The sequence below is a fragment of the Hippopotamus amphibius genome, chromosome 10 (genome assembly GCF_030028045.1).
Source record: "Hippopotamus amphibius kiboko isolate mHipAmp2 chromosome 10, mHipAmp2.hap2, whole genome shotgun sequence".
Taxonomy (NCBI): Eukaryota; Metazoa; Chordata; class Mammalia; order Artiodactyla; family Hippopotamidae; genus Hippopotamus; species Hippopotamus amphibius.
In genome coordinates this window covers 52,929,189-53,217,546 of record NC_080195.1, presented here as the reverse complement: position 1 = coordinate 53,217,546, position 288,358 = coordinate 52,929,189, and the positions used below count along the sequence as shown (strand labels likewise).

Genomic DNA, 288,358 nt, shown 5'->3' with positions numbered 1-288,358 from the left:
GACCCTAAGCAAATTCCTTAACTTCTCCCAAACCTCAGTTTCCTAGCACATGTTAGGAAATCAGTAAATCATACCAGAGAAGAAGAAGAAGAGGAGGAGGAGGGTGGGGGGAGACAGGGAGGAGGGATAATAATAAAAACAAAGATGTTAATAAAGCTCTCCCTGAGACAGAGTCCATCTCAGGGCCAACACAAAATCTTCTAAATATTCATTTGGTCACCAGTTGCAAACCTAATCCAAGTTGGGCTTATCTAGACACACCTTCATCCCGAAAAACTTTCCCTCTGTCCCTTTCTGATTGTCCAGGAGTGGAAAGCCAAACTCCCTCCAGTCACAGTTCAAATCAGGGCTAGAAATACACCAACTAGCACAAAATAAAAAAGGAAGAGAAAAAAATATTCTGTCAGGGAGAAGAAAGATGGCGGCAAAGTAGAAGGACGTGGAGTGCATCCCTCTCCACAGATGCATTAGGAATGCACCAAAAGATGCAATAATTCCCACAGAGAACCAACTGAACACCAGCAGACGGCCTCAGACACCAGAAAGGATTGCAAAGATCCCGACATAACCGGTAGGGAGACATCTGTGACGGTTCAAAGAGGGTGAAGCGGCTGAGCTGTGGCAGACGGGAGGGAGTGAGAAACACACGGAGGGTCCGCACCACAGCTCAGCGTTCCCGGACTGAGACGTCGATTCACAGCTGAACGGGGGGTCTGGGAGCGGGAGCCTGGGAACTGGAGAGCTGGTTCAGGGTGAGAAACATTGTTGGCGGTGGGAGACAGACCGAGGGGACAGGAGGGAAGAGGTGCGCAGCGAGGAGTGCCTACCTCAGAGAGCCACAAGACCATAGTGGCCGCTGGACACTGCTGACCCACAAGCAGGGGGGAGGAGCCGCGGGCACAGCCTCTCTCGGTGCCTGCGCCGGACAGAGGAAGGACCCCAGGGGGCCAAGCTAACGCACTCAGGGATAACAAAGGCCTCCAGGCAGGGCTGGCTTAGAGTGCCTGCAGCCAAGAGCCAAAAGCCCGCAAGGTGGCCCAGCTCTGAGGACATTGTTTACACCTGAGCTGCCGGCATCCCTCTGCAACAGGCACCGCCACACCTGACGGAACCACCAAGTCCCAGACAGAGCGCCACTGCTCACTCACTCCCAGGGGAAGGAGCCACTATTGTACTCTCTCCCTCCCCACACACCAGCGCTTACACATGAACAATAAAGGAAGCTCTGCTGGTCACAGAATAATACAAAAAACCCAAGGTGGGTAGAAGGACACTTACAGCTGAGACCCCAAGGAAACAGAAATATTAGTATTGATTCTATTGAACTGGTCCATTCTGGGGTCAGTTCTAATTTTTGCTTGTTTGTTTGTTTGTTTATTAATTATGAGCTTAGTCCTAAGGGGTCTACAAGTTTTTATAACATCTTTTTTATTCCATTTTTTGTTCTATTTTTATTTTTAGCCTTTTTATATATTTGTATATCTAGCTAAGCTTTTTGTAATGCTGACTGTATCTCGCCTACCGTCTTTTCATCTCTATCTTCTATACATTTCTATTTCTTTCTTTTTATTTTCATATTTCCAGTCACACTACACTCTTCTGTTGCCCTGTCTTCTATCCTTCTTTAGTTTATTTTATCTCAATATACTTATAAGCAATATTATCGGTCTCCTCTGTCTCCTCGCTTTATTCTCCAGATGACACACTGCTTTGGTATTTATTATTAGGTTTTTGTCTTTATCTTAGTCCTAAGTATAATTGTCTGATTTCACTCTGAGGATCTGCAGTCTGTCTGGTGTACTCTAGCTCTTTATTATATTTGATCCCAGCTTTCAGTATCTCCCTGGATTTGTGTTTGTGTGTGTGTGGTGTTATTTGTTTGTTTGTTTGTTTTTGCTTTTGTTTCTGTTTTGTTCTGTTTTGGTTTTGAATTTCTGTTGGTTTTCTCTTCGAATGTCTGATAGCATACTGGGGTTCTTCTGTCAGGTCTTTCTAGTGCCTTATGTTCTATTGGATTCAGTATTTGTGTGTCTTATACATGTATGTGCTTCTTTGACTTAGTATGTTTGACTCAACACTCTGCCATTAGTCTGGGGCTTGGAAAGTCTTCTTTAAACCTCTTTATAGCCGGGACAAGCAACCTCTGAAGTTTGGACTACCATGAGAAAACAAAGAAACACCATGCAGGCAAAGGAACAGGAAAAAAAACCCACAAGACCAAATAAATGAAGAAGAAATAGGAAAAATGCCTGAAAAAGAATTCAGAGTAATGATAGCAAACGTGATCCAAAATCTCGACAACAAAATAGAGAAAATAAAAGAAACAGTTAATAAGGACTCAGAAGAACTAAAGAACAAACAGCAATGGACAACAAAATAACTGAAATTAAAAATACTCTAGATGATATAAACAGCAGAATAACTGAGGCAGAAGAACGAATAAGTGAGTTGGAAGATAGAATGGGGGAAATAACTGCCAGAGAGCAAGAAAAAGAAAAAAGAATAAAAAGAATGGAAGAGAGTCTCAGAGACTTTGGTGATAATATTAAGTGCACCAACACTTGAATCATAGGCATCTCAGAAGAAGAAGAAAAAAAGAAAGGGTCTGAGAAAATATTAGAAGAGGTTATAGTGGAAAACTTCCCCAACATGGGAAAGGAAATAATTAACCAAGTCCAAGAAGCACAGAGAGTCCCATACAGAGAAAACCCAAGCACAAATACACCAAGGCACATATTAATCAAACTAACGACAATTAAACACAAAGAAAAAATATTAAAAGCAGCAAGAGAAAAGCAACAAACAACATATAAGGGAAAACCCATCAGGATAACAGCTGACCTTTCTACAGAAACTCTGCAGGCCAGAAGGAAAAGGCAGGATATACTGAAAGTCCTGAAAGAGAGAAACCTACAGCCAAGAATACTCTACCCAGCAAGAATCTCATTCAGATTTGAGGGAGAAATCAAAAGCTTTCCAGACAAGCAAAAGTTAGGAGAATTCAGCACCACCAAACCAGCCTTACAACAAGTGCTAAAGGAACTTCTCTAAGTAGGAAACACAAGAAAAGGAAAACACCTACAAATACAAACCCAAAACAATTAAGAAAATGGACATAGAAACACACATGTCAATAATCACCTTAAATGTAAATGGATTCAATGCTCCAACCAAAAGACACAGACTGGCTGAATGGATACAAACACAAGACCCTTCTATATGCTGCCTACAAGAAACCCACTTCAGACCAAGGGATACATATAGACTGAAAGGAAAGGGATGGAAAAAGATATTCCATGCAAATGGAAGTCAAAAGAAAGCTGGAGTAGCAATACTCATATCAGACACATTAGACTTGAAAGTAAAGACTATTAAAAGAGACAAGGAAGGACACTACATAATGATTAAGGGATCCATTCAAGAAGAACATATCACAATGGTAAATATCTATGCCCCCAACATAGGAGCACCTCAATACATAAGGCAAATGCTAACAGCTATAAAGGGGGACATGGACAGTAACACAATAGTAGTGGGAGACTTGAACATCCCACTTACATCAATGGACAGATCATCCAAACAGAAAATAAAGACACACAAGCTTTAAATGACACATTAGACCATCTCGACTTAACTGATATTTATAGGACATTCCACCCAAAAACGACAGAATACACTTTCTTCTCAAGTGCACATGGAACATTTTCCAGGATAGATCACATCTTGGGTCACAAATCAAGCCTTGGTAAATTCAAGAAAATTGAAATCATATCAAGCATCATCTCAGACCACAATGCCATGAGACTAGATATCAATTACAGGAAATAAAACTGCAAAAAATACAAACACATGGAGGCTAAACAATACACTATTAAACAACCAAGAAGTCATTAAAGAAATCAAAGAGGAAATCAAAAAATATCTAGAAACAAATGACAATGAAAACACAACAACCCAAAACCTATGGGACGCAGCAAAAGCAGTTCTAAGAGGGAAGTTTATAGCAATACAGTCCTACCTCAAGAAACAAGAAAAATATCGAATAAACAACTTAAACTTATACCTAAAACAATTACAGAAAGAAGAACAAATAAACCCCAAAGTGAGCAGAAGGAAAGAAATCATAAAGATCAGAGCAGAAATAAATGAGAAAGGAAGGAAACAATAGCAAAGATTAATGAAACCAAAAGCTGGTTCTTTGAGAAGATAAACAAAATTGATAACCATTAGCCAGACTCATCAGGAAAAAAAGGGAGAAGATGCAAATCAACAGAATTAGAAATGTAAAAGGAGAAGTAACAACGGACACCACAGAAATACAAAAGATCATGAGAGACTACAACAAACAACTATATGCCAATAAATTGGATAACCTAGAAAAAAATGGATAAATTCTTAGAAAAGCACAATCTTCCAAGACTGACCCAGGAAGAAATAGAAACCATGAACAGACCAATCTCAAGTACAGAAATTGAGGCTGTGATTAAAAATCTCCCAACAAACAAAAGCCCAGGGTCAGATGGATTCACAGGCAAATTCTATCAAACATGTAGAGAAGAGCTAACACCTATTCCAAACTCTCAAACCCTTCTCAAACTCTTCCAAAATAAAGCAGAAGGAGGAACACTCCCAAACTCATTCTATGAGGCCACCATCACCCTGATACCAAAACCAGGCAAAGATGTCAGAAAGAAAGAAAATTACAGACCAATATCACTGATGAATATAGATGCAAAAATCCTCAACAAAATACTAGCTAACAGAATCCAACAACACATTAAAAAAATCGTACACTATGATCAAGTGGGGATTATCCCTGGGATGCAAGGATTCTTCAATATACGCAAATCAATCAACATGATACATCATATCAACAAATTGAAGGATAATAACCATATGGTAATCTCAATAGATGTGGAAAAAGCTTTTGACAAAATCCAACATCCATTTATGATAAAAGCTCTCAAGAAAATGGATATGGAAGGAAATTACCTCAACATAATAAAAGCCATATGTAAGAAACCAAAAGCCAGCATCATTCTAAATGGTGAAAAACTGAAAGCATTCCCTCTAAGAACAGGAACAGGACAAGGGTGTCCACTCTCACCATCATTATTCAACATAGTTTTGAAAGTTTTAGCCACAGCAATCAGAGAAGAAAAAGAAATAAAAGGAATCCAAATTGGAAAAGAAGAAGCAAAATTGTCACTCTTTGCAGATGACATGATATTATATATAGAAACCCCTAAAGACTCTGCCAGAAAACTGCTAGCACTAATTGATGAATTTAGTAAAGTAGCAGGATACAAAATTAATGCACGGAAATCTCTTGCATTCCTATACACTAACAACGAAAGAGCAGAAAGAGATATTAAGGGAACTCTCCCATTTACCACTGCAACAAAAAGAATAAAATACCTAGGAATAAACCTGCCTAAGGAGGCAAAAGATCTGTATGCAGAAAACTTTAAGACACTGATGAAAGAAATCAAAGACAACACAAACAGATGGAGGGACATACCATGATCTTGGACTGCAAGAATCAACATTGTGAAAATGTCTGTACTCCCCAAAGCAATTTACAGATTCAATGCAATCCCTATCAAATTACCAATGGCATTTTTCACAGAACTAGAACAAGAAATCTTACAATTTGTATGGAAACACAAAAGACCATGAATAGCCAAAGCAATCTTGAGAAGGAAAAATGGAGTTGGTGGAATTAGGCTTCCTGACTTCAAACTATACTACAAAGCCACAGTGATCAAGACAGTATGGTACTGGCACAAAAATAGAAAGGAAGATCAATGGAACAGAATAGAGAACTCAGAGATAAACCCACACACATATGGGCAGCTTATCTTTGACAAAGGAGGTAAGAAAATACAATGGAAAAAAGACAGCCTCTTCAATAAGTGGTGCTGGGAAAATTGGACAGCAACATGTAAAAGAATGAAATTAGAACACTTCCTAACACCATACACAAAAATAAACTCCAAATGGATTAAAGACCTACATGGAAGGCCAGACACTATCAAACTCCTAGAGGAAAACATAGGCAGAACACTCTATGAAATGCATCAAAGCAAGATCCTTTTCGACCCACCTCCTAGAATCATGGACGTAAAATCAAGAATAAACGAATGGGACCTCATGAAACTGAAAAGCTTTTGCACAGCGAAAGAAACCATAAACAAGACAAGAAGACAACCCTCTGAATGGGAGAAAATACTTGCCAAAGAAGCAACGGACAAAGGATTAATCTCCAAAATATACAAGCAGCTCGTGCAGCTTCATACCAAAAAAGCAAATAACCCAATCCACAAATGGGCGGAAGACCTAAATAGACATTTCTCCAAAGAAGACATACAGATGGCCAACAAACACATGAAAAGATGCTCAACATCACTAATCGTCAGAGAAATGAGAGTCAAAGCCACAATGAGGTATCACCTCACACCAGTCAGAATGGCCATCATCACAAAATCTAGGAACAACAAATGCTGGAGAGGATGTGGAGAAAAGGGACCTCTCCTGCACTGTTGGTGGGACTGTAAGTTGGTACAGCCACTATGGAAAACAGTTTGGAGGTTCCTTAAAAAACTACAAATAGAACTACCATATGATCCAGTAATCCCACCACTGGGCATATACCCAGAGAAAACCATAATCCAGAAAGAAACATGTACCACAATGTTTATTGCAGCACTATTTACAATAGCCAGGACATGGAAGCAACCTAAATGCCCATCAACAGATGAATGGATAAAGAAGATGTGGCATATATATACAATGGAATATTACTCAGCTATAAAAAGGAATGAAATGGAGCTATATGCAATGAGGTGGATAGACCTAGAGTCTGTCATACAAAGTGAAGTAAGCCAGAAAGAGAAAGACAAATATTGTATGCTAACATATATACGGAAGCTAAAAAAAAAAAAATGGTACTGATGAACCCAGTGACAAGACAAGAATAAAGATGCAAATGCAGAGAATGGACTGGAGGACATGAGGTTGGGGCGGAGGGCAAAGCGCAAGCTGGGACGAAGTGAGAGAGTAGCATAGACATATATATACTAGCAACTGTAAAATAGACAGCCAGTGGGAAGTTGCTGTATAGTAAAGGGAGACCAACTCGATGATGGGTGATGCCTTAGAGAGCCGGGATGGGGAGGGTGTGGGGGGAGTCGCAGGAGGGAGGGAATATGGGGATGTGTATATAAATACAGTGATTGACTTTGGTGTACCTCAAAAACTGGTACAAGAGTGTAAAGCAATTATATTCCAATAAAGAGCCTAGAAAAAAATATTCTGTCAAAACCATCAGTTTTAAAATTAACTAACTGGAGAATCATATATTCCTTACATAATTTTGGAAGATTCTTAAAAATAACTGGAAATAATCACCTATATTTTACTTTCTTATACATACGAGAAATTAGAAATCCTCCAGTAAATTAAAGAAATAAAGCCAGAAAACAGCGGAAAGTATATTGGGTAGAAATGATAGAAACCACAGTTATGCGATCTGGATCAAAAATATTAAACAAAGAGAAAACACTCATTATTCTGTCAGCTCTAGACATTTTCAGCTTGCTCAAACTGGAACTTGTCCCCCTGTGGTCTTGTAAAACTCACTGAATTGGAGGAAAGATGCCATGTAAAATATACATATTAACAAGCAGGGGTTTCTCATTCTTATTCCTCCTCTCTGTTTCCCTGCTCTCTTCCAAGCATGGGCCGAGTCTTGGTAGCGTAATAGTAAGAACCGTTTACATGTGCTTGCACCCGCCACCGCCTCCCAACCCTGAGGCCTCGGCCACTGCCAGGGAGGTTCTCCTGGGTTCTTCCAGCAGGGCCCGAACTTCCCAAGCCAATAAATCTGACAGAAGTGCTTACATCTTTCCTCTAAGACAGCACCTGGTAAATAGCACCCAGGTTAAACTGGTGTATTTGAAAGGGCAAATAAACCCTAAAGGCATGTTTGTGAGTGTGTGTCCCAGTGCTTTGCTCTGTAAATTCCTCTTGAATAACTGATGAGACCACAGACAAGCAGAGTCTTAGATCTGAAACCAGATCAGATATGTGAATTCAAAGTTACAGCTCCAAACACAGTTTCAAATTTGGGGCGTTCTGATACATCTTGCCATTTCCATCATGCAGCATGTCAGTGGATTGCTATCGATAAGATGAGGGATTTGTCTCTTCTGGACCCCATGCCATCCTTTGCAATGGACAGGAGCAGGATGACCACCAACTAAGAGACAGAAGACCTGGTGATAACTTCGTTGTCCTCTTCAGCTCTTTGTATTCGAGCTTCCCTTTTCCTTTCCACCTGTGGGCATTGAGGTATGTCTCTCTAAAGGTACAGCAGCCATCGAGGAAGGTATGACTCTGGGCTTAATCCTACACAGTGTAACTTAGCAATCGTTTTTGGAGACCCTCCTGTAGACCTAGAATTATGCAAAACCCTGTGTCTCCAGCACCTAGCATAGTACCTATCACAGTAAACACTAAATAACGTTTGTTGCATTAGTTAGTTAATTAATCTGTACTTGGCCTAGATTTTAAAAAAGAAGTTAATGCTTGAATTTGTATCAATAGATTTCAAAACTGAGATAGGTTTTGATCCTATTGCCAAAAGAAATACCAAATTCATGAGAGAGGAGATTACAAAATAAAAAAACATCCAAAACGTCTAATTTGACCTTCAAAACAATGGCTGATGAGAAATGGAGACGTGATGAGAGGAAGAGGGACCAGACAACCAAGGGCTTAGAACCTGGGAAATGCACAAACCCACCAGAGCGGGGCAGAGGCTCCCTCAAGCTCCCAGAATTTGACAGCAGAAGTGTAGGCAGGTGGTTTGAGCATCGTAAGTAGAAGTCTGGCAAGGGCCACCAGCAGGTAGACAGGACTCAGCCCTGGGAAAGTCTAGCAGCTGACTCATGGGGTCTAGGGGTCACAGATAGGTCTCCAAGAACTAGGTAAGCACACTGCTGTCTAGGCAGGATTAACAGAAAAAGTCTTATTTCACAGCTGCAGAAAGAAAGCCTAGTGTTCCTTAAATCTCCATCACCTAAAACCTCCCTTGGTCTCAGCTGGCATTTGAGACCAGAGCAAGGCTGCGCCTACAACAGCATCAACAGCAAACACCAATGTGACATTCACCATGCTGGGCACTGTTGAATCCAGTCACTCGTCTAATCCGCTCCCCAGCCTTATGGAGTAGACACGACCATTATCATCTCCATTTTACAGATGAGGAAATCGAGGCCCAGAGCACTTAAATGCTTGTCCAGGGTCATGCAGCTAATACGTGGCACAGCAGGGATCTGAACCTGGGCAGCCTGGCACCAGAGTCCATGTTCTAAACACTAGATCTGCTACCTATTAGGGGCCCTGACTGTGGGCCTCCGACGGAGGCGGTCAGGGAGCTCCATGTTCTTTCTAAGCAGGACCAACAAAACCAATTACCTAAGTGGAGATCCACACTTTGAAACGTGCAGAATTAGGAAGCAGAGCACATAACCAAAGACTCATATGCAGGATGGCATAACCCTATAAGAATAATTCAGCCGGGCAAGAGCCCCAGAGGGCCTGAGGCTTACTCATGCAGTGAATTAAAATTTATACACTATGACTCAGATATACAGAAATGGAGTTTAATTCCTCATGCTCTTGGGCCCCCATTTCCATGTGGCTGCCCCTGCAAGGCTTCCAAGCAATCACTGGGGCTTCAAACTGTCTCCTTGGGGTGAATGTTCTGTGCATCCAGGGTTCGCCCCTGTAATATCTACGCAGAGGGTGGACTTGCCAACTCTCTTAGCTCTGGGAAAGGGCCTCAGGCTGAGGGATGCAGTCCCACTTACTCCCGGGCATGGGGCTCTGTAATGAGCAGCTATTTCAGTTAAAATTAAATTTAAAATTCATTTCCCCTTGGCCACATCTCAAGTGCTCCACGGCCACATATGGCTAGTGGCTACCGTAACTGGATAAGCACAGAGATAGAATATTCCCATCATCACAGAATATTCTATTGGACAGCACTGTATATACATGTGTCTATTCTTGCCTATTTGTAGCTTACTTTCTTCCAAAAATAATACCATATACACACAATAAAATACATATATAACAAGACATTCAAAAATCTAGTGAGAAGCCCCATGCTTTGTAGAACCCAGCTCTGCCAACAAGTGGCAGTGAGATCATGAACAAGTTATTCACCCTCCTGAGGGTCAGTTTCCTGGTCTCTGAAATGGAGATAACAGTGCCACGAGTCCAACCTACCTTTCTAGTGGCTGTAACGATCACATGAGATAATGCACGTGGAAGTACTTTCAGATTTCTAAGACGACATCCAAATTTAGCCACTGTTATTCCTATACTCATAAAGAATCATGCTATACAGTGAACATTTATGTTCCCACCCCAAATTCATACACTGAAATCCTAACCCTCTAGTGTGACAGTATTAGCAGATGGGGCCTTTGGGAGGAGAGTAGGTCATGAGGGTGGAGCCCTCGTGAATGGGATTAGAGTTTTCATAAAAGAGACCCCACAGGACTCCCTTGTCTCTTTTGCCCTGTGAAGACACAGTGAGAAGACTGCCATCTCTGGACCAGGAAGCAGGCCCTCACCGGACACTGAATCTACCAGTGCCTTGATGGTGGACCTCCCAGCCTCCAGAACTGTGAGAAGTAAATTTGTCATTGAAACCACTCAGTCTATGGTATTTTGTTATAACAGCCCAAGCTGACTAAGACAAACATTATTTTATGTTTAAAAGAAAAAAAAAGAAAGCACAGGTAACAGAATTCAGACTAATTACATCTCAGGTGCTAAAGGAATCTGCACCTGTATCTCAGAGTTAATCTATGTTAGCAGGATGAAATCACCGCGAATAGAGAATGAATTGACAATGGAAGACAGAATAATTCTTGAGTTTTTAAAAGGACGGAAAAAGAATAGTTCCTGTACCAGCTATAGTCCAACACATTAGTTAGCAATTCTGAGGACGTTTAGAACGCACTTTAACAAAACCTTTTGAAATATTCACAAGATATATTTGTTAGAATTCCTTAGCACAACGAATAACTTAAGGGATATGGCAAATACATTCTACCTTGATTTCAGCAAAATATTTAGCATCCCCCCAATATATCCCTGTGATTAGGAAGGTGAAGTGGGGACTGACAGGCAGTGTGATTAGGTATATTAGTGCCTGTTTGAAAAACTACCCCAAGTCGTGTTGATTACGTGTTCAAAGTTGGCTTGAAAGAGGGGTCTGCGAATATCAATCGTCCTTGGAGCCATTCTTTTGCACACTGATAACAATGATGGTTGCTCACGGGGAGTCCTTGCATAGGTAATAACACAGAACAATTCACCTAGGCTTCGACGGGGAGGGCTCTGAAGGGGTGCTCTCCAGGAGGGCGTGGCAGGCAGGCAGCTTCAACTCTAAGCAAGAACACACACACACACACACACACACACACACACAATGGACATTTCGTCCTGCTAAACTAACTACGACCATGCAAAGATAGATATTGTCAACGCCACTTTAGAATTAAGGAAACTGAGAATCAGAGTAGCTACATTAATCCCTTAGGATCACAGGGTCAGCCAGCCCTGATTTTCCTAACACCCAAGCTTCCGGTCTTTCCTCTTCTCCTCTACCCCACATCTCAACTGTCTTCACTCCCAGAGATGTACGACTCCTTTATCCTTCTCTGCCGTCCTCTTCTCTCTTGCTCCCCTCCTTTCCTTTTCTGCGATCTGCTCTTTGCCTCCTTCCCTAGCAATGCCCTATGGCTACTGACGTCTAGGCAGGCCTTGTTCCACTAGGGTTCTTAAGGAGAGGCCAGGGGCTGATCCCGTCCCTCGAAAATAATGTTCACATTCCCCCAAAGGCAAAATTACTAGATATCCCACACACAGTTGGGAGTGACCCATATTTTAGTGTTTGTTCCATTTTCAACTCTGTTGGGACAAATAATTGTCCTATATTTTAAACTGGAACTAGGGTGTGGGAGTGAGAGAGAAAAAGGGAGAGAAAATATGTAATACCCTCACTTGCTGATTTTATGGTTGAAATCTGCTAGGTCAATCACATGTTGTCCAATCAGCATCCCAAAAGCATGATCTCTTTCACCCAACACTCACATGTGCTACCAGATACCTCTATACGTAATAACCTCTATTTTTAATCTGACACCTAGAGCCCCAATATTATCATTCACATCTTACATGTTCATTTTTATCTTCATAACAACCCTGTCTGCTAGGAAGAAAAAATATCACCATTCTCATTTTAAAGAATCATCAAATCAGAGACTGTCAGTCATTAAATTTATAAGGAATTATATTTCCAAGCCTCTAGACCTGGAGTCTCCCCTGGCTTCCAGGTCTGCTGCCTCTAATCTCACAGGGCACGTGGACAGCATTGCTGGGAGAAAACTAGGGCTCCTGTCTTCTTACTCAGTTTTTTTTTTTAACAGAAACGCAAATTCATATCTCAAAGGGGCTGGAGTGGGCAGTTTGAATGGAAATAATTTATTCTCCCCTTAAGTAAAAGGGGGATAAAAGAAATAGAAAAAGAATCGAAAGGAGACAAAACCTCCTACCACTTCAAATGCAGTTATGACCAGCTTAATGCATGGCCGGGGGACACAGGCAAAATCACGTAGAGCCAAGGAATCTAAGAGCAGTGCCCTTCAGCCTGACCCCCGGCCCCTAGCACGGACGCTACAGCATCCATGATGATAATGGCAATAATCTCGAATGGTCACTGAGCACTCTCTAAATCCCTGGCACTGTGCTTATGAGTTTTACATGTTTTCTCTGGTTTACTTAGGCTACAACCTTAAGAGATAACTATTATTGTCTTCCCACTTAATCATCTTTAATCTTCATAGCAGTCCAAAGAGATTGCTGTCACCTTTATTACCGTTTTAGAGATGGTAAAATGAGGCTCAGAAAGGTCAAACAACTTGCCCACAGGTTACAAAGATCTCTCAGTGTGGGATGCAGAACTCCTTCTACAGAGCAATATCTCAACAATAGAGAAAATGCGTTCACCTCCTCCTCCTATCAGACCACCCGTCATGAAACATTTAAATATCAGAACCTAACGGTGACATTCTGCAAATAAGCCCGAGACAGGGTCTTGTAGTATCCCACTGAAGAAAGGGCAGCGTTGGCCCCTGTGGAAATCATGAGTCAGTAATTCAAAATGCAGACACAGATTTGTCCCCAAAGCAAACTTAACCCTCCAAAAAAAGAGTAGTAATTTCATAGGAAGAGAATTTTTAAAAGAGAAACAGAGAATTGATGGCTTAGGTAAGGTAAAGTTATGACATTGGGTTGTAAATCCTGATCGTAAATTAGGGCTGAAATAAAGAGGATTTTTGATTCAGGCCCAGGACAAACTATTTTACTGGGTACACTAGCACCACCTTGTGGTGGAGGGAAAGAACTTACAAGGTTCTACCTCTGTACTGATAAACACGCCTTCACTCTCAGGGGTAAAACAATGTTAGATACAAACCCCAAGGTCCCGGGATTTCATTCCCTAAGTGATGATAGCTATTTTGACCAAATATCCTGCTTTGGGGGAAAGTCTGTCTTACTCCAGAGAGGGCAACATGCAAAATGAGGCTAGTCCTGGTGTCTTCAGGGCTTTTCATGAATGTCTTTGCTGATGAATGCTAAAACATGTTGAAATATGATATACCTCACGTTTGCATAACACATTCCCATACATAATTTTTATTTTGTTATCAAAACAACACTGTGAGTTAGGCATACAATATACTGATCCCATTTTACATGTGAGGGGGTCGAGGTTCATTTGTGGTAAGTGTGAAGTCACTTGTGAGGCTTCCAGAGATGAGTCAGAGGTGAGGAAGCCTGCACAGACAGTGAGAGCACTGTTAAGAGGAACAGGCTGAAAAAGGCCAGCATGTGAAAATCATGTCCGTCGAGTAAACGTTTCATTCCCTTGGAAATGACTTCTAAAGAGTTGACTTCTCAGCAAAGACGTACCTTCCACAAGTTTGAAAATAAACAGAATCACAGCAACACATGCCCTCTGAAATAGGCAGCCCCACGCCATGCGCATGTGCTGGCCTGTTCACCAAAGTCCTTCACGACCAACATCCTGACATAGAAGGACACTCCTGCCGAGCTGGCCTCATCACACTGCTGTTGACATAATTACATCATCGTAATCAGACCACTTCACCCCGTCCCCAAGTTGTCCAAAATCTGCTTGTTCTTTCTCGTCTACAAACATCAGAGAAATTATTTCTATCCCTCTGTTTGGACTGAGCCAAAGGATAGAGAACAGTCCTACATGTACTCTTCCTGCTGTGGCTCTGTTCATGGTGGGATGGCATACATTTGCCAGTCTTTTTGGACGCTGCTTTTAGTGGGACTGTGTCAGGATGGAGCGCTCACCTGTCCCGTTTGGGAGGGCGCTCACTCAATTCCTATTTTTGTGTGATGTTATGAGACACTTGAAGGGTCACGTATTCATTCAGCATTAACCTTATTGATCTGTAATGTCAATTCATCGATTCCATTAATAAACATACTACAAAAAATACATGCACATTAATCTATGTCTGCACTTCTAATTGCTTCCAATTGGATATTTTTTGAAGGGAGAGGTGTAGAACTTGACAAAGGTATTCTAAATTCCATTTGGGAAAATGAACAGACAAGAGTATCTTTTATTTTTAAATACCTTAAAAGAAGAATGAGGAACTCTCTCTTCAAGATACTGCATAGTTATTTTAGGTAGCTTTCCTTGTTATTTGCCTTCTAATTTGATGATGAGGTTATTTGACATAGATTACAAGAACTGGAGGATTTAGAAGAATTTTTGGCCAAAGATCAGTATTCTTTTCTCCTTGGTTGGTCCCAAATTAATTAATCAGTTCTTTTTTAAGGCAGTGAGTGAAAGGCCAAGATATCAATCAGACATTTTTTTCAACAAAGTCCCTTTATTTCCTACTCAAGATAACATTAAGAAATCATCAGATACCGCTTCTCCTTGAACTGCTTCAAAGGCCTGCTCCAAACAAGACACACACACACACACACACACACACACACACACTCACTGGCTTAGATGCAAGCATAATCAAGTTCCCAGGACATGACCTGATCCTTCTACCTCTCCCCTGAGAGGTCACAACCTCTCTATTATAATCCAAACATGACTGACAGTAATGACATCCAATCACAACTTTCCTTTTTTCATTAGGGCTCCAAGAGATGGGCTTTCCATTCTCTGAAAAGATATTATAAAGTAGCAAACATGCAAATGTTTTGGTGACATAATACAATATAAAACTAATGAACATCTTAAGTGTTCATTATTTTTCTTTTTCCATTGTTGCAATTCATTGTGTGTGTGTGTGTGCGTGTGTGTGTGTGTGTGTGTGTGTGTGTCTATATTTCACGGGAAAAACCCAGGCGCCACTGCTCACAGATGAAAGCTGCATTTTCACTGCATAAGCTGACACATGGCAGTAGGGTGGCCTCAGAATTCCTGAGGATGCCAGGTCAAACAACATAAAAAACATTAAGGAACGGAAGAAATCTCAGAGAATACTTTTGATAGATTTCACTATATTTTACCCATCAATAAAACAACAAATCAATAATGAAAATATTAAAAACACTATAGAAAAACAGGCAAAGGATTAGACAATTCTAAGGGAAAAAAAAATACAAATGGCTTCTGAAACCATAGAGCCTATCACTTAGCAGCTGCTTAAAATATGTTAAATAAAAATAACTATAATTAAGGAAATGTAAATTACCTCAGCAGCAAGATACTATTTTCTCTCTATCAAGCTAGTGAAGATTAAGAACATTATAAAAACTCCCTACTGTCCAGGAAGACGGATACCTTTTATAGTTAATCCTCTTCCATTGTGAAAACACTAAGACAATACACATCAAAAGTCTTAAAATTTTTATATCTTTTGACCTAGTAATTTCAACTCTCGATAACTACCCTGAGGAAATAATCAGAAGTTCAGGCAAATTTATGTGTAAATATGTTTATTATAGCATTATTTATTACAGTAATAAATGGAATCAATAAAAATGCCCAACAAGAGAGGACTGCTTAAATAAATTACCGACCATACAAACTTGCATACTGTGGAGTGTTAGCCATTAGAAATTACACTTGCAAGGAATTTTGAATGACATGGGAAAATGCTTACAATGCACTAAGTGAAAGAAACAGGATATAAAGCTATTTACACAGCACAATCTCATCCTTATTTTTTTAAGTGAGTTTGTACGCAAAGATAAAGAAAAAGGAAGTACCAGAGCAGGAACAATGTATAAAATTACAAGTGGTTTTTATTTCACTCTTTATAATACTTCTTTGTTTCTTCCAAATTTTCCATAATAAGCATGCTTTAACAATTAGAGAAAATATTCATTTAAAGTACATTCCATGTAAATTGGTACAGCCACTATGGAAAACAGGAATAGAGATTCCTTAAAAAACTAAAAATAGAACTATCATATGACCCAGCAATCCTACTACTGGACATATACCCAGAGAAAACCATAACTCAAAAAGATACATGTACCACAATGTCCACTGCAGCACTATTTACAATAGCCAGGACATGGAAGCCACCTAAATGCCCATCCACAGATGAATGGACAAAGAAGATGTGGCACGTATATACTATGGAATATTACTCAGCCATAAGAAGGAATGAAATTGAGTTATTTGTAGTGAGGTGGGTGGACCTAGAGTCTGTCATACAGAGCGAAGTAAGCCAGAAAGAGAAAAACAAATACCGTATGCTAACGCATATATATGGAATCTAGAAAAATGGTACTGATGAACCCAGTGACAGGGCAAGAATAGAGATGCGGATGTAGAGAACAGACTTGAGGACACCGAGGAGGGGAGGAGGGGAGAGGAAACTGGGATATAGTGAGAGAGTAGCGTTGACATATACACACGACCAAATGTAAAATAGATGGCTAGTGGGAAGCTGCTACAGAGCAGAGGGAGATCAGCTTGATGCTCTGTGAAGACCTAAAGGGGTGGGATAGGGAGGTTGGGAGGGAGGCTCAAGAGGGAGGGGATATGGGGATATATGCATACATGTGGTTGATTCATTTTGTTGTACAGCGGAAACTAACGCAATATTATAAAGCAATTATATTCCAATAAAGATAAAAAATAAAAAATAAAATAAATAAATAAAGGACATTCCATAGTGTGGCACTCAAGGCCCTGGAAAGACTCCGTTCCAGCTACTCCCTTCTATCCCTGTTTCCTCAACATATCAGGTATTTCCACACCTTCTTGCATCTCTTCTTAAAGTTTCTACTGGTCAGAGGTCCTTCCAAGAACTTAAAAGTCAGTTCTTCTAGGTGACAGTCTCTGAAGCCCACAGTAAGAATTGGTTATTCCCTCATCTTCGTTTTAAAACCACTTGATACTTGGTTGTAGGATGCCATTCACCAAATTAATTCTAATTATTCATTTTATGTGTCTGTCTCCCCTCTTGGACTCTGAACTTTTCAAAGGCCCTAGGTCTTACAAACCTTTAAATTTCTAATACCTAGTACCATCCCTGGCATGCCATATATATTAAATACATGGATGAATGAATGACAAATGGAAGGATGGATGGATAGATAAATAGAAACCTATAGGTTTTCAAAGGGTGAAAGAATCTGGAAACTAAATCATCTTCAAGTTGCTTCACGTGTTCGGATGTGTACGTGCTGCACAAGACACACAAGAAGCACTACCTTGAGCATGGCTAAGACAAGTGGAGCTATAATTAGCTTATAATAGAATTGAAATTTTTCTAGTTCAAACAACAAATCTGTTATCCTGCTTTACAGTAAATGGCTTTCTACAAAGGATACTCACATGCTATTTTATTATTAAAAACCATTCCAATAAAAGATATGCTGAGAAATTATTGCAATTTCTACTAATTAAAAACTAATTAAGTCATTTGCTGAATAATACATGTTCTCCACTTGCATTATCTATGAGTACGCTCTTCACTTACAAATATTTGTCTTCATTTCATTAAAGTAATTAAACAGCTTCAAGTATGGTTATTTTTACAAGCATTTTATAGCCAACTCTCAATTTTCCATACCAATGGAGAAGCATAATTGAAATATTTAAAACTGAATAACAGATAACACAGAACCTCCCTGCTGTTCGTCTCCTCCTCCAGTTTAACAAACAACAAAAACAGGCGACGTGAGTTTTAGCTCAGCTCCCTTCTCCACTCCCACTCTGGCAGCCTGAACAGAAAATAACTGCACATAGACAGTGGGATCTTATTCACATGCCTACGTCGTCTCCTCCCCCCCCAAACCCTGCCCCTCCCCATCCCGTCTCTTACTGTACAATGTACGCTGTGGCAAAATGGAGGGATGAATGAGCCTCCTTTACCATGGAAGACAGACCATCCCCAAATCAATGACAAAATTAATTGCACTCTGTCTCTTCGACCACGTCACCCAGGCTTTGTCCCAGGCAATTATGACAATTCTTTAAGTTCCCAGAGAAAAAATGCTGCACAAAGCAAAAAATTCTTTATGCTAAGAATGATAATGGAGATGCTGAGTGAAGGTGTCAGCGTGCGCGTGACAGTGTATCCGGCTGCCGCTTTGTTTGCTGTGTTAAAGGGGGATTCTGTGGAGGAAACATTTTCCTTCGCAGAGTGGGAGGGAGCATAATTATGGAGGGGCAGAGAGTAAATATACGTTGGATGCATCTAATTACATACATGTGAAATGTGACGAGAAAACATATATTGGAAACGGGTTGACAACCCAGTTTCCATAATAGGCACTTTGTCAGGGATAAACAGAGTAAAGTTGTTCTGACTCCCTCATGTACGTGCTTGCCCTGAATGGAAGAGCTGCCGGTGGGAGGAGAGAGATGGTGCTGGGCAAAGCACCACCCTAGGAGGCCAAGAGTCACGCGGAGGGACAGCCTTGAGCAAACGAGCAGAAGAGGAAGGTGGTCATGGTGCAGGTGGTGTGTGGCCTGGGAAGATTAGCTCCAAGGGCCTGGAAGCTGCAGCTGTGATACAAAACAGAGAGGGATGGATGGTTGGATGGATGGATTAGATAGATAGATGATAGATGATAGATAGATAGATAGATAGATAGATAGATAGATAGATAGGTGATAGATAGATAGATGATAGATGATAGATAGATAGATGATAGGTAGATAGATGATAGGTAGATAGATGATAGATAATAGATAGATAGATATAGATGATAGATAGATAGATAGATGATAGATAGACAGATAGATGATAGATAGATATAGATAGATAGATAGATAGATAGATAGATAGATAGATAGATGATAGATAGATAGATATAGATGATAGATAAATAGATAGATAGATAGATAGATAGATAGATAGATAGATAGATAGATGATAGATATAGATAGATAGATGATAGATAGATGATAGATGATAGATGATAGATAAATAGATAGATGATAGATAGATAATAGATATAGATAGATAGACAGATAGATGATAGATATAGATAGATAGATGATAGATAGATAGATAGACAGATGATAGATTAGATAGATAGATAGATGATAGATGATAGATAGATATAGATGATAGATAGATAGATGATAGATAGATAGATAGACTGATAGATAGATAGATAGATGATAGATAGATAGATAGATAGATAGATAGATAGATAGATAGATAGACAGATAGATAGATATAGATAGATGATAGATAGATAGATAGATAGATAGATAGATAGATAGATAGATAGATAGATAGATGATAGATGATAGATAGATGGATGATAGATAGATAGATGATAGATAGATGATAGATAGATGATAGAAAAAAATAATATTTGTTACCCACACCTAGCATATAATAAGAACCTAATAAATGTATTAAACTCTTGAGGTCCTCAGACACAATATGTTTTTCCTCGGGTTAAAGACACAAAACAGGTTGTGTGGCAGGAGGCAGGAGGAGGGTGTTTCTATTGTCATTTTGTTTCCTCTTTAATACAGGCCTCGGAGGTGGTTCCCAAAATGTGTTCAGAAGGCTTGAAACAGAATTTCATTCAGACCTCGTGTGTTGTACGGCATCTCCTTTATTCTGGACTTTCCCCTGCTTTCAATTTTATTGGATTTTAATCGGAGACCATCTGATGAAATGTTCTGAACCCAGATTAGAATGGAACATGCACTCCAGCTGAATGAGAGGGAGGACAGTGAAATCGCATAATGGAATATAAAATAGATTTTAAAAGCAGTAAAACTGCAGCTGGCAGAGGGGTCTCCTCAGGGGCAGGGAGAAGCAGAGACGTGCAGGAACACACTTGTCCCGCAGAGAAAGAGAACCTGGGCCACAGAGGGGCCCAGCCCCCAGCCACTTACCTTGGGCCAGGATGTGCCCAGTGCTTCCCAGGACACAGCAGAATGGAGAGGCAGGGTCTGGGCTGGTTTATGCAAATAAAACTGAACAGAGTCATTAAAAAGGAATACCCAGAGCCCCCAAAAACCTGAGGCAGGCTCTTGACTTCTCCAAAAGTCATTATGAGAGACCATGGAGGTCAATTTGGCTGCACCACCTGGAGCAGGGCTTCCTGACTTTGACCATGCAACTGAACCACAAGGTCTGGAGGTGATGCTGTAGTTTGAGGGACCACACTGTGCAGAGCAGGATGTAAAGCAGTGGTTTTCTCACCTGCATCAGCATCACGCAGCACCCAGCTCAGGCACCTGAGCCCCGCCCACACTTGCATCTCTAGGGATGGCATCTGGTAACGTGCAGACTTATCATGCTCCCCTTTTAATCTGCATGCCTTCTCTTCCACATACCAAACCAATTCCTAATGATCTGTAACACGGACCTCTCTACGGAAATGATTAACCAGTTGACTGGCAGAACGGGGAGTGATGTGAGGAGATGGGAAGGGGCTCTCCTCAAGGATTTAGCAGTGAGTCTGTGGACAGAAAACCGTGCCAGGAACCCTCTCTTCAGGCATCAGGTGCAAGCGGTAGGGCAGACACTCATACATAATGGCTACTTCTTCCTGAGCAGATTTTTTAAAAACTAATCCCATTACAGGGCCCTATTCATTTCGGGAACCATCTTTACCTCTGCACCTTCCCCACCTTCTGCCCACATCCAGTTACCAAGTCCTGGTGGCTCAGCCTCTAAGATGAAGCCTCTCATCCAGCTCCTCCCCTCCATTTCACTGCTGCATCCTAGTCCCAGCCAGTGTCCTCTCTCCCATGGACCAGAGCAACTGGTCTCATAGCTGGTGTCCCAACTACCATCTTGCACCCTGACATTCACTCTCTATTTCACAGTTAGCCTAAAACTCCTTCAGAAGCTTCCCACTGCACTCAGGACAAAATCCTCACTGAAATCTGAAATGCCCTATGTGATCTTATCCTTCCATCTTCTCTGAGCTCTAGTCTCACTGGCCTTCTCTGTGTTTCTTAAATATGCCAAGATCTTTCCCACCACACAGTCTTTGGACAGGCTCATTTTTGCTGAATATTCTTCACCAGACAAAGTGAGACCCCACTCATCCTTTAGGTCTAGGCCTAAATACCACTTTTTCAGAGAGAACTTCCTGCCCATCTCACCTTAAGTAAGTTCCTTTGCGGCCCCTGAATGTTCCCGCATAGCATGAATTATAACTGACAATTATGTCACTTGCTTATGCATGTACTTTTCTTTCTCTCCCGTTATATCACTGGTTCTCAAAGTGTGGTCCCTAGAAAAGCTACACCAGCATCACCTGGGAAACTCCGAGGGTTGGACCCAGGCTCTGTTTTAGCAAGCTCTCCTTGTACTGACATTTGAGGACCATTGCACTGGACTGTAACCACTGCTGGAGTAAACTTCTCTGCCATTATGAGCTCAGCTCTGAGAACAGTGCATATAGTAGATACTTGGAAAAGTTTTTCTTTTTTTTTTTTTAATGGTCCCATTAGGGCAAACAATGTCCCAACAAGTATCCCATTCTAGTGCCATCAGTATACTTGCAAAAGTGCCACCCAAAAGAGAAATCTCACATAAATTTTGTTTCCAGTGAAGAAGTTCCAAGCTGGCTTCAGAGTAGAGAATGGATTTTTAGGGAGCAAGACAGAAACTGGGACACCAGCTAGGAGCCTGTTGCCGGGTGCAGCTGAGAGATGAAGATGGCAGGGGACGTGGACAGGAGGAGGTGAACTCAAGGATGGATCTCACAGGCTGAGCCATCAGGAGTTGTTGACCGATCATAGGTGGAGGGGTATGAGGAAAAATGAGGGGTTGGGAAACCGTGACAGGGATGCAGGGAGTGAAAATGGGGGAAATAGGACAATAAAAGGTAGCAAGCAGTCTGCCTTTGCCCAGGAATGATCATGCTGGGCCCTTTCCTTTCTCTCCTTAATCTCCTTCCACCTCTCCATCTCCCAGCAAACACATGCAAGAAGTATTCTAATATAACCCAAAGATGAAATGGCAGATTTGGAAGAAAACATTTAGTGGCCCCACATCTTGATTTTGAGGCAGAGAAGGCTGCAGCCCACACAGCAGAAGTGGCTTATTCAGGTCACATGGCTTCTGGAGGCCATCAGGACCAAGCCCCAGTCTCCCATCTCTCAGTCCATCGAAATGCTTGCTTCAGTGGGAACTCTGGGAAAAAAAGGCAAAACCACAGGATCGAACAGGTCTGGAAATGCTGCAAGCAACCTTCTCTAGAGAGTTCGAGTTCATACTAAATTAGGGCTGTGAAAAGTCTTCCAGTGAAGAAAGCTGTTTACTCCAACATGTCTCCAGCACAGCTGACCGTGGCGTCCCGCCGTCCTGTGCAGATTCATCACACCTGCACATAGCATCTTGTGCAGAATACACACAGCGAGCCTGAGCCATAGGAGAGAGGGAAAAGGAATCCCAAGTTAAAGGTTACAGCTGAATTTTTCATATACTCATAGGTCTTGCCGTCTTTGTCGTGTTTATCCACATTTTGCAACCTTGAAATGGCTGTACTAAGCAGCTGGCCGGGCTCCCTCTGAAGGCCCGGAGCTATCCCCAGGGGAAAGCAACACCGGACACCTCGCTGGGCTGAGCCTCGCTTTCGGCAGCCCTGTGTGCTCTGGCCGTGAGCTTCCCAGGCCTGATCCCTGCACTCCGAAATCCTGCACGGCCCAGCTTCCCTCTCCTCCCATGAGGCCACAGTGTGCATGGAAGGCCATCCTCGTGTTCTAGAAGGAGGAACCCTCTCATCTCACACGGCCAAGAGGAAGTGGTAAACAGGGGTTCACAGCCGGCGTGCTCAGGCCAGGGGTGAAGAAGGTAGGGGGATGGGGCCCAGGAATCCCTGACCCGGGGGCAGTGGGGGCCTGGGCAGGCTCGAGGCTGACTCGGGACCCTGGGAAAGAAGACCTCTCGGAAACGTGGGATTCCCAATGAGGAGGGTGCACAGGTACAGGATCCCCCTAATGGACACGGCCCTGGGAGCCTGACTGCGCTGGGGCATCCCGGAGAGGCAGGGCACGGTGAGGAGGAGTACCGAGGCTCTGGGACTCACACAGACCAAAGTCCAGAGGAGCAAGCTTCTTGTGTTTTAGCCACAGGACTTTGGACAAAGTACTCAATTCCCCTGAGCCTTGGTTTCTGCATATGTAAAACAGACACAGTAACTTCTGCCTCCCAGAACTGCTGGGTGATTTTAAAGCAGATAATGAATATGGAAACACTGACAGATAATAGAAGTGCCACCAAATATAGGTATGATTATAATAAATATTACAGGTGTTTACTGAACACTTACAATGCACCGGGCACCGGGTTAAGTACTTCACAGGCATGAGGTCATCTAAGCCTTCGAGGAGCCCTCTGAGGTAGATAAGTGTATAGTCTGTTTTACAACCGAAGAAACTGACACCCAGGAAAATGAATTCACTTGCCCAGAGAGGCACACTGAAGGCAATGGAGCCAGGATCTGAACGCAGACAATATGAGGACAGAAAATGTTGCCAGTCTGCAAACACTGATGCAGGAACGTGGCAGAGAGAAGGAGAGGCATGTTCACGTGAGCCCGCCCAGCTCAACAGAAGGGTGGGCTGCAAACGCAGTGGCAGTCCACAGCCCCTCCCAGGGTCAGCTTAATAAGCATAATCCTTTGATTTCAATGTGTGCCCTCTGCCTGAGACAGAGAAAGAGCTAGAAATCCTGTCAAGGTATCCATCCAGTCCTCGCTGGGGAGGGTAGAAGAGCCCAACTGGGTGGCAGTGGCCAGAGGGATGGATGCCAGCACCAAGGGTGGCCGCGGTGAGCACTGCACTGACTGCCAGGACGGGAGCCTCCCTCCAGGCCCTCGGCGAGCCCTGCGTGGAAGAGACGGAGGGCACGGTGTGTGCAGGGCCCGCACTGGAGGCCCTGGCCTCAGCCACATCAGGGGTGAGCTGCCACAGGACCCTCTCAGAAGCCCGCCACGCCTGGCTGATGCAACAGCCCTTGGCAAGCCAGAGGCAGAAGCTCTTAGGTGGAGATTACATCGTGGGGGAAAGATTTTCCCAGTTGGAATTTGATGGACAAACCTGGCCAGTCTTGAGTGATCTCTGAAGAAAGCTGGTGGGGGCTTCAAGGTGGGAAAGCTTCTGAGGAGCAGAGTGGAAGTGACCTTGACATCACCTGCCTGCATCTGGCCAGCAGGCAGTCCTCAGAGTTTTGTAGGGTTTGTTTGTGTTTTTTGGGGGGTTTTTTTAATATAAATTTATGTATTTATGTATTCACTGGTCTTCTTTGCTGCACAGGGGCTTTCTCTAGTTGCGGCTAGTGGGGGCCACTCTTTGTTGTGGTGCGCAGGCTTTTCACTGCGGTGGCTTCTCTTGTTGCCCGGCACGTGGGCTCAGTAGTTGTGGAGCACAGGCTTAGTTGCTCCGCGGTATGTGGGATCTTCCTGGACCAGAGATCAAACCCGTGTCCCCTGCACTGGCAGGTGGATTCTTAACCACTGCGCCACCAAGGAAGTCCTCAGAGTTTTGTTGAACTGAACTGCTCCAGCAAAGAACGGCCAGTCCTTAATGTTCCAGTGTTCCATGCCGGGGTAGCTGGGAGAAGAGCTCTGAAAGGACTTGATGTAAACCCCAGAGATCAATCATAGCCCTGGGCAAAGTCAAAAGGGGTGGGATGGGGGCTTTAAGTGGATTGGAGGCTGGGGTGCAGGGAATGGGAGGGAGTGTTATGCCCCAGCCCCCAATCCCATCTGGGTCCTAAAATTTAGGACAGAAAAGTGTATCTCATGAACAAAATTACACATTAGTCAGTAAGTTATGGAGCAGGTACTAAAACCAAGCAATACTGGCAGAGAAGGACAAAAATCTCGGGTCTTACAGCCCTTGAGGGAGGGAGGCAGGGGAGAGGAAAGGATGGAAGAGGAAGAGAAGAAAGAAAGGAGGAAAAGAGAGAGACAGGAGGAGGGCAGAAAGAGACAGGAACTCCTACATCAAGGTCAAACACTAGGTGAAGAAATTTTGTATCCTAGGTTGGCCCATATGTGATGGAACCGTTTTATTCTATTGCTCAGAATTTGAATAAAATCTATCGTTTTAAAACAATGCTCTCAAACTTTGGGGGAAGACTGCTCTCCATGGTAGTTTTAACTCTTGTAATAAAGGGAAAAGAGAGTTTAAAATTAAACATAAATGATAAAAACCTCAAAATTTTCAAGTCACATTTCATTAACTGATAAAGGTCTACTCTGAGCCCTGGGCAAGGGCAGTGGAAGGGATTTGGTTAATTTGTAAGATTAAAGGCGTTCTGAATAATTGAGGCCACATTAGAGGGAGACTCTAGTTTGAATGACATTCCAAGGTCAGAAGACTGAAGAGCTGAGAGTCCTTATCCAAAAACACCAAGTTAACCTTTCAGACAGGAAAAATTCAAGCCACTGTGGCCTTGAACTTCAATGACTGATAAACAAGAAGCAGACAATATAAATTGGTAATCTACCTGTTTATACAGAGATTTATCTTTCCTTTGGTTAAGGGATCTGACCAGTGGAGTCTTGAATATTTTAAGGTGTTCTGTAAAAAGTAATGTGTTATCTTGACAGTTTATTAGCAACAAAGTCAAGAAGGTCAAAACTGAAGACTCCTTCTATAATTTTATTTCCTCTCTGCTTACATCTTAATAAAAGGTGTCTCTTGCAACAGTAAACAGAAACCAATCTGCATTTGCAGGTACAGAGAAGGTGCTTTCAAATATATTACAAGCAGAAAATGACATAAGCTTATGGAGATCAACATTACTCAACACTCTTTGGACCTTGGCACGATGCAAAATGATCTGTTTCTTCTCTTGGCTAAACAGAAAGTGAATAGCAAAGTCTACAGGATACAGACTAAACCAATTAAGATAATGGTAGTTTGGTTATGATTATTATTAATAATATAATACCATATACAGTGTTTTATAGGTTTCTAATAGTTTCCCGGATTTCGCTGGCCAGAGCTGCCTTGGTTGAAGGTGTGTGTGTCAGGCGCAGGTGGGGCTGCACATCCCGTCCCCTCACACCCTTAGAGGTGGCTCTTGAGGCTCTATGGGACACCGAATTTGGAATACCACAGCTACAAGTTGCCCGATTTCATCCTCAATGTTATCATCATGGATACTCTGGCTACCACCCTAACCTCCATTCCCCCTTCTCTTGGTAGCTGCCAAGATTTCCATCCTAGAATTCACACCCTGCCCACTGTGACTAGCACGCTTCATGCCACGCCTGGTTCTAGATGTGGGGAACATCGGAGAAGAATTATTATCCTGACCCCAGGCTACAGTTACTGGTTCAAGGGTAGGAACGTGACACAATTTGGGTCAATGAGACTGTACACTGGAGTTTTCTCAAGATCTGAAACATGCATCATCTCTCTTCCAAAAGATGTCCAGAGGGTTCCCTTCTGTACATACTCCAAATGTGGACAAGGAAGCATATGGGCCTGGAGTAGTGACAGCAATGACATGTATACTCAGGATGAGGCTGGCATCGGGAAAAGCAAAAAAGGACAGAAACGAAAAGAAACATAACTCTTGATGACACTGGTCTGCTGAATCCCACCAATCCAGAGGCCCACCTAGCTCTAGACTTCCAATAATATACACTAATAAATTCTCACTGTTACTTATGCTGATTTAACTTGAATTTTCTGTTACCTGCAGCTGATCTCACCCTAAGTGATACAGGTACTGTATGAGGTGATGCGGTCGGGTGTTCTATCTCCATTTTAGAAGTAAGAAGGATGAAGTTTCGAGATTTTATGTGACACGAGAGCACACAGCTAGTAAGTGATGAAACCAAGTTCTCTGACTCCAAATTCAGTGCTCTCTCCATTGTCACGTGACACCTCCATGATGTGGTCCTAGAAAGTCCCTTTTCAGATGTATGATTCCCACACTGTTTGAATTTAAATACTCTGAGATTATACAATTAAAATAAAAATTTGAGTGTTGGTTCAAAATACTTTTGCCTATTAAAGAGTATCAGTGTTTGTTAATGACAGAGAGTCACCACCTTCCTGTGGCAGCAAATCCGTCAAACAGCTCCATTCACGTCACCACCAACAGTATCAGGCATGAGGACAGCGTGGCAAGAGCATGTGTAGCTGGCGAGGTACACTGCTCTTATTGCGCAGGCTATAAAACCTATTAAAACAGAAGCCCTAGGTCAGTTATTTGACACCAGTTAACAACGTGACAGCGTGGAATCCTAAACAGAGCTCTGCCTTCCAGGAATTTGTTATCTAACTGGAGGAGAGAAGATGGTGACCCTTCTCGTCTCTGCTTCTCAACGATGCTCCTCTCCCACTGCCCTGATGTGAGATTAACTCTCTGTACTAGTGTGCTAAATAACCATGGGAGAATTAGGAATCTTTCTTTACTGATGGGGAAAGTACCCAACTAAGCTTAATCATCAGTTACATGAAAGAAACCAAGTCTAGGCTGGAGGGACAGAGAGAGAACAGTTAGAAAAAAGAAAAGTGATTTGTTCTCTGAAGAGCTATCCTGGGTTAACAAAGAGCAAACATAACTTAAACCAAAGGAGAAAAATCCAAACTGCCTAGAGATAAAGTAGACATCAATTATTATTTGAAATTAATATTATTTTTATAAGACTCATTTCAGACTGATATAGAGGAGCAGGAAATAGGCAGGTACAGCCAAATAAGTATCATGGTCTTCCTCCCACTTGGAATGCTGACTTCTCACCTATCAGACCTTCTACAGGGACTGCCCTGGTGGCGCAGTGGTTAAGAATCTACCCGCCAATACAGGGGACACGGGTTCGAGCCCTGGTCCGGGAAGATCCCACATGCCACAGAGCAACTACGCCACAACTACTGAGCCCATGTACCACAACTACTTAAGCCCGTGCACCTAGAGACCGTGCTCCACAACAAGAGAAGCCACTGCAGTGAGAAGCTCACGCACCGCAATAAAGGGTAGCCCCTGCTCACCACAACTAGAGAAAGCCCGCTCACAGCAACAAAGACCCAACGCAGCCAATAAATTAATTTAAAAAAAAAAGAGAATTTCCATATATTTAAAAAAACTTCTACAGAGAAGATCAAGAGTAGCGCTTAGGAGTTCTACCTTCAAGACAGACCTGTATCCAAAGCCCACTTCCAACCTTTACTAACCACGTGACTGTATGACTCAGTAAATTACGGAACCTATTTAAAACTATTTCCTCCTTTACAAAATGCATATTGTCGGGAAGAAGGAAAATAATACATGTAAAGTGTCCAACACAGAGTGTTCCGTAAACTGAAGATAGTAATATTAGTCATATGCCAGTCATTCTTCAAAACTTTGCCCAGGTTCCTCTCTGTAGACCGAGTCTCCCCTGGCTTCCCAAAAACCCTGATAATTTGACCTATAGCAGCTGCTAGAGCAACCATTACCATGAGTCTCTCTTAGAAGCTCTGGCCACAGACTCCAGAGAGTTCTGCAACATTAAGTCTTCCCCTTCCAGGACCAACCCTTCTTAGCTGGCTTTGCAGACTCTCAATAGGGCTAACGATCACGCCTCTACATCACTGCCAAGTTTCCCAGGCATCTGGGCACTCTCGCTTAGTCTTGTCTGCTCTAGAAGGATGTGACTTCTGGTTACCCAAACCAGCATTCTGGAAAGGGGTGCCTTTTGACTGGAACCACTGCATAAGCCAGCGTCCATGTCAGCCTTTTCACAGAGGGCCTGGGGAACTGTGAACGGGAGGACGTTCAAGCCTCTTCCTATTTTCTGCAAAGACTATAGTCTCAAGGGCTCCCATGCTGACCTTGTCTAAAAATCCTCACTACGGTTCCAGGTACAGGCTCATGTAAGGTCTTGCATCAGTTAAGGCAGTCAGGAAAACCACAGAAGAAATGTGAATGGAGAGAATTTAGTATAAAGAATTGTATAAGGTTACTCATCAGGAAACTGAAAGAATAAAAGATCATCTGCGTATCATGGAGGCAGCAAGCCCAAGAAACAGCTACCACCCCTGGGGCTGGAGGAGCAATGGAAAGAGTTTGTGATTATTACAAACGTAGAGAAGGAGGAAACAAAACTTCCAGAAGAACGCAGTCCTTGGAGGAGGGAGTACCAGCTGACTGACATGGGGTCTCTGGACTGATTCCCCAGGTGCTGGAAAAACTGCAGATCAAATTCAGCTGCTGCTACAGGAAGGAAGTGCTGCTGCCGGAGTGAAGAAGCTTTCCTGGTGACACTCAAAAGCAAACAGAAAGCAGTCAGTCCGGTCTCCCTCCTCTAGCCTTGCAATCTCCTCTTAGTGTCCCCTACTGGCAAATTCTAATCAGGAACCAGTCGGCAAAGCCTAAGTGCAAATGGCGGATTATTCCCAAAGCAAAGTATAGAAGGGTGGCTTTGGAGGTGAGAGACGACAGCTTAACGACTAGCACAAGGCTCTATCCTCCCCCTTGACTAGAGATGTCCCACACTGCGAAACCAATGGAGGGTTCAGACATCTAGTCTGCCCTTCTCTATTCAAGAGGACCCCCCACTCTCAGCCCTAGTAGTCCCTGAGGAAGGCAGGGATTTCCCAAGGATATAAAATGCTTAAAGGACCTCCTAAAACTGCCCACACCAGACCTATCTCAGTTCCTAAGTAACAAATCATGTTTCAAATGAGAGACTGAAAGGAATGACCAAATCCCCAATACCTACAAATACTTACAGACTTTCTACTAGGCCCATTACCACTGCTCCACCAAGGCCCCTGAGGTGATGGATGGATGGAAACATAAATAGATAGATAGATGATGATAGATAGATAGATAGATAGATAGATAGATAGATAGATAGATAGATAGATAGATGATAGATGATAGGTAGATAGATAGATAGATGATAGATGATAGGTAGGTAGGTAGGTAGATAGATAGATAGATAGATAGATAGATAGATAGATAGATAGATGATAGATAGATAGATGATAGATGATAGATAGATAGATAGATGATAGGTAGATAGATAGATATAGATAGATAGATGATAGATAGATAGATAGATAGATAGATAGATAGATAGATAGATAGATAGGTGATAGATAGGTAGATAGATGATAGGAAGAATTTTTTAAATTAAAAAGTTTTTAATAATAAAAATGTTTTAAATATATATATATATAAGCAAAGCCAAGAAAAAGCATGCTCCCCAAGGTCCCTAAGAAAATACATATATATTAAAGCCAAGAAAAGGCATGCTCTTTATTACCATGAGTTGTTTATTCCAAATCCCAATGCAGCCTTTGGTGACCAAACTGAACCAAACGGAAGACTTCTTTTGCCTAACGGGCATATAAACATAGAAGGCTAAGAGGCCTCCTTGGGCCCTCTCCCCTAAGCTCACACTCAAATCTTAATCCTCTGTGTATCACCCCTCTAATGGAGAAGAAAAGCAATTCCAAAGAAAAGCACATCATGCAAAGGGAAGGAAATAGTTTCTTCCTACCATCTAAGACTTCTCAAAGCATGGCAGCTCCTCCCAGGAAGCAAGGATGCAGGCATACCTTTACTCCTCCCACCAAGGTTTCACTCCCTGTAATGTGGGCAGTTAATGCCCTTAGACCAGCTGCCTCCCCATGCTTGGGAACAAAGTGAGGAAAGGAAAAATGGTTCCAAGGTGAGTCATGAGTTTCCAAAAGACGAAAATTACCATGACTATTCTTCCTTCCCCCACTATGGCTATCCATCCTCACGGGGATATTCCACTAGTGCATCTGAAAAGCTGAGTCAATGCCATCATGGAGCCATCTTTCCTATCCCTGTTCCTGGTCTTATAAATCCACCTCAAATCTAAGAGATGAGTAGTTTAGCCCCTCAAAACAGTGTTACCTCCAGAAACACCTGAGGTGAGTCAAAATAGGACATTAAGTTGACCCCAAGGACGTATTTTGTATAAGGGTAATGTCACTCATTTTATTGATCACATTTTCCTATATCACTAAAATTCAAAATCAATGAGCACTAGGTAATAGTCAATTTAATGCAACTCTAACAATATAGGGAGAAGTCTCACAGGTCCCCACAATGCTGAGATAAGCTAAACTATGGGGCCGATGTCTCACTGCCCCTCAGGTGAGGAGAGTGTATGGAATCTGGGGAGAGGGCACCTTTCTCCAGAGACTCCGGCCTGCTGTTTCCACTCCATGATGCCACGAGGTAGAGATCACATTACCTCTTGCTACCTCAGGACTGTTGCCACTTAGGATACACAAAGGAAAATAACAACACATCTAGTGGCTCCAGAGAAGGCAAGACCAAACAAAATGTCACCCACGAAAGTGGTGCCCCCAGTGGAGACAAATGACAACTGACCAGAAGTATATCAATAGTACTTTGCTATTCAAGCAAAGCTCACAAGCACACACAAAAGATCTTCTAGAACTGAACTTCTAGATATCAAACTAAATATCTCAGTAAATTAATTGACAGAGAAGTGGTAAACATCCAGTCCCAAATTAGTGCACTAGAACTCCAATTAAAAGAATAATCTCAAATTATAGAAAAGTGAATCGTGAGGGAAAAGGTAAAAGACTTGGAGGACAGATTCAGGAGAACTAAGATGCCTGTAACAGGAGTTCTAGAAATTATTAATGGAATACAGCAACAAGAGGAGATAATTAAACAAATAATAAAAGAGAACTTCCCTGAGATGAAAGTCCCAGTTTTCAGATTAAAATTGTTTACTAAATCCTAGGCAAATTTATTTGAAAAAATATACACTCTTGAGCACGTGATGTTAAATTCCTAAACTCTATGGATAACAAAATAATTACAAATTTCTAACAGAAAATAAGTTATCTATCTAGAACTGGTATAGAAATTTTTATTCATCACACTGGAAGCTAGAAGATATTGGATTATTACCTATAAAGTACTGAGAGGAAAGGATTGCAACTTAAAAACCCAGATGTTTAACTATCAGGAAGAAAAAAATTGTTTATACTCACGTCACCCATACCTCACCAAAAGAAAAGGCTCAGGAAAGGACTCTAACCAAACAACTAATGGATCAGAACCAAAACTCAATTTGTAACATAATGGAGAGGAAACAGTGTGTTTCCCACACAGAGAAAGTTTTGCAGAGTGTGAGTGTGAAAGAGAGAGAGACAGAGAGAATTATAAGTGGATACTGATAAACTGTGTGAATGAGTGATTGATGAATGCACTAAATAAGAATTATTAAAATACAAGGAATAAAAGTCTATGAATATTTTAATAATACTCAAGAATTAAAAGTACTAAACTATTTCAGCAAAACTTTGAGATTGGGGATAGAGAAAAGAAAGATGTTTTCCAAAAGTCTCATCTGGGTTGGGGCTGGGATCTTATGAATGGGCAAAAGTGAAACTATTCTTAAAGTCTTACTTTATGGAATAATGACAGGGAAAATAGAAGGAAGATACAGGGTCTTGATGGGGGAAATAGGCAAGATATTGTTAGATACCTATCAATAGTAGAGAAATTTGTATATGAGTTTGAATAACAGAAAACAGAATAGGAAAGAAAGTAGAATAGAATTTCCAAATTAACAGCAAATGAAATGAATGTCAACTTCAACAAATGGACACCAAAAAAAATGAAAATGAAAAAGACCATTCATTCTGGATTATTTAAATATTTTTAGCATTCAATAATAATTTGCCTATTGGCTTTTTGGTTATGTATCTTTTGCTCTGATTTGTTTGTTAGTGGTTGCCCTAAAGATTATAGTATTAATATCTAACCTTACCTTCTCAGTCTAATTGGAGCTAATTTTGCTCCACTTCATATAAAAGGTAAAAGCTTTCCAAACATATAGGCTTTCCACCGAACTTTTCAGTGCATCTTCATACGCTAAAAATCCCACAAGTTTTTGCTTTTTTCAGTCATACATATTTAAAAAACCTTAAGACGGGAAAAAATAGTCTTTTCTATTCAGCCAGAGATTTGCCATTTCTGTTGCTCTGCCTTTATTCCTGAGGACCCTTTCACCTGAAAACTTTCTTTGGCATTTCTTAAGAAGCAGTTCTGCTGATGATGACTTCTCCTAGCTTTCCTCTGTCTGAGAAAACTATCTCTGTTTTGCTTTCATTCCTGATGGATATTTTCACTGGACGTAGAATTTGAGGTTGACAGTTCATTTCTTTCAGCGCTTAAAGTTGTTGTTTCACTCTCCCCTGGCTTCCATGGTTTTTGATAAGAAATCCACAGTCGTTCTAATCACTGCTTCCGTATATGTAACATGTCACTTTTCCCTAGCTGCCTTCAAGACTTTATTTCATCAGATTGACTATGGTGCATCTAGGTGCAACATTCTTTGAGTTTGTGCTGTTTTAAGTTTCACTGAGCTTCCTGAATCTGTAAACATTTGAGTTTGTCTTCCCCAGATTTGGGAAATTTGGGCCATTATTTCTTTAAATATGTTTTCTGCCTCAATATTTTTTTCCTCTCATTCTAGGACTACTGTGACATGTATGTTAGACCTTCTGATATCATTCCACAGGTCTCTGAGGCTCTGTTAACTTTTTCAATTTTTTATCCCTTTGTTTCTGAGATTATGTTCAAATTCATTGACTTATTTCTCTGTCTTCTCCACTATACTATTGAGTTCAGACATTGAGCTTTTCTATTTCAGATATATTTTTTATTTCTAAAATTTCCATTAGGCTCTTTTTTATAGTTTTATTTCTCTGCAGAGAGCTCCTATTTTTTCATTCATTTTAAGTGTGTTTACCTTGACCTCCTGGAACATAGTTATAACAGGTGCTTAAAGACTTTGTCTGAGAATTCCAACATCCAGGCCACTTCAGGGTTGCCATTGATTTATTGTCTTCTCCCTTGAGTATGGGTCACATTTTTCTGGGTCTTTATATATCACATAACTGGATTTTGAGACTGTGTCATGGAGCCTCTGGGTCCTACTATAATCCTCTGTGTTGGTGGGGACATAGAACGATGGAACTCTCGTACAGTGCGGATCCGAATGCAAAATGGAGTAACCACTTTGGAAAATCGTTTGGTGGCATCTGATAAAGTTCAATACGTACCTACCACATAACCCAGCTATTTTGCTACTACATATTTATCCAAGTGAAATGAAAGCAAATGTCCAAATAAAGACTTCTACATGAACACTCATAGCAGCATTCTTCATAAAGTCCCCAAACTGGAAATACCCAAACATCCAGCAACAGGTCACTGGAGAAGCAAATTATGGCATATTCACACAATGGAATAGTAAAAGTGAACTATCGTTATACACGAAGTAGATGAATCTCAAAATCATTAGGCCATTTGAAAGACGTCAGGCAAAAAAAAAAGTATATTCTCTATGATTCAATTTATGTAAAATCCTAAAAGATTCAAACTAATTTACATTAGCAAAAGGCGATGTGTCTAGCTAAAGCCAGGGTGAAGAGAGGGATGGATTACAAAGAAACACAAGGAAATTTTGCAGGTGATAGAAATGTTTGTTATCCTGATTGAAGATATGACTTCACAAATGTGTATAAACATATCAAAGTAATCAAATAGTACACTTTAAATACATGCCTTTAGTGTGCTTCAGTTACATCTCCATGTAAATAAATACGAACTAAAGAAAAAGAAATAGAATAACATCAAGTATACCAGTCCTCTCACTGTGTGTGGCTGAATTCTCCCATTAAAAGACAAAAGACAGAACTCAGATTTGTTTATTTAAAAAAAAAAAAACCCTAAGCTTACAAGAAATACTTACAGTGATAATAAAAGGCTGAAAATAAAGAACTATACAAAGAGAATCTGGGAAAATATAAATAAAAGGAAAGTGGAATTGAACATTTTAAAATCAGCAACGTTATGAAAACATCAAACACTTCAAAGGGATATTTTGCAATAACAAGAACGCATTATTTATAAAGAAGATATCACAGCCACCAAATAAATATGTAAAGCAGAAAGTATTGGAAATGCAAACAGAACTTAATAAATAAACAAACAACAAATATACTAGGAAGATTCAATACACTTCTTTCAGAAACGGGTAGACCTAGTAGACAAAAAAATAAGCTAATACCTAGAGGACCTGAATCATGCAATCAATAAATTGAATAATACAAGAAATAAATGTATTAAATATATGGAGAACCATATGGCTCCAAATAGAGCAGACATACACATTTTTGTCTTATATCCATGAAACATTCACAAAAAAATGGATCCAGTACTTCGCTTAAATAAACATATATTCAAGAGAATCATTTACAGGCCACATTTTCCTTTCATAATAAATTAGAAACAGAAGATGAAACTGTAACTGTCAGGACTTTTCCAAGGCTGAAATACCACCTGACATTGATCATGAAACAGGTTAAACTTGCAGGCAGAAAATCTGGGATCAAATTCCCCCTCTGCCACAGTGACCTTAGGAGGTTACACAAACCCTTTGAGAATCCAACTCCTATAAGATATCAGTGATCCTACCCTCCCTACAAATTTCATGAAAGTTATTGCTAGTGACAAGGCCAACTGAAATCATGAAAATTAAGGCAGTTTTCAAATTGTAAAGTCCCATACAAACATAGGGTTTTTATGAGAAAATATGTCCGAGTAGCAATCCACGGACTCACAAAAAGAATTTGGGGGGAAGGGCTTTAGAAGCATGTCTTTTTCTATTGGGGTCTACCTGTATGCATATGCAAAGGTATTTTTACAGAAATCTAGAAAGACCATACCAACTTGAATTAGCAGGAGCTGCAGCAACTAACAATCATAGCTTGTTACTAACTTACACTAATGAAGAGGAAAAGCCCCTCAGATAGCAGCTACTTAAATATTTGATGACTAATAAATTAAATGTTAATTAAATACTTCAGCGATTTTCTTCCCTGACCAGCATATAATTAACATTTAATTTGTTATAAAATATTTAAAGTTATGAAATATTCTATGGCATCTAAAATGTCTCCGTTGCCAGACCATCTTGGGAAAATGTGTCAAGGGTACAAGAGGTTAGACTGGCATTTAAACCTCAGGAGACAGAATATAAAAAGTAACTTTTGTGACTTTTTCACATAAAGAAATTGAGAATGTGATAAAGAGAATCTCATTTTCCAATTGAATATAGCCAAGGAATTTATAACTAAGTTTTACTAGGGGGTAAAGGAAGAATTCCACATCTAAAAATGTCATGAATGTTGCAACCACCTCAACGGCAGCTGGAAAACATGATTAAAGTTGGTTAGGAAGAAAGCACCACTGACTTCAGCCTCTTTGAACTTGAAATACATTTGGAATAATGAGCTTAAGGAGGAGGCAGATTGGACAGAACAGTTATCTAGTAAAACAAAGGGTACCATTAAAGATGTGCCCTTCTCCCAACTTCTCCCACAAGGCTGTCTGAAAGTCCCAGATGGAAAAGCATTTTCCATGCAAATCAAAGCTACAACGAGGTACCACCTCACACCAGTCAGAATGGCCATCATTTAAAAGTCTACAAATATAATAACAATTGCTGGAGAGGGTGTGGAGAAAAGGGAACCCTCCTACACTGTTGGTGGGATTATAATTGGTGCAGCCACTGTGGAAAACAGTATGGAATTTCCTTAAAAAACTAAAAATAGAGTTGCCATATGATCCAGCAGTCCCACTCCTGGGCATATAGTCATAAAAAACTATAATTCAAAAAGATACATGCAACCCTATGTTCATAGCGGCAGTATTTACAACAGCCAACACATGGACCTAAATGTCCATCGACAGATGAATGGATAAAGAAGATGTGGTATATATGACACAATGGAATACCACTCAGCCATATAAAAGAATGAAATAATGCCACTTGCAGAAAAATGCATGGACCTAGAGATTATCATACTACGTGGAGTAACAGAAAGAGAAAGACAAATATCATATGATATCACTTATATGTGGAATTGTAGGAGTTTGGGATTAGCAGAGACAAACTACTATATATAAAATAGATAAACAACAAGGTCCTACTGTATAGCCCAGGGAACTATACTTAATATCCTGTAATAAACCATAATGGAAAAGAATATGAAAAAGAATGTGTGTATACACACACACACACACACACACACACATATAAACTGAATCACTTTGCTGTACACCAGAAACAAACACAATGTTGTAAATCAACTATACTTCAATTAAAAAAAAAAAAGAAATCCATTTCCCCGTTGGTTCAAAGTTGATCTTGGAAAATACATGAGCCTGGGCTTATAGCAAGGGAAGTAGGGTCTGGACAGGCGGAGAGAGCTAGACGCACTGGTAAGGAGAGAAGGATTTGGGGAAAGAACATCCACACTGTTAGTCTTTAAACTAGGACCATGCAGAATAATCACCAGACCAAGAGAAACGACTTCTCTTGCGGATCAGTAGAGCTATTCAATGAACCAGGTTAAGGGCACTCTCCTAAAAGAAGGCTTCCTTCACACACACCTGCAACATCAGAGCAAACAGGTCAGTTCCACTTCTGAAGATCGCAATTTGGAATGCGGCCTCTCCCCTTCCATCCCTTCATCACCCTTCTTGCACACAAGGTCTGCAGCACACCCCCAGTTCAGTGATTCAGAGTGCAACACATATTCTATCAAGGTGAGGTAAACATGGCACACACACCAGCCTCTGGATTTGACCTTCACAGTACTAAATCCAACAGCATCCCAGACCCCCTGAATCTCTGTTACAACAATACTGATGGCAGCCTACCCGAACTCTCTCCTCCACCCTCTTCTGTCTAGCGTCTTAAGAGAATCTAGCTCCAACCCCTGCCCCAAAGCCCCAAGGACTACATTCTGCTCAGCACAATATATGCTAGTCACAGAAGTCTCCTTCTGTTCATCAGTGATTGATGCAGGAGTAAACAGGAACACATGTAGTTCTTGGCCAAGAGATCTGAGGAGAGATCTATTGGGACCAATCTGTGAAGAAGGAGAACTTGGAAAAGACTGTCCTGATAACCCTGTTTGTTGTTGTGTCTCTGCAACTGTGGAGAGGAGGCAGCCACCTCATCACCATGGGGAAAGCACCCCCCAGTGTATGGAGATCAGGACGAAAGAAGCTGGCCCCTCAAAGACATTCGTGAGGCTGAATTAAGCTACTCTTGGGATGCCCACCTCTGGACTCCTCACACTGTGTTCTTTTTCTGATAGCCCTTCCCCAAACATGCAGCCTTCCTCTTCTTTCTATGTTCCATTTTCTCAATATTTCTGCCCTTTTTAACTCATGTTAATTCCCTGCTACCTGGGTCACACATCCAGGGCTTCCACTTGGACAAGCCCCAGTCTGTTCACACTTAGTCCAGCTCACTCCTGCAAACATTAATAGTACCTACTGTGTATTGGGCGTGAGGCTTTGTGCTAGTAGTAAAGTTTATGTGGGGCCCATGTAAATGTTTCTAAAACCTAGACTGCAGTATGACTGGTGTTGTCCCTTCCAGAGAGCAGTACTCCTGTCCTACCCAGGTATCCAAAATTGCATAAACAATAGTGTCTACATCAAGAACTGACTCTCTCTCTCTGTGCTCTTGAGTCCTACTCCATCCTCTACCCTAGCAAGTTATTTCACTGACTTCCACCTGCAGATCCAGAGGCAGCCACTCCAGGGGAGAGATTCAACCTTGCCAAGAAGCATCTGTAAACTTCTGGGACTGAGGATGGCTTCAGTAAACAGCCTAATTCTGCAGCTGTTCTTACAAACCTTAGTTTTCTTGTTTGCATTTCTCTCTCTTCAGCTTCTATAGAACTACAAGTCCTTTCCCTGGAAGGTAGGCCACCTTCATGGCTTTGCTTCCCAGGAAATTGTGGCCCCAGGCTCTGGTCTGCCTGCCTGCTTCCTTACCTGCTCGTTGGCCTGGTTCTGACTCCTGGCACTACCCCGCACAGCCCAGCTTAATCAGTCCCTGCCACACAAGAAGAGCCTCTGTCCACACCCCAGTGTGTTGACTTAACCAGAGCTCTGAGAAGTATTGGTTCTGAAGGAGGGAAATGTTTGCATAATATTGTAGAACACGCTGCCCTGTGAGTATAAGCTGGGGAAAGGGACAAGTACTCTTCCACAGGGAAGGTGATGAAGCAATAAAAGAGAATTAGAAAGGGCATATGCATCAAATAGGAATATATGCAGAAGCTATAAAAGACTAGATTTGGAAAACGGTCAAATGAGAACAAATGAGGTATTTGGAAACATCACATGATCTACAATTTCACTCTTCCTATTAACTAAGTCAGAATGGGGAGTGTCCCAGATTAGAGCTGATTTCAGAGGAGGAATTCTTGTTTTTCTTGCATGTAACCTACCCACGGGTGACTCGACAGTGTGTACTGATATCAGACCGTCTGCAAGTACCCAGAGGTGCTCATGCTCTCATCCGTCAGCAACTACACAAACCCCACACGAAGTCACGCAGCAACATCAGGCTTGGTGACAACTGAAACTTTGTTTACCATGTCCAAAGATGTTTTCTTGGTGGAACAGCTTTCATCCAGGCCACTGAACTCTCTGATGAGCCCACCACAGTGATAAAGCTCTTCTTATCCCCAGACTGGCAGGGAACATCAGCATCACACGTAATTATCAACCTCAGAGGAAAGAGTCCATTAATGATCTGGGCTGAAACCAGGTCTGAATACTAATGAAAGGGTGGCCTTCTAGGATATTAATTAGGGGTGACACTTTCAGGGCAAGCTTGACTTTTCTTCCTAGGTTTCCAGTGGAGACCATGCATCGGATGTGAGCAAAATGCAGAAAAGAATAAGAAAGGAAAAAAAGGAACAGTGGAGAACTGAAAGAAAGAAAGGAAGAAAGGAAGAAAGAAAGAAAGAAAGAAAGAGAGAAGGAAAGAGAGAGAGAGGGAGAGGGAGGGAGGGAGGGAAAGAGAGAGAGAGAGAGAGAAAGAAAGGAAGGAAGGAAGGAAGGAAGGAAGGAAGGAAGGAAGGAAGGAAGGAAGGAAGGAAGAAAGAAAGAAAGAAAGAAAGAAAGAAAGAAAGAAAGAAAGAAAGAAAGAAAGAAAGAAAGAAAGAAAGAAAGAAAAGGAACCATGAAAAGCAAATCAGGAAGGTTTCAATCCTAAAACCCCCAAAATCCAAAAACTCAAAAGTAATTCAATTGCCTATAACTCAGGTAGCAGCTGCCCTCTTCTTGTCATTTGAGATTTAATAAAACTGATTCCATCTTTTTTCTCCTGTGTTCAGTGGACAGTCTAATACTCTCCCCTAAGATATCCGAGGCGCTCTAGGGTTTATGTTCTCAAGGTTTTTCTGATTCTAAGTTTCTCAATCTGATGAATATGACAGTCCACCTGCACTTCTTCAAAATGTGGTCTTGAGAGCAGGAGTATTGGTAACACCTGGACACGTTCATAATTCAGAATCTTGGACCCTACCCCAGACCTCCCGGATCAAAATCTTCAAGTTTAACAAGCTCCCCAGTGATCAGCATGTATATTACTGTTTGAGAAGCTCTGCTATACTCAATGCAGACATTGTAGTTATAGAACTCAGTTGCTCCTTGATTTCCTCAAAAGCATGAAGAGAATAACAGACTTTATTACAGATCTGGGGCAATGGAGGGGTTTGCAAGAAACCAATGCCTATACGTTATAACTCTAATCTCACATCTCAATTCCCCTCTTTTATTATTCAGAGTAATTTGGTTCCCACTCCAACTTAGCCCTGTGTTCACATTGGCATACGTTAAAAAAAAAAACTCATTTATATCCTTTGATAAAACAATGGATTATCTCAAACTTTCACACTTCCCCCCAAAATCTGCAGCATTATGCAGATTGGAAGAAGAAAGGAAAAGAAAGAACAGGGGAGACTTTGAAGTTCTATGCTTTCCTCTCTTTCTCCCCTTCCAGCCTCTGTGAGTAAAAGGAAGCCATACAGACATATAGACATATTTTCCTCTGATATGAAATATGTCACCTCTATCCCACTTGAAAGGCAGATACTGTTAGAGTCACTTTGGATTTTGAAACACTTTTTCTTTCATCCTACAAAGCCCAGATCTCAATTATTCACTGTAAAGCAAGATAAGAATAGCTTAGGTCATTCAACTCCACAGAGTGTAAACACCATCTGTGAGCCACAACTTTCATACGTTTCACCAGAATTACAGGCAGAGATGAGAATTATTCTAATTGGTTTCTCTTTATTTGATCCATCTCTTTTGTCAAGATCAGCTCTGATGTCAGACTCCAGACTCATGACTTTGGCCATACCTTCTTCACCTGGGTCGTTGGCTTTACTTGTGGGCCTTGTGGCCATGTCTCTCTGGGACCGGCTATCGTCCCCCACAGGATCTTACTAAGAAATTCTTGGCAGAGGTAAGTGTTGCTTCAGTTTTAAAATCTTATTTTTGGTGGCTTAGGATCAGATGAGCAGGAACATGGGGTGTCATCAGACTTACTGAGAGTAGGGAGAAAGGGAAGGGGTTCACTTATATCCATGAGGCAGAAGCAAGAGAATGTTCCAGACATGGAAGACTGGGGGGTGGGGGGTGGGGGTGGCCTACATGATGATAACACATCAAATTAATGTGCTTTATTAGGTAGGTGGGCAGCAGCCTCTAGTAGGCACTAACCAGCTTCGATCAAGAGAAGAGTTGATCAAACATAGCCTTGAGTTCAGTTAGCACAATGAATGTTCAGTACAACAAACATTTTTTTCAGCAGATGCTAGTGCCAGGCATCGTGCCAGACCCTGGGGAAGTACAAACAATTGCAATATAGTCCCTGCCTTCAAGAAGTCCAGTAACAGGACAAATTTGAGTATTATATGGTACATTCTAAAATAGATACAAGCACAGGGTGTCTTACACAGCACAGATTTCTTCACATGTCTTGGGCAATCAAGGGAGGCTTCAGGTGGAGGTATCACCTAAGAGATTTTCCTATTCTAATGTGGTAGAGACTGAGGTCCTATTTTCATCATACCTTTCACCATGAATACGCTTATGTTAGGTTTTCTAACATAATTCTCAACATAACTCTCCTGAAAGCTTTGTAACAGAGTTGTTAAAATAGAGGAGCCTATAGAAACCACCAGCCTGCAAGGCAGGGGTCGAGATCTATGGGAAACTGATGTTAGATTATGAACTCCTGCCATAAAACAATTTGGAGGATTAAAAGACAACAGTTCAAGTTAGAGAAATCTTGTAATTTATTGTCCAAACTAAGACACTTCTAAGAGTGAAGGAAAGACACTATTAATAATTTCTAGGGAATGTAAGACCTGAAACCATAAAACTCCTAGAAGAAACATGAGCAGTAAGCTCTATGACATCAGTCTTGCCAGTGATTTTTTTTTTTTTTTTTTTTGGATTTGACACCAAAAGCAAGGGCAACAAAAACAAAAATAAACAAGTTGGACTATATCAAACTAAAAAACTTCTGCACAGCAAAGGAAACTGTCAACAAAATGAAAAGACAACTTATGGAATGGGAGAAAATATATGCAAACTATATATCTGATAAGGAGTTAATATTCAAAATATATAGAGAACTCATAAAACTCAATAGCAAAAAAACAAACAAAAAAACACAAACAATTCAATTTAAAAAATGGGTGGGGGATCTGAATAGACATTTTCCCAAAGATGACATACAGATAGCCAATAGGTACATGAAAAGGTGCTCAATCAACATCAGTAACCACTGGGGAAAGGCAAATCAAAACCACAATGAGCTATCACCTCATACCTGTTAGAATGGCTACTATCAAAACAACAAGAAATGACAAATGTTGGCGAGGACATGGAGAAAAGAGAACCCTTGTGCACTGCTGGTGGGAAAGTAACCTGATACAGCCACTGGGGAAAACAGGATGGAGGTTCCTCAAAAAATTAAAAATATAACTACCTTACAATCCAGAAATTCCACTTCTGATTATTTATCTGAAGGAAACTAAAACACTAACTCAAAGACATCTACACCCCCATGTTCACTGCAGCATTATTTACAAGCCAAGACATGGAAACAACTACGTGTTCATTGAGGACAAATGGATAAAGAGGTGGCGCAGTGGTTAAGAATCTGCCTGCCAATGCAGAGGACATGGGTTCGATCCCTGCTCCAGGAAGATCCCACATGCCACGGAGCAGCTAAGCCCGTGTGCCAAAAAAGAAAATGTGATACACACACACACACACACACACACACACACACACAGAGAATGGAATATTATTTAGCCATAAAAAGGCAGAAATCCTGCCATTTGAGACAAAATGGCTGGACCTTGAGGGCATTGTGCTAAGTGAAATAAGACAAATACTGTATGATCTCCTTTACATGTGGAATCTAAAACAAAACCAAACAAACACCACCACCAATCTCACAGAGAACTGACTGAGAGTTGCCAGACAGAGGTGGGGGTTGGAGGTAAGCAAAATGGTGGAAAGTGGTCAAAAGGTACAAAATTCCAGTTATGAAATAACTAAGTCCTGGATATAATATACCATGGTGACTACAGTTAAATATACTGTATTATATATGCCAAAGTCGCTAAGAGAGTAGATTTTAAAAGTTCTCATCACAAGGAGAGAATTTGTAACTGGGTGCAGTGATGGATGTTACCTAGCTTCATCGTGGTCATTTCAGAATATATACATAGATCGAATCATTATGTTGTACACCTGAAACTAATATGTTACATGTCAATTATATCTCTATAAAAAAATAATAATTTCCAGGACTATAAATTTAACCTGGGACTAACCTGGCTGAACTGATAATAGGGTCATCCTACTAACATTTCCAGTTACCTTGTATCTTAGTCTGTTAGGCTGCTATGACAAAACTACCACAGACTGGGTGGTTTATAAACAACAGAAATTTGTGTCTCACAGTCTAGAGTCTGGGAAGTCTAAGATTTGGTGTCTGATGAAGGCCCACTTCCTGGTTCACACACTGTCTTCTCACTGTAACCTCACAAGGCAGAAGAGGCAAAGGACCTCTGTTTTAAGGACTCTAATGCCATTTATGAGGGCCGTGCCCTCATGACCTAATCACCTCCCAAAGGCCCCATCTCCAAACACCATCACCTTGGGGGTTGGGTTTCAAAATATGAATTTTAGAGGAACACACACATTCAGTCTATAATATCTCTTAAATAATAAATGCCCCAGACAACATATCTTGCCATCACCATTGGTCTTCCTACATCATGTTGAGGATGAACTGCTCGTGAAGGATTTCCAATAACGCCCTTCTGAACCTGAGATCAATTTTTGGCCTTGGGAACAGGCAACTTTTTAATAGTAAGAGTAGGATCCCATCTAAATGAACCATTTAAAACAGAACTGCTGGGAAGAGAGGGGCCAGGAGAGCACTCCACCCAACTACAGGGGAAAGGCACTGGGGAAACAGACTCAGTTTGTTCTCTAATCTCTGATGTCAGGCTGTGTGAATACCCAGCACCCGTGGCTGGGGAGAGAGGAACAAAGGTAAAACAGGAGGCTATCTCAGTTGGTAGCAGAGACTATTGAAAGAATGGGTGAAACTCAGCAAGTCAAGGCAGAAATGCAATACCCAGATGGTCCACTGAAAGGTGGTAAAGCCCAGTTGCTGCCTAGAGTTCATTCAGGTTCTGCCTGGAGAGGCCTAACCCACGAATCCAATTAGCTGCACTGAGGCATTTGGAGGGACAGAATGGTGTTAAATACAATGTTGATCTGATATACATTTTAAAGTATGTATTTATAAGAAGTCCTTTCAAATAATGGTGATAGCAGCTCACACACTGAATGTTTCAGCCACTGTTCTAAGTTCTTCACATTTATCGAAACACAGTGTTTTCAGGATACCCTTAAATGCTGGATACTGTTATCATCGTCATTTTGTACTTGAAAAACTGAAGTACTGAGATCTGAGCTATGAAGTCTTGGAGGAAGCCACGCACCCACCATTTTTGCAGTTCTGCCTCTGTACCGGCAGATTTGAGTAGCTCTTTCAAGGGAATGCCACCTACTTAAGAAATATATGAGCAAGAACTTGAGATTACCCTAGAAAGTATCTTAAGGGTTCATAAATTAAGAAAATTCTTCCAGAAATGGTGAGAATTTTAAAGGTTTGTTCATTTACATGCTGCTGAGCTTGGCGCACTATTCAAAGTGCACACCTCAAATAAGACAACAGTACGATGTAGTTCACCTAGAACTAATGGATGATGGAGGAAGCAGACTGGCTCCTGTTTCTCAAAGAGGAGTGGGAGAAGTCACGGAAACTTTCCAACAGAACATCAGCTCTGTGAGTAAAGCTCACAACTTCAGAGAGAACTGTCTTGCTGGCAACCAAGGGCAAAGTCAGAGAGGGTCACTAGAGCCTGGGTCTCTAAAAAGATACCTACCACCCAGCAACCTGAAAACCTGCTCTGGAGGAATACCAGCTTATTGCTAAAGCTCATCCCAATAAACTAGAGCTCATATTTGCCTCAGGATGAATGGTTTTAATTTTGAAAGCTGCTCTGAATTGTTTATCATGAGAATGTTTAATAATGTAATGTGGCTGCGATATGGGAATGCACCATCGGGAGGGGCAGGGGCTGAATAATTGACTGGGAGAAGCCTCTTCGCTCAAGGCCAGCAGGGCCACGCTGGCCAGTAAAGGAAACACTGTAGTAGGAGAGTGGGAGGAAATAGCCGGCAGGAAGACAAGAAGAACCAAAAAGAGTGTCACATGGAGAAAAGGAACTGCAGCTCCTTTCTCTTTCAAGTCCCTTACAGAAGGCCCTGTGGGGTATGTAGTAGGATTCCATACTACCCAGGAGTCCAAACAACTAAAGGTGTGCTTTCAGCAGTAGAGTTGGGGGAAGACAGTGGGTTCCGGAAGGACTTGGATGACGTCCCTCTGAGGCTCAGGAAACATGCCCCGAGACTTCAGCCACACTGATGAGGTGAGGCACACCACAGTCAGCAACACGACTGGGCTTCTACACGAAATTAATGTTTATTGTGTGTTGTTTCCAAATTAAATTTCCATTAACTAATTCTTTGATTAAAAAATCTCTTTAATTCATAATGTGCTGAAAGAGGAAATAAAGCAACACTATCCATGATCAATGAAATAAATTGCCAGAGAACTTTTTGGAAAAGGGCTCTGAATCCAATTACAACACAAATATATTAAATGATGTATCGGATATTCTCCAGAAAATGCCCTAAACGGGGCCTGCATTTCCTGGCACTACTATGCAAGGAGTTTTCCCTCTTCACAGGACTAAACAGAACTAATCGCCTATAATTGTTATTTGTTAGAAAAGTGTGGCAGAGTCTCTCTGTGCCCTTCCCAAAGAGAGACTGCGTATATGCAATGAGGGAGAGATGTATGTAACATCTGCAGATTCTTGCTAAGAGCCACATCATAGAAAAACCTCCCTTATTCTCTTCTTTGATATGTGGGTTTCTGTAAACAAAATGGGAGAAGCGAAGCCCCCTGTAAGCCGAAGAAGACAAAATAAAATTGTGTCCGGATGTAGTAAGAGCACAGTTACAGCCCAGGATAAAGTAATATAAGAAATCAGCATCCTTACGCCCTTTTGCTAAAAACAGTTGCATATTTTCACCAGACTGCCTCGTAGGAGAGAAGGCAAGGCTGGGAACGGGGATGTTGCCTTTGTAAAAAGCCTTTGGAAAGAGCATCTCAGCATGACAGTGAGAAACCATGTTAGTTCTCTACAGGAATTAAGCAGCTGCACTGTGTGCATCTGTAATTCCAGGGAAGTGTCAGCCTCACCACCACAAGGGATAGAAGCTTCAGAGGCAAAATCACTGTTAATCCCTATGAGGTTTGCAGCAAAAGATGTGCTGTCAGCAGCAACAACCCCAGAGGTTGCTGGCTTGAATTCTCAGGCCACGCTCACGTGAACTGGGGTGTCTCTGTACTATGCAGTGACTCTAGAGACTGGTGATGCATATTTCTCCCATCCTATTCTATGAAGAACTGAATTCTGCCTCAGCTGATGGGATACGGAATGCAAGGACTAGGCAAGGACACAGCTGTGGCATGAGATTTAAAATCCTTGAGGATACAGAGGGAGCTCAGGCCAGGATAGATAGAGTCCCTCAAGAGCTGAGGGTCAACATATTGACAAGCTCAGAGGCAAATGTGACAAGCTGCCAAAACTCCAAAGGCAAAATGTGGTAGCTACAATGGTTCAGAGAGTTGCTCTAGGAAAAAGGACATATTTAGAGTCAACTCCATGGATGGAGATTTCAGGATACTGCAGGAAAACGGAAGCAGGATGGGTTTTTTTGTTTGTTGGTTTAATCTACAAAGTTTCTTCCTGAACATCACGTAACAAGAACAAGAAAGAAAAGTGCAGATTATGTCTCTGCTTCTCACCATGACAATAACTGATAACAAACTAATATTCTCATCGTGATCGACCATAAAACTGGACAAATCTATGATGTAATCAACGTTTTCAGGTGGTGGACAACAGAAATCAAACAGAAGAAGGGAATCAAATGAGGTGAACTCTATGCTCTCCTTGGCTTTCTGGATGAAAGCAGTTTCTGGGTCATAGCTCAGGGAGGTAAGTTCATGCAGAGCATAATGTGTGTATTACCTGGAGAGACAGAACTTGGATATCAGGACCTCAAGGGAATGGAATTTGTGGAGCCTTGTCCTGGAAACAAGGACGCGTCACAGAGGAGGAGAATAAGAACTCTGCAAATGGAGCTTAGCGCTTTGAACAAAGCTTAAAATGCATAGGATGAGAGTAGATGAGTCATAACAGATAATAGCTACTGGGGATGAGATCTGTGTATTGAGTGGACATTGCAGAGTTCATAGAATGCACAGAGATGTGGGTGTTCCTACCACCCAATGCAAAGAAGCCTCACTGCACACTCCAAGAATTCAACTGAGATTGCAGAAAAGCCAAAAATGAGTTGCCTTGTTCTAGCCATAGAGCAAAGCCTACTATAAATCGATCCTAACATATTTACAAATATGCCCTGAAATCCCCAACCTGATTCTCCATTAAATTAACTGACAAAACAAAACCCAACATTCTTCAAAAGAAGACAACAAAAGTCAGGCTTTTTAAAAAGCAGCTAAAATGTCTAGTATACAATCAAAAATTACCAGACATGAGAAGTAAGAAAATGTGATCCATTTAAAAAAAAAATCAATGAAAACAGATCAAGAGATGACAGAAATGCTGCACTCAGCAAACAACTACTTTAAGTAGCTAGTATAAATATGTTTAAGGATATATGAGAAAAGATATACTGCATGAAGAGATAATCTCACAAGATAAGTGGACCCTACACAAAAGAATCAAACAGAAATCATACAACTTAAAATTGATGATTTAACAGAAATGAGAAATGTTCTAGGTGGACATAAGAGCCAACTGAACACTGAGGGAAAAAACCATCAGTGTACATAAAGATAGGACAATGAAAACTCTCCAAATAGAAGCACAGGCCATGTGGTTTGGGGTGGGTGTGGGGGGCTGGAAAAATGAATAGAGCCTCCATGACTATTGGGTGATATCAAAGAGTCTAATGAAAATGTGATTGGATTTCTAGTGGGAGAGGAGAGAGATGTTACAGTAAAATAATAATGATGATGGAGATGATGATATAATAATAAATAAAACACAACAACAAATAAATTTTGAAGAAATAATGGTTGAAAATTTCCCAAACTTAATGAAAAACATCAATCCACAGACTAGAGAAGCTCAATAGACCACAATCCAAATAAACCAAAGAAAATGACCCATAAGCTCATGGTGGTCAAATTTCTGGAAATCAGTGATGAAAAGAAATGCAACTATATAACAAAGACCTCAAAATGCTAAGAATTATCACTGACATCTCATTATAAACAGTGCAGTCCAGCAGCTAATGAAATGACATATTTTCAACGCTGAAAGGAAAAATAAACACTGTCAATCTAGAATTCTATACACAGTGAAAATATTCTTCATAAGTGAAAGCAAAACAAAGACATTTTCAGAGAAGTAGAATCTGAGATAACTCATCACCAGCAGACCTGCCCAACAAGCAGTTTTTAAGGAAGTTCTCTGAACTGAAGGAACATGATGAAAATTATAAATATTCATGAAAGACACTAAAGTAGATGTGAATAAATAGGAATATACCATATATTTCAATAAGACTCAAGATCATAAAGATCTCTATTCTGAGTTAACTCACACATGGAACCCTAACAAAAATACCAATAGAATTTCTTTCTGTAGGTAGACAACTTAATTACAAAGTTCAACTGGAAGAAGAAACAAGAAAAACCAGCCAGAAACAAGCTGATAAAAGAAAACCAAAGGGGGAGAGATATTAGAGCATATTATAATCCTTTAAAATTAAAACAGTATTAATATTGACACATGAGTAGACAGAAAGTCTAGAAACAGAGCCAAGTGCATATGATAATTTGATACATGAAAAAATGGCATCTCAAATCATAGGGGAAAAATGACTTTTTAATATCGAGATAACCAGATAGCCATTTGGAAAATAAAATTACATATACCTTCACATTACCCACCAAGGTAAATTCCAAATTGATTAGATTTAAATATAAAAAATGAAATCATAAAAACTAAAGGAAAAACAGGTATATTTCTTTTAACTTGGAAAGAAGGAAAAGCTTCCTACATGGCAACTTTCAGAAGCAAGAAAGAGAAAGATGGCTCTGACTATATAAAAAACTTTTGAAAAGGAGAAAAAACTTTGATCTTAAAAAATAATAAAAACTAAAAAACAAGTGAACACGCTGTGGGAAATGCAACTTAAAAAAATTTTAAAAACCCCACTAGTCTCCATACGTATAAAAGTGCTCTTTTAAAAAATTGTATTACTCAGCTGTAAAAAGCAAGGAAACTGGGACATTTCTAGAGACATGGATGGACTTGGAGACTGTCATACAGAGTGAAGTGAGTCAGAAAGAGAAAAACAAATACCGTATATTAACACATATATGCGGACTATAGAAAAATGGTACAAATCAACCGGTTTGCAAGGCGGAAATAGAGACAGATGTAGAGAACAAACATATGGACACCAAGTGGGGAAAGAGGGGAGGGTTGGGGGGGAATGAATTGGGAGACTGGGATACCAAATTGTACGCTCTAAATATATGCAGTTTATTGTATGTTAACTGTATCTCAATTAAAAAAAAAATGTAGCACAGAAGACAAATAACCCAATAAAATAAAGGGCAGCAGATGCCAACAAATAAATTCACAGATAAAGAAATATTTCATAAACATATGAAATGATCCCTACTTGACTCCTAACGGGAGAAACACAAATTAAAACAACACTGATATACTATTTCTCACTTATTTCCCAACGAAATCCATGAGTCGAATCGTACACCCTTTGGGTGAGGCTGTAGGAATACATTTGTTCTGATTTTTAGCTGGCAGATAGGGAAAATGGCAATCTCTAGTAAAATTACGTCTGCATGTATACCACTCACATCTCCTTAACTTTATCCTGAATTCGGTTCTTATCTGGAAACACTTTAAATACTCCTTTCATCATTAGGGGACAGATGGAGGTGGATTGTTCCATCATCCCCACACTTGCTACGTAGAAGCAATAAAACCCCATTGTTTGACTTGTCTATTGCTACAGGACAGTGCGGAGGACACATAGAACTCTGTTCAGTAACTCATGCCCACAGGGTTTCCATGTGCTGATTGACCAGGGGGACATACCTGAGCTTATGAAGGGCCAAGACTGACCCCAGTGAGACGTGTCAAAACAAATACCCTGGATTTTCAAGCTCCTCCCATCTCTCCTGATACCTATGGAGTATAGGTTGTTCTGGGGATGGCAGGAGTTTAAGAAGGGAGAGGATTATAAAAGATATTTCATATTAGGGATCCGCAAACTATGGCCTGTGGGCCAAATCCAGGCAGCAGCCTGCCCCCCATTTTTGTAAAGAGAGTTTTATTGGAACACAGCCATGCTCATTTGTTTACATACTGTTTATGGCGCTTTTATGCTACATAAAGGTGCTTATGAGTGGAACTGAGTGGCTCTAACAGAAAGTGGCCCACAAAGTCTATAATGTTTATTACCTGGCCCTTTAAGGAAAAAGTAGGCCAACCCCTCCTCTCCAGTAAGGAGGGATTTGAACCTTGTACAATCCTGCACAGTTTAGTTCTGCAAGGAGGTCCTGATGAATTGCTTCTCCTACTATCATGATATCAGCAAACCAAAGCAAACCCCGGCGAGACCCTGGGGTTGCTATGGCCGAGAGGTCAAAGCAGAGCCACCAGGCCTGCAGACTCTCAGGAAACAACTGTCTTCGGAGGCATCAGCCATATTCAGACACCCGACACTGGCTCCCACCCTCCTAAGAAGATGTAGCACTTGGAATGTGATCCTGGGGACTGTCAACCTTGGATCTCTGCACACAGGGACAGTTATGTTACCAACCATAAAACTAATCGAATTAAAGCTTGCAAAGAAATACCCTCCTCTCCAAGGGGCTGGGCTTTCAACTCTACCCCAGAAGGAGTAAATACCAACAGCAAATACAGACAGCGGACTTTGGGAATGTGAGGGGACCCCATGCAGAAGAGCTGCAGCTTTTCCTCTGAGCTCGCTGATCGAGGCAGAAAGGTCTTATTTACTGATTTGCTCCATGTCACACCCTCCACTCCCACTGGACAGCTACACACACACACCCCCCTCTCCCGCAGGCATCAATGCGTCCCTCGACGTCCTCTCACATCCATGTCTAAACTCTTCTCTTCCACGTGCTGGCCGAGCTCACGGATGGCTTTCAGTCTCCTGGACACAAAGCCCCCACAGAGGATACCTCCTACCTTGGTCATTCTGCTGCTAAACATGCCTTGCTTGCATTCTGGCTCATGGATCTGCACGTGAGGGAGGGAAGACGGCAGCCTTCAAGGCTGAGAGCCACGTCACCAGGGGCTGCGTGGGGGCTCTAGGGGAGCTCGCGTCCCTGCTTCTCCTACCCTTGCGGCTGATGAGGTGGCTGTGCTCACCCAGCACAGGCAGCCGCTGGCCTGGGGATACTGCGCTCTGTGGAGCTGGCCCAGGTGCGCCTTGCTTTCTAAATGGCTTAGGCAAGACCTTCTGAACTTACATGGCAAATTAATTTTCATTAGTTCTTGGTCCCTCTGTTGCCTGTCCTCTAGCAACAGCAAAGAGGCCCAGCTCTTCTGAGTGTGAGCTCCTAGTCACCTTCCGCTTCTCCTTTTGTAGCATCCCTAACTGATGGATAAACATGCTGATTATGATTCTGCTCGGCTACATTCTTCACTGGCCTGAGGAGAGGCGGGTTGCAGGATGCACTGGGGACCAACTACGTCTCCAAGTGCAGCTGCTTATGAGGACACGGTGGGAGGAGTCCTGCTGCTGGCTTTCTGCCAGCTCCACTGTACAGGAAGTGAATGCAAAGGGACCTCTGGTCCCCAAGCCAGATCCCAGCCTTTGGTTCAATGCTATATCCATCTCAGCAGCAAGGACCGAAAGTCACATGACCCCCCACACCTGTGACAAGGAAAACACGACCTTGAATTAAGGTCTTTAACCATGGTAAACCAGAAGGCCAGATAATAAAGGTTCTCTGCTACCTTTGGGCTTATCAGTACACCTGGAGCTCAGCTGTGTGTGTGTGGCTCGGTCTCTCTCCTACTCCCCACAATCAATCCTCACATGTCCGTCAGCCCACACCCCTTGTCTCCTTCAGCACCACTATCTTTATGTCTCCTAGAGGTCACAAGACAGAGGAAGAAGTGGGCAGTTTTAAATAACGAAACTAAGTCCCTGCCAGTGAAAACATTAGAACCCAGTCCTGCCAGAGCTCCTCCCTTTTCCTGATGGAGTTTGAGTGGGTTATTATGCTTGAGAGTAATTACTGTACAAGTTCCTGTTTATGGTCATAGAGCAAATTTTTCCTCTGGTCCTCTCGAGCTATTATTATTTACTATTTTCTTTTTCTTTCTTTTCTTTCTTTCTTTCTTTCTTTCTTTCTTTCTTTCTTTCTTTCTCTTTCTTTTTTAATAAATTTTATTGGAGTATAGTTGCTTTACAATGTTGTGTTAGTTTTGAAGTAACTATTTTCTTCTTGTCTCTGTTACACGGCAGGTGATGTGAGGACCTGGCCATCACTGATGCAGGCAGGCCTCATCACCTCCCTTCTCCCAGCCAACCATTCCCACCTCACCTTTGACACATTGTCACCATCCCTCCACTCCCTGGTGCCTCACTGACCTCTCCCACCTGGACCACACCGCTGAGGTAGGACAGGACTTTCTCTCCACTAATGCTCCAACATTCTAACTTGGTCCCCCCAAAAATCCATATGTTGAACGCCTTACCCCCAATGTGTCTATATTTAAAGATAGAGCTTTTAGGAGGTAAATAAGGTTAAATGAGGTCATAAGGACCATAAGAATGAGGTCCCAATCTGATAGGACCAGTGTTCTTATCAGAGGAAGAGACACCAGAACTCTCTCTCTCTGCCATGTGAGGAGACAGTGAGAAGGCAGCTGTTTGCAATCCACAAAAGGAAGTCTCATCGGAAACCAATCCTGCTGGCATCTTGGTCTTGGACTTCTAGCCTCCAGAACTGCAAGAAAATAAATTTCTGTTGCTTAAGCCACCTAGTCTGTGGTATTTTGTTACAGCAACTTGAGCTGACTAATACGGTCCCAAACAGGATGGACTTGCCTTGTCACGTGTTATGTGTGTGGCCCTCTTTCCTCAGTTCCTTACAGTCCTCCCCACAGGACGCTGAGAGAGGCCCCACCCGAGGCAGAGCCGGAGGCACTAGGGGAAGAGCGACAAGTGCTGTACCCGCAACTGCCCCCCCCCCCCCCCCCCCCCCCCGCGCCCTGCCCGCCAGGCCTGGGACGGAGTCTCGGTGGCCAGTTCCCTGATGCCTCTTGACTCTTTTCCTCAGAAGGCCCATTTAGTCACCACCCAGGAAGGGTCCCATCCCTGTCTTGAGCTGCTAACAATCCTTCTCAGGAAGAGAGTGTTGAACTCTGCAGAAGCCTCATTCCATCGGGATGGCTTTTCTCATTTAAAGGTCTCTTTCCCTGTGTCTCTGTGTTTCTCACTCTAACTTTCCTTGTCTCTTTATTTTTAAAACGTATTTTCTTTATTCTCTCTCTGTCCCATTCTTAAGGTCTGTCTTTGTCTCTTATCCTTATCATTACCTTTTCTGCTCTTTTCCTTTCTTTCACCCTTAATATGGAAGTATGCTTTTTAATTATTTTCAACTTAATGAATAAGATTTGTTCTCAGGTATCAATTTGATAAGTAAATGAATCAAATGTTATATGTCTCTTCTTGTAAGAAAACAAGTAAGGAAATGGAAACCAAATTAATATAACTTTTGTAATCCTTGGCTATTCTTTCTTATAGGGTGCACTACTAATCAACATTTGTTGGTACCACAAGGGGGCAGTGCAATCAAGCAGATCATTTTAACCCAAGCAGTTACAATACCAGGAGTCGGAGGAGGTGGCCGGGGCCTTCTCCTGGAGAGAGGGCCAGAATGCAGCAACTCCTTGCTCTTGTCACTTGGGAAAAGTTGTGACAGGCAAAGAGCATGGAGAAAGATTCAACAAGCTTCCTGACTGACCAGTTTTCATATCTATGAATGAAGTTTATACCCCACTACAGGATCTTAAAAGTTCATCCTGGGGCTTCCCTGGTGGCACAGTGGTTAAATATCCGCCTGCTAACGCAGGGTACACAGGTTCGAGCCCTGGTCCGGGAAGATCCCACGTTCTGCGGAGCAACTAAGCCCATGCGCCACAACTACTGAGCCTGTGCTCTAAAGCCGGCATGCCACAACCATTGAAGCCCACGCACCTAGAGCCCGTGCTCCGCAAAAGAGAAGCCACCACAATGAGAAGCCCACACCGCAATGAAGAGTAGCCCCTGCTCACGGCAACTAAAGAAAGCCCACGCACAGCAACGAAGACCCAACACAGCCAATAAATAAATAAATTTATTAAAAGTTCATTCTGGCTCAAAAGTGTTTTGTTGAAAATCAAGAAGTAGGGAAGGGCGGTGTGATCAAGAATGACTTCAAATCTTTGAATATGGTTGATCAGAAAGACCTGCCCATTTGGTTATAAACGTGCTGACTTTGTGGTAGGGAACGGCCAAAGGGAAATATCTAGCTAACATCTATAACTCGGTGCCCAGCGCTCAGAAGAGAAATGAGGAAAAGAGATGCAGTTTGGGAGGTCACAGGAGCCACATATGGAGAGCTTAACGTTCTGTGGTCTCCATCCTGATGACGGATGCAGGGCTCTTCGTGGCAGCACTCCTGTCCTATCCTCCCAAGCTAGGATCCAGCATGTGCCTGTTCTAACTCTCATCTGCAAGTGACAAAAACTCAATTCAAATTAGAATCAATAAAAAGGGAATTTATTGGCTACTGTAAGTACGTAGAGTCTAGAGAAGTGCTAAGCAATAGGAAAAGAATGTGAGACATATATAATTTTTAAGCTGTTAACAGACACACTTTAAAGTTAAAAGATCTTTAAAGTTTAAAGTTAAATCTGTTAAAAGATCCAGGTGAAATTCATTTTAATAGTATACTTTATGAATTCAATATATCTATAATTATCCTACTTTCAACATGTAATCAGAAAATTAAAATCATTAATGAGACATTTTACTTTTTCTTTTTAACATGCAAAGTTTTTGCAATCTTGTGTGTATCTTACATCTCCAGGATGTTTCAAATTAGACTAGCCCTATTTCAAGTGCTCACTAGCTACAAGTGCTAGTGGCTACCATGTTAGACAGTACAGGCCTAGAGCTAGACCTTCAGGTATGGCTGGACCCAGGGATTCAGTAGTGTGGTTTGGGCCCTCTCTCAGTTTTGCTTTTTTGGGCTCATCCTCTCCAAAAAGAGATGTACCTCCATTTGGCCAGGCAAGATGACCCACAAGTAATTCCAACTTACATTGTGTTCGCAGCTCATGGTCTCAGAGGAAAAGACAACATTGTTCTGATACAATTGATTGGTCCTGCCGATACCACATAATTCACGAACCAGTCGTTGAGGCCAGGGGAATAGAGCCAACTCCAACTTACCTACATTGTCTACAACAGCTCTGGCGAACAAGGCTCTGACTGCTCAAACCTCATCACACGCTCGTCTCTGGAGCTGGGGATGGAGTGAAGGGACTGATAAGACCCCCACGAATCACAGAGAATCAAGGAAGATGGGTCCCCAAAGGAAGGGATGTGGCACAAATCACATGTATCCACTTAACTACCACTGTGGGCTTAAACTGCCCGAGACCCTGGACTCAGTGACGAGGCCAGGGGAATTAGGAAGGTCAGTATCAATAGCTGACTTGACTACCAGTTCCTCCTTCTCTACTTATACCATAATCATTGTGTCAGGAAGATGAATTCCTACTGGATTCCCACTCCTGATCTGCAGGTCCTTTTAAGCAGCTTCTCAATGCCTGTTGCTGGCTATATCCCATGCAACGTGCACAGGATTCTGCTGAGAACCTAACCAACCCATTCCTCCATTCTGCCCTTACCCCTTGGATCTAATGCTGGCAGCTTGCCTGTCCTTTTTCCCTGTGGACTGGTGCCCCAGTCTGGAGCCCCTTTGCTCTGGTGCTCAGAACCAGCACTTTCAGGCTCAGCTCCTTCATGGAACTCTTGTTGCCCTTAAGAGACAACTTCAGTCCTCATGGCTCTCTGCTGACTATGAAGAGCAGCAGCAGCGATGAAAATAATACCAGGACAGGCTGTATGGTATGGAGAAGAAGAGCACAGACTCTGGAAGAACTGAAGCTGGGATAGAATCCCCCAGCTCTGCCCCTTGGTAACTCTATGATGTTGAATACATTATTCAGCCTTTCTATGCCTCCATGTTCTCATCTTCAAAATGCAGATAAAATGCACCTGTTCACCAGGCTTGTGTTGGAAATGAGATATGTAAATATGAGTGAAATGCCTAGAAAAGTCTATACGCCAGTATCATGGAGGGTTCCATCACAGAAGCAGAACAACATGACTGATATGGAATAAGGGTTTTATTACCGGGATTCTCATGCACAACTGGGGAAAGTCTGCAACGGGAGAACTGGAGGATCAGAGAAAAATCACTAATCAAGAACCACAAAGGAAAGCTGATGAGGAAGACCACCGCTGAGATAACCACTGAGAAGGTTGCCTCCACATCTGCCGGTGGGCTGAAGGATTACTTCCGAAGAGCAGACAGATGGGGAAGAAACTCGGGACCAAGGCCAAGGAAAAAAGGAAAACTAGAACCCACCACTGCCTCTCACAGCACTGTAACCACACAGCGCTGGTGACCCTCAAAAGCAGCAACAGCACGTACCTACCGGCACCGGGAGAAGCTGCAGGAGACCTGGGGCGAGGAGGAGCCGCAGGCCCGGGCCAGACTGGACTGCAACCAAGGTAGAACGGCGCTAACCACCTCTGCACCGCGCGCCGCACGGCCTCTCCCCGCACCCGCTTTCCCAAAGCGCGCGTGGATTTCTCCTCGCACAGCCCTGACCCGTAACCAGGCGAGGAAGGAACCCTGGGAGCGACGGGGCCAGCTGAGCCCACTCTGTGCCACAGAGGGCTAGCCTGTGTCGCTATTACTGAGGCCACTGCCTGTGGGTCTTGTGTGGTTACCATGCACTGCGTGTATGACGCGCCCCGAGCGTGTAAGTCCCTAAGGAGGTCTTAGGACAACCACAGCATGCATCATTTACAGAAGCTGTCACACACACGCTATTTAAACCACATAACCCAGCTGCGTAGGCGAGGGCGGGCTCAGGGCCCCCAGGGAGGTGACAGGGCTGCAGGTCGCTTGATTCCAAGGCCAGGGCACCCGACTACGCCCCACAGTGTGGGCGCTCGGTGGTATTTATTGACTCGCTTTTAATCCCCAGGGGTACATCAGTTAAATAGGAATGTGGTATGCCTGGCACAGGGAGGTTTGTGGGATCAGTGATTACTAACCCTTCACACCTCAGAAGCCTGCGGAGACCCAAATGTGGAATTTTTACCAGATGCAGTTCCTACGATTCGCAGCAAGTGTCACCCGAGAGCTGCTGAAGCATCAACGCCTGAGAACCAGAAGTATCACAAGCGAACCGGTGGAACGCACATCACGTAATGCAGGACACCGCCTACATTTCAACCTGGACCGCACAATGCAGACTAAGAGCAAAAAAGGAAAACCATCGCACCATTTCACATTACATTGCAGATAACAGCTTTTTAGCAGGTTATTTCTCCCCACTCTACCCACCCCCCTTGACTATCTATCAGGAAGTGTCTCTAGGACAACAGTTGTGTGCTCAGTGCTGGGGATGACAGAATGTTACAGTAGATTTTTCGAAGGTAGTCCTTGTCCTGTTATGTTTTGATATCCCCAAGTCCTTACGCTTTTCACTCAGAGTTGGGGTCTTCTTTCTCGACGCAATGCTACCCCTAATAGCACGCTGTCCTCTCCCTGCCTTCTCTGCTCTTTCCCAGAATCAACTATCATAATGAACTTGACTGTCCTTAGGTCTGAACAAGCCCTTTCAGGCCTATATAAGATCATGTAAGATAAAAATGATCTTATATTTGTTTTACCCTTTTTTCTTTACAAAGTATTTTTCATATCTGTAATCTCATTTGAAATTTATAACTACCTGGTACAATGTATAGGGCAGATAGTATTGTACTTGTCTTTAAGAAGTGGAACTAGGCTGGAAAGATTAGGTCAATTGGCCAAGGTCACACAGCTGGTCAGCCAAAATACCATGTCTCCTAAATCCAAGTCCAGAACGCATTCTGCTGTTGCTGAAGAGGAACCAGAGTCTTGTGTACATATTAGTATAGCTTATGCATGTTCCATCCTAGGTAAATGTTGAATAAAAAAGAATAAAACCATAATCTCCAGTTTATCTAGAATCTAAAATAACAAAGAATGGAACTTTCTGGTTAATTGCCAGTGCCACACATATCTATGATTTGATACTGTTGGGGTGACTTATGCTACAATTTCTAGAACGTACGTTTTTTTGAAGGAAGAAACTTTCTTTTGTTTACTGCTGCATCTCCAGCACCTAGAAGGGTCCTTGGCACATAGTAAGTGCTTAATAAATATTTGTTGAAAAAAATGATGAAGTTTGAAAAAAATGATGAAGCTTAAAAAAAGCAAAGGGGGAAGGAACATGAGTGAAAATGGCTACACTGTGCCATTACATAATTCAGCTTTCTAGGTTTTCCTGTCACTTCATGTATGGAGGTAAATATCTTCCATTTTATGTCATCATCTATTCAATAAACAGAACTATACAAAAAGAGAAAATGAGACTTTTAGCAGCGGGCAATCCTGCCTTTTCCCTGAGCCCTTGTCATTTCCCCAGCATTCATAAATGCCACACTCAAATATGAAAGTTGTTCATAATAATTTCTCCAAATCAGAATCTTATATCCAAAGTCAAAGGTCCCTCCCCCCAAAGGTATTGATTTCCAAGTTTTGCCCATCACAGATGTCTTCCCGAGTTTCTGAGAAGGACATAGTCCAGTGAAAAAACAAATGGGCTTCCAGCGGCCCCATACTTGAATTGTGTCCCATCTCACCCTACTATCAAATTGTTCCAGAAATACAGCCAAAGCTAGGCCATAAGGAGATTTAAACCAGTGCATCAGGACCAGAGGCTAAAGAGCGCGCTAGGGTCCCATGGAGCACGTCAGGTAGGTCACTTATTGACTTCTCCACTGGGAGGCAAGACACAGTTTCACGGCTCTTGCCTGGTGGGCAAGGGCGTCACTATTACCACCCACTCTCTTCAAACAAACTGGATCTCCATTTCCGTTACTATGTAGGAGTCATCTAAAAGTCACCCACATTCTCTCAAAGTGGGACCCTCTTTCTATCCCCACTTTCCTGACTCTAGTTCAAATAACCCCTAACTCATTTCTAAAGCTTATTTGCTCCTCCATTTTGTCTTTCTATAATTTAGGTCTTATCTTTTCACTTCATTTTCTGCTTTCAAACCTGATGGTGCTCCAGTTCTTGATGAATAAAGACCAAAAGCTTAGCAAGGCATATGAATCCCTTGAACCCCAGGGCCCAAGCTATTTGACTAAATTCATGCTTTTTTTCAACAACCACCCATACACAACACGACGTATTCCTCAAAATTAATAGGTACTTCTAGCACCTCTGGCCCAATTCCTTTGATCATTCTGCTTTCTGTGCCTGGAATATGCTTCCCTCCCTCATTACTCAGGGCCCAGTTCTAAAAAGTCACCTTAATGTACCAGGTGGTGTTAGTGGTAGTATAACTTGCTATAATCTTTCAAAATAATAACGTGGCAAAAGATATCAAGAGACTAAAAATTAATATCTTTGACCCAAGTATTTGTCATATCTATATGTTCTAGGGAAACAAACAAGAAATTATCCACAGAAAAATCCATTACAGTATTACTTACGATAGTAAGAAATATAAGTAATCTAAATGTCTTGCTATTGTAGAATGCTTGAGACAGGAGCTTTTGAACTCTTTTGATTATTGTATATATATTCACACACCAAACACACATTTCCATGTTTATACAAAGATAAATACATAATCTGAAACAAAAGCTTCATAAGACAATACATATCTTTACTACATACAAGGCATTCAATTTCATTTTTTAAAGTGTTGATTGCAACTCACTAAACCTACCTATTAGTGAGTTGTGAGCTACAGTCCGAGAAACACTAGATTAAAAATATGATACCACTATAATGGAATATTATGTAGCTACACAAATATTTCTTAAAAACTACTTAATCAATAAGAATATACTAATATAATATTAAGTGATTTAAAAAGTTACCAGTTATCTATACAGCCTGATTTTAATACTTTTTAGGTATGTGTGCATTGTGATGGTTCTTTGGGGCCATAGATAAGAGAGCGGTTACTTCATTGGTCCACAATTTGCCTAATATATCTTTGCTATAGTTTCTTGCAGGGAACAAAACAAAACAGCAGGGGATTTAGACAGTCCTGGAGTCCTATGTGACCTTGAATTAATTGGAAAGTAAACTCATTTTATTCAGTAACATTTATTAGCCATAAACATTGTGTGCTGAGTACTAAATTACAAAGGTGCTCCAGATCTACCATAGGAAGGCAGATATTGAAACGAATTAATATGCTGGTGTTGCAGATGGACAGAGGATATACAACGGCGGCCCAAAAAAGAGAGAGTCCTCATTTCTGCCAGGAGGTGATTCCTGAGCTGAGATTAAAGATGAGTTTGCCCCTAAGGAGCAAGGAAGAAAAGAAGAGCATGCCAGATGAAAGGATGGAGCAGTGGGGTGCAGAAAGGGGAAGGGTGACCCTGCAGGGTGAATCGGGGGGTACGATAGGAGCATAAGGAAGGTAGGGATTGCAGGGAGAAGTGAGGCTGGAGAGCTGAGCAAGGGCGAGGTCACCGAGGGCCTGGGAGCCACGCCAAGGAGCCTAGACACTCTGCGCCCCTGGATCTTAAGGAGGATGCACACCACCTGTGCAGCTTTAAAAACTGCAGCGGCCTGCCTCACCCCCAGTAATACTGCTTAGTTGGTCCTTCGTGAGATCTACCATTTTTTCATGTTCGCTCAACCTGTTTCTGTAGTCAATGAGAGGCTATTTAAGGAGTGCAATAAGCAGAGGTGTAATAGCACATTTCCAACCAGCAACAGTGTGGAGAGCGGATTGGAAGTGGACAGATCGAAGGCAGGAAGCCCAGCTAAAGAGACCATCGTGATAGTCCAAGTGAAGAAGGGGGAAGAAAGCACAGGCTAAAGGAAAGACGGTTGAAAGAAGAGGAGGGGAAGGATATTGAAACATCAGGTCCACACCCCGGAATATTTATATGGAGTCAATGGTGGTGGCAAAGGGTGGCTGGGGGCTGGGAGGTTTAGCTCCCCCATAATCTCCTGCAGCCCTCCTAAATAAAAAGGTAAAATGAGAGCAGGTATTTGCTGTGCTAACAGAATTATAGGAAAAAAATCCTCCACTTTCCCTTCCTCCCCCTTGCCCATGTTCCAATAGATTGCCACCTCTAAGCATCTCCTCTTCCTGAAGCCACTAGGGCCTAAGGGTGGAGAAGAGAGACAGGAGGTGCAGGGGAATTAGGATGACTGCCTTTTCCAACACCTCAGGGAAAATAATACTTACCTCATGGATCTGAAGTGAGAATAAATAAGATAATGTATGGACTGTGTCTGGCACATGGTAAACTCTCGATAAATCCTTTCCTTTTCCTGGATAGGAGTGACTAAGGCCCCAGCCCTCCTCTTGTCTGACCAAAATTTCTACCCAGCTGTTTTCCTCTATTAAACATATTTATAGGTTTTCTAGTGCAAGACTAAAATGACAAGTTTTCACTTTTTCAGATAAGACAGAGGAACTTTTTTCATCATATGGAATAAAGTCAGAGCTAGGTGAAAGATTTCCCCCCCTTTTGGCTGTGTTTCATCACCTGAGAAGAAATTCTCTTTCCTGATAATCCTCCCCAAAAGGTAACATTCTTTTCACCCATATACTCAATGAAAAAAAAAAAAGTGCTAGCAGCAACACATTTGAAGATTCCTTATACCTATCTGACAGTTAATTCCTCTTTAGTGCTTTGCAAGTAACCAAAAACACTGCACTTTAAAAAAAAAAAAAAAAAAGGCTGCAGAGGCCTCTATTAAAGCTGTCCTTTTTATAAAAGTGGGGTCACAAATCAATGCCTTGTTAATGAAGACTTTTCCTCCATAGGCCTCTAGAGATGTAGAGACTCAAGATTTGCTCGTGACTTCTCGTTGGGGGGCGCGGGGGCTGGGAGTTTACACAACGGGGCTTTCAGTTCCATCTACTTCAGAAGAACCTAGTCCAGAAAGTCAGGTGCCTGGACCAGCCCTGTCCCCTCCTTTCCGACTGTGAAGCCCAGATTGTTATGAGGAGAACTGAGGAGAGGGGTGTACTGATCTAAATCGTTCAGACCGTCCTCTTAATTTGAAAACGATCAGAAAGGCAACTTCTCTCCTTCTTCTGGGAGCATAAATGTCAAAGACACTCTCAACAAGAAAACCTGGTAATTAAGAGCCTGGCTGCCTTTATCTGAATCCTGGTCCCACCTCTGCTACTATTCAGTAGCCTGGGGCGACTTAATTGCTGGCGCCTCTTTTCCTCATCGGTAAAATGGGATAGAGTACTAACCTCATAGCGTTGTTGCTAGGATTAAAGTGGGTTAATAAATGTGAAGGGCTTAGAAGAGTGCCTGGCACGTGGCTTCTGGTCACCGAAGACACTATTCGGCAGAGGAAAGCTCCAGTCTGGACCAACCCATGGCACTGCTAGCACTGGGGCTGCCCTGTAAGAGAGATTCTAATTGACCACAGGCCAATTAAGGCCCACAGACATGTACAGTTAACCTGAACAGGGTTTAACTTTCTAAACACTTCATTGCCAACATACGTGATTTAGGAGATAAACAGACCAGCATTTCCGGCTTCTTTTGAAGATTCGAGAGATCTGGCCATCCTGGGCCGGCCTGGAGTCCTCCTGGCGAGGCTTGTAGGGGTTGAGCAGCTGCTAAACTGTGGGCACGAGCCAGTCTCCAGGTCACTAACACCCACCTGGCCCAAACCTCTCATTTCCTTAACCTCTCCAGGCATCTGAAGTTTTGATGTCTACACTAAAGGGGGTGGGGCTTGGAAAATCACAGCCTCTACCTGCATCATAGTGAAGGACTGGCTCTGTGAAGTCGGAGGGGTGGACACGGCCTTGTCTTCCTGACGACTGGGAAAAGGGAAGTGAGGAAGAGGGGGTACAATGAGCTGGCTGTACATGAGACTCAGATCTTCTGTAGTCTCTCCACCGGAACCTTTTCCCCCCTCCTTATAAAAGAAATGACTTATAAAGTAAAAACAGTAACAGCTCCAACTTATCAGCTACACCATTTTACATGCGTTATCTAACTGAATCCTCAGAATTACAGCGTAAGAATGATTATCCTCATTTTACAGATGAAGAAAACAAGGTTCAAAGAGGCTAAACAACTTACCTAAAGTCCGTTAGGAAGTGATGGAGTCGGGACTGAAGCTCAGGGTCCAGGGCCATCAGTGCATGTCGCTGGTGAGCAGTTTCCTCCACGTAGTTCACCCCGCGCTCTTAAGGACATCTTTGTCCTCAAACGTCTCACCTAAGAGAATTTCCTCAAATCCACCTTCCTCGCACAACAGCTCTATGGAGCGCTAAAGATGGTGAGGGGATCAGTATTCTACGTAAACTGCAAATGCCCTAGGAAGCCAATGGAAAAAAAGTAAAAGGCTGTGGGACTCCCTAATTATAGGAGTTAAAAGGGAAGATTCAAAAACCTGAACTGTGTAGAGAAAATGAATCTGTCTACAAGGTCAGAGATGGAACTCTTCTCCAATCGTAAGAATACTTGGGCAAAGGATTGAAAGGAGTTAAGAGTTATGTCTATGCCATGTCAAACTTGAGGCAACACCAAGACTTTTAATATTTATCAGCTGTCTTAATGGAGGAGCAGTCTTAAGACAACACATGAATAGTGCTGTTGGCTCTACAACTTACGAGCTTTGTGACCTTGAGCAAATTACTTAACCCAAAGCCTTGGTTTCCTCATCTGTGTAATTGGCATGACACTAAACTTGGAAGTGTGTTGTGACGATTAAATAGGATGCAAGCAAAGTGATTAGCATACTGTCTAGCATAGAGTAGGTACTCTATAAATGTTGATGTTTTCCCACCCTCCTTTTTTTAATTCTCAGTGATTTTAAATTGATGGTAACCAGAACATAGATGTGCTATTTTGGAATACAATGTGGGAAAATAGGAAAAAGGGTTTATTTGGTCAGGCAGACAATACTTGCTGAGTTTTTTCCTTTCTCTTAAACAAAAAGAGTCTCAGAGGGCTAGTTTATATGCAGCAGCACTCAAATAGCAACTCTGGCAGGAAGAGTTGGAATACTGAGTAGACATGAATGACTTAACTACTGCCTAGAAACTTAAGCTTCTGAACTACTACTAATAATGGCTAATATTGAGTGTTTACTATAGCCAGACATTATGCTACTCACTTTACGTCCATTATTTTATCTAGTCCTCACAATCTTAAAGGTAGCTACTGTTATCTCTATTTTGTAGGTGAATTTGAGCCTTCAAGAATTTTGTAACTTGTCCTATAAAATGGACGATTGCAGTGTATCCACGTACATATGCATGAACATATAAATTTGTCCAAGCCCAAAATGCAAAACTGCTGTGAATCTGATGAACTTGGGGAGCAATGACGGGTGATATAGAAACATAGATTCAATGGAAACTTTTTTAGTCTAAATTACCTAGTTATCCAATCTACCAAAATTAGTCAGATATCAACTGAACGCAGTGTTCAACACACAGCAGAGGAAGGGAATGTGGGGATATGTGTATAAAAACAGATGATGGAACTTGGTGTACCCCCCCAAAAATAATAAATACATAAAATTTAAAAAAAATAAAATAAAATAAATAAACACACAGCAGGCACTCACACTTAATGCTCTGTTTAATACTTTTGTCTCTATCATTAACGTCTTATGATTAAGTCAGAATTGTGTACCCTGCCTTTACCTAAAATAGGGACGAATACCTTATTCACAAGGGAGTTGTGAGGAAAAGCTATAAATAACTATATACACATAGAATTTACAAGTCACCCTTTCTCCACATTTTGCTGTAAGATTGAATACTATTTTACTAAACACAACTTAGATGGCTGTCTGAAAGAGGGCCGTCCGAAGGCAAAACTAGGACCCCAAGATCTCTTCTCCAGACATGGATGCAGTCAGACAGGAGGACTGAAAAACAACTGGCAGATGACTGACTGGTTTGGCCAAATTGTTTAACCACTCTTAGCCTCAGTTTCTGGACTTGTAAAATGTGAGTGATGGTATCTTCCACACAGGATTGTGATAAGGTTAAATGAATTAACGCTTACATGCATTTTAAAAAGTGCCTGCCATGCAGGAAGCACAAAACAAGTAATAGCTATCATTATTTTTATGTAAAACTTCATAGGTATTTAACATGAGTTTCTTTCAAATCACCGCATTTAGTATGCTATCTCTACAGCTTTCCCAAAGAATACTGCATCTCTAGTATAACCAGGAAATTGGTATAATCATTTGCCCCTTGGATGAATGACTCTGATGCACCATTACTTTAGGAATTTGCTGATATTTGACTACTACTTTTAACACTTGAGACTGAGAGATCAATCCTATATTTTCAGTTTCATCAAATTAGCATATCCTTCAAGCATGTTCTCTGAGTGAAGCAATGTGCTAAGTGTTGTGACCACAACCAGGAACTAGAACAGATGGTCCTGTCTGCCTGAACGTGTACATATATCCATTGACATACTCATGATACTAATTGTAATTATTTGCTTATGGGTCTGATTCCTCCTGTAACATGAGTTCCTCAAAGACAGCTGTTGTTGCTTATTTTCTGTTTTCATCTCCAACACCTAGAACAGTGTTTAGCACATTGTAAGGGATCAAAAATGATTCTGGCATAACTCAGTTTACAGTCTACCAGAGGAATTCAATCATGTATACAAACACAGGAATATAATTCAGACTACGACAGTCCCCTCAAAGGTAGTAAATTGTATATGGCTTGTGAGAAGAAGCGGTCACTTCTCACTAGACTGAAAAGGAGAGTATTTATGGAAGAGTATCTGAACTGGTCTTGTGGTACAGGAAGATTTGAGTGGGATAGGCGGAAGATGTAGAAAAAAAAGAGAGTAGGGAAAAAATAGAGGAAAAAAGAGCAAGCTAATTCAAGAAAAGATAATCAGGCTTGGAGCAAAGTCTGCATGTAGAAGACTAGCAGAAGTTGAGAATGGAAAGACAGTGAACCGTTTCTGGAAGGAATGGAATGAGCCACGCCAAGGAGTAAGGATTTTGTTTAATACACAACTGAATCCTCAAAGCTATCAAATAGTAGAGTACTATAAGATGTGTTTAACTGCTGATTACCTTAAAAAGCTAAGTTCTAGGATGTCTGGTTCCAGCCAAGATGGAATAGCTCCATTACAATTCTATTGTAAGACAGTCTTCCCTCTTACAATGAAAAAAACCTGGACATAACACAACACACAAGCACAAGTAGAATATTCCACAACACACACGTGGAAAGAAGATGCACTTCCTAGGGATCTTGCCCACCGCCTCCCCCCCACCCAACCCCAAGCCATCAGGAAGCTGAGCCTGCACTCACACCCAGCACCAACAAGGTGGAAGGAGAGAGGTGATGCAGCGTAGTTCACACTCCACTTCCTCCTCCCTCCCCGACCACCCCCCCACCCCCGCCAGTCTCAGTAGGCCCAACAGGGAGGGGAGCCTCCACCCCACCTACCATCAAGGAGGCAGAGTGCGGTGCACTCCACTTCCCTGCCCACCTCCAGGGATGCAGGCGGGGCAGGTGGAGTTGAGTCTCTGCTGCCACCCTGTGGCAACAAACGGTGTGAGTCGGCACTCGGCTTCCTCCCTCCTGGGTGTCAGCAGGCCCAGCAGGAGCTGAGCTTACACTCCCCCTTGACGGCAACAACTCAGTGAAAGTTCGTGCCCCACGTTCACCAAGAAGGGATAATCGAGCTAAGGGGGAGCCATCCTTCTCCCCAACCCATCTGCAGAGACTCAGCAAACACCACTCTTGCGGAGGCAGGGCCTAGCAGACAACTAGACGTATACACCCATCCGGCTCTTGTGCTACGCCTCCACAAACAGAACGCCTGCTAAAAAACAAAATAAAATACTAAAAAGAGGTTCCAGAATCTCATAATATCCAAATTGTCCAAGAGAAAATTAAAAATCACTCATTACACCAAGAACCAGGAGAATCACAACCTGAATGAGAAAAGACCAATAAATGCCAACATCAAGATGAACCAGAGGTTGGAATTATCTGACAAGATTTTTAACACAGCAGTAATAAAAATGTTTTGATAATTCTTTAATAAGCAATTATGAATTCTTTTGACACTAACTGAAAAACTAGAAAATCTTGGTAAAGAAATAGGAATGAAGTAATAATATACGCCACAACATGGATGGACCTAAAAATATATTATACTAAGTAAATTAAGCCAGTCACACATGCAAAAACACACACATATTGTATGACACATTTATATGAAGTCTCCAGAGTAGGCAAATCTAATGAGACAGAAAGCAGATCCGTGGTTGCCTGGGGCTGAAGGTGGTGTGGAATAAGGAGTGACTGCCAGTGGGTACAGGTTCTTTTTGAGGTGATGAAAATGTCCTAAAATTAGATTTTGATGATGTTTGTGAAACTCTGTAAACATACTAAAAACTACTAAATTGTACACTTTATATAAGTGAACTTTATGATGTAAAGTACATCTCAATATAATAGCATAGGTTAAAATTTAAATTAATAATTACATTTTCTTTAAAAAGGAATCAAATGTAAACTACCAAACTAAAAAATACAGTGACTGAAATTAAAAGCTTTCTGGATGGGCTCAATAGAAGAGTGGAAACAACACAAGACAGAAATCAATAAACTTGAGGCCAAATCAATAGGATTTACTCTGAACAACAGAGAGAAAATATGCTGAAAAAATGAGGAGAGACTTGGGAACCTGTGGAATAATAACAAAAGATCCATCATCAGAGTCTCAGAAAGATTTGAGAAAGACAGTAGGGTAGGGCTTTCTAGGTGGCGCAGTTGTTAAGAATCTACCTGCCAATGCAGGAGACACACGTTCTATCCCTGCTCCAGGAAAATCCCACATGCTGCAGAGCAACTAAGCCTGTGTGCCACAAAAAAAAAAAAAAAAAAGACAGTGGGGCTGAAAGAGTATTTTAAGAAATAATGGCTGAACACTTCTCAAATTTTTCAAGGGTTGAAGGAAAAGAACTGTCAACCATGAATACTATATCCAGTGAGGAATGAAAGGGATATGAAGACATTTTGGGGGAAAAAAAACTAATAGAATTTGTTGCTAGCAGACCTACCCTTACAAGTTGGCTAAAGGGAGTTCTTCAAACAGAAAGGGAATGATTTTAAAAAAAGGAATCCTGGACCAACAAGAAAAAAGAAAGAAAAACAAAAAAGCACATAATATGGGTGCATACAATAAACTTCTCATGAGGTTTTAAGTTGTATTTGATGATAGAAACAAAAATTATACACCATCTTATGAGCAAGAAAAAGATGTAAAAGTGGGGAAAGAAAAGGAATGTATATGGAAGTAAGTTTTCACACTTCACTCCAAGTGGTAAAATGTTGATACAAGTTGACTGTGATATGTTATATATGCTTATTGTAATACCTAGAATAGACACTTTAAAAAATATAGAAAGTGAATTACTCAAAACACTGTAAATATATCAAGAAGAAATCCTAAAAACTGTTCAAGTAACCCACAAGAAGGTAAGAAAAGAGAAATAGATAATAGGAAATAGAAGAGAAAAAAAAACAAAACATAAAATAGCAGCTTTAAGCACTAAACATATCACTAATTAGGTTAAATACAAATAGTCTACATATACCAATTAAAAGAGGTATTTACAGAGTGGACACAAAAATATGATCCAAAAATGTGCTGTCTATAAGAAACTCCCTTTAAATACAATGACAGTAATGTTGTAAGAGTATGCAGACATTAATTTTTTAAATGCAAGAGTGGAAAATTAATACCAGAAAAAGTAGACCTCAGAGCAAAAAAAATTACTAGAGACAAAAAGGGACATTACATAATGATAAAAGGATCAATCCTGCAGGAAGACACATGATTCTAAATATATGTGCACTAAAGAAGAGAGCCTCAAAACACACAAAGCAAAAATTGAAAGCCAAAAGGAGAAAGAGACAAATCTATAATTATGGTTGACGATTTCAACATCCCAATTTCAGCAATTGGTTACTAGATAGAAAGTCAGTAAGTATATAAAAATGACCAACACAATCATACCACAGAATCTAATTGACATATACATAACATTCCAACCAACAACAGCAAAATAACCCTTTTTTTAAAGAGTCCATGGACCATGTACCTACATAAACTATGTCCTAGGCCATAAAACAAACTTTAAAAAAATCTAAAAAAATTAAACTAATACAGATTATTTTTCTACTTTCAACCTAAAAATCATTAACGGAAAGACAACCAGAAAATCTCCAATAATTTGGAAATTAGTGTATTTTTAAATAATCCGTGAATAAAAAGGAATTCTCACAGGATTTTAAAAAACACAGAATTGAATGAAAATGAAAATATATCAAAATAGGCAGATGCAGCTAAAGAAGTACTGAGGGGGAAATTACAGCCTTAAGTGCTTAGATGAGAAAAGAGGAAGAGTTTAAAATCTATGCTCTCACCTCAAGAAACTAGGAAAATAAGAGTAAAATAAACCCATAGCAAGCTGAAGGGATGAAAGACTAAAGAGCGGAAATCAACAAACAGAAAAATAGAAAGAAATCGATCAAACAAAAAGCTGTTTCTTTGAGGAAAGATCGATAAAATTAAGAAACTTCAGACAAGATTGATACAGATCACCAATATCAGGAATGAAACAAGAGATATCAATACAGATTCTGCTCCCATTATAAGGATAATAAGGGGAAAATACAAATAACTAAATTTAAGCCCATAAAATTAACAAGCTAGAAAAGATGGATCAATTCCTCAAAACCCATGAATTATCAAAGCTCAGTCAAGATGAAAGAGAAAACCCATATATTCCTATAACCAGTAAAGAAACTGAATTAGTAATTGAAAAGCTGAAAAAGAAACCCTCAGGCACAGATGATTTTACTAGAGAATTTTAAGCACTTAGACACAAAATAATAGCAAATAAAATCCAATAATGTTGAAAAAAATGATATCCATGACCAACTGCAATTTATTCCAGGTACACAAGACTGATTTGACATTTGGAAATCAATCAATATAATCTAGTACATTAACATACTAAAGAAAAAAATCATATTATTGTTATCAATTGATGCAGAAAAAAATTTGAAGAAATCCAACACTTATACATGATAGACACTCTTGTGTAGTAATAGAGTGAAATTTCCACAATTGATAAAAAGCATATATAGAACCCCACAGCTAATATCATACTTAATGGTAAAGAATAAATGCTTTCCCTCTACCCCAAGACTGAGAACAAGGGAAGGATATCATACTCACCACTTTAACTTTAGATAGTACTATATTCTAATCATTGCAATAAGGCAAGAAAAAGAAAAGGCACACAGATTGAAGAGGAAGAAGTAAAACTGGCCCTATCTGCAGATGACATGATTATTATGTAGAAAATCCCAAAGAATCTACCAAAAAAAAAACAAAACAAAACCCCACAAAAGAGAAAAATCAAACTCTGAAGAAGTGATTTCAGTAAGGCTGCGAAACAGAAAATTAACACCAAAAATTCAATCACATTTCCATTTCCTAACGACAAATAGAAACCAAAATTTAAATACAGTAACATTCAAAATTGCTCCAAAGAAAATTAAATATTTAGGGATAAATCCAACAAAACATGTACAGGATCTGTATCCTGAAAACTGCAAAATGCTGATGAATTAAATAATAGGAGACACAAAACATGCTCATGGACTGGAAGACAATACAGTAAAGATGCCAGTTTTTCCCAAATTGATCTATAAGCTTAACGCAATTCCTATTAAAACACTAAGGTGTTTTGTTGGCATAGATCATCTTATTCTAAAATTTACATAGAAAGGGTACACGACCTACAATAGCTAAAATAATTTTGAAAAAGAAGGATAAAGTGCGAGGAACCACTCTACTAGGTGTTAAATCTTGTTCATTAGCTACAATTGTCAGCACAGTATTGGCTGAGGAACAGACGCAAAGATCAGAGAAACAGCTAGAGACCTCGGAAAGAGACCTACACAAATGTGCCTAAAATGATTTTTTCCAAAGGTGTGAAAGCAATTCACTGGAGGAAGAATAGACTTTTCAACAAACAGTGCTAGAGCCAGTATACACTTGGGCACTTATCTCAGAGAAGTAACTTATGTTCACATAAAAACATGCAAAATAAATGCTCATAGCAGCTTTATTTGTAATAGCAAAAAACTGGAAACAACTCAAATATCCTTCGTACCCTTCAATGGGTAAATGGTTAAACAAACTGTGGTATATCTGTACCATGAAATTCTAATCATCAATAAAAAGGAATGAACTACTGATACATGCGTGCACTTGGATGGATCTCAAGAAAGTTATGCTGAGCGAAAAAAAGTCAATCCTCAAATGTTGCATACTGCATGATTCCACTTATATAGCATTCTTGAAATGGCAAATTATAGACATGGAGAAGCAATTAGGGATTAGGGACTTGGGGAGGAAGAAGGTGCTATGACTATAAAAGAATAGTTCAAGGAATCCTATATCTTGGCTGTGGTAGTGGCCACGTGAATCTACACACATGAAAAATTCCACAGAACTAAATGCACACATGCACACATACACATACAGGAGTGCATGTACAATGCTGAAATCTGAAAAACGTGGATGGACTGTACCCATGTCAATATGTGATGCTGTATAGTAGTTATGCAAGATATTACCCTTTGGAAAAATTAGGTGAAGGGTATATGGGAATCTCTATTATTTCTTATAAACTGCATGTAAATATATGATTACCTCAAAAAAAAAGTTAAAGGAATGACCCAATACACATTAAGAGCTACAATCATGACCATAACTTTCTGAACTGAAACTTGGCAACTTCAGTTCGGAAATCATCATTTATCTACTCAATACCCACATCAGGCACTGTGCTAGGTGACAGAGATACGTGGTGAAAAAGGCAGTCATGGACCCTGTCTTCGTGAACTTCCGGAGAGGAAAACATGAAAATAGCTCAGTGTATGAAAAGGATCATTGCATCTTCAACCACACATGTGACAAACGGACTCAAATTTCTAATGATAAGAGTAGAGCTAAGTAATTTTTGGAATACTATATGCTCATTAAAATTAACATAAATACTATTTAACAGAATGGAAAATGCTTACAACATTAAGAGAACATTAAATACAAAATCACATATTCATTAGTATATAATTAATGACAACTTGTTTTTATATGAATAAACTTTTATTGAATTTTAGATAATTAGAAAGAATAAAGAAGTGCAAGATAAATCCTTTCTAAACAACATCTGATAGTATCATCTTCTCTGTCATGGTATTTTCACTTTTCTGTATAAAAAGTATAGACATTCATTTATTTAAATTTTTACAAAGTCAAGAACCATCAAATGGAAAAAAAAATAAGTAATGCTAAAATAAATTCAGTGTTTCATCAATATTGGAATGGTTGCAATGGTTAGGTTCTGAGCTTAGCCCTCTTGGAAAAACAGTGTATGCAGCAGCTGTTGGTTTCCATTATTCAAATAAATCTGAAAACCAGGAGGCCACCTCCTGTAATGACTGTGCTTGCAGGGAAAGAGGGTAAAAAGCATAGTGGGAAGAGGAAATGAGAGACAACACTGGGGAAAGAAAAGATGCTCCTCTCCAGTCCAGCGGTCAGTACCATAAATAATTTAGGAAACAAATCTGAGAAGGAATCATTTGTGTGTTGCTTTAAGTGTGGTTAAGGCAAGATGGTCACCAATACAAGCATGGCCAAACCTACAGAGCACAAATAGAGTGGAGAGTCTGCAAATTACCTGGTGAACTTCAAAGGCAGGTAATTAATTGCAAAGAGCCGCTTTACAGTGGTGTAAAACGCATTTGGGCAAAATTGCAACCCTGAGCTGTGACAAGTACAGGGCAGAGCCTCCCGGGAGCATATCTGAAGACATCCCTTTTGTCTCAGTCTTATCTCTTTTGCAAAAACAACCATTTTGAAAAAAACAAGAACAAAGCAACTCCTGCCCTCCCTGTAACAACCTAGTAACCTCAACTTGTCAGACAAGAAAAAAGTTACCTACCGCAGTACAAAGGCATGCGGTGCTGCCCTCATTAAGAGCAACCTGGTGTGACAGCGAGGGAGACCTGGGCAGCCCTGCTCTGAGAGGCTGCCAGGAACTCCCTTCCACCCGCCTCCCGGCTCTGGCGCTGCCAGCACGACCTAGGTCTTCCGTGATGGGCCTCCTGCTGGGTTCAAGGAACACGCTCCCTGACCATAGTGTTAACAGCAGTCTTTTCCTTCCTAACCCAATGCCTCTTGCGTATTTTTTTTTCTTTAAAAACAAGTTTTCTTTTAAAAAATATTTTCCCAGGAAATAATGAACAGTAATTGTCATGGACCTATAACAGACCCTAGAAAAACATAGACAGGCAATAATCTGTCAATATAGCAATATTCCAAATATGAAATTCATGGTCCAAGAAGTGATAAATAAATAAATATGACAGGGCTTCTCAAAGAAGTTTCTAGTTTTCGCCCATTCCTTACTGAATTCTGTTGGTGTAAAACATTTTGATTCTATGATACAAGAGCCAGCCCTGCTAGGACCAACGTTCGCCATTTATGTCACCGGCCCCCTACATCAAGAGTGGATGGGGAAAGGCAGGCCCTACCACAGGGTTGCTCAGTATGTTTTCTAAAGACATCTATCTTTTTAAATAATTTTATTATTTAAACTCCATCTGGCACTTTAGTCTCTTCAAAAATTATTACGTTAGGCATGAATTAAAAAACAAGCCCATCTGGACTGCAGTTTGAGTTTTAAACGCTCTTCTGCTCTTATACCTTTTTCCACGGCTTGGCACATCTGTGAGATCCAGCTTTTTAAACAGAATCCTGGGACAGCTGGGGTGGGGAAACGAGTCTTCGTGCTGGAGCATCCCAGTTCATTTTACAAATCTGAGTGGCCAGGTCACAGCACCGCCCCTTTCTTTGCCCTTTTCACTAGGATCATGGTCAGGAAAGTGTCCTTCCCAGCACTCCGCCATCCCTCCCTCCCCCCGGGATGGGGGCATCCTTTGCCTCTTCTCTGCACACTCCATCCACTCGTGGCCTATACCAGGGAGCCGGCCCGACTCTGGGCTGGCACCATGACAGGGACGGCGCCAATGCGCTCCAGGGTTGCTTGGCTGACGGTGTAGGAATGTGTGTGCTGAGGCCGGGGCTTCCTGCTGACTGAGCCATTGCTCCTGGACATGGCCTGCGGTGACGACCCTCTGTTGGCTGTCACTACCAGGGTCTTGTGTGGGGCTGGGGCCAGGTGGCTGCCGTTGGCATAGATGGATGGTATGTTGGCGTTGCCCGAGTGGAGGGAGAAGGACTGGCGCGAGTCACTGAAGTGGTTGAACGACTCTGTGTTTCCGCGCACTTTGGGATTGTTGCTCCAGGAGCGGCTGTTGTAGGTATTGGAAGAGGTCAAGGTGTTGTTCTCCGAGGAGGATATCTCGGTGTGAAATGCTTTGGCAGAGGAAGAACATTTAGGTGGAAGATCATCCTCTCTGAAATGGAACAAAAATAAACCTGTTGTTAGGATTTACTTGAGGCTTGCCCTACCCAACTGTCCAGGACTCTTTCTTCCTGTGTTCAGGCTAATATGCCTGTGAAATTCAAACCCTCAGGGCAGACCACACGATCATGAAAGCAAACATGGCAGTTCTGGTGGCCTCGGCTTTGACATTCATTCCCTTTAAGACAATGTTTAGGAAAAGTTCTCCCTCAGCTTCTCAGTCTCCAAGAGTAAAAGAAAAAAAAAGCAATATCAAATCTCTCAAAGACTGTGTCTTCCAATGTAACTGAAATATACGTGTGTGTGTGTGTCGGGGCGGGGGTGTGTATATAATTTGGTTTTGCTCTACATAGGAAAATAAAATCCACTGAACTAGTTGCTGTAAAGCTAGGAAACCAAACTACAGATGTAGGAACTTCAAAAAACTATTAGAGTTAGCCCGATTTTACTGCATTTGCGGTTTGAGAAACCGCTGTGGTGTGCTGAGAGGTTTTCCTCAGTAATCTTACTCTGGGATGAAATCTGTCCCCACAAATAGTTCAAACCCTTAAGAATTACAAGAGGCTAAGAGAAGTCATTAAGTTCATTTAAGGTGTTAACTAATGCATTTAATATTTCTTGAGTACCAGGCATTCTGCTAGATGTTTCATGTGGAAAAGACACAACTCTTCTACCCAAGAAGCCTATGGTCAAATGAGGGTGAAAATCAAGGCAAGAATATCTGCAAAGGCTTCAAGTTTGGACAAGGGTCTAAGTCAGCTTATGTTAGGAGGTGATACCTGGACTAGTCTTGAACCAGAGGAATGTACTGAGGAGATGAATGAGAAGGGAAGGAGTATGGTCCAGAAAGAGGGTGGAGGCTGCAGGAAAGGCCCTGAGGCACAAGAGAAGACAGGACAGACTAGAACATGAGTGATCAGGGAACCCGTGAGAGATAACAGCAGGGAAGCAGGTGATGGTCAGATTATGAAGGGCTGTGTATGTCAGGCTAAGCAGACTGGAGTCATTCGTGCATTTTCAGTAAAGATATTGACGTGACGCCATCTGAGACTGAGCCTGAACCTCCATATTTCCACAATACGCCAAGAGTCACTTTTCTTTCAAGCTCATTTTGACACTGTTTCCTTAAGATACTCATGTTCTTGACTGAACTGTTTTCAACCAAACTATACTGCCTTGGTCTATCTGTGCACAGGTGGTGTTCTTTTTGCTTTATGTTCTCATCATTTATAAATGCTAATATTAAACACCTGTTCGAAACTAACTTTACTATGGCAGCCACCCAACCCCACCCACACTGGCGATATGGGAGGCGTGACACAGGTGAATGTCCTCTCAGTTGGGCACAGGACAGACTACCCGCTGCCCTCCTTTCATGATGCAGTAAATAAAGCTGAGCAGCACCACAAGGAAGAGTGATGTAACGTACAAGCAGATATCACTTGGCCACTTTAACTCTCTTGGCCATCACAGTCACATAATTAGCCAGGAAACCGTAGCTGCCAAAATGAGGTAGAAATACAGACATTGGCTATGCAGGATAAATTATTTGACATACAAACCTTATTTCATTAGGAATTTCTTCTTCTTCCTCCTCTTTATTTTTGCTTCTCCAGTAAAAGAATGCCCCTAAAATTAGTGCAATGCAAAAAATGATAATAACTGCACCAGTGCCAATGGCTCCAGCTATTAGTCCAATGCTCCTGGGCTGGGCTGCAAAATATATTTAAGGTATATTTAAAGAAATAAAGGAGAGAGAAAGAGAGAAAGAGAAATAGAATATGCTCATACAACTTCATAAACATATAAGGCTACCAAAGAATCTTCTTAAAATGTACAAAATTGCCTACAGTATTATGTCCATTTAAAGTCAAACCTCACTTAACTTTCTGTATCCCTAGTGGCTAGGACTAACACGCAGTAGGCTCACAAACATTTACCAAATGAATAAACAATTACACAACACACAGCTGTAGGAGAGCCACAACCAGGGCAGAGCAGGAAGAAGACCATACCTGACTAGCTGCTTGGCCCACCCCAAATGAACCCGGCAAGCAGTGGGTAACTTATCACCTCATCACAGCCGGGTTGTTCCCTTTTGCAACTGGAATTCAAACAACCCAGAATCCTCAACTGAAGAGAAAATTTCTGCCCTGCTTATATATGACCTGGGCACCCAACATGTAAGCAGATGTAAGGGATTAGGAAGAAATTCAAGAAGGTCTTGCCATGATCCTAAGATCATTACAAATTCTTATGTGTCTATAGCGCTGTACAATCAGAACTGATCTGATTCTACTGAGCCTGAGAAGACATTTTATCATAAAGTCGTACTGCTGAGGCTGAAAAGTATACTAATACACTTATTAAACATCTTCAATGATGACTAAAATCAAAAGAATTTCTATTTACTCTTCAAACAACTTAAAAACAATTAAGCAGAACTCTTCATTTCCTAGTTTAACAAAGATCTTGGCATTCAGACCCAGAGCGGACATCAGAACTTTACTTACGAGAAATAACCTGGAGATCCAAAAGACAGGTGCTGGTCCCAATGGCATTAGAAGCCACACACTGGTACAAACCTGATGACAGGGCGCTGATGTTGCGGATGGTGACTGTCCCCTGGACCTGGTCTGTCACAAAAATAACAGTCAAGTGAGTATTTAGGAAAGAAAATAAGAAAACCAAAGAAATCAGCAGAAGGCTATAAAAAGAGATAAACAGTGAAGAACTATCAGTACCTTTTTTGGAGAGATTTTTTTTTGGTTCATGAATGTTAAAGACTAAAAATAAATGACCTAATGTTAAAGACCAGGAGCTAAAGAAGACTGCCTAACTAAGGGCAATCTTACAACTTAATCTGCAGATTAGTGTGAGGTCCTAAAGGTGAGCAGCTTTCCCTGAGGAAATGTTGGCTAATGCCTATTTTAGAGACTTCATGATCAGAAACACCAGATTTTAATTCTGAGGAAATGCAGTAATATACAGATGAAGTTAAACTCACTATAATAATGTCTGCTTCATACCTGATGGAGAAAATACCCCCTCTGTGCTCAAGGGTGTAGACTGTTACTCCCTTCCAACAACTATTATAACCATTTGTGTAAGTTCAGCTTCTCCAAGAAGTGGACACCAAGACATTCACGAGGTTTACTGGAGGAAATGCCAGTAAAGGAAATGGAGAGGAGGCTGGAGGAAGCAAGGAGCGGCTCAGACTGCAGCGCAGGTCTGGCCCCTGTGAAGGGGAGAGGGAGCATCGCAGACTGCAGCACAGCGTTACGGAAGTTCCCGCCAGGCTGATGGGAAGTCCTTGAGCCGAAGTCACCTGTTAAAGGCGTCTCAGATCTTGCAGGAACAGGCCTGCACTGGCAGCCCACTGTGCCTGGCGACTGGCTGGGAGCTGCCGAGGAGAAGCGTGGCCTGGGTGCGGAGGAGTGCTGGATGCTGGAGGAAGCCGCTGGGGCTGTCAGCCAATTACGTTCCCCACAGCAGGAGGCCGGAGCAGTGCACCTTCCAGGTGACCACACTGATACTACCATGAACTAGTTCAGTGGTTCCCATTTTAGTAATTTATCAACATGGGGATAGTTTATTTATTCCTTACAAACAAAACATATTATTACAGTGATAATAAAAATCGAAGTTAATAGTTATTACTACGTGCCAAGCACGGGCTAAGCTTTTACATATATTCTCTCAATCTTTACAGTGACTCTGAAGAGGTATTATTAGCATCAATCCCATGGAACAGATAAGGAAACTGAGGCTTTAGATGAGTCATAAGATTACACAGCTGGGCAACAGGAACTGGATGGAGGGCTGTCCTACCTCTAAGCTCAGGGCTTCACTGCCTCCCCTCAGCAGGACCCAGTCGCCTCCACCACTCACAACAGCAGCAAATCAGGAAAAGCCTCCTGAGGGCTCATTTCTGGCACAAAGTCCAGGTACTCCTAGGGCACCTGGAGCTGTCTCTACCCCGTGCTAACAACTTCTACGTGAAACTATGATTGAGTTACCTAGTTTCTGCTGGCAACCTTCATTTTTATTTAGATCAAAGGCAGAGGCAGAGTCATTTAACAAATAAATATTTACTGAGCAGCTTTGCCAGGTGATTTCTGAGGGTGGTGATACAATGATGAACAAGACAAATCCAGCCCTGTACCTTAACGAGACAAGTAGGCAAGAAATCACAGTAAGTGGGCTAAGTGCCAACATCAGGGGATACAGGGTGCTGGGGAGCACGTGAGAGGGGCATCTAATGAGGATGAACAAATTCTGAAAGCCTCCAGACAGCCACAGCCGCCAGGGTTATCTCCCTGCCTTCTAACGTAATACAGTGGGTCGTGTTAACAAATGACTCTGAATCATCAAACACACACGGCTATTAACCTCAACATACAGGCCAGGGAAAGGACATGGGTTTTTTTCTTTTGTTTTTGTTTTTCAATGGAAGAATTTAAATGGTCCAACCCATAATATATGGATATCTTATTTACTCAGACTTACGTCCTACTTGGACATTTGGATTGTACTGTACGCATCCAAGTCAATATACTTGGTGGTTATTTGGTTAACACTTGTGTGTTATTTCTTTTTCCTTAAAAACAAACAACTCTGATGGTTACCGAAGTACAAGGCTTTTCAGTGAATTCACTCAATCTGGAGGGAAACTGTTTTCTCCCCCTCCATGTTCTGTCTGATTTTCTGGGCTCTCATTCACTGTCTCTCCTCTGTGCTCCCCAGAACCCTGTACTCTCTACTGCTGGAATTTACCCCGTTATTATAATTTCTTGCCTACTTGTCTCATTAAGACAGAGGACTGCATTTGTTTTGTTCATCACTGGATCACCATTCTCAGAAATCACCCAGCACACAGAAAGGTGGGCAATAAATAAACAAACAAATGGGCTCTCTTCTCTTGAGCGTCTATTGTGTATCACACGCACCGCACTAAAAGTAAACACGTCTCATTTAACCTTACAAACCTTAAATTTTATAGTCCCTGCTTTTCAAAGCTGAAAAACCTCAGAGAAGCTATGCAACTGGTCAAAGATCACACAGCACACAAGCAGCAGCACATAATATCAGGTCTGTCCATGTTCAAAGCTCATAATCACCATATACACACTTGACTTTCTAGTAAGGTATTTAAAACCACAAATATTCGGTGAGGTGCACCTATAAGACATTTCCTAAGCTTGCAATCAATGTTCCAAATGCTGTTAGTATTAAACTAAGCCATCTGTCTAACCCCACCTTCAATACGTTAGCAAATGTCATCATGCAAGAAAATCATAATCTCTGGGCAACAAACCCCACAATTCCACGCACTATGGCGTTGTTCTCCTAAATCCTGAAATTCTAGAAATCTGATCAGCTCACACCAGGCCAGTGATTTTGCTGACATTTCCATTCAGAGAACTGGGGAAATTTTTAACAGCTGATGTAAGCAGCATTCTGGCACACAGGAAGAGGTAAACTGTAAAGATTCTTGCTGTAGAAAGTTATTTTTAAAAGGTGAGGTCACTGTTTTTCCCTTTGCCTTCACAGACACAGACACCATAAGCAGAGTGATTTAAGAAAGTTTTCTTCAGTGAGGCTGACACACCACGCCGGAGCTAACTCAGAACGTAATCACGGGATGGGACAGACACATCATAAGACAGCTCTAACCAGAAGCAGGAGAGGGCTTTCCTACATAGTCAAGGCAACGCAGAGACAGGAGCATCTCTGCAGCCAGCAGCAGACTGCTCCCTGCCACAGGCATAGGGCCCTTTCTGAAACGAGACGGGCCAATCCCTTCTGTCACTTCTTTTGATCTTCCTTCTTTTAAAGAATAGGGGACCTTCAACAATGTGAAACTACAGTCTGGAAAGCAACAAATTGCATCACACCCCACTCCACTTTAGTTTACAGCAACACTGTATCCCATGCAAGCTGTGTACCTAGACCAGAAAGCCCTACAGAATAGAGAGAGAAATAAATACAAGCACACATTTCCATGTCCATCCTTTCTCCTTAGTTCCAGAACCACTTCTCTGCTGCCTCGTAGATGGTGTGCCGGCTAAGAGCATGTGCTCTAGACTCAGGCAGCCTGGGTGGAAGCTGCTCTATCACCTGCTGGCCAGGTGGCATGAATGTGCCACCTCTTCTGCATCTATGTGTTCCATTCCTCGCATGTGACAGGGAACTGCCAGCGTGCCTCCGTCACAGGCTATGTGAGGACTGAGATAACGCACAGTGCCTGGCAAGGCGTCCACGTGGGAATTCCCTCTTGGCATTTCTTGGGAAATTTACATCTTTTTCTGATTCATAAGAGAAACAGTCAAGAAACTGGGAAAATGTTGAATGTCTCCAAATTCCAATAAATACTAATATTCAGGATTTCAGGTTGAGAGATCAGGCTTCCTAAATCAAATTATTCTATATTTTATATGATTTATGCATTTTAAATAATAATGAATGATCATAATAATAAACAGTGAATCATTTCTTATACAAAAGTTTCAGAAGTATTCTGTAGAAAAAAATAATAAGGAATACATGGTTTATTGTTATTTGAACCAATATACTATGACATGCTACATATTTCACTAATATGTAAAAAGTTATCTCAACTACTTACAAACGTGATAAAAAAACAGTAAAAAATGGGAACATTAACACAAAATAAATGTCAAATTAAAACCTATTTATGCATATATATGGAATCTAGAAAAACAGTACTGATGAACCTAGCGACAGGGCAGGAATAAAGATGTAGACACAGAGAACGCACTTGAGGACATAGAGGGGGAAGGTGAGGTGGGATATATACATGTCAATGCTATGCTCTCGCTGCATTTCTGACATTAAAGTATTTTCAAAGAACTGCAGTCTATAGCAAATACGTTTTCAAACACTAGAAAACACCAGTGAACATTACTGGGCGTATCTGGATAATGCAAGGTTTCGATCCCCTGCTTTTAACAGCACTGTGTAGAATCACACATCAAAATACTAAGCTAAGGATTTATTTTGCTTCTAAAATCTGTTATTTATTGGAATACCACTCACGGCATTTGTATAAAATATAATGACTCACCACTGGCAACAGACAGGGTCAGGAACATGCACTTACAACAGCTACAATCAAGACTAACTGATTAGCTCGTGACTGCTTTTCTCCGATGCATTTCTGTCTAGGTTCCCAGAACGGTTGACTCTGATCAGTCTCGCTTTTAACTTGACATCAGTAGATTCTTTCAAATCAATATGCCTGCACGTTGATTGTTAAGCTTTAGTTCTCAAAGGAGAATGGTGCTTAGTGCTCAAGAAATGTCACCTGTGGCCATTATCATTAATTCAGTCCCCATCCCAGAGGACCAGTAACTCACTTGCTACCTTCCTCAAGCAAACCTCTAAGTACATCTTCTCTGAGTTAATGGTTACTGTTCATTCAATGGCCTAAGACAAAAATCTGAGTTAACTTTGACTCTTCTCTGAGTCCCAATGTACCATCAAGCTCCATGTCTTGTTGATTTCTGGCTTCCAACTCTCCTGAATCCTACCCTGCCCTCATCCCTTCTCCATCCCGACCATCAGGTCCTTAGTTCAGGCCCTCTCCGTTTCTTGACAGAGCTATTATCGAAGCCTCCTATCTGTGACCTGGCTGCCAATCTCTCACCCTGATTGCTGTGGCTGTTTCTAAAATACAGATCTAGCTATCTTCTCTGGCTTTATAAAAAGGCCAGTCAATACCCATGGTCTCAAAGATAACATCCAAATTCTCTGAATGTTATACAATGATTTTCACAGTCTGGACCTGAACTTGCCAACCTCCTCTCTGGCCAAACCTCCAAGAACCTTTGTCAGCTTCATAAACCTTCTCACTTTGAGATGTCAGAATGTTTAGTGTGTGTGGGACCAAGATGGTGGAGTAGGAGGACTGGGCTCACCTTCCTCATGAACGCATCAAAACTACAACTACATATAGAACAAATATCACTGAAATCAGGAGGATGGCTTTTCGACAACCAAGGCTGTAAAGAAAGATTCACATAGAGTCTAGTAGGAAAGGAGAAGTGATCTGGTTGGGACCCTCATGGGACCCTCGCCTCTAGCAGAGGACACAGAAGAGGAGGGGCATATCACAGGTTTGAGGATTCTCCCTGGGGAGCAAGGGCTTTGAGCCACACGTTAGGCAGCCCAGCCCTGGGGTCCAGCATCAGGAAGATGAGACCCCCTTAGTGGTTTGAAAACCAATGTGACTTACTGGAGGGCTGTAAGAAACCAACACTACACTCTTGAAGAGCTTGTGCACAGACCTGCTTGCTCCCAGTCAGAGCACAGAAGCAGCAGGCTGGAAACTGTGCAGGGCTCTGGCCAGCCTGGCAGGACCACCACGGTGTGCCCCCCATCCAGCAACGGCCACCTGCTCCAGCCACTCTTGTTCCAGAGCTGCCTTCCACTAAGGCGGAGGCTGCTGTTGCCAACAAGAGTACACACACTTTGAGAGAACAGAACGTGCTCTGACCCCAGCCCTGCCTCTTAACCAGGCCAAAGGCAGCCATGGCGGGTGCACGCTTTGGTGCCCACACTCAGGAGGGCGCAAGGCTAGCTCCAGGGCAGAGACAGCCATCCCCTGAGCACATGTCCCTGCACACCCCTGGGAGGGAGCCAGCCCAGTAGTGTGGAACCAACCCCTCTGGCCCCAAACTAGCCTCTAAGCAAGGTGCACACACTGGGGGGAAAGTGAAAGTAGCACAGAAGTACAGCCCCAAACCTTCAGGTCCCAGCCACGCCCCAAACCAAGGCTGAGGATGCCATCACACCTGGAGAAATCCAATTCCCTCAGGGATCCTGCTCCAGCCCCTGTGGCCCCAACTCCACCCCCCAAAAAGGTGGTGACAGCCACTGAGCACAGGAGAAGCTCCAACGCACAGCTGGCTCCAGCTCTAGCCCCTCCACCTCCAGCCCTACCACCCACCCAGGTGGTAGCGGCCAGCACATCCCAGGTGAAGACACCGCCCATGCGCACTTCAGATCCAGTGATCCCGCCAAAGCCACTGGGCACATGCAGCCTCTATGCAGAGACATTCCCACACAAGGACATACCTTCAAGACTAGGATAGGTAATTGTCTCACCTAATTTCACAGAGACAGAGAAAGTTAAACAAAATAATAAGAGGAAGGAATATGTTTCAAACAAACAATAAGAAAAAAACCTCGACAAAAACCCTAATGAAATAGAGATAATTTATCAACACCTGATAAACAGTTCAAAGCAATAGCAATAAGAATGACAATTGAACTTAGGAAAAGAATACATGAACACAGTGAGAATTTTAATAAATAACTATAAAATGTGAAAAAGAACCAGATACAGCAGGAGAATACAGTAAGTGAAATGAAAAATACATCAGAGACAATTAACAGCAAATAAAGTGACAGAAGAATGCACAAGTGATCTGGAAGATAGAATAATGGAAATCACTCAATCAGAACAGAAAAAAGAAAAACAAATTTTAAAAATGAGAACAGTTTAAGGGACCTCTATGACAACATAAGTGTACTGATATTTGCATTATAGCAGTCCCAAAAGGAGAAAAGAAAGAGAAAGAGGTAGAAAATGTATTTTATGAAATTACAGTTGAAAACTTCCATGAACTTGAAAAAGGAAATGGATATACAGGTACAGGACGCACAGAGAGTCCCAAACAAGATGAACCCAAAGAGATTCTCACTGAGACATATCATAATTAAAATGGCAAAAAAAGATAAAGAGAGAATTTTAAAAGCACCAAGAGAAAAACCAAGAGTCACATATAATGGAACCAATATAAGGCTATCAGCTGATTTTTCTGCAGAAACTTTGCAGGCCAGAAGGGAGTGTCATGCTATACTCAAAGTGCTGAAAGGGAGAAAACCTACAACCTAGGATACTCTACCCTGCAAGATTACCACTTACAACTGAAGGAGAGATACAAAGCTTCTCAGACAAGCAAAAACTAAGAGTTCATCAGTACTAAACTGACCTTACAAGAAACATTAAAGGGTCTTCTTTAAGTAAAAAAAGAAAAGGCTATAACAAGAAAGAAGAAATTATAGGAAGGGGAAAATGCCACCAGTGAAAGTAAATATATAGTAAACGTTGTGACGCAATCAGTTAAACAAGTGAGCACAAAGGTTAAAAGACCAAAATTGTAAAGTCATTTTTAACTACAATAAACAGTTAAGGGATAGACATGAAGATGTAAAATATGACATCAAAAATAGAATGTGGGGGAGAGGAACAAAAATGTAGTGCTTTTAGAATGTGCTTAAACTTAAATGACTGTCAGTTTAAAACAAGTAGGTATAATTGTAGGTCAACATATATGAACTCTGTGGTAAGCACAAATCAAAAACCTACACTACATACACTAAAACTACAGAGAAAGAAACACAAACATTAAAGAAAACCATCAAACTGCAAGGGAGGAGACTAAAAGAAGGAAAGAACAGAGGAGAACTACAAAAACAACCAGAAAACAAGCTATAAAGTGGCAATAAGTATTTACCTATCAATAAACACTTTAAATGTCAATGGACTAAACGATCGGGTCAAAAGACATAGGGTGACTGATCAGATAAAACAAACATGACCCATCTATATGCTGCCTACAAGAGACTCACAGTGTTAAAACCCCCATAGACTAAAAGTGAGAAAATGGAAAAAAATATTCCATGCAATGGAAACAAGAAAGCTGGGGTAACAACACTCATATTAGACAAAGTAGACTTTTTTTGGAGTATAGTTGATTTACAATGTTGTGTTAGTTTCAGGTGTACAACTTTAAAACAAAGTCTATAAAAGACAAAAAGGTCATTATATAATGGTAAAGGGATTAATACAAGAAAAGGATATAACATTCATTAATACAGGAACACCAAAATATATAAAGCAAATATTAATAGATATAAAGGAAAAAACTGACAATAATATAATAATAGTAGGGGACATTACCACCCCACTTACACCAATAGATAGATCATCCAGACAGAAAATCAATAAAGAAAGCAGTGGTCTTAAATAACACATTAGACCAGATGGACTTAAAAGCTATCTATAGGACATTCTATCCAAAACAACAGAATGCACATTCTTTTCAAGTGCACATGGAATGTTCTCCAGGAAAGATCACATGTTAGCCCACAAAACAAGTCTCAACAAAATTAAAGTGAATATAAATTATATCAAACCTATTTACCAACCACCATTGTATGAAACTGGAAACCAATTATAGGAAGAAAAATGGGAAAAACAAAAATACGTAGAGACTAAACATGCTACCAAAAAACCAATGGGTCAATGAAGAAATCAAAGAGGGAATCAGAAAACACCTTGAGACAAATGAAAATAAAAATACAGTTTTCCAAAATCTATGGGATGAAGCGAAAGCAGTTCTAATGGGGGAAGAAGTTTATAGCGATACAAGCCTTCATCAAGAAACAAGAAAAGTCTCAAATAAACAACCTCACCTACCATCTAAAGAAATTAGAAAAAGAAAAACAAACAAAGTCAGCAGAAGGAAGGAAATAATAAACATCAGAGTGGAAATAGAGACAAAAAAAAAAAAAAAGAAAGAAAGAAAAGATCAGTAAAACCAAGAGCTGGTTTCTCTAAAAGATAAACAAAATTGATAAGCTTCTTGCCAGGCTCATTGAGAAAAAAGAAAGAGAACACAAATAAATAAGAAATGAAAGAGGAGAAATTACAACTGATATCACAGAGATACAAGCAATCATAAGCAAATACTATGAATAGATATATGCCAACAAACTGGACAACCTAGAAGAGACTGATAAATTCCTGGAAACATACAATCTTCCAAGATTGAATCAGGAAGAAACAGATAACTTGAACCAACTGATTACTAGTACTGAAAATGCATCAGTAATAAAAAAGACTCCCAACCAAGGGAAGTCCAGGACTGGATGGCTTCACAGGGGAATTCTACCAAACATATACAGAAGAGTTAATACCTATCTTTCTCAAACTGTTAAAAAAATTAAAGACGAAGGAACATCCCTTAATTCATTCTACAAGGCCACCATCACCCTTATACCAAAACTAGATAAAGACAAAACTAGACCAAAAAATTACAGGTCAATACTCCTGATGAATGTAGATGCAAAAATCCTCAACAAAATATTAGCAAACCAAATTCAACAATATATAACCAAAATCATACACCATGATCAAGCAGGATTTCTACCAGGGATGCAAAGACAGTTCAACATCCAAAAATAAATCAGTGTGATACACCACATTAACAAAAGGAAGGATAAAAATAACATGATCACTTAGACAGATGCAGAAAAAGCATCAGACAAAATTCAACATGCATTCATGATAAAAATTCTCCACAAAGATAGTACAGAGGAACATATCTCAACATAATAAAGGCCATTTATAACAATACAGCTAGCATACTCAATGGGGAAAATCTGAACAATGGACAAGCATGTCAATTCTCACTAGTTCTATTTAACTTAGTACTGGAAGTCCTCACCACAGCAATCAGGTAAGAAAAATAAGAGTGAAGAAGTAAAACTGTCATTATTTGCAGATGACACAATACTATATATAGAAAACCTTAAATGCTCCATCATAAAACTATTAGAACTAATAAATGAATTTAATCAAGTTGCATGATACAAGATCAATATACAGAGATCTGCTTCTTTTCTGTACATCAATAATGAACTATAAGGAAGGGAAAACAAGAAAAGAATCCCATTTACAACCATATCAAAAAGAATAAAATACTTAGGAATAAATTTAACCAAGGAAATGAAAAGCCTATACTTAGAGAACTATAACACACTGATGATGAAGATGATACAAAGATATGGAAAGATATCCCATGTTCATGGATTGGAAGAACTAGTATTGTTAAAATTACCAAAGCAATCTACAGATTTAATGCAATCCCCATCAAAATACCCATGACATTTTTCACACAACTAAAACAAACAATCCTAAGATTCATATGGAACCACCAAAGACCCCAAATATCCAGAGCAATCTTGAGGAAAAAAGAAAAAAACAAACAAACAAAAAAACAAAGCTGGAGGTATAATCCTCCCTGACTTCAGACTACACTACAAAGCTACAGTAACCAAAACAGTATGTTACTGGCACAAAAACAGACACACAGATCAATAAAACAGAATAGAGAGCCCAGAAATAAACTCACACACATATGGGTCAATTAATCTACAACAAAGGAGGCAAAAATATACAAATGGGAAAAGACAGTGTCTTCAATAAGTGGTGTTGGGAAAACTGAACAGCTACCTGTAAAAGGATGAAATTAGAACATTTTCTCACACCATATATAAAAATATTTTCAAAATGGGTTAAAGACTTAAATTTAAAATCAAAAACTATAAAACTCCTAGAAAAAAACATAGGCAACACACCCTTTTACATAAGTCTTAGCAATATTTTTTGGATCTGTCTCCCTAGGCAAGAGAAACAAACATAAAAATAAACTAATGGAATCTAATTAAACTTAAAAGCTTTTACACAGTGAAGGAAACCATATACAAAATAAAAAGACAATCTACTGAATGGGAGAAGATATTTGCAAATGATATGCCTGGTAATGGGTTAATATCCGAAATATATGAACAGCTCATACACCTCAATGTCAAAAAAGCAAACAACCTGATTAAAAACTGAGCAGAAGATCTGACTAGACTTTTTTCAAAGAAGAGATACAGATGGCCAATAGACACACGAAAATATGTTCAACATTGCTAATCATCAGGGAACTGCAAATCGAAAGCACAATGAGCTATCACTTCACACTGTCAGAATGGCTATTGTAAAAAAAAGACAACAAATAATAAACGTTGGCAAGGATATAGAGAAAAAGGAATGTACACTATTAGTGGAAATGTAAATTTTTATACTCACTATGGAAAACAGCATTGAGGTTTCTTAAAAAAAAACTGAAAATAGAACTTCCACATGATACAGCAATTCCACGGCTGGGTATATATCCAAAGAAAATGAAAACACAAATTCAAAAAGATGTATACACTCCAATGTTCTCAGCAGCATTATTTTCAATAGCCAAAATATGGGAGCAACCTAAACGTCCATCAACACATGAATGGATAAAGATGTGGGGGAGGGGGAGAGTACACACAACACACACACACACACACACAGAGGAATTGTTTTGATTCAATCAGTCAAAGGAAAAATACTCTCAGATTGTAGTTTGGAAACCCAACTAGATCCAGACTTGCTGTTTACAAGAGATACACCTAAAACATAAAGCACAGAAACCCAAAAGTAAATGAGCCATAAAACAGAAACATAACAGTAAGAATTAACCAAAGAAAGCTACTACAGGAGTTTTAATAACAGTTAAAATGACACAAAAATGCATATTAAGCATAAAGAATCAGTGAGATATAACAACATATAAGCAACAGAGGCCCAGGATAGGTTAAAAAAGAGAAAGCATAACTGACAAATCCACAGTCCTACTATGTGATTTTTAAACAAATCTCTCATAAAATACTAGCTGAAAGAGATAAAATATTGGTAAAGATATATAGAGTATTTGAATAATACAAGTAACAAATATAAATTTAAAATATATACACACACACATACATATATATACACACATATATACACATACCATACCTCCATCCTAGGACCTGTAAGTGGACATACTTACACGATAATGTAAGTATACAATAATACAATAATAGCTCCTGCTATTCTCTGCCTTGCTCACTCCATGCCAAACACACTGGCTTCTTTGCTGTTCATCTAAAACACCAGGCATACTCCTGCCTCAGGGCCTTCAGATGGCTGTTCCCTCTGCCTGGAATGCTCTCCAGTCCCCATATTCACGTCTCATTCCTTTATCATCTTCAGATCTTTGCTAGAATATCATCTTCTCAACAAGGCTTACCCTAAGAACCTTTTTCAAATTTCAGCCTCCCATGCCTCACCTAATCCATTTTACACTCCTCTATTTTCCCCCAATGAATTTACCACCTTGAAACAATCTCTGCAATTTACTGCTTCATTATGTTCAATCTCCACCCACGAATACAAGCTCTACAAGGGGAAGGATCTCTGTTCATTGATGCATCTCCAGCACTTAGCACAGTGTCTGGACCTAGTAGGTCCCCAATAAACATTTGTTAAATGAATAAATGAAGAACAGAAATTAAAACAAGGATACAAAAGTATAAATAAAAGCAAAAGCTTGGTTTAGGCAGGACTGATTAAAAACAAAGATGAAAAGGACAAGCAGAATTAGGAATGAAAAGGGGAACATAAATGCAGAGAGTTTTAAAATTCACAAGGAAATAATAATACTAATAACATAAATGCTAATATTTATTAAGTGCTCATATATGCCAGACGCTGTTCTAAACGTTTCACATGCATTTTCATTTAACCTTTATTCCACCCGCGGGAGGCAGTTACTATCACTGTCTCCATTTGACATATAAGAAAACCTGGAGCTGGGATTCCACACCACATCCTCTAACTCCAGAACCTGCACTCTTAAATACATGCTTCTATTTCCATATAGAGAATACTGTCAACAAGTTGATGCTAATGTGCAGAAACAGAGAAAAGAGACATTTTCCAGAAAAATAAAAAGTACAGAAAATCTAAATTAACCTACAACATTAAAGAAACTGAATCAGTAGGCAAAAAAATACAACAAAAAAGGCAACAGCAAGGCAAAGCTTTTACAAGCAAATTCTACAATATCATCAGATAACGTCTTTCTTATTCACACTATTTCAGAGAACAGAAAAAGAGGAAGAGCTGCCCGACTCATTTCATGAGGACATTCTATAATCTGATACTAAAACTCAACCAAAGGTAACAGAAGACAGAAAAATATGGGCCATTCTCACTTATGATCACAGATGAGAAAGTTCTATTAAAATATTAGCATACTGAATATTAGCAATTTATTGAAAAATAATCACAAGTAGACTTTATTCCAGAAATGCAAGGGTGTTTTAATGTTTGAAAATCTATTAATGTAATTCACCTATTGACATCTGGGGCTGGATAAGTCTTTATTGTGGGGGCTGACGTGTGCATCCCTGGCCTCTACCCACTAGCTGCCAGTAGTACCTTCCTTCCAGCTGTGACAACTGAAAATGTCTCCAGACCTTGCCAAATGAAACTGTCCCTGGTTGAGAACCACTGATACAGAGGCTGATGAACTGTCTCATGCATTATGTTTCCACTTAATGGGACCTGGGCCGACTGTACAGGCCTGATGAAACATAGGCCAAACTGCTATATTTTGCTTTGAATAAAATCCATCAAATACAGTTGTCCTTTATTTTAGAATTCAAAGTGCTATATACCAAAAGAACAATACTAAATCCACTTCATTATTCCTCTGTATAAAAACAAAGTATACCTCCATAGCATGCTGGTTCCAAATTTATTCAGTCTTTAGTGTCCACGTGTACACTGTATGATGACAACTTTTTGGTAACTTTTATTGTGCCATAATTTTAAACTTAGAGAAAAGTTGCAAGAATACTGCAAGGAATTCTTGTGTATCATATATCATCTACTCAGATTCAATAATTATTTATATTTTGCCCTATTTGGTTATCATTTTCTTGCTATATATAGAAATATTTTCCTGAACCACCTAAGAGCAAGTTGAAGACATTGTGCCTCTTTACCACTAAGTACTTAGTATTTCCTAGGAACAAATTTATCCTTTACATAATCACAGTGCAAGTATCAAAGTCAAGAAGTTTACACTGATACAATTAATACTCAGATTTCATCAATTGTCCCAGTAATGTTCTTTATAGCTATTTCTTCCCCTGTCCAGATTCTAATCCAGGATTCTGTATTGCACTTAGTTGTTTTAACTTTCTAGTCTCTTTCAATCTGGGACAGTTTGTCTTCGCCTTTGCTGGATGTTTCCTCATGACTGGACGCAGGTGATGTGTTTTGACAGGACTACCACAGCAGTGATGCTGTGTCCTCCTCAGTGCAGATGCCAGGAGGCACACAATACCAGTTTGTCACAACACTGCTTATGTGGTTAAAGTGGTTTCCACCAGGTCTCTGTACTATAAAGTTACTATTTTTTCTTTGTAAGTAATAGGTTATTTGCGGGGAAATACTTTGGAACTAGGTAAACATCTTGTTCCTCATCAAATGTTTGCCCCCTACTTTGACATCACGGGTGATTTTCTAACTCTGTCATTCTTTCTACATACTCTGGTAGGCATTCTACTATAAGAAAATGCTTTCCCTTCTACCCCATTTATTTATGTATATCAGTAGGGGTTCAGGGATTCTCATTTTATTCAATGGATTACATGTTTATTTCAATGTTCAAACTGTCCCAGGTTTGACCAGAAGGAGCTCCTTCATGCTAGCCCCTATATATAAGGACAATTCTAATCCCCAAATATTATGCCCTGTCACTAATCAGACTTCTGGGATGCCTTTTCCTGATGTCAATTACTCTTTTCTCTGAATTTATATTAAGCAAATGCATACACATTAGTAAAGTAAATCTAAAAAATTCTAAATTATTTTGGGATTATATGCTATTTTGTTTACTTTAGTAATGTGGATATCAAGAGATAAATTTATCTTAAAAATCTGACTCATTTAATGTGTATTATTATGATAGATGAAGTTATCCAAAGTAAGTCTGATAACTGATCCAGAGTTTGAATTATAAAAGACACATGTTTTCATCTGTGGCATTCCAGTTCACTCTTACACCTACAGTACCAAAGAATATTCAAGTTGCAAAGAAGAAATCGCGAAACTTGACTAATATATATTTATTCAGAAACAAAGACATATGGAAGGCTCTTTTTACAGATATTTGCAACTTTCATACAACCACTTTTAAACTTTTATTTGTAATTCTAAGCGCAACCCAAAATTTCAAAGAAATGTTATAAATCATGAAATCTTACTGCTGATACAGAGGACCTTGGAGATGATATTGTCAAATCCCCTTATTTTACAAAAAAAAAGCGCAGGCCCAAAGAGGTGAACTGTCACAGAAATAGTTACTGGAAAATCTACCACTTGAATATAGTTTTCAGGATTTCAAGACAAGACCTATTTTAAACACACCACTTATAATGGTAAGATTAACAGATTAGTCCACACACACATACACACACACACACACACACACACACTCGCAAACTATTTAGCCCACGGTATGGCTAAAATATCTAGCAATGAACAACCAGTAGGGAACAGCACTGCAGTAATCATTATTAGAGTAACCTAAAAGGTATCATGTTGAAAAGAAGTTTTTTTAAATAATTAATACTGGGCCAGGTTAATTAGAAAGGGATGGGAAGAGCCATTAATAATTTCTGTGGGGATTCTTAAAGGAAACTTAAAAGCTCTTAAGAGGCTGGTGGTCCTGGTTCTTTAATATGTCTAACTTCACCATACAACTTGGGACTCTCCTTTCCATGACTTGTCTATACCATCGATATGATTCAAACTTATCAGGCATAAGTAAAGATGTTTGGGACCTCTCCATTAACTGCCAGCTCCTTAAGTTAAGATTTCTAAGTCTGCCCTGAGAATGCTAGGAGAGACATGCTCTGTGTTAGAGATGATGCAATGTAGAAGGCTGCTAAATTTTATTTTTTTGAAATAGAAATTACATATATAATTCTATAGTTTCCCTCATTTCACAAATTTTCCTCAATTTTTCAAGGGTGTTTCTTTTAATATCAAATCTAAGCAGTTGGATTTACACACAGAAAACCATCGATGACACATGCCTCCTCCATCTTTACCTGTCTGGTGTGATCAGCTCCTGGGTCTCCCGTGATCTGAGGCCTTTTCCTGTTCTCCTTCCCATCTTCCTCCTCTAATTAGACTTGAGGCTGCAAACAGGACGGTTAACCCTCTCATGACCATGCTGATGTCTCTCACACTAAATTAGGCCCCTTGTTTCTTAAGTAGGAGGCGGATTTTCTGTTATAAACTCCAAGGATTATCTTACAGTTAACAGTTCAAAGAAACTACCAATTAGCTATTTTAAATCCTCACTACAAAGGAAGAGAATTTCCATATATAGTTACCACTGGATAAGATATATTTCATAAAGGCAGCAATGAGAAGATGAAAGAAGATATTTTTATTCCCTTCAAAGCTGAAAACACAAAACGATCCAGAGAGCTTTTTTCAGCAGTTACAAATACGATGCGTTATTCTTCAAAATCCATTACAGTTAATTACTTTGTGAGCCTGCAGATCAGAATTTTCCATGATAATTAACTCAATGGGCAAAGCAACACCATACATACCCTGAGTGGCTGCTGGAGGCAGTTTGAGGGTGCTGTCTAACTTCTCCCAAAGGTAAGTTGGCCGAGGGATACCTTCCTCTGAGCTACAGAGCAGGATGACATCGCTGCCGATATCCTGGGATCCTTGGATCTGGCAGTGTGGGGCAGAAGGGGGAACTATAACAGGGAGAGCAAGCAATAAAGTATACATTTACCACGAGCCAGATGGTGACAGAGGAGACGTCGACATTCATTCAGCACACTGGAACCTCAGATAACACTGCTTTGGGAACAAACACTGGGAGAGACGACCTCATGAGCAAAGCCATTGGGTCGTATGTACTATTCGTAGGACTGGGCCACAGGTGCAGGGTCTACAGCTTCAGCTGGCAGGAAGCAAGTACGTAAAAGGGGTAATACCCTCTGACTCTATTTTCAAGATATTTTATGGTTTTAGTTTCACTCTTCTTCCCCCAAAGAAGTATTCGAAGAATTCTTAAGATCCTTCGTGTCAACATATTGCTTTTAAAAGCATTACTGAACGAACACACACATGTTCACAGCAGCATTACTCACAACAGCTAAAAGGTGGAAACAACCCAAGTGTCCGTAGATGGATGGATGGATAAACGAAATATGGTATATACATACAATGGACTATTATTTGGCCTTGATAGGTAAGGAAATTCTGACACATGCTACCACATAGATGAACCTTGAGAACATAATGCTAAGTGAAATAATTCAGCTATAAGAAGACAAACAGTGTATGATCCCACTCACACGCAGCACCTAGGGTACGCAAATTCATAGAGAAAGAAAACAAAACTGGTTTCCAGCAGCTGAGGGGAGGAAGAAATGTCATTTCATGGGTAGACTTGTATTTTTGCAAGTTGAAGACAGTTCTGGAGATTGGTTGCACAGCAATGTGAATATACTAAACTGTTCACTTAAGAAGTGGCTAAGATGGTAAATTTTGTTATATTTTACCACAATTAAATTTTTTTTAACAGCTGAAAGAGCCCACTTGTAAAGAAGATATTTTGAGGAACAGCATCCACTTGCCCTGCCAGCTACATAGTTCTTTGTTACTTTACAAACAAAACCAGACACACAAACTTTATGCCAACTTCTGTTTTACAGTGCGGGGGGTCAGAGTAAGATTCAAGTGTATCTACTATTTGATAGTAATGCAATGGACATTTTATAATCATTAAGACAGATAAGGACACAAAGGATGTGAAACAAAAAATTACCAAAAAAAAGGTGATAGTTTATAGTAAAAAAAAAAAAAAAGCAAGCAAATAAAAATATAAACTAAGCCCATGACTGAGTTTCTTATATTGGGTAATGCATGCAGTAGAGTTTAAATACAAGTGATGATGCCCTTGTAATGCTAATGACTTTTTAATAAAGGTGTTCAACCTCGCAAACATGAATGAATGAGTGGGAAATGAGTGCACTACACAGAGGAACCAGGAAAGAAAATGGATGGGGGAAGAGGGAACAATGAAAGGGTATATGTAGAAAGACTGAAAAATCTCAGGGAATCTTAACTGCTGTGATGGGATAAACCAATCTCAATTTACTGCCTTAAACACTGCCACCATGATGCTATGAGTGGAAACTCAAAATAACTATTTGAAGGTAGCATTATCTATAAGATAGAGGGTTTTTTCCTTCCTTTAAAAAATGAAAAAATAAACGTGGATCATGTGAGAAGCTCGTTACCTAAATTACAGGTGTAGGCATCAAAATAATGTTAAATTCCAGTAGTGATCTGTAATCAGTACTCAGAGTATTTTAATAAATACAATTTTAATATATTTGAATGAATAACAGTTCTAGGATAGGAATCTCTCACTTGTCCTTAGTTTTTTTATTCTGTTTGAGGACTGGGAGAACAAGGCACCAGGGCTATAGCATTTTCTCGTGCAAAGAAGGAAAATGACAAGAACCCCCAGCACTGGTATCCTCCAGTGACTCAACAGGGGAAAGGAAAAGCAGGAAAATGTGCCAAGGAATCTGGAGTCAATTCTGAGACTTGAGTAGGGCAGAGGACAGTCCAGAGCATCAGCTTTCTCTAAGAACTTCTCAGTCTTCTCAGATGAACTGAATTTAGCTACTTCTACCACAAGTCCCCATTCAGGAGGCAGCACTTTGTTTCAGAAGCAGTGGAACTGAGAAATAAAACGTGTTTAGAATGAATGCAACTTGGCACAGCTTATCTGTACAGTATAATGGAAGGAATACTAGTTTGAGTAGAGACCTAAATTTTAATCTGAACTTTATTGTCGTTCGTGACCTATATACCCTTGGGAAAGGCTCTAAATCTCTTCGGTCTCAGTATTAAGATCAAATTGATCATATAATTTATCGTCCAGACAAGGATACTTTTGAGGAAGAGTTACTAAAATTCTTCCAGCGCAAGAGGTGAAAGCTTAGAACCATCGTGGGTCTACTCAGCGTTACACAGATATAAAGTAGTAGTAAATTTATTCTCACATGTGCTAAAACCCCTGCTCCCTACTCATAATCAGTCGTTCTTAATTTAATTTGCTCTCAACAATAAGTCCTATCCTGTAAAAGCTTAGGAAAAGTGAGAGGTCGCTTTTGATGGTATTTTATCCCACCTTTCTCCACCTACATTTAAGAAGTAAGTCATTTAAGAAGTAAGCTTTCGAGAACCACCTGAAATGGAGTAATGGGTGGGGAGACTGTGTGGAAGAAGCATGGAGAAGCCGAGTCCAGATGGAGCTGAAAGGAGAGGGGACAGGAAAAGGACACAATAGACGGAGAGCAGAGAAGAACTGGCAGAAGTAAATACACTTGAGAGTAAATTCGTAAGTAAAGCCAAGGTAACTGGAACATTTCCTGTCACTCACCTAAAACTGTGAGGCCGGTGACCCCAATATTCCTGCCCCCTCTATCTGGAAGGTTGTTGACCAAACACTGGTAGGTGCCTGTATCTGACAGCTGGGTGTTGTTAATGAAGATAGAGACATTGGTGGCTGGCATGGTGCCTGTAAATCCAACCCTACCATGGAACCGGGGGGCACCGTCAAACATCTGTCCACCCTGATACAGAATGACCTGCAAAGGAAACCAAAAGAAATAAACTGGCCACTGCATCTCCTTCTAGACACAACAATAACTATCTATTAAACAGCAGACTGTACCAAACACTGGAAAATTATACTTCTAATCTTAGAGTTGTCACCAACTTTTTACTACAGCACCTACTGCAGATATCGAGGGGTTCTAAATTCTTACATACCAAACTGGAATAACATCATACCCTTACCTAACTCATCAGAATATAGAAAGTGCATTTTTTTTAATTTTATTTATTTATTTATTATTTTTTGGGGGGGTACACCAAGTTCAATCAACTGTTTTTATACACATATCCCCGTATTCCCTCCCTTCCTTGACTCCCCCCCCAGAAAGTGCATTTTATGACACCTTATTATCAGTCCATAAATACTTGTACCAGTTCAAACAATTAATTCCAAAATATTTTTGGTGCTAAAAAATTAGCACTGCCATCCTCATGCTTAGTAGGTCACAAAGTGATAGATCACAATTATAAACTGAATATAAGTGAATGTCATAAAAGGGAAGAAGAGTTACAAGTCCACAACTGCTTATCTTTTGTCAACTTCTTTACCAAAGATAACTACTCATGGAAGAGGACTCACAGTGGCATCGCAAAAAGCCCTTTGCGCTAAGAGTAAGGTACCTGGTTTTATCTAAGCTGCTCCTTAAATGTTTGGGTGACTGTGGTCAAGTCTTTCATTGCCTCTGTCACTGACTCTTTTTTTTTAAATTAATTAATTAATTAATTAATTTTATTGGCTGTGTTGGGTCTTTTTTGCTGTGCGCAGGCTTTCTTTTTTTAGTTGTGGTAAGTGGGGGATACTCTTCATTGTGGTGCGCAGGCTCCTCATTGCCGTGGCTTCTCTTGTTGCAGGGCATGGGCTCTAGGTACATGGGCTTCAGTAGTTGCAGCACATGGGCTCAATAGCTGTAGCTCACGGGCTCTAAAGTGCAGGCTCAGTAGTTGTGGCGCACGGGCTTAGTTGCTCTGTGGCATGTGGGATCTTCCTGGAGAAGGGATCGAACCCATGCCCCCTGCGTTGGCAGGTGGGTTCTCAACCACTGCGCCACCTAGGAAGCCCTGTCACTGACTCTTAAAATGATGAAGTTGAACAAAATGATCTCAAAGGCTCAGTCCAATTATTAAAGTTCCATGGATTAAGGAAATAGAAGAAATTACTGTTAAGTAATATCAATTTAAATTTCCTATCAGAAAACTTAGCTTGTAAAATATTTTTAGGTAGTAAAAAACTTACTGAAGCAGAAAAGCTTCATAACAGAAATACGTTAACTTTGGAAGTGCAGGTATAGTCAAGGTCACAATTCACTAATTTTCTGAGCATTATTTTCTGCAGTGGGTATCACATGTTGTGGGGTCTTTTACCTGTAACTGATACAGCTTATTAGATAGCAGCTTTTATTTTCGTGTACCCTAATTTATTTGAGACTCTTGGAAGATGGCTAGTGTGCCTGGCTTTGTTTATTTTAAAATACTTGTGCAATTAACCAAAAAAATCAACTATACTATCTAATATTACTCCCTTAATATTATCACTATCTTTAAAAAGTACTTTCTCATCCACCTGTTAGTGCTAGTCCCTCCCTGTCAAAATATACTTTGCATTTTTCTGTCTTGGTATTTCCTGTCAGCAATATCTTTTGATGAAATTCCAGGTTCCTACATGAAAACCTCAGAAGGATCCCCTTGACATCTCAATTTAAAAAAATATCTCTTTGGGACTTCCCTTGTGGCTCAGTGGTTAAGAATCCACCTGCCAATGCAGGGTAAATGGGTTCCAGCCTTGGTCCAGGAAGATCCCACATGCGGCAGAGCAACTAAGCCCGTGCACCACAATTACTGAGCCTGCGCTCTAGAGCCCACAAGCCGCAACTACTGAGCCCATGCGCCACAACTACTAAAGCCCGCGTACCTACAGCCCGTGCTCTGCAACAAGAGAAGCCACTGCAATGAGAAGCCCACACACCACAATGAAGAGTAGCCCCCACTCACCACACCTAGAGAAAGCCCACCCACAGCAAAGGCCCAATGCAGCCAAAATAAATAAATAAATTAATTAATTAAATTAAATAAATTTTAAAAATAAAAATTTTTTAATTTAAAAATATCTTTTACAAAGAGGATAGCTTCTTCTGATAGTTGACCAAATAATGCAGGAGTAGGACTTAAAACAGCATATGTACACTCAAAGTATCCCCTTATTCTAGAAATCAAATATGTACTCAAGATGCTTTCCTATCTACCGCTTATGAAAAGACTTAAATTTCAGTGGTAGCATAGGATGGAACAGAAGTACCTGCTCAGGCTGGTTCGCATTGGAGAGAGGAATGACCATCCAAATGACATTGAGGTTAATGAGGGCAGCGTTGGTAGTAAAAGTACAGGGCAGGACAGCCGTCTGACCCCGGGCCACTTGGACACTCCCAGGGCTCTCGGAGACTTCCAGGGAAGCTGCAACACCTACAGAAGGAGGAACAGGGAGGTTATGTGATAGACCAAATCCCTTCAGAAAAGGTTTGTGTGTTTTATAGTATTGATAATGTAAACAGACTGACATGACAGTCTTACTAAACATCGACTGACCACACACTGAGTGAAAATAATAAAAATTGTTCATCCTTAACTTCCTAGAAACTATAAATGAAAAATATTAGAAGACACTTATTCTATTTTGTAAGACACTATCTGATAGTTGCCAGATTCAAATACAAATCGGGAGAATTCAACTGACAGGGTCTGAGCAAAGCTTTAATAGTGATGAGGGATGAGAAATAAAGTATTTTTAAAGCACCATTACACAATAACACACTGTAAAATTAAATGCTTATATATAAATCCAACAAAATATGCTCAGGATCTATACCCTGAAAACTATAAAATGCTGATGAAAGAAATCAAATAAGGCTAAATAAATGGATATGCAATGTTCATGGGTTGGAAGAATCAATATCGTTAAGGTGCCAATCCTCTCCAAATTGACCTACAGATGGAGAGCAATCCCAATCAACTCGCAGCCGGCTTTTTATAGATACTGACAAACTAATCCTAAAACACATGAAGAGGCAAAGACCTAGAACAGCCGAGAGAATACTGAAAAAGAACAAATTTGGAGATGTTACACTATCTGATTTCAAAATCTGCTATAAATTAGCTATAGCAATCGGAACAGTGTGATACTAGCCTAAGGACAGAGCCCCAGACAAAAGGCACGGCATTCACAGTTCTGAAATAAACCCCACTCAGTTATGATCAATGCTTTTCAACAAAGGTACAACACAATTAAGTGAGGGGAAAAATAGCCTTTTCAACAAATGATATTGGAAAAATTCAATATTAATATGCAAAAAATTTAACTCAGACCCTTACCTCACAGCATACACAAAAATCGACTCAAAATGCATCATGGACCTAAACATAAGCGCTAAAACTATTAAACTTCTAGAAGTAAACACAGGAGAAAATCTTGGTGGGCATGGGTTAGTCAAACAGGTCTTAGTTATGTCACCAGGACCATACACCATAAAAGAAAACAATTAATAAATTTGGACCTGATTAAAAAATTTTTTTAAACTTTTGTGCTTCAAAAGACTTAAGAAAATAAAAAGTCAAAGTATAGACTGGGAAAAAAATATTTGTAAATTACATATCTGATAAAGGACTTATATACAGAATATATAAAGAACTATCACAGCTCAATAAAGAAAAACAAACAACCTAATATTAAAACATCTGAGTAAATATTTCAACAAAGGTTAGTAACAAGCACATGGAAAGATGCTCAACATTATTACTGACTCTGAAACTGAATATTAAAACCACAATAAGGTACCATCACACATCCACTGGAATGCTTATAACAAAACAAAACCAAGCACTGACAAGGACGTAGAGAAGCTGGAAACCTTCTCATTCATTGCTAGTGGAGATGTAAATGGTACAGTCACTTAGGAAAATAGTTTCAGTTTCTTAAAAAGTTTAACATAGACATGGAACAAACTCACCATACAACCCAGAAATTCCATTCCCAGGAATCTACCTAAGTAAAATGAAAATATATGTCCACACAAAGATCAGCATTACTGATATCATACCTCCAAGTGGAAATAATACAAATATCCATCAGCTGATGAATAAACAAAATGTGGTATATCATACAACAAAATACTATTCAGAAATAAAAAGCAACAAGCTACTGATACATGTTACAACATGGATGAGCCTCTCAAAAACATCCTGCTAAGTGAAAGAAGGCAGATTCAAAAGCCTACATACTATATTATTCCATTTATATGAAATGTCCAGAAAAGGCAAATCTAGAGAGACAGGAAGCAAATCAGTGACTACATGAGGGTAGAGAAAGGAAAGGGGATTGATGCAAACAGGTTCAACGGAACTTTCCAGGGCAGTGGAAAACTTCTAAAACTGGGTTGTTTTGACGGTTGTACAAATTTACTAAAAATAATTGAATTTTATACTTTAAATGGGTGAGTTCTTTGGAATGTAAATTATACCCCAGTATTTCTTTTAAATTCAAAAAAAGAAAACAGTAACTTACCAGAGCTAATTGCTGGCAAGTCAAAATCAACTGTTATCTCTTCTGAAAAGAATGCCTGCCCCCTGCGACTATAGAACAATATGGGAATAACAGGAGATTAAAATAGGTCAGAGGGATCCAACAAAGAAGCTATTCTAATTATGACAAATACATTAAGTCTGTGGCACTATCTCAAACTGTTTTATTTTGAAGCAACATTCTCTCAATTCTCCCCCAAAAAGTAACACAATAGCATGCTGTTATGATTACAGTGTGCTTAAAAAATAAACATACATAACACCTTCCTTCTATAAAACTTCCTGTTCTTCACATATAGTCTGATGACTCTCTTAGGAGTTAAATTCACAGGATAAAATGTTTCATAAAATGAGCCATCTGTGGTAGGATATAAAGCACTGGATAACATCAGGAAACGTCTCTAAGTTAAATCACGTGAGGGAAAGTCTCTACCTTTCAAAGGAAAGCTGAAAGAAGCTCAGGTGCTAAGAGGCGGGAGGCGGAGGTTATCTGATCACACCACGGCGGCAGGAACAAGGCACCTCACGGGTAGAGGTGGGCTAACAGAGGACATTTGTTACAATGACTATGATCAACGCAAGGGAGATTTTTTAAAAGTGAGTGTGGAAACCAAACTGGCAAAAAAACCTCCATCACTTCGTTCTTCAGCTAATACTCCAAGGACGAAGTGCAGGGAATACACCCCCCTTAAACTAACTGCCTAGGATAACATATACTCTCCACCCTCAATTCACTAATGTCAAGCTGAACTCACACAATCTTCGATACAAATTTTAAAAAGAGAAAAAAGCGCAACATAAACTAAGAATGAAAGATAAAGATGGGAAAACTACTAAAATACAGGAAGAGTAGATGCACAGGACTGGGACTGGAGCTGAGGGAAACACAGCAGGTCTGCTGGCAGAGGGCAAGGCCTCAGGGGTGGCAGACGCTGCGAAAGACTGACTTCATTCACCTCGCATTTTCACACAAGGTGAACCCTGGAATCTCAAGCACTGAGATAGGTGCAGGAGAAATACTCTAGATAAGCTGCTTTCAGAACTTGGAAAAGTGTGGGTCTGAAGCTGGATACGTCTAGTTTGAAATCTGGCTCTTCCATTTACTTAGCTCTGTGGCCTCAAATAAGTCACTTATTCTCTGATTCTGTTGCTTCATCTGTGAAACGGCTAATACCACCATCACACCATCAGAAGGGCACCATGAGGGCACTATCAGATGCCGGCGGCTGACAGTGACCACGAACACTATTGCCAGCTGACATTTAGGGCACACTGACCACATTAAGCACTACGTATAAACATATGTACACATACATACACGTACACACACACACACTCATCTAATACTATAAAGTATCTTATGCCTCATATATAATTTCTTATCCATAAGAAACTGAGGCCCAGAGAGAATAAACCAGCTCCAGGTCACACAGCTCAAGGTCACATAGGAAAGGGTAAGCCCTGGATTCAAACCCAGTTTATCTATAGAAAACATATACTTAAAGACTACACATAACACAGAAATCAGTCCACAAATCTTTGTTTTTATCATCACTACTGTATTATACAATCACCAAATTTTAGGTTAGTATGGACTTTTGCATAAAGCCATCAGATGAAAACCCCCTCAACTTCCTGCTTCCGAGTCAGCTTCGATCTGCCTCTCACTCCTCTTCCTCTCTCGTGTAAGGCCAACCCCTCATGTGAGCATACTTTATATTCCGTCCTCTTGGCCTCTTTAGTAACCTCATCATAGACTGTTCCTTATCCTGTAGGCTTAGCCTCTCCCTTTGCACTGGAGACTTCTGACAGTATTTAAATATACTCAAGTATTTCCACTCCACCCCACGGTCCCCTCCACCCCACGGTCCCCTCCAACGGCTGCCTTCTCTCCAGACTCTTCTACCATTCAGTCTTCAATCTACTCCTGCCACCATTATGTCTTTTTTTTTTTTAATCTTTATTGGAGTATAATTGCTTTACAGTACTGTGTTAGTTCCTGCTGTACAACAAAATGAAAGAGCAACATGTATACATATATCCCCTCCCTCTTGAGCCTCCCTCCCAACCTCCCTATCCCACCCCTTTAGGTCTTCAACAAAGCATCAAGCTGATCTCCCTCTGCTCTGTAGTAGCTTCCCACTAGCCATCTATTTTACATTTCGTAGTGTGTATATATATTAATGCTACCCTCTCACTACGTCCCAGCTTCCCCTCCCCCTGGTGTCCTCAGGTCCATTCTCTATATCTGTATCTCTATCCCTACCCTGCCACTAGGTTCATAAGTACCATTTTTCTAGATTCCATATATATGTGTTAGCATACAGCATTTGTTTTTCTCTTTCTGGCTTACTTCACTCTGTATGACAGACTCTAGGTCCATCCACCTCACTACAAATAGCTCAATTTCATTCCTTTTTTATGGCTGAGTAATACTCCATTGTATATATGTGCCACATCTTCTTTATTCATTCATCTGCCGATGGATATTTAGGTTGCTTTCATGTCCTGGCTATTGTAAATACTGCTGCCACCATTAGTCTTCACATAGTTCTCCATCGGTTTCCCAGAGACCTCCTGATGGCTCCACAACTCTTGAATTCATTCTGGGACTCTCAGTAGCATCTAATAGTGATGACCACTCCCCTCTCCTTCTTGAAACACAGTTTTCCCTTAGCTTCAGTGATATAATTTACTTCTGGTTTCCTTTCCATACCTCTGGATACTTCTCAGTCTCATCTGCTGTTTCTCTCTTCTCTATCCAGCTATTAAATGTTGGCATTCTGCAAAGGGCTGCCCTTTCTTCTTATTCTAAACTCTCTCCCTGAAGACTCTCATCCACTATCATGGGTTCAATTCTCATATACAGGACAATGGCTTCCAAATTTAATGAACCCAAACCTCTCCTCTCATATCTAACTGCCCCCTAGACATCTCCACGTAGCTATCTCAAAGGTACCTCCAGTCAACTTGTCCAAGATCAAACTCTTGACCTTCCCCGCCATGCCTGTGCCCCTGTGTATCTGGCTCCTTTCCAGAGTTCCCTGTGCTAGCGAGTGGCTCAACTAGCCATCAAGTTGGACAAGTCAGAAATTCAGAAATCTTTCTTGATTCCTTCTACTCTCTCATCACCTCCCAAACCCAATCCATGATCAAATACGATCCATTTTACCAATTAAATTTCTCTTGACTACTTCCATCATAGCCTTTGCTCTGTCCTCTGTCTTTCCTCTGATTTGCTCTCTTCCACACCCAACCCTTTACTTAATAACCTCCTACTCATTCTTCATAGTAGCTCAAGTGTTACTTTCTCACAGAAGAGCATCTCCTGACCCCTCAGCCTAGGTCCGAGTCTCATAAAGCAGTGTTCCTTTTATTCTGAACACTATTCAAACTTGTAATCATACTTTCATCAGTGTGATTATTCAAGATAACTTCGTCAGCATACTGTGAGGTACATTAAGAACTCCACTACTGTAAGCACACAATAAGAACTCAATAAATACATATTGCTGAATTGATCTAATTCAGTCTGCACATGAAGATACTAGGGACCAACGCGAAAGACTTGCCAAAGGTCTTAAGATTAGGACCTATTTCTTTTTTTTCTTAACTTTTTATTTTATATTGGAGTATAGCCGATTAACAGTGTTGTGATAGCCTCAGGTGCACAGCAAAGCAACTCAGCAATACGTACACATGTATCCATTCTCCCCCCAGAGTCCCCTCCCATCTAGGCCACCACATAACACTGAGCAGAGTTCTAGGACCTATTTCTTTTGACTTCCGACAGAGTACATGTTCTACCATTACAAACTCCTCCACAGACCATAGCTCCAAAAACAAATGACTACACAGAGAATACATGGCTCAGGCACGAATGTCTGTAAAGAGATTTTGTGGGCAGCTATGATGTGCTGTAAGTTCCACTCCATTTCCACCAGCAGAAGGGCCTCCTTTCCCTGCACATGTCAGGGCAAAGTGCATCTGAGTGGATCAGACGTGAACACACCTGAGAGCTGGTGCAGGGTTGCCTTAGATCCTGTCCCAGAGGACTGTCTAATGAGACTTCCAGGAGAAGGAAGCTGGAGGCAGACCTCTGGACTAGAGGGTGGACGACTCACATTCTGAGAGCTACATTTGTGTTTCTGTATACAAATCGAGAGTTTCTTGCTTTGGCTTATTTTCAAACGCAGAATCATCAGAAAAGCTGTGTAACCTGCCTGAATGTTCATCTGAAAAAAGATGAACTAGATCTTGAATAAATTTTAAAAGATGTGGAAGACAAAAGGTTGCTTTGTGATCGTGTCTCAGGATCCCTATTTAACATGCTGATTCAACTGAATATAACTGAAAATTTCTTAGAAAGAGTAGGAAGGAAATGGGTGTGTTTCACATTTTAAATGCTTAATTTTTTTTCTATTTTATTAGGAAAAAACCTTAAAACCCTATTTCCTTTTAGAGTGTATTTCCATGTTTGAAATTCTAGGCAGGAATTTAAACTTTAATGCTAAATACTGAATTAAAAATTCATTTAAAATATCTTACAATTTGCAATATTTACATGTAAAATGCATAATTTAAGAGTTGAATTGGCAGCATTTTGCACACTTGAATCTTTTCTTAGTACTTTCACCCAAGAAAAATTAAGTCAACTCATGAATTCTGAATGACTCTTAGCAATTAAACAAGAAAGACATAAAGCACATGGTGCTGTTTCCTCCCAGGAGATAAAACCATAAATAACAGTTGTCTATACTCCTCCTCTAGGCCTCTATTTCCCAAGATTTAAAACAGAAAGAAATTCATGTTTTCTCAGACCAAGAGGTACACATTAGAGGAAAAGAAGCTGACAGCAAAGAATCCTTAGAAATCTGAAGAGGGACCATCTACACTACACAGTCAAGAGAACAGACAAAGGACATTTTACAGTGATCAGCTAGACTCAGAGGACAGAAGGCCTCCCCTACAAATCCCTCAGAGCCAGAACACCGGTAGTTCAGAAGAAGCACTGGCATGAGAATTTCAACTGAGATGTCGAAATAGAGTGCTTGCTGATGTCTGCGGAGCATGTGTTCATGTTTCAGGACCAGCCCAACTGTCAGAACACTTCCCTCCGGAACCATGGTCAGCAAAGCATCGAAAGGATCTCACAGCATTTTGGGAGACCTATGCTGTCCTTTCGCCCAGTGCTAACATCAGCAGTCACATAATGCCTATTGGTATATATGATTCCCATAGGATTTCATAAGTGCTGTTTCATGCATATAAAAATTATAAAATTCATTTAACCTGTTCAAATTCAGTTTCATAGTTCCATCAGGTTGAAATAATTCCAAAAAAAAAAATTCTATGCTATACTTGTTTCCTGAAGGAAATTATGGAATAACACAAGTCTCTAACATTGTAGCGCCTTTTAAAGAAATCACCCACTCTTCATATTTTAAACAAATTTTAATCAGGTGAAATTTATCTTTATAATTATTATTATATAATTTTAACTGCCATCTTAACAATAAAACAATGTTTGTGTTAAATGACATTAAATTAGGTTCTGGCCATCAACACAGCACTAAACTAAAGGAAGAGTAAATATTTGGTTAATTTGATCAATGTAGATGGCTTTATTATGCACTGGTCATCTACATTAATCAATTTACAGGATCACTGCCAAGTCTCTATTTCACTTTATGCCATACTAAACAATATGCATACTTTATTGCTGGTATACAAAGGCAGGCTACCATACAATTACACACCGTCAGCTTCTACTGAAGCACTGCACCCTCACGCATGTCCCATGGTATCCAGTGTTATACTTCCATGCCTCTCTGAATGCCACAGCAGTGCCTTCTCGCTGACTCCTTTCCAACCACAACCAATCCTCAAGGAACATGCCAAGGGCAAACAGCATGCCAAGGGACCTGGGTATTGAAATTATTTCCTCGGGTGTAGTTCCAAAGAGCAGGCCCAGAGATGAGGTAGAGGTTCAGAGGGAGGCCGAGGCCTTGCACCGGACTGACGCTCACACTCTACGTTAGCACGCCCCTCTGTCACTTTTCAAGTGACCAAAAGTATACTCATCTGCCTACTTGGCCCCTTCATGCCACAGCATGTCTATTACACGGGTGACTTCTGCTCAGCAAGAACTCCTACCACTTGATGTGACCTTGAATAGAATCTTCTACAGCAAGTCTCCCATGATGATCACCCTCTCCTGATTTGACCTCTGGCTTAGGGCACAGATGTTCTATTCCATTTAGGGATCCCCTTACAGGGCTGACTACAGTCTGGCAAGGTCACAGATGATTTACACACATATTTTGTTTGGCCTATATTATATGACCCACTCAGAGTTTTCAAGTACTCTGAATTACTTACAATTAAATAATATAAAACTCTAGATTACCAAGTTATCTTTAAAAACAGTAAGCGTTAGTAATATTGGGCCTGTATTTCTAATGGCAATTGATTAGTGCTGCCCCTTCAGACAAATGATGAACCCTTCACATTGCCACAATCCCCACCACTCCCTACTACTACAATATGGCCCAATTTACTCAGTCAGGATACCCGCCTGTCTCCTACAGACATTTGTGTTTGCAAGTCCTTTTGTACAATTAAGTAATGTGATTATAATTAGCTGTCCAAAGAAGCAAGTCACAAAAGCAGGTTCAGGTTTTGCAGTATTATGATGGACATCATAATATGATTGCTACCGCAGCCAAAATCCCCTTCAGGGAACGCAGAATGAAGCACTTCCTTAAACACAGGTCACCATGTTGTAACACAGGATCTCGTTCACCTCCTGGCTACAAGTGACTGTACCAGGAATCAGCACCTGACCAGAGCAGCCACCTATAGACCAGACAGTTTTTATGAGGTAACTGTCATGAGATCCTTGCCAAAAGATGTACCAAATACAACAGTGCCCAGCAAATCCAAGAGGACCTTCCTTCTTGTTGGAGAGTTTGACAAAGCAGTAGCATGGAAGAGAAGAGAACTAGATCACCAAACCAGGAATAAAAAGGTTAACTCATCAAGAACATGATAGTCCTGGGTACACAACTAACAAAAGAGCTTCAGGGTACATGAAGCAAAAACTGACTGAACTGAAAGGAGAAGGAGAAGAAAATCCCAATCATAGTTAGAGACTGGAACACTCTTCTGTCAAGAACAATTACTAACACAAATATATAAAAGTCAGTTTAAAAAAATCAGTAAAAATACAGAAGACCTAAATAATATTACCAATAAACTAGAGATTATTTTTTAGGACACTCTACCCAACATCATGGAATACATGGAATTTTCAAGCACACATGGAACATTCACCAAGACAGACCATATTCTGAGGTATAAAATAGACTTTAACAAATTTAAAATAGTTAAAATCATACAAAGAATGTGAATTATAATAAATTAGAACCCAATAACAGAAAGAAATGTAGAAATTCATGAAATGTTCATAAAAATCCACTTCTAAATAATTCATGGGTCAAAGGTCAAATTACAAGGAAAAGCAGAAAATTTTTTGAATTGCATACAAGTGAAAACACAACATATCAAAATTTATGGGAAGCAACTGAGCACTATTCTGAGGAAAATTAATAGCATCTAAATGCTCATAGTATGAAAGAAGAAAGGTTTATAATCAACAACCTAAGCACCCACCTTAAGAAACTAGGAAAAGAAAATTAAATCAAAAGCAAGTCAAAAGATGAAAAGTATAAAGATTACAGTAGAATTCAATGAAAATGAAGACAGAAAAATTATTAATGGAGTAAATCACTGAAATCAAAAGCTGGTTCTCTGGGAAATCAGTAATTGATAAATCTCCCACCAGACTGATCAAGAATGTAAGTGACATAAATACCATTATGAAAGAAGGGACATCACTAGAGATCCCATAGACATTAAGAGAATAATAAAGGAATATGATAGGTAACTTTATGGTAATATATTTGGAAACACAGATGAAATGGACAAATTCCTTGAAAGATACAAACTACCAAAGCTCTCTGTAAAAGACATAACCTGACTAGCCCTTTGTTCATTTTTAAAAAATGAATTAATTTGCATTTAAGAATTCTTCCACCAAGATAACACCAGATCCAAACGGCTTCAATTGTGAACTCTGCCAAACAGTTAATGTAAAAATAATGCCAATTCTATGTATAAATTCTTCCAGAAAAATTCTTCCTCATTTTATGAGGCTTACATTACCCTGCTACCAAAATCCAACAAAGACAATACACGCAAAGAAAATCACAGACTAACTTCCCTTCTAAATACAGGCATTAAAGCCCTTAACAAAATATTAGCAAATTGAATCCAGCAATATATAGAAAAATAATTAATCATGACAAAAGTGCTGTTTACCCTTTTAAATGCAAGGTCATTCAGTATTTGAAATCAATTTAATTTATCAAGCCAATATACTTAAAAATATACATATAAAATATATATGGTGTCTTTTTAATGGGTACAGAAAAAAGTGACAAAAATCAATATCTATATATTATTTTTTAAAACACTGTTCAAACAAGGAAGAGCAGGAAACTTCCACAAATGGGTAGCAAACATCTACAAAAAAATAGAGAGCTAACATTATATTTAATGATAAAAGACAACTTTCACTTAATGGCTAAAGTTGCTTTCCTCCTGTGATCAGAAACAAGGTAAGGATGTCTGCTCTCACCACATCCATTCAACACGGAGGTCCTAGCCATTGCAATAAGACAAGGATAAGAAGCAAAAGGCATATAGATTGGAAAGGAAAAAGTAAAACTGTACAAATTATCTGTAGATAACACAATCATCTACATTAAAAATTCTAATGAACCTACTAAAAAGCAACAAATTCTAATTAATATATTAGTTTACCAAGCTGCAGAAGTCAAGGTCAATATACAAATATCAACTATATTCCTATGTAATAGCAGTGAATATTTGGAAATTAAAATTTAAAAATAATACCACTCTGGGCTTCCCTGGTGGTGCAGTGGTTAAGAATCTGCCTGCCAATGCAGGTGACACGGGTTCAAGCCCTGGTCCAGGAAGATCCCACATGCTGGGGAGCTACTAAGCCTGTGCGCCACAACTACTGAGCCTGCGCTCTAGAGTTCGCGAGCCACAACTACTGAGCCCACGTGTCACAACCACTGAAGCCCGCACACGTAGAGCCCGTGCTCCGCAACAAGAGAAGCCGCCACAATGAGAAGGCCCGGCACCGCAACGAAGAGTAGCCCCTGCTCTCTGCAACTGGAGAAAGCCTGAATAGCAACAAAGACCCAACGCAGCCAATAAATAAATAAATAAATAAATTTATATTTAAAAAATACCACTTTTACAATAGCACCAAAAAGATGAAACATTCAGGAATAACTTTAACAAAATATCTGCAAGACCTATACAATGAAAATTTTAAAGATTTTATGAGAAAAATTTAAGGTCCTAAATAAATAACAAGATAAACCATAGTCATTAATCAAATGACAATACTGTTAAGATGTCAAGTCTCCCCAAAATCATCTATTGATTTAATACAATCCTAATGAAAATTTCAGTGAACTGTTTTGTAGAAATGAACAAACTGCTTCTAAAATGTATATGTAAAAGTGAAGATTAAAATAGCCCAGTTTTGAAAAGAAAAAAACAGTCTGAGGACTTGCAATACCTGATTTTTAAACTTTACTGTGAGCTACGGTATTCAAGATAGTGTAGATCGGCATTACGACAGACATACGGAGACTACAGAAATAGATTCACACAAACATGGTCAACTGATTTCCAGCAAAGTTTTCAAGGCTGTTCAGTGGGAAAGGGATACTCTTCAAAAAATAGTGCTGGAAGAATTGGACCTCCACATCCAAAAATATTAACTTTACCCTTATCTTATACCTTACATAAAAGTTAACCTGAAATGGATCAAAAACTTAAATGTAAAAGTGAAAACTATGAAATTTCCGGAAGGAAACACAGGTGAAATTCTCCATGACTCTGAGTTAGGAAAAGACTTTTTAGGATACAAAATGCATGAACTATTAAAAAATTGATAAATTAGACGTTCAATATTAACAATTTCCTATCCTCAAAAGACACTATTAAGAAAATAAAAATACCAGCCATAGTTTGGGAAAAAACATTTTCAAACACATCAAGGACTTGTATTTACAATATATAAACAACTCTTACAACTCAGTAAGACAAACAACCCAAATTTTTAAATGCATCATTGATAACATACAAATGAGTAAAAAGAATATGAAAAGATGCTCAATTTCATTAATCACATGGAAAACCACACTGAGATACTACTACACATCAACCAGAATGAGTTAAATTAAAATGATTGACAATACCAAGTTTTGCCGAAAATGCAGAGCAACTCAAACTCTCATATATTTCTGGAGGAATTACAAAGTGGTACAGTCATTTGGGAATATTTTCACAGTTCCTAACAAAGTTAAATACACACTTAATTACTATCCAGCAATTCCAATCCTAGGTATTTATCCAAGAGATATAAAAACATACACACAAAAAAAACTATATGCAAATGTTCACCGCATCTTTATTCACAATAGCCAAAAAAAACTGGTACAAAACTCAAACGTCCAGCAACTTGTGAATGGATAAAATATTTGTGGCATAGCCATAACTGGAAAATTACTCGTTAATAAAAAGGAACAAACTACTGACACATGCAACGTGGATAAATATCAAAGGCATTATGCTCAGTGAAAGACAGAAACAAAAACTATATGCAATGTGTATTCACAGTTTTTAAAAATTCGACATTATGGAAAAGGGAAAAACCACAGGGGCAGAAAACAGGCTGGGGCTGGGGCAGAGAGGAAAGGGGCCACAGGGGCATAACCCCTTTGGGGTGATAGCAATATTCAGTATCATGACTGTGGTGATTATCAGAAGACTGTAAACATCTGTCAAAACCCAACAAACCATAAACTCAGAAGAGAGTATTTTACTGCATGTAAATTACACCTCAATAAATCTAATTTTAAGTTCACAGAATCATTGAGATGGCTAGAAAAACAAGCTCAAGGCTAAACTTCTGGCAAAACATTCAAAGCGATGTTGTAGAACTGGCTTCATGAGAAAACTGCTGTATCTGTCCCTGTCATCAAACCCTAAATGCCAGAACCTTACTGCAACTAGCACGGATGCCAGGTCTCTACCAGGCACTAAGCCCGGCAACACTGACATCCCCCAGAGCCTGTGCTGTCCTGCTGCTGCCTCTGCTCAGCACAGAGCCCGCTCCTCACATGATTCTCTTCCAAGTCATGGTCTCACCTAAGTGCCTCCAACTGGAGAGTGAAGTCCCAGCAGCAGAAGAGACTGGAAAATTTGAGTGCTCACTTCTGACACTGTGGAGATGGATTCATAACGTGGAGATTTCTCCAAATGTAGAAATGCGGTTCAATATATGATGGCCAGACATGAACCAGACAAATGTTGACAACAAGAAGCAGTAAATGAAAACATTAAAAGCTCTCTTTCCTCCCCGCTAGCTACCTCTTCTAAGCCCTTCTTTGTCAAGCGCTCTATTGCCTCACCTCACAGGCTTCTGCAAGGTGGAAAGCAGAAACTACTGAAGACAAACACGCTTCCTATCTCTAGGAACCCTATCTCCAGGAAAAGCCTAGGCTCAGTGAGGAAGAGAAGGTAGAAGGGGCTACCTCTGAGCTGGGGAAAGGAGAAAAGGGGCTACTAGGAAGGTCATAGATGCTGGTCAACTTCCCGGAGAAGAGGTGATCCGAGCTCTACTTTCCTCAGAGGCCAAGGGAAAGAGCAGTGCCTCAAAAAGGATGGCTGCCCCGGGAGACCGGGCCTCTGTCACTGTAAGATCCCCTGTGTTCTACACAGTACAGAGCGGCAGAGCAAGACTGCAAAGGATCCGGCAGGCTCAAACGTGGGGAATGTGAGTAGTTACTCTGTAGAGGACCACAGGGGTGCCCCGGTGTTTCGGCTCTGCGTGAGACCTTGCAGTGTGGAGGAGGGAGCCCCAAGAAGAACTGATATTAAATTTAATGCCACCTGGATAAGAAGAGGGTCGCAAATGTGTATTTAACTTGACTTAAAGAAAGTAGATGAGGAGCATTTCTGCAGGTCCTAGGAATGTCTGGACCTGAATCTGAATGCCCCAAGGATTACATGAAAGACTTTTTAAAAAAATCTCTATGCCTTCAGATTTCAGAAATCACTGTTTAGAAAGAGGGTAGGGCATGGGGAGAGAAAACTTACACTTTATGAGCTATTTTTTCAGTATTTCAGGATTACATTTTATTATAGGGGTAACCTTTTGGCAGATCTGAAAACTGGCCTTTTCCAGGGGGAGAAAAATAAAAATGCTTTTACTGTTTAGCTCTCTAAAGAACTTCTAAAAATGTAGGCTTTTAACGCAGACAATGACTAGGGTAGGAAGAATGTACTTTTCTTTCCTGGCTTATTTTTGTTGTGTTTTCTAAAGAAACTACACAGTTCTTTAGTTTATATTTGGGTAGGCTTTTCTGACATTATGACAGTCTCTAAATGCCAGTATCAATCTGGTTAGCCGACTGAAGATTTATACTGGGAAATACTAACTAGAGTTTCCAGATGGCAAAAGGCCAGATAAACGGCCTTTACTGTTAAAACCACGTACTCTGAACTTCACCATGTGGTTGAATGCAGCCCCACTCAGCTATAATGAGCAAGCTCCACTTGTTTAATGAAGCATTCATATGATAAAAGAGGCTAAATCAAAAGTAGAGTTATTTATGAACAAATAAAGCCATCTGAACCCATCAGCAAGGATGTTCTATTCTGAAACCAATTAAATTCTTTTTAAAAAATGGCTCAACTGAAATTTTTATTCTTGTTCACCAATAACATTGCCTCCTTCCAAACTAAACACTATTTTTGTTTCATTTTCTGGATTTGTGGGGATACGTTTGTGTCAGCACCAGTCTACCTTTTAACTAGTTTAGAGCATTCTTCAGTGTGTACAACATGAAAAAATAAAAGATATGAAACATGGAGTAAATAAGAACTCATACAACTCAACAGCTGAAAAATAAACAATCCAATTAAAAAACGGGCAGAGGCTCTTTCCAAAGAAGACACACAGATGGCCAACAGGTACATGAAAGATGTTCAACCTCATCTTTCAGCAATTATCAGGGGAACGCAAATTAAAACCACAATGAGATACCACCTCACACCTGTCAGAATGGCTCTCATGAAAAAGACTAGAAATGACAAGTGCTGGCAAGGATGTGCAGAAAAGAGAACCCATGCGTACTGTTTGTGTACTTTTCCTCAGTACTTAGCCAAGGAGTTCAAAACAAGTGTGAAAAGATTTCTGTACCTTCATGTTCATTTTAGCACTACTTACAATAGCCAAGACATGGAAACAACCTAAAGGTCCACGGATGGATGAATGGGTAATGAAAATGTGGTATACATGTACAATGGAATATTACTCAGCCATTAAAAAAGAATGAAATCTTGCCATTTGCGACAACATGGATGGACCATGAAAACATTATGCTAAGTGGAGTAAGTCAGACAGAAAAAGATAAATATTATCTCATTTACATTTGGAATCTTAAAAAATTAAATAAAAACACCAAGCTCAAGGACATAGAGAACAGACTGTTAGTCACCTAAGGCCAAAGGGGTGGGCCAGATAGGGAATCTAAAGGTTCAAATTTCCACTTATAAAGTCATGAGGATGTAATGTACAGCATGAAGACTATAGTTAATAAACTTTATTGCATATTTGAAATTAGCTAGGAGAATAAATCTTAAAAGTTCTGATTACAAGAAAACAATATTTGTATGTATGGTAAAAGATGTTAACTGGATATACTGTGGTGATCATTTTGCAACATATGTAGTCAAGTATGAAATCATGTCGTATACCTTAAACTAATATAATGTTTATGTCAATTATACCTCAACTAAAAAATGCGAAAATAGGAAATTTTGCTATCTATCCTACTAGAAACTCTTAGAAATCTAAGAACGCAGACAGAGCTAATATGACATCAGAAAAACATACTGACACAATGTGTCCAAGTACTTTCCATGACCTTCAGACCCTGCGGAATATGGCCTTTGCCTGTTTTGCCAACCAGTCTTACAACACTTTTTCCCACAGTGGACTTTTCTCAGGTCCAAGAATACACTGGGCTCTCCTAGATGTGTACAGTGTCTTTCCATAGCTTGAAATACCCTCCACCACCACACACACACCACACACACACACACACACACACACACACAGAGGATACTTCTAATTCCTACCTATTCTTCAGATTTCAAATTTTCCTGGCCTCCAGAACTGTTAATTTCCTCTTGAAATGCCTCCACAGTACCCAGTACTTTCTTGAAATTGTCAGAAGACCTTCTCAGCAGATTATAAGTAGAAAATATACGCCCAGGTCCAATATGCCCAATAACACAGTAAAACGTCCAATGTGTATTTCATAATATTCATCAAGGACTTACGTGCCACATCCTCATATAAGCTTAGTAACAAACAAGACTGGGAGGTGATAGGATTATTAATCATATTTAATACATGAAGACACCGAGGCCCAGAGATGCTAAAACACATTCCCAGATATAACTGGGATTCAAACCAACGTCTAGTGTGACTCCCTGGCCTTTCCTAATCAGCACTTCATATGGCATCCTCGTAACAGGGAATAGGGTGCAAGACTTAGAAACCACGCACGACGACTCACTAGCGGTAAAACTTCAGACACATTACTTAAACTCTTTGAGCCTTAGTTTTCTTGCATTTTTTAAGAAAAGGGATACAAATATCTACCTCACAAATCACTCTGAAGAACTGTACTTTAAGTACCTGGCTTAAAGGAAGTCCTTAAGGCATAATAATTGAATCTGATCTCAGGAAGATAACCCAAAGAAGTAATAATCAGTAAGAAAGAAGAAAGTAAGTATATATTCACCCAGACTCACAATTGTCCCAGTAGCATGAAACTTCTCAAGAAAATTATGGTCATATACTTATTTTTGACATATACCTACTGCTGTGATTTTTTAAGTATTAAGAGCTATACAAAGTTATGCTGAAGCATATGTTTAAGAGAAAACTTCTTCTGGTAGATATATTATTGCATATTCATATCCTCCATGCCCCTAGTAAAAAGCTAAAAGGCTGAATACTTTCCCATGACAAAGCAGGAGTGAAATTCAAAAATGAAATGTGAAGTAAAAATATAAAAGAAACATTAGAAAACAACCGGTAGGAAATAAAAACACAAATCTAAATGAAACCAAAGATCGCGCAGGAAGAATAAGCACGAAGAGCATGGGGGAAAGATCATGGGGATAGAAGGCCCTGTATTGTTGACAGTATCTGAGCCACTGATTAATGTTATTTCTAAGCAGATTAACCAAATCCCAACTGTTCTACATCAGGTCCTTTCTCTAAGCCTGTCCTCCCTCAGACCAGCAAATAAAGAATAAATTAAAATTTTAAACACAAATAAAATCGAAGAAAAAAGCCCACCCACACAAAACAGAAATGCACTGAGTTGACAATTCACCCTAATGTTCCTATTCTTTTCTTTCATTCTGCGCCTATACTAAAATGATAATGTAATAAAGCTGAAAAAGTGAAAAACAGGAGAATTAGCTCCCCTGTGTAATTTTTAAAATACAGCATCAAGCCATCCTCCATCAGCAATAGGTGACGCAGTACTGGAGCTCACCACATGAGTGGGAGGGCGTAAAGAGATGGCGTGGGGGGATTGTTATTTCTGTCCCAGATGCAGGAAGAACTTCTAACCTTCTGATGCTTTTCCTTATCATAAACCTTCTCCATAGCAACCACAGAACTGCAGCGGCAAGAAACAGATGAGAAGATAAAAAATATACATATTACGTTATACACACACACTTACATACAAATCCTGCAAAACTGCAGAATTCAGTACTGGTTTTTAAAAATATTACACATTCCTCTATAATTTCAAATTTCTGTGGAAGATTAACCACTAAAAAACAGAATTAAGCAAGCATAGTATACTTGTTATTTTTCTTTGGCACTTATATTGGTAACATATTTATAGCCTTTCACAACAGATTTACTCTCTAAGAGGAGCCTGTTTTACTAAAAAACAACAACAACAAAAAAAAACTTTTGAGGCTTAACAGATGTCCCAATGTTTGGTCCAGAAGAACAAGCGTTTACCTCACCTACTATTCATAAAGAGTGTTAGGACACTAACGTAAGATGGTGATTTTATGTGTCCATTGCACATTTCTTACACTGCTGGTGAAAAGTTTAAAACTAGAAAAACAAGAAAGGGTCACTCCACTGGGGCTCTAATGCCAGGTAAATGCGAGAAAGGACTGTAGTCCCTCTCTGGGAACTAACTTGCCCTATTTTGCAGTCACTGTTCCCTTATTTTGGCTTCGCCTTGATATTCAACTGCAGGACTAACAGATGTACATAAAACATAAGGTCTCGTCTTGAAGAGGTCCTACAATCCGCTGTCGGGAAGCATCACGTCTTCAGAAAAAGCATGGCAGCCCTAGAGTCCCAGTGCACAGAAAGGGAAAGAACTTCTTAGGGCTGAGATGTCAATGACAACATTAGATGAATGCGTGTTCTACTGCAAGACCTGCTCTTTTGAGGAATAGACTATATTACATCTTCTCATTGCTTCCATTCCTACTCTCTGGGTGCCTGGGGACCACCTCAGAAAGTGCTCAACACCTGTTAAAACCTACCCTAGAATCCAGCCGGTCTCCCCGTGGGGAATTTGGGGATGATCACTAGGTTCTCCCACTAAATGGTGAAGTCTTATTACTGGCTCAGCTCATATACTTACATCTGGTAATTTGAATGTCACAGGAAGATAAATTTTTACGGGTTCCATTATTAAAATATAGGGAAAGGACAGGCAATAAAGGATTTGGACCAAACAGGTTAAGTGGAGGCAGAACAGGGAGAAAATATATTGATGACAGGTATATTACTGTTGAATAGGAAAGAATATACTTAATTCTTCTCAGGCACAAGAAGGGAACTGAGGAAAGAGCACTGGTGTGCAGATGGGTAGGGGAGGGAGAAGCAGCGCTGAGGAGGCGCTGGCTGGGGGCTACAGTCTAGGGAGCACAGCGCAACCATACGCTTCATGCTTCGCCTCCACGTGGACCAAGGCTCACGTGAGCCCAGGCTGATCACATTCTACACTTATTAATTCAGGCCGTCAACCAAATGCCAGGCACCCGTACAGGTGGCAAACAGAAGAGACACAGTTTCCACCCTCACGGAATCTACCATCTAGTGGAAATAGGGCTGCTAATCGATGAAACACAATGGTGATAGATGTTACACAGAGACACTCACTTGTATTTCTCTCGGCCTGTCTGTAAGGCGGAGTCCTCGGGTCTCAGGAAAAACACCATGGAACCAGGGCTGGCTCGCGGTCTGCGACGGACACACAAGAGCCCAGAGGGTGAAGCGGAGGGCACGACTCTTTCCTGCCGTCCCACGACTCTGTGTCCCGGTGCAGAGGGTGTGTGGGAGCCCACTCTGCTTATCAGCCCTTCCAGAGCTGTCTGATGTTCTGAAGGGATTTCAGTTGAATTTTGATCAAACTGATCTCCAGAGGAAGCCCAGACAGGCTGGTGGAGGGACGGTTTCTTTGGCATGAGAAAAAATGATCATTAACTGGAGACACCAAGCAGGAGAGGTGGAACTTTCTGCACTGCTGCCACTCTTCTGCAAGAATTAAGCTGCTCGCTGGGAGTACTGGCTGGAGAGTGAAACTTATCCAGCTTCACTCCAGTCACAAAGAAATAAGCTGCGTACAAGAAAACAGGTGCTTCCACTGACTTCTGAGTGAAAGGGCTTTGAAAACTGTAAAGCACTCTCAGATCTAAGGTAATGTAACTACTCATACAACCTGAGTAATACGTTCCTTCCATATGATTTTTAAAGTGCTTCTCTCCTTTTCTCCCTTCCCCAGACACCTTCTAGCTGGAGACTAGAAGCAGCGGCAGTCCTAGACTCTGAAGACTTTTCCTTGTACAGTGCACACCATCTTATGTCCTGAACCCCAGAAGGCCACTCCCCCAGTGCCCGGTGAACTAGACGAAGAGTCTCACATCATTTCAATCTAATCCTTTCAGACAACTCCGTGGCTATTCAAAGTTGTCTGTGGTTTTCAGACTGAGCCAGGTGAAAAGGGACTACTAGAGGCAAAATGGCTTGTGACTAATTAAAAACCATAGAAGCACCTCTGTATGTGTGTATACAGACACACACACACACACACACACACACACATATACATACATACAACCTGAAAATTTGGAGATAAAAATCAGTTACCCAGGTTGGGTACCAAAAAAAAAAAAAAAGAACAGTATTAATAAACTGCATGAAGAAAGTAGCTGTTGAGCTGAAGATGAGAACAATAAGACTGCCACATTATCTACAACTTTCAAAAGGTTAAATATTTTTTCCATGGCACAAAAAAGGGAGAAATTGGAGCTCACAGCCCTGTCCTTCTCAACCCAATTTCCTAATGAAAATATCCTCAAAGGAAAGAAACATCTGCTTCCTTTACCCCACTTCTCTCCTTGAAGCCAGATTCCAACAGGGACCACCACCTCACCAGGGAAGTGATCAATGAAGAGGAAAGTGACACTGAGGCCAGAGGTCTACACAATCCCCAAACTCAGTAATCCACTTCTCAATTACGAGGTATCTCCTACAGTATCTATGACCAGTCTTAACACTACATCTTAAGATACGTGTGTGTATAAAATGCTAACAACAGAAATGCCTGGAGAACAGAAGATGAATCAGCAGCTCAACTTAAAGTCCACTAGTTGTTCTACTTAAAACAATCACTTCTTATTTTTTAATTAGGAGCTGTTAGGAGTAGCCTTCCACACACCATTATCTAGTGGCAAGTGCTATCAGACAAAACTGTATCTGTGCCAGCTCTGCAACTGAGATGGGAACACGGTCTGGAAGAAAAAACAGTCAACTCAAACAATATCTATGAGTTTTGACAAAAACAAAAATGACACCCTCCCACCAATCCAGCAGGGGGGTGGTACCTTTAGTGAGTTACCTTTTAAACAAAAGAGTGGTCTACAGATAGTTTCTCAATTTTAAAAACTTAAGTTTAAAGGAAAAAAAGCATTTAAACTGTACGACTGTTTCAGTCTTACCTTATTTACTAGTTTTCATTTCCAAGTTGTATTTAGTTGTAGGCTGCAATCACTATTCCTTCCTACAGTGAGTTTTCTGTTTCTAAAAGTATCAGTTACCCAAGCTGAATATTCAGAAATCAGGTCAGTGACCAGATGGCATTTGCCATTGTTGCCCTCCTGTTCTTTTTTCATTAGGAATCTTTTTGAAAGTATTTATTTTGGATGGTTTCATGTGCCACCCTTAAGACTCCCTACAGAGCTCAAAAATTCTTTCACTCTTCATGTAAAAATAAAGGTTAAGGGTAAATCCTGGACCTTAGGTATCATTTCAGTGTTTGGGGTTTTTTTTATTTGAAGATTTTCAGAATGTTAAAAGAGTAGAAAGTGACCTTAAATATCATCTAATCCAACCCCTTTATTTCATAAATGAAAAACTTCCCCCACAACAGGCAAGTCACAGGTCTGAAAGCACCGTCAGTTAGTGCTAGTCCTCAGTTCTCAGCTTAGAGTCTTTTCCACTGTATCGGATTTGTTGCACAAAAGACAGAAAGTCAAAATACCCAGGAATAAATCTCAAGTATTTCTGAATAAGAAGGCTTAAATTTATGTTTATCTTTTCCATTGTTATTTATTCCATTACTCATTTGGCTGTTTACCAAACAATAGAGAGAAAGGAAATGACTGAAATCAATCCATTCTAATAATTTCTGGAAAACTTATTTTAAAGTTTTTGGATGAAAGAGATTAAAATTATAGAGGAGAAATTGCAATTGGTGATTTAAATATTTTCAATTATCTATGGTCCATGTCTCCCCACCTTCTAATATATTAGGCCACAATCCCCATGAAAACATCAATAAATATTCTCTAAATTAGAAAATCAAACATTGGTGTTAATGTTTCTTCATGAACTCAAACTAAACACAAGATGATTGAAAACTCACTCTGTCATAGGGAAAATATGAAAGCTACTTGGCTACAATTAATGCCAGAATATCCTATTTATGATCATCAAATTACACCATATAAAAAATTCAAACCTATTTTTTAAAGTTAGTGAAATATTTTGAGAGTTGAATTCAATAAAAAGTGTAAAGCATAAAATATACAAATCATGCACCACAGTTATAAACAACTGAATCTGGTAATATTAAAGATAAGTTCTGCAGAAAACCTGCAAGTAATTCAACAGCTATTTAAGAAATAAGAGTATGATCATAGTAAAAACAACATCTGGTCTAGATTATCTAAATGAAGCTAAGTATAATGTATGATTAAAACAGAGCATACCACTGGGTAAAGCTGATGATATTACTTGAAATGGTTAGGATAAAGTTGCTACCAACTGTTAGTAAGAAATATAACTTCTACTACCAGCCATGAAAGACTAAATAGCATCATACTCTCCCTCTCATTGTATACGAATAGCTATAAAACTGAGCAAAATACATGAAGCAACTGTTTTCAGAACTTGGAAAAGAGGCATACAGGACTGTAATGAGGTGAGTCCCACGATGATCCCAGCCTTCTGCCCTGAGGCACGTTCTAGACTTAGTGAAGACAAGGGCAGTCAAAGCAGAGCACAGCATACTCATAAAGCTAAAAAGGCAGACACCCAAGTTTGGGGCTACTGAGATGTGTGGCATTTGTGGAGCAGGTCGCAAAAGAGCGAGAGCTGTAAAAAGAATGAGCTCCAGATGCTTACACAGAGTTCTCGTTAAGTCTTTGGCTAAAGACAAAGTTGTGCATGCACGGGGCATGGCTTGATGCAGCTCGATAGAGAAGAGCTACTGGGGAGCTGAACACAGATGCTACGGGTAGAGATCGTCCGGAAGGTTACGGCTCAGACTATGAGAGCCTCTGTTTCCAGATCTCGGTACCTACTGGCAAAGAGCGTGGAGCCAGGAGGCCAGCTGACTGCATCAAAAGTCAATGCAATGTGGCCTTTATAGGTGGTCCAGAGATTCTAGGAGGTAAGAGAAAAGGCTGCTAAAGCCTCTGTAGTAAAAGAGTCTTGGGATGGGAGGAGGGGCACTAACAGGAGTGCCATTGTATTACAATATGGACACATTCTAGAGCCTTTTGCTGCAGGGAGTCCCATTTAAGATGGGTTGGTTTGCAAGTAACAGCACAAATTCACTTCAATAAAATTCTTTAATGAAAAGTATGTTGTCTCCAAAACCCAGAAAGATGTTACGCCTATTCTAACATTTGTGGGTGCTGAAAGGGCCATGAGCTGTTTCTTGACATTGTCAGAGATGGAGTGACTCTTGGCTTATCAAATAATTTTCAGGAATTTAACAAAGGTAGCAGGGCCCTGCACTATGTGTGGGACAATCAATGGCTCATGTCCTTTGTGAGTATTAGAACGTCCTGAATGAGTATGTCAAGTGGATCTCCTTGGAGGAGAATGTCACCAGAGTGATGTCATACTTGTGCTTCTGGAAAAAGCTGGATGTGGTTAAGATCTTGCCCGCAAAGACTGTATACAATAATAGGATTATTGATGGACCCCGTGGACAGCTGGGCAGAGGTGTATTGTGTCTCTTCAAAGATGAAGGCAGGGGACCTCCTTGGTGGTGCAGCTGCCAATGCAGGGGACATGGGTCTGCCTGCCAATGCAGGAGACACGGGTTTGATCCCTGGTCAGGGAAGATCCCACATGCCGTGGAGCAACTAACGCTGCGCGCCACAACTACTGAGCCTGCGCTCTAGAGCCTGCAAGCCACAGCTACTGAGCCCACATGCTGCAAGTACTGAAGCCCGTGTGCCTAGAGCCCATGCTCAGGAATAAGAGAAGCCACTGCAATGAGAAGCCCACGCACCACAATGAAGAGTAGCCCCTGCTTGCCACAACTAGAGAAAGCCCGTGCACAGCAACGAAAACCCAACACAGCCACAAAATAATTAATTAATTAATGTATCTAATTTTAAAAAAAGATGATGGCAGACTACAGTTGAGAAGTTGCTGAAATAGACTTTGAACAGAACATATGAGCCAAATCTATGACTGCAGAGTACTACCAGCTGCTGATTAGATGGAATCAGTGATTTCCATAATATTAGGAAGGGAGGCCTTAAAGGGTAAGATCATGGCTCAAAGGTTATGGTAATCCACTGTCAGGCACCATTCCTTCTTTCTGAGTTTAAAAATAGGTCAGATGGTGCTGTTAAACTGAGAAACAGTAGGAGTCATCACCCCAGCTCTTAAAAGGTCTTATATATGGGTTTTAACTCTTGAAGGCTGTATTTTCATTTACATTAGGCAATATTAGCTATTTTAATCATGGAGGAGGAAGAAATTCAAGGAAGTCCCATATTTCTAAGCACTCTGGTAAGTGCCAAAGATGTAATTAAATTTAATGTATTATTCATCGGGTCACAACATCCATGCTGACCTTGGATATTGTAGGGCAATAGATGCTATGACCATGGGGAATTTAGGCAAGGCATTCACTTCAATGGGTATGGTGAGACATGCCTATTTGTTCTCTATTACGTATTTGGTAACTTCTCTTAGAGTATAGGGGGTACCCTATTAAAATTTAGTAGGATCCTCATGGACAAGATTACCTTGTTTAAGTTTATTAGGATCCTCAGATATAACTATAATTTGAGTTCCAGCATCAATTAAGACATGAAATGAAGATGCATTTCAAAAGATGTTAAAATTAACTCAGAACCTATGTTGTAAAGGTGCAAAAGTCAATCAGTGCCTTTTTCATCTGTTCGTTACATTCTTTTAGTAAATTCTGGACTTCCAATTGGGTCAAAGTGAGGATCTCTGATTCAGTTTTTTGTTTCTTTCCCATGTATACAGGTATCGCTTGTTGGGTTTTTTTTTCAGAGATTCCTCACATACTTCAGGGAGCTCCTCTCTACCCTGCTCACAGCTAAGTTTCTCCCTCCAGAGGGCCTTACATAAGTATAATCAAGGGTAGGGGCCTTCCCCACGGCAATGATGGATCAGGTCTGAATTAACGCCTTGGCTTTGCCATGGAGTGCCATGGGCATTTTTCTCTACAACCTTGAAATATTTGGGATGCAGCTAAACTAGTGCTTAAAGGGAACTTTATAGCTCTAAATGCTTGTAGTAGAAAATAACATAATAAAGCAAATAAAATTTATAATAGTTATTTCTGTAATCAGGAACAAAATTAAAGAACCATAAATGTTCTTTAAATTGATGGATTAGCAAGAAAAAGTATTTATTTACCAAAAGAAAATCAATCCAACATTTACAAATAAGATAAAATTAGCTATAGCTTCACATTTTAATGTGAAATTTTTGAAACATAATACAGAAAAATCCACACATTTCAAACACACGGCTCTGCATACTTCACCTCTTAGAGAACGGATATATTCCTTTTAATGTGATGTAACATCTGACATTAATTCACCAATAAAAATTGGTATATGTATTGTAGTCCACAAGCCCAAGACTCAGAATAAACTGGATTAGGTTGGGAGGTGAGGGGATAGTTACCAACACAAAAGCTTAATAAAGAGAGAAAATACAAAGAACTGCCCTATATTTACTGAGCCAGGAATGGAAGTACAGATTTGTTCAGGAAAAACTGGTAATTCCCCCTGACACATCTATTTGATGCTACCAGCCCTTCCTAAAGGAACCACAGCCATACCCATGCTCCCTCTATGTGTTTTCTTTGTTTAAGGAGTGACACATGGGCTCTATCATGAATGGCAACAGAGGTACAATCCCATCCACGAACCTGAACAGCCCTAAGGAATTTTATCTGCTACATCACCCCACCATCGGCTTAAGCTTCCTCCAGTAGTTTTAGCACAGTGAAAATTCTTCAAATCATCATTAAATGATTAAAAGTGTGCTATTTCCCATTATTCATGATAAAGCATTATTCTGGCAATAGTAAATATTGATTGCCAACATGAGATACACCATTACTGTGATGGTAACAAATTTCTAAGCAATATGCATTTTCCATCTCTATAAAGACGACGTAAGTTTCTCACTGATGTATTTTTCTGAGGTGGGGGGGGAATACACACAAATGCAAATACATAAATACTTCAACTCAATGTTCCCATTCATCCCTGGAAAGGCACTAATAGTGTACCCTTTGAAGGTCAGCGGGGAAAACCACCCTATCTATTCCCCTACACTGTGGAATTTTCCCCTCAGAGAAGATTCACCTAGTGCCAGAAGCCTACAGTCACCAAAGAGCTTTCTTAAAAATACTTCAAAACAAACTTACAAACTGCTGCTAGGGAGCAGATTAACAGCTATCATTATAGCTGTTAAAACCAAGCAGGAAACAATTCCTCCCAATCTCATACCTCTGTAAAGTACTGGTCCACTGCCTTTGGCCTGGCCATTTCTCACGCAGGTACATATAAGTTGGTAGATAGTAATGTGTAAATACTTTTATAAACCATTAGATCAGCTCTATCCAAAAGAACTTTCTGTAATGATGGAAATGTTCTATATATACATTATCCAATATATCACTAGCCACATGTGACTACTGAGTACTTGATTTATAGCTAGTGTGACTGAGGAACTGAATTTTTATTTTAATTAATTTAAATTTAAATATCCACGTGTGCCTAATGGGTAGCACAGTTTCAGACTCTTAGTCATTTTATAGAGTTAAACTAGTCATCATGCATATTTCCTCCACACCAGGATTGCAAACAGGTGATCCATGGACCAACCTTGGCTGACAGATGGGTTGGGTTTGGTAATCACAGCATTTTCTGCTCTTAAGCTAAATGAAATACTTTTAGACAGGGTACTCCCCAGTTGGCCACTGTATCTAACATTTCTCGATTCCCCTAAACACACATACACACACACACACACACACACACACACACACAAGCATTTGACTTTGCTACTCCTACAAAATGGGGTGGTATTATTTTTCAGATTCCTTTTCATAAAGCACCACACATTTACATATTAGTAAGCTTCAAGTGATATTTCTTTTTAAAATAATAATAGTTCTAATAGTATCTAGCCCTTTAATGAGCACTTACTCTGTGTTAAGAACCATCCTAAGTTCTTCACATGTATTAGCTCAATCTTTACAACCTTTATGTAAGTACTATTATTACACAGATAAGAAAAGTAAGACAGAGGGATTAAGTAATTTGCCAACTGACTGCAAATAAATAAAGGACACAGCCAAACTCCAGATACAAGAAGTCTGTCTCCAGAGTCCACGCAAGCTCTTAACCACCACGTTCTCCAAACCTCACAAGTTATTCCCTCCAATCATCACTTATTTTACAAGCAACATACTTCAAACAATTTTTCAGTGAAATTCCGAGTCACCCCTGTTTTACAGAGTAAAAGTAATTTCTACTTTGAAACAGCAGCCAATAGCTAGCAGAGGCTTCAGGGGAAAGTGACTTGTCTACAGGACAGAGTAAAGGAATAGCTGGTTTTGTTACAAACTTGAGCAGGGCTCATGAAACCAACATTCCTTTCTTTACCTCCAGGAAAGGACATCACCCTCCAGATTTCCTTACCCTTCCTACTTTCGCTGCGATACTGAGCCTGATTTGATTAAGAGACAGCAACAAAATGAGGGAGGTTTATGGCAGCTGCACAGCTCTTTTCCTAAAATCAAAGGTACTAAAATCCAAAACCAAACATTCGAAAGAAAAAGGAAATTATAAACTTAACACTGCTTATTCTACAATCACTTGCAAATCACCTTTTCTTATATTTCTCAAAATCAAGTATTTCTGCAAAGTTCTCTATAATATTTCATAGGATATGGTACTTTTTAAAAATTCAGAGTCACGTAAAGGAAGGGTTAAAGTTCACAGCTAACCCTGCCAATGATGAAGACCTTGTTGTTCTTTCATAAAGGAAAAAGAGCAATGAGGTTGACAAATGTGGCCGTGAACCAAAATCCAGAAGCCATCACTGTGACCACCACTCACGCTTTAGAGGGAAAAGTAAGGGGGAATGTAGGCATATCTTGTGACTAAACTTGGTAATTTAATTTTTCTCTTCCCTTACTTTATCACAATGTACACAGAGATGACATATGAGATTCTAGGGATCTTGCAGGAAGCACTGCATTAGTCTCCAACTTTCCCTCATCAGTGAAAACAACAAAAATGGTGTTCGAAGCAGCAAAATAAAGAACTCTATTACAAAGGGATACATGCATATTCACTACAGTAACCTCAAGAAATGTAAACATTTGATAGCCATGACTGCTTCTGCCACTGGAATGATTCAAAAATGAAGAACACAAGATTTAAGTGCGGTGAATAAAAAGCTGAGTTACTGACAGGGTCAGCTAGCAACCTGAAGGATTAATAAATATAACTTAAAACAGATGTTCTTCAACACTTTACCACAAAAAAGCATTATTATAACAATAAAATGAAACAGAAGTGTAGGTGAACAGAGAAGAGATATTTATTAAGGGCCAGTTTTGTCCTCAGCTCCGAGTTAAGCATTGTGAGGGACACACACGCGGCAAGTGAGCTTCTCTGCGTTAACCCAAGTCATCACCCCATTTCACGTGTTCCGAGGGCTAACTCCCCTCTTTCCTCCCAGCGGTAACTTACTTCTGCTGAACGCTGCGGACAAGAGGCACCTGCAAAATGTGTGTGTGAGAGAGAAGACCACTCCACTAACAAATAAAGCTGGAAGGAGACATGGGGCTATATGTATAAATAGAGCTGATTCACTTTGTCGTACAGCAAAAACTGGCACAACAGTGTAAAGCAATTATACTCCAATAAAGAGCTAAAAAAAATTAAAAAAATAAAGTTGGATACAACCAGATTTCACTGGATATTAAAGACTGCACTTTGGAGGTGATGTCTGGATCAGGCAAGAAAACTGCAAATAGGCTACCTGCCCTCCGATATGTATGGAAGATTTTTCTTTAAACGGAGTCAATTTCAATGTTTCCTATCAAGAACTGTAGGCCACATGGCTCTGCTTAGAGAAGATCCAAGCCACTAGGTAGGATGTCTGACTCAGACTGCGTATGCTACTGGATGTCAGAAAAGGAGAAGATTGACAAAATTAACTCAAAAAGGAAAGACTGTGGATAGCCTGAGTCTTGTGTGAGATCTGTAAATACAGGGAGAAGAATAATTAAACAGCAAGGAGAAAGGACCATACTTCAGACAAAGGAAGCAGCAGTGAATTCCTCAGAGAAACATGTCAAGAGTTATTCTTGATGGAATCATAGGTGAGGAATAATACTCCAGGATAATGTGACCCCACCAAAGAAGTGACTACCAAAGCCATTCTTGGCTGGCTGTCCTTGCGTTCACAGGAGATCAACCAGTATCAGGAGTGAGAGGTCCCTCAAAGAGAACAGACAGACAATGTGTCCCCAGTTTTTAGGAGAGTCTGGATCTAGAAGTCTTGATCAGATAGAACAGAACAGCTGCATGTGTGTGTGTGTGTGTGTGTGTGTGTGTGTGTGTACAAGTGGCGTGTTTTAATTGTTGCTGTTGTTTTTATTGAGAAATATTAAATGTGCAGAATGAACATGCTACATTCAGGTAATGTAGCTCAGTCCTTAGTCAAAGCTTAAAGGATCACTAAAATTAAAGCTATCTACTACCTAGTATTTTGAAGATGTTCCTATTTTCTGGCCCAGTAATGCCATTTCAAGGAATCTATCTCAAGGAAACAATCAAAGATGCAGATTTACAAAGAATTATTTATACTACAGGATTACCTAAAATGGTGAAATTTTTAAAACAACCTCAATGTCCAGCAATAGAGAAATGGTTCATCAACAAACTAGTATATAACTTTGTAAAAAATGCTTTTGAAAAACATGGAAAAGGGAAAATGATCATGTCCTAATATTAGATGATAAAAACAGAATGTGAAATTCTATAAAACATATTGCATCAAATATGTACATGTAAAATGTATACCATAAGGCTGTGTAATAATGCATATACAGCCAATAAAGAAAGTATTAGTTCTAATGGCTGATTAATTTATTATTTTTTAAAGCATTTGTTTCTTCTAGCAATAAACTATATAAATTATTTCATATGATTTAGGAGGAAAAAACCAAAAAAAAAAAAAAAAAGAACAATCACCTGTAATGTCAGTTCTCAGAGATGAAGACTGCTGCCACATACTTCTGATCTTTTTCCCCTGCATTTATTATATGACTCTTATTATCACATCTATTTTTAGCAGGGGTTACTTTTTGTGGTAAAATGTTACAAATTTATTTTTAAAACTTCCAGTTGTGCAAAGAAATGCCTCCTCTTTCATTCCAGTGGCTGATGTAACATCCTTAGGCACCTCTCTCATGGGAACACAGATTTGCTGCTCAGCAATATTTCAATCTCTTCCAGTTTAAACAATCCTTCGGCTTAAATATTTATCTATTAAAATCTGACTTGACAAAACTGCTTAAGTGGTCCCCCTTTGGAGGACTCAGTGTCTTTAGGACAGACTCTCAGAGCTCTATGTCACCCCTTTCCCTTATCCAGGAAAACCAAAGGAGACAGTATATATGGCGGCTCACCAGATCCTTCCAGGGAGGGGGAGAAGATGGCCTTGATCTGAGTATTGTTGTCAGGTACAGGGTGGCTCTCTTCCTTCCACTGGTTCCTGCTGGGATGTGGCTGGTCCTGGGCTATTCTGGAAAGAGCTGCTGACACGCACTATGGGGCCTGTGGTCCTAACAGCTAGCTCTGGTCGGGAAACCCTGCAGAGAGACCTCTTGAATCCAACACTAGGCACCTGCAGGTCCACGGGCTCTTTCACACTCACACACCATATTCATTTCTCAAAACTTACAGCACTGCACACTAGGAAAAGGGTCAATTTTACTGTATATAAAGCACTCATCAAAAAAACCAAACCTAGTTTTTAAAGTGGTAAAGGGTAATTTGCCAAAAATGTTCACATTAGCAAAAAGAAAATCTCAAAATTAATGAATTAATCGCATAATGGAAAAGTTTAAAAAAGAATAACAAAGTAAACACAAAAAACAAAGAACAGGAATTTTTTAACATGATTCTAAGGTTTCTGGCATGAGATGAACGTGTGAAAGCAGGATCCAGCAGAGCAGTAAGGACACGGGGGTGAGTTGGACAACACTCGGGTTCACAGTTTACAGCCAGTTTAAAAATAATAATAATAATTAATAATAATAATAATAATAATAATAATAATAATAATAAAGCTGACAAGTCAACTTCTTATTGTCACCATGAACCAGTACTTCTAAACGATGTCATTAATAAATTACTCCCTGAGAAAATGTGCTGGTCTAAACATTTGCCATGGTTATTAAGTTTTAGTACTATATATGTAAACTTTGAATTAGCACATCTTTATTACTTATCCTTTAATAAACATTAGATTCCACATGGAAGTTATTTCATAGAAATCACTAACTCTATGGGATTTACATATATGCAATTATAGGGCCTGGCCTCTGATACACGTTTATTTGAAAGAACTGGAGCTCACTTGAAGCACAGTTCCTGTCTCCAACCCACGTATGTGTCCAACTATGATCCTGTGTTTGAAGAGTAGATTCTAACTAAACAATGATTAGCACAGTGATTGTAAGGGAAGAAACACAACTCGAATTATTTCAATTCTGTCTTTCTACCTGCAAACCATTCTCTGAACCTTGCAGAATTCACTCTCTTGGAAGTGTTTCTTCACGTATTTTCCTTGTTTTTTCAACTATTATATCAATATAATTGCATTATTATAATTTACAAGTTTTCATTTTGTATGTAATATTTATTTTGTTACTGGCATGATTATATATATACAAATTTCAGTGAGAAAAATTTACTTCTTGGCCATTATTATTTGTTTCATTTCATAATAAATACTGAAAATAATTTTGTAATATAAAAAAGGAGCATGTTAAAAAATAATCTACTCTGGTTATCAAGTACTCTGGATAGGCCACTGGGGTGGGCCCATTTACTAAAATAGGAACTACAGGTGGAAGAGTGTTTGGGGGGAAATGATTTGGGGTTCAATTTTAGACAGGGAGTTTGAACGTTCTAAGGGATTAGCAAATGAAAATGCTCAGGAGGTAGCCAGATGTATGGGTAAAGAGCGAGATCTAGGAGTCACAGACAAACAAATGGGCCATGAAGTCATGACAACAAACAAAAGGTCATTCAAGAAAAGACAAAAATAAAAGCCAGAGCTTCAGGGCACACCACATTCCGAGGACAGGCAGAGGAAGGGGAACTGGGGAAAGAGAGCAAGGATGAATGAGGATGGGTAAAGCAAGTACCTGGAGAAGCGAAAAATAAGGCTGGGGATGGGGGGTGGTCAGAGTGGGGGGAGAGTAACACAGGCACAAGAAAACCACAAAAGCAATTTGTATGCTAAAGTCAATTTATTATGAAACTTGCAAGTCAGCCACACTGGATTTGGCAACTAGGTGGTTGGTCTTTGGTGGTCTTTACAAAAGCAGTCTGCAAAGGGTAGTAAACCGGCCGTTTTGCTAAAATATAACACTGCAGAATAAGAAGCCCACGTTCCTAACCCTAGGTGAACCAGGGTGGACTCGCTATGCTCTAAGTGACCCACAGAGATATAAAGGTCCCTGAACCACACGCACCAGGACTGTCTGAGACACCTGTTTAAAACTGCTGATTCAATGACCCTACTTCAGACATCTGAATCCGAATGTAAAGAGTTAAAACGCAAGCCTAGGTATCCTTAATAAGCTCCATGTGTGCCATGCATACTAAAACTTAAGGCTCGCTGGACTATACGCTCGTCACGGCCCATTCTACCTCTGACATTCTGTGGTTCAGTAGTTTGTCTCTCTGAAAATAGGATGCCACAACAATGATTACTAGCATCCACCCAGAAGTCAACAACTACGTGATAAAAATACAATAATCAGAAGTACTCAGGGCAGAAATAACACTTCTGCTCTTCATTTACATCAGCTCATTTTGATTACGTGGTAGCATCATTCTAATGAGGGCTGAGGAAGTGTACACTAGCCATGGGGGAGAATTATGTTCATGGGTAGATAGGAGACCAGGGAGATGAGGGCGGAGGGCCAGCTGAACTATGTAAAACAAGAATGAAAAGAAAAAGCTCCGTTTGGAGGTACTGAGGTGCTATAAAGAAGTCATGCAACTGAAAAGCACTAGATTACTATTATTACATACATTAAAGATAGTCAGTGTTATTACCTTTCTTTTGGTTTGGGGGGAAAAAAACTATATTTCTATTTATTTCTATATAGAAATAGCCAATGCTTTTATCTATATATAGAAACAGAGAATCAATTTTTTTTTCCTTAGGGAAGCAGTAATTTTAATTAATACTCCCTAATTGGTATTGATTTGAACTGACTGATGACAGGCTCATGACGGGCCTCGCTGCCAAGCTTCCTGGGTCAGAAGCACAGGAAGCTCCACTATGCACAGAAACCTTCTGTTTTCAGTGGTCTCCAACTAGGCAACAATTTTTAGGTCTCAGAATACTGGAGCCAGAAAGATCCTTGGGAGGCCCTCTGGTTCAGCCTTCCACACTCTGTTTTCTAAAATCCCTCCAACACCTCCCCACCCCCCACTTGCAGTCTAAAGGATGTGCACGTTTCCCTTGAGGTTTTCCAGTCACTCCCTCTTGGCTCACCTGTGGCATTCTGCATAGTGGATGACCTTGGGAAAGATGGTCCTGAGTATCATTACGTTCTGGGTTTGCACCCTTGCTTTGCAGATTTGTAAGTCAAATGGCAAGTAAGTGGGAAAAAGTCAGAGTGTTGGATGGGTTATGTCTATGATTATGTATTAACCACAGTGTTTCATAAATAGTTAACATACACAGAGATAATGCGTGCAAAGCAGAGGATGGGTTAGAGAATGGGCAGAACCAAAGAGGAAGGGAAGGGGGTCAGGGTTGAGGACTTCCTACCAGCATGTCACAGGCAGAGAAAAGGGTTTTAAAACACTGGCTTAGGCTAAATGCACATACTACAGCAAATACACAAGTTACTTGCAGGAAGAAAAGCAAGGCAAGAGGAGAAGGTGCAAACCAAGAAAAGAAAAGACATTTTATATTTTTAACTGGCTGTTAGGTTTTGTTTTTTAAAGACTCTGAGCATATGGTTCTTTCATGGATAATCCAACTATTTTAACTCCAAATGAGATCACTTCTAAACCACCTCACACAAATAAAACATTTACCTTATTTATGAAGGCCTGTAGAAGAGACGATCACACAAACTCATTCCTGTGTCGGAAATTCTTGCAGGCAACTTCCACTTCCATATCATGAATCTCCGATGACATATATAAGGATTTCCAGACTTAGGTTAGTACAAAGGTAGCATTGAGACAGTATGTTAAAGACTATGTATTTACCCAAATAAAAAGCAGCCAGATTACACTAACAAGGTCCAGATGCATGTTTAAATTTAAGATAGCCAAGTGAAAAACTATTTGCCACTTCCTAGTCTCTACCTCCAGTTTATTCTTTCATAAACTGAACATCCCACAGTTTAACCCACCAGCTCAGGGCTCCTTCCTCTCCCTTTGTCTCGTTTCCATTCCCAGGACATCTCTGGAAAGCACAGGGTTTTGCTGCACAGGAGGTGGTAACACAGCACCACATCTAGAAGAGGCAACTGCTCCCACTGCCTTCTGTAATTCTACCTAACAGATAAGCTGGGGAAGGGAAAGCAAAGGGGGAAAAAAGACACATGTTCCAAAGTTAACTGCGTACTGAAGGAGGGCTCCAACTTAACCATATTGTTATATTCTCAGGGAAGTAACCCAGGTTCTAAAGGTCACTAAATATATAGGGATGACAAACAAACTGAGTTTCAAGAATTAATGCCAAAAACATTAAACTCAAAGACATATATATGTATGAAAAGCGTCAAGTAAATGTCCAGGTATTCCACTCATTAAAGTAAAAGATTAAAAGGTTTATAAAGGCCATTGATCACAGCATGCCCTGTGTTAAACCTCTCCTCAGGCATTCTTTACATTCTCTATTAAGAGTTAGACATAACTGTATAAGAATCTACCGCTTCGGCAAACTGAAGACTCAAAATAAACTATTCCACTTTCTACAGCTATTCATCAATCATGAACCCAAGAATCATCTTTTAGAAGTTAAATATAAGTACTTCTAAACGAAGCTGCCTCCAGCACCTGCCAGCTGCCCCTCAGTCACTGTGCCACACGTCCAGCCCTCAGTCCTCCAACACACTGGGCCATTTCCAACTTCAAGGCAACAGTCTCTTCTTTGACCCTTTTCCTCTCTCATTCCCATTTGCTTTTCAGGTGTCAGCTTAGACACCACTTCCTTCAAGAGCCCTTCTCAGAAAGGCCCCCTTTCCTGTGCATTCTTTCTCATCGTACCAGGTGCTTTTTCTAATCAGCCTCTATTGAAACATGTTAAATAAATAAGTACATAAGCAAGCAAGTAAATAAGTATAGTTGTGCTGTTTTCTTGTTGTAGAGGATTTTCTATTTTATTTCATTTTTTATTATTCACTGTCAAGGAGTATCACTGAATGGGGCAAGGATTCCTCCCAAAGTTAATGCATCTTCTTCCTTACTCTCACAATAAGGGCACAGTTTCTAATAACCTTACTGTGACAGGGTCATTCCCAGTAGGAAAGAGTGTGTGTGTGTGTGTGTGTGTGTGTGTGTGTGTGTGTGCGCGCGCGCGCACGCGCGCGTGCCCATATGGCCAACCAACGTCTGCGAAATGGGTTTTGTGTTCTCCTGTGGAACAGGGGAAACTGATGCATGGCTGGGGAGGGTGGGGAGGGGAACAGGATAACGGGCCTTAAGCCTCTGGAGTTTCAGCTGCTCTCTTCCTTTCCCAGGTCTCCTGCCTGCCCTGGGCCTCCCGGGAATTATTATAGCCAGAGAGGTAATATAGGAAAGGATGATGCAGCCTCTCCAAAACCTAACGGGGGACAACCCTCCTATGAAGAGGCTCCAAATACTGAATAAAACAGAAAGTACAGGACAGGGCAGGAAACCAGCTGACTTTCTTTCAAGCAAACAAACGAAACACGGAAGTAAAATCTGTGATAAAATGATTCTTTTGAGGTGGTATCAACAGCGGACTCTAATGTCAGATAATTTTTCACAATTAAAAAAAGTTAAACAAGACAGAGCATTAGCTTTCTCTATCCCTTCAATAACTATGAGCAAGTATTAACTAAAGAGGTTAAACCTGTAGGTGCCCATATTCCAAAGGTCTTTTTACTGAAGTATACCGCTGCATTAAAACACTCTAAGTACTTATTCAGCTACCTATTTTTAAGTGACACTTGAAAAATGAACACCATCAAGCTTCCTAAAAATACAGCAAATCAGCTTTGTTTTACTTGTCAGAGACATGCACAGTGCATCCACCCACTGCTTGCTGCTTTTATTTAACTGCTAGAGAGGCAGAGATGGAGAAATACGCAAAGAGTAAAACAGATAAAGATAAAATTCGTCTCACATACACAGTGTAAACAGCAATGGCTTCTACCCTATTAATTAATGAGTAATTTTCCATTATCTACTCTATGCCCACCATATGCTAATATTTAGGAGAACGCAAGAAAAATATGGGGGCGTATGACCCATATCCCCAAGAAGCGTATCGTCTAGCTGGAGAAATAAAAACTAATGGCTGTAGGACAGAAATCAAGGCACAAATAGCACTATGTAACTAAGTGCTAGGCGATACTGTAATCTTTTTAAACCAAGACTGTTGTGAATTTGAAATTAAAAAAAAAAAAAAACTTTTAAAAAGTCAGCACAATCCGGGCTGAACCTTGAAAACGGATAGGATTTAGACTGGCATCAAAGAGGAGAGGCACAGTCCCTGTCTGAATGTAAAGAGGAGAAACATAAGCAATGAAAGAGTGGCTGGGTGGGAAGCTGAGAAGTTCTCGGGCAGACGTGAGGCGAATGAGGAGACAGGCCTGCCTACATGAGAGGTTCAATCTGGAAAACAGTGGGAAGCAATGGGGTAGAACAGGACCATGAAGAATCTGGAAATCCAGGCCGTGTGCTGCGAACAGCCACGGTGGATTCCTCCATACACGGAAAGCAGCAAGATGAGGAAGGCAGCACTGGAAAGGAACTAGAGTAACAGGTGCACTTATGGTAAAGCGCCAGCTCACACATGCAGGAAATTGGAGTTTATTACTGTATAACTGAACTTAATTTCTGTTTGGAGGCCATCATTCCACTGAATGGTAAAAACTCAATTTTCAGTCAATTCAGGGTAATCTCAATTTCTGCTTTCCTCCTTCTCCAAGGTTACACCTAAATTCCAAAGGATTACCAAACCCTAGATTTGGGGGGTCTGGGGATAAGATGGGTGAAGATCACCATTTGCCTTTATCGCTGAAAACATGTGAAGTGCTTCCACCAACAGGTCTACCCAGATCCTTCCCTCATCCATCATCCCGCCTCATCCCTCCCACAAGCCTTCTGCAAGTCTGGCTCTCTTCTGGCCACATTCACACCCTTCAAACCCTAAAATCTGCCTTTCCATTCACACTTCTCTATTAAACGCTCTCTTCTTTTATAGTTATAGGTACCTAGGTTATTTATTCTTTGGAAAAAAATATTTAGCTCAAAAAGAAACCAAGAGTAATGCTATGCTGAAACAGAACAGGCAGACTGTTCTGGCCCAGCTCTCCACACCCCACCAAAGCTGGGAGGTGAATCCAAGCGAATCTCGGAACTGACAGATGTACCTCCGGCTACATCACTAACTAAATCTCTGCCCAGAGGACAACCAGAAGAAATATAAGTAGCGTCAATTATAGTGTCAGAGAGCAAAAAGTGCCGAGTGACTGAAGTACACAACGGGCACGCATGGCATGGATATAGACAGGGCAGAGAGAGACTTTCACATTATAAATTTACTAGGTCAGCTCCAGTCAGGTGAGCAAACTTTAGGGAGTGAAAATCTGGTAACAGAAAATAAATACCTAAGGGAAAACATCTTATGCACGCACACGAAAAACAGAACATCAAACGTTGAGGGTTATGCCAGGCCATGTGGTTTGAACTTAATTCTGAGATACAGTTCCTCATTTCAGTAACACTGATTATCCTAAAGAGAACTGACAGGAAGAAAAAGGGAGAATAAAAGACTGACAGTATAGTTGGTAAATGAAACGCATTCTTTCCCCGCTCACCTTTTTCAGCCCCTCCTTGCACTAAATTAAGAATGAAAAGAATGGCATGTTCAAGACAACATATTCCCAAACTCATATTGATTTTTTTTAAGAACTTTTATTGAGATACAGTTAACAGACAATAAACAGCATATATTTAGAGTCTACAATTTGGTATCCCAATCTCCCAATTCATTCCCCCCCAACCCTCCCTGCTTTCCCCACTTGGTGTCCACGTGTTTGTTCTCTACATCTGTGTCTCTATTTCTGCCTTGCATTTCCTCTTTCATGGTTGTTAGCATTTGCCTTATGTATTGAGGTGCCCCTATACTGGGTGCATATATATTTATAATTGTTATCTCCTCTTCTTGGATTGATCCCTTGATCTTTATGTAATGTCCTTTCTTGTCTCTTGTAACATTTTTTATTTTAAAGTCTATTTTATCTGATATGAGTATTGCTACTCCAGCTTTCTTTTGATTTCCATTTGCATGGAATATCTTTTTCCATCCCCTCACTTTCAGTCTGTATGTGTCCCTAGGTCTGAAGTGGGTCTCTTGTAGACAGCATATATATGGGTCTTGTTTTTGTATCCATTCAGCCAATCTGTGTCTTCTGGTTGGCGCATTTAGTCCATTTACATTCAAGGTAATTGTCGATACATATGTTCCTATTATCATTTTCTTAATTGTTTTGTTGTTGTTTCTGTAGGTCCTTTTCTTCTCTTATGTTTCCTGCTTAGAGACGTTCCTTTAGCATTTGTTGTAGGGCTGGTTTGGTGGTGCTGAATTCTCTTAGCTGTTGCTTGTCTGGAAAGCTTTTGATTTCTCCATCAAATCTGAATGAGATCCTTGCTGGGTAGAGTATTCTTGGTTGTAGGTTCTTCCCTTTCATCACTTGAAATATATCATGCCACTCCCTTCTGGCTTGCAGAGTTTCTGCTGAGAAATCAGCTCTTACCCTTATGGGAGTTCCCTTGTATGTTATTTGTTGTTTTTCCCTTGTTGCTTTTAATAACATTTCTCTGTCTTTAATTTTTGTCAACTTGACTAATATATGTCTTGGCGTGTTTCTCCTTGGATTTATCCTGCCTGGGACTCTCTGCGCTTCCTGCACTTGGGTAGCTATTTCCTTTCCCATGTTAGGGAAGTTTTCAACTATAATCTCTTCCAATATTTTCTCGGGTCCTTTCTCTCGCTCGTCTCCTTCTGGGACCCCTAAAATGCGAATGTTGGTGCGTTTAACATTGTCCCAGAGGTATCTTAGGCTGTCTTCAGTTCTTTTCACTCTTCTTTCTTTATTCTTTTCTGCATCAGTGATGATCACCATTCTGTCTTCCAGGTCACTTATTCGCCCTTCTGCCTCAGTTAATCCGCTATTGGTTCCTTCTAGTGTATTTTTCATTTCCGTTATTGTGTTGCATATCTCTGTTTGTTTGCTCTTTAATTCTTCTAGGTCTTTGGTAAACCTTTCGATCTTTGCATCCAGTCTTTTTTCAAAGTCCTGGATCATCTTCACCATCATTATTCTGAATTCTTTTTCTGGAAGGGTGCCTATCTCCTCTTCATTTAGTTGTTTTTCTGGGGCTTTATCCTGTCCCTTCATCTGGTACAAAGTCCTCTGCTTTTTCATTTTCTCTATCTTTCTGTGGCTGTGGTTTTCAGTTCCACAAGACGGAATACTGCTGATACTGCTTGATTCTGCTGTCTGCCCTCTTGTGGAGGAAGCTATTTAGGAGCCTCCTGTGTGCTTCCTAATGGGAGGGACTGATGGTGGGTTGGGCTGGGTGGGTGGAGCTCAGTAAAGCTTTAATCTGCTTGTCTGCTAATGGGTGGGGCTGTGTTCACACCTTGTTGGTTGTTTGGCCTGAGGCCACCTAGTGCTGGAGCTCACAGGCTCTTTGGTGGGGCTAGTGGTGGACTCTGGGAGGGCTCACACCAATAAGCACTTCCCAAAACCCCTGCTGCCAGTGCCCCTGTCTCCTCGGTGAGCCACAGCTGCCCCCCCACCTCTGCAGGCAACCCTCCAACACCAGCAGGTAGGTCTGGTTCAGTCTCCTATGGGGTCACTGCTCCTTCCCCCTGAGTTCTGGTGAACACATTTTTTTTGTGTGCCCTCCAAGAGTGGAGTCTCTGTTTCCACAAGTCCTGTGGAGGTCCTGCAATCAAATCCCGCTGGCATTCAGAGTCTGATTCTCTGGGGATTCCTCCTCCCGTTGCTGGACTCCCAGGTTGGGAAGCCTGATGTGGGGCTCAGAACCCTCACTTTAGTGGGTAGACTTCTGCAGTATAACTGTTCTCCAGTTTGTGAGTCACCCACCCAGTATTTATGGGATTTGATTTTAACGCGATTGCGCCCCTCCTACCGTCTCATTGCAGCTTCTCCTTTGTCTCTGGATGTGGGGTGTCTTTTTTGGTGAGTTCCAGTGTCTTTCTGTCGATGACTGTTCAGTAGTTAGTTGTAATTCTGGTGCTCTTGCAAGAGGGGGAACTCATGTTTAAATTTATTTGATAAAAAGGCATTTAATCAAAAATACCTAAAACTCAAATTATTATTGCTGTACACTGAAGACAAATATTAGAAGAAGATGCATGTCTATCTTTAAGGAGCAACTCCCAAGTCCATGAGAACACAAAGGGGGAATTCAGTGTTTGCTTTGCTTTGAAGCTTCTTCTCACTAAATTCTGATCTATACCCTTGAGATTTGGGGATTTATTTCTGTCCTTCTCTCCAGTCGCAAATGGACAGAACTAAACGACCAATCATTCCTGTAGGATCCAGAAACCAGGATCTGAATGCCCAACTCCTCATGGTCCTAAAAACCCATGAAAAGGTACAATCTCTTCAAATTATGTATGTTTTAAAATAGAAGGCTTAAATGTACTCAAGTCGAAAATATTAAGCTGTATTTAGTCTCATTCACATATTTTCAAGTCACCTCCTTACCGGTCTCCACTTCTGTTTCCCAATGCACTCATCACCTTCTAACATAGTATACGGTATCCTTACTTTTCGTACTGTTTATTGTCTGTCTCTCCTTGCTAAAATGGAGGCTCTACAAGGGCAGCGTTCATGTTCTCCATATCAGAGGATACCTGCTCAATAAATAGCTGCTGAATGCATGAACGTGCACAGTCTGTGCAGTTCCTGACACCCTATAAATTTGCTGTTCTGAAGCAACAAAATCCATGTACCTGAAACATAAAGTATGGTTACAGGGCTGGACAGCTGTATCCTGGTCACTTTGGGCAGACTCCATGACTGAATCTGTAAAAGCTAGAGCTTAATGCTTTGGAGGTATAATTCAAGGATAAATGGAACAGTTTCAGATATGCAGACCAGGGACTCGATGGAATAAATAGAGTTCAGTGGCCCTGGAGAACTAAAATATGGACACCTTTCATAAAGAATTAACACCTGCTTAAAGCAGAGCTGTGACAAGGCACAGGTCACACTATAAATGAATAAGGAGTTGGAGTCGGTTACCTTCAGGTGATGCTAGGACCCACATAAAGATGCAAGACACTGAGGAAGACATCACAACCACGCCCTCCCTGGCTGTTTCCACTAGGGACGCGGACACCAATCCCCCCTGTTTTTAATATCTCCTTTGCTTTCTGCTCTAACTGCTCACTCCCAGCGCTTTGTCCCTCTGCTGCTCTCTCACCCCGGCATGTGCCCCACCCAGCAGGAGCAGAACTTGTCACAGGCACAGAGACCAGCAGGCCTCTCCCGCCCACCAGCATGTGCCAAGCTCAGCAGTGGCCTGGCACACACAAATAAGCTCTGATCTGAATAGAGTGGAGCACGGACAGCCCCTAGAATTAACTGTTCCCTGCACACAGCCCTGGGCACGCACCCAGAAGCTAAACGCACTCAGTGCATCCAGGATAAATCCCCTTAAAACTGAAGAAAATGGTTGTCTCTGTCAACGGCTGGAGCCTGGTGGCATTCAGTGACACCAGGGCTCTGACAGAGGATTAAATGAAGGAATGCAATAAAGACTCAGCTCATGTCTTTAAGCTGACTTGTCAGTCTGCATTCCCAGAGACTTGGTGCCACAACCACTTGAAATTAAGAACAAGATGCCCCATCTTGACCTCTAAAGTTCTTCCACATCTAAAGGCCTATGGTTCAATCACCAGCAACTTTTCAGCATCTATCATATTGAAAACAACTATTCTGAGCACTGTAATGACTATGAAATAAAAATATAAGAGGCAATAGTGGTAGAAAATAATTAGGACAGTTAAGTACTCAGGTAGACCTTGAAGCCTTTAGGACTTAGAGAAATAAGGAGGTTTTCAGAAATGTGCAACAGCACATCAGAAAGACAGCAGTGGACGTGAACATGAGACATTCTTAAGACAGGGAAGACACTAGACTAGCTGGAAATAGTAGGATTCATGCGGAAGAGCTATGGATGATAACATGGGTCGGTCTCCTTTCAGGGGACCTTGGATGCCAGGATAAGAAGTGTGGCACTACAGGCAATGCAGAAAGCACATGAATAAAAAGAGAGACAAAAATGAAGTGATGCTTCATAAAAATGTATTTGGTGGCCACAGGTAGGTTGAATTGGAGTAGATGATGACTTAACAAAGGTCAGTTGGAAAATAATGCAACAGTTCAGTTACTGGTGATAAGAATCACTACTAGTGTGTTGGCAACTGGAATGAAGACGCAAGAGCAGAGAGGGAGACAGAGCAGGAAGGGAGAACTGTCAGCCCTTATGAGAAGTCTCTTCCGGGATGTGGAATGGCGTGCTAACCCTAGCTGGGTGTGTGCCGAGTGGCACGGCCGTCCTATCCGAGAGATCCCACAACAGTAGAGCATATCTTGGTTACAGTACCTAACCCTCTTGTCTTCTTCAGCACACAAACCACGTTCATGTGACTGGCTCCCCAAAAGAGACTTCTGCACATCTCTAATTAACACTGTCCCCTTTCAGTTCTCCTCCTTTTCTCCATTTCTGCCTTCCAAGAAGCTCAGTGTCAAAATTTTGGAGAGAGGTTTCCAATCACCACTCCACAGAGCCCACCTCCTCTCTTTCTTCCACAACCTTTCTTCTCTATTACCTTTTGAGTTACTCTCATCAAAAACATATTTGTCAAGATACCTAGTCACCATGGTGATAAGAAAGCAACATTACAGAGAAGAGAAAAAACTGCCCTTTTTCTCTTAGTAGCTGAAACATTTCTCAGTTTCCATCAGTTTACCTAAAAGATCAGGCCGTTAATCTCCAAATAGCTCAACCCTTTTTCCAAGACCAATATACAGTGCAAGCCTCATCCTAATTGCTCTAATGACATGAAGAACATAATGAGATCCAGCAGCAGATGGCTACAGATTAAATCTGACGGAGAAGAAATTCTCCTCTCTCATCCTTCTACTTGAGAAACTCTGCCTTGAAAAAGAAATATTATATCATTGTGTTCACAAAGCCAAATATATATTTTTATGTGCCATTCCACTTTTCTGTTTTCTTCAGTAGTACCTTTCCTTAAAAAATTAATTTACTCATTCCATGTAGGTTTCTGTTACTACATATAACAGATAAATGTGTACCCCCTGCTGAACAAAAGACGTGCTCACAGAAAGTTTGTCCAAAGTTTATAAAATAAATCATATACTTCCCACAAACCTGTTCTAAAATCTCAAAGATGTGCTTTATCAAATATAAAATTGGGGGACTGGGGTTATTTGAGCCTAACAACAGAAAGTCTCTAAACCACTGTTAGCCCAGCTTTTCACAAGAGATGGAGTGCCAAACTTCCAACTACCATGTTAATACTCTTCAAACTCAATGTCCAAAAATGAAGTCACTGTCTTTTCCTTAAAAGTAAGTTTGTTTTTCCAACTTTTTTTCTAGCTAATGGTAGCAACAGGCTAGAGCTTGGAGCTTTCTTTTCAAAATCCTCTCATGCTGTTGTCAGTACTATCAAATGGTAACTGATAAACTCATTCACTAATAAAAATTATCAATTACCACTTCAGAACACAACTGTTTGAAGTTTAACAAGATACAAGAAGCTTTAAAACAAGAAAATTTCTATTACAGGATATGGGGCAAGAACAAGAAGGGCAAAGAATTTTATCACTCAGACATAAACATACACAAAACCTCTTTCAAAAAGAAAAATTAATGTCCCCGTCTCAACCCTGTCTACTTCCTTAATAAAATCTCCTCTCCCCTTCATATCTTCATTGAAAAGGCCAATGCTAAAACTGGCTCATCAATGCCATTTGGTATTCAACTAGTCAATAATCATCACAGCCATGCTATATTAATCCTCACAGGCTACATTATGCCTCAGTAACAAGTTAACTCTGAAATCTCAGCAGCTTTAAACAAAGTTTATTTCCTGCTCACACAAAGTCCTCTGCAGATCCAGAAGCTCTCTGCTAAATGGGGATTCAGGCATCCAGTCTAGTATCACCATGTGATACCTTCAACTCAACATGTGGCTCTCTCCATCCACATGGCAAAGTGCTGTGGCTCATACATGACACCTATCACCGCCATTGGTAATCCACTGTTTAGAATAAATACATGGCCACAACCTAACCACAAGGAAGGAGAGAAAGAGCAGCCTCGGCCTGGCTCTAAAGAGGAAAATAAAACAGGACTAGGTGACCATGTAGCATTGCCTTTGTCACCATGAGGCATTTTCTCCATGCCTAATGAACTACCATGCATCTGGAAGTCTTTATACTTAATAACATCTTTAATATCCACAACCACCTCATGAGATAGGTATTATTATTATTATCCCATTTTACAAGCTAGGAAATTGAGGTCTGAAGAGGTTAAGTAACTTACCTAAGCTAGTTAGAGGCCTAGCTGGGATTCAAATCCAAGCAACGGGCTGCAGAATACCTTATGTCACGCTGCTTCTCAAATATGCAAGACACAGTACTAGGCACTGTTACAGATATTGATCTTCAAATATCTGCAGGCCTATCAGGTGAAAGAAGCATTTAGATATATTCCATTACGTCTTGAGAGGACAAATAAGAGGCAGTAATGAAGAAAAAATTAAGTGAAAAAGTACTTCTGAGTGCCTACGATCAGCCAGACGCCATTCTAGAGACTGTATGTGTCTTTCATCTAAGCATCAAAACACTCCCACAAGGTGGGTATTATTATTCCAGTTACACAAATGAAAAAAAACAGACTCAGAGAGATTAAGTAACTTGACTAGGATACTACACAGAGCCAAGATTTAAGCCCAAATTGATCTGGCTTCTAAGCCTATGCAATTTTCCACTACGTCTCACTGTTACTCAGTAGAGAGATTAACACATACTGATCTCAGTCTATAAATCACATGCGCAAGAAATATAACTTCATTCTCTTCATTTTTTTCAGTAACTAAAGCTAATTTTGATTGTGAGCCCCATTTAGCTGAGAGGCGTTATCTTTGCAGTTGTGCTGGGCAGTCTTAGGGAGACGTTCCCTCCCCTCTGGAATGCATCCAACCTTCCTGGAGGTTCTCTCAAGCACAAGGCCAATATCTGGGCTCTCTCAACTCCTTGTGTGACTCTTCCTCAACCTGCCTACAAAATCTTTTTTCCTGAATTTTCCAAATTTAGTTTTATAATCAGACCCAGACTTTGTAATTTCTGAAATTCAAAAACCACATGCTTGCCTCTTCTCTGCATTCCGCTGAGGTGTCTCTTCCCTCCCCTGCTAACCAGAAAAACTAACACTATCAGAAGGCAGCAGAAAATACCAGGAACAGCAAGTACGTTGGTTAATATGTCACAATATCATGTTAACACATTATATAAAGCCTTTTGATGACTGAAGTTGCTGAAAATGAAATGAGCCATATGAGAGAGCAAACTTCCCAGTATAAGAAGTATTTAAGGGCTTCCCTGGTGGCACAGTGGTTAAGAATCCGCCTGCCAGTGCAGGGGACATGGGTTCGATTCCTGCTGCAGGAAGATCCCACATGCCATGGAGCAACTAAGCCCGTGTGCCACAACTACTGAGCCTGCACTTTAGAGCCCGTGAGCCACAACTATTGAGCCCATGTGCTGCAACTACTGAAGCCCACGCTTCAGTTGCTAGAGCCCGTGCTCTGCAACAAGAGAAGCCACAGCAATGAGGAGCCCATGCACCACAACGAAGAGTAGCCCCCGCTCACCGCAACTAGAGAAAGCCCGTGTGCAGCAACAAAGACCCAACACAGCCAATAAATAAATAAATAAAATTAATTACTTAATTTAATTAAAAAAAGAAGTATTTAAGGCGCGTGTTGTTGGTCATGCAGCTAGAGCAATACAGAGGTTTAACAGGTATATCTGGAAGGTGGGGGTGAGGGGAGTGGCGGTGACTGAACCTGGAATATTTGTCATCTTGATGGATAGCAGGAGAGAGAGAAAGAAAAAAAAAAACAGGCAAAGCCATAATTTCACGGAAGCCAGAACAGCATGGCTGATTTTCTACACATATTCAAATGGAAAAGGATAGAAAGGGACAGGTTACCATAAACCTCAATCCTGACAAGAGGAAAATTAAGGAAGATACGTACAGACCACAACCGAACAGAAAGAGAACATCCAAGAATATGATTTCCTAAGGTCCACTGAAATAAGAAGAAAAGAAGAGGGAATGGCAGGAGGAAAGGTGAGGATGTGGAAGATTATCCAAAAAATTCTGACCTGTAAGAACTCCGTCACTGAAAGCGGTCTAACGCTGCAGAGCCCCTGCAGAGGGGAGGCCAGGGTGTGCCAAGTGCGGAGACAGAAAGCCACTCCAGCCAAGGCACTTACACTTATCCCTTTCACAGCCTACGAACACATCCTGATTGTTCTAATAATTTTCTCTCAACTTCTGTCTAAGAGCTACTGATAAAATAGCAGTAGTAGTAGCAGCAGCAGTAATAATAATAATAATAATAATAAATTACTGAGAAGCACCCCCAGAGGCATCAGAAGTTATGCTGGGCCACATTAAAATGCCGCTTGGAGTTAGGTAAAGCATCACATTAAAATATAAGACCCTTCAAAATTCAATCTTATTTAATTTCAAAGCAGTCTTTCTAACCAAAAGGCACTATGGGGACTGAGAGAGAAAAGGGAGATAATCATATCCCGGCTCAACCACGGAGAGAACTGAGGTAGGAGGGGAGGGGGAATCTACCGGACATTTTCAATGACAGCTTCATGTGTGATATATTATAAATGTCTGTCCCTCTTGTCACAGTGCAAGGAAAACGGGACCACTTTACTTGCTGTTTCCTACGTTATTATCGATTAAGATTAAAGTGAAAAGCCACATTTCTGGCTCTGACCTCCCTTAAGCCCTAGACCCATATAGTGAATGGCTTCCTGGTTTTCCCTTCCCTTACATTGCATTCCATACGCAGAACCCATTCAATTTGTCCAAAAACGCACTTATCGTCTATTTCCAAAATTTGATCTTCCTCCTTTTACCCGTCCACTCCTATGTACCCAAGACAAGAACCTAGGAGAACCCCCAGATGCCGTTTCACCCTTTAAGACGAAGGAATCACAGATTTCACTGAGATTGACACCAACTCTCAGCTGGTGTCCTCCCCGTCATCCCTCTGCCACGTGCCCTTTCTGTTCGCACCCTCAGCATCTCTCCTCTGACGCCCTGCGCCAGCCTCTTCGCACACGCCCCCCTTCTCATCTTCTCTCCCACCAATAAAGTCTATGCCCGAGCACCAGAGGGTTGCCTCCAAAATGCAAATGTGATCATGCCACACCCCAGAATAGAGCCTTGGGATGACGACCCCATTCTCCATAAGACACAAAGCAAGTTTCTCAGCGTGGCTGTGGAAAGGCCTTCCACGGGGCCGGCCACCAACAGCTTCAGCTCCCAGCACCGGCCGTGTCACACAGCGCTACAGTGAAGCAAGCCCGAACAACTGGCGGCTGCTCTCCCCACGCTGCTTCACACCTTCTTGTCTTCCGAGTGTACTTCCCTCCGTCTGGAACCTCCCTCCCCTCATCGACAGGCCACAGCGCAAACACCCATCCCATCAGGAACCCTGCCGTGACTGTCTGCCAGCCCTTCTGCTGTGCACGCCTCAGGAGCGAGTGCCCGGCCCCCCACCTGCACAGCACCCAGCACGCCCTCCGCAAACGTCCGCCTTTTCTCTGCATGACCCATCAGACGGCCAGCAGCTCAAGGAAGCTGTCTTCTCCTCCACTCACAGTGACGGCTGCCCAAGAAACGTTCACTAAGTGTTTTTCATTGAGTGCCTCCATTTCTACTTGATGCTTTTTGTAACATTTTCTCCTAGTTTTCACTGCAGGTACAAATGAGAGATTTATAGTAAGAAATGTTGTATATGCTCAATTTAACAGGAAAATGGCACGAAGCCTTTATTAGTCTTCTACAGGTCAGCCAGGTACCACACCAAGTACACACCTTCACATGACGCTTAATGCTTAAAATAGTCGTGGCAGTATCTTGTTTTTACAAAGAAGGAAACTGTAGCCAGAGAGGATAATAAATTCTCCCAAGATGGGTCAATATTAAAATACAGGTTTTGCATGGATCCAAAAGTGCTGCTCACATAAGGGAGAGAACACAGAAATTAAATGGAAAGAAAAGACCATACAAAGCATAAGAAAAGAAAATTTTCTAAGTTCTCCTCCAGACTCACAGTCTCTTTTCTCCGTATTTCTCAGCAGAATAGGTGACTCAGGGTAATGGGGTCATCCTAAGGCCAGGGCTGTTACTCAGAACCCCAAGTTAAGGCAAGTTCAGGCTAGTGGTTCAATAAACTTAAGCATTAATCACCTTCACTCCACTAGATATCCAGCTACTAAACCTCTACCCTTGTGAACCATCTCACAAACAAGTGGACCAGGAAAACATGTGTAGAGGCTCAGGGCTAATCCATCACCACCACGGTGACACAACTAACCTTCCTCGTGGCAGCTGAACACTTTGGTGTATGAAAGATCTTACAGGGGCTTCCCTGGTGGCGCAGTGGTTAAGAATCCACCTGCCAATGTAGAGGACACGGGTTCAATCTCTGGTCCGGGAAGATCCCACATACCGCGGAGCAACTAAGCCCGTGCGCCACAACAACTGAGCCCACGTGCCACAACTACTGAAGCCCACGCACCTAGAGCCTGTGCTCCACAAGAGAAGCCACCACAATGAGAAGCCCGCGCACGGCAATGAAGAGTAACCCCCGCTCACCACAACTAGAGACAGCCCGTGCGCAGCAACAAAGACCCAACACAGCCAAAAATAAATAATGAAATTTAAAAAAAAAAAAGATCTTACAAAGAGGCTCAGGGCTCAGCTCTGCAAGCAGACATGCAATGGAATACCTACCTAGAGAAGCTAAGCATGAGGGTTAGTGCACGAGCTCACCCCACAGGATGAGGGTTCGTCTCCTTCAGGACATGGGAGAAGAAAAGCTACCGCTCACACCACACCCCCGCACACCCTGGGCTGGGGACATTCTGGGGCACGCTGTGGGGACTGAGGACCATGGGCTCAGTGTACAGGTCACGGCTGCAAGTCTTGCCTGGTGACGTCGTAAAAACACGCTTGGTCTATTCGGTGGAGGTAATCCAGTCCCAGTAAAGACTGCATTGGCTGCTCAACAATGTTCAGAGTTCACCACCCAGAGAACTAAAGGAGCTACAATTCAGGGCCACTGGGCACAGAGCCTGACAACAGTAGCCTTGAAAAAGACAAGGAAGAAAAAATGTAGCAGCAACTCCCTGGGCACGTGACTTGACACTCTTGGCAGGCTGCCCCGCAGGGCTGGACAGTTTGTGGGCAGAGAACTCACATGCTTCTCTCAGCTGCCAGAGGCCAAGAAGGCCTCTGATCAACTCAGATCCTCATCAAGCTAATAATCAATGAGCCCCTCCAGGGGAGAAGAGTGAATGAATAACCACAGCTCTCACCTGCTTCACACAGTCCTGTGACTGGTGAGCATCACTCCAACTGGGCTTCATGACGTCCACAACCGGAGACAGTTCTGTAATATATTAATTGCGTACCAAATATGCAACCGATGCAAGGTTTGGCCCCCGGCAGGCACAGTGCTACGCAAAGCGCTGTAGCAAAAACAAAGGACAGAGTTCAGCTTGACAAGTCAGCCAACATTCACAGGGCGTGAACTGAGACAGTGGGCCAAGAACAGGTAACACAAAGATAAATAAGATGTCTTTGAGGAAACTACAGTGCACTGGAGGAGGAAAAACAAAGCAAACAGAATGTCAATATAATACGGTAGCTGCTGGCATCGTGTGTATACGACATAAAGATCACCAGCCAGAGTTAAATGACCGAAATCAAAGCAGGCAAACATCGACTCCCGCATGGACCAAAGGGAAGAGTTAAAAAAACAATCCTGCAAATAATCTAGGCTGGATTTTCAAATGAGGACACAAGTTAGAAAGGGAGTATGATCTGCCCAGAGTCATGCGGTCAACTAGAAGCAAAGCCTGGGCTGAGACGTGGGTTACCAGTGCTTTTCGCCACAGCAGAACACTGTTCCAAAATCACTGATACGGGACAAGTTCTGAGCTTCCGAAGCTGGGCAACTACAACTTCCAAAAATGCAGATTCTAAAGACAAACTGCCTAAAGAACTGTAAATGGGGAAGGAGGGAGTGGAGTGAGGGCTGGATGTCCCCAAGGGTGGGAGACCTGGCAACTGCATGCAGTATGTCAGTAAAACCAGAAACATTAAAAGCATTTCATTTGTAACTGAAAGCAAACATTCTCCTCAAAGCAACTATTTGCTAAAAGGTTCCTTCAGTGGTGTTACTAGTTCCCTGCTCCTCCCCTACAGCAGAGAGCTATTTTATCACTTGTGCTAAGAATGTGGAGATGTCTTGCATGCAAGATTTCTCAGAGACTACTTAAATTAGGCAGAGTACAACATAACTGCATCTACTTCAGACCGAGTTAGCAAGCCCTTTCCCCAACAGAACTTCACTTAGGGCATCACAAAGTTCAAAGCAATACCCATAAGAACGAATACAAAGCTCTACGGATGTGACTTTGCAAACTGAAATGCAAGCCAGTTGTGAATATAAGGTAATGAGACCACGGCTACACTTAACTTATTCAACAAACATTCACTGATTAACTCTTTGTCACATACTATTTTAAGACCTGGTTAGGGGGGCTTCCTAGGTGGCCCAGTGGTTGAGAGTCCACCTGCCAGTGCAGGGGACACGGGTTCGATCCCTGCTCCAGGAAGATCCCACATGCCGCAGAGCAACTGGGCTCGTGTGCCACAACTATTGAGCCTGCGCTTTAGAGCCCGTGAGCCACAACTATTGAGCCCATGTGCTGCAACTACTGAAGGCCACGCGCCTAGAGCCTGTGCTCCACAACAAGAGAAGCCACGGCAATGAGGAGACCACGCACCACAACAAAGAGTAGCCCCCATTCACCGCAACTAAAGAAAGCCTGCGCACAGCAAAAAGGAGACCCAACACAGCCACTAAAATAAATTAATTAATTAATTAAAAAAAAAAAAAGAACTGGTTAGGGGCAGGAGATGATGGGGGCAGTTCGGGGGACAACGGATGAGAAGCCAGACAAAGGAAAACACAAGATAAACAAGACGCAGCCCCAGTCTAGTCAGGAAAGCAAATACGCATGCAAATAACTGTAAAACTGACAGATGTTATAAAACAGTGCTACTCAAAATGTGACCTTTGGACCACTGCTGACCTGTGAATTGCTTGCTGTTGGTCCATAAAAAGATAGTTCAGTTCAAAATTGAGCATAAACATTTAGAAACCTAGTAATTTTAGGTCTGTTGAATCTAGTAACTTTTAAACGAGGTTTCTATTTTCTATGTCTTCTTTACACCTCATTTATTTCATTTTTATTACATTTTACAAAAGTATTGGTACACAAAGCGATAAAGTGATATATCAGAAGTACTGTATACAATACGATACTGTATGAGCACAGAGGAAGACAAATGGCCAGTTCAGAGAGGCTCCAGAGGGCGTATAACCTCTGAGCTGCACAGGATACGTCAGACAGTGAGACATGAAAGGCATCACAGACAGAGGAAGAGCATCTGCAAAAGCTTGGGGGTCATAAAAGTAGATGGTTTGTTTACAGCACAGACTTAGCGGCAAAGTAATAAACAGCGAAAGTGCAGAAAGTTAAGCTGCAAAGATTCAAAGAAACTTGCACGACTTTATAGTTCAGACTTTGGGCATTACCCAAAACGCAAGAGGGAACCACTGACCATTTTTATAACCAGGAGAAGGATGTGTAATATATTTTCATTACAGTTATTCTTTCAGAAGAAGGGTAGGCAGGTTTGATGGGAGAGAGAACAGGGAGGGACAGAGACCTCTTATGAACACACTGGAACGTAATCCAGGCGGGACGTGAAGAAAAGCTGCGTGTGTCAAGGAAAACAGGCAAGAGAGAACGACTTAGAGAAATGCTTAGTTTTTTATTTTTTTACTTTATTTCTTATTTTTTTAAGAAGCAGACAATAAGAGTTTTTACTCAGCATAATACCCTAGAATATGTTGACCTGTTGCGATCAGAAAAAACCCTTTCCAAGAAAAAAAAAATCATTTGTATCAGGTCATACTCGAATGAGTAAATAATTATCAACTGTTACACATAAATTTAGATTAGAATTAAAACAGAGCAATGAAGGAATTTAGGGCCACATCCTATTTCTCTGTGGGAAAAGTTACTTTTAAGCCAAGTCTTCATCTGTTTGTGAGCTACCTAGAAAGAAAATGTGGACAATGCAAAATTTATGAAAATTACATAACCTTGAGGTTCACAATTGTCATGCTGGAGCACACCTGTATCATTAGAGAAAGTTTTTAAAGGTAGGAATGCTTACTATTCCTTATTTATCAATATGGATCAGAATCTGTAATCAGACAGCTGTTCACTTAGTAAGTGATTATGCAAGGGAGAGATCATCATATCATGATGTATCATCAGTAAGTGAAAGGCTGAGAAGTGGGTCACTGACAGACAGGAGAGATACTGGGATAAAATGGGAAATTCTGGAATGGAAATGTGAAAGTTCAGTAAACACAAGTACAGTGAATGTGTTGCTGAGAAACAGGGGAGGTATTCAGGGTGAAACGTGAAATTCTAGAGTAACACTGGGCTTAAACAGATTCACATGTATCTGTGGAGAAGAAGGATGGATAAAGAGTTGTAGCCAACACATTTATTCTGCACATTCTATGAAAAGAGCAGTATTGCAGATACTATGGGAATTACAAAGAGGAATAAAAGCAGGCCCCTCACTATTCGTCCCAGGGCAATTTCAGGGTCTCCTGAGACTCCCTAGAAGTTAGTTTTGGACCACAGCAGATCTGAGGTACTTACTTCAGTAGGTATCAAACCAAGACTCACTTTCAATCAAGAGAATTCTATGGGTTCAAGAAATCTCAAAGGGTATGGTGTGTGTGCGTGTGTGTTTGTGTGTGTGTGTGTGTGTGGTGACAGTGGTAGCTGGGGAGGGAGGGTCCCTTGGCTGGAAGAAATCAGTATTTCCTGAAATGTCCTCAGGGCAAGTTTGAGTCCCTCAAATGAAAATCCTTGAGCCAGCCAGCTCCTCCGGAAGCACCCAGTCTCCAGGGAAAGTACAGCCCTCCCAAACCCAACATAAACTCCACTGAGATCCAGAGCTAGGCTTCTTCTTAGAATACAGGTCACAGGCTTAGTGAGTCCCTGAAACTCAGTGACTCCTGAGAGACAACAATGGGAGTGGGGAATGTAGGCCAAGCATATACCATCTTTCATGAAATATTTTGAAAAAAAAAAATAAGCCTGTTGTTAGATGCAGTCAAAAACAATTCAAATATTATTCCGTCGTGGATATTTATACCCCCACTGGCCATAACTAGCACACACAGGGACACTACTTAACATAACACTTTTGTTATGAAACAGGCTCAATACCCAGGATATGGTGGTCTGATTAGGTTTTATCAGGCTCTCATAATAAGTGCCTGCTGTGCTTCAGGGCACATGATTTTACCGAAGTATATAATAGGCTTAGTTTTATAACAACTTTGACTGCCTTCTAGTCATGAACTGGAACAAATAAACCCCTTTTGTATCTCTACAGCTCTATCTATATAAATGAAATTCAGCAATTAACCTGTAAACTTAATCTAATTATTCAACAAGTATTAAGTTTAATTTACCTAAAGAGTGATAAGCTTTCAGTCTAAGATCATCAACAGTCATTTCATTTTACTTTCTAAAAATATAATATTGCCTATGTCTGTGTAAAATGACACTGGATCTAAGATAAATCTTCATGTATACGAGAAGAAAACATAAAACTATGCCTAAAAGCATTAATTGCCATTTTGTTATTCGAAAAAGAACAGATTCTCAATCAGTGCCTATCATCTGTAAGACGCTATTGGGAATTAACGGAAAACAAAAAAGATCTAATTATCCACAAGGTCTGGAAAAGATCGAGAACAGAATCGCTTAATACCGACAGTGTATGGAGGAGAAGCTCTCCATTCAAAGTCCCCAGGATCCTCGGCAAGGCCCGTACAATGCACCAGCACGGGAAAGTGATGAATAAGCTTCATTGAGAATAGTGGCCACGTCACGACTGGCTGAACATTCAGTCCACAAACAGAAGGCTTCTTGTATTTGCTCGAATCAACCATAGGAAAGTTTTAGCAAAAAGACTGTTATATTCAAATGGAAATCAGTACTTTCCAGCAAGAATGGACAATTAGCAATTCCTTAAACTGGCACTAAGGGGAAGAGCAGGGAATTGTACCAGAATCATCACAAACAACCCATATTCCAAAATGTGAAATAAATAACACTTCTAGGGTTATTCACATTTTGAACGATTTCACATAGCAGACATGAGACAGGATGTTACGGGTCTCCCAATTGTCAACCTACACAGGGACATTTCACCCAAATAATCCCCTTTAGTCAATCTCTTATTACATATGTACAAGTGTAAACCACAGTGTAAGATTCCAGCACATAGTTAATCTAGATGGTATTCCGCAAACATTTAGTAAAAGAGGGCAAAGCCTGTTCATACACACGTTGGATCTACGTTTAAAGAGCTTTTATTCACCAGATTTACAGATTCTAGCAAATACCTCTCCCAGACTGTCCAGACAAACAGTGACCATCCCCACCCCCAAGCACTCATGCAGTTCTGGCCTATCTGATTTATGGACCTGGCTTTGTGAAACTGATCCTGGGGCTACAAGTCTGGCTCTCAGATAAGTTACAATGATTCCATAGCCACTTTGGATAGGAGAAAAAAGTTCAATGGAAAAAGAGAGGTTGAAGAAATTGCACTAGAGTTCAGCAATGATTTTTTATAGTACCAAAAGCATAAGCAAAAAGGGAAGAATTGATAAGTAAACTTCATCAAAGTTTAAAATGTTTGTGCTTCAAATGACACCACCAATACAGCGAAAAGGCAACCTACAGAATGAGAGAAAATATGTCTGATAAGGAACTTGTATCCAGCATCTAGAAAGAAACCTTAAAATTTAATAATAAAAAGACAAAAAAAAAAAAAGAACTGACAAAAGGTTTGAATAACACATTTCTCCAAAGAAAACATACAAATGGCCAATAAGCACATGAAAATATGCTTAGCATTATTAGTTATTAGGAAAATGAGAAACCACTTCTAACCCACTAAAATGGCTACAATAAAAAGACAGTAACAAGTGTTGGTGAGGAGGTGGAAGAAGTGAAACCCTCACACACTGCTAGGGAGAATGCAAAATGGTGCAGCCCCTTTGGAAGAGCCACTTTGGAAAATAGTCTGGCAGTTAGAGAGTTGCCACAAGATTCAGCAATTTTACTTCTGGGTATATATCCAAGCAAAATGAAAACATATGTCCACACAAAACCTGTACATAAATGTTCACAGCAGTATTTATGAAAGCCAGAAAGTGGAAACAATCCAAATGGCCACCAATTGATGAATGGATAGAAATTTGTGTATCCACACATGTAATATTATTCAGCATTAAGCAAAAGGAATGAAGTACTGATACATGCTACAACATGAATGAACTTCAAAAACACTATGCTAAGTGAAAAAAGCTAGTCATAAAAGACCATATGTTGTAGCATTCCACTGATATGAAATGTCCAGACAGGCAACTCTACAGAGGCAGAAAACAGTCTAGAGGTTGCCCAGTGCTGGGAGGGTGTAGAGAGAGTGGAGAGTGACTGTTAACGCACACAAGTGTTCTTTCTAGGGGGCTGAAAACATTCCAAAATCACATTATGGTGATGGATGCATGAATCTGTGTACTGAAAACCACCATGTAAATGGGTGGATTTTATGGTATGTAAATTATAGCTTAATAAAGCTTTTTTTTAATTGTGTCAAACTGCAAATCCTTATGCACCCCACAAGCTCCCTGATGTCAGGCGGAGCCAGGCACAGTTGAAGTAGAACAATTATATCAACACGCGTTCATATCCCAAGCATTGGTCTAGAATTGGACTGGCTCTGGGGGCACCAAAGGACCCAATATTTACATTCCAACACCTTGAATCTCTAAGAATTAACAAAACCTAGCAGCATTTACTGCCAATTTTGGCTCCATTTACTTCAACAAACGTTGACTGAAGTCCACCATAGGCCAAGGAAACACATAGACAAAAGATACAGTGGGCCCAATGCCCAAAGAGTTCACAGCCTGTCAAGTCTAAGACAGACATGCTTGCACATGGTTCAAGTTCAGTGCTCTCTGTGCAAACTAGTGTAAGTATGGGTGCAGAGAAATGGTACAGAGAAGGGAGTAATTAATTTTGTCTAGAGATGACCCACAAATGCCTCACAGGAGTGACAACATCTAACCAGGGCTTCAAAGGCCTGGAAAAAAGGAACGGTGTGGCAAAGGGGATGGAGGAAGGAAGCAAACCAGAATCAAGGCAAAGAGGTTTGGGGGACTGAAAGAAACTGGGGAACAAAAAGGGTGAGACTGGAATGTTAGAAGATGAGTTGGGGGAATTAAGGCAGATCACGAAAGATCTTGTGGATATGCTACAAGTTTTAAACCTTGAAAGGTTTTAAGCAGTGAATGAAACAATCAGATTCATTTCAGAAATATCATCCAAGTAACTGTTTGTAGGAGGAAGATTCACTAGGGAAAGAGGTTTTCCAGTTTTTATTGACCTATGTTATTATGTTTAATGTGCTTTCAAATGAAATTTTACACAGAAACCCAAGAGGTAAAAAAGGCAAAGCTCTTCCGGTTGAAACAGTGGTAGTAGGGCCTGGGCGGTGCCCCTTTACCCCGCATCACAGAAGAACCCTTTGTGCTCTGGCAGAAGAAGGTGTGAAAAACTCTGGACTAAAGGGAGGATAAAAGGAAACCGGAGACTATTAGGAAGCTAGTGCAACAGTCCAGGGGGGAATGACCAATGCTTAAGATAATCATTAATGATGGAGAAAGGGGAGAAAAGAGTCCAGAAAACTCTAAACAGGTATAGAACTGACAAGACTTCATGATTTCCTGAATGTAGAGAGTGAGAAAAAAGAAAAAACCACGGGTAACTTCTGGGCTTCTAGCCTGCATGAAGACAGTGAATGTCACTGATAAGAGGAAAGGTACAAGAGACAGTTGACTCTCCTAAAGATATTCCAAGTCTAATAATTCTAAAAATTGAACTCTCGCTCCTCCTCCCCAACCTGTTCTCCAGTGTAGGGTTTCCTAGCTCAGCACACGGCACCAGGCGGATGCTGGGGCCTGAGCCAGAAACCTGGGACTCACCTCTGACACTGGCTCCCCAGAGCCCCTCCCCCCATTCAGTCCATCACCAAATGCCACTGATTTTAATTCCAAGATTTGTTTCATCTATCCACCACTTCTATCACCGCTGCTGCCCCTCTGGTGCGTGCCACCATCGTGTCACTCCTTGATTTCTCCAATGGCCTCTTAATCACGCTCCTCACCTCTACCCTTGACTCACTCCAACTCAGTCTACAAACAAGGATAATCTTTTTAAAGTGCAAAGCCTTCCACGAATCCGCGTTGTATTTAATATCCAAGACAGAGAACATGTCTTGTTTTATTCATCTTGGGATACTCAGTGCCTAATACACGGAAAGAACGGAAGTCAGAAGTTCAGGTCTGGGGCCAGCTGATGAGCTCAGCACAGGCCGGCTGGGTGTGAGGTGCCTGTGGGGGTCTCGCGAGAGTTGCCACATTGGCAATGGACAGTATGGGCCTGGATCCCGGTGACGTCTGGCTTCACTATTGAAGGACTAACAGAGGTAGAGTTATCTATGGTAAACAGGACAAAGACTGTTTTAGATAATCATGAACTACGTTAATAATGCTTGAAGCAAGCTCAGCTTCTTAGAAAAGATTAAAGTGTCTCTCTAATCTGAAATTCTGCAGCTCCAGGTCAGGTCTAGGTTAGCATTTCAAGGACAAGAGAGACCACTGAGATAGCACTGGATCTGTGGTGGTATCTTTACAAGGAGTGACCTGGTAGCAAAGCCTATGATTTGGGCACTTCCTTCAAACTGCTTTTGCAGTACCTCTGTTATCTGATGTCCTCACCAATTTCCAAATGCCTTCTCCATTAGTTAATCATAAATCATTCCTTACTCTCAGATAGTATATCTGGGGCCATGCCTGGAAGTCCGTATTCTGACAGCTACACCAGGCAATTTCTCAGTCTGGGGATGTGACTAAATTAACAGTTTAGGCAACAGACACAAAAAGGTATCTCCCTTCCTCTCTCCTACTGACCCTACAGAGCTGCCTCAGGATGTAGCTGCTACAAGGACTTTTAGACAATAATAATTAAATTATGACTTATAGTGGGCTTCCTATGCTATTGTGCAAAGCATTCAATATGAAGTACTGTACATGACAAATAAACATGCAGAGCTTCCAGAGAGTTTCTTTAAGGAAAGACTGCTTTTCCAAATGCAGATGTAGGGGACACTGTTTACAACCTCCTAATTCTTTTTCCTCCTTAACTTTCCCCAATATCAGTGTTTCTTAACTACTGTATACGAACCCTTCAAGTTCAATACGATGGTATTCAATTTTTAAGTCATTAATAAAATAATTATTCAAACATTTTAACTTTTAAAACAGAACTTTTGAGAACCTCTTTCTACATATCCAGGGAGTACATATGACTAAAATACAACAGGGGCTGGCTTATGACCTAGTCAGTCAGTTGACTATTCAGATGACCACAGACAACAGCCTGGTGACTTTGACAGTACTAAGGTTTTAAAGCGATTTATGTGTAGTCATATATCATTTATTTCATATCTATAAAGAACCACTGTTAAATACAGAAAACATAAGAATTATTGAAATATAAGTCAATAAAAAAACACCAACATTAAATCCTGCAACTTCAACTCAAGGTGATATTTACCAGCTCTGTATATTTCACTATCTGGTCAAATTTCTTACACCTTGCAAAATGTCTCCAATACTTCAAAATCCAATGGGAAAAAAAAAAGGAAAGATACAGAACATATAACATCAGAAGTGGCTTTTCATCTATAGGGAATAAAGACTGCACCCACAATGTTATTTGCCAAAAAAGTACTTACAAATAGCAGCTTGAAATATTTTGTCTGTTATTGTAGTCAAAAAGAAAGCCTCAAAAATAATTTTTAAAAAATAAGACAAAACACTAGAGGGGGTGAAAAAAGTAAGGTTTTTATTTCTTTTCAACTCCTCAACACAACCTTAAATTTCCATCTGCACTTTCTATATTCATGCCCAAAAGCATGTTATCTTATATCTGACAAAGGGTGCTTTCTTTGATGTGATTAAAGTAAATTCAGCCACGCTGCTACATATGCAAAATAATGTATATACAATACAAGTTTATTCATCTCGGCTTTGGTTATAATAGTAAAAGACTGGAAACCACCTAAGTATGCATCAATAGGGAAGACAAGTTATGGTACACCAATACAATGAAATGTTGTGCAGACATTAAAAAAAATAAGGAAACTTATAGTGTGCTTCTACTTGTGTAGGAAAAAGGGGAGGGTTGTACATGTATTTGTATATGCTTAAAATAATTCTAAAATGGTACTTTTAAAACCAAACAAATTAAGTAACTAACAACACTGGTTGCCCTGTAGAGAAGACATATGGGATAAATGGGGTCAAGGGAAACTGGTCAATGAAGTATTCTTTTACATATTTTTTGAAATTTGAGCCATGTGAATATATAACCTTTTTCCGAGGAAGAAATGTTTAAAATAGATGACATTTTTAAAACGTAAACCATGCCTAAGATTATTTTTAAAGAAATGAACACTTTCAAAAACACTGTACTCAATAATTAGGTTATATATAACCACAATGATAAAAACCACTTTGTAAAGGAACTATCACAATTATGTCTGTAATCTTAAAACTGCTCAATACACGCCCACTGGAATCACACGGAGCATAGCAATCTTTGAGTTAATTTCATCTCAAATCCTTTCTATGTTCCATCAATGGTTGAAATAGCAGCTACAATGGGTTCCTTCATTTCATTACAATGGGTTTCCTTCAGGGCTACCAGAAAAAGGCAGTACAAACATGAGTTTCTTGAAAAATCCTCATCAGAAATGATTGAGCAAAAAAAGTTTTGAAAATATTTGATTTTTCTAAGCACACTGCATACCACTTGTTAAGTTAAAAAGTCAAAATGCCTCTTCATTTATAACGCTAAATTAAATCATATATATAAACTCTGTAACAACAGTACTTAATAACAGAATGTCCATTTAAGATCACTTTTATTTTAACCACATTAGCTTGTATTGCCCCAAAATGACAGAACACTTTGTAAAAATTAATTCATAAGGAGGTTCTTGAGAAACAGGGTCTCAGGTCAAAAAAAGGGTGAGAACAAAGCCAGCTGAGTACAATACTAGTGACCAACTGACACTCAGAGTTGCTGGGGAACAAAAATCACAAATCAAAAACATAAAACAAAATGAACAAAAAAAGGCTGTCTTTTCGATTCACCATCCAACTTCAAATGGATACTCCCGTTATTCATCTCTCACTGAGTTCACAGCAGACAGACTCTAACAGCTCTTCCAAACATTCATCTTTCTTAACTCCTTTTCCCAACCTACCCTTTCAACTCCTGGCAAACACCTCACTTCTCATCTTTTCTAGAAGAAATTCAGGCACTTTCCTGCTGGCGCAGTGGTTAAGAATCTGCCTGCCAATGCAGGGGACGTGGGTTCAATCCTTGGTCCAGGAAGATCCCACATGCCACAGAGCAACTAAGCCCATGCGCCACAACCACTGAGCCTGCGCTCTAGAGCCCGAGAGCCACAGCTATTGAGCCCATGTGCTACAACTACTGAAGCCCGTGGGCCCTGAGCCCGTGCTTCGCAACAAGAGAAGCCACGGCAATGAGAAGCCCGCATCACAGCGAAGAGTAGCCCCCGCTCGCCGCAACTAGAGAAAACCTGCACAGCAACGAAGACCCAACGCAGCCAAAAAATAAACAGAAGAAATTCAAGGAACTCTCTCTAGCACACTTGTAGTGTCCATCTTTTTACCTATCCTCGCCCTTCTCTCCATCCCACAGGAGGTAGGGTAATTCCTTCCTAAAGGAGTTAAAGCATCTCTGAACCGCCACAAAGATCTTGTTTGTTTCATCACCCAACCACTTCACATTTCACGTACTCTCTTTTCTTTGGCCGCTTCGTTTGTGCCTCCGAAAAAGCAAAAATGTTAGTTATTTTGAAAACTTTCTCTTGACCCTGCTGTCTCCTCTAACTACTGTCACATCTCTCTCATTTTTCTAGTCAAGCTGCCCAAATATGTAATCCACGTCCATGACCTCCTCCATTTTCCTTCAAGATGCTTCAGTTTCAAATCCTCTACTAAAACAGCCTTATCAAAGTTCCCTAATGTCCTCCTAATCACTGAGTCAAAACTGAAAGAGACCTTCAAGCTTATCTACTCTATGTAGCTCACTATATGGATAAGGAAGCTGACACTCATGAGGGATTCATCTGACCCATGTTATACAGTGAATCACTGCAGGCTGGAATCTTGACAGCCTTCCATCTAGAAGAATACACATGTCTTAGTTAAAAAAGAAAAAAAAAAAAATAACTAAAGCAAGATGACCCCTACTCAAGATTATTTTAGGTATCTCCACAAAAGAAAGGAAGAGCCACATTTATAATCTGAAATGAAGGTCAATATGAGAGTACGGCAACAGATAGTCCAAAGCTCATTTCAGCTGGCTTTGGAATGTGGCCTTGAACTTTATCAATTCCTAAACGTCTAAACCAAATAATAAAGTTCTGCTGTGAAATCTTTTTAGGAAAGTCAACTTTCCTCCTCATTTTCTCTATTCTTCCCTCTGCCATGCACGTGCCTGCAATACACAGTATAAATCTGAGTGTTGAAAGATCCTGCACAGAAACTGAAGTCAGAGAAGTAGAAAGAGAAACGGGAATAAGAAGCAAAGAGTTTCTAGAAGGAGGAAGCAGTCAACAGTGCTGAATGTTACCTGTGCACATCTTCCCCTACAGACCTCTTTCAGACTTTGTCGGTCATTCCAAATAAGCCCCTGAAGTTTTCCTGAATTAGGGCTTAGCCTCTCTTACAAATAAACACGCCCATGGGCATGCAGAGTGTACATTCCCTAATCTACTTGTAATCTACCTGTGCTCAGACTGTAAATTCTAGAGGCCAACCAACAGTGTTAGAGTAAGATATTTGAAATTCTACTGCCAAAAGCTTCCTCCCCATTCTTCCATAACACACTCTTTGAAACATCCATAATACTACCAAAATAATAATAATAATAATAATAGTAATAAAAATAAGTTAGGACTTTAAACAGAGAACTGATAGGAATTACCAGATCAAAAGATTATTTTTTTACACTCAGCTTCTCCAGGTATTTCCATTCCCACGTAATTGGGAGTTCTGGACTTTCTTGTTTCATTTTCTGCTGTTTTTGTCACACTATTTTCAGCTATTCCACAAACTGAGGAAGGCAAGGTTCTATAAAAGACCTAACATCTACCTTAAAATGGACAATACCAGACGAAGCGAGAGAGTAGCACAGACATATACATACTACCAACTGTAAAATAGATAGTCAGTGGGAAGTTGTTGTATAACAAAGGGAGTCCAACTTGAGGATGGAAGATGCCTTAGAGGACTGGGGCGGGGAGGGTGGGGGGGACTCGAGGCGGGGGAGTCAAGGAAGGGAGGGAATACGGGGATATGTGTATAAAAACAGATGATTGAACTTGGTGTAACCCCCCAAAAATAATAAATAAATAAAAGTTTAAAAAATAAAATAAAATAAAATAAAATAAAATAAAATGGACAATACCTAGACTTCAAGTGAAACAGACAATTTAAAAAGTAAGATAATGTTTTACTGCCCAGGAAACATAAGATACTATTTTGATGTGATTTTGAATATTACTCTAATAAAATTAATCAGCAGAGTGAGGGGAGGAGGGAGAAGAGGAACGAGCAAACAAGGGGAAAGAAAAGACGGAGGAATGAGGGATGGAGGGGAAGCAGAGGACGATAGGAGGAGAAGCGTCATCCTAGAGGCTGCCCTCTGAGGCTCTGGGTGTTGTCAGCTAGCTTTCCTTCCTCAGACTCCTGTTTCAGAGCCAGCTGGACTTAGAGCCAGGGGACATCCCTGCACAGAGTGTACCAAGAACAGGGCTTCCTCTGGCAAAGCAGTGCACGTGAGGTCACAGAGATTCAACCAGGATTCCCAGCAGCCTTGCTTAGAAGGAATAAAGATGCTGAACGTAACAGGAAAGGGAAAGGCAAGAAAGATGGGAGCAAGTCCTGCATTAGCAAACACCAAGATGCTCCTCTTAATATCTCAGTACTCAAGAACAGTAGCCAAGAATAGGCCATCTGGTCACCTCAAGTAAATACAATTTTGAACTCAAGGAACAATACTAGTTAAAAATGAATTAAGTAAGGGACGTCCCTGGTGGTCCAGTGGGTAAGACTCTGCGCTCCCAATGCAGGGCGGCCCAGGTTCGATCCCTGGTCAGGGAACCAGATCCCACATGCCGCAACTAAGAAGTCCACATGCCACAACTTAAAAAAAAGATCCTGCATGCTGCAACGAAGATTCCATGTGCTGCAACTAAGATCCGACACACCCGAAATAAACAAATTTTTTTTAAAAAATGAACTATGAAGTCATTCAATCCAACCTTCCTACTCAGAGGTTATTGAGATACAGGTACTTGGGGAAAAAAATTCATTGTGAGGCCTATTTCCAGTACAGAAGAGTAAACTTCTACAAATTAATCCTCCCACAAGTAACAACTAAAACTCTGGACAACACATAAGAAGCAACTACCTGAGGGCTCTGGCAAGTGAACAAAAGCCAGCATGTTTGGAAGGCAAGTCTAACCTTGGAAGAAGTGACCGTGTGGGGTGAATTCCAAGTCTGCAACTTTGCCCTGAGAACAGCAGCAGCTGTGGTGGTGCCAACCCACCAAAGTCTCACTTTAAAATCCCATCCTCTTCATGACCGGAAGAACCAGGGAAAGGAGCTCAGGGAAACCAGAGCTACCAGGCAGTGAGGGAAAGCCCTGAAAAGGAGAGAGCCAGATAAGGAGAACATGAAATTCTTTATCAAAACTGCCCTAGTCTCTGACAGACCCCTGACGCATGTCTGTGTGGGACAGACCAAAGTTAGTCTAAACTGCAAAAGGAGTCACCACCCACCATGGCCACAACATGTGGAGGCTAAAAATCCCATTGAAAAAATCACCATCTTTCTGGCAGAAGAAATCAGGGCCCGAAGCAACAAAGGCCACCAAAGAGAGAGGGAGAAACCCTGCAAAGGAAAGAGGCAGACAGCCCAAAGTTTTGTACCAATATTGCACAAGTCTGTGCCTGACTCCTGAACCACATGTGCGTAAGGCGAAGCTAAGACAGCCTGAAAGCAGACCTGAGCCACCATCATCACCACAGGCATGACAGAGTTTGCAATCTGAGTCTAACCAAGTTACATGCCAGCTTTCAATAGGAAAAAAAAACAACAAACAAAAAACAATAAACTTCAGAACAGGGTAAAAGAAACAGTCTCCACAACATAACATTCACAGTATCAAAAATATACTCTAATATTATCCCACATAAAAAAGGCTAAGAAAGTTTGATCTATTCTCAAAGAGAAAGATAATCAACAGATGCTAATCTCAAAATGAAGCAGATACTAGAATTTTCAGACAAGGATTTTAAATTAGCTATAATAAGAATGTTCAACCAAGAAAAAGAATGTACACTTGTAATGAATGAAAATATAGGAAATCTCAGTAAAAAAAAAAAAATTTTTTTAAAACATAATAAAAAATTTAGAACTGGAAAAAATCTGAAATTGGGAAATTCACTGTGTAAGCTTTAAAGCAGAAAAGGAAATAAAAGAGGGAAAAACCAAGAACTCGAGGATACAGGAATAGAAATCATCCAAACTGAAGAAGAAAGAAATAAAAGATGTAAAAAACAGGAACAGAATCTAAGATATGTGTACCAACTTCAAAATGTTGGCTTACAGTAACTGCATTCCAAGAAAGAGAAGAGAGAAGAAATGGGGCAGAGAAAAATACATGAAGAAATAATGACCACAAACTCCCCAAATGTGGTGAATGGCATAAATTTACAGATCCAAGAAGCTCAGTGAAACCCAAACAGCATAAATTCAAAAGAAAACTACACCTAAGAATGTCACAGTCAAAATGCTAAAACAAACAAAAAACCTAAGAGAAAGATCTTAAAGTCAGAGAAAAGGAAACACTTACATACACAGGAAAAATGATGCCAATGACTGCAGACGTCTCACCCAGAGCCACAGAAGCCAGAAGACGGTTGAACAATATTCTTTGCAAGAGACAAAAAGAAATTTTAAAACCCACCAACCTAGAAATAATATATTCAGCAAAAATACCCTTGAAGAATGAAAGAGAGACAAAGACAAAGACAAAGGAACCTAAGAAAATCTGTCATGAGCAGACTTGCACAGTAAGAAATGCTAGAGGAAGTTCTTCAGGCTGAAGGGAAATCAAGCCAGAGGAAAATCTGAATCTTCATGAATGAATAAAAAGCATGAGTGAATGAAAAGCATCAGAAATGGCTATTATCTAGGTAAATATAAAATAATATTTTCTCTTCATTTCTTTAAAATCAATATGACCATTTGACACACAAATTGCCCTTTGGGTTTATAATATATGTAGATGTAAGACATATCTCAGTAATCATATAAAGGACAGTGGGAGTTATAATAAATGGACTTTTATGTTTTCAAGGTTTCTATATTTTATGTGAAATGGTACAATATTAAATTTACGTGTACCACGACAAGTTAAGGATATATATTATAATCTCTAGAGCAATCACCAAAAAAAGATCATGTAAAGAGGAATAGCTCTCAAGTCAACAGATAATCATCAGAATACACGGAAAAGCAAGACACACCTCTGTGCTCTCCAGCCTACAAGAGATATGTGTTAAATACGAAGACACAGATGGACTGTAAATAATCAGTGGGAAAAGATTCACCATGCAAATAAATAGTAAGTAAAAGAAGTCTCAAAGAGATACAGTAATATTACATGAACAGAATTAAAGACAAGGCATATAACCAAAAACAAAGAGGGACAGTTCATAATAATAATAAAAAAGTTAACTCATCAGGAAGACATTACAATCATAAATGTGGGTCTAATAACAGACCCTGAAAGCACATGAGCAAAAATTGACAGAACTAAAGTGAAACAAATAATTGCACAGCAATAGATTTTAATACCACTCTCAGCAATTGACAGAAATACTGCACAAAAAAGTAATAACGAAAAAAGAGGATTGGAACAACACTATCAACCACCATGACCTACAATAACTGCAGAATACACATTATTTTCAAGTGCACACAGTACATGCATCGAGAGGGAGCATGTGTTTTCCCACAAAACAAGCTGCAATCAATTTAAAAGGAATTACATCATGCAGACTATGTTTTCTGACCAAAAAGGAATTAAACTGGAAGTCAGTAGCAGTAATATATCTAGGGAACCCCCCAAAGTGTTTGGAAATTAAATAAGGTGCCTTAACAGACCTCACAGATCAAAAAATATCATAATGGAAACTAGAAAACATTTTGAACTAAATTCAAATGAAAAATAGAACATATCAAAATTTGTGGGATGCAGGAAAAACAGTGTTTACAAGGAAAGTTAAAGCTATACACGCTTATGTTAGAGAGAAAAAAAGATCTAAAATCAGTAACTTTCAGTTCCACTGAAAGAAACTAGAAAAAAGAAGAGCAAAGACAAGTTCCATAGAGGGGAAAAAATAAGGATATTAGGTAATTGAGTGGGGGAAAAGAACGTCTTTTAAACATAAAGTACTGGAACAACTGGATATTTGCATTAAAAAAAAATGAACATCTACCCTTACCTTACCTTGAATTACAAAAATTAATTCCAAACAGATCACAGACATTTATGTAAAAGCTAGAACTATAAATCTCACTGATGAAAACATAGGAGAAAATACCTGCAACTTTTGGTAGACATTTCTTAGGACACAAAAAGCACAAACCATAAAGGAAAAAAAATATGGTGGACTTTTCAAAATTAAAAACTTTTGCTCTTCCAAAGACACCACTAATAAAGTAAAAAAAGCAACCTACAAAAAAGGCAGAAAATATTTACAATACCTATATTTTATGTAAGATGAAAAATGGTATCCAGAATATACAAAATAACTCTTACAACTCAATAAGACAAATGACCAATTTTTTTAAATTGGCAATAGAGCCTGAACAAACTTCCCTAAAGAAATAATACAAATGGCCATTAAGCAAGTGAAGAGATGCTCAACATCACTAGTCATCATGGAAATAAAAACCAAAACCACAAGAAACCACTACACATCCATCAGAATGGCCAGAATCTTAAAAGACTGACCACACCAAGTTTTGGCAATGATATGAAACAACTAAAACTCTTACACACTGGTAGTGGGGGTAAAAACAAACAAACAAAAACAGAAAACAAAAACAAAAAAACCCCCACAACAACAAAAACAAAAAGAAAACAATGCAACTGATTTGGAAAACAGTTTGGCAGTTTCCTTACAAAGTTAAACATCAGCAATTCCACTTAAAATTATTTACCCCCAAAAGACTGAAAATGTGTTCACACAAAGACACATATAAGAGTAGTTCCAAAACTGGAAATAACTCAGATTTTCCTCAATAGGAGAATGGAAAAACAAGCTGTGGTATATGCATGCAAAAGGGTTCCACTCAGCAATAAAAAGCAACAAACAGATGCATGCAACATGGCAAAATCATCACGCTGGGTGAAAGAATCTAAACACAAAAGAGTACACACTGTTTGATTCCATTTACAAACATTCCATAAAATGTGAACCTACACACAGTAGCAGCAAGTAGACCAGTGGTTTCCTGAGGCTGGAGGCAGAGGAAGGGAGGGATGCAAAACGAGACAGATAATCTTTAGGTGGCAGGAGAAACCTCCCGTATCTTGACTGCAGCGGTGGGTCCATGAATATACATACAACTGTCCTCCAACTGTACACTTTAAAATGGATGCAGATTTTTGTACTCAAACTGTACCTTATCAAAGTGGATTTTTTTTTTTTAAATCATCGATGCCCACTGGAGGGCCTTTCTTCTGTGGTAAGATGAGTGACCTAGTCATAGGCAATTCACCATCTTCCCACCTTCCACAAAATCATGGTTCAGTAAAGGCTGTCCTTACATTAACCAAACTGAAGAAATAAATCATGTTCCATTTTCATACCAAAAATACCCTAGGTAAATGAGACGTAAATTTTTAAAAACCATTTCACCGTGGGGTGTGGGAGGGAAGCTACCATTAACAATAGCTAACTTAGCTTACTGGGGAGTCTAAGGTGAAAGGAAAAAGGAGAGGGGACAAGGACACTGCCCCCTCCTCCCACGACGATGGGAGAGGATCCATCTCAGGAAGTGCAAGACACAGCTTAATTAGAATCTTTGAAAAGAGCCTCCAGGCCGAGAGATTGTCAGAGATTCTTGGGAACCACTGAGAAATATGGAGAACCTGGCAAACCATCAGTGATGAGTCTCTCAAGGCAAATTCAAGAAAAGAAAAACCACAAAGACCCGCCATTCTGAGGATTATTCGTTATGACATTTCCCAAACCTTAACGAAATTCCCAAATAAGGGCTACACTACAATTCTGTATGCTTTATTCGACATATTCATAATTTTATACCATGCCCCCGCCCCCGGAAAAAGGTGGTTTGGTTTAGTTCGTGCTCAGATGGATACTGTTTCACTGAAACTCAATCTCTCTGTCTGCCATGCTATCTAGATTTCTAAGGTCTGGCCTGGTCACCAACTACAGAACTAGAACATCGACACAAAGGCCTAGATTTCAGGCTCAATACAACACTAATAACCTTTCAATTATTCACGTTGATCCATATAAGAACGAAACTCCCACAAACTTATCCCTTTTTTCCTTCTTACATTTCCCCCATTCTGAGAAGAAAATATTCTCTTTACAAGTCTTCACTATGGGAGGAGGGAAGCTTTGAGTTTTTTTTTTAAGATTCACTGAGAGTATGTCTCTCTCCCTGGACTTAATTTATCAACATGTACGGGGCACCTCACATGATCTTGAACTACCACAACAGCCTCTCAGCTGACCTCGCTGTCTCCCTCCTGGTCCACTTCTAATCCATCCTCCACTCTGCTGCTAAGGTCAAACTGCTGAAAGAGCAACGCTGAGCAAGGTATTCCCCCTGAAAACCCTGGGATGGTTTCCCACTGCTCACTGGGTAGTCCAGATCCCTGTACTGGCCTATTCTCTTGGCCCGTCTCTGGCCTCTGTTCCCGGGGAACCCTACCCTCCAGGCATGCAGAACTACTCATAGCTCTCAGACTGCTTTATTCCTCTGTAATTCTGCTCATCTACTCTCTCTGCCAGAAGGCTGGCTCTCTCATGACCCCTCCTTTCAACATTACCCCTGGCTTCCTGGATTCCTACTCATCACCTAAGACGAAGCTTCTGGACTCATTTCTGACTTCATTGTGCAAAAACTTGATCATTCCACTTCCCTTGGTGATGGACTTATAGGTGGTTTTCTGCTCTCCCTCTTGTAACTTTCGAATAAAGGAGATTCTATCAACATACTCATTTGCATAAAATGTGATTCCTCATACAACTCACACTGCAATGGAAGTGATGTGTATATTCAGACCTCCTCACTCATTTAGATGTTGCTTATGTCCCTGGATGATTACTGATCTCCTTGATTTAACTATAAGATACAGGAGAGAAATATATATAGTTATTCTAATAGGGACAGGCTGGCTATAAAACACTTAGCTCTAACACAATTTGTCCAATGAATTCTGTACACTGAAAATATGACTGTATTGATTCTTTTGACAATGTTTGTTGAATACCTACTATGTGCCAGGCACTGAGCTAGACTTTAAGGCCACAACACTGCACAAAATAATTTATAAATACAGATAACTTTCAGAAAGAAAGAACTTTACAACTGAAAGGTATGTTAGAGACCATTTAGTCCAGTCCACCCATTTGATAGTAAAGTATCTTGCCCAAATTCACCCAACGAGTTAGCTGCAAAGGTAAGATGCAAGAAAGTGCTCATCTAATGTCTCTTTCCTATCCTTTTCCACCAGTTGGAAGGAATTTTGAGTAATAAGACATATTAAACACTATTTTGGTTTAAGACACTATATAAATCTCACCATTTTAAAATACTATTAACCTATATGTGAAAAGAGGCTTGACACTACATTTTCAGAAAGGAAAGCAGTGACATAAAACAAATCCAAAGGGAACGAAATAACAGAGACCCAGAAGTGGGAGCTGAGATTCATCTAAGTCAGCAGCTGACATCTATTTGCACTCGTTAGCACTGCCTGGCATGTGCTACACCACCACCCCCCTGGGTAATTTACATTTTTTTAAAGCATGTATTTCTAAATTTAGGAAGTTAGGATAATCAGGGTGGAAAAGCCCATCTGTTTGACGCTCACTCCAGCTGCTACAGATTCTGAAATGAAATTTACGTATTTTCTTGTCTGCTTGGTCTTACCCAATCTGGAATAGGAGGATATGACAGAAGCATAACAGTAGCTAAGGACAGGTATCTAATATATATATATATATATATATATATATGCATATATATTTGGTGCACGCAACACCTCCATTGTATTTAAATAACCATACCACAATCACACAAACACATGAGCTATTTATACACACCTGTGTACACTCATGGTATATGCACAATTTTCTTGTATAATATTTTGTTGAGGTGGTAGTGTGATAGTGACAGAAAGGCCCTAGGAAGAGATGATGTTTGACCCTAAAACTGTTAAAATTAGTGTGAACAAGACAGAAAAAGTAACGGAAACATTGCTTGGCTGTATTATTTGCCTTTACTGGGAAGAGCATTAACCTGGATTCTGGTCCAAACTTTGCCACTTATATTTTTACCTCTCCGTTTCTTATTATACAACCAGAATAGTGCCAGAACACAGGCAGGAGGGGAATAAAGAAAGAGGTGAGCAAAGAAGAGAAACCAGAAGGCTGAAGGTGTTTTCCACATCTACAATTCTGGGACTATATGACAGCTGCAGAAATGTTCACAAAAAAACCACTGCAACATAAGAAGTTTTCCCCTTCTACTCTGAAATTTTCAGCATTAAACCCAGAAGCAAATCAATCAACAATTACTTATACATCCTTTTATTACCCTTAAAATGTATGAGTCATATACACTGGAAGTTAAATAATTATTTAGTAAATACTAAAACAACGTATTTTTAAAATAAACACAATTCAAACAGGAAATTTTACATTTCTAAAGTACAAAAATAAGGTAAGAGAAAAACAGAAACAAGCATTATCTAGGATGATGTTTATTACTGGTGATAAACATCATATGTAATTGTTGATAAGGCTCCCCAAAAAAGAAATTTATTTCTCAGTTAGAGAAACAAACATTTTCTGGGTCCATAACCCTTTCCTGAACACCTTCTCAATGTAAGGTACTGTGGTATAAGCAATACTGAGCAATGACTGTCTCAGACAAAACTGTTAAAGTTTTTATTACACTTAGCATCAGGGAGTCACTTAATTAGAAATAAAAACCATACAACTAATGAGAGTCAGTTTCTAATTCTTGTGTAAGATTATCTAACACAACTAACTGCAAATGTTTCAGAGACAGAGAACCAGCACAGGCTGTAACCGCCCAACCCTGTAACTTCTCTAAGGAAACTGATCTATCTGGAGGACACAAACACAAATCACAAGGTTGTAAAAGCTTTAAAAAGCATGTTGACCATGACTTAAGGAGACCAAAGTTCTTAACATAATTTCCTTCTGTGTCAATTACATTAGTCCTAACCTAGCACTACACTATAAGTGAACAAGCATTTTAAGATGACATGGGGACTCAGTGTTACACTCTTCCTATGCATTCCTGTGTGTTAGCACCATCTCTTCACCTAAGCCCGCCACTCAGGGGGGCAGGTGTCACGTGCCTCACTATCCAATGAAGAAAAAGACTCAAAAGCCAAACAATACTCTGACCAAAGTAGAGGGGGAAACATGGAACCATCTGACCATCTAGTCTACCCAGGTGAGCTAGGGTACAGGTCCAAAACTCCTCCAAGAGGCAGGACATAAAAGACAAGTCATCTGAGACCAGGCATAAAAGCTGAGCTGGGAAAGCTAGCAACAGGATGAGCAGTACACGGAGCAGGTACAATCACACAGTGTAACCGGCTGGACCAGAGCCAGGCAGGAGGCACAAAGCGTGTCCCGCTGAGCGGCTGGAGCCCGAGAGGGAGGGCGGGGGTGTACCTCTCAGGAGTGAGGGTGTAGGGGTCCTTGGAACCAGGGAAATCAGGGAAACCAGGGCGGTGTGTGTCATGAGTTCAAAGCTTCTCAAAGTAAAAACGGCCTGGCAATATGTCTGTGCAAGCAAATAAGGGCATGAACATTAGTGACAAAGATGACGGTCATTTACGGTAACTTATTAGCCAAGCTGTCATTCCTAATTCTTTTTTAAATCATCTTTAGAAATCTAAAGGGAAAAGCCAATTTTCAGCAGAAGGAAGAGAACATTGTAAATATAGAAGTATTGACTATGCAGGAAAATGTTTAGAATGCTGAAGCAAATAGTTCAATGTGTACAGATTACAAGCATAATAGAGCTTCAAATGAGTTGCCATAGCTACAAAAAGATAATTAATTTTGAGGAAACAAAAGAAAAGAGATATCATTAGGGACAGTTTTCAAAGAGCTGAACTAATAAATGCAGCATCCAAATTTAACTCGCATGCCTTCCTAACAGGAGCTAGCAATGCTCCTTTCCACATGACCACTTCTGATGCTGTCCCCACGCCGGCCCTTCCCAGTCTGCAGTGTCCCGCCTCCCCTGTGCTTGGCTAAATCCTGCTCAGATACTGTGAGACTCAGCGAGTTCCCAGCTGTTCCATAAAGTCTCTTTGAAGTCCAGTTGCTCTTACAGCTTGAGCTATACAATTAACACTTCCTATTTATGAAACAAATATCTATTAAGCACTGGCTGTGCACCAGGCACAATGCCTAAAGGTAAGGAAGGAAGATGAGGGTTAAACAAAGAAGGGAGTGTGTAGATTATAGAAACCAGGACAGACTACATTCTGAACAACATTCTATAGAGACAGGGAGGGAAAAAGCCAACTCAGGGAGACCACAGGGGAGGTGATATCCAATCTGGGTCTGGAAGCATAAGCCTTATTTTTCCAGACTCAGAAGAAAGAGGAGGAAAGGGGATTTCCAGTTGAAATGGCGTGTTTTCTTGCTCTCCTCTTCCAGAAGCAAGAAGAGGGTAGGTTTCAGATACCAAAAAGACATGAGAGGTGTGACCTTATTTAACTTGTGCTTGTTTATAAAATGGAAATAATGCAAGGGTGTGGTGAAGATTAATTATATAATGTACATTTGAAGGGCTAGTATTTAGTAGGCATTCAAATGTTTCCTCCCTTCCCTCCTTGAAAAGTGTCAACTCAAGGAAGGCGGGAATGGAGTTGCACACTTCTTTCCTACCACTGCAGTGTCTAACACAAAGGCCAAGCCCCGTTTCTTCTTGGTATAATAATTTTTCAATCATTCCCCTTTGAATGTGAGAACTTATAAATCTTCTACCATGCCAACTTATTTGAAATAAATAAAAACAAAGTTCTAAACTCTTTGATGGCTCATGCTGTATTATCTAACAGGCACACCAAACAGATGCCTAAGGCACCAGCAAGGCAGGAGGGAGAGAGAGGGCTTTTTAAGGTTGATATCTGATATTTCAGAACCAAGATTAAAGCAGTCCTCTTGAAGGAAAAACCACCACTGTGTTGGACTTGCTTACTCCTGCTTTACGGTTTAGGATTCATCTTGAGTTTCACAGGAAGGGGCACCACAGTCTTTGCGTGCTTAGGGCTCTAAAGGTCTTCATAAGCCCTGCTCACACAGCTCATATAAATGTTCCCCAGTTTTTCACCAGTTAGGCCCAAGAATGGGGACAAAATCACCAGAAAGTCAGAGCTTAAAAGAGAAAATGTAGTCCAGTCCCTGACTGTCTGACCCTGACACAGCACTGGGCACTCTGCATACTCTCTTCCTCTTCCAGGCCCCTAACCCCAGGTACTGAAATTCATGCTACCCTCCAACCACACAATCAACTTCTTCACTTGGAAACAGGGCTAATATTCATCTATGTCACAGGCTTGTCTTAAAGATGCTCAAGTAAACATACCTAAAATGCCTGAGGGACGCATGGCGTGTGGTGCATACCCAGCAACACAGCTACAGCCCTAATGGGAACTTGACATCTAGACTGGAAACTTGGGACACTGGAAGCAGGAGAAATGTGATGACTTAGAGAGGCATCCAGAAGTGGTGGAGCAGCAGAACTGAAGCCTGTCAGAGCTGGCACTGGAGGCAGGACGGCTTGGCTTGCCACCCTTTGGCACATGTGCCCGGAGCCTATTCAACTCCAGTGTTCCAAGCTGTTTAACCACATTCAGTTCACTGTGGGCACCTCCGTATCCAAAAAGCCTGCCAAATCCAAGTATTTTTAAAAAGCACTCCAAGTGATCAAGCAAATAAAGAGGCTTTTCTTAAAAGAAAAGTTCATTTATTGAGATTCAATAAACCACTGTAGTGCGGTTCCTGCAGTTGCTTACACATTTGCTGCCATGTTGGTACATCAGCTTAACTTAAAAACTAGGACAAAGCTCAAGATGGATGCATCTGGCCAGAGGAGGACCCTAGATGCTGTGGGATTGGCCGTGCATCTAAACCAAATGTTATCAAGAGGGCAGCAGTAAGTAAATCTGAATTTCTTTGTCAATAAATAAGCATGCGCAAAGAAACAGTCTATTTTCTCTCAAACTGATATGATCTTCTTACCACTTCTCACCTCCCAACAACCCACCCCAAAATCAGATGGGTAGTAGGGGTGAGGGAGATAACTAAATTCAGCCCAATCTGGTCATCTAAGGCTGATCCAACAATTTAAACAACATCTTTAAGTAATCTTATAGATGTCTCTTTTGGATGGCTCAGGTAAATGCTCAGTCTTTCAGATTTCTTTCCCCTTGTCCTGCTTTTCCTCAAGATGGTATCTGACTGCATGAAGGAGAAAGTCCTCAAACTACCCCAAGGCAGAGAAGAGAGCTGGCCCTCACATCCACGCAAAGTTCTCTGGGTCCAATGAGTTAAGACTGGTGCTCCGTGGGGGTGTTCTTTCCAGTGGTGGTGGTGGTGGTGGTGGTGAATGGGGAACAGTGGTGGGTCTGTGCTGCTTCCCGTCCTTATACAGAGGTTCTGGCCATTTGTCTCTGATCTTGAAATTCCTGCACACATTCTAACACATAGGTTCTAACCTCAGACCTCTAGCAGTCCCCTCACCAGGATACACAAGCACTACCAGGTCTCTCACACACTTCATGCAGGCCCCAGGAAACCAGCAGCACTGCCTCAGACTCCACCTGCCTTCTACCACTGCCTCCACGCCATCACTCCAGCACATGCTGAAAGTGGACAGCTGCAGAGCGGGCAGACCCCAGGAACCATACCACTTAGGAAAATGACATGGCTTGGCAAAACAAGAATGAGGACTGAGCAGGAGACAACACTGCATTCATACCATTAATGTAACAAATAATAACGAGTGGAATCATTTTGTCTTTTAGTCTAAACTCATCGAGTCCTGAAGATGGGACCCTACACTTCTTCATCTTTCTATCCCCAGATGCCTGGAGCATAGTAAGCCCTCCTTTTTTTGTTTTGTTTTTTCCTTAAAAACTGCTGAATACAGAAAAAACAAAGGTGTTCTGCCTCATCGGCCTGGATGAAGACCAGATATGCAGTACCCAAGGTCATTAACTATCTGGCCGTATCATCTTCCACTTGACACTTCATCTACTACATACCTGCACTTCAATTTCCTCACATGATTCTGACAAGTGTTCCACAATTACTCCTTTTCTGATTCACATAAATCTCCAAGTTGCAGCTGTGCTTACAATTCTAACTATAGTTACATGTCTGTTAAGTTCTTTAAGATGAGGCACCATTGAATACTCAATATAACCCACAAATGCCTAGTACAGGGGTGTACATAGAGTAGGTTTCTCAACAGCTTATTGGAAAATGAGAGAATATACTTTTTTTAAGAAATTTTATTGAGATACAATTGACATACAATAAACTGCATATATTTAAAGTGTACAATTTGATTTTTTTTATTAGTAATGTATATATGGCAATCCCAATCTCCCAATACATCCCACGAATATCCTTTTAAAAGTTGAGATAGTCTCACCAAGAAAAATACCAAATGTGCACAACACAAAAATTTCTATGATGTCTCTGAAAACCATTTTTGGACCATGGGTTAAAATTCCTGGCCCAAAATAAATGTAAGGTGGTGGTGCTGTTATGATGCAAGGTACTCAACAATATAAAACACTATTATAAAACTAAAATTATGGTTTTTCAAGGAGAGCACTATATAATGGTAAAATTAAGATCATGAGATTTAGAACCTAACGTCAGTTCCAGATGATGAGGACGGTATTAACGAGAGAGAAGGAGATGACGAGGGCAAAGATGGCGGTGGCAACAGAGGAGGAAGCGGGGAGACAACAGACCAAAAAGAAGAGAAGAAATTAATGCTGTAGGGCTTCCCTGGTGGCGCAGTGGTTACGAATATGCCTGCCAACGCAGGGGAAACGGGTTCAATCCCTGGTCTGGGAAGATCCCACATGCTGCGAAGCAACTATGCCCATGCGCCACAACCATTAAGCCTACGCTCTAGAGCCCGAGAGCCACAACTATTGAGCCATGTGCCACAACTACTGAGGCCAACGTGCCTAGAGCCTATGCTCTGCAACAGGAGAAGCCACTACAATAAGAAGCCTGCGCACCGCAATGAAGAGCGGCCCCTGCTCTCCAAGACTAGAGAAAGCCTGCACGGCAATGAAGACCCAAAGCAGCCAATAAATAAATCCATTTAAAAAAAATGTTAAAAAAAAAAAAAGGAAATTAATGCTGTAAAGAGTAAATTACTAAATGAATGCTACTTAAGAAGAAAGTCAGATTTCATACCATTCTGTTTGGGTCCCTCTGTATCTTTTGGGAAATGGGTCTTTATGGCCTGACCATTGTTACCAGGGTTTATTGATTACTTACCACATACAAGTCACTATACTAGACCCTGGAGGCAAAATGAAGTGTAAGGCCACATCAAAGCACTTATCTCACCAAGAAGACTGGACATAAATGTAAAAAAGTACACCACCACAAAAAGGAAGTTTTAGTCCTTGACTCCCAACTCTCATCATACACACAAAAAGGCTGCAGATCAAAATATAAAAGGTAAACAGTACAGCTTCTAGAAGATTACAAGCAAAGATTTCTTAGGCAAGACACGAAAAGTGACAGTCAAAAAGGAAAAAATGTCAAAACTGAATTAATTAAAATTAAGAACTGTTCTATAAAAGACACTGAAGTATGAAAGTGAAAAGGCAAGTCACAGAGTAAAAGATTTTGTGACTCATACAACCAATAAAGTGCCAGTATTTCAGCAAACATATTTTTAAAACCTATACAAATCAGGCAGAAAAAAGACACACAGACTCTCAAATTTTAAAAACTGGCAAAAACCCAAGGGTTCATCAACAGACAAATAAACAAATGCAGCATATACATAACAATGAAATATCACCCAACCAAAAAAGGAATGAAGTTCTGATCCCTGCTGTAACATGGACGAACCTTGAAAACATGTTAAGTGAAATAAGCCAGTCACAAAAGGACAAATACTGTCTGACTCCACCTATATGAGATTCCTAGAAGAGGCAAATTCATAGACACATAAATAGATTAGATGTTACCAAGGGCTGGGGGAAGAAGAAGGGGAAGTTATTGCTTAATGTTTACGGAGTTTCTGTTTGGGGTGTTAAAAAAAGTTTTGGAAATAGACAATGATGACGGTTGAAAGACACTGTGAAAGTGCTTAATGCCACTGAATTGCACACTTAAAAATGGTTAAAATGGCTAATTTTATGTAACATTCTACCACAATTCTTAAAAATAATGTAATACACCAAAAAAAATTGTATACTTTAAACAGGTTAAATATATGGTATGTTAATTATATCTCAATGAAGCTCTTTTTTAAAAAACTGGCAAAAGACTTGGACAGACAATTCACAAAAGAGGATACCTAAATGCCCAGTAAGAAGGGGAAAAGGTGAGTAATCTCATTAGTAATCAGGGAAGCGCAAAATGCAAAATACCTGCAAACAGGCACACAGGAGATCCCTTTACTCGCCCATCAGAATAACTAAGGTAAAACAAGTTGACAATACTTGGTGTTCACAAGGACGTAGAGGAAAGGGAACTCTCATACACTGCCAGGAGGGTGTAAAGATCAGCACAATCGCTTTGCGAAAACAGCAGTACCTATCAAAGCTGAATACACACAATCTGTTTCTTAGGTACATACCTAACTCTGACTATGCGTCAAGAGATACATACAAGAACGTTCACAGCAGCACTGTTCATTACAGGCCAAGACCAGAGGCCACCCAAATGTCTATTAGTCGTAGGATGGATAAATCCATACCATGCTATATTTGTACACTGAAGTGCTATACCGTAATGGAGGTGAAGGAATCACAGCTACAAGTAACAATATAAATAAATCACATACACAACGATGAATTTTCAAAGCCACACATAAAAGAATGCATAATGAATATGGATTATTCTATTTACATAAATTTCAAAATCAGACTAATTTTGGTATTAGAAGTCAAAAAGTGGTTACCTTTGTCAGTCTCCCAAAGCAACAGAAATCAAAGCAAAAATAAGTAAATGGGACCTAAGCAAATATGAAAGTTTTTGCACAGCAAAGGAAACCATAAACAAAATGAAAAGACAACCTACAGAATAGGAGAAAATACCTGCTAACGATGTGACCAACAAGGGCTTAATTTTCAAAATATACAAACAGCCCATACAACCCAATAACAAAAAACCAAATAACCCAATCGAAAAATGGGCAGAAGACCTAAATAGACATTTCTCCAAAGAAGACATACAAATGGCCAATAGACACATGAAAAGACGCTCAACATCACTAATTATTAGAGAAATGCAAATCAAAACTATAATGCACCTCACACCAGTCAGAATGGCCATCACTAAAAAGTCTACAAATAATAAATGCTGGGGAGGGTAAGGAGAAAAGGGAACCCTCCTACACTGCTGGTGGTAACGTAAACTGGTGCAGCCACTATGGAAAACAGTATGGAGGTTCCTCAAAAAGCTAAAGATACAGTTTCCATACGACCCAGCAATCCCACTCCTGGGCATATACCCAGACAAAACTATAATTTGAAAAGATACACGCAACCCTATGTTCATAGCAGCACTATTTACAACAGCCAAAACATAGAAACAACCTAAATGCCCATGGACAGATAAATAGATAAAGAAGATGTGGTGCATACATACAGTGGAGTATTAGCCATAACAAAGAATGAAATTATGCCAGTTGCAGCAACATGGGTGGACCTACAGATTATCATACTAAGCAAAATCAGAAAGGGAAAGACAAATACCATACAATATCACTTATATGTGGAATCTAAAATAAAACACAAATAAACATATCTATGAAACAGACTCACAGACATAGAGAACAGACTTGTGGTTGCCAAGGGAGAGGTGATGGGGGTGGGGGAGACTAGGAGTTTAGCATTAGCAGATGCAAACTATTTTATATACGATGGATAAACAACAAGGTCCTACTGTACAGCACAGGGAACTGTATTCAATATCCTGGGATAAACCATAATGGAAAAGAATATGAAAAAGAATATATGTGTATAACTGAATCACTTTGCTGTATGGCAGAAATTAACACAACACTGTAAATCGACTATACTTCAATATTTTTTTTTAAAGAGTGGTTACCTTTGGGGAGCAGAGAACGGTAGAATGATTGAGAGGGTCCTTGGGGGCTACTGGGTGTGGGCAATGTACTGTCTTTGGATCTAGATGATTGTTACCTAAGTATGATAAGACGTGATAATTCAGGAAGTAGTACTCAATATTTCTACAACATTTTTGTGTATATTACACTTTAAAAATTTTTAGTCCTGATCACTACTCTTTTCTAATAAATATAGTAACTTTGAAACATAATCCAACAAAATGACTATATGTAATCGTTATTCAGTGGACTGAACAACATACAAGCTTTAGAAAGGCAGCAGGAACACGTCAGAAGAAAGTGCGAAGCTGCTGTAAACTCAGTTCACATAAAGGAAAAGGCTGAGTAACTGTATTAAAGACTTTTGAAGTCTGCAGTTGTTATTGTTGTTGAAGGAAGGAATATAATGAAAGCAGTGTTGGACAGAAAAGCAACCTGGCAGAGAATAAAGCATGGATCAAAGAGAAGAAAGGTGAAATAAAGACCCGCTAGAAAACTGTCAGATAATGTAAACTTAAAACGATAAGGATATAAATTAATGAAGGCGGTGGGGAAAGAAAGGAGAGCAAGAAATTAAGAATACTGAAAAGAAATCGTGTATATTTGGTGGTTTTCAGATGTGAAAAAAAATGAACCACTTTTTCCTAGGCACAGGCCATGGGATCACGCACTTGTACAGGGTGATGCTGCCACCGTCCCCAAAGTCCGGACAGTATCAGAAGCTTGGGCCACACACAAAATCAGTCTGCCTGAGATTTAAATATAAATATATGCGTGTGTGTGTGTGTGTACATACACACACACACATATATGCAAACTGCCACATATAAAATTAGATACCTATATGTGTATTTACATATTAGCAAGCATATATGAAGTAGAAGGCCAAGCAAAGGTTTGGTGAAGTTGAATCTGAACGTGAAAACGCTGCAGACGTTCACTCCCTGTACCTGGGAGAACTACCCCCCAGGAGTGGGGGAAAAGGGCTCCACTACGCTCTTACTCAAGTCAAAGAGAAAGCTGGCAAGCCGACTTCCGCTATGTCGAGAGTATCTGAGATGAGAATTCAAGAGGAAGCGCTCAAGATTGCAAATTATTTTCGTGTTCATGGTCACCAGCATCAGTTTATAGAATATTCGTTAGACACTGACGGAGTAAGCAGATTTGATTTACTTCAGTGCGGGCAGATGGCTTGGTTGTGGAAATTGTGAAGAGATTTACTGAGCGGCTTCATCAGATCGAGGACATTATGGAATTAAAGGGCTCTAAGAGACCTTGCTGGTCCAGCTCGCAGGGGCTCATGACATCACACTTTCTTATTAATGAGAAAGACCATGCAGCCCCCTGCATTTGAAGCAACCAGGGGCAGAGGAAGGAGGAGCACAATTCATTTCTCCAAAGAAGTGCGAATGTTGACATGGAACCAGGAGACATCAAAGGGCAACTGAAGCATGTCTTGCTCTGAGGACAATGAAACTGTCTTCACAAATTAGGAAGAACTGAATATCACATTTTCAGAAAATATTTTTATGAAAGTGCATCACACCTAAGTTTATATAATTATTTTGGAATACAAACCTCAGGAACCTTCTCTACTAGTGTGTTTCAGTGTCACAAAATTTAATGATCTGAAAACAAACCATACTTACCAAGAAAACACAGTAGGCAGTGAGTTTATGAATCTCAGAATTATTCTGAAAGTTCCGCCAATGCGACTAACTGTCCATCTGGGAGACCACCTGGCTTTGTATAGAAACATCCTCTTTCATGAAAATGCACAAAGAACAGCTGGGAAACACTATCAATGACATAAGTCAGGATTAAGATGTGCCCGACCACAACCCTCCCTGTCTAAAAACTCGTTTTTTAACAGCTCACAGGCTTTTCATTTTAATCAATAATAGCACTACTAAAATATCTATATTCATCACGTAACCCAGTATAGATAAATTTTAGACACCTATGCCTGGCTTACACCAAGAAGAGTCATTATGAAATAAAGGCAGGGAAAGGTCCTAAACATCAAGTTAAAGGACCAGGATACAATGATTTTACCACAGGATACTGTGGTAAAAGGTTTTTTTTGTCACATTTAAAGCCTGTTCATAACGGACCCTCTCCTGACACAAACAATACTTATCTATGCTATAAAGGATTCAAGAAAATAAAGATGTATGTACATAGCCTGAGCCAAACTGAACAGAAATTAATTTTAAAATATAATTTGTTATATTTAAAACCACTTTTTATAGTCTTTCTACAACAGATGAAAATGGTTTTAATTCCTAGAAGAGATATCACCATAAAGTCTCATTATATTGCTGGGGGAAAGGGAGAGTAAAGTCAAAGAACTATTTTAGGAAAAATTTTATACATATGTTAACACCAGTCATATATTATCTCCAGCTTATTTTATTGCCAATATTCTCAGTATGAAAGCCCAGTTAAAGAATCATGAGGCAGAAGAGTGTAAAGCAATTATATTCCAATAAAGAGTTTAAAAAAAAAAAAAAGAATCATGAGATCACAGAGCTGGAAAAGAAGAGATTACCTCACCTAATCCCTCATTTTGCAAAGGAAAGCAGGCCTGCAGAGCTGTGTCCCAAGTCACACCTCCGCTCACAACCCTGCATAGAACTCTTGCCTCCTGAACTCAGGTTGGGGCTTAGCAATCCTTACAGCAGTAACTACTACTAACCAAGCATTTTCTATATGCCGGGTCCTATGCTAGAGAGTTGAGATATGTGTCATTTCATTTAATGTACTACTTCTCAACACACTAGAAGGCCATCTCCACCCTACAAGATAATCAAACCTATGCTCAGGACATCCTAACATTCCCAAAGTCATAGAACAAATAAATGACAAAGCCAGGAATTCAAACCCAGCCTGTCTGACTATATAAACCCATGAACTTGTACACGGTGCTCTTGCCTCCCCTCAAATGCTAAATGTGTACATCCAAAAAAATTAGGGGCAACCTAGACTACAAAAATACCTACACAAATTTATACGTTATAAGTACAAAGATGTTCACTACATCATTAATACCGAAAAATAAGAAACAACATAAATATCCAATAGTGGGGAAACAGCTAAATAAATTATGGTATATACATGCTGGGAAATACTAAATGGTCACTAAAAAGAATGAGGTAGAGCCATGTAACAGGAGTGGTAAGATACCCATATTAAATTGTTATGTTTTAAAAATAAGTTGCAGGGGCTTCCTAGGTGGTGCAGTGGTTGAGAATCCGCCCGCCAATGCAGGGGACACAGGTTCGATCCCTGCTCCAGGAAGATCCCACATGCCGTGGAGCAACTAAGCTCGTGCGCCACAACTACTGAGCCTGCACTTTAGAGCCCGTGAGCCACAACTATTGAGCCCATGTGCTGCAACTACTGAAGCCCACGCGCCTAGAGCCCGTGCTCCGCAACAAGAGAAGCCACAACAATGAGGAGCCCGCGCACTACAACGAAGAGTAGCCCCCACTCACCGCAACTAAAAAGAAAGCGCGCGCACAGCAAAAAAGACCCAACACAGCCAATAAAAAAAATAAATAAATTTATAAAAAAAATAATAATAAGTTGCAGAACAGTATTTATGGCATTATTTATTTTTTAAAAAATTACATGTACATGCAGGCTTTGTTTGTGATTTTAAAAAGGTCCGGAACAATGCACAGTAAAAAGAGAATCTGGTGGGTGGAGGTGGGTTTGAGTCATTTCTTAAACACTTCCGCATTGTTTGAATTTTTACACCTAGGATATGTTACTTTTATAATTTAAAAAATTATCCTACAAAAATAATTTTACATGAGTTTATTTTTTTTTTTTTAAATGCATGCATACTCCATGTAACACCATCCCCCATAACACAGAATAATTGTGTGGCTATTCATTTCTAAAACACTTTTCAAAAAAAAAGAATCTAGCACCCCATTACAGTACACCAGCATTTCAAGTCTAGTTCATGGACCCATGGGGGTCTCCAAGATCCTGTGAGAAAGCCCAGGAGGTAAGAGCTTTTTTCTTAATAACAGTAAAGTGTCATCTGCCTTTCTGCCTGAGCTGACATTTGAATGGATGGTGCAGAAGCAGTGGTGGGTGACACTGCTGGCGCCTTGGCACAAGTCAAGGCGCTGTCACGAAACCGTGGGGGAAGTCACTGTAGTCACTGTCACGCACTCACAGTTAAAAAAGGAAATCCAGTTTTTTAAAAATGCCTTTGTGAAGCAACAACAGTGGTTTCATTACATCTTGACCTTTTCTAATATTCTGTGTGACTGAATGGGCAGTATGAAACACGAATCCCATACGCGGCTACCACAGCCCAATGGCGTCCCAAGGAGAAGCACTGGGGCAGCTGCTGGAGCTCAAGGCTAACAACTATTGCTTCTTCCACGGATCAGCACTTGTGCTTGAAAGGACAACTCACAGACTAATCATTCAGACTTAGGTACCTGGATGACACTGTCTCAAAATGGAACAAAGTAAGACTCTCACTTCAAGGGAGATAACTGACAACTGTTTGTTGCCAATGATAAAACTCAAGCAAATATTAAAATTCTGGAAAGCTTGTATCTGCCACTGTGAGCTTAATGGCTTCTCAATACTTAAAGGCTGTTCTGGTGTGATCAATGGTGATGTTAACATGTGATTATTTTTTTACATTTTATAAAATGTAATACATGTCTGTAATACATGTCAACATTTGTAAGGTCTGCATCAGTGAACCAATATTTTCGAAATAAACAATGAATAATGTTACCAAAACATCACCCATGACTAGGAGATCCATTTAAAATGCAATATTTAAAATCGATTAAAGCGGACTCTACTATAATGCAGTAAGAGATGTTTATTGATATGGTTTCTGATTCTGCATTACAACCAGTCTTTAAGACACTACCACTTAAAGTGGCTTGGTGGAATATCAAAGAAGAATAACCAAAATTATCTGAAAATGTTATCAAAATACTCCTTCCTTTTCCAAACACACAATTGTGTCAGGCCAGACAGTCTTCATATAGTTCAACCAAGCCAACACATCACAATAAACTGAATACAGAAGCAGATAGGACAGTCCAGCTGTCTTCTAAAAATCCAGACATTTAGGAGATTTCCCAAAATGTAGAACAACACCACTCTTCTCACTAATATTTTTTGATCTTGGAAAAATTCTTACTTGTCACAGAAATATATTATGTCAACATATAATGGATATATTATTGTTTTTAAAATGAATAATACATGTTTTTAAATTTTCTCACTTTTAGTTTCTAATGTGGTAAATATTGATAGACATAACCCACATAAACGAAAGCTCTTCTGGCCCTCAATAATCTTTAAGGTCCCAATAATCTTTAACGCCAAGAAGTTTGAGACTCTTTGCAGTGTACTGTTAACACAATTTTCGTGTGTTCTTCATACTGGCTTAAGTCTTGGCCAACAAAAGTAAGTACAGCAATCTGTACCTACACGTGGGCAATACACATAAGTGAACTGTGCAACAAACTTTCTTCATCAATGAAAGCATAAAATGCTAGCCTGATTTGAATATGTTCTGCAACAAGTGATGTCCACTACACTTCCACCTCTCTTTTGGACACGTATTTTGTGTTCTGCCAAATGATCTTGACTGACGGGGGCTGACAGAAGTGGTATACCTGATAGTGATGGGCCAAAGAAACAAAGATTAGTGTAATGATACTTAAAATTAATGATACTTAACTTAAATGATGATGATACCATCAAATATTTGTTTGATGTTACTTAAGGCATAAGTAAGCACATTGTTGAGGATGCGGTTATGATTAATAGAAGACTGCGGACATTTTGAGAGCTACATACATCACTGTCGACTGAGAGGACGGTCCATAAAGGAATGAATCACAGCCGGAAGAAGGCATGGCTGGAAATACCAAACGGAGACATCAGAGGAAAGGAAGGGGATGGGAGGTGAGACAACCAGCAACCTCCACCAGGAGGAGGTTACAACGTCTCCCACGTGAGGCGGACTGAGCCAGTGCTCCTAGTTCTGAAAAATCTCCTCTAGTACTTTATACACACGATGCGGGGACGGGTAGAGAGGGCTTAGACTACATAAGGTGTTATTTTAATTAATCATCTCCATTCTTGGGAGACTGGTTCTAGCATACAGGCCCTCAGGACTAAGGAGACCAGTAACATAAACATGAAACTGAGCTTCTAAACGGATTCCCGAAAGTCCAACATCATTCTTCACTACAACGGAGCAAAACCTTCAGAAATTCTTAAGGAAAAAAACATCTCAAGATGGGCAACTTCACAGTTTTAGGATTAAAGATAAGTTAAGAATCAACTTTAAAAGATATGTAAATACAGCATTTCTAAATAAACTTCTAAAGTCACAGAATTTGGAAAGACTGTGAAAATAGAACTCTATCACCTCTATTCCACAAAGCATACAGCAAGCTTTAAAGATTAGTTGAAGCTGACAGTCAAACCAAATCCCCACGGAAAATTTTCATGAAATTCTCTTTTCCTTTAAAAGAAAAAAAAGCATTCTTTTCAGGTACTCAAGCACAGAGGAGTACCACCTGTTTTAGTAACCATTCACTCATTCAGTCACAATTATCTACTGAGCACTTACTCTGTGCCAGGCATGGTATTATCTTTTAGGGGATGTGTACATACATACATATACACACACACACAATTATATCATAAAGTTAACCTCATAAAACGAGGAGAAACTGTTAGCATAGAACTATGTCCACACTCTCATACACTCCCACCAATTCTAGCTTCTAAGGTGCTTTCTGGGTCTGCCTGGTTGGCTGCAGGGGTTTTTTTTTGGGGGGGGGGTTGCTTATTAGTTTGTTTAATATCAATCCTGGAATACGTAGAGCTGAATATATGGTAGGAGCTACGACAGGCTAGATTTATTTACCTAAGAAGAAATAACATTCTCCAAAACAGAAAGAGAGGATGAGGGAGAAAGAGAAAAAGAATCAACATTAATGAGAAAACAGGAGTGAGAACAGATTTTCCATGAGCTACTGCTGTGAAGAGGGAGACTTCAGGCAGAGGCGGGTAAAGGGGTTCTCTAAATCTGAACATTTTTTTTTTTCTTATTAAATTTATTTATTTATCTATTTATTTATTTATTTTATTGGCTGTGTTGGGTCTTTTTTGCTGTGCACGGGCTTTCTTTAGCTGCGGTGAGTGGGGGCTACTCTTCATTGTGGTGCATGGGCTCCTCATTGCCGTGGCTTCTCTTGTTGCAGAGCTCGGGCTCTAGGGGCATGGGCTTCACTAGTTGCAGCACATGGGCTCAATAGTTGTGGCTCACAGGCTCTAAAGTGCAGGCTCAATAGTTGTGGCGCACGGACTTAGTTGCTCCGCAGCATGTGGGATCTTCCTGGAGCAGGGATCGAACCCGTGTCCCCTGCATTGGCAGGTGGATTCTCAACCACTGCGCCACCTAGGAAGCCCCTGAATATTTCTTAAGCTTCCACTAGTGTGATCTTCAACAAATTTTGGTGGAATGAATTATAAATGTCTTTTCACTTTTAAAAAAAATTTGGATTAATGAGTCTTTCAAGAATGGCCCAGAAGTGGCCCCATTACATTTACACTCACAATGTCAGACTGTGTTATTACATAGTTCTGATCCTCCATGAAAAAAACAACACTGAATTTCCAATCCCACACACCTATTATACTTTACCCATCTATCCCAACCCTAAATCCTGATCCACTATCATTATTAGCCACTAATGTTAACCTAATTCTCTGAAGATTCTTCCAAAGAACTCTCTGTGGTACAAGAATTTCCTGAACTCAGTGCTTCTGGGATCTCAACTTCATCACCGCCAATGCGTTTCTAAATAAAAGTGTGCATCTAACCCTGTCAGTTTATTACCCCTCTCACGATGAAAATGCTAAATGAAGGAAAACCAGTAAGCAGACTTCTAAGAATTTTTTACTGAATAGACTTCTTATTCACACTGGCAAACTGCACTGGTTTAATCCTGTTCCATCACAATAAAAAAGTAATGCTATTTATGAAAATGTGATCTTCTTATAACAATGAGGGAGGCAGAGCCATACCATCTATCACCCACACAGGACCCAATAACGGTAATGATGAACTGGTGTCAGATCAGTGACTGAGTCTAAATTTGTGAAATTAGGAAACATATTTTCTTTCTTTGACTGACTTCACATTTCTACAATTTTAAAACCATGACAGATGCAAACTACTACTAGTCTCTTTCTTAAGTGGTAGGAAACCAGGTACAGAGGAAATCAATTACCCAAACTTTAACAGGAAGAAATCCTTCCACTTTAGTAAGATCGGCTTAACTAATAAGTAAACTAATTAACTTTCCACTTTTAAGACCAAAATCAGCTCAAATCAGATCGCATTTTGAATACCACCCAAGAACTGACAACCTCTCTTAGACAGCTTCTCTCAAAGTACGATCAAGGGAGGATTTCAGAGCCTCCATATGGTCTGGGGCTGCCCTCAAAACGTAAGGGTTAGATGTGTAAGTGCCAGGGAGTCCTCATCAAACAAAGGAGGAGGAAACTGAGGGGGCTATGTTCACTTGAGGCCATTAGAATACCGGAAAGTCAGCAATCCTACCTCAAACTGCATAAAATATAAACTGGTATCACTGGTGTCTGGTGTTGATAACAATAGATTCAGAATCCCTATTCTAAACAGACCAGTTACAGATGAGAATTTTAGGGGAAGGCCACAATTTTCCCAACTTTCACTTCCAGACTAGTGTTCTGTATAACTCAGAGCAACGGAAGAATCCTATGCACCAGCACATCACCTTGTTTGACACTAAATCACATGGCTTAAGCATGAAGATTCAAATGAGACTTTTCATTATAAATGCTTCCACTATCAAAGTGTGAAAACACATTTGAAAATGTGCCACATACTGTTACTGGGGGGAAAAAGCCTTTACCCACTGCATCACTACCTTGGGTCTGACAACAGTTCTAAGCATAACATTTTTGAAGCACTTGGTGATTTAAAATTTAAATTGCTTCCTGAGTATCCCATGTTGAATATTGAACTTAACGTCTCTAAAATTTTCATCCTGTGGCTGTCACCTTGCATGTAGGTCAAACTACAAATTTTTACTAAAAAGTGAATCCTTCCAAAACAGTTCCATAATTAAAGTTAGAGCTACGAAATGGAACTTTACAATAAATTTTTCATAATGCTTACACTCAGGCTCATAATTCTTTTCATTTTCATTTCATTTTATGTCATCTTTTATATATTTTTTTCTCGGATTCTGGAAGGCTACCTGCTCTTTCATGGAATCACAAGTAATTTAACCCACTTGCAGACCTATACAGAAGTCAACTTCTCAATTCAAATTTCCTTTGAAGTTCTCCACAGAGATTTAAACAAAAATAAACACAGAAATTTCTTGACAACCATTTTCTTTCAAAAAATGTAAAAGGCTCTTTCTATGTTTGGTGCATTCTCCATTGTAGTGGCCACTGTTACCATGGTTATTTATCTAGCATCCATTTCCCTCTTTCTCCTTCATAATAGAACCAACCTTGCTCCACCCGAAATCCACTCTTCCCCCTCATTCCACACTGCAAGTCCTAGGAATGGGCCCTAGTTCATTCACTCCAACTTTGCTGTTGACTGGTTCGAGAACTTAATGCAGTCAGGACACAGTATGCTCTTGGAGGCTGTTACGCTGGGCACTTAAGGAAACAGTATCAATGGTCTATCCATGGCCCACTGAATAAAACCCCAACTCAGTAATTAACATTCTCTACCACCCTTTTACTACCTTTTTAGACCTTTCTGCTTTGCATACACATCTCCTGCTCCAGCAGCTACAAGCCTGGCCTTTCCAGAATATGCCCCTGCACTTTCCACTTCATATCCTACAGCCAGGCTGTTCCGTTGGCTAGGAAAGCCAAACACTCCCATCTCAGCCCATTCAAATTCTACTCATTTGAAGTCCAGGTCAAAAGTAAACTTTTCCATGAAGTCTCCCTTGATATCGCCAACAAAAAGTGGCACTCATGATTCCTTGTGTCGTAAGTCACTTGTGCATGTTTACAGCTTGTTTTAAAACTGCAAATTCCTTACAGGCTGTGGACAACTCTTGTGCATCTTTGTCTTCCACCACCAACCTGCCTCACCAGACACCCAACTGCCCAGGACAGGAGCTCAGTAAATACTTGTTAAACAAATGAACACATTTTTTTGAGGGTGAAAAGTGGCCCTACAGAATAGATTGTCACAAAGGCTGAAATGCCCTTGGAAGTCTTTAGAAACATCTTAGTATGGTTGAGGAACAGTTCTGCTGAAGGAAAAGAAACACATCAGATGACCTTGTAAGGCTGATTCCACAAATCATCAACTCTTTTAAAAGTATTGCCTAATAATTCAAAAATAAACCACACACAAATGCTATTTACAAGAAGAGGGTGGCATTTACTGTAATATACAAAGGTTAACAACATTTTTTTACCAAAAATTTCAGTTGTTCTTATAGTAATGTTTATAAAATTTTGGTTATGTCCAAAGGATTATTTAAGAGCCCATTTACTCTATCTTATTTCACACCTAAAGGAAGTAGGACAGAGGAAAACGTTGGCCCTCTCAAAGTAGTAACCAGACAAAATTGATTTGGAAGCACGAGTTTATATAATGCACATACTGGTGTCACTTTATTATCTACACATCATCACTAAATATACACCTACTGAAGTCCAGAGAAGTTATCTGTAATTTTGATTATTTCCTTCTATAGCGCCTATGAAAAAATTATACAAAAGTTTTGTATTCCTTTCTCCCCTCCCTTAAGTTGAATTTGTACAATTTAAGTCGGCTAAAATTAGGTTATTTGAAGATCTATTGGTTACATTATCAGTTCAAATAAGGTCATAAAATCAGGGGAAACATACCGATATCTCCAGAAAGAAACAGTATTAACCACAAGACTCCATAAATCAGTTAACCTGCTTTTTAAATAAAAACCTTCAGAATAAATCTCAGTAAATCTCAACAATCAATTAAATGCAACAGAAAACTTAATTCCAAAGGACAGGACACTCAAAAAGAAAGGGCACTGTATAAAATGAAAATCAGAATCTAAATATGATAGCTACTCATGGAAAATAAAATACACGAAAGATTAAGCAGAAATTAAAAAATTAAATTTAAATAGATTTATTTAAGGACAGTTAAGAAAACTAAACACGTTTATTTCTTTTGTTCTAATGTTGCCATGTTCTCTGTATTTTTGTGTCAATTTAAATCCCTTGGGGAAGAAACTAGTCTATAAAAAAAATAATAAATTCTTGTTTTCGAATCTAGTGTAGCACACTGTATAGTTATTTTTTTTAAATAAAGACCACATTTTCCGTCACACCCTGCATATGCTCGTGAAAGGTTTGAGGAAAGCTACAATTTAAAGTTTTCTGAATTATTTGAAAAGCATCCCCAGTTCTTCTGCAGCCGCCTGGTAAGGGAAACGACTCTAAATCCCCTTGCTCGCTGGACCCAGCGAGTAAGGGAGTTCGTTATCTCCAAAGGGCAAAGAGCGGGGTCGGGGTGAGCGCGAGGTCCAGCACGCGCGGCACCCGCACCCAGGGGGGCGGGCGGAGCCACCCCCGGACCGCAGCGCCCGGGCCGCGCGGGGCGCGGGGACCGCGGCCGGGGGCGCCGGGGGGCCCCGCCGACGGCGACGCACAGGGCCCCCGAGAAAGTTGGGCTCCCGCGACCGGCCGCGGCGAGAAGGCTGTCTGCGTCCCGGACATCAACCCCCCCGCCCCCTACCCGGTCCCCCCGGCCCCGCCCGGCCCCGCCGGGAGCGAGCGGAGGGCCACTCACCGTGCAGGGACAGCAGCAGCAAAGGCGCCAGAGGGGAGCCCCGACAAGTCATCCCGGGGCCGCGGCGAGCGCGCCCGCCGCCCGCCCGCCTCCTCGTCGCGGCAGCGGAGGCGCGGGCCGGGCGCTCGGCGCTCTCGGGGCAGCCCGGACGTGCCGGACCCGCCGCCCGGCCGCAGTCCGCCCGGCCGCAGTCCGCCCGGCGGCGCTGGGACGGCAGGACCCGCAGACGAGGCGAGTGCGGCTCCCGCTCCGCCCGGCTCCGCGGAAGCTGAGCCGCGACCGGGCGCGTCCCGGGCTCGCCGGCCTCGCCCCGCGGCACCAAGGCCACCTCGTGCGCTGCCCCCGGACCCGCCGGCCCTCGCGCCGCCCGGGGAGCCACTCCCCCCCCCAACTCTCGCCCGGCTCCTCGGGCGGCAGCCGGGCTGCCGCGCGCCTCGGCTCCGCACCGCCCACTCGCCGCGCTCGGTCTCCCCGGCAACCGCGGCTCCAGCGCGACGCCTGGCGGCCCACCCGCGGAGCGAGCGCGGCGCGCGGCCGGCGCGGCCCCGACCACCTGGGCGCCCGGGGCCAGAGGCGGGCGTCCTCTTCGCCCGCGGCCAGGGCCCCTCGCCTGCCCTGAAGCGCTCCCCAGGCAGCTCCGCGAGGCGCCTCTCCACAGCCTGCGTCCGAACCCGCGAGGCTCCTGTCTATCGCAGTTTTCAGATGACTTCTTTCTTCTTTACCCTCAATGCAAAACAGCCTGGCTCTAGCAACATTAAGAACCGATGAGATTTGTCCTATGCCTTTTATTTTTCTGACTCCCCTTTCTTCTTTGAAAAAAAGGACTGTGTGCCATGCCCCTAACCCCCAATTCCTGTCAAAGACGCCACCATCCTTTCTTGCCCCTTTGGTAAAACTTACGTCAACTTATACAATATTTCAAAACTTTTGTTTTAAACCTGATCGCTTTCTTAAACTAATTTCAAGTATTTGTTAACTAGGAATGCTTTTACTTTCATGTTAAATGGAGATGCTTTTATTGTGGTGATTGATTACTTTGGTTGGGTTCTGTTTTTTGTTCCTTGTTTGCTTTGGTTGGGCGGAGAGACCTTCATGGCTTCTGAAATTATTTTACTTAAATATCTACCTACGTGTTTCCTTATAAAATCTAATCTTCATTCCTTTTCCAGTCAGCTTCCTGCTCTCTTTCTTAAAGCCCATAGTCTGATTCTACTTCAGCCTCTCACCCAATCCTCCTAGATTTGAGGACATACCCCCCGCCCCCCTGGCCCAGGTAATGTCAGACCATTCTGGTCAATTTCTACAGCATCATAGATTAGAATTCTTGGAGCCATTCAGAAATTCTGAGCCCCCGTCTGGCAGATACAATCCTCCCAGGGCAACTCAGAAGCGAAAATAGTATGCACAGGAGAAAGACAAATATATAAAACATCTATACACTTGGACAAAAATTGGGACACATATGTAAAAATTAAAATAGTATCAAGATGATGGAATCATGGATGCACTTTTTCTTTTTTGAAAATGTTGCTGTTATAATTGCAAGTTAAAAAAGGAACCACATTAAGAAATGCCAATCACACTTAACAAGAATACCCTGAAAAGATAGTTTGATTACGAATTTTAAATGCTTCAACTTTGCTATTTCCAATTTGCTAGAATCCCTTACTAGATCTCTAATGGCAAGAAAAGAGTGATATGACAGTATAGAATTTTTGATATTAACAGAAGTTTAAATTTTCAAATATTTTATCACGGGGACCATTCTCATTCTTTTAAACTCCAGAGTAAGGACTAGGGTTTTTCTTTCTCCATCCAATTCAGTTCCTTACTTTGTCTTGTACCTATTCCTACATTCTAATCCAGCCCCAAGCAGGGTATAAGACTAAGTAATACAAGGAGAAAAGCAAGGCATTTCTCAGATCAGGACTTTGCTTCACTATAATCCCAGACTTAAATATAGAGATAGAATATTTATTCTATAATTAAATAAACAACCTAATAATCTAGGCTTAAAAGCCTTGATAAAGCAACTTACCTTACTTCTTAGCACATCAATTCAGCAAATATTTACCGAGTATCTGCACTGTATAAGGCACTGGGTTGAAAGTTAAACATAAAATATCCGTATATAATCCTCACCCTTAAGTAGCTTTCAGTTGCACTTGGGATATATCTACAGTGTTATGAATCAGCACAGAAAAAGAGCTGTCCTGCCTCTTTGTCACCATAGTGCACTTCTGCCTTGCGAGACATGAGCTGGTGAGTTATTAAGAGGACAGAGTGCTCACAGTTCGGTGGAGCAATCCTCCTAATTGAAAAAGAAGTGTGGCTTCTGAAGGGAGACTGGGGATGATCGGATTTCAGGAGGCAATCTGGCTGCCCAGAAGCATGGGGGCAGATGGTAGATGGTGGACTCAAAGGAAGCAGATTGGAGTACTGGAAACTCCAAGTGCTGTACGCAGAGGCGTCCAAAAGGACGCTCTCACAAGAAACAAAGAAAAAATGTGCTATTTAATTCACAGAGCTATACCCCTGGCATGTACTCTGAGTAAATTTTTTATTAGTAATGAGTTTTACCAATTCTTTTATCCTAATCTGCCTTATGACCACCGTAGGATTTCTTTAAATTTCTTAATTATTCTGAGTGCTAAAGCAACAGACAACATCTTTCATTTGCATAATACTTTATAAATTTCAAAGTACTTTCACCTATATTCTCTGATTTAATCTTCACAGAAACCCCAGGAGGTAAGGCAAATAGTATTACCCTCTCTTTACTCACGAAAACACTGGGTCTCAAAAAGATCCATGGACTCCTTATGGATTGCAAATACTGACGGGCAGAACTGGAACCAACCCAACAGTTCTTTCAACCACACCACAAAGTCTTTCTTTTATCTCTTTATAAACCAACACCTAAAGAAATTTATATCCACCATAGTGTCTTAAAGCTACCTGTGGGGAACACTGCAGTTGCTTCCCCAACATTAATTCCACCTCTACCCCTCCACCCTACCACCACCGCCATCACCACCATACCACCACCCCCACCACCACACCCCCACCACCACCACCACCACCACCACCCACCAGCACATGAGTAGCTGTAAAACTTGAATGAGACAAGCTCCACCCTCACCTCTGGGGAGGCTATAGTTGTTTTATCTGACCAAGGAAGATATGGAAAGGGGAATGACTGAGACAAGGGACTCTGTTATAGTGAATAATAATCTTGGACCAAAATCATTGCTGACCAGAGAATACAGTCAACTTCTCAATATTTAACTAGGAGTTATCCAAATTCAAATTTTAGTCCTCAACTAGCTTCTCTCCTCAACCCATCAAAATGGTAGACCATCTCTTGCCACAATCAGTTACTCTGCGTTCAAGAATGGAAAAGTAAATTTATGATTAGCTTAGCAGAAACATAATTAAAGAAAAACTATGGAAGGAATTATAAGGCTTTCCAAAACTGAATATGAATTATTTTAATTAGCTATTTTAAATTACTAATACCACCTATCCCTCTCCACCATTCTTGGATACAATTAAAGGTTAATTTATGTTTTTGAGAATATTTGTCTATTTTATAAGAACATCATTCATAATGTTAGAAAATATTTTTTGACCCTTGTTTGAGCCAGTAACTCATTCTGTAACAGTTTTTAACCTCGCTGCTTAGAACCATATCTAATCTAGAGCAGAGCCTGGTCGTTTTTTTTTTTTTTTTCCTTTTTTTTTTTTAATTTTTATTGGAGTATAGATGACTTACAATGTTGTGTTAGCTTGTGTTATACAGCAAAGTGAATCAGTTATACATATACCCACTCTTTTTTAGATTCTTTTCCCATATAGGCCATTACAGAGTATTGAGAAGAGTTCCCTGTGCTATGCAGCAGGTCCTTATTAGTTATCTACAAGGGTGAGTCAAAAATTATCTGCACTCTGGTTATATTAAAACTTCTGTTGGCCACACTGTCTTATCAGCGCTTTCCATTCAAGGCTACTGTCTCCCCAGTCACTGCTGTGCAGATGTGAACGTGTTACATCAGTTCATTTCCAACTGCAGTGCGAGCAAAAATGGATGCCCCACTTGTGATTTGCGTGAAAGAAGAGCAGCGTGCAGTGATTCTTTTTTTGTGGTCTGAGGGTGTACCTGGTGCCGTTATTTATCGAAGACTATGCGCAGTATGGAGAAAGTGTTTTGTCGAGAAGTGTGCATGAATGGATAGAGAAGTTCAAGGAAGGTCGCACAAGTATTAGCCATCAAGAAGGAGCCGAACACCTGTCCACATCCGCGGCTGATGACAACATTGAGCGTACACGTGAAATGATTCTGTCGAATAGACAAGTGACAGTAGATTGTGTGGCAAATCATTTGCAAATCAGCCATGGCTCTGCCTATGAAATTATCCACAACAGACTTAGGTTTCAAAAAGTTTATGCTGAAGCCTAAACTTCGGATTAAACGCAGAGGACTGATATCCAAGGGTGTTGTGACCTTGCATGACAATGCACGTCCACACACTTCTGCCCACACTGTCGACACTCTGCAAAAACTTCATTTTGCGGTGTTCAAGCATCCTCCCTATAGTCCTGATCCTGCTCCATTGGACTTTCACCTGTTTGGTCCCCTGAAAGCAGCCCTACGAGGATGAAGATTCACTTCTGATGAAGAAGTGAAGATAGCAGTGCATTCATGGCTCACAGGTCAGCCTAAAATTTTTTTTAATGAGGGAATACGAAAGCTTGTTGACAGATGGACAAAGTGGATTGAAAAGCAAGGAGATTATGTTGAAAAATAATTATTTGTCTTTTCTAAAAGTTAATTAAAATAAATTCTACAGCCAGAGTGCAGATAATTTTTGACTCACCCTCGTATTTTATACATAGTGTGTATACGTCAGTCCCAATCTCCAGTTTATACCTCGCCCCTGCTTTCCCCCAATAACCATAAGTTTGTTTTCTATATCTGTCACTCTATTTCTGTTTTGTAAATAAGTTCATTTGTATCCTTTTTTCAGATTCCACATATAAGTGATATCATACGATATTTGTCTTTCTCTGACCTCCTTCATTCAGTATGACCATCTCTAGGTTTATCCATGTTGCTGCAAATGGCATTATTTCATTCTTTTTTATAAGCCTGATCTTTTTAAAAGTAAAATTTGAGAGGAATTTCCCCCCTTCCCCTTTGTGAAGAGGCAATAAGGTCTCTAAAACAATAAGAAAGGAGGAGAGAAGATAAGAGTGGAAATATTAGAGTAAAGCAACAAGCAAACTAACAAGTGTTTATTGTACAAGACATAAATAGATCATTTAATATTTTAAAATAGCCTCAAATTTTGGACCAATTTATAACCTAGATATATTGACAGCTTAGTCTTTCTTATATCTGTTTCTGCCTGCTCCTCTGATAACTCTTGCTAGACAAGATTTACAGAAAGGTAAACAGCATCTCTGTCCCCCTCACCATCGCCCAATCCCTATCACTATTGTGAATGCTGCTGAAGTGAAGTTTCACATCTTCGTTCATTTTAGGAAAAGTTAGCTCTTTTCCTCGAAACCATTTTATTACGAACACATTTATTTTTAGGCAAAGTTATTCCCTGAGCAGGGCCTAGTGTAAAAAAGTGCTAATGAATCCACTGTAATGGAAAATTTTAAATGGAACTGATATGTTTTTTAGGACTTGAAAAGAGCGATAGCATGAGATGCATTTTCTGTCACCTGAAATATTTTTGTATTCTCTTTCTTATGACGAAAATAATTTTAAGGTATCCTTCAAAGTCTCTTTGCCAGTTTTCACTAATCTACATTAACCTGCTTCAAACTCTAAATTCTATATATTGGGGTATTAGCAATCGATTATCTTATTTTTTTCAAATTTGATGAGTTTTTCATAGAAGTCTCTAGTATAGATCAGACTTTCATTTCTGCCAGCAAAGTAGATGAGAGACCTTGACTTACAAAAAATGTGAAATTATTTTTTTAATCTTCAATGAATTGATGAGAGCTCAATAAAACATGGGAAAGTCAAACTAAAATCTAGAAGAAGGAAGGAATCCTTCTAGTAGGTACTATTCTCAACACAGAATTCAGAATGACCCTATTACATCAGATCAGGCCACTCCTTGGCCCAAGTCATTGCAATAGCTTCCCAACCCTCAGAGTGAAAGTATAAGCCCTTGCTATAAACTAAAGAGCTTCTGTTAGAGTACCATTGCTGCCGTAACAAATCACTACAAATGTAATGGCATAACATGACACAAATTTATTATCTTATAGTTATGCGGTCAAAAGTCTGAAGTCTCACTAGGTAACCATCTTATCTCAAGATGGCAACAGGGCTGTGTTCCTTTCTGGAGAATCCATTTCCTTGCCTTCTTAGCTTCCAGAGCCCACCAACTTTCCTTGGCTCACGTCCCCCTTCCTCCACGTTCGGAGCCATCAGCGTCGACTTCTGACTCCTGTCTCTCTGACTCTCTCTCCCACCTCCTTCCACACTTAAGGACCCCTGTGATTACTGTGGGCCCACTTGGATAATCCGGGATAATCTCCTCATCTCCAGGTCAGTTGAAGAATGACCTTAAGTCCACCTGCAACCATAATTCCTCTTTGCCCTGTGAGGTAACCTATCCACGGATGCTAGGAAGTGGGCATCTTTGGCAGGGGAGGGGGCGTTATTCTGTTTACCACAAGGCCCTACGTGATCTGGTCCCCTATTATCTCTCTAATCGCTCCTTCCTCTGGCTCACTCGGCTCTCACTACAGTGATCTCCTCAATGTTCCTTGAAGAAGCAGGAACATGTTTACTTCAGGGCCATTGAAATTGTTCTTTCTCTAGGTTTTTACATAGCTCTCCTTTCACTTCTTTTAAGTCTTGCATGTTACCTGAAGTGAGGCCTTAATGGATTCTTCTATATAAAATAAAAAGTTTAAAGACATTTAAAATACCTTTCCCTATTGTATTTTTTCTTAGCATGCCATCACTAATACACTATATTTTACTTAATAATTATGTTTGTTTATTGTCTATATCACCCAATAGAACCAATGAGGACAGGGATTTTGATCGTTTGATCCACTGCTGAATTCTTGGTACCTTGAACAGTGCTTGGCACATAGTGGACACTAAATAAACGTTTTGAATAGGTGAGTCAGGGATTGAAGCAAAATTTCACAGGATTGAAACCAATCAGAACACACTCTCTGGCCACAATTATATTAAGCTAGCTATCAATAACAAGATGAATACACACACACACGCATTTGGATATTAAGAAAGTTGCCTCTAAATAATTCAAAACCTAAAATTAAGTCATAAAGGAAGCTAAAAGTATTCAGAAGAAAACAATAATAAAACAAAATAAAAATAACATCAAAGCCTGTGAAATGCAACTAGAATATATACTTGGAAGGAAACTTAGAGCCTTAAATGTTTACATTAAAAAAGATGAAAGCCTAAAAACATTCTCTGACATAAATCGTAGCAATATTTTCTTAGATCTGTCTCCCAAGGCAAAAGATATAAAAGCAAAAAATAAGCAAGTGGGACCTAATCAAACTTAAAAGCTTTTGCACAGCAAAGGAAACCATTAAAAAAATGAAAAAACAACCTACAGATTGGCAGAAAATGTTTGCAAATGATGTACCCAACATGGGGTTAATTTCCAAAATATAGAAACAGCTTACACAATATCAAACATACATCTCAACATCAAAAAACAAACAACCCAATCAAAAAATGAGCAGAAGACCCAAATAGACCTTTCCCTAAAGAAAACATACAGTTGGCCAACAGGCACATGAAAAGATGCTCAACATCACTAATTATTAGAGAAATGCAAATCAAAAGTATAATGCACCGCACAGGTCAGAATGGCTATCATCAAAAAGTCTACAAATAATAAATGCTGGAGAGGGTGTAGAGAAAAGGGAACCCTCCAACACTGTTGGTGGGAATGTAAATTGGTACAGCCACTATGGAGAACAGTATGGAGGTTCCTTAAAAAATTAAAAATAGAGCTCCCATATGATCCAGCAATTCCATTCCTGGGCCTATATTCAGAAAAGACAAAAATTCCAGTTCAAAAAGATACATTCACTTCAATGTTTATAGCAGCACTATTCACAATAGCCAAGACATGGAAGCAACCTAAATGTCCATCAACAGGTGAATAGATATAGGAGAAGTATATATACATGACAGACTATTACTCAGTCATAAAAAAGAATGACATAATGCCATTTGCAGCAACATGAATGGACATAGAGGTTATCATACTAAGTGAAATGTCAGACAGAGAAAGACAAATATTGATATTATATGATATCACTTATATGTGGAATCTGAAAAATAATACAGATGAATCTGTTTACAAAACAGAAACAAACTCACAGACATAGAAAACAAACATATGGTTACCAAAAGGGAAAGAGAGGGGGATAATTTGGGAGGATGGAATTCACAGAAAAAACACTACCATATATAAAATAATAGACAACTGTATAACACAGGGAATAATATTCAATATCTTATAATAGCTTATAATGAAAAATAATCTGAAAAATAATATATATATAACTGAATCATTTTGCTGTACACCTGAAACTAACACAATATTGTAAATCAACCATACTCCAATTTTAAAAAAAGATGAAAGCCTAAACACTAATGAATTAAGATATAGTTTAAGAAGTTTGACAAAGAAAATAAAATAGGTCCAAAGAAAATAGAAGGAAGTGGACTTCCCTGGCAGTCCAGTTGTTAAGACTCCATGTTTCTAATGCAGGGGGTGTGGGTTCGATCCCTGGTCAGAGAACTAAGATTTCACATGCCATGCAGCACAGCCAAAAAGTAAAATAGAAATAAAACAAGTTAAAAAGGGGAGCTACACATATAACTAAAAAAAGAAAAAGAAAATAGAAGGAATAGATAATAAAGAGGTAAAATTAATAAATTATTAAATGAACATATAATAGAGAAGATAAACACAGTCAAAAGTTGGTACTTTAAAAAGCTTAATTAAATTAACTAAACTGGTGAGACTAATCAAAATTAAAGTGAGAGAGGGGGAGCTCTCAAATACTATCAGAATAAAAAAGGAGAGACCTCACTGTAGATGCTGCAGACATTAAAAAGATAAGGAGAATAATGAACAATTTTATGCCAATAAATTTGGAAACTTGGAAGAAATGAACAAATTCCTAGAAAAATATAACTTATCAACACGTGCTCAAAAATAAACAGAAAACCTGAATAGTCTCATATGGATAAAGTAATTAATAGTTTAAAGTCTTTCTATGAAAAAACTTCAGATCCAGACAATTTTAATAGTAATTTTTACCACATATTCAGGAAATTAAAAATTCCAGTCTTTTGCAAACTGAGAATACAGAAAAAATAGGAAACACTCCTCAACTCATCTTATGATACTTGTATTATAGTGAATACCAAATATTGGCAAAGATAATTGGAGAAAGGAAAAAGGGCCAATTTTCATTATCTAGAGAGATGCAGATGAATATTAACAAACCAAGTCCATGAAATATGGAAAGAATGATGCATCACACCAATTGGCTTTATTTCAGGAATGTAAGATTGGATTAACATCTGAAAGATAATGCTATTTACTACATTAGGAGATGAAAAGAGAAAAAAATTATATGATCATTTCATTAAGTGCCCATGAAGGCAAGGCTTTTGAGAAATCTGGTCGCCACTCTTGGAGAACAGTGAAAGCAGCGTGAGGAACTATGGGGTAGGTGACATTTTAATAGCACTAGACTAAAGAAAGAAGATAATATGCTTAAATTCCTAAATGCTGGGCTCAAGGCCTGGAATGAAACTCAGGTGCCTTCTAAGAATGTGCTAAAATAAGGTTCTCTCAAAGATTTGGAGTTGAAATAGATTCACTGCCTCATTGTTTCAGAAATAAGGTCTGTAGCCTCTATAATCTCATTCCTTGCTGGGTCATTTATATATTTACAATTTTAACTAGCTTTCTGTTTCTTTTCTTTTCCTTTACGCCAGTGTTTTATTTAAGTTGTGATGGTGGCAGGTAACTTTACAATTAGTCCAAGACAGAAAAACAACTCATTGGACTGAAATCTGGAAAATGTAACTAATATTAGACTTTGGGTTGTCTTCTAAAATGTAAGAATTGAGTGATTTTTCAGTTGTAAGAAAGATATACACATTATGTATTTTTTTAAATATAAATATAAGGGAAAATGTATTGGTGGATGTTGGGTATGAGAAGGGCTAAACTCTGGGGAATTCTTTGATTGCTAAACATTTTTTTGACTGCTAAGCATCAAAACCCTCTTCCGGTGCTCAAAGAACTCCCCAAAGTTTGACTCTCAATGGGAAGCAGAGTACAACCTCCACTGAAGAAGCCGAAAGTGCTTCCCCATCTCCTAGCAACCAGAGTGCAGTCAGGACAACCAGGTACGGCATCCAGGATCCGATGCCAGCAGCAGGGGTGGTGGCAGGAGCTGTCCAGTGAGTCCTCACTGGATTGTTCCTACAGTGTCATTTCGGTTACCTAGCCTCCTTGGTTTGCTGCTTGTTTTCTGATCCATTAGACTCCCCATCTTTTCTATGAGCTACCCAATATCCTGGACTTTTTCTGCTTTAATTAATCACCATCCATTTCTGTTGCTTGCCACAAAAAACACTGTCTTTAAGATTAAAGTGTTCTGAGGTTCTTTCCTTTCTAGAAGGGGCTAGAGATACTCACTAACTTATAGTTCAAATGTGGAAGGTTGTACTTGATGAGAGCCATCGGAGATCTTTCTAGGCTAGTACTCAAAAGATATGAAGAAATAAGCCATGAAAAGAACAAGAAATTTCAAAAAGATGGCCTCTAGCCTGGTAACGTATATATCAGTGTGGATCAGAGCTCATTGGGTGTACATTTCAGATTTAAATTCAATTCATATTTAGGGCATACTTACTAATTGCCAGGCACCATGCTGTGTGTTTTAGTGTACGTAGTCGCATATAAATCTTCACAGAAACCCTGTGAGATACATGATTTTACTCCATGTTTTCAATTGAAGAAAAGTGAGATTCAGAGAAGCTTTGAACTGCTTGGTCAAAATCACTCAACTCTTTAAGTAGTAAAACCCACATAGTAAAACCCAGCGTTTCTGACTCTAAGGCCGTTGTTCTTTCCGCTAGACCCTGAGATCTCTGTTTGAATTAGCAACCTGATTAACAATTGGAACTGATAATACTTCTGCTACTTTTTAACATAAAAGAATTGTTGGTTTAGTTGTTAGCCTGTCTTCTGAATCTGTTCATGAATGTTCTTCCTTAAAAGAATAATAATCAAATGGATACTATCCCCCTTAAAAATTAATCTAAACTTTATATTTAATAAGCTTGAAGGGCTAAATAATACCTGGATTTTGTGTGCCATTAATAATAAAATCAGAAATAACCCATAAAAACAGAATCCAAATTAAAAAATAGTGAGCCACTCTAATGTTTCTATAGTAACACAGTGAGGAAAATGTTAGATGGCCTAAAAGATATTTTAATTTCAATAAATTGGTTCATAGCTTTAATACCATGTTAGAAAAATATATATATATCTACTCATTATTACCAAAATCCACATATTAATACTATGTAATCCTAAAGGAAGGGTACCACAGTATTACAGACCCTTCTTGTGCACTGTTTCAGAACTTCTCAGCACCCCCTCTTCTTCCAGTCTTTGCTGCAGGCTTAGCTCAGCCTCTCACAGTCTAACCCGACAGACTTGCTTCACAGGGGCCTGTACCAAGTACCTCTCCCTGCTCAGGAGCTTCTCTGACCCTGCTGCCTGGGACACCTGCAGGAATCTGGTGGCAAGGACTTGTGCAGCCACTCTTGACTAATGTGGGATGGGAGCCAATGCATAATCCTTCTCCCCTGCATTCTCCAAGTGGACAGTTCTTAGTTCATCAAGCTCCTCAGAAGGTCCTGGCATGATCAACAGTAACCCACCGACAATGAACACTGCCTTGCCTGGCTCTTCTACCTTCCCTTGTCACTCCCCCATCAATCAGCCCTCCCCTCTGAAATTACTTTTTAAATAAACGAACTCTACATAAGCCTTTGACTCAAGACAAACTTTCAGGAGAACCCAGGCTAAGAGACCTACTCTTACATAAATTTTATATATCTGTTATATAGTTCTCACTAAGATTCTACTATAGTTTTTTTTTAATAGCCAGATCTTTTCATATTGCACATCAAATTTCTAGGTATAGTACACTTCTATCCTAAAGGTCTCTACCATGTGTTTTTCTTGATATCTAGAATCAAATAAGGCAAACAAAATGTAGCTTTTGCATTTGAACTTCTAAATGATGAAAGATTTACTCAGTTTCAACTCTGCTTTATTTTATGATAACTTTGGAAAGTCACTTAACCTCTCTATGTCTCAACTATCTCCTTTATAAAAATGAATTTTATTTCCTACTTCATGGTTGTCATAAGGATTCAATGAGGGACTTCCCTGGTGGCACAGTGATTAAGAATCCACCTGCCAGTTCAGAGTACATGGGTTCAATCCCTGCTCTGGGAAGATCCCACATGCTGTGGGGCAATGAAGCCCCTGCACCACAACTACAGAGCCCACGTGCCACAATTACTGAAGCCCACACGCCTGGAGCCCGTGCTCCGCAACAAGAGAAGCCACTGCAATAAGAAGCCTGTGTCCCACAATGAAGAGCAGTCCCTGCTTACCACAACTAGAGAAAGCCCACGTGCAGCAATAAGGACCCAACACAGCCAATAAATAAATAAATAAATGTTTTTTTTAAAAAAAGGATTCAATGAGGTAATATATGTGAAAATGCCTGTTACAGGTCCTGGCAGGTAATCAGCACAGCAAGTAATGTGAGCTGCCATTGTTATTATCATTAATGTAGATTATTGATTTCATTTGAAAATTTGCCATCATGGGGATAAAATATACATTTTGTGGACTTGATATTTTCACCAAAAACCTTTTATTAATTGTATTTTGCAGCCATAAGCAAATATTTGAATTCATCTAATGTTTGGAATCAAGATATACCCACAGAATAAACTCAGCAAACCTGTGTGTGGGTCTTTGAGAGACTTCAAGGCATTATTGTTTTAACAAATACCTTTGCCTCACCCAGCCTGTCCTTCTGCCATTAGTGAAAGTACACAGCTTCCACGCAGTCCCCTCATCAATTTAACAGATATAGAAACACCCAGGTAGGATTGTTGAGTGGCAAATAAATAGTTATATCATGTAAAATGCACAGCCACGTGATTGTGAGGTTAATAAAATAATGGGTTAATACATCCGCTAGCTGGCCAGGACTTCCAGAGGTCCTGTTGCTGGACCCCATCTATCCCTGTCCTAGCTGTGCTTTACCGCCACCTGGTGGTACCTCAAACTAAAGCTCAGGTATTGGGAATACTTCTGGGTCCTAGGTATTAGGAATACTTCTGGGTCCTATGTTGATTGGTACTTCCAGGGCAGCCTTGGTGATCCTAGCAACAGTGAGTTGGCACTTGTTTCACAAGTTTGATGCAAAAATGCTGGGCCACAACATACAGAGACACACCCTCCGCTTCCTAAGTCAGAACTGCTTGCCATTTAACCTTCTAACCTCACTCACCCCACCACATCCTCCCTTAGAAAGTAAACACTTTAGCCTCCACTCCTTTCATCCCCTGCCCCATATGCAAACAGGGGATGAACATAGAACAGGAATTGTAAACTGCATTATACACTAATTCTCGTTATTGATGGGGTATATTATAGTAGGGTTTTACAGTATTTGTTAGGAATATACCGGCCCCCAGACTCTGTCTCCATTTTAAGTGGAAAGGGTAGAAATTCATCACATAAGCCTGCAAACAAATGTGACAGTGATACGAAGGAGAGAAATTGGATGTTAAGTGGGCTTGAAACAGAATTTAATGTAATTAAAGATATCTGGAGAAAGTTCCCTAAAAAATGATTCCTTTGAAAAGATTGAAAGGTTAAGCAGGCAAAGGGGAAATGGATAATTTCTGGCACAGGCAATAGAATGTGTAATGGAGGTATTTCAAAAAAATTAACTATGCATTTTTAATTCCCCTTTGTAAATCACATTTTCTTGCAATTTCCCCAGCACCCCAGGTCAAGCCATAAGTTTTGTTGTGCACAGAGATGGACAGAAAACGCCCCTAGGGGGAGAAAAGGTCATACTTCTGCTTTGAGAATGACTGTTATTTCTTTGAGTTTATGGCAAGGCTACTTTCTTGTAGCCAAGCTTCAAGAGAGGGGACATTTTTACCCACTTTTATTGTTGTTTTGTCATTATTGTTTGTAGTTTTGTTTTTAATTCTAATAGCTTCTTTTTAAATATCGAGAGATTAGTCAGATGGATTCAAACAAAAAGATTCTACTGTAAGTCACCCTTAAGACAGGTCAGAGGATATAATATAAATGAGGTTTCAATTCTAGCAAAAAGGAAAGGAAAACTTGCCAAAGATGAACGAAGGGAGAGAAAGAGAGAGAAGGCCAGGAAGTCAAATTGGAGTGTCTTCACTTTCCCTGTAGTGGTAGCAGTTCAGGGAGGTACTGCTGCAATTAGGCAAGTGGATGGTGGAAGAACAATGGCTGGAGCAGTCTTGACAGGTAGACCAGAAGATGGTCTCACAGAGCTGCACATATTCCATTATGGTGGTACATAAAAGTAGGTTAGAGTTCTCATGTTCTTGGCTGAGAGGGAAGGGAGGGCACACTGAGCTGCCAAGAAAACTGGTGTGCCAGAGGGCCCTGCCATTGGAATGAAATGACCACAGATGCAGGACTACACCAATGTCAGAAAGACGTTCTCCTACATTTTCTTCTAAAAGCTTTATTGTTTTTGAAAGATCAGAAAGAGAAATTAAGGAAACAATCCCATTCACCATTGCAACAAAAAGAATAAAATATCTAGGAATAAACCTAACCAAGGAGGTAAAAGACCTGTACTCAGAAAACTATAAGACACTAATAAAAGAAATCAAAGATGACACAAACAGATGGAGGGACATACCATGTTCTTGGATTGGAAGAATCAATATTGTGAAAATGACTATACTACCCAAAGCAATCTACAGATTCAATGCAATCCCTATCACATTACCAATGGCATTTTTTACAGAACTAGAACAAAAAATCCGAAAATTTGTATGGAGACACAAAAGACCCCAAATAGCCAAAGCAATCTTGAGGGAAAAAAATGGAGCTGGAGGAATCAGACTCCCTGACTTCAGACTATACTACAAAGCTACCGCAATCAAGACAGTATGGTACTGGCACAAACACATAAATATAGATCAATGGAACAGGATAGAAAGCCCAGAGATAAACTATGGTCAATAATCTATGACAAAGGAGGCAAGGATATACAATGGAGAAAAGACAGCCTCTTCAATGAGTGGTGCTGGGAAAACTGGACAGCTACATGTAAAAGAATGAAATTAGAACACTCCCTAACACCATACATAAAAATAAACTCAAAATGCGTTAAAGATCTAAATGTAAGGCCAGACACTATAAAACTCCTAGAGGAAAACATAGGAAGAGCACTCTTCGGCATAAATCACAGTGAGATCTTTTTTCACGCACCTCCTAGAGTAATGCAAATAAAAACAAAAATAAATAAGTGGGACCTAATGAAACTTCAAAGTTTCTGCACAGCAAAGGAAACTATAAGCAAGACGAAAAGACAACCCTCAGAATGGGAGAAAATATTTGCAAACGAATCAACAGATAAAGGATTAATCTCCAAAATATATAAACAGTTCATGCAGCTCAATATCAAAAAAACAAACAACCCAATCAATACGGGGATATGTGTATAAAAACAGATGATTGAAGTTGGTGTACCCCCAACAAAATAATAAAAAAAAAAAAGTAAATGAGATGCAATCATAAAAATGAGTATATTTGTTGTCCTTTAACAGGAAGAGGGAATTAGACAAGGAAAATTTAATTTTATTTAAGGATTACTAATAAGAAGCATGTGACATTATGAGCACCTGTATAAGAAAAAAAAATTCAGTGGAACTCTAATGAGAGACTTCTTACCAAGGTGCAGAATGAGGATTCTGAATCCCTGAATCAAGACACAGAAAGCAAAAACAGGGTTACCAAAATGAGGACCAGAAAAATGGGGATTAGAAGGCAACTGAGAAGATACTGTGCTGACTCACAGTATCACCTAAGGTTGAAGGGACCACCCGAATATTTCAAGATCCATGATAATCTCCCTATGTTAAAGTCAGCTGATTACCAACCTTAATTATGTCAGCAAAGTCCCTACTCAACAGTACCTACGATCAAAAAACCTGGTCATGGGAATCTTGGGGAAGAAAATTGTGCTCTTCTGATGCTGCCTGATTCCAGATTTGTTTGGCTGACAAAATGTATTTCTGTACAATTAAGAATTCTTACTTGTATAAATATGTGAAACTACAAAATGTTGTGATTAAAAAAAAAAATGGGCAGAACACCTAAATAGGCATATCTCCAAAGAAGACATATGGATGGCCAAGAGGCACATGGAAAGCTGCTCAATATCACTAATTATTAGAGAAATGCAAATCAAAGCTAAATGAGGTATCACCTCACACCAGTTACAATGGGCATCATCAGAAAATCTACCAACAGTAAATGCTGGAGAGGGTGTGGAGAAAAGGGAACCCTCTTGCACTGTTGGTGGGAATGTAAATTGATACAGCCACTATGGAGAACAGTATGGAGGTTCCTTGAAAAATTAAAGATAGAGTTACCATATGACCCAGCAATCCCACTACTGGGCATATACCCGGAGAACACCATAATTCAAAAAGATACATGCACTCCAATGTTCATTGCAGTACTATTTACAATTGCCAGGATGTGGAAGCAACCTAAATGTCCATCAACAGATGAATGGATAAAGAAGATGTGGTACATATATACAATGGAATATTACTCAGCTGTAAAAAGCAATGAACCTGGGACATTTTTAGAGACATGGATGGACCTAGAGACTCTCATACAGAGTGAAGTGAATCTGAAAGAGAAAAATATCGTATATTTACACATATATGCAAAATATAGAAAAATGGTACAAATCAACCTATTTGCAAGGCAGAAATAGAGACACAGATGTAGAGAACAAACATATGGACACCAAGTGGGGAAAGCAGGGAGGGTTGGGAGGGAATGAACTGGGAAATTGGGATACAAAATTGTACACTCTAAATATATGCAGTTTATTGTATGTTAACTGTATCTCAATAAAAGTTCTTAAAAAAAAAAGGAAAAAAAGAAAGGTTTTATTATTTTACCTTTCACATCTATATCTGCAATCCATATGGATTTGATATTTGTGGATGGTGTGAAGCAGGGATAGCCAGTTAACTTAGCACCATTTATTGAAAGTAAGAAAAAGCCTTTCCTTACTGAACTGCAGTGTAGCCTGCATAAATGAGATAAGCGAATATGTGTGGGGCTTCTGCTTCTATTCTGTTATTGATGATCAATTTCTCTATCCTAGCTCCAACAATACACTGTCTTAATTACTATAGGTATATAATAGTCTTGATATCTGATATCAGCTTTGTTCTCTTTCTTAAGAGTGCCTTGGCTACTCTTGGTCCTTCACATTTCCCTGTGAATTTTAGAATCATACCTCAATTTCCACAGCAAAATCTCCTGGTATTTTGATTGGGATTGTGTTGAAAGTATAATTTAGAAAAAATTATATCTTTACTATTTTAGGTCTCCCAATCCAAAGACAGGTCATATCAACCAATGTATTTAGGGTTCTTTAATTTCTCATAACAATATTTAGTAGCTTTTAGTTAAGTTTATTCCTAGGTATGCGATATTCTTTGATACTATTATAAATGGTTTCATTTTTCAAATTTCCTTTTCTATTTGGTTATTGCTGGTATATAGAAAAAATTAACTCATACATCTAACTTGTTTCTCACAATCTCGTTAAATTCATTTATTGACTCCAATAGTTTATCTATAGATTCTTTTGAATTGTCTACATACACAATCATGTCATCTGAAAATAAGTTTATTTCTTCCTTTTCAATTCTTATTTACTTATTTTTCTTACCTATTACACTTCCTAAGACCTCCAAAATATGTTGGATGGAAGTGCTGGTAGAAGGCCTCCTTGTCTCTAGTCAATAGCAGAGGAAAAAAATTTCAATATTTCATTGTTTATTATGATGTCTGCTATAGATTTTTATCTACTATTTTATCAAATTAAGAAAAACCCTTTCTATTCCAAGCTTGCCCAGATTTGTTTAAATATTATTAACGTGTCAATTTTTCTCAAATGCTTTCTCTTTGTTTGTTGCAATGATCATGGATTTTCTCTTTTTTTCTTGGCAATGTGTAAATTACCTTAAGTGATTTTTGAATATTTAACTACCATTTTATCTGTGAAATAAATCCCATTAGTCATAATGTATATCATTTTGCATATAAATGGATTCTTTATGCTTTATTAAGAAGTTTTGAATCTACTTCCATGAGAGAGATTGATCTGTAACCTCATTTTCTTACAATTTCCTTGTCAAGTTTTAGAGTCAAAGTTATGCTGCTCTCATAAAAAGTAAGGAATTTTTCCTTTTTTCTATTTTACTAAAGAATTTGTGAAAATTTTGTTTTATCTCATCATAAATGTTTGTAAGTATTCACTTTTGTAGCCATCAAACCTGGGATTTTCATGATAGAAAATTACTTTTAGTGGACAACCTTTTGAATAAATATGACACTCTTCAGGTTTTCTGTTTCTTCTTTTATCAGCTTTGGTTACTTGTATTTTTCAAAAACTAGTCCATTTCACCCAAATTTACTGGTATAAAATTGTTTACAATAGTCTCTTTGTGTATTTTTGACATCTGTAAAATCTATAGTAATGTCACCTTTTTTTACAACTTATGTAGGGGATTTTTTTTTTTTACACTGGTGGGACAAGAATAGGATAAAAGAGTCCACCTGGATTAATCATCATTTCAAAATCCTAATTTAATTACATCTGCAAAGACCCTTTTTCCAAACAAGGTAACATTCACAGGTCCCATGGATCGGGTATGGATATACCTTTGGGGACATTACCATCCAGCCCATTACTCTTGGTTTGCACCAGTCTTACAATGATGTGCCCAGATGTCATATTCTGTGCACTTATGATGCTTACAGTAGGCTGAGTTCTTTAATCTACAGCTTGATTTACTTTTAAATGGAATACTCTGTTATAACCTCTTCAAATGTTGCTTCTGCCCCATTCTCTTCTCTCCGGGTCTCTAATTAACATATTTAAGACCTTCTGCACATGATTTATATGAAAGGTATGCTAGAGAGAGCTTATACCAGCTTGCCAGAATCAATTGGTAAATATTCAGGAATTTTGTGAGATATCTGTTAAATCATCAGTAGCTTGGTGATAGCATTTACACCATGGCAATCAGTTGTATCACTACAAATCAAGAGGTTCTTTTTCAGAGAACTGGATTTAGCTGGAAACTATTACAAGACTGAGGTCTGGGTTGAGGCACCTGGGATTCTTGTGGTTTTCCCTCATCTCTACAAGAGAAATCACCCCTATCCATTATGTCTTTCATGTTTCATGGAGGAAAAAGGACAAGTCCATACTGCAGAAAAGGCAAACCAGTTACAGATCACTCACTTTTAAGTAGTCCCAGAACTTCCATTTGTAATCATTGACTCAAACTATATCACTTGTCCACTTCTATCTACAAGGGAGGCTGGAAGATGTAATATTTGTTAACCTGAATACAATGTTGCCCCTAAGAAAACTGGACTTCCCTTAGTAAGGAAAAGGAAAGAATGGATATTGGGTGGGCTATCTCTGCTACAGTTAGCCAGCAATCTCTGCTGCAGTTCCATCCTTAACCCTTCTTTTATCTTTTCTTATCTAATTAATAAACTCCTCTATATAATTGGACAAGAGAAAATTTTTCTATTCCAAATACCTTATCAAAAGCCCAAAAAGAGTCCTATAATTTCATATTTGCGTGAAAGAAGCATGACTTCCCTATCTGTTGTGATCTTTTATCAATGAGAAGGAAATAATTTTACTGGCAACATGTTTCTACCTGACTCAGTTCTTCCCTCAAATAAGAAATTTTCAGTAAATGACTTCTTTACTGATCTCTGAAGCCTGACCTTGGTCACAGATTTCTGCCAAACTGCTCTTAAGGAATCAGGCTTTCAAAGCAACTTTTTAAAAATATGTCTTAAGTGAAACATATTATTTTAAAATAGCTTTGTACTATGTAATGTAATAAAAGGACAACAGTTTATTTATCTTAAAGAAGAGATCATAATTGTAGTATATCTTAATGGAGCATGTAAAGATATATTAGTGATGATGATGTATATCTATATCATTGGTAAGAGAGAGAAAAGGCTTAAGTTGGGCTGGGTTCCTAATTAAGACCATAAAAACTATGAGGGGGTGAAATATATTACCATGGAAATTAACTGAGTCAACTTAAGATGCAACAAATCAAAGAAGAGAAAAACTCCTCTTGGAAATGATCCTTTAGAGGGTGAAAGAAAGACCAGAAGCCTATTGTAACTCTTTGAGATTATGAAGTATAATTTAAATACATCTGAAAAATGCAGATACTGATTTTGAGAAGGTCTAATTTCAGATAATAATAAAACCCCAGGTACCTTCCATGATATTCTGCAGACAGCAGTTAGAAGATAGGTGATATAAATATATTAGATATCGTTTTTAACATTTACCCAGTAATCAGAAAATCAATCTCCAACCTCTCCTTTTGTTCCTTTCAGAGTAAACAAATAGGATTAGGGACACTAGTTAAAGCAAAGAGGGAAAAAGAAGGAAAGAAATCACATACTTGCCACCAATTAAAAAGGTGCTACTTTGTTAACAGTCGCTCACTGCTTTGGGAGGAAATTTTTCACTTCTCTGATCCTGTTGTCATGGCAATGGAAATGGAGATCTCTATCTTCCTAGCTCTGAAATTCCATACAGCAATGATTCACTAAAGTATGAGACAACTCTGGAAGAAAAGGCATTGGGTGGGAGGAGTAACGATTGTTGAGCCCCTGCTAGGTACAAGGCATTTTGCATCATCTCATTTAACCCTGACAGCAATACTGGGAAGTATCTTCAATTTACAAAGGAGGAGGGCTTCCCTGGTGGCACAGTGGTTAAGAATCTGCCTGCCAATGCAGGGGACACAGGTTCAAGCCCTGGTCTGGGAAGATCCCTACATGCTGCAGAGCAACTAAGCCCATGTGCCACAACTAATGGGCCCACGTGCCGCAACTACTGAAGCCTGTGTGCCTAGAGCCAGTGCTCTGCAACAAGAGAAGCCACCACAATGAGAAGCCTGCACACCACGATGAAGAGTAGCCCCTGCTCTCCACACCTAGAGAAAGCCCGCGCAGCAGTAACAAGACCCAACACAGCCAATAAATAAAAATAAAATAAATTTTAAAAAATAAGTATACAAAGAAGGAAACTGAGGTCCAATAAGCACCTTAACCAAGAATATATAAGTAAGTACTAAAGTTGGAATTCAGATGTTCTGACTTTAGAGCAGCTATAGCCCCTATATCATAGTTCTTCCAGACCAAAGAAGAAAATAGTATAACTTTTCACCCTAGGTCCTCAGCAAGAGGATGTGCAGGATGGTTCTACACACACAATTTACTCCTCAGCACAACTTAGAAAGAACTATGTTCATGTACAAAGATGAAGTGACATATACAAGGAACACAATTCCTATTTGTAGAAATGATGGGGAATTGATACAAGTCTGTCTGACTGTAAATTCAGTCTTCTTTCCACTCTCCTATCCTACCTATTACAACTTGAAGTGGTTACAACATGCAGTCTGAAAGCAGCCTATTAAAAATAAACCATGTATACAACAGATGCAGAAGTACCAGCAGTACTGCCCTATATTTATCTACTGCATAAGTGTTTAATATCATCCGGAACTTGGCTCTCAGTGCTGCTAAGCAATTTCGTATATTCTGAGAGATTAGGCAGGATACAGAGATCCTTCTGGCCCTGTCAAAGCAACCGGTGCCAATGCATTCTGTTCTCCATCACCAACGGAACCAAGCAAAACTGCATAACTATAATAAGATCTGATCTACTTTAGTTTATACAATCCAGGGGTACAAGGGAACTGATATCAAAATGGATGTCTATGTTCCTGAGAAAGGCTTGGTTTACATAATCAGAAGTCCCAGAGGTGACCATGCAGGAGCTGCTACCTGCTGAAAGGAAACATACAAGAAAACAAGAATAGGAACACTCATGGATATTCCTAACCAGCACAATGCCAAAGTCAAACGAGAGATCTGGTTAAGACTGAAGCCACAGACCAACCCTTATCTGAAAAATCACACTCATGTAGCAAAAGTTTTGTTAGAAATCTAGAGTATCAGATCGAACTACATAAACTCAATAGTTCACTCCGTATCAAAAGTTCACAACTAAGACTACAGAATTTATAAACCACTTGCCATAGGCTAACTTGTCACTTGCCGTAGATTTGGCTTGCCTGATTTTCCTGGGGAACCGCGCCATAAAGAATTATAATATATCTAATAATGGTTGTTTCAATCTGTCAAGAAGCGAAAGCTAAAGCAATTTGGTAAAGGAAAACCTAGTTAGGCACTTTTCTTGGTGCTTCTCATATCTCATTGTAGCCTTCCCACTTTGAGGTATATAGAATATTTTTGTACTAGAAAATAATCATCAGTTCCTCTCACATTCCATTCTTGAGAAGCTATGACCCAGTTTGGGAGACTTCAGTATTATATTGAATCCCTCCCTCATGTCCCCCAGTAAGCAACCTAGAATCACCACAAGTCAGAAAATATGAATTAAATATGAAATATGAAGTAAGTCAGAAAGAGAAAGACAAATATTGTATGCTAACTCACATATACAGAATCTAAAAATGGTACTGATGAACTCAGTGACAAGAACAAGGACACATGTGCAGAGAATGGACTGGAGAACTCGAGGTTTGGGAGGGGGCGGGGGGGTGAAGGGGAAGCTGAGACAAAGTGAGAGAGTAGCACAGACATACATATACTACCAACTGTAAAATAGATAGCCAGTGGGAAGTTGTTGTATAACAAAGGGAGTTCAACTCGAGGACGAGGACGGAAGATGACTTAAAGGACTGGGACAGGGAGGGTGGGGCGGACGCGAGGGAGGGTGGGGGGGAGTCAAGAGAGGGAGGGAATACGGGGATATGTGCATAAAAATAGATGATTGAACTTGGTGTACCCCCAAAAAAATAATAAATAAATAAAATTTAAAAAAAAAGTTCCGAGGGAATGGACAAAAGAAACCAAGGGGAAAGAGAAGAAATAAATAGAAAATATTAAATAAAAATATGTGCTATAAAAAAAACAGCTTTATTGAGACATAATTCACTTACCACATAATTTGCCCATTTAAAGTGTACGATTCAATGGTATTGGGTATAGTCACCGAGTTGTACAACCATCACCACAATAAATGTTGGGACATTTTCATCACCCAAAGAAACACCATATTCATTAGCAGTCATTCCCCACCACCCCTTCGCATCCGTAGGCATCCACTAGTCTACTTTCTGTCTCTATTTTCCTACTCTGGATATTCCATATATATGCAACCATACACTCTGTGGTTTTCCGTGACAGTTTTCTTTCACTTAATATAGTTCCTTTCAAGGTTCATCCATGTTGTCATACACGTCAGAACTTTCTTTCTTTTATGAAATCGTTGTATGGACATACCATATTTTGTTTATCCATTCTTCAGCTGATGGATGTGTGAACTGTTTCCATGTATGGCTATTACTAACAATGCTATTATGGCCATTCATGTACAAGTTTTTGGGTGAGCATATATTGTCCTTTCTTTTTGGTATATACCAAAGTACAGTTTGATAGTAGAATTGCCGGGTCATATAGCAAGTCTATGTTTAACCTCTTGAGGAACTGCCAGACTCTTTCTGAAGTGGCTACTCCATTTTACACTCCCCCAGCAGTGTTTCAAGGGTCCAACTTCTCTCCTTCTTAACCTACATTTATAATTATCTCTTTGATGATAGCTCTCCTTGTAGGTGTGAGGTGGTAGTTCGTTGTGGTTTTGACATGTGTTGTCCTGAGTCCTAATGATGCTGAGCATCTTTCCATGTGCTGATTGGCTCTTTACATATCTTCTTTGGAGAAATCTTTATTCAAGTCCTTTGCCTATTTTTAAACTGTGTTGTTCATCTTTCTGAGACTTTTTCTCTTGCTGAGTTGCAGTAGTCCTTTATATATTTTGGATATTAGTCCCTTATCAGATAAATTATTTGCAAATATATTCTCCCATTCTGTGTGCTGTCTTTTCACTCTTTTGATAGTGTCCTTTGATGTACAGGTTTTTTTTTGTTTTGATGCAGTCCAGTTTATCTGCTTTTTCTCTTGTTGTCTGTGCTTCTGGTGTCATATTTAAGAAATCATTCCTTATATTACTCAGCTATAAAAAGGGATGAGATAGAGCTATATGTAATGAGGTGGATAGAACTACAGTCTGTCATACAGAGTGAAGTAAGTCAGAAAGAGAAAGACAAATATTGTATGCTAACTCACATATACGGAATCTAAAAATGGTACTGATGAATTCAGTGATAAGAACAAGGACGCAGATACAGAGAATGGACTGGAGAACTCGAGGTTTGGGAGGAGGTGGGGGGTGAAGGGGAAGCTGAGATGAAGCGAGAGAGTAGCACAGACATATATATACTACCAACTGTAAAATAGATAGTCAGTGGGAAGTTGTTGTATAACAAAGGGAGTCCAACTCGAGGATGGAAGATGCCTTAGAGGACTGGGACAGGGAGGGTGGGGGGGGGGGGAGTCGAGGGAGGGAGGGAATACAGGGATATGTGTATAAAAACAGATGATTGAACTTGGTGTACCCCCCAAAAAAAATAATAAATTAAAAAAAATAATAAACAAAAAGTAAACTGACCTTATGCGTATGGATTTATTTCTGGACTCTCAATTATATTCCACTTACTATATAGGTCTAGTTTCACACCAGAACCACACTGTCTTGATTCCTGCAGCTTTGTATTAAGTTTTGAAATCAGGAAGTGTGAGTCTTCCAACTTTATTTTCAAGATCATTCTAGCTATCCTGGGTCTCTGGGATTTCTATGTGAATTTTCGAATCAGCTTGACAATTTACTCAAGAAAAAAAAGAGCTGGAATTTTGGTAGCGTTTGTGTGACTCTCTAAATTAATTTAAGGAATATTGCCACCGTAAAACAATATTAAGTTTTTTGATCTATGAACATGAGATGTACTTCCATTTATCTAGATCCTCTTTAATTTCTTCAGGAAATACAAATGTACACAGGAATCATAAATAAGAGAATCTAGGAGAACGCACAGAGTAAGGAAAAACTGTCTGAAAACTTTCCAATTTCTATAAAGCTTGGCTGTAGTGTATGTGTGTTCCTTTGTTTCCTTATAGTAAATCTGCTGTGCTTAATTGGCCTTGAATGGGTTTCTGCTCCCTGTGATCAAATGCTTCTGGGCTAAGACGTTATCTGTCAGTATCAATAAGACTTTGGAAAGTTCAGTGAGTTTCTAAAATCAGAGCATTGATAAATGGCAGAGTTGAGATTTGAACTCAGGTCCATCTGACTCCAAAGTCCATGTTCTTTCCATTACCATCCTTTATGAGTCCTTGGATTTAACCATATGCCAACATACCTTTGAGAGTTAGGCCAAATTGTAGACCTACTAAGTAACCACTTATCAAATTGCACACCTGCCTTCTTGAGAAATTTTTCTTAAGTGGCATTTCTAATTTTACATTTGGCTGTCTAACTATACTTACTCTTGTCCTTCAGCTGTAACCCCTAGAAGTTTCCCTTTTTATGATTTTTCTATATGCTTAGTGGTTGAAGCTTTGATTTCTCACACTCTGAGGATTATAGGAAAAATTGCTGCTTTTTCATAAATATTAATATATCCCACATCATGTTGGCTTTTAATAATAGCATGATTTTATGGTACTTCTTATCTTGCTCCAAAAAAATTATGGACATTTGCAAACCACAGCTTTATACCAATCAATATGACAGTGTGGAAAAAAGTGAACACTTTCCACACAATTTCAGCAGACAGATTTTCTTCTCTTCTTTCTTAATAACAGTGGGAAGTCTTCTCCAGTAACAAATAACACTGAAGAGACAAAGCCCAGAGAGGAGGGGCAGAAGCTGGAGATGGTGTATTTTTAGTCATTTTGATTAAATTATGGAGATGTGAAGTTGATAATTTATTGAAGGGGAGCAGGGAAGTCTATGTAAATGTTTGCAGATGAATAATTAATGTGACTTTCTGACATCACTAGGCCTTTAATTAAAACCACTGTGAAATAAAGCAAGAACCAAAGAGCACATTATTATAGCAGATAATTGTAACTTTCCTATCCTAAGTAATGTTTGCGAGTCCGTGCTTAATTTGCATCTTTAAAGGAAGATAGACCCTACCTAGGGTGACAGTTGTTTTTTAATAGCCTAATGTAACTACTTCCCTGCAGACCAAAAATCTATTAATATATTAATGAATTTCCTCCTTCTAAAATTTTACCCAGAAAGTTTTGGCTTTTATTTGCTGGTTTTGCTTTTTTAAATGTTGAATTGATTTTCATTTTAGGGCAATATATTGGTGCCTCTCAACAGCTTAGAAAGTAAAATGAATACCCAATTTCTTTTAACATTAAGCATTTAATGTGTTGTTCCATCTGCTACTTACAACATCTGATTGAACATCTGACTGCCTAAGGGGGGGCATTCCTCATCTCTTTCATGTTTTATTCTTCCCTACGTCTTTCTTACTCACTTTTCATTCTCATAGTCCCATTTTTTTATCTGTTTTCACTTTGCCCATCTTTATTCTCCTTTTTCTGTCTCTTTCACTTCTGCTTTTGTCTCTCTCTCTCCCATCTGCCTCTGCTTATCCTCCTAGTCTTTTCCTTTACTCCTTTTCCCTCTGCTGTTTATTGCTACTTGTTCTGTATGCTTTTTCCCAGTCTGTCTTTTCATGCTCTACTGGACCTCTATTCTCATTTTCATGACCATAATACCTGGATGAATACTGAATCCACGAGAGCTGGGTGGTTCCCCGCCAGCTCCAAAGGCGACACTCCTTCAGTAGAGAATTTTATGTATGCTGAGTATGTACTAAATATATATAAAGAACTATACCATGCCATACAGTTCTTTTAAAAATCTATTTTCTGACACACACTGGGTTTCAAGTCAGGACTTCCGGTCCTGGTTTTTAACATTTATAAACTGTATATGCCTTTGGGCAAATCGCTTTACCTTTGGGAGCCTCAGTTTTCTCACTTATAAAGGAGAGTTGTTTGGGCTCCCAAAAGTTCCTTTCTGTTTCATAACGCTGTTACTTATCCACACCTGCTTGTGGAAGGAGGTAGGAAGATCCAATTCCTAGTCCTTCTACAGGCATTTGCTGGTTGTCCAAATAAATTGATGTCTGGTGGAATTTTAGGCAACAAGGAAGATATTTGGGCAAGAAGTCTCCCCTTGTAATACACTTCTTGTGTCTATACTGCTAAGGCAAGCACTGAACATGGAGATCAGGGAAGAAAAGGAAGAGTTTGAAGTCACAGTCCCCAGAACATCCAAGATGTGGGATGCTCCAATGAGAGAAATTATTAAACCTGACTTCCTGTTTCCTCCTACATTATGGGTCCTGAGTTCTTCATATAGAATTCAGAGCAACTTCCTGCTTCATCCCATTTGCCCATATTCAGTACAAACCCAGCACAACTGAGTTTGACTATGTAAATACCTACCACCCATAATCACTTATATGAGCTACTCACTTTGTTTATTTGGACCTCTTAATTAAAATTTAGAGGCTCAGCCAAAAATTTTAAAATATGATATGTTATAACAAAAATTAATAGGTAAGAAATAATGGCAGGGTGAATGCAAGATGACGTGTGAGGTTAGGACAGGTAATGTATGCCACAATATATGCCCACACTTACTATGGGTCAGCCAGAAATTTGACTCCGAGCTTCCTGGCAGGCAATGCAAAGAGGAACATGGTCAGTTATAAAGTACAGTATTCCTTAAAGGGCAAACAAAACAATAGTTTAGGAGCAGCATAACTATTCCAGGTACCAAGAACAGAGAGAAATTTCTCCCAAGAGTACTCATACAGAAAGTAGTGTATAATGTATTAAATCATAACCTCCACAGCATCCTTACAGTTAGTACAATAATAAGTTTTATAGGTGCTGTCTATACTATCCTTCAACAGGTAAATAATGCCCGATTGCGATGCTTACCATGTGTCCTTAAATTTCACGAAACACGGTAGTAACCATGCACATCATTAAATATTTCAGATTAATTGATGCCACGCTTAGTTTCATTAATTACAACACAAAATTCCATTCATCTATGTTTAGTCTTCAGAGTTTGTATGTTCAAATATTTATAACGATAAAAAACTAAATTTTACCAAAATCCTAAAAGAAGGGTCTGGGAGACATGGTAAACTTTCTCTGAAAATGTCAACTTAGCATGCTTCTGTGCCCAAAACTACAAAAGAAAAGCCGGGTTCCCAAAGATAAACAAACAAAACTAAGCTGTCTCAAGGGGGTGTAAGAAGAATAGTACCAGGTAAGGATAATACGGTTTCAAAATAATTGTTAGGATTATGTGTTAAGATAAAACTATAATCAAGAAGCCTAAATTGACAACTTAAATACAAATGTGGCACCATAAATTGTGGATTCATTCACTGAGTGCCTCAGTTCGCTTCATGGACTATTCCTCTATTGTTTAGTCCTAGTTCCTTTCCTAGGCTTCCTGGGAATAAATGATCCAACTGATCTATAGGATGAGCACTCTTACCACAAAGATGTTATATACATAGTCTTAGTCTGTTTGGGAGGCTATAACAAAACACCATAGACTGGGTGACTTACAAACAACAGGAATTTATTTTTCTGGAGGTCTGGAGGCTGGAAAGTCAGAGATCAAGGTGGCAGCATTCAGCGTCAGGTGAGAGCCCCCTCCTCACAGACTGCCATCTCCTCCCTGTGCATCCTCCCATGGTGGGTGAGGCAAGCGGTCTTTTCTGGGGCCCCCTCTAAAGGCACTAATCCCATTCACAAGGGCTTCACCTTCATGCCCTTCTCATTTCCCAAAGGTCCCACCTCCTAATACCATCACCTTGGGGGTAGGATTTTAACATATGTGTTTTGGAGGAGCATAAACATTCAATCCATTGTGTATATCACAAAGACATAATAAAATGTAAATAAGGAGGGGTGAGAATGCTGTATCATACAGTTCACACACTAATTGTCTTAATGTTATGTAGGAAACTGAAGGTTGCTAAGCTACCGCTGCTGGCAGCGCTCACCTGTTTCACCTTTAGTCATTAGCACTGTGCTTTTAGGTGTGCTTCCCAGGGATTCCACGGCATCAGCTCCACATCAACGGAGTGAGCTCAGACAGACCCAACACCGTACTGGGGATCACTTCCTGCAGAAACTGTTGGCCATTCATACATCTGGACTTCTGCAGCCTTTTTTCACCAGACTGTTAAAATTACTCTGGTTGACCCTACCTCTTAGAAAAACCTTGGTGATTAAATGACTGTATCCAACCACATTCTGAGATGACAAATTATTAACAAACACCAGGAACTTTCGATATCAATACTCAGAGTCTTGTCCACATTAATTTGAGGTTCAGTAGCAGTTTCTGTTTCCTTCTACCTCCCAGAAATTTTACAAGTTTACAAGGGTTTAACAGTCAGAGGGTCCAAATACCTCTTCCCCACTGGAGGTTGTTTTGAGGGGCCTGATGTCATCTGAGGTGAGGACAGATCCCTAACACCGGCAAACAAGTGCACCTGTGAGCTCCTTCAGTGTAGGGTCTGTGACATTCAACTCTGTGTCTCCGGTGCCTAGCTCATAATGCCTGGCACACACAGTGGGACCAAAATGAAGGTTAACCTGAATTGAATATGTAATTTATCATGATCAATAGAACAACCAAGGGTATTTATCCATCTCAGCTAATCAACAAGAGTGCTTCTAAGGAGAAGTCGAATAAAGGTCAGAAGATAGACTGGATACAATAAGGAAGATGATCCTAAGCCATTTTAAAGGATACTTTCATGAAGCTGGCATATCCTTGAAAAATGCCTCAGGTGTATGTGTCAGGGACAGCATGTGGCATGTGGCCAAGCTAATGCTATCAGTAGTTATGCTTATAAGAATGTTAATATGGATCCCTGGAAGAGGAGGCAGTGGCAGCATAATTGTGTTTATTTTTTCATATCCTCACATAAAAACAGGAAGGACAACTAGACAGCAACCTAAAAAAAGCCATGAACAACATATATTTAAAATTTGAATGACAAGATATGCTTACAAACCACAAAAAACAAACAGGTGTGCAGTGAACCATTAAGAGCCACAAAACGTGTATGGTACTGGTGCCTGTTTTGCAGGGGAAACAAAGCTGAAATTAGGCATCTTCCGTTGGATTTGACAACAGAGCCCCTTGATCAGTTCAGGTCCTTCAGGTAGAGATGCTAGTACAGACTCAGGAGTGCTAGAAAGGGGCTGAACAGTGAGGAGGAATAGATGCGAGCGCCATGAAAATTGAGCAGAATAGGGGAAAAGGAACAGGAACATCTGGACCAAAGTAGCATAGGTAAACAAAGTCAGAAAACCCCAGAACTCAAGCCACCATATTTTTAACACCATGCAAAAGACAAAGCTCTGTGAAATTAAATAAACAAACACACAAACAAAAGCCTTTGCTGAATCCCACCTCATTCTAAAGGTTCAGGAAATTTTCACATTAAGATAAGCGAAGGTAAAACATCTAAATCAAAACCCAAACAAAATTACTTGGTTGGCCAAAAAGCTCGTTCGGGTTTTGGTAACATCTTACAGAAAAACCCAAGCAAACATTTTGGCCAACCTAATATTATTTAAAAATGACAACAGGGAACTGAATCAATCAATCTCTCTCTCTCCTCTCTCTCTCTCTCTCACACACACACACACACATTTCAGATTATAGTTCATGTCTAGGTCGGAGAATGTGTAATCTTTCTTTTTGTCAATACCCTTTCCTTTCCACAAAAAACCATGAACTCTTAAATATCTATTGCAAAGAGAATACACACACAATTTTTCCAAGAACAGAACCAATGAACCAAGTAGATCTATGTGGGTCGGAATCGAAAAGAGAGCTAAGGCCGTCACGGGGCAGCTCTGCCCGACTCAGGGTTATCTGAATGGTATATGTGACTTTCTTGTCAACCTAGAAAATCCATATTCGTTCAAGTCTCAGGTTACTTCCCCAAGGCAGAGTACAGACAGAAATTGTGAAGGGTCTATTTATATGCTAACAAGCTAGCTTATTACTATTTCATGGTGCTGGCAGAAGACACGAGATTCCTGGATCAGAGACAAAGGACTTTATTACGACAAAAGTAGTAGCCAAAGCTTCACGTGTGTGCCAGTTCCTCAGGTCCTCCCAGTCTCATGGGGATGACACAGGTGGGTCTAGATAGCTGTCTACATATGCAGTGGGTCGCATCACAGGAGAGGAACACTACACTTGGAGATTCACCACTTTTACAGCGAGTTGTAAGCAAGCCTTTGTCTCAGGGAGACATTACCTTATCCTCAAGATTGCTTGCTGCAAACCCAACTCTAAAGAATGGCCCAAGTAAAGGGAGCTCAGGGCCTTGCATTCTTGGAATATCCGGCAGGAGCACACAGGGATCCTCAGGGCCCATGGAATATTGCCTCATAAACAGCTTTATTTTCTACTTACATCATACCGTGTTCTAACTACTCATTACGTGTCTTTTTTCCGAGTGCACTTTGAGCTCCTTAAGGACAGGGATTATTTGTTTATATTTTTTATCTCTAACAGCTACCCAGTGCAATGCTTAGTACTTAATAGGGAGTCACCAAATAAGCGATGGATGTATTGAATAAAATCTGCCATGGTTGTAGTGACTTATCTTTCAAGCACTCTTCCTGGTGGGAGGACACCTCTTGGTGGGCATGCTTGTCCCCAAGGCTTGCTTAACTGGCCTGCTCCTCGTGTCCCAGGCTCCTGGGCATATATGTGGGAGTAGGATAAATGCACATTTCCTAAAAGGAAATGCAATCTTTACTGATGGTAATAAAGTCCAGAAACCCCAAGGACTCCTCAGATGGAGAAAGGACTACATTACAGTTCCTGACCCCAGATGAAACTCTTCCTTCGCCTTTGGGTGTCCTTGCAGGTGATTAATATCACAGTCGCATGTGCCCCTAGGCTGTAACGTTGCACTGCTTCACATTTCACTCTGTATGCCAAGCTGCGCAAATACGTCTTTTCTTTATGTCCAGCAGCACAGATGGGAAAGAATGGACATTCATGCCTTTATTAAATGCCAAGGCATATCATAAGGGAAACAGAGACAGTACCATTGACCTTGGTTGGCTGTAACTTTGTGTCACACAGGCCCCATTTCATCTCATGAGGCCTTAGGGCGGACAGCTGGGGAGTTCCTGCTTTGAAATTCGCTGAGATTTACTCCTTCTGATCCACACCATACCCTTTTCTGGACCAGGAGTCCCACATTTGTCAAACACTGTTTTGTCACAAGATCTGTTTTCTCACCATTTGGGGGCCTAGTCTTTGTCACATTGCCATCTGTGTGACCCTTCCTCTTTTAAGAGTGATTGCACCCACCTTGCCTTAGTCAGCTTGGGCTGCTATAACCAGATACCACAGGGAACTCCCCGGCAGTCCAGTGGTTAGGAGGCTGCGCTTCCACGCCAGGGAGCATAGGTTTGATCCATGGTTGGGGAACTAAGATCCCGCAACCACACGGTGCAGCCCCCCCAAAAAATTTATACATATACATATATATATATATCCCCCACAGACTGTGTGACTCAAACAAAAGACACTTATTTTCTCACAGTTCTGGAGGCTGGAAGCCTGAAATCAGGTGCCAGCAGGCTGAGCTCCTGTGAGAGCGCCTCTTCCCGGCTTGCAGATGTCTGCCTTCTCACGTCACGCTCACAGGGCCTTGCTTCCATGAGTGCTCATAGAGAGACAGGTATTCCTCTTTTTCTGGGGGCATAAATCCCATCACGAGGGCCTCACTTGCATGGCCTAATCCAAAACCAGTTACCTCCTAAAGGCCCCACCTCCAAATACCATCACGTTCGTGGTTAAGGCTTCATCATAGGAATTGTGGAGGAACACGTTTACGTCTAAGCCACACCTGGATAATCTCCCATTTTACAGTCAGCTGATTGGCAAACTTAATTCCTTCTGCATCTTCATCCCCCTTTGACGTGTAACCTGACATTCACAGGCTTGGGGATTGGGGTGTAGACATGTTTGGTGGACCATTATTCTGTCTACCCCAATGGCTTTCTCAAAAAAAAAAAAACAACTAACTAGTAAGTAGCTGACAGGAGCTAGAAAATATCAGGGAGCTATGCATCACTCCCACGTCTCATATGTACTTCCCAGAAGAAACTCACTCACTGTAATTACTGGCTTCTCTCTGCTCCAAAGAGATGGAGAGATTTATCTGATTGGGTAATTAAGGAAGAATACATTAGGCATGCTTGGCTCAGAGCCTGCCTTCTCTTTTGGGGTGTGAGGTATTTATAGGGAGCACTCATTTCACTGCTCGTCCGGGGACTCTGCCCTGCTGGGAGCAAGTGCTGGATGGAGGGCCGGGGTGAGGCGTCCCTAAACCTGGGCGTCCCTTCATGATGGGTGAAGGGGAAACCTGTGAATTCTGCAGCTCGGCACCAGCAAGCCCATTTGCCTAACAGATCTAAAGCCAAATCCTCCCGTTTGGCTTCTCTCAGTAATAAAGGTGATATTTTGGCCCCATCTCCCGACTCTTTTGTCTTATTCCTTAAACTGTTCAGAATCCAGGTGAGAAAGAGGAGTACCTTTACTGGCACTCGATCAGAGACCTCAAGAGGAAGCACTTAATTCAAATGATGCTATCTATTTCCCCAGAATGTCTCATTTCTGCATAAGTGATTACTTTCTGAGAACAGAGCTTATTTCAGGAAACACTATGGCAGTACAAGGATGAGGAGTCCAGGTGTTGTATTAATCCTGCCTAAATTCAAATGCTGGCCCTACCATTTACATGTTGTGTGAAACTTAGCAAGGCAGTTAACCTCTCTGTGCTTCCAGTTACACCTGTAAAACAGGAATACCAATGCCTAACACTTCTTAGAGTTGTTATGAATCGTAAGTGAGACAATAGAGGTAAAGCACACAGAATAGTGCCGTGCCCATTGTAAGCTTTCAATGCAATCTCTGTATTATGTCATATACGTATTTGTCGTATACATATTGTATTTAGTATAGGAATACTGAAAAATTTTTAAAGAAGCAGGGTTCCCTGAAGCTAGGATATGTCTTATTCAACTTTATATTCCCAGGGAAAGCACAGTGCCTTCACGGAACAGAGCTTAATACATGAATACGTGAAATGAGAAATGAAATTTAAAACTAAGGTGAGAGAATTGTTCTAACACATAACACAATTTGTTTACTAAACTTAACAGCTAACACTAGGGCTTCATGTCCACTTAGCCAAAAAATCAACAAAACATACGTTTTTTTAAATTTTTGCATTGGAAACTACATTCCAAGGATAATCCCAAAGCATTTTACTATTGCCTGGTGCAATCACCAGTCACTGCTTCCCTCTAGTGGAAGAAGTGGTATAGTGCACATAAAGGTCGCATCCTTACCAGCTAACTGACTCCCCTTCTCAGAAAATAAAACAATTTTTCTACTCAAATATTTTCCCAAATACTCAAACATTTTTCATGTTTCAAAATTTATATTAACATCTCCAGTAACAAACTTATTTGCACTTATAATTTAGTCCCTTCGGAAAGTCAGTCATTAAGTATGATGTTTCACTTTTTAAAAATTTGCACCAATTATAATAAATTGCAAAATAAACAGACTTAAAAATTGCAACAAAAAGTCACACGTGAAGAATGCCATTTAGAAGTGTAACAAGTTACTCGAGCGTACTTCTATTCTGTTATTACTTAAATATTTGTGATTAATCCCTCCAATTTCTAACCTCAGTTTTCAAACCAGTTCCAGATCACTAAGTTCTGCAGAGGAGACACAACGACCCCTTAACTCAATTCAAAATTTTTTTCTGAGCATCTAGAATGTGCAAAGTTGGGAAAGAGAAAAAGTTGGTGGAATATACCAAAATGAAAAAGATATAGTCTTTGCATGTAAAGAAAAAAATACATGGACACATATACCACTAAAATGGAAAGAAAACTGTCAGAATACTATTCTATTCATGGTCCAAACTCAGAGACATGAGAGTAAGGGAAAGGTTTGCTCTAGGAAATCTTCCTAAAGTAGATAGTAAATGAATGGGTTCTTCTTGAAGGATGGATAAATCTTCAACACAAATAAACAAGGGAAATGTTAACTCAGATGGAAGAAAAAAAAGTGAACTAATACACATTAGTGGAAAAGTACAGATTGAATTTTGGAAAAGATGACCAGTCAGGAATGGCAGTAATGACAGGTATATTCAGAAATGAAATCAGAAACAAGAGTTAGTTACAAATCACGGAATGCCTTCTGAGAAATTTGTACTTTTATTTATCTGCCAAGAACAGTTAGTGAAAAATTTTTAAGAGGTCTCAATAAGAGCCACATTTTTTAGAAAGAAACATTTTACTATAATTGAGAAGATAATTTAAAAAGAGAAAGCCTAAAGTTAAGGAGATCAGTTTTAAGGCTACTGCTATAGTCCAGGCAAAAGAATCTGAACTTCAGCTGGAATAATGACAATAAAGAAAGAGACACTGACACAAAATGCTTCAGGAGAGGAGAGATCAAGATGGTGGAGTAGGCGAACGTGGCGCTTACCTTCCGCCACAAACACATCAAAAATACATCTACATGTGGAACAATACTTACTGCAAACTAACTGGAAACTGGCAGAAGGACTCCTACACAACCAAGGCTGTAAGAAAGATACACGCGTATAATAATTGAGCAGGACAGGAAGGACTGGGGCAAAGACTCCAACACAAGCTGTATCTGAGTGGAACCACAGACACCTACGCAGGCAGTGCAGTGGACCTCTGTATGCCCGTGACCCCATCTGCTTCAGCATCCCCTCCTCTGGGGCAAAAGTCCCAGTGCAGGGAGAGGGGAAAACACACACTTAAAGGGAACAGGGCTAGCTCAAGCCTGACCCTCAGGGCTTCTGCTCCAGCAACTTGAGATCAGCCTCCGCCCCTGACAGGGTGGTGACAGCCACTGTGAAGAGAGGAAGTCCTGCCTCACATCCAGTGCCAGTTCTAGCCTCTCCATCTCCAACCCCACTTCCTACCAAGGTGATAGCTGCCTGCACACCCTGAGGAAAGATGTGACTGATGTCCACACCAAATCCAGCTCTCCCACCAAAGGCACTGGGCACACACGGTCTGTATAGAGCCACTCCTACATAAGAACACCTCTTTAAGACCACAATAGGTAACAGTTTTACCTAAATTCATAGAAGCAGAGAAAGTTAAGTAAAATGAAAAGGCAGAGGAACTACTCTCAATTGAAGGAGCAAAAGAAAATTCCTGAAAAGATGGATAATGAAAGAATTTGCCACATAAAGAAATCAACACATTGGTAATAAAAATGTTAACTGATTTAGGGAAAAGAATTGATCTAAACACTGATCATTTGAACAAGGATCTAGAAAACATAAAAATGACCCAACAAAAATAAAGGATTCAGGGACTTCCTAGGTGGAACAGTGGTTAAGAATCTGCCTGCCAATGCAGGGGACACAGGTTTGAGCCCTGCTCCAGGAGGATCCCACATGCCACAGAGCAACTAAGCTCGTGTACCACAACTATTGAGCCTGTGCTCTAGGGCCTGTGAGCCACAACTATTGAGCCCATGTACGACAACTACTGAAGCCCACACCCCTATAGCCCGTGCTCCACAACAGGAGAAGCCACCACAATGAGGAGCCTGCACACCACAATGAAGAGTGGCACCTGCTCACTACAACTAAAGAAAGCCTGTGCACAGCAATGAAGACCCAATGCAGCCGATAAATAAATTAATTAAATTAATTTTTAAAAAAACAAATAATGTATTATAAAAAACAAAACAAAACAAAAATAAATGATTCAATATCAGAAATTTTAAAAACACACTAGAAGGAATGAATAGCAGACTAAGTAATACAGAAGAATGCATAAGTGATTGGGAAGACAGACTAATGGAAATAACCCAAACAGAAGAGCAAAAAGAAAAAAAAACTAATTAAGAAAAATGAAAGCAATTTAAAAGATCTCTAGGATAACATCAAGTGTTCCAACATTCACTTTATAGGATGGATAAAGAAGATGTGGTACATATATACAATGGAATATTACTCAGCTGTAAAAAGGAATGAAATTGGGACATTTGTAGAGACATGGATGGACCTAGAGACTGTCATGCAGAGTCAAGTGAGGCAGAAAGAGAAAAACAAATATCATATATTAACACATATATGCAGAATATAGAAAAATGGTACAAATCAATCAGTTTGCAAGGCAGAAATAGAGACACAGATGTAGAGAACAAACATATGGACACCAAGTTGCGGGGGTGGAGGGGGATGAACTGGGAGACTGGGATTGTCATATATACATTACTAATAAGAAAAAAAATCAAATTGTACACTTTAAATATATGCAGTTTATTGTATGTCAATTGTATCTCAATGAAAGTTCCTAAAGAAAAAAAGTTAAAGGTAATAAAAAGCTATGATACAGAAAAAAAAAAAAAGAAAAATGAAAGCAATTTAAAAGACATCTAGGATAACATCAAGTGTTCCAACATTCACTTTATAGGGTTCCAGAAGCAGAAAAGAGAGGAAAGGGAATCAAAAATGTATTTGAAGAAATTATGGCCAAAAGTGTCCCAAACCTGAAGAAAGAAACATGTCCAGATACAGGAGGCACAGAGGGTCCCAAACAAGATAAACCCAATAGACCCACATCAAGACATATCATAATTAAAATGGCAAAGTTAAAGAGACAATTCTAAAGGCAGCAAGAGAAAAACAAAAAGTCTTATATAAGGGACCCCCCATAAGGCTATCAGCTCATTTCTCTGCAGAAACTCTGCAGGCCAGAAGGAAGTGGCGTGATATATTCAAAGTGCTGAAAGGGAAAACGCTGCAACCTAGGATGTTCTACCCAGCAAGATTATCATTTAGAATGGAAGGAGAGATAAAGAACTTCTCAGACAAGCAAAAACTAAAAGAGTTCATCAATATCAAACTGACTCTGAAAACTATAAGACACTGTTGAAAGAAACTGAAGACAACAGAAATGAATGGAAAGATATACAATGCTCATGTATTAGAAGAATTAATATTGCTAAAATGTCCATACTACCTAAAGTAATCTACAGATTAAGTGCAAACCCTATCAAAAACCAATGGCATTTTCCCACAGAACTAGAATAAATAATTCTAAAATTTGTATGGAAACACAGAAGACCCCAAATTGCCAAAGCAATCTTAAGGAAGAAGAAAGTTGAAGGTATCATGCTCCCTGATTTCAAACTATACTACAAAGCTACAGGAATCAAAATTGTACAGTACTGGCACAAAAACAGACACATAGATCAGTGGAACAAAAAGAGAGTCAAGAAATAAACCCATGCTTACATGGAAAATTAATTTATAACAGAGGAGACAAAAATATACAGTGGGCCAAAGATAGTCTCTTTAATAAATTATGTTGGGAAAACTGTACATCCAAAAGAATGAAACTGGGCCATCTTCTTACACTATATACAAAAGTAAACTCAAAATGGATTAAAGACTTAAATGTAAGACCTGAAACCACAAAACTCCTACAAGAAAACATGCAGTATGCTCTTTAACATCAGTCTTAGCAATAATTTTTTGGATCTATCTTTTCAGGCAAGGGAAACAAAGCAAAAATATGCAAACTGAACTACATCAAACTAAAAATCTTTTGCACAGCAAAGAAAACCATCAACAATTAACATATACACACTATTACATATAAAATAGGTAACCAACAAGGACCTACTGTATAGCACAGGGAACTATTCTCAATATTTTGTAATAATTTATAAAGGAAAACAATCTGGAAAAGTGTACACACATACACACACACACGCACACACACTGTGTTAAACAATTTATATGTATTAACTCATTTATTTTCATAGAAAACCAATGAGATGAGTACTATTATTATCCCTGTTTCAAATATGAAGAAACTGGAGGTGGTAAAGATTAAGAAATGTGTCCAAGGTGACAAGCTAGCAGATATTGCAGCTGCAGCAAGACTGCAGCTCTGCAAAGGGCCTAGAACAACAAACTGGCTAGACATTATGCGACTCTTACGTCACTGCTCCTCACCCCTCAACTTTGGGTTATGTGCCCCCCTACATGCACCAACAGCTGCCTGTACTTCTCCCTTCAGAGCTCTTAACACAGTATTATAATTTCTCGTTTTCTTACCAGAGATTTCTTCTAGAATATGAGATTCTTGAGGTTAAAAACTGTAACTGTCTTGTTTTCTATTGTATCCACCTTGCCTGACACACAGCAAGTGCTCAATAAATTTTTTTTAATGAAAAATTTTTCCCAGGATTGAAAAATGGGAGTTTTTTAAAGTAAATAGGAGAGTGTGACAAGAAATCAGAATCATTAAAAGCCCTTCCCTCAGCTAGATCATCAGAGATCATAACTGCTAATACTATTAAACCTTATCAATGCCAAGTCACTCACCAGTACTAGAAAAGTCGTCCCACCAGAGCAAAAGTCCCACCGGAGACATCTCCTCTTCTTACCTGAGAGAGGTAAGGAAAAGGAGGAAGGACAATTGTATGTTGTAATAACATTATAATAAATTTCATGTCTTAAAATTTTTAAAAGTAGTTACTTTTTAGAAAGACATCTTTGGATATATGATTCCAGCACAAAATATTAGGATGGGACCCATTCTACTAGAGCACTGAATCACACACAAACCTTTAAAAAAAATGATGGATTACTTAAAGCTAACTCAATGTAGATTTGTATGGGATAATCTGCAGTTGTCCCAACATAAATCATGGTAGTAGGATGAATGCTACTTCTCTGTCAAAGGTGCCACCATCCAGGAGTACTGACCTTCCTCTCTCCTGTGTTACTCCTTGTAGTCAGTCATCCACATGAACTTCAACAAGTTATCAGAACAGTAATACACTCATCCAGTAACACACTCATTCAATCTTCCTTAGTAAATTATGGCTCTTCTGCATCATCAGTAAGGAGTTAAATGTTACACACACTTTGCAGATTAGGAAACCACAGATATATTGAGTCTTTTCGCTTGGAAGATGGCATTTACTGGTTTTCTTCAACAGGTCTAAATCTTTGTGATCTAGGATTAACCAGTGGTTTCTTAAATTTGACACCAAAAGCACAGGCTGCAAAACAAAAAATTAATTGGACTTCATTAAAATTTTAAACTTTTTTATTTCAAAGGATACCATCAGGAAAGTGAAAAGACCACATACAGCATGCGAGAAAATATTTGCAAGTCATATATTTTATAAGGAATTTATATCTAGAATATATAAAGAATTCTTACAACTTAATAGTAAATAAAAGTAATTTTTAATTATTTATTAAATTAAAAATGGGCAAGAGTCTGAATAGACATTTCTCCAAAGAAGACATACAGGTGGTCAATAAGTGCATAAAAAGATGCTCAACATCATCAGCCATCAAGGAAATTCAAATCAAAACCACAAAGATATACCCGTGTCATAGCTACTAATATGGCGAAAATAATAAAGACATAATAACAAGTGCTGACAAGGATGTGGATAAATTGGAACCCACATACACTACCAGTAGGAATGTAAAATTGTGCAGCCATTTTGGAAACCATCTGGTGGTTCCACAAAATATCACAGAGAGAATTATCATAGGAACCAGCAAGTCCACTCCTAGGTACATACCAAAGAGAAATTAAAATATGTAACCACAAAAAAACTTACACACAAATGTTCATAACAGCATTATTCATAATAGCCAAAAAGTAGAAACATCTTAAATTCCATCAACTGAAAGGTGGATAAATGAAATGTGGTAATCCAAATAATGGAAATTATTTGGCACTGAAAGGAAAATGAAGTACTGATACAGGCTACTATGTTGTTAAACCTTGAACACATTAAGCGAAAGAATCCAGATACGGATCATATGATTCCACTTCTGTGAAATGTCCAGAAGAGGTAAATCCATAGACACAGAAAATAGATTTGTGGTTCCTGAGGTTGGGATGAAGTGGGGGGAGGAGATGGGGGAAGGAACAGGGAATGCCTGCTAATGTGCATGAAATTTCTTTTTGGAGTGTTAAAAATATTCTAAAATTAGGCTGTGGTGACGGTTGCAAAACTCTGTGACTATATAAAAAACACTGAACTCCACACATTAAATGAGTCAATTTTATGGTATGTGAAATATATTTTAATAAAACTATTTTTAGAAATACATAATTACGTTAAAAACTTAGCCTCATGCTTAAAAATAATAAATTCTCAGACACCAACCAAAAAGAACAAAACAAAGCAAAAGCAAAAGAAAACTGTCTTTCCTAGTCCAAACCACAGATGTTTAACTAGGTTTAGGGATAGGCAAGAATGACAGCTTGAACTAGGTTCAGAGGTGCTTTCACTTTAGTTTCCTCACAACTTAATACATAAATAGGGTAAAGAATATAAATGAGAAAGGATGCAAGAGGGTCGACTTGGCTCCCTACTGACCCCTGTGTATGTCATGGATGCACACCCAAAAGTTAGTGGTCTCGACAGTCCACACAGAGTTAGATATTACAGGTCAGAGGAGCACAAAGCTGTAAGCTCGCTGTTTATTTTATTGTAGCCTTAATGCCCCAAAACAACTCACAATAGAATAAACAAAGAGGTGTTTCTTTCAAAAGGCTGTTTAAAGAAACCTTGAAAAAAATATTAGAGAATATAACTGAGTAACCAAGAAAGAAAGAGGACTCGACATTGGAAATTAAAAAGGAAATATAAGCATATATAGAGAAGACTGAAATAATATTGTAAGAAATTTATGTTCAATGAATTTTAAATTTGAGAGGAAATGAAATATTTTTCTAGTAAAGTTGAATTATCAAAATTTTTTCAAGTAGAGGGAGAAAATCTAAGTAGATTAATAAACATAGAATAAATTGGAAATTCTATAAAAGATCTGTACACACCACAACCATAACCCCTGCACCCTTCAAGAACCAGACCATGAGATTTTATAGGTGAATTTTAACAAAGCTTAAAGAACAGATAGTTCATATATAAACTATTACAGGGTACAGAAAAAGACAGTAAGTTTCTTAATTATTTTATAAAGCTAGCATAATCCTGACACCAAAACTTGAAAAGTATAAAACAAGAAAAGGTAATAATAGACCATTTTTATTGATTAATAAAGTACAAACACCTTAAATAAAATATAAGCAACTTATTCCAAAAGTGCATATAGGATGACCAAGTAAGGTTTATTCCATGAATGGATAACCAATTTAACATTTAAAAATCTCTTGATGTGACTCGGCAGCGACCACTGCCCAGATCCGACTTTGCTGGCTCGCAGCTTGCTCCACTTCCTCTACAACCATGTCTGACAAACCCAATATGGCTGAGATTGAGAAATTCGATGTCGAAATTGAAGAAAACAGAAACGCAAGAGAAAAATCCACTGCCTTCAAAAGAAACGATTGAACAGGAGAAGCAAGCAGGCGAGTCATAATGAGGCATGTGCCACCAATATGCACTGTACATTCCACAAGCATTGCCTTCTTGTTTTACTTCTTTTAGCTGTTTAATTTTGTAAGATGCAAAGAGGTTGGATCAAGTTTAAATGACTGTACTGCCCTTTTCACATCAAAGAATGGAGAACTACTGACAACAAAGGCCACGCCTGCCTCTCCCCATCTGCCTGTCTGGCTGGCAGGGAAGGAAAAGAACTTGCATGTTGGTGAAGGAGGAAGCTGGGTGGGACGACAGTGAAATCTAAAGTAAAAGCAAGCTGGTCCAAGGAGTCCTGCAGGCTGTAAAATCCAGTTTAATCAGAGTGCCATTTTTTTTGTTCAAATGATTTTAATTATTGGAATGCACAATTTTTTTAATATGCAAATAAAAAGTTTTCAAACCTAAAAAAAAAAAATCTCTTGATGTAACCATTTGAATAAATTAATGGAGGAAATCATATGATGATTTCAATAGATGCTACAAATTATTTGATAAAATTCAAAGCCAATTAAAATCTCTTGTAAAACAGAAATAGAAAGAAACTTCCATATATACATCCTTATAAATATCAGCAACCAAAATTAAGCATTGCATTTAATGGGACATTCTCATTATATTCAGGAATAAAATGAAGACATCTCTAATCTTCATAATTATTAAATATTGTTTGGCAGTCCTATCCAATAATAGAAAAGAAAGGAAAAAATGAGATATAAATGTTGTAAACAAAGAGGAAAAATTATCACTATCACTGTCTATTAAGAAAAATCAAACTAATCTGAAAATCTATTCAACCTAAAAAGAAAACAAAAAAGATGGCAGTGTGAAAGAGAAACAGAAATGACCTGTCCTACATATTAGCCATTTGGAAAATATATTAGAAAAAAATCCAATTCAGAGCAATGATAAAACTCATAAACTGCATAAGAGTAACTTTTAAACACGTACACTCAACATATAAGAAAAATAAAATCCAAATATTACCAAAGGATATAAAACAGGGCCTTAATAAATTTACATTAAAACTCATAACCACTATTATTTACTTGCTGAATGTTAGGCATGGGGCTAAATTCTTTATAAATATTATATTATTTAATCATCTCAATAACCCCATTGAGTAGTTGTGTTCATTGTGTTCATCTTCATTTTACAAGTGAAGACACTATAGATCACAGAGAACACATCACTTACCTACAGACACACAGTCTTTAAATGGTGAAGAGAACATTCAAATCCCATTTTGTCTGGCTCAAGGCCTGAGCTCTTAGTCACTATGTAATACTCAGGAGATTGAAAATTAAAATGAATGGAGGAACCACTCAGGGAACTTAAATGATTAAGGGGCAGAAGGGAAAGTGTGGGGAAATTGAAGAACATATGTCGTCCCTGAACTGGGCAACTACTACTCACCAGGCAACTGCCAATATGTGGACCTGTGAGCCCAGTATAGGCAGATTTTCCAATTCTTAAAAAGAAACTAGAAATCTGATGTGGATACCCAATGTTCTATTTCCAAAACTTTAAGGAGGGCAGGGTGGGGAGTGATGAAAATGGCAGTCCTTCCAGGGGAATGTCCTTCCACAGAAACAATGAAAAAAATAAGTAAAAACTGTCAGTCAATTTTGTTGGGACCCTGGAAAGGTTTTCAGCAACCAAGTGAATGCTGAGTCAAGAAAGAGGCAACTTACAAAGAGTAGGAAAGTAGTGCAGCATTTTTACTTGTCCTTGCTACCAGTTCCTCATCTTAGCAACAGTTTTGAAGATAGCGGCCCATGTTCACACTGTTGTACCACAGCCCCTGGTTCCAGAAGGAACAGAACACATCTTGCTTTCAAAGAATTGTGTTTGTCTTTTTTAACTTGTCTGAGGGCTACCCGAAGGACTGACACAAGGTGCCTAATGGATAGAATATCAAGACAGAATATCAGTATGAAAAAACAGGACTTGAACAACACTATAAACCAACTAGATCTAACAGATATATAAAGAACATTCCACCCAAAAAAGCAGATACACATTCTTCTCATGGAACATTCTCCAAGAAAGACCCTACCTTAGGCCACAAAACAAGTCTTAATAAGTTTAAAAGATTGAAATCCTAAGAAGTATTTTCTTTGATACACACCTTGGAATGAAGCTAGGTATCAGTAACAGAAGGAAAACCAGAAAATTCACAAATATTTGGAAATTAAACCACACAGTTTTAGATAACCAATGGATGAAAAAAGTATTACAAGGGAAATGTATACCTTGAGATGGGTGAAAATACCTTGAAATGGATGGAAATAAAAATATAACATACCAAAACTTATGGGATACAAGGAACGCAAAGCTCCAGAGGAAATTTACAGTTGTAAATGCCTACCTTAAAAAAGAAGAAAGATCTCAATTGATAACCTAACTTTACACCTTAAAGAACTATAAGGAGAAGAGCAAACTAAACCCAAACTAGAAGACGGAAAGAAATTCTATTCTAAAGAATTGATTAGAGATAAATTAGAGTAGGAAAAAATAGAATCAACAAAACAAAAAGTTGGTTTGTTGGTTAGTTCCTTGAAAAGATCAGCAAAATTGACAAACCTTCAGCTAGACTTACAAAAAATAGAGAAGTATTAAATAACTTGTCAGAAATGAAAGTGGGGACATTCCTACCAACTTTATGGAAGTAAAAAGGATTGTAAGAGAATGCTATGAACAACCATATAGCAAAAAAATTAGATAACCTAGATGAAAGGACAAACTCCTAAAAGCACACATACTACCAAACCTGACAAAAAAAATAGAAAATCTCTATTTTTTTATGTGACCTATAACACATAAAGAGACTGAATGAACAACAGTAAAAACAACAACAGTAACTGAACAAACCCAGGAATAGATGACTTCACTGATGAATTCTACCAATCATTTACAGAAAAATTAACACCAATCCTTTTCACACTCTTCCAAAGAATAAAAGAGAAAGGAGCACTTTCTAACACATTCTATGCACCAACATTACCCTGATACCAAAGCCAGACAAAGACATCACAAGGAAAAAAAAACTACAGATAAATATCTCTTATGAATATAGATGCAAAAATCCTCAAGAAGATACTAGTAACTAAAACCAGAAGCATATTAAAAGCATCACACTCTACACACTACTATATACAAAAAAGGATAAACAACAAGGAACTATAGCACATGGAACTATAGTCAATATCTTGTAATAACATACAATGGAAACAAATCTGAAAAAGAACAGATATATATATATATATATATATATATAACTGAATCACTTTGCTATACACCTGAAACATTGTAAATCAACTATACTTCAATTAAAAATAAAAATAAAGGGCTTCCCTGGTGGCACAGTGGTTGAGAGTCTGCCTGCCAATGCAATGGACACAAGTTCAAGCCCTGAGCCAGGAGGATCCCACATGCCTCGGAGCAACTAAGCCCATGTGCCACATCTACTGAGCCTGTGCTCTAGAGCCCTTGAGCCACAACTACTGAGCCCACATGCCACAACTACTGGGGCCCCTGTGCCTAGAGCCTGTGGTCCACAACAGGAGAAGGCACCGCAATGAGAAGCCTGCGCACCACAGCAAAGAGTAGCCCCCACTCACCACAATTAGAGAAATCCCATGTGCAGCAATGAAGACCCAATGCAGCCAATAAATAAATAAATAAAAATAAATTTAAAAAAATAAATTTAAAAAAAAAATTAAAAAAGCATCACAGTTCATGACCAAGTAGGATTTACCCCAGGAATGTCAGGGTGGTTCACCATATAAAAATTAATCAATGCTATGCACTACATTAATAGAATACAAGAGAAAAAAACACATAATCATCTCAATTGCTGCATAAAAGGCAATTTTAAAAATCCAACACTTTCTTTATAAAAACACTCAAAAACAAGGATAATCTGATAAAGGTCTTTGATGAAAACCCCACATCATACTCAGTATTGAAAGCCTTCCCCTTATGATCAGGAATAAGGCAAGGATGCCCACTTTCATAGCTTCTATTCATCATTGTTATGGAAATTCTAGTAAGCATATTAGGCAAGAAAAATCAACTCCATTCAAAATGGACAAAAAAGAATAAAACCATCCCTATTCACAGATGACATGATCTTATACTGGGTTAGACAAAAAGTTCATTCAGGTTTTTTCATAAGATCTTACAGAAAAATCTGAATGAACTTTTTGACCAACACAATAGATAGAAAATCCTTTAAAACTCACAAAAAACTGTTAGGAATAATAAGCAAATTCAGCAAAGTTGCAAAATATAAGGTCAACTCACAAAAATCAGTTATATTTCTATACACCACCAATGAACAACCCAAAAAATGAAAGCAAGTAAACAATTTCACTTACAATATCATCCAAAAGAATAAAATACCTAGGAATAAATTAAACCAAGCAGAGGTTGAAAGACTCATACACTGAAAGCTACAAAAGATTGCTGAAAGAAATTAGAGAAGATATAAATAAATAGAAAAATATCCTATGTTGATGAATTAAAAGATTTAGTATTCTTAGAACAGCAATACTAACCCAAAGCAATCTACAGATTCAATGCATTCTCTATCAAAATTCCAGTAGGCTTTTTGCAGAAAAGGAAAAGCCAATCTTAAAATTCATGTACAACTTCAGGGGGCCCTAGCAATTGAAAACAATATTGAAAAAGAACAAAGTTGGATAACTCACACTTCCTAATTTCAAAATTTACTATAAAACAATAGGAATCAAAACAGTGTGGCACTGGCATAAGATACACAGATAGACTAATGGAATAGAATTGAGAATCTAGAAATAAGCCTCACATCTATGGCTGTAATGAACTACATAATTACGTCCTCCTCAAATTCACATGTCAAGGCTCTAACCAACACACCCACAGCCAACAGTAAGAGGCAAGATGTGGCACAATTTGAATTCTTTTAGATATAGCTGGTGAGAGTGCAAATTGGTACTACCATTTTGGAAATCTGGCTGGCAGTATTTACTAAAGCCAAACATGAGCCTATTCTATGATCCAGGAATCCCACACTGGTCTATTCCAAGAGAAATGAGCACTTACGTCCACCAAAAGACATGTACAAGAAAGTTCTAAATAGTTCCAAACAACAAACAGTCCAATGTCAATCAACATCTAAGTTGATAGTTTGTGGTATAAGCATACAATGGAATATAGCACAGCAATGAAAAATAACTATATACTGCTATGTGTAAGAATGTGGTTTAATCTCACAGACATAATGTAGACTGAAAGAGGCCAGAATAAGAATCATATTGTGTGATGTTCAAAAACGAGAAAAACTAAGCTATAGAAACAGAGATCAGGACAGTACTTAACTTTGGGAGGGGTAGTCACTGGGTGAGGACATGAAGGAATCTTCTGGAATATTGGAAATATTCTGTATCTTGATCTGGGCAATTTAGACATAAATGTATATGTGTGTAAAAATTCTTCAAGCTGCACACTTAGCTTTGTGCACCTAACTCTACTTAAGAAAAAAAGAAATACATACATACTGAAAAGTACTAAAAGAAAATATGTGGGGAACATTTATATAATCTTAAATGATAACAAAGCATGACCCCAAAGAAAAAAAGCTAGAAAGGGAAAAATTTAACTTCATAAACCAAAAAATATAAAACTATATGGCAAATAAGCCAGAAAACTTTATTCGCAAAGTTTTATATAGTCTTATACTGCAAAGAATTAAGTATTTTAATATGTAAGAAGCTCTTAAAAATCAATAAAGAAAAGACAAAAGCAAGACTAGGAAATTTACAAAAAAAGAAATCCAAAGTCATTAAAAATATAAAAAAGAATACAAATTAAACAAAATACTATTTTTCACTTAACAGATAGGAAAAAATGAAAAACATGTACAGAACTGGACTTGGCACAGGCAAAGAGCATTCTCACATACTACTGGTGGAGCTAGAAATTGGCCCAGCTTTTCTGGAAGGCATTTTTAAATATAGTACTTTCAAAACACCAAAATGAGCACACTTCCTTAATCAAGCAATTCCACAACAGAAAATTTATCTTAAGGAAAAAATATGACAAACTTGTAAAATGTTTGTACAATGATGGTCAATGAAGCACTGTTAAAAGCAACAAAATAAATTCATATAATAAATTACGTATATATTTTTAAATAGCTACTCTTTACGAAGCACATATGAGCTAATTTATATATGTTATCTCTAGTTTTCACAAGAATTCTGAGAACTATTATATTATTCCCATTTTCATGCACAGATGAGAAAACTGAAGTTCAGAAAAATGAGATTTGTTCAAACTCAACAATCTAGTAAGTGGCAGATACAGAATTAAAACAAACTTGGCCTAACTCCAAAAGCCAATGTTCTTTAATTTAGATTACATTTCTTGACATGGAAGAACATTTAAACCATAGCATTAAATGAAAATGCTGTTTATAGAACAGTTACATGGTTTGATTCCATTTTGTAAAATATACACATACCTATAGATATCAGATGTATAGATTTGCAAGCGAAAAATTCTAGAAAGGTACACATGAAAATGTTAATGAAGGTTATCCCTTGGATGTTTGGGGAATTTTTTTAAACTTATGCTTGTTTTTCTTACTTTTCTACAATAATTACATTTAATTCATAAATGGAAAAACAAATCTACAAAACCAATGCCCCTTTGAAGTTGCAAACCATAGCGCATCACTTATGTTACTTCAAATGTAGCATCCATTTGCTTCACACATTTTTAGATAAATAAATAAGGCAAACCTTTAATATATTTATATTCAACAAACAAGTCTTGAGCACCTACTGTGTTCTAGGTACTGTCAGGTAAAGGATTTTATTTCAGTGCATCTAAATTCTCCTTCTGCTCCTAAGTGTGGCACCAAAGGTACCCACTCTCTCTCTCACTCCTTAATTACTATTATTTTCATTTGGATTTTAAATCTTATCTCTAATTATTGAATGCAATTAAACCCATATTAAGAGAATATCTGGCATTATACTACCAAACCTTGGCCCACCTCAGTGATTTAGGCTTTGGAGGGCCAAACTCTCATATCATCACCTCTGTACTGCCCTCCTCCTGAGAGGAGAGGGAATGCTGGCCCGAAGTGGATTCTTAAGGTTTATTTCAAAAAGGGAGGGGCAAACCTCAAAAACGTGGACCCCACTGGCCACCACCCCAAGTGCAAATTCCCCACCTGTTAAATATTCCTTCCCATATCTCTTCCCCATCTTCCTACTCCTTTTCTTTCTGGAACACTGGCTCCTAACTCAACCCTCCCTTCTTCTATAAGACCATTGGATGGTGTGATTTTAAAACCCATTCACGCCCTCTCCTCCCTCCAGCCCTCCAACCACATGACTAATTCAGCAAGAAAACGCTTGGAGGTTGAGTTTCCACAGTCAGGACAGCTCTTCCCAGAGAAGATGGAAACAGCTGCTCACCAGCCCCGGCGAGACAAGAAAAGAGGATGCTCCTGCAGCATGAACTGCCGAGGGGTGTGTGGGGGTGAGGGTGAGGAGGAGAGCAAAATCCTCCTCTCTACACTCTTTTACTGTGAAGAAAGATACATTTGACTTTGCTAACGTGGGTGTTAGAAGGATTAAAGCCTTCCTGGTACCACTGAAAACAGTACTGACGCTGTTTGTAAAGGCAGAATTTTAAAAGTTTTTGGGTTTTTTTTTTTTAATTAAAAGAAAAAGCACAGAAGTTGGCCACATTACCCCAATACCGATTAGAGTCTACAGAAAAATAACATTTAGCAGAACCATTTACTAGCAGCACAGTGCCCATCAGTAATGTGACACTCTGGGGTACCACGATGGTTATATACAAAAGTCATATAGCCCAGGAAACAGGGATTTGATTGATGGCAACAGTAACCTCTGTTCAGGTCTGCCGCCCTCGTGTGGTTGGACGCGGGTTCATCGCTAACATTTTGTTAGTTCGAGTGATACCTGATGGGTCCTATTTCACACACAAGAGCTGTGAACCTCCACAAGAAAACGAGGAGGGGACCTCTCTAAGGCACCGATTCAGAGCCCTGAGGCCTGGTCACTGGGCGGTAGCGACGCCAGCCTGTGGGCATCACCTCTTTTCTGGAAAGCGTGACCGCCCCTGCGCTCGCACCCACACTGAGAGCCCAGAGGCAGCCCCTCCCCAGGCAGCGGCGGGGCGCCCCGCTCACCGCCCCGCACCCACCCGCATCGGCGGCCTGCGCTCAGGGAAGCGCCCGAACTAAGCCCGCGGGCATTGTTGTCACGTGCGCTCCGAAGGTCGCCTAGACGACCCGGCCCGGCCACACCCACAGCGTCTGGCAATCTAGACCTGTCTGGCACCAGGCAAAAATGGAAGAGCCTCCAGAAGAGGATCTGGACGAAATCCAAAGTACAGCCAAGTCCCCAGATGACGGCCACACAGATGGCCAGGAAGACAACAGACAGAACCAGGATGAAGTGGAGGCGGGTGACCAGACTGATCACAGAGCAGCTGACCAGGCTGCCCAAAGAGTGTCTGGCCTGGCTGAACCCAGCATAGTTGATCAAGCTGACCACAAAGCATATGAACCCACGGGGGAAAGAACAACTGATCCGGCTGACCTCAGAGCATCCAACCATGCTAATGTTGCCGATCTTAGAGCATCTGATCCGGTTGACCGAAGAATGTCAGAACAGGGGAACAGCAAGGCCTCTAGCCAAGCTACTGGTGTCGAGCCTGACAGCCAGATGTCTGCTCTGCCTGAACAAGGTACTTCTGAACAGATTGAACAAAGGGCTTTTGAGCAGATTGATCACAGAATGTCCAGCCTAGCTGAGAGAAGAGCTTCTGAACAAATTGACCATAGACCATCTGTCCCATCTTTACAAAGAGCCTCTGTGCAGAGTGATCACACAATGTCCCACCCGGCAGACCAAAGAACTCCTCAACAGATTGAGAGTAGATTGTCCGGCCTGGTTGAGCGAAAAACTTCTGAACAGCTTGATCATCAATCGTCTGACCAAGTTGACCACAGAACATCTATAAAGCCTCATCGCGAAGTGTATGAGCAAGCCACTACCCCAGCTGAACACCAGGCTGCTGACCCTGACGAGGCTGGCAGTGCATCCAAACAGGTTGACAGCTTAATGGAAGAAGATGATTACACAGAAGACAACCTGTTTGACTATGGAGAACGTAGCAGGTCTGATGACAGATTATTTCACCAGCTTGGCTACAGCAAGAAAGACAAAGAGGCTGACTTCAGAGTACAGCCCTGCAAATTTGAGCCTAGCCAGACAGACAGCAGTATATCCAAGGCTTCCCTTGAAACTGACACGGAAAGTGTAGTTGATCTGCAAGCATTCGTCCCATTTGATAACAGATTCTCCAGTATTTTCCAAATAAAAGACCAGGCTTACTCCAAAAAATTTCCCTCCATTGAAACCAAATTGGATTCTATCAGCAGTCAAGAAAAAACTCAACCTATGGAAACCAAGCCTGTAAGTTGAAGGGGCATTTGATACCCACATGGGAGGTTGGAGGTCAAGCCAGGGGCCTGGGAGAAGGCAGGGGGAGGGCACATGTTGTGGTATGTGTGACCAATAGGATTCAGGGAGGGCCTGAGAAGGGTGGGAAATAAAGAGATGGGTTGTCTTGTCTGCTACCCTAAGTAAGGCCATCAGAAAGGATCAGTGAACCAGGATTCAGGAGACCTGGGTTTCAAGTCCTGGTTCTGCTGCTAACACTGGAACACTTAAGTCTTTTCCCCTCTCTGGGCTTCTAACAAAGGAAAGGAATTTGAAGTCAGTTGGAGATCTCTGTGAAGGGAAAAGTATTTGAAGTGGATTGGAGATGTCTAAGGTACCTCCTGGGACTTAAGGTGCAATACGTTGCCTGGACAATTAGCCAGGTCTCCCAGAATAACATCTTTAATTACTGTTGCTCAGATCCCATCAATACCAGATTCCACTGATAACAGCAACAATAGCAACAAAACTTCCTGGGGATTTTCAATTCATTAAAGAGTCTTTTGGGGGATATTTCCATTTTAGGATGGTATTTCAGAATACCAGGAAAGAGGCAGTTCTCAGGCATACAGTCAGTCTTATAGCAGGCGATTCCCTCCTCTAGTATATGAAGATCCTTATCAAGTTTCACTACGATACATGGAGAAGCACCACATTCTGCAAATATTCCAGGTAAACCTCTCAACCTCTTTTTTAATTGTAAGTTTTAAAGTAATTACAATGTAAAAGACAAACTTTAACCTGGCTTTTAAGAGGTACAAGAAAGGGAGTTTGCTATGAAAGGGATATAATCTCAATGAGAAGTCAGTAAGTGCATTAAGATGTATTAACCAAAAGTAGTAAGTGATAAACACCAAATGAATGATTCTTACCATGATATGAAGCCCTTCAGAGGAATCAGAGATCTGATAGGTTAGTTGCTAGAGAAAAAAATTGGCGAAGGGTTAAAGTTTGAGCCAGACTAGGAAGGAAGGACAAAATATTGGCAATTGAAAAGGAGAGAGAAAGACTTCCCCGAAGGAATATAATACTTTCAAAAGATGACCAACCTGTGACCATCTAAGAAACCACATTCTTTAGGAGAAAAATGAAGTAGTTAAAAGTTGCTTCTAATTATTGAAATTACGAATTTTATTGACCTCAGGATATGGGGTTGGAACCTTCTTTAAAGTATGATATTTCTTGGCCAATATAGAATTATAAAATATTATCACATAAAGTTTTTGCTGTTTTGTGGGTTGTTTTTGCTTCTGTTCTGCTGGCCTGTGTATTTTTATGTTAATATTATTACCCAGCAAGATATATATATACATATATAATGACATATATACATGAAGTAACTTCGTGGTTAGAAAGTCGTAAGAAAGAATGACGCACCTCAAATGAAAACATTTAAACTGAAAGAATCTAAGTTTAAAGAAGTAGGATATAGAGGAGAATGTATAAATTTTATAATCTGTTAACCCAAGGCTCCAAGCTAACTTTGCCCCTTCTCATTTTTGTGACTTGGAGGAAATTACCTAACTTCTGTGAATCTCAGTTTCCTCATATAAAATAGGGATAAGTGATATTTACTTTGTTAACTCTGCTCTATACCTTTTCTTTCTTTAAAATGTCCCTTTGTGGGAGAATGCTAATGCCTGGATTTTCTGGCTTTAACCAAGGAACTACTAATTATTAAACTGAAGGATGAAAGCTGTAGAAAGTAGAATTCTAATCATACTGTAATTTTCTTTGTCTGTCAAGAAAAAACAATGCTTATACATTGAACATTGCTTTAAGAAAAATCAGTTATAAATATGTGTTCAGGAGAAACATATATGAAATAACTAATTAGTATGGGTGCATTAAACAGACCAGAATATTTTATACCAGAAATTTTCCCTATTGTTTTTCTTTGCAAATGAGAATTATGCTTACTTTATTATAATTTTTTGAGTTATTCAACAACAACAAAATGTATGGAAGTGGGTCTCTAAAGTTTTTTATATTCTTTCTCATTTATTATCACAAATGCTGAATATCATTTTCACCTTTTAGAATCAAATGCCTTAGAAGGAAGGTTCTATGTAAAAAAATCATACAGTGTTTTAAAATTTTTATTCAAAAAATTTTCTTTGTTCTTCAAAGCAAATAATTTACTGATTTCTCAGTCTAGCAAAATCACAATTCTCAAAACAAAAGCTTTCCCCAACACTTTGCCACTACCTCTTTGATCTTAAAAACTAGAAAAATATCCATCGCTATTCATTACTAAATTTTCATTCCTCCACATTTTACCTTAATTTGCCCAAATTTATCAGTAGTAAGAAAGTAATTTGTCACTATGCAGAGATATACAAATTTCTTTAAAATGCTATGGTACATGGTAGGTTAATGCAAAAGATCGCTTCAGGTGTAACCTGACCACACAACTTTAGCTCAGAACCGTAATGTGAAGTCTTACTCTCTCTCTCTCTCTCTCTCTCTCTCTCTCTCTCTCTCTCTCTCAGCAGATCACTGAAAACTTAGTCTATGAAAAGCCAGAAGACCCCCTGAATTTTATGCTGTGCCAGGTATGGAATAGGGGAAAAAGAACAACCTTGTTATTCTGTTTGTTATAAAATATAGCACATATACAGGTGTACAAAACATGTGAAACTCAGTGAATTCTCACGAAATGAACATACCTGTAACTACCATTCAAGTTAAAAAACATTAAAACAGTCCCAACACCTGAGAAGCCCCCTTTCTTTTCCTCACGGCTATCCCTCCCCACAAAGGGACAATTATTCTGACTTTTATGATAATGACATTCTCACTTTTCCTTATAATGTTACCATGAAAGATGAACCATGAAACAGTTTTGTCTAGACTTGTCAGCTTTTTTAAAATTTATTTTTTAATTTAATTTTATTTTTTTTAGTGGTTAAGCGCATGACTTCTAGAGCCAAACTGCTTTACTTTTTAGACTTTAAAAATGCTTTTTAAATTTGTAATGCAGCTTTAAAAGGTTACTTTCCATTTACAGTTATCACAAAATATTGGCTATATTCTCCATGTTGTGCAATACATTCTTGAGCCTGTCTTACACCTGATAGTTTGCCCCTCCCCCCCACTGGTAACCATTAGTTTGTTCTCTATATCTGTGTAGACGTGTCCACTTTTTAAACTTTATGCAAAGGAAACTATGTAGTAGGGATTCATTTGTTCATTCTTTTGCTCAAAACTACGTCTGTGAGATTAATGCATGCTGTTGTGTGTGGCTGTAGTCCATTCACTGTCATTGCTGTATAGTATTCATTGTATGAGATGCCACAAGGTATCCATTCTGTGATGGATGTGGACCTTCACGTTATTTCCAGCTTGGAGCTATCAGAAAATTTTTCCTAGGAACTTTCATGTGCATGTCTCTTGGTGCACATACACACACGTTTCTCTTGGGTACATTCCCACAAGAGAATATGCTGAATTGTAATGCGTTTGCTCAGCTCTAACAGAATATTTCAAACAATTTCCCAAAGTGATTGTACCAATTTACACTCCCGATAGCAGTGTGTGTTAGAGTTGCAGCTGTCTTCCATCCTTACCACTTACACCCAGCACTTAGTATTATCAGTCTGTTCAGCATTAGCCTTTTTAATGGATGAACAGTGATAAATCATTGCAGGTTCAGCTTGTTTTTCCTGAACACTAAAGCAGTTGCATACCTTTCATTTTTTTATTGGCCATTTGGAAATACTTTTTTTTTTCCTATTGTATTGTCTTTTTTTAATCATTTTTAACAGTTTTCTGTATATTCTGGCTATGAACTCTTTGTTGATGTGTTTGTTGTGGGTATCTTCTCCCACTCTCTGCCTTCCTGTTTTATCTCTTAAAGGTATCTTTGGATGAACAGGAATTCTTAATTTTTATATACTCAAATTTAATAATCTTTTTATTACTTCCGGTGTCCTACTTTAGAAGTCTCTCCTTAGCCCAAGCTCCTCACCATAGTCCCTATAAAATCTTGCAGAAGTTTGTTTATGGGGTTTTGTTTTTTTGTTTGGTTGGTTGGTTTCAGATTTATTTTGTTTTTTGCCTTTTACATTTATATCCAATCAACCTGGAATTGATTTTGTGTAGGATGTAAGGTGGGGTTAAGTTTTATTTTCTTCAAAACAGACATCCAGTTGTCCAAGCACCTTATATAGAAAGACTACTTTCCACACTGTCTTTTATTTGATTCCTATACTATATTTGTTGATCCTTGCTCCACTACAAGAATCTCTTAATTAGAATACTTCATAATTTACCAGAGCAAGTCCTCACATCTCATTCTTCTTTTAAAATACCTTGGGTGTCCTTAGGTCTGCACATTTCCATTTCAGCATTTAGAATTATTTGTCAAGGGGCTTCCCTGGTGGCGCAGTGGTTAAGAATCTGCCTGCCAATGCAGGGGACACAGATTCAAGCTCTGGTTCAGGAAGATCCCACATGCCACGGAACAACTAAGCCCATGCGCCACAGCTACTGAGCCTGCGTTCTAGAGCCTGCAAGCCACAACTACTGAGCCCATGCACAGCAACTACTGAAGCCTGCGAGCCTAGAGTCCATGCTTCGCAATGAGAAACCACTGCAATAAGAAGCCTGAACATCACAGCAAAGAGTAGCCCTCCTCTCCGCAACTAGAGAAAGCCACACGCAGCAATGAAGACACAACGCAAATAAATAAAAAATAAATTTCAAATTGTATAAAAATTTTAGAAAAAATTATTTGTCAAGTTACACACACACACACACATACACACACACTAGCAAATACTGATGGGTTTTTGGAGGGGACTGCATTGGCTCTGTTGATTGATTTGGGAAGAAGTAGCAGCTTGAAACAATAAGTTTATCCTCTCTATCTAGGTCTTTAATTTCTTCCAGTGTAGTTATTATTTGCATTAATTCTCTCTTTATTTATCAGTTTTCAGAATAAAAATCTTTCATAGAGTTGTCTAAAGGTGACCAATGTTTTAGTATTATTATCAACTCATAGAGTTAAATGTACTTCGTGTATTTCAATCCCTTCCAGTTATTATTCTTGATGATGCTCAGATTTTCCTGTTTGAAGCCAATGTGAGCATTTTGAGAATGACTCCTAGCGCTTTTAACACTCCTCATAATCTTTCTTCATGTCATTCCTTTGTGCTATCACAAGATGTTCTAGAAACAACTTGTGCTTTTTCTGCCCAAAATCTGAAAGCAGCCATTTCTTCTCATCAAATCTTGATTTGTTAGCCTTTCTTATTTTAGCCATTCCATTAATATCCTGTAGTTTTAATGTGGCTTTCCCTAGTGGAAATATTGAACAGCTTTTCACATACTTATTGGTCATTCATATATCGCCTCTTGTGAAGTGTATATTCAAATCTTCTATCCGTTTTTAAATCAGGTTGTGGTTTTCTTATTACTGAGGTGTAACAGTTTTTATATATTCTGGATATACCAGTCTGTTATCAGATAAATGTAGGTCAAATATTTTCTCTCATTGTGTAGCTTTCCTTTGATTTTTCTTTACAATGTCTTTCAAAGAGCAAACATTTTTAGTTTTCATAAAATATGATTCATGAGTCTTTCCTTTTAGAGTTTTTGCTTTTTGAGTGCTAGCTAAGAAATCTTTACCTGATCCAAGTTGCAAAGATATTCTCCTGTGTTTTCTTCTAGGAAATTTAGCATCGTCACTTTAAAACTTAGGTCTGTGATCCATGGATAGTTATTTTTTGCATATGGTGTCATATTAGTTTTCTTTTGATGCTGTAACAAATTATTATAAACTTAGAGGCTTACACCAACACAAATTTCTTATCGTTCTGTAGGTTAGAGATCTGATACAGGTCTACCATACTGACATCAATGTGTTGGCAGGCCCGGCTTTGTTCCTTTCTGGAGTCTCTAAGGGGAGAATCCATTTCCTACTCATTTGGGTTATTGGCAGAATTCAGTTCCTGTGTTTGTAGGACCAAGATCCTTGCTGGCTGTAAGCTGAGAGCCATTCCCGATTTCTAGTGGCCACTGCGTTCTTTGGCTTATGCCCCTCCCTTTTGTATCTTCAAAGCCAAGGACAGCAGGTCGAGTCCTTCTCATGTGAGTCGTGCTCTCTTAATCAATCTAGCTAGTGATTAATCACTTTTGTTGATCTTTTCAAAGAACCAGCTTTGGGCTTTATTATCTTTTCAATTCAGTTACTTTTTTGCACCTATCTTTATCATGTTCCTTCCTCTTCCTAATTTTGGTTTACTTTACTGTTTTTTCCTGCCTTCTTAAGGTGAAGCCTTAGATCGTTGATTTTAGACCTTGCTTCTTTTCTCATATAGACATTTAAAACATGTTTCTGTCTAGGCACTGCTTTAGTTGCATCTCACAAATTTTGATATGTCATGTTTTTATTATCATTTAACTCAAAATATTTTCTAATTTCTCTTGTGATTTCTTCTTTGACCAGTTATTTATTTAGAAGTGTGTTGTTTAATTTCCAAATATTTGAGGGGTTTCTAGACATGTTATTGTTATTGATTTCCAGCTTAGTTTTATTGTGCTTTGTAGACCTTTCAATCTTTTTCAATTTATTGAAACCTTTTTCTTATGGCCCAGGGTATGTTCTATCTCGGTTAATATACCATATTCCCTTGAAAAGAATATGTATTTTGTTGCTGTTGATGTAGTGTTCTATAAATACCAATTAGATCAAGGAGATTGATAATGTTATTCAAATCTTCCATGTCTTTCCTGATTGTTTTGTTTAGTTCTATCAACTGCTGTGAAAAAGGTGTTTAAGTCTACTATTGTGGAATTGGCTATTCTCTCTTTAATTCTGTGAATTTTCCCTTCGTATATTCTAAAGCTCTGTTATTAGGCATGTACACATTTATGATCACTGTGTCTCCCTGATTCATTAACTCATTTATCACTATGAGATGTCCATTTTTATTCGTGGTAATATTCTTTGTCTTGAAGTCTATTTTCCCTGATTTTCATAGAGCCAGTTCAGCTTTCATATCTTACAGTTTACATGATATATCTTTTTCCACCTGTTTAATTTCAACCAATCTGTGATTTATAGTTAAACTGTGTCTCTTATAGGTACCACATAGTTGGGTCTTCCTTATTTATTTTTTCTCACAATCTCTGCTTTTTAATGAACAATTGAAAACAAGGCTTGGAAAACTGTGGACCACCTGTTTTAAGTGGCCCACAAAATAAGAAAGTATTCACATTTTTAAAATGGTTGAAAGAGGAGGAGGAGGAGAGGGAAGGATAAGAAAAAGGAGGTGGAAGAGAAGGACAGGGAGGAAGAGGAGAAAGAGGAAGAGGAGGAAAAGGGGGAAAAGTGGGAGGGGAAGGGAAAGGGAAAGGGGAGTCACAGAGATAGCGTGTGTCCCGCAATTTCTAAAATATGTATTGTCCAGCTTTTTTCAGGAAAAGTTTGCCAACCCCTGGTTTAGACCATTAATATTTAACCTAATTATCAATATGGTTGAATCCAGACCTCTCATTTTATTATTCATTGTCTGTTTGTCTCTGTGTTTTCTTCCTCTGCTGCCCTTTTATTGCCTTCTTTTGGATTCTTTTAATAATTTTAGTATTCTACTTAAATTTATCTACTGTCTTTTTAGCTGTACCTCTTATTTTTTCGTGATTGCTCTAGCGATTACAATGTATATCCCTAACCTCTCAGTGTATAAAGTTGTTATTTGTATCACTTCACATAAAAAGGAAACCTTATCATCATATAGGTCCCTTTACTTCCACCCACTATCCTTCATGTCAAATGCATCACTTTTTACATAACTGAAAACCCCCACAAGAGAATAATATAATTGTGGTTTTAAGTCATCATATGATTTTAAAGAACTTAAAAGGAAAAAAATCATTTCTATTTATCCAGATAATTTCTATTTCTAATTGTTCATCATTCATTTGTGAATTTCCAAGTTTCTCTCTGAAATTATATCCCTTCAACTTGAAAAACTTCTTTCAGCATTTCTTTCTTTTTATTTTTAAACTCTTTATTGGAATATAATTGCTTTACACTCTTGTACCAGTTTTTGAGGTACACAAAGTGAATCAGCTGTATTTATACATATATCCCCATATCCCCTCCCTCCCATGACTCCCTCCTGTGACTTCCTCCCACCGTCCCTGTCCTGGCCCTCTAAGGCATCACCCATCATCGAGTTGAACTCCCCTTGTTATACAGCAACTTCCCACTAGCTATCTATTTTACAGTTGGTAGTGTATCTATGTCTATGCTACTCTCTCACTTCATCCCAGCTTCCCCTTCGCCCCCCACCCCTCACCCCAGCCCTGTGTCCTCAAGTCCCTTCTCTACATCTGCATCTCCACTCTTGCCCTGTTGCTGGGTTCATCAGGACCATTTCGTCAGATTCAATATATATGAGTTAGCATACGGTATTCTTTTTCTCTTTCTGGCTTACTTCACTCTGTATGACAGACTCTAGGTCTATCCACCTCAATACATACAGCTCCATTTCATTCCTTTTTATTATGGCTGAGTAATAGTCCATTGTATATATGTGCCACATCTTCTGTATCCATTCATTTGTTGATGGGCATTTAAGTTGCTTCCATGTCTTGGCTATTGTAAATAGTGCTGCAATTAACATTATGCTACCTATTTTTTTTGGATCATGGTTTTCTCTGGGTATATGCCCAGTAGTGGGATTACTGGATCATATGGTAGTTCTATTGTAGTTTTTTAAGGAACCTCCAAATTGTTTTCCATAGTGGCTGTACCAACTTACATTCCCACCAACAGTGCAGGAGAGTTCCCTTTTCTCCACACCCTCTCCAACATTTATTGTCTCTAGATGTTCTGATGATGGCCATTCTGACTGGTGTGAGGTGATACCTCATTGTGGCTTTGACCTGCATTTCTCTAATAATTAGTGATGTTGAGCATCTTTTAATGTGTTTGTTGGCCTTCTGTATGTCTTCTTTGGATAAATGTCCATTTAGGTCTTCCACCCATTTGTGGATTGGGTTATTTGCTTTTTTGGAATGAAGCTGCATGAGCTGCTTGTATATTTTGGCGATTAATCCTTTGTCCATTGCTTCATTGGCAAGTATTTTCTCCCATTCTGAGGGCTGTCTTCTTGTCTTGTTTAGGGTTTCTTTCGCTGTGCAATAGCTTTCAAGTTTCATTAGGTCCCATTTGTTTATTCTTGATTTTATGTCCATTCTTCTAGGAGGTGGGTGCAAAAGGATCTTGCTTTGATGTATGTCATAGAGTGTTCTGCCTACATTTTCCTCTAGGAGTTTTATAGTGTCTGGCCTTACATTTAGGTCTTTAATCCATTTTGAGTTTATTTTTGTGTATGGTGTTAGGAAGTGTTCTAATTTCACTCTTTTACGTGTAGCTGTCCAATTTTCCCAGCACCACGTATTGAAGAGGCTGTCTTTTTTCCATGGTTTATTCTTGCCTCCTTTGTCAAAGATAAGGTGCCCATATGTGTGTGGGTTTATCTCTGTGTGCTCTATTCTGTTCCATTGATCTTCCTTTCTATTTTTGTGCCAGTACCATACTATCTTGATCACTGTGGCCTTATAGTATAGTTTGAAGTCAGGAAGCCTAATTCCACCAACTCCGTCTTTCCTTCTCAAGATTGCTTTGGCTATTCAGGGTCTTCTGCATTTCCATACAAATTGTAAGATTTCTTGTTCTAGTTCTGTGAAAAATGCCATTAGTAATTTGATAGGGATTGCGTTGAATCTGTAAATTGCTTTGGGTAAGATAGTCATTTTCACAAAATGATTATTCCAATCCAAGAACATGGTATGTCCCTCCATCTGTTTGTATCATCTTTGATTTCTTTCATCAGTGTCTTGTAGTTTTCTGCATACAGGTCTTTTGCCTCCTTAGGCAGATTTATTCCTAGGTATTTTATTCTTTTTGTTGCAATGGTAAATGGAAGAGTTTCCTTAATTTCTCTTTCTGTTCTTTCATTGTTAGTGTATAGGAATGCAAGAGATTTCTGTGCATTAATTTTGTATCCTGCTACTTTATTAAATTCATCGATTAGTGGTAGCAGTTTTCTGGTAGAGTCTTTAGGGTTTTCTATGTATAATATCATGTCATCTGGAAAGAGTGACAATTTTACTTCTTCTTTTCCAATTTGGATTCCTTTTATTTCATTTTCTTCCCTGATTGCTGTGGTTAACACTTTCAAAACTATGTTGAATAATGATGGTGAGAGTGGACACCCCTGTCTTGTTCCTGTCCTTGGAGGGAATGCTTTCAGTTTTTTACCATTTAGGACGATGTTGGCTTTTGGTTTTTCATATATGGCTTTTATTATGTTGAGGTAATTTCCTTCTATGCACATTTTCTGGAGAGTTTTTATCATAAATGGATGTTGAATTTTGTCAAAAGGTTTTTCTGCGTCTGTACTTCTATTTTTAATTTTTTGAGCAACCTCCTTACTGTTTTCCATAGTCATTAAACTCCTTTGCATCCCTACCAACAATGTGAAGAGGTTCCAATTTCTCCATGTCCTCACTTACATTTGTTGTCTTTTGTTGTTTTGGTGGTAGCCATCCCAACAGGTGTAAAGTGATAGCTCATTGTGGTTTGAATTTGCATTTCCCTGATAATTAGTGACAATGAGTATTTTTTCATATACCTGTTGACCATTTGTATGTATTCTTTGAAAAAATGTCTATTCAAAGTCTAGCCCATTACAAAATTATTATATTTATTATTTATTATTTAATTATTTCTTTGTTATTTAAATGTTTAGATTACTAGGGGTTTTTTTACTATTGAATTATAGAAGTTCTTTCTATATTTTGGAGGTTAATGCCATATCAAATTTATAGTTTGCAAATATTTCCTCTCATTCAGGGGTGGGGGTGCTATTCATGCTATTGATTGTTTCTTTTGCTGTGCAGAAGCTTTTTTGTTTGATGTAGTCCCACTTGTTTATTTTTGTTTTTGTTGCCTGTGCATTTGGTGTCATATCTATGAAATTATTGCCAAAATAAATATTATGATGCTTTTGCCCATGTTATTTTCTAGGAATTTTATAGTTTCAGGTCTTATGCTTAAGTCTTTAATCCATTTTGTTGATTTTTGTGTATGGCATAAAATAAGGATTCAGTTTCACTGTTTTGTATGTAGATATCCAGTTCTCCTAGGACCATTTGTTGAGGAGACTGTCATTTTCCCCTTCTTGGCACCATTGTCAAAGATCAGTTCCTGTATGTATGGATTTATTTCTGGGCTCTGTATTCTTTCCATTGCTCTATTGTCTGTCTTTATGCCAGTACCCTACTGTTTTGATTACTGTAGCTTTGTAACATATTTTTTAAAAGGAGGTGTAATGCCTCCATCTTTGTTCTTTTTCCAGCTAAATTTGGCTATTCATGGTCTTTTGTGGTTCCATATGAATTGTAGAATTTTTTTCTATTTCTGTAAAAAAAATGCCATTGGGATTTTGATAGGAATTGCATTGAATCTGTAGATTTCTTTGGGTAGGATGAACATTTTAACAATATAAATTCTTTGAATCCATGAACATGGGATGTCTTTACATTTGTTTGTTTCTTGTTTATTTCATTAATATTTTATTGTTTTCAGTTTACAAGTCTTTCACCTCCTTTGTTAAGTTTATTCCTAAATATATTATTCTTTTTGATGCTATGGTAAATGGGATTGTTTTCCTAATTTCCTTTTCAGATAGTTTGTTATTAGTGTATAGAAGAGCAACTGACCTTCGTATATTGATTTTGTATTCTACAATTGTATCTAGTTTATTTATTAGTTCTATCAGTTTTTTAATGGAGTATTTAGAGCTTTTTATAAGATCGTGTCATCTGCAAACAGGAAAAATTTTGCTTCTTCCTTTCCAATTTTGAACAACCATTGGGTCAAAGAAGAAATCAAAAAGGAAATTAGAAAAATACCTCAAATGAAAAGACAACCTACTGCATGGGAGAAGATATTTGCAAATGATATGACTGATAAAGGGTTACTATCCAACATATATAAACAGCTCATACAACTCAACATCAAAAAAAGAACCCAATTAAAAATGGGCAGAAGAACTGAATAGGCATTTTTCCAAAGAGGAAATGCAGATGGCCGACAGGCACATGAAAACATGCTCAACATCACTAACCATCAGGAATATGAAAATCAAAACCACAAAGAGATATCACCTCACATCTGTCAGAATGGCTGTCATCAAAAAGAACACAAATAACAAATGTTGGTGAGGATGTGGAAAAAAGGGAATGCTTATACACTGTTGGTGGGAATGTAAATTGGTACAGCCAGTGGAAAACAGTATGGAGGTATCTTGAAAAACTAAAAATAGAACTACCATATGACCCAGCACTTCCACTCCTGGATATATATCCCCAAAACCCCAAAAACACTAATTTGAAAAGATACATGCACCCAGTGTTCACAGCAGCATTATTTACAGTTGCCAAGATATGGAAGCAACCTAAGTGTCCATCAACAGACGAATGGATCAAGAAGATGTGTGTGGGGGGGGGTGTCTGTGTGTATATGTATATACATACATAATGGAATACTACTAAGCCATAAAAAAGAATGAAATCTTGCCATTTGCAGCAACATGGACAGACTTGGAGGGTATTATGCTAAGTGAAATAAAAGTCAGAGAATGAAATACTATATGGTACCAGTTGTATGTGGAATCTAAAAAGTACAACAAAGTAGTGAATAAAACAAAAAAGAAGCCAACTCACAGATATAGGGAACAAGCTAGTGGTTACCAGTGGCAAGAGGGAAGGTGGGAGGGGCAATAAAGGGGTAGGGGAAAATGGGTTATTATGGGATTATATGAAATCATGTGTGTGAAGCTTTTGAAAATTGTAAAGCACTATAAAATCTAAAGAATCTTTCATTCAATTAAAAAATAAAAATTAAAAAAGGAAATTAGAAAATACCTCAAGACAAATGAAAATGAAAACACAATATACCAAAATTTATTGAATGTAGCAAAAAGAGTTCTAAGAAGGGATTTCATAGCAATAAACACATTAAAAATAAGAAATCTCTAAAATAACCTAACTTTACACATCAAGGATGTAGGAAAGGAAGAACAAACTAAGCCCACAGTCAGCAGAAGGAAGGAAATGGCAAAGATTAGGGCAGAAATAAATCAAATAGAAAATAGGAAAACAATAAAAGAAATGAAACTAAGAGTTGTTTTTTAAAAAGATAAACCAAATTGACAAAAACTTAGCTGGACAAAAAAGGAGGCAACTCAAAGTCAAAAGTGAAAGAAGAGACATTACAACTGATTCCACAGAAATAAAAAAGATTATGAGAGTACTATGAACAAGTCCCTATATGCCAACAAACTGGATAACCTAGAAGAAATGGATAAAATACTAGAAACATACAACCAACCAAGACTAAGTCATAAAGAAATAAAAAGGCTGAACAGAACTTTAACTAGCATGGAGATTGAGTAATCAAAAACCTCCCAACAAAGAAAAAACCCAGAACCAGATGGCTTCATGGTGAACTCTTATCAAACATGTAAAGAAGAATTTACATTAATTCTTCTCTAATTCTTCCCAAAAAATTGAAGTGGAGGGAGCACTTCAAACTCATTTTGTGAGGCCAGCATTACTTGATACCAAAGACAAACAAAGACACAAGAAAACAAAATTACAGGTCAAGATCCCTGTTGAATATAGATGCAAAAATCCTCAACAAAAATACTAACAAACCAAATCCAACAGCACATTAAAAGGATCATACCACATAACCAGGTTGGATTTATCCCTGGGATGCGAGGATCCTTCAACATGTGAAAATCAATTCATGTGATACACCACATTAACAGAATAAAGGATAAAAATCACATGATTGTCTCAAGAGATCTAGAAAAAAGCATTCAATGAAATTCAGTACCCTCTCATGATTAAAAGCTCAACAAACTAGGAAGAGAAGGAAGCTACCTCAACATAATAAAGGCCACATATGAAAAGCCCACAACCAACATCACACTCAATGGTAAAAACCTGAAAGCTTTATCTCTAAGATCACGAATAAGACAAAATGCCCATTCTTGCCACTTTTATTCAACATAGTACTGGAAGCCCTAGCCAGAGCAATTAGGCATAAATAAATAAACATAAATAATTTTTTTAAGATAAAAAATGAGAGGCTTCCAAATCAGAAAGGAAGAAGTTAACGTGTCTTTTTCATTTTAAATGAATTGCATTCTCTTGGGTTTTTTTGGTTTTTTAAAAAAATATATTTATTTATTTGTTTATTTGTTTGTTTGTTGGCTGCGTTGGGTCTTCGTTGCTGTGCACAGGCTTTCTCTAGCTGCAGCGAGCGGGAGCTACTCTTCCTTGTGGTGCGTGGGCTTCTCAGTGCGGTGGCTTCTCTTGTTGCTCACAGGCTCTAGGCACATGGGCTTCAGTAGTTGTGGCACATAGGCTCAATAGTTGTGGCTTGTGGGCTCTAGAGCACAGGCTCAATAGTTGTGGTTCACAGGCTTAGTTGTTCCGTGGCATGTGGGATCTTCCCAGAGCAGGGCTCGAACCCCTACATTGGCAGGCAAATTCTTAACCACTGTGCCACCAGGGAAGCCCTCTCTTGGTTTTCTATAACTAGGATAATGTTGATTGTATCCTGAACATCGTGAATATTATGCTGTGTAGACTTGAGTCCTGTTGTAGTCCTCTGACAAGTGATGTTGTTTTAGCTGGCAGCTAACATGGTTAGACTCACATTGTAAGCTCTCTCTCTTGCCTTCTGTGGTCATAGCTCAGGTCAGTTCTCTACGCCTACTACTACTCTGAATCTGTCCTCTGAATGCAAGATTCAGAAATCAGCCTGAGGCTTGTGCAGAGTTCATGCACAGAATTAAGGAATCTCCTTCCCTCTTCTAGGATTTCCCCCCACTCTTTAGCATCTGGCCATATTGACCAGGCCACTTTCCGTGATTCTTCCGTCCAGAAAGACAGTGGGCTTTTTGAGGCATTCTTGTGGAGCCATAGCTATGTCTGTGGGTCATGACTGTCACTGGATCAAAATTACAAAAAATGAGGAATTCGTTCCATTTGGTCACTTACTCTAAGTTTAGATTCCTCTCCACAATCTACCTGTTTTTGCTTTGTCTCCAAAACCTTCAGGTATTTGTCAGGTTTTTTGTTTTGGTTTGGTTTGTGACGTTTTTCTTTTGGAGGGGGGGTTGTATTTTAGCCATAACACATAGCTGTTATTTGCAGAATTCATTTTTTTTAGTGCTTACCCTTGCATATAGGAAGCAGGTCTTCCCTTTCGATATATAATATATGCATTTAAGGTTTTATCACGTAAATTTAAGTGTGTGGTATTTTTACTTTATGTAGTTCAAAATAGTCTCTAATTTTCACTATGATTTCTTCTTCAACTTATGGATTTTTTGACATTAGATTGTTTATATAAATTACCAAATATTGGATTTCTAGTTGCCATTTGGTCAATTGCATTTTACTCATAGAAGAAGATTTCAAATCTTTGAAATGTGTTGACTTGCTTTATAATGCAGTGTATGGTTAATTGCTGTGAATGAATTAATTGGGATTGAAAAAATATTTATTCTGCAATTATTGGGAAGTGTCTAAATATATCCACTACATCAGGTTTGCTAAATACATTGTTCAAGTCTTCCAATATTATTGTGAATTTGCCTATCTTCTATAGTTCTGTCAATTTATACTGTGTACATGTAATTGAGGCTGTGTTAGGCGCATATGAATTTAAAGTTCTTATATTTTTCTGGTAAATTGAATTTTTACCATTAAGAAGTATAACATGAACTCTAACTACTCTTTTCAATATTGTTATAGCTATACCAGATTTATTTTAGTCAATGTTTAAATGGTATATATTTTCCATCCTTATTCCCTTTTTAAAAAATATTTATTTATTAAGAAGAAAGAGAAATTAAGGAAACTCTCCCATTTACCATTGCAACAAAAAGAATAAAATACCTAGGAATAAAATACCTGCCTAAAGAGGCAAAAGACCTGTATGCAGAAAACTACAAGACACTGATGAAAGAAATCAAAGACAACACAAACAGATGGAGAGAGATACCATGTTCTTGGATTGGAAGAATCAACAATGTGAAAATAACTGTACTACCCAAAACAATTTACAGATTCAACGCAATCCCTATCAAATTACCAATGGCATTTTTCACAGAACTAGAGCAAGAAATCTTACAATTTGTATGGAAACGCAAAAGACCCTGAATAGCCAAAGCAATCTTGAGAAGGAAAGACGGAGTTGGTGGAATTAGGCTTCCTGACTTCAAACTATACTATAAGGCCACAGTGATCAAGATAGTATGGTACTGGCACAAAAATAGAAAGGAAGATCAATGGAACAGAATAGAGCACACAGAGATAAACCCACACACATATGGGCAGCTTATCTTTGACAAAGGAGGTAAGAAAATACAATGGAAAAAAGACAGCCTCTTCAATACGTGGTGCTGGGAAAATTGAACAGCTACATGTAAAAGAATGAAATTAGAACACTTCCTAACACCATACACAAAAATAAACTCAAAATGGATTAAAGACCTAAATGTAAGGCCAGACACTATAAAACTCCTAGAGGAAAATGTAGGCAGAACACTCTATGACGTACATCAAAGCAAGATCCTTTTGGACCCACCTCCTAGAAGAATGGATATAAAATCAAGAATAAACAAATGGGACCTAATGAAACGTGAAAGCTATTGCACAGCGAAAGAAACCCTAAACAAGACAAGAAGACAGCCCTCAGAATGGGAGAAAATACTTGCCAACGAAGCAATGGACAAAGGATTAATCGCCAAAATATACAAGCAGCTCATGCAGCTTCATTCCAAAAAAGCAAATAACCCAATCCACAAATGAGTGGAAGACCTAAATGGACATTTATCCAAAGAAGACATACAGAAGGCCAACAAACACATTAAAAGATGCTCAACATCACTAATTATTAGAGAAATGCAGGTCAAAGCCACAATGAGGTATCACCTCACACCAGTCAGAATGGCCATCATCAGAACATCTAGAGACAATAAATGTTGGAGAGGGTGTGGAGAAAAGGGAACTCTCCTGCACTGTTGGTGGGAATGTAAGTTGGTACAGCCACTATGGAAAACAATTTGGAGGTTCCTTAAAAAACTACACATAGAACTACCATATGATCCAGTCATCCCACTCCTGGGCATATACCCAAAGAAAACCATAATCCCAAAAGAAACTTGTACCATAATGTTTATTGCAGCACTCTTTACAATAGCCAGGACATGGAAGCAACCTAAATGCCCATCAACAAATGAATGGATACAGAAGATGTGGCATATATATACAATGGAATATTACTCAGCTATAAAAAGGGATGAGATGGAGCTATATGTAATGAGGTGGATAGAACTACAATCTGTCATACAGAGTGAAGTAAGTCAGAAAGAGAAGGACAAATATTGTATGCTAACTCACATATACGGAATCTAAAAATGGTACTGATGAACTCAGTGACAAGAACAAGGAAGCAGATACAGAGAATGGACTGGAGAACTCGAGGTATGGGAGGGGGCGGGGGGTGAAGGGGAAACTGAGACGAAGCGAGAGAGTAGCACAGACATATATATACTACCAACTGTAAAATAGTCAGTGGGAAGTTGTTGTATAACAAAGGGAGTCCAACTCGAGGATGGAAGATGCCTTAGAGGACTGGGGCAGGGAGGGTGGGGGGGACTCGGGGTGGGGGGGCGTCAAGGAAGGGAGGGAATACGGGGATATGTGTATAAAAACAGTTGATTGAAACTGGTGTACCCCCAAAAAAATAAAAATAAATAAATAAATGGAAAAAAAAAAAAACTACAAATAGAACTACCACATGATCCAGTAATCCCACTTCTGGGCATATACCCAAAGAAAACCATAATCCCAAAAGAAACATGTACCATAATGTTAATTGCAGCACTATTTACAATAGCCAGGACATGGAAGCAACCTAAATGCCCATCAACAAATGAATGGATAAAGAAGATGTGGCATATATGTGCAATGGAATATTACTCAGCTATAAAAAGGGATGAGATAGAGCTATATGTAATGAGGTGGATAGACCTAGAGTAAGTCAGAAAGAGAAAGACAAATATTGTATGCTAACTCACATATATGGAATCTAAAAATGGTACTGATGAACTCAGTGACAAGAACAAGGATGCAGATGCAGAGAATGGACTGGAGAACTTGAGGTTTGGGGGGGCAGGGGGATGAAGGGGAAGCTGAGACGAAGCGAGAGAGTAGCACAGACATATATATAGTACCAACTGTTAAATATATAGCCAGTGGGAAGTTGTTGTATAACAAAGGGAGTCCAACTCGAGGATGGAAGATGCCTTAGAGGACTGGAACGGGGAGGGTGGGGGGGACTCGAGGCAGGGTGGGGGGGGAGTTGAGGGAGGGAGGGAATATGGGGATATGTGTATATGTGTATAAAAACAGATGATTGAACTTGGTGTTCCCCCAAAAAAATTTTAAAAAAGAAAAGAAAAGAAAAAAGTTTGGAGGTTCCTTAAAAAACTAAAAATAGAACTACCATATGACCCAGTAATTCCACTCCTGGGCATATACCCAGAGAAAACCATAATCCAAAAAGAAACTGTACTGTAATGTTAATTGCAGCACTGTTTACAATAGCCAGGACGTGGAAGCAACCTAAATGCCCATCAACAGATGAATGGATAAAGAAGATGTGGCACATATATACAATGCAATAGTACTCAGCCATAAAAAGGAATGAAATTGAACTATATGTAATAAGGTGGATGGACCTAGAGTCTGTCATACAGAGTGAAGTAAGCCAGAAAGAGAAAAACAAATACTGTATGCTAACTCATATATATGGAATCTAAAAAAAAAAAAAAAAAAAAATGGTACTGATGAACCCAGTGACAGGGCAAGAATAAGGATGCAGATGCAGAGAATGGACTGGAGGACACGGGGTTGGGGGGTGGAGAGGGAGCGAAGGGGAAGCTGGGACGAAGTGAGAGAGTAGCATAGACATATATACACTACCAACTATAAAACAGCTAGTGGGAAGTTGCTGTATAACAAAGGGAGATCAACTCCATGATGGGAGATGCCTTAGAGGGCCAGGACAGGGAGGGTGGGAGGGAGTCGCGGGAGGGAGGGGAAATGGGGATATATGTATAAATACAGCTGATTCCCTTTGGTGTACCTCAAAAGCTGGTACAAGAGTGTAAAGCAATTATATTCCAATAAAGAGCTTTAAAAAGTTTTTTTAATTTAATTATTTATTTATGTATTTATTTATTTTTAGCTGTGTTGGGTCTAGTTGTGGCGAGTGAGAGCTACTCTTCATAGCGGTGAGGGGGCTTCTCAGTGTGGTGGTTTCTCTTGTTGCAGAGCACAGGCCCTAGAGCGCTTGGGCTTCAGTAGATGCAGCACGTGGACTCAGTAGCTATGGCTCGAGGGCTCTAGAGCACAGGCTCAGCAGTTGTGGCACAGGGGCTTAGTTGCTCCATGGCGTGTGGGATTCTCCCGGACCAAGGCTCAAACCCCTGTTCCCTGCGTTGGCAGGCAGATTCTTAACCACTGCACCACCAGGGACGTTCCCATCCTTATTACTTTTAACTTTACTCTGTCCTTATGTTTTACATGTCTTTCTTATAAATAACATATATTACAATTTTTATAATTATTCAAATCTGACAAGATTTTAATTGGAGCATTTAGTCCCTTTATATTTGATGTTATTAAAGATACATTTTGGTTTAAATTTATTGTCCTACCATATGCTATTTGTCCTGCCTGTTTTGTTTCTTTTCCTCTACTTTTTATCTTCTTTTATTGCTCCATTTTTCTCTCTAGAAGTTATACTCTCTTAATTTTTTTTTTTTTTTTTTTTTTTGGTTTCACACCAGGGTGATTTTTTTTTAAGCTCTTTATTGGAATACAATTGCTTTACACTGTTGTGGCAGGTTTTGCTGTACAACAAAGTGAATCAGCTGTATTTATACATGTATCCCCTCCATCCTGTGACTCCCTCCCACCCTCCCTATCCCAGCCCTCTAAGTCATCACCCATCATTGAGTTGATCTCACACACCAGGGTGATTTTTAAAAATTAACGTACTTTATTTTTTAGAATGGTTTTAGGTTTACAGAAAATTTAAGCAGAAAGTACGGTTCCCATTTACTCCCTCTCCTGCCCCCATTTCCCCTGTTATTAACATCTTGCATTAGTGTGGTACATTTGTTACAGTTGATCAGCTGGTTTCATACATTATTACTAACTAACGTCCACGGTTTACATGAAGTCTTTTTGTGTTGTACATCTTATAGGTCTTGAGAAACGTATATGATGTGTATCTATAATTACAGTATCATACAGAATAAGGTCACTGCCCTAATAATCAATATTTTTAATGGTTCCCCTAGATATTACAACATGTATTATTGACTTATCAAAGTCTAAATTATTTGTACCAAGTCAGTACAAGAACTTCTGTATTTTAAGTTTCTACATATTTTAACCCTGCAACATATGGTAATGCCAAGTAGACCAAAATTGCAAGTGGAAAAAATTCTTTCTCATTCTCCTCAGGTACGGGAAATGATACAGAACAGAAAGAAACGTGAAACCTACAAAGAATGAATCTCTCCTCAACACTGTTTACAACCATCAGTGTCAACAGTGTATTCTGTTTCCCACTCTGAAAAATCATTTTTGAATGGTCATTGGTAGTAACTCTGCCTAAATATGTTCTTATTTTTTAAGTAAAAATCTACTGGGTATCTTTGTAAAATTCACATAACAGTTACAGATACCTCTGGCTAATCATACAGAAATGTACACACATATACTTATCCATGCATTGATATTTCGATACTCATTCCTCCAAAGCACTGAACAAAAACATGTTCACAGATCCCAAAGAGGATCAGGAAGAGAATATTAGCAATTTACATGCAGTTCCCCAAAGCGTACAAATCCATCATGTCTCAAAGCTGTTTATAAAATTTTCAATCAGAAAATGAGGGGAAAATAATTTGTAACAGCACTTTTTTCTCTCTTAATGGAAGATAATTGTTGTAAGATCTCTTGTTTCTTACTACCTCCAACATATTTGTACTATTTTCCTCTTTGACCCTGCCTGTTATATTCTGACATTAATGGATGTGATTTAATCTATTCCTAGGGAGAGTCCTCTACTGATTTTTAACCTAAAGCACAGCTCAAACATGTTATACCACTCTGTACACACCTGTGGGGGAGGCAGAATGCCACTTCCTTATTACCTTTATCCCCTGAAGTGTTTGTATTGTATGGAATGTGTAACCAGTCAAACTGGTATTTAAAAGCAAAAAGCCTTAACGTGGGCTACCTGGTATAAGAGCATCTGCCCAGCAATCATAACTGAGATGATCATTTGATACTACTTTTGTGAGCTGAACCTTTCCTTTAATTTCTATCTGAACATTAAAGCAGTCTTGATTCTTCATATTGTTTCCCTGGTGTCTTGGTATAATTATGTGGTGTATTACAACGAATTAAGCTTCTGTTTGAACAATCATGCACAAACCCCATTTTTTATACCTGAATTTCATGTCTAATAATTATAGTTTTAAAATCTCTTGCTTATAACTTCACAGCTTCTTTAGTTTTTCCTTCAATTGTCCACAAAATGCGTCTGTGCCCAGTCTCAATAAATGTTCTCCAGGCAGATAAGCAGGCTTTCTGTTGATTGTGGGTTAGCAAAACTAGGTGAAAGCTGATAAACTTACAGTCAGCCTGTGGGAAAACTTTGAGTGACATGACTAAGGTTATAATTAATCAGTTGGTAGAACAAAGTAACCCAGGTATTAAAGGATCAACAATATTTTTTCAACAATATTATTAGTGACCCAAAACTTGGATATTATCAATAACTTCTGAAATTAAATACTAAATTTAGTTCACTGGTTTTCAGCCCTAACACTTTACTATGTTTCTTCAAGCAGAACACCTCCAACTAGTCCACCCCCGCTGCTTCAGCCCTTCTCATTGGCCGTTCTTTGATGCATTTCAGAGCTGTCATTTTGACCTTTCACAATGAAGCAGTGAACCAGGGGGGATGGGCTTGGTATGGTCCAGTGATCCTGTCTGAATATGTTAGGCTGAAAGGAGAAGGCAGAAAATGGAGATCAGGCCTCACTTTCAGTGACTCAGGCTCTCTACTAAAAGAGCTGCCTAATGCACAAGATTAATCAGCGAAAAGTATATTCAGTTCTTAGTCCCTACGTGGTAGGAAGTAGTCCCAGACCAGGAGTAAACATGAAAGGTGAGTCTCTAGGTGGGGCTGGCTGTCAGCTAGAAGAGGAAATGGAGTCCCAGCCTTTGCAGAGTAAAACTGACAAAGGGCATGGATGAACACATGGAATAAAAAGGTAATGGGAATAAAAGTTTCAATGTCAGAACAAGCAGAGGTCAGAAGATATGATCTCCCTTAAAGGAATCCCCCAAGGATGCTTCTGAAAAAAGAGTTATTCCTATAGATATGACATGTGAGTATCTCAAATGTTATTAAATGAGATAACATGTAAAAGCCCTTACAAAAATGTCTGGCAGTGTAAGCTCTCACTATTTTAGTAGTAGTATTATCAACAGTATTGATATTAGGTGTTACCTGAGCAATCCTCCCTCACTGTGTTCCCCAGCCACCCCAACCTCCTCACAGTCAGAGAGACGGAAGCTACTAGAACAGTTTTCCTGGGCATTTCCCTTCCCCTCTTCCATTTAAGGAGTAAACATGCATCAGTTGTCATTAGGGACATGTAAACCAAAACCATGATGAGATGCTACTTCACATCCACTAGGATGGCTATAATCAAAAAGACAGAATAACAAGTGTTGACAAGGCTGTGGAGAAATTAGAATGTCTATACTGGTAGGGGAAATGTAAAATAGTGCAGCTGTTTTGGAAAATGGTTTGGCGATTCTTCAAAAAATTAAACGTTATCATGTCACTCAGAAATTCCGCATCTAGGTATATGCCTAAGACAAGTGAAAATATATGGCCATGTAAACACTTGTACAGGAATGCTCATAGCGGTGGTCGTAATAACCCAAAGTGGAAACAACACAAATGCCCATTAAGTGATGAATGGATTTTTCACGTGATGTTTGACAGATGAATGGATAAACAAAATGTGGTTTATGTATACAATTGAGTATTATTCAGCCTTGGAAAGGAATGAAATTCTGACATATGCGACACCATGGGTGAACCTTGAGGACGTTATGCTACATGAAATAACCTAGTCACAAAAGGACAGATACTGTGTGATTCTACTTATATGAGGTTTCTAAAGTAGTCAGATTCACAGAGACAAAGTAGAATGGTGGTCCTCAGGGACTAGGGGAGGGGAACATGGGGAGTTGTTTAATAGGTATAGAGTTTCATTTCTGCAAAGTGGAAAAAGTCTGGAGATCTGTTGCACAGCAATGTGAATATAATTAACTCTACTGAACCGTACACTTAAAAACGGCTAAAATGTTATACATCATGTGTTTTTTACCACGATTTTAAAAAGTTAAAAATGAAAAAAGTTATAAATCTGTGCAATGGAATATTGTTTGGTAATAAAAAAGGGAATGAAGTACTGATATACGACTATGACTTAGGTGAACCTTAAAAGCATTCTGTGACGTGAAAGAAGCCAGTCACCAAAGGCCACGTAGTATAGGATTCCATTTATGTGAAAGATCCAGAAGAGGCAAACCCACAGAGATAGAGAGTAGACTAGCGGTTGCCAGAGGCAGGGGAGAGGGAGGAGTGGGGAGTGAGTGCAATGAGGACAAGGTTTCTTTTGTGGGGGGTGAAAAAGTTCTAGAATTAGATAGTGGTAATGTTGGCGCAACTCTGACTATCCTCAAAACTGGATTGTACATTTCAAAAGGGTGAAGTTTGTGGTATAGGAATTGTATCTCAATAAAGCTGTTTTTTAAAAAATTAATGTGGAGACGAATATTTTTAAGTCCCCCTTATGACAGAGGAGAGTGAAGAATAGCTATGAAACTCAGGAACAGTAGAAACAGGGATACCCCAGCCTTCCAGAATTATCCTTCTGTTTCTCCCAATTTTTACAAATTCCCTTGTTTTACTCTTCAGTCTCTTGCATACACTTTATTTTCTTTTAAATTGGCCTCCTGTTATTTCATGTTTGTGTATGAATGTATGTTTGTGTGTTTCCAGCTCATTGAGACATAATTGACTTACAACATTGTGTGAGGTTAAGTGTACAATGTAATGATTTGATAAATGTGCATATTGGGAGATACTTTCCATGATAAAGCTTCCTGTTATTTCTTGACGCATTTATTCTCAGTTTTACTGACCCTCTCTCCTCCACTTACTTTCTTTTGCTCTTATGTCATCAGCCTTTGTGTTAATGGTATGCAAACCACCTATTCTTTTTTCTTTCTTTCTTTCTTTCTTTCTTTTTTTTTTTTTTTGGCTGAGCCGTGCAGCATGCAGGATCTTAGTTTCCCCACAGGGATTGAGCCTGTGCCCCCTGCATTGGCAACACAGAATCTCAACCACTGGACCGCCAGGGAAGTCCCATGCAAACCACCTATTCTTGTATTCCTGTGAATAAGAAGTTGTGAGTATATAAGTATAATTATGCTTGTTGATGTTTTTGTGCTCCCCTTTGTCTGCATATATTTTTGTATAATAGGGGTGTGGACAGGTATGGTTCCAGTTGGCTCTGTACCTATGCTTGAATCTTGATGCCAATTATTTGATTGGAAACACGGTAAGGCTAAAACTCAGACAAAGAGAACTGTATTGTTATGAGCAGCAAACAATATTATTGTGCCAGTGCCTTATTAGGCTCTCAAAGGCTATTTTTTTTTCTTGTTGGCAGAATTTGCAACAAGTTGACCCAGATAGACAGTGGTAATGTAGCTTATTCTTATGAACAGATAGGATTCCAACAGGTAAAATTGTCTGCCTAATTCTGTATTTTAACTTTTTTAAAAAAGCCAAAGCCGTCCTCCTCAAACTCCATTAAAATTATAGTAAATATTTACAAAAAGAAATAAATCCACTTTAATACTGAAAGCAAAAGGGGGAGAACCAAGAGATTTTTATGATTTCTGAAAACGGAAAGCAAATGGGACAGCAATTGGATAACTGAGGGCAGACAACCCACCTCAGGACCCACAGAAGCAGCTAAGTGCAGCATGTCTTCCGAGCAGACCTCACGCAGCTCCGAGGTCAGCGTGGGCAGGTACAGGGGTGAGGAGTGAGCTGTGAGTAACAAAGGATGCCTCCTTCCTTATGACTTTTATATTCTACCTTAGTCACCTACCACCGGAGCCACACCTTGTCATGACCGCCACTGTCCCGCAAGGCAGTCACGCATATAGTCAAATTATACTTACGGAAAGGATGCTGAACCTGGAGGATTTTATAGAGGAGATTTGTGTCAATTTTTTCTAAGGAGAAAAAAGTGGGAATAGTTATCCAACCTCAAAGTTGTCCAACCCACAGATTGACCAAATAAACTGTGGCATATCCATGGAATGAAATTCTATGTATCCAATTAACATTGCTGTAATTATTGTTTAGTTATTTGGATGAGTATAGTTGGATCTACCTCGTATCATATAACAACATACACATACATACATAACTATATACATATTTACATATAAAGAGTTAAACAGAGAGACAGACTGAAAGAAATAAAAGAATAGGAAAACATGAAATCTTGAGTTGGAAAGCTCTTTTCAAGTATAATGCCAAAGGCAGAAATTATTAAGAACAATATTTAAATAACTGACATGAAATATATTTTTAAAGTACAAAAAAAAAGTTAGCAAAAAGGCAGATGATTAATTGAGTGTAATAGATGCAATGAGCATGTTGGGACAATATCCCAAACATGTAACAAATTCCCAGATATCAATTTTTAAAACTATAAATACCCCCAGTCAAAGAAGAGGGCCAGGAATATGAGTGGGAAACTCATTGAAGAAAACATAAATAGCCAAAGAAATATAAATTAAAACAAAAATTAGACACCAATTAAATATTTTTTATAAAAAAAATTTATAGATGATACCTAACCTGGCTTAAAGTGCAGAGAAATGGGTACTTATTTACACTACTGTGAGGAGTATACATTTTACCACCTCTCTGGAATGCAGTTTGATCCCATGAATCCAAAAACTTTAAAATGAATACACCCTTTAGCCAGAAATTATAATTCTAGAAATTTGTATGAATAAAATAATGAAATGTGTTTAAATTTTTATATACAAGAATATACTCCAGAGCATGATTTATAATATTGAAAAATTGAAAATCTGAATTTTCAATCTGAGGGATTCAGTCAGTACATAATAGCATATTCATATGGTGAGATACAATACATCTACTAAAATTACATTGTAGGGAATTCCCTGGTGGCACAGTGGTTAAGAATCTGCCTACCAATGTAGGGGACACGGGTTCGATCCCTGGTCTAGGAAAATCCCACTTGACACGGAGCAACTAAGCCTGTGAGCCACAACTACTGAGCCCACACGCCACAACTACTGAAACACATGCACCGAGAGCCTGTTCTCCACAACAAGAGAAGCCACCACAATGAGAAACCCAAGCACCACAACGAAGAGTAGCCCCCACTCGCCACAACTAGAGAGAGCCCACGCGCAGCAGCAAAGACCCAACACAGGCAAAATAAATAAATTAATTAAATAAAGGTCTCTTTAAAATGATGTTGTGGAATAATCTCATAGGGAAATGTCTGCGCTGTATTGTAAGTGAACATAACTGGTTTAGAAGAATGTAAAAAACTATGATCCCAATCACTTTGGGAGAAAATGTAGAGAAGAAAGATTGAACATGCCATGAAGGTAAATGCCATGTTTTATTCCTGTGAGTACTATACCTGACACGTAATAGTTCCTCAAATAGTCCCTAAATGGATGATTCTACACCAAAATGTTCTCTGTGTTTATCGCTGGGTAAGGTAGTATAGAGATTTTTATTTTCTACAATAAACATTCATTCATTTTGTTATCAGAATAGAACAATGAATATTGTTTGTAAAGCAAAGAATAATTTAGGGCAATAGTTAAAGAAATGCAAATACCTCCATATAATTGGCACGTTGGTCCTGCACTTGTGGCACTTCTCAAGCACTCTTTAATTAAATGATTTTTTTTTCCAGGACTGAATAGGTCTAAACTCACCCTAAACCTCCCAGATCAGAAATTCATTCATTCATTCAAAACTTATTCTAGTTTTGGTGAAGCAGCCAGGGCAGAGGAAAAAAGACAACAAATAAATTAACAAAATAATTGACTATGATTAGTTCTTGAAGGAAATAAAACATGATTATATAAGGAAAAGCAACTGGCGTGGAGAAGGCAGGGTACTTTAGGTAGGGAGCTAAGGAAAGGCTTCTCAGAGGAAGTGAGAGCTGAGCTGCACTTCAAGGATGATGGGAACCACTAGGAGAAATGGATTTCCACTAATGGGAATAGCAAGTGCAAAAGCCCTGTGGCTGGGACATACAAAGGGTGAAAGTGGTACCTAAGGAAGCTGGAGAATAGAACATGGGCGACTTGTAAGCCATGGTGAAGAGTTTGGATCTTATGCTCAGTGCAGAAGGAACCACTGGACTGTTTGAAATAGAGGAACAACAAAATCTGATTTACTGTCTTAAAAGTTCTCAGAACAGTTCTGATTAAGAGGACAGCTTTAAATTGCATTACAGAATCTTCTGCCTCCAAAATCTAATAAAATAAACAAAAACGTTTAAAAATCAAAAAGATATATACTTAGTAAATACCAAATTCAGAGAGGCTACAACCTACTCTCTGTTCTCCAAAGGCTGGTGGCCTTTGGGAAAGAAGAAGGGAAAGAAGAAGACGTTCTAGGGGAAAAGCAGAAAAACACAGCTGTATCTGTAAGAAGACAAAGGTCTACAATTCTTACCATTACCCTTAAATCCAGACAGAGTTTCTTCATCTTTTTTGAACTTCTAACCAGGAAGTAGTGGGAATGAGTGAGGGGTGGGGGGCTGACTCCTGATGGAAGTGCCGATTCAGAGCTAGACTCCAAATTGAAAGCTGGTTCCAAGCCCTGGAGTATTCTAACATAATTGGTCAGGCCAAGGAGGAGACAGCGAGGGGGACTGAGAAGAAACAACCAGAGAAAAGGAAGCACAAAGAGAATATGGTATGATGGAGGCCAGAAGAGGAAAGCAGTACGAGAAAGATGGCATTGTCAGCTGTATCATCTGCTGCTGAGTGACTGAGTAAAATTAAGACAAGGAAGAGTCCACTGCTATTTATAAAACAGAAACAGACTCAAGGACATAGAAAACAAGGTTATGGTTACCGAAGAGGAACGGAGGATTAGGGATAAACTGGGAATTTGGGATTAGCAGATACACACTACTATATATAAAAGAGATAAACAACAAGGACCTACTATATAGCACAGGGAACTATACTCAATACCTTGTAGTAACCTATAACAGAAAAGATTCTGAAAAAGTATATGTATATAACTGTACCATTTGTTATATACCTGAAACATTGTAAATCAACTATACCTCAATAAAAATAAGAAAATAATAAATAAAAATAAATTTTATACATTGAAAAAAAGATGAGTCCTCTGCATTTGGCAAAATAAAGGTCATTTGTAACTTGACAAGCAGTTTCAATGGAATGGTAAGAATGGCGGCAAGGTTGAATTTGGTTGAAGATTAATAGTGTCCAATAGATCAAAACAAACCAGTTGATTAGGAGAAGTATACTCATTCCACATACTGAGACCAGAGATAATATTTTCCCTTCCAACACGCAGGATTAGACCCAACATGTAAGATTTTGCACAACATCCTCAATCCCTCTGGGATAAACACAAGTTTCATAGACTTGCCCCCTAATATCAGATATCAGAGATATTATAGAGGCTTTTCTTCATTGGGTGAAAAATTGGGCTAACTGGTTACTTCATTGGAATAGTACTCATATTATTCCATATAATAATTCCTTATAATAACCATAAATGGTTATTGAAATGGGCTAAAGTCCCTTCCAGTTGTAAGAGTCTGTTAATACTAGTATGTCCTGGACTTCCCTGGTAAGTCCAGTGGTTAATATTCCGCACTTCCATTGCAGGGGGCACAGGTTCAATCCCCAGTCAGGAAAGTTCTGCATGCCATGCGGTGAGGCCAAAGAGGAAAAAAAAAAAAATACTGGTATGTCCCTTTCTAGGGAAAGGGTTAAACTTGCTTTTAGAAGTCATTTTTTGGGGGCCATCATCTAAAAATATGAACAAAGTGAAGCACTTATCATCTATAGGCGCCAAAAAGAAAATAACACCAATTAATTTGAACAAAAGGGTTGCTGAGTTAGAGAGAGGACCCGTTAGAGGTCAGTAAGCCTGAATTAAATATTTCAGTACAATTTGCAAAGAGAGTCAAGACATGCTGGAGAAAAAGCCATTTTTAGCAGCACTAGAGACCTGGGCCCTGTAGGCACGCTGTTCTAAGGATTGGCTCAGTTGCTTTTTTCATATAGAAGCTGAGATTTAATAACATTTAAAAAGTTACACTGATTGTTTAACTACACTCAAGCAGTATAGCCTAGTAGTTAAGAGTACAAGCTGTGAGGACAGACCAACCAGAGTCTTTCCTTCTGAATAGCTCTGTAACCATTTGCAAGGTTTTCTCCCCAACCTCCAACTTCCTCATGTATAAAACAGGGCTTAATAATAGTATATACTACACAGTGAGGAGGAAATATGACAATCCTGGGACTTTTAGTAAGTACTGAAAATATGGTAGACAACATCATGGTTTGGAGAAGTCTTTTTTCCCCCTGAAATTGGTGATTAGAGCAAAAGGATTAATTTATATAACCCGCATTCCTAATTCAAAGAACTTCCTGATATGGGGCCAGTCTCTTTCCCACCCAATTTACACGGCAGCTCCCTCCCTCCCCCATAAAAAGTGGGTTTTAAGTGAGGGGTCTGTTTAGGGAGGACCGTTTGTGAACAGAAACATTCCAGTGGTTCTTTGTTCCAAAGATGGGAGAGAAGCCCCATGAGGGTTGGAAAGTTTGAGGATATGTCTAGGACCAAGATCTGGTAGCCCAGGTAGAAATCACATTAGCCACCAGGCTTGTTAACTTGCCTTGGGACTACCACAGAGAAGGAAAAGCGTTGCAGGGTGATGGGGCGGTGCTATGGCCAGGCAGAGACGAGGCACGCATACTTCCCTTTGGTGCCAGGTTCCTGGGGTTCACTGAAGAGGGATCCAGTTTGAGAACAGGGGTCCTGGAGTGTGGGTGAGATTGGAAGCTGCAAACCAGTGAAGGGGGCAGAGCACCCTCTGGTGCTTAGCAGAGCTGTTTGGGGCTGGGCAAGCATTCTCATCAGCCAGACCTGTGCAGCCCGTGCCTCCCCCCGCCCACTCCCCATCTGCACTGAGGCTGCTGGCAGTGAACAAGATGGGGGCAGGGGTGGTAATGATCGAGAAGCAGGGACCGCAGCCTCTCCCAGTCCAGTTACTGAAGACAAGGTCCTTTCTCTCTCAGAGGAGTGTCTACGGGGGATCCGAAGGGGGATTACCTGGGAGACACCCCGCTCCCTGTCTCCTCCCCATCCTCCCAAACCACTGGAGTCTCAAGTCTACATTGCAGTGATAGGAAGAAAATATCTAAATCTTTCTAACTGAACTGAGATTTTTAGTAATAAGAATTCACTGATGAGCTTTGGGATGGGGTTAAGATGTCATTAAGCGATCCACTGAGCCAGAGGGAAGGAGAGATTAGCAGAACACAGTTGGAAAGCACTTACAGTACTGGAAAAATAAATGAATTTTTATTTCTGTGACAGGCCATCTTCCTCCAAAGTTTCCTGGGACTATCCCACCTGCTTGGCAGCTCAACTTCCCTCTCTGCCCAATCCTATTTCTTCCCTCTCCCTTCCATGGGTGTTTACCCACTAATAAATATACTGGACATTCTGCTCTGTCTCAGAGTCTGTTCCTGAAAAACATGACCTGTTACAGGGGTGGTCCTGACCCATGACAACTCCCGAAGTTTGTTGATTAAGGCACTCAGTAAATCCTGACGTTACTGCCGTGACCCATGGCTAAGGCCAGGCTAAATAAGCTGTGATGCACGTACCCACCATGCGTCATGCAGCCATTGAAAGACATGCTGGTTTTGTTCAGATGTTGTTGGTGCCGTGTGTGGCCCACGGTGGCCCCAGAGGAAAGGGGGAGAGAAAAGGGGAAGGGAAGAGCGGGAAGGGAGGAATTAATTGGATACCATCAGTGGATTACTTGAGCCCTCTTTGCTTCCAGATCTCTTGCCCCTTATCAGTCTTTGGACCAACTCAGTGTCATCATTACTCGGGCAATTACCATCTCCGTAAATGTAGCATCTGCAGGTTACATAAGTGGAAACTAGGCATGACCCTGGGCACATAAATGTGTACCAGCGTGACTGTGAAGAGTCGGGACGGTCGATAGGCCTTTTAATGCACAAGAGCACAATTAAGGATTAAATCACACTAATAAAAACAAATGAAATCAATGTCAAAACCAAAGCCTGGAGTGTGTATTGGAAGCCCAGACCTACGAGGAATCCAGGGGAATGATGAACCGAGCCCTGTCAAGGTGCTTTCATCTGTCAGAATCTCACATTCCAAAGTAGCAGAAATCTAGTGGCTGAAAGTTTCCTGTTACTTCCGGCCTCAGAGAGGCAGGCTCAGGCAGCATCGGGCTCAGCCCATGCAAGAGGCCTTCTCCCAATCACAGACCACCCTTCCCTGGTCCCGGAGGTTCGAAGGACTGGCGCAGGGTAGAAAAGCACCTCGGGCCAGAGCAGCGTGCAGAGTGGCCCGGCACAGTACCAGGAGGCGGAGGAGAGGAAGAGGGCACGGTGAGTAGCCCCATTCCACTGGGCAGGATCTTCCCACACTCTTAGGTTTGCTTTCCTGGGAGGGGAGCGAGCTGTCTGAAAAGGGAGAGGGGAAGAAGTTCATTTCCTGCTGAATAGAGTCTGGCATTGTTTGTAATTTAGGATATTGTGACTGTTCTGTTCTCTTTTACTTTAATCTGTACAAACTGCTTTCTTAACCCCTTTGATATTGTCCAGTTCTCAGAATTGAGATAAAGTTCTTCCGGGGGGTGTTATTCACCCATCCTGATTTCCATCTCACATTTCTCCACAGAATGACCAAGAAAAATCCAAGAATCCTGGGAAAGCCTCTATCTCCTGGTTAAATCTCAGACAGACAGACACCTTTGCAGACCTCTACTTTCCTTGTAGAGTCAGAAAAGCAAAAGAAAAATTAGCCCAGCAGAGAAAAATTTTCCTAATCTTGTCAGAAATCATTTGGTCCTGTCTACTCATAATGGGATTTGTGAGGTAACTTACAAATTTCTTCTTGGCAAATAGTTCTGCTTAATAAATGTTAAAATAGGTCAACAAATTAGCTTTATCTATACAAATGCTATTTTCACATAACTTATTTTCACTCTTCACCAGCTGGTGGTTCCACCAGGATTTGCAGGTTGTAATTTTTGTTCTAACAACATTTCTGCACATAATACAGATTAAATTTCAAATAATAATGGTATTATTTTACGTTTATGTTTATGAGATTAAAACCCCACTTATAGCTATCTTTATAGATATTTAAGACATTTTGAATTTTTGTGAATTTTTATGTTTTTTTAAATTAAAGGTGATGTTTGTTGATCATTTTTTGCCTGAATAGAATTGCTAAGCATAAGAAGAAAGAACTCACTTAGATTTTATATATACACATTTTTCAGTTATATATATACGTGTGTATATATATATATATATACACACACAAACACACACACATATATATACATAACTTGGGTTATATAGTTTTCAAACCTTGTAAAGAAATTTTTTTTGAACCTTTCTCAATGAAGAGAAAATTTTCTTATTTTGCTTTCTACCTCAGCAGACTTTTTTTGCTTTCTGCAACAATGGGCTTAAAAATCAACTCACCTACTTTTTTGTAGCTACCTGGAATGAATCATGGACTTGTAAATACAAGGGGGATCTTAGACAGCATCTAGTCAAGAAAAACAAGTGAGACCTCAGAATTTCTTCTGACCTCTCCTGCTTACATTCTTACCCAGAGCAAACACTGTTCAGCCCTATAACATGCTTCCCCTTGATGCTGGAATCTGGGCCTCATGGCCATGCAGGCTGCCCACACCCCTGAGGCGTCACTGTTCCCTAACTGGGGCAGAGACCAAACTCATGAGGAGGTACCTTAATCTCACCTCCCCCAAGGAATCTCCATGGTACTTCCGCTCTGGGGCCGGGCATCCCACTGGCATTGCCCCCTCCTGAGGTCCTCACTTGGCTGAGAATGCCTGAGCTGTTGCTTACATCTTAGTTCATGACTTCGGGTGGGTGAGTGACTCAGATCAGCACCCCAGGGGTCTAGAGCAGTGCTGTCCCATAGAACTCTGCCAAGATGGAAATGGTCTACATTTGGCTATTGAACACTTGAAATGTGGCTAGTGCAACTCAAGGACTGAATTTTTAATATTTTTAATTGAATTAATTTGAATTTAAATCGCTATAAGCCTCTACTAGTCACCACATTGGTCAGAGCAGGTTTAAAGCTTTAAAGCAAGAAAAAATAATGGATGCTATGGGCCATGGGGGTCTTGGCCGTGGGAAAAAATCTCCTCCTTTCATCATTCCCAGGGACTCATCATACCCTAAATGTAAGCAGACCAGCAATTGTCCTGATCTAATCTCCACAGCCACCTTTAACCCCATCTCTGAGATGTACAGGTGTCTATCTTGTTCTGATTTCAGGATCGGGACTAAGGCAATAATCTATTGTCATTTTCATCCTCTCCTATTTCTCCCTTTTTTTTTTCTTTTCCCCTTTGTCAATCCAAATTTCATTAACAGGAGCCAAAGTGTGAGGTGTGGTTTGTGTGTTCTCTGGTCCAAAAAACTTGAGTGAGGAAAGGAGGTAATGAACTTGAAAAAATGATCTCATGCTTGGTGGGTGAGTCTCACCTCTCTTTCTCCTGCTTTGCAAGTTGCTTTGTCTAATGAGTCATGGTTTTTAGACCTATTCAACATGTCTGGAGACATCAACACTGTAGAGACGAATACTTTTTAGAAGAAAGCAAACTGAACGAAGACACAAGAAAAATACATAAAAGGCAACTCCAGCCTTTCAAAAAATCTGTACTCCTCAGAGCAAAGGAAGTCCCCGGATGTTGTGCAATTTGAATAAATCATCATGGTGCCAGGCCACTGGGCAGCCTTCCCCAGGGTGGGGCTCACAGGGTCAGCGCCTGTGTGTGGAAAACATTTTGAGGTGAACCGTGCACTTTCAGTCAGGGCCAATGTCGTTTCTGAAGAGGACAGCTGCTACGCTGTCCTCTGCCTGCTACCAATCCCATCTTTTTAAATTCACCCCATCCCATCTGCTTCCTTACTAGCCCTCCCAAATAACAACAACAACAACAACAACAGAAAAAAAAAAAAGAAAGAAAAGAAAAAAATCAAACATGTGAGGGAAGCACTGCTTTGGGATAACTCAGGAAAGTTTCCGTAAAACCCATATTTGAAAACCTCATCCACACTGGGGGCTAAAAGGGAAGTGGGGAAGGGCAGACACACCACCTTATCAGGAGTCAGTCTCTACCCACAGCCCCAGGCCCCCAGATCATGAGTTAGGAAGTCCGTCTGTTAGGCTCTTATCTCTCCTCGGCCTCCTTCCCTCTCCCAGGGTCTTCCCTCTCTCTTTGGAAATACAAACGGTTTCTACTAAAATCATTCACAACGAGGCACTGACATGGAAACTCACGGTATTTGTGAGTCTTTTTTATATGTATTTGTACTCTAACCAGGAGCAAAGGAGTGATTCTTGAGTTGTGGGAATTTGGAAATGAGGATGAAGAGTGAGGAAGACTTTGAATGGAGGGCGAGGGTAGAAGGTTTTCACCTTGTCAGCTTTGTTTATGTGACTCCCCTTCTGGCTAAACTTGTAAGGAAAAAGCGCAGGGTGTTGGGAGTTTCTCTTAATTTTAAAGAAACAGTGACAAATTCAGTACAAAGGATTCATTTAAGAGTCGGGAGATCAGGTCTGAAATGTTGACTCTGAAAATGACACATCGATGATCTTGAACAAGTCCCTTTCCCTCTCAGAGCCTTGGCGTCCTCATTTGCATCTTGACAGGGCTGGCTACAAAGCCTCTGTTTGCTACCAGAGCTGATATTCAATCATGCGATGAAAGGGCACATGGCCAATAATGGTCCTGGGATAAATGACACCTTCATTTCTCCCTAATCACATACCTCCTCTGTAAGAGAAAAGCTACTAAGGGTATAGTCACTGACTTTCAAGTGTGTCCCTCATCAAGTAATTTGAAAGTTTATAATTTTATTTCTTTAGTGCAGTTAGTTGTAAGTTGATGTTTTTTAATGTACAGCAATCTGTTCCTTTGTGGGTTCAGAATTAACTTAACACACTTGGGTAAAGAAAAGAAGTAACAAAAAAAAGAAGAAAGAAAAAGCAAATAGGTAACGAGATGCCAGGTCAGATTGCCATGGCAGGGGCTGGTAGGGAAGAAAAGCCACGCACGAACACATCCACCAAACAGGACCCAGTGTGGGCTCCCCTGGAGAGCTGTTTACTTGGGGCGAGAGAGGGAGGTAGGGGAGGAAGGATAATTCTGGGCAAGGGTAGTTGAGGAAAGAAAAGGTTTTTCAGCTGAGCTTCAGAAGATGGTAAAGAATTCAAGAAGCAGAGACACCACTCAGAGGAGCAGAGGACGGTAAGCAGCTGGCCATTTGGAGCCTGGTTGGTACAGACTGAATCCAAACTGAGGAGTTTGAACTTAAAATGCTTGGGTCTGGACAAATACTACAGATACAGGCAAAGCGAAGTCATTAGTCTGTTTCCAAGAGCTGAAAAGCCAAAAAGTTCTCAAATTCAAGTGCAACAGAGTAGGAGAGGAGACATTTGGATTTGGAGAGACTGGCTAGCAGGAGACTGAGTGGACAGGTGAAGCCATCTGGCACCAGGAAGCAAGAAGGAGCCTGGGGCTGAGCTTGTGATGGGGAGGGGCTCTGGAGAGCTCGCCTTTGAATTGAGGCTGTGGGGAGCCTTTGAAGGGGTTTAAGCAGGACAGTGGTATAAAACCAGAGCTGGGTTTTAGGACAGTGCATCTCAAGATTAATTAAGTGGCTGGCACTTAGAAGGCATGTTTATCTTTGTGGAACACCACAACGTATTAATACATTAGTTTAAAATAACTAAGTACCCCCAAAAATAATAAATAAATAAAATTTAAAATAAAATAAAATAACTAAGTAAATCATCTTGGCCTAAATTCATACTGTAAACTAGATTTCAACTAGACAGGTGGTAGCGGGCACCCAAGATTTAAGAAAAATTTGAGAGGAAAATGCTTAACATGACCAATTTTTGATCATTAATTTCCCTTCAAATTAGGAAATGACTGCAAGTACTCAATTTTGGCAAAACATGTTGGCCCAGTAGGTGTTCGGTAGGATCATCTGAGATTCTCTGCTTTAGAAACTTCACTCTGGAAGCACTGTGCGGGAAGGAAGCAGAAACTGGTGGATCTGTCTGAGCCAGAAGTGAGGAGCTGGCAGTGGGAACTGGAAAGAAAGGGTGAAACGGTCTCAGGAAATATCAGAAAATGGTCATTTTTGCTTCTATCAAAACTATACATCAGTTTAAATCAGGGGGTGCATTTTTCAGAGTCCTCCACAGAAACAGAACCCAGAGAATAGAGAGAGAAAGATTTATTTGAAGGAATTGGCTCCAATGGCCTGTGGGGGCTGGCAAGTTTGAAGTCTGCAGAGCAGGCCAGCAGCCTGAAAATTCAGGTGAGAAGCTGGTGTTGCAGTTTGGGGTCTGAAATCTGCAAACTGGAAACCTGGACAGGGTGTCTATCCTGCAATCGTGAAGCAGAACTGCTCCTTCTTCAGGAAACCTCAGTCTTTGCTCTTCAGCCTTTCCACTGATTGGATGAGGCCCACCCACATTAAGGAAGGTAATCTGCTTTATGCAAAGTCAACTGATTTACCCATCAGTTACATCTAAAAAAATATCTTCACAGCAATATCTAGGCTGGTATTATATTTGGCCACCTAGGCACCATATCCTAGTCAAGTTGACACAAAAAACTAATCATCGAAGGGCATTCATTGTGATACTTCCTTAACAGACAGGCAGGGACAAAACTCAAGAAATTGTTAACTTCTTAAGGCACAACTACTCCAGGCCCCGGAGACCATCACCGTTTATATTCTGTATGCAGAAAAGGGCCCATTTGTCCCTCCCTTTTGGTCTCTCTTCATGCCTGTCCTCTCTGGAAAGGTCAACAAATTCATAATGTCTTTATTTTTTTTTAATAGCCATCAGTGGGGAACTTTGTCAGTTTTTCTTTTTTCAGCCTAAATAAGTGTATAAGTTTGCCCTTGTGCACAGGCACTTAATAGCCTTCAAAGAACTCCAAAAGATTAGCCAGGTCTGGTCCTTCCCTTTCATAGAAATCACGTTGCCTTTCCCCTAAGTGTATCAGGAACACAACCCCTCTAGAGATTCCTCCAGCTGGTCTACTATGGAAGTAAACTCACTTGCCCCAGTTTTCTAGGAGCCTTTCCTAGAAGTTTTCCATTTAGAGGCTATATAATATCAATGTACACATTTTGCCCAGAGTTTTCCAACTTCGCTCTTGAGCACTTTCTAACTTCTTGGGCAACTGCCTTCTGAGCTGAGTGATCTGCCTACAAGTTTCTTTTCTATTAGTTCTAGAAATAGTAGTTTCCAACCACTCTGGGGCTAGCCCTGTGGCTAGGAAATTTAGAGCTGAAGAGGGAAAGCTCTGGGAGGTTCAGGGTTCCAACTCCTTTTTCAGCCAAATTTTGATTTGAGTTTATAAATATGAGAGTTTCATATTGAAATCATATTTCTATATTTCCTTTGAAACTGCGGCTCTTTTTTTTCTTTTAATGGAAGTATACTTGATATACATTATACGTTACATGTGTGCAATGTAGTGATTCACAATTTTACAGGTTATACTCCATTTATAGCTATTATAAAATATTGGCTACATTCTCCATGTTGCACAATATATCCTTGTAGCTTATTTTATGCCTAATAGTTTGTACCTCCTAGTCCCCTATCCCTATCATACCCTGTCCCCTTCCCCTCCCCACTGGTAACCATTAGTTTGTTCTCTATATATCTCTGAGGTTGCTTCTTTTTTGTTGTATTCACTAGTCTGTTGTATTTTTTTAGATTCCACATATAAGTGAAAGCATACAGTATTTATCTTTCTCTGACTTATTTCACTTAGCATGATACTCTCCAAGTCCATCCATGTCACTGCAAATGGCAAAATTCCATTCTTTTTTAATGGTTGAATAGTATTCCATTCTGTATACATATATATATACACACACACCACAACTTTATCCATTCATCTGTTGATAGACAGTTAGGTTGCTTCCATATCTTGGCAATTGTAAATAATGCTGCTGTGAACATTGAGGTACATTTACCTTTTTGAATCAGTGGGGCTTTTTTTTTTTCCCAGATATATACCTAGGAGTGAAAATGCTGGGTCATATGGTAGTTCTATTTTTAGTTTTTTGAGAAGCTTTTCCACAGTGGCTGCACCAATTTACATTCCCAATGTGGCTCTGTTTTAAAACGAAATTAGAACACTAACTTTAGGTGCCTTCACCATTCACTATTTGTTCTGGTCTGCCTGCTTCAAGAAACTGAGGCAAAGGTAAAGAAAATGAATATTGGTTGGGTAACTAATATTGTGTTAGTTAATTAGTCACATATTCTCATGTAATTCTCATAGTAACGCTTTCAGTTAAGTAATACGATACCATTTAGAGATAAAGATCTATAAGATTAATTACCAAAGGCCACAAAACTGCTAAGTGGTGGAGCTAAGATTCAAACCTAGATCTGTCCGAAGCCCATGCCCTTCCTACCTCACCATACTCTAACCTGTTCTGCAATAAAGGTCTAGGCAAATAATTCACTCATATATTCTTCTCATTCAAATACACAGTTTAAAAATTTACTTCATCTGCCCTTTTACTGAGTAAAATCATTTATTGAGTGGCTACCACATATAAAGCACTGTGCCCCTTCGGACCTAAAAAGACAAAACAGGGTCCCAGGGCCTTCTCTTGCTTTGGAGACTCTTGCAGTAACGCGCCGGAAGCCTTTCCTAGGTTGATACCGGGAGGAAAGAATGCACAAGGGAAGCAGAACAGAGTCCTCCCTGAGTAATTTCTGTGTCAGGGAGAGAGCAGCCCCAGTACAGAGGAGGAACTTCAAGGGTCGTCTCTGCATCACCTCACAGTGTGGACCAGAGGCTTCAGAGCTGGCCAAAGCCAGAGGGATGAGGCCCAATGGTGCGTGTTAACTGTTTAGGAATGCTGGTGGAATGCACAGAGGGCCCCTCCCATACGGATGTGCTGTTTTGTACCTGACTCTGGCCTTACCCCAAGCACAACTGGGAAGCTTTTTCCCCTCTCCCAAAGAGCTTCCCCCCAGCCCCCTCCCTCCACGAATCCTTCCATGGAAAATAAAAAGGAGCACAGATGCGAGATGGGTAAGGCTTTCAGGACCCTCCACCAGAGCAGCCCTTGAGCAGGGAGTAGGGGGAGGGTGAAAGAGGTGACCTCACCTCCACCTAGACACCTTTGGCTGTGGCATCAGTAACCATTAAAACCTCCCTCCTAGGCCCCAGGGGTCACTGGTACATAAAGCAAAGCCACAGCCCAGCAGCCTGCCCTTCCTCAATATTCCCCTGGTTATTATTCATAATTTGTTACGTTTGTAAAAGATCTTGGTGTTTACCAATCATTCGGTGATCACAACAATCCCATCAAACAACTTGTGTTCTACCCATTTTATAAATGCGGGAATAGACACTGAGTGGCATTACCCACAGTAAAGACTGGGCAAGGCTGAGTTTGAACCTTGGCTTTCTAACACCAAGTCTGGCTCACCGTTAGGCCAAAGCCAGTAGGCCATCCTGTGAGCGGCCAGAAGCCTACACTTGGCCCCCAACTGCCACCCCCCTTGACATTTGTGGCTGTTTGGGGGATGCAGTATTTTAGGTCTGCTAGATACCAACCTAGTCTAACTACAAATGGCCAAGGGAAGGCTATGAAATGCTGACTTTCACACTGACCCGCTATATGGCCAATGGTCCCAAAGGGAGCTCTGCAGGTCTGGGACACATCCAGACAGATTTTCTGGAACCACATGTGGGTGCAGCTCTGGGTTTGGGGGAAATGTGCAAATATTAGTGCAGTGTTGAGGGACTAAGGAGGCAAGGACTTAGAGAAGTGAGTGAAGAGGGGCCCAGTGATTCCAGCCTTTGCAAAAGCAAGATCACTTGCGCAGGGAAATGTAGTACGTATTCTCTCTGCTCCAGGGTTGGCAAGGAAACAAGCTAGGTGCTTCTTTTTCTACTAAAAGTATTAGCCATATGGCAGGTCTTTACAAACTGCAGTGTTACATAAATGCTCTGGAGCTGGGCAGATCTGGTTTGAGTCTCTGCTCTTGCATCTTCTAGCAGCGTGGCCTTGGGCAAAGCAAGGAATCTCTTTAAGCCTCATTTTCCACACCTGCAAAATGGCAAGAAAACAGATTCTCCCCTAGATCCTCCAGAAGGAGGGCAGCTCTGCTGACACCTGGATTTTAGCCCAGGGGGACTCATTTCATGCTTCTGACCTCCAGAACTGTAAGAAAATTACCTGTTGTTTGAAGTCACTACGTTTGTGGTAATTTGTTACAACAGCAATAGGAAACCAATACAGATTTTGGTAGAAAGACCCATCTCTCAGGTCTGTTGAGAGGTTGAACACAGAGTTGCCAGGAGGTGCAGAAGACATTAAATGACAGCTTTCACCATCACTTTGTTATGTTTTGCCATTATCTAAGTTATTACATACCGCTGGTGGAGGAGAAGAGAACGCACAATGGAAAAGGAGAAACATCTAGCGAGCAGCCACTCAGCATCCCGTGTCTGTCCGCACAGTCCAGCTGTCCTCAATCAGCCGCCGGCCCTGCTGCCTGCCTGCCTTCTCCTACCTCATGCTTGTCTAGGTTTCTTCACTTCACTCCCCTTTCTCCCCAAACCAAGCTCCCACCTGCCTCCTTTGTTCTTTTCTCCCACTCTGGTCTGCATTTTCCCATGCTAATGTCGATTTGCATTCCTCCCACAGCATAGTCAGACATCTCTTCTCCTTTTTAAAAGCTCTGTGTGGCAGAGTCGTCTTTGGGACAGTATGCATCTTACAGGACATATTTGGGTCACTGGGGCCAACTCCTTTGTTCAGCTGGACCAATAAAGCCCTCTTTCTTTGGTGACCTACCTGCCTTCTTCCTTCTTCTCCATAGCCCTACTTTCCTCCTCTCTTCTGGGGTGTACAGTCATTTTTGCTGTGAATCCGTGTTGCTACAATCACACCTTGAATTCCCCGAAAGAGCAAGTTGTCTTTGGCTGCTCTTTAAGCGCAACAAATGATCACAGATAGGCTGCTATCTGTAAATGGGTCCTAATTAGTACTGGGTGACCATGCGGTACTTTTGACCTCTCCAGATTCTTGCCCTTTACTCTATGTACCTCTTCTGAACTTCTACCTTTCATGGACTATTTATCCATGCCTCTCGTTTAGATGGTAACCCAACTGGTTAGGACCAATACCTGTG

The 288,358-nt window shown here is 39.8% G+C and overlaps 2 protein-coding genes across 2 annotated transcripts; one reads left to right on the top strand and one right to left on the bottom strand.

The window, feature by feature from the left end:
* Nucleotides 1-73,738: 73,738 nt before the first annotated feature.
* On the bottom strand, nucleotides 73,739-194,335 carry IGSF11 (immunoglobulin superfamily member 11). The gene is made up of 7 exons (XM_057697977.1): nucleotides 193,961-194,335; nucleotides 100,833-100,996; nucleotides 98,304-98,511; nucleotides 95,440-95,595; nucleotides 78,594-78,716; nucleotides 77,643-77,793; nucleotides 73,739-76,072 (listed from the first exon to the last, which is right to left on the bottom strand). The coding sequence occupies exons 1-7, from the start codon at nucleotides 194,010-194,012 to the stop codon at nucleotides 75,628-75,630; spliced, it is 1,299 nt and encodes a 432-aa protein (XP_057553960.1). The 5' UTR covers nucleotides 194,013-194,335; the 3' UTR covers nucleotides 73,739-75,627.
* A 51,002-nt stretch (nucleotides 194,336-245,337) lies between these two features.
* On the top strand, nucleotides 245,338-252,461 carry TEX55 (testis expressed 55). Its single transcript, XM_057696407.1, has 4 exons — nucleotides 245,338-246,468; nucleotides 247,021-247,167; nucleotides 248,988-249,050; nucleotides 252,321-252,461. Exons 1-4 carry the CDS (start codon nucleotides 245,338-245,340, stop codon nucleotides 252,459-252,461), a joined length of 1,482 nt encoding a protein of 493 aa, XP_057552390.1.
* The last annotated feature ends 35,897 nt before the right edge of the window (nucleotides 252,462-288,358 follow it).

What these genes read in the sequence shown, in the direction of transcription:
- IGSF11 (XM_057697977.1), bottom strand. Translation starts at nt 194,012, where the DNA reads ATGACTTGTCGGGGCTCCCCTCTGGCGCCTTTGCTGCTGCTGTCCCTG. An exon ending in ATGCGAACCAGCCTGAGCAG is followed by an intron (nt 98,512 to 100,832) that starts GTACTTCTGTTC and finishes TTTCCTTTGCAG; the next exon opens with GTCATTCTGTATCAGGGTGG. An exon ending in GCCTCCAGCAGCCACTCAGG is followed by an intron (nt 78,717 to 95,439) that starts GTATGTATGGTG and finishes TTTTTGTGACAG; the next exon opens with ACCAGGTCCAGGGGACAGTC.
- TEX55 (XM_057696407.1), top strand. Translation starts at nt 245,338, where the DNA reads ATGGAAGAGCCTCCAGAAGAGGATCTGGACGAAATCCAAAGTACAGCC. An exon ending in AACCTATGGAAACCAAGCCT is followed by an intron (nt 246,469 to 247,020) that starts GTAAGTTGAAGG and finishes TTTCCATTTTAG; the next exon opens with GATGGTATTTCAGAATACCA. An exon ending in ACATTCTGCAAATATTCCAG is followed by an intron (nt 247,168 to 248,987) that starts GTAAACCTCTCA and finishes TCTCTCTCTCAG; the next exon opens with CAGATCACTGAAAACTTAGT.